Source organism: Neolamprologus brichardi, chromosome 12 (genome assembly GCF_056152115.1).
Source record: "Neolamprologus brichardi isolate AB-2024 chromosome 12, ASM5615211v1, whole genome shotgun sequence".
In the NCBI taxonomy this organism is placed as follows: Eukaryota; Metazoa; Chordata; class Actinopteri; order Cichliformes; family Cichlidae; genus Neolamprologus; species Neolamprologus brichardi.
This window is the reverse complement of record NC_142115.1, coordinates 8,328,203-8,543,026: the sequence shown is the minus strand read 5'-3', so window position 1 is coordinate 8,543,026 and position 214,824 is coordinate 8,328,203. Positions and strand designations below refer to the sequence as shown.

General features: G+C 39.5%; 5 protein-coding genes across 6 annotated transcripts; 2 read left to right on the top strand and 3 right to left on the bottom strand.

Annotated features, from left to right (window-relative positions):
* Nucleotides 1–30,029: 30,029 nt before the first annotated feature.
* LOC102780706 (leukocyte surface antigen CD53-like) lies at nt 30,030–49,945 on the bottom strand. Its single transcript, XM_006797547.3, has 8 exons — nt 49,878–49,945; nt 49,388–49,469; nt 47,060–47,248; nt 46,795–46,869; nt 45,291–45,401; nt 44,902–45,009; nt 30,914–30,997; nt 30,030–30,689 (listed from the first exon to the last, which is right to left on the bottom strand). The coding sequence occupies exons 2-8, from the start codon at nt 49,448–49,450 to the stop codon at nt 30,624–30,626; spliced, it is 696 nt and encodes a 231-aa protein (XP_006797610.1). The 5' UTR covers nt 49,451–49,469; nt 49,878–49,945; the 3' UTR covers nt 30,030–30,623.
* A 3,045-nt stretch (nt 49,946–52,990) lies between these two features.
* On the bottom strand, nt 52,991–63,764 carry lman2lb (lectin, mannose-binding 2-like b). The gene is made up of 8 exons (XM_006797546.3): nt 63,504–63,764; nt 62,184–62,302; nt 61,781–61,898; nt 59,942–60,024; nt 58,550–58,711; nt 58,281–58,395; nt 57,967–58,086; nt 52,991–57,302 (listed from the first exon to the last, which is right to left on the bottom strand). Exons 1-8 carry the CDS (start codon nt 63,706–63,708, stop codon nt 57,160–57,162), a joined length of 1,065 nt encoding a protein of 354 aa, XP_006797609.1. The 5' UTR covers nt 63,709–63,764; the 3' UTR covers nt 52,991–57,159.
* A 20,734-nt stretch (nt 63,765–84,498) lies between these two features.
* Nucleotides 84,499–90,859, top strand: LOC102780133 (uncharacterized). Its single transcript, XM_006797545.3, has 7 exons — nt 84,499–84,929; nt 85,009–85,276; nt 85,533–85,679; nt 85,769–85,845; nt 86,811–86,917; nt 87,427–87,872; nt 89,447–90,859. The coding sequence occupies exons 1-7, from the start codon at nt 84,598–84,600 to the stop codon at nt 89,750–89,752; spliced, it is 1,683 nt and encodes a 560-aa protein (XP_006797608.2). The 5' UTR covers nt 84,499–84,597; the 3' UTR covers nt 89,753–90,859.
* A 1,499-nt stretch (nt 90,860–92,358) lies between these two features.
* tm2d2 (TM2 domain containing 2) lies at nt 92,359–103,569 on the top strand. Its single transcript, XM_006797544.3, has 4 exons — nt 92,359–92,718; nt 93,058–93,148; nt 93,241–93,356; nt 99,787–103,569. The coding sequence occupies exons 1-4, from the start codon at nt 92,486–92,488 to the stop codon at nt 99,998–100,000; spliced, it is 654 nt and encodes a 217-aa protein (XP_006797607.1). The 5' UTR covers nt 92,359–92,485; the 3' UTR covers nt 100,001–103,569.
* Nucleotides 103,570–120,884: 17,315 nt separating this feature from the next.
* On the bottom strand, nt 120,885–147,510 carry htra4 (HtrA serine peptidase 4). 2 transcript variants are annotated; one of them, XM_087848673.1, is made up of 9 exons: nt 147,079–147,510; nt 135,526–135,625; nt 135,227–135,431; nt 130,284–130,478; nt 130,133–130,165; nt 129,421–129,547; nt 129,274–129,331; nt 128,269–128,364; nt 120,885–121,537 (listed from the first exon to the last, which is right to left on the bottom strand). In XM_087848673.1, the coding sequence occupies exons 1-9, from the start codon at nt 147,500–147,502 to the stop codon at nt 121,372–121,374; spliced, it is 1,404 nt and encodes a 467-aa protein (XP_087704799.1). In that variant the 5' UTR covers nt 147,503–147,510; the 3' UTR covers nt 120,885–121,371. The 2 variants fall into 2 exon arrangements, with proteins under 2 accessions (XP_087704799.1, XP_006797660.2); XM_006797597.3 differs by having other exon boundaries at nt 129,433–129,547.
* Between the last annotated feature and the right edge of the window lie 67,314 nt (nt 147,511–214,824).

Here is a 214,824-nt window from a genome sequence, read left to right as displayed (position 1 = left end):
TGGCCAACACACTCAGTCAGGAGCAGCACAAATTAGTGGGTCACAAACAGCAGATGTGATGAAGGTGTGAAGATGTGAAGAAGTCATTTATTAGCAACACAGGCACAGCTTGTTACGTGAAATCTGAAAATGATTTATACAGGACAAGTGCAAACATTACACATGCACCTCGCTCCAAAAACAACAATCTCACAACCTGTGTGAGACAACACAATGGACAGCAATATGTTCTGCAACATATGTGATGTCTTGGGAGAGTAACCTTGACAGCTCAGCTGGAATCAGGGTTCATGTAAAGAATAGTTTGCTTTGCTACAAAGTATTCCTCTGTATTAAAGTGTAACCTGTGTGTAAAAGCTGATGTGACAGATGTGTAGGACAACATAGTGCTATGTAATTGATGTAATACCTGAAAGTAAAAAACACAAAAAACAGTTGGCTAATTAATATTGCAGGGCTAAGTGTGCATACTGCTGACAAATCGTGAAGCATATTTTTGCCTTGACAGGAGTGTTTATTGCTCCATGAGTTATTGCATGCATTGAGTGTCGAGAGCTGCAGACATCAAAGTGGTCTCATCTTCTTTGCACATTTAGCTTAATAGGTCTTGATGCATGCTATATCATCCAGGCAAGGAAATCCCAAAAAAGTTGATTCTGTTCATCTGGATGTAGCGTTTTCAGTAGGAGAAACGTTTCATCACTCATACGAGTGACTTCTTCAGACTCAGCTGACTGCAGGTTTCCCCAACGGCACATTTGCACAATTACTGAAACTAGCAGCACTGACAGATAATGGGCTGTGAGGTCAGTTTCTTGATCTGGTTAAATGGATGGCATAACACAGAAGAGCTAACTTGTCAGGCCAGCAGTCTTTTTACATCAACACTGGACACTCTGTTGATGATAAGGATGTAGACGTCCTGGACAGGTTGGAACGCTGGTTTGAGCAGAGTCAAGAAAGCCATTTATGTGAAAAGGGAAAGACCATCTCTGAATCAGTTCATTGTCAGTGGTGCTAGTTTCAGTTATTATGCAAATGTTCTGTGTATAAGGTTGGAGAAACCTGCAGTCAGCTAAGACTGAAGAAGTCACTTGTATGAGTGACGAAACATTTCTCCCACTGAACACGTTACGTCCACATGAACAGTATCAGCTTTTTTACTTAATGAACCTTTTTCTCAAGCTGAAATGTTACAACAGCTATTTAGAATGTTTGCCAAAATCACAGGCTTTTATTTTTGGATCTTTTTAAAAAATGCACTGTTTTTAAAGTTAGTCTCTATGAAACAATTTGCAGGAAGGCCCATTTTCAGCTTCATGTCGCTGTTCATTGCTCCTTGCCAACACCACTGATTCCACAATGGTTTATGCTGAACCTGTTTCAATCTTAACCTTAAATAACTTTTGCAAATTTTTGGCCTTTCTTAAGGGTTAAATATGCACAAATGCTTAATGCGCTAATACAACAAAATAACACAATAGCACAACAAAACCTGACACTTACTGGTTAGCAAAGCTTACATGCATAGATCCAGTGGTATCTTGGTGTGATCGCTACATGTTTCTCTACTCACACACACACACACACACACACACGATCTATAAATTTCTACAAATTTAAAGTGTTTTAAAGTGGAAACTTAGGTAGTCCAGTGCTGGAAACATCTTGTATGCAAGTCAAGGGTTTGGATTACCTTGAGAGCAGCTGTGAATATAAATGGCATGATTTGTTTGAGTAAAGTGCTGTCATCTGTCAGACAGATCACCCAAACTCCCAGACCTACAAAGTGTAGTGACAGATAATACTGACTGATGAGTATACAAAATGAGCAGTGTGTGACTTCAAGTAGCGTGGATGCACAGTGTTAGGAGTGCTTTTTGGTTTGGCTTGAAGACTAAATACATCACTGAATTATCCCTGCTTTTTGTCATCTTAATAAGCTCAATGGAGACCATCAGGAAGAGGAAATAGCAAGCCCAAATTTCATAAAGCACTGTCATATCACCTTTTTGCTGTATGGATGTGTGCGTGTGAGGGAACAGAACCTTCGGTCCCCTCATCCTTTACTGCACCCTTTCCTCGTCCCTCGTTATCCCGCCTTCCTCTCTCTTCTTTGGTTTTCTCACTTTCATGTCCTCCGGCAGTAGCTGATATGGCAGTGGTGAGCAGAGCACTTTAACAAATCGACTGTATGAATTGTTAATCAACCACTGATTTTTATGCTGGTGTTTGCCTCACACACCCATCTACAAAACCGAGGCAACAGTCACACAAGGTTACTGGAGGTTTCTGTCTGTGAATCTGAAAGAGAGAGAGAGAGAGAGAGAGTTTGCAGAAGCTGCACTACATGAAGCACACCTTTAGACCAGTAGGAACCATCAATGCACTCAAAGCTAGCAGGAAACCTGCAGTTGTTTAAAACTTTTTAACACAAGTAGGTGCTGTTTTTTGTCTGGTGTGATGATAAGGAGAGGCAATTATGATTAACTGTAGAGTACACTTTCCAGGTTGAAAAGCAGCACGACATGTCTGATCAGCTGCACTGATGTTTTCTGTATCACCGACGTGCACATCGAGTAATAAGGGAAGGGCATCTGAAGCAGACTGACAGGCACAGGGGAGGGAAAAAAAACACATAACCAGAGGCATTCTGTTACCTGAGGGTGAACCTCCCTGAAGGTCTGCTCAGTGTCAGCTGGCAGATCCTCATCTGAAATTCTACAAGTGACTGGGAGAAGTTTTTTGGAGATCTTGGGACATTAAACACTGCAATCTTACCTGGGAGCCTTAGTTGACGGGGAAATCGACAGCGTGAAGCCAGGTTTGATCACTGTCTTTATATGACCTCTGAGTACCACATGTGGGTGATAAATCTGCATAAAATTTCACACTAAAACAAATTCAGTCCACCGAGAGAATTCAGAGTCAGTGCCGCAGTGAATAAGACATGAATCATCGTGTTTAATAGATCTATACTTTTAGCTCAATATTGTCTGTGTGGAAATTACTTATGATCTGCTGCTTCATTTAAAAGCAATTAGACTGTTTGCCCTGCATCAGTTATCCACTCCAGGCAATCTACTAATTAGAAATAATTAGAAAGCAATTATTTTTGCTTTCCAATTCATATCAACAAACAGCTGTATAGGAAACATTTAAGAATTAAAAATGAATGATTAAGTATAGGTACAAAGTGCACATTATTCATACAAAGTAGGGGACATGGTGAAATGCAAATATTAGGCTGTAAGGTTTTCTGATCAGGCCCATGTTAAACAATAGCATCACCAGGCTATTGTGATGGCACAGGGGTTAAGGTCATAGCAGTGATCACTTCAATCTCACAGGATTAAGGGGGATATATTCTAATATTTGATAGCACAGTCTTGTAGAGCAATTAAAGTGGATGAGCCAGTGGCAGACCCTTCTGCATATCCAGTTGGTTATTTCATGTAATGCATGCTATTAAAACAGCTGTAACCACCGACTTTTGCATATCTGCAAACACTTTGCAGCGGGCACATGGGTGGATGTGGCTCAGGAGGTAGAGCAGGTAATCTGCTAATTGGAAGGCTGCTCCAGTCTGCATTTCAAAGTATCCTTGGGCCACATACTGAATCCTAAGTGTTAGAAATACATTCACCCAATGTTTGTGTGTGTGTGAATGGGTGATTGAGACATGGTATTAAAACACTTTGAGTTCAAGTTGTGCCCGTTCACTAAATTAGTGTCATATCTGTTGTCATTGCTTTGTGCTTTGCGTCACATATGAAAGATCAAGGAGGTCTTAGAATAAAGCTGTGCCACCAAATATAAATGACTGCTTTTTCCTTTTTCAGACCTCAGTGCCACTGTATTCCAGTAGGCATACACTCACAGACTTTAACTGAGCTAAGACTGACGTGAAGTCTCACACAATGATCCCGCGTCGGTGCGAGCTCCATCAGTCTCCTAAATAGCTCCCCGACGAGCCTGATCAGCAGCAGGTGTGTGTGGGGCTTCAGGCGTGGCCAATCCTCTAGCAGGACCACACCCATCAGGCCTGCAGGTGCTTGGCATCCACACACACATATATATACACACATACCTACACACGCCTACACATACAATAAGTGGAACACCGGAACAGAAGCATAGACTTACAAATACATATCACAATAACAAGTCCATAACTGCTCAGGGATCCTGGGTTGCTCAGACCCAGGACCCTCACAGTTAAATGTGCTGCTGTTGTTCAGCCGCTGGTTTCCTCTTTCTGGTGCAAAGTGGGCCAAAAACAAACAAGAGAGACGGAGTCGCGACAGAAAAGCCAATCAGCTAATCATTAAGCAGTTTCATGATTGAAGTAGCAGCAAGAGAGGGAGAGAGAGAGAGGCAGTTGCCCCACATATCGGTTGTTAAGCTTAACGCTGGAATGCTTTACAAACATTCAGAGATGAACTTACACACTTGCTTTACTTCTCTCTGGGATAACTTTGTCGGAGATGAAATGCCGGGTTGTTAGCGAGGCTCAAAATGTCACTGGAGAGTGGCATTAGTCGAGCATCCCTTCGGCGGATATTAGCTACTCACAAATGGCACCCTTACAAACTCCAGCTACTGCAGCATCTCAACAAGGATGACGCAGATCGGCGCACAGAAGTTGCAGAATGGGCAAAACAAAAATTGAAACAGGACCATCAGCTCATGCAGAAGATTTTGTTCAGTGATGAGGCAAACCCTTATGTGAATGGTGAAGTTAACAAACAAAACCACTGCTCTTGGTCTGACACTAACCCACATTGGATGGATCCCTCCAAGACTGTTGGAACAACAAAAGTGATGGTTTGGTGTGGTATATGGGGTACATCGATAGTGGGTCCGTTCTTCATCAATGGAAACCTCAAGGCCACTGGATATTTGAAATTGCTACATGATGATGTGTTTCCTCTTTATGCACTGAAGCTGGCACGTTCCCTGAGTTTTTCCAGCAAGATGGTGCACCACCACATTATGGATGCCAGGTCAGAGCATTCCTAGATGAACAGTTTCCTGGAAAGTGGATTGGTCGTCGTGGGCCAGTTGAATGGCCGCAAGGTCTCCCGATCTGACCCCCTTAGACTTTTATGTTTGAGGTCATCTGAAGGCAATTGTCTATGGTGTGAAGATATGAGATGTGCAGCACCTGAAACTACGGATACTGGATGGCTGTGCTGGCATTTCTCCTGCGGTGTTGCTATCAGTGTGTGAAGAGTGGGAGAAGAGGGTTGCATTGACAATCCAACACAATGGGCAGCACATTGAACACATTTTATAAGTGGTCAGAAACCTGTAAATAACTCATGAAAGAATAAGGTTACGTTGAAACCAAGCACACCATTGTTTTTCTTGTGACATTACCAATAAGTTTGATTTGTCACATGGCCCTCTTCCTATTGAAAAAACAAAAGTTGTATCCAAGATGGCCGACTTCTAAATGGCCACCATGGTCACCACCCATCTTGAGGAGTTTGCCCCCTCACATATTCTAATGTGCCACAAACAGGACTTTAATATCACCAACCATTCCAATTTTATTACGGTGTATCCATATAAATGGCCCACCCTGTACAATAAGTTAGAATGAGTAACTGTTGTCTCAATGTTACTCTGTTTGCTGCTTTGCAGTCACCACCCTGTCAGCCTGGGCCTGGTAATATTATCTCTGTGGTCATTCATACTAAATGAGCATACAGCAAGCCCTGACACAGCAGAAGAACCCTCAGATGTGGCGTGCTTTTTAAGTGTGTGTGAAGTTTAAGCTATTATCGGTGATAACCTCAACCTTACCCTAACCTTAATATTATGTTTTAGAAGCTACTCTTCAAGTCTGGGGGTTGGCACTCGTATTATCACTGGAACCATTTTGGACTTTATACTCCAAATTATTCTTGAATGAATATGGTCATAGACTTCCTAGTCTTGCTTACTTTTTGAATCTGACTTACTGTATTTTTGGTTACCAAAGCTTTATAGAGGGCATCTGTGAGCACCTCTCCCAGTGCAACGTGGGGCACATTAAAGATGCTTTTATATTCAAGCTGCTTACAAATGCTCAAGGATATGCAATCAATTCAATCTCCATGAGTCAACTACTTGGTGATGATTATGGGCACCTATTTAAATATACTCCCACCGCTTCTTTTCCCGTCCTCTCACTTCTCTACCTCTTTAAACAATTAAACCAAGATCCTGTAATTGACTGGAGACGTGGACTTACCCAATGCTCCCACTTCTCCAATAGTTTGCTGCCATTTATCAGCCACTGTATGCTATAGGACTGGAGGAAAGGATGAAATATAGGCAGGAGGAATGAGAAAAATTGTGGGGGAGCCATTCATGAACGTGAAAGCACAGCACATGCTCAGACTGAAACAGAGATGGATGATGCTACTCAACCAGTGAGCTCTGATCATGTTTAGTGTAGTTTGGATAATTCTATATCCCTGTGGTGGAACACCAAATGTCAGTGAGGTATAAATGTCAAAAGTCTCTTCCCCTTTCTCCTGTTGTCATTTCTTGTCTGTTACCGGCACTGTAATGCCACTGTCATGCCACCAAACCAGCTCTTCTCTCTCCCTCCCCTATCATGCCTTAAGTAAGCTACAGAGGTTTTACAATGTCCACATCATTGCCCTGGCAAGACTTAACAAATACAAGTAATGTAATCACATTTTTTTCATGCAAACACATATTTGCATTCATCTAATGAGCTGCAAAGACAACCGGAGACACCAATACACCCAAAGCATCACATTTCTCTGCTACACTCGAAAGCTCATCCAGATGAGCTTTCTTAAAGACATAAAGACTTGGATGGCCACTAACTTTCTGCTTCTTAACTCAGATAAAACTGAGGTCATTGTACTCGGCGCTGAAAAGCTTAGAAATATGGTATCTAACCAGATTCTTACTCTGGATGGCATTACCTTGGCCTCCAGTAACACTGTGAGGAACCTTGGAGTCATTTTTGACCAGGATATGTCCTTCAACGCACATATTAAACAAATATGTAAGACTGCGTTCTTCCATTTGCGCAACATCTCTAAAATTAGAAATATCCTGTCTCAGAGTGACGCTGAAAAACTAGTTCATGCATTTATTACTTCCAGGCTGGACTACTGCAATTCATTATTATCAGGATGTCCAAAAAACTCACTGAAAAGCCTTCAGTTAATCCAAAATGCTGCAGCAAGAGTCCTGACAGGGACTAGAAAGAGAGAGCATATTTCTCCTGTTTTGGCTTCCCTTCATTGGCTTCCTGTTAAATCCAGAATTGAATTCAAAATCCTTCTCCTCACATACAAGGTCTTAAATAATCAGGCCCCATCTTATCTTAATGACCTTGTAGTACCATATCACCCTATTAGAGCACTTCGCTCCCGCTCTGCAGGCCTACTTGTTGTTCCTAGAGTATTTAAAAGTAGAATGGGAGGGAGAGCCTTCAGTTTTCAGGCCCCTCTTCTGTGGAACCAGCTTCCAGTTTGGATTCGGGAGACAGACACTATCTCTACTTTTAAGATTAGGCTTAAAACTTTCCTTTTTGCTAAAGCATATAGTTAGGGCTGGACCAGGTGACCCTGAATCCTCCCTTAGTTATGCTGCAATAGACGTAGGCTGCCGGGGGATTCCCATGATGCATTGAGTTTTTCCTTTCCAGTCACCTTTCTCACTCACTATGTGTTAATAGACCTCTCTGTATTGAATCGTATCTGTTATTAATCTCTGTCTCTCTTCCACAGCATGTCTTTTATCCTGTCTTCCTTCTCTCACCCCAACCGGTCGCAGCAGATGGCCGCCCCTCCCTGAGCCTGGTTCTGCTGGAGGTTTCTTCCTGTTAAAAGGGAGTTTTTCCTTCCCACTGTCGCCAAAGTGCTTGCACATAGGGGGTCATATGATTGTTGGGCTTTTCTCTGTATCTATGAAGCGCCTTGAGGCGACATTTGTTGTGATTTGGCGCTATATAAATAAAATTGAATTGAATTGAATTGAATAGAATCACCTAACCTTGAAATATATAATTTTTTTTTTTTTTTTTTTACCAGTCTTCCTCTGTCCCATGTCTGCTGCTGCCTAATGTAGGGCCAACTCAGTGTCACTCTGCTGTCACATAAAGCAGAAACAGATGAAGTGTTTCAGGGTTTCTTTTCACAGTCTGACAATGAGGTGGACTCATGTTCCGATGACTATTTTGAGAGATACTGGTGTGAAACATTACGTGGAACTACATGATGTAGTGCTTTTTTTTCTAGCCAGTCATGCTGTGGCTCATATTTGATGGTGTGGGGAATAAAAATGAGTGTCTTGCATTTGCCACTTCACACAGTTATAATTTTTTCTAGCACAGTGCGGGATCAGCTGCCTGTTGCTAGGTTGACCTGATTCTTGGTAATGATTTGGCTGTAGGGAAAGTGTTTCTTACCATTCCAGAAGCACTGATGTGAGTGTTCATGCTGAGCTTGCGCTTGATGTTTCTTCAGTTTTTCTGGCCTGCATCGTTAGGTGTGCCCAGGCTCATAAGCTTGGTGATTTGGTGGACATTTCGAGACACATTCTTGAACGGGTCTAATGTTCTACAGAAATAAAAAGTAATTTTGTGTTATTTCAATACCAAGTGAAAATTTGTGTTTGTGCTATAGCTTGAGAACAGCTCAGCATTCTGATGCTATTTTCATTGCCTACTTCAGACACATACACACACATGGACACATAAACATGTAATGCATCCCGTGTCTTCACTATTGAACAGATCATATCAGAGCTTCCTATTAAGCACAAGGTGCCGATCACTGAGAGAGTCAGGGGGTGCTAGGAGGTTTCTACCAGGCTTCGAAATCCATGCTGCATAAATATTGTGTAGAATCCAAAGAGTGGGCTGTCATTGTTGTAGTCTGCCATTCATGAAACCACATAGGACTCACTTGGTTTTAGTCCAGCTGAGCTGGTTTCCAGGCTGACTGTATGTAAACCACTGTAGTTGTGGCAGGAGAAGTGGCTTGCTGATCACACCACACTTACCATATTACAGGCTATGTGAGTTCCCTTAGGAAGAAGTTGCACACTGCTTGTGAGCTAGTAGCCATTTTCAGCCAGTAGACCGTGTTCTAGTTCTGTTACCTGTGTTTGTTTCCAGTATTCAGTGTTCCTTATAAGGTGAGTGCCAACTCAGTGACACAGATTACGTGAATAAGACACCCGATAGGAAGAAAAAGGCCCATCAACATGTTTAAGAAAAATGTTGACCGTGGGAAAAGTCCCATCAGTGCTCAGCAGCACTGGTCCTTCCTTGGAGAAGGAGCGCGGGAGTCACATACTGTATGTACAGAACCTGTGGTTTGCCTATAGGCAAGGATACAACAGCCAGTTCTTGCTGTGCAACAGTCAGTCTCCCCTTTTAACTGATATTTTATAAAGATTTGAGTCTCTTGCTGTTCTCAGGCAATGCTCAATCACTTTGACCTCATTATTACAATGTAACTGCCAAGGCATTGAAAAAGATGGGTGAAGAGCACTACATCTAGATCTAAATTCAGCGCTCAGAATTACTGCATTTATGTGGATGTTAACCAGAGGGAGTGAAGACCTTATACTGTCACTGGTACTTACACAGAATTTAGGACTGTGAAGAATTTTATAGTAAAAACCTATATTTTTACACTATATGGGGTGCATATAGTTTTAATCATTAATCTTATAATAATACAAACAAATCATGAACATTTGCAGACTAAAAGATACCCAGGATTGCGTAAAGATAGATTTAACCAAAACTTTACCACCATCAAGCTTATGTGATTGGGTTAATTTGTTTGTTTGTTACTCAAAATACAAATTCATATCAATGTTATTGTTATTATTTTTTGAGATAAGGATGAGATAATCTTTTCTCAATTCCTTGAGAATGTCTGGATCCAATTTCTATGCCATCCTCATGCCACCCAAAGAAAACTTCTCTCGATCTGCGCCTAGACCTTAACAAAAATGTTTTTGGTACTAAAGATTCTAAAAGCACGTCCAACTAAACCAATGTAATGAAATGTAATCCATTCAGTAATGAGCATCTTAGTCTATATTCAGTTCAGTTCAATTGTATTCATAAAGCATTAAGACAAAGGCGACCCTACAATGATACTTACAGAGAAAAACCCAACAGTCATATGACCCCCTATATGCAAGCACTTTGGTGACAGTGGGAAAGAAAAATTTGCTTTTAACAGGAAGAAACCTCCGGCAGAACCAGGCTCAGGGAGGGGCGGCCATCTGCTGGGACCAGTTGGGGTGAGAGAAGGAAGACAGGATAAAGACATGCTGTGGAAGAGAGACAGAGATTAATAAGAAGGATGATTCAGTGAAGAGAAGTCTATTACAGTTTTTCTCCATTGGTTTGGCTCATTTCTTGAAACAGAAATTACATTCTCAAAATAACATGGACAAACCTCCAAACCTCTTGGCAAATGTTCACAACAGAATGGCATTTCTCATTCATTTTATCAAATGGCAAATGCCTTAGTACATGTCTCAGTTGTCTCAGTGCATCTTTGCAAATGATTAAGTACAAGTAGCCTACAGTTATACAGTTAGCCCACATTTAGCACATTTTCCAAATGAATAGATCTTGTAGATCTAAACTGATTAGTTGATTCTCAGTCTAATGATCATTCTCTCCAAAACATGTCAGCATGATTTCGTTGTATAAGTACTCGCATGCACAACTGTCTGTTCAATTGTCAAAATTGGTCAAGAACATAATACCATGAATGCAATATATATGAATTTCTTTGAATATCTGATAAATTGATGACAGTGGTAGCGTCACACACAGGTGTGTTCCATGATTGTGTGCTGCCAAACACAGATGTATAGAGCTTGACCAGAGCCAGTCCGATCTCTGAACATGGATAGACAAGGCCAAGCAAACGGACAAGGGGAAGTTCTTCCTCAAGGAAGAGGAGGAAGAAGAAGAAGAGGAGGAGGACTGAGAATGCGTGGTGGAGGAATAGGGGGAAGAGGCCGAGGTGCATAAAGACACTGTGCTGTCCCGAATGAAATTCGGGCCACAATTATAGACCATGTCATAAACCATGGCCTCACAATGGCAGAGGCAGGTCGTCGAGTGCAGCCTAATGTGCCTCGCTCTACAGTCTCCTCCATCATCCAAACCAAACCAAAACAGGTATGTACTCTATGTAATCTATGATGGAATTATATGTTGTATAGGACAGGGCACTGTGCGTGAGGCAAAAAATGTATAACTTACTGTAGAGATTTTGTGTGCATCTGCCTACAGTAGTAGGTCTATACTAGCAGGTGGAGAGGACTAGTGGAATGTTTTGATACTAAATATGACAAGAAATATATTGAACAAATTACTGTAAACTATGGAATTACATAATTTATACAGTTTAGAGTAGTATTCCAGTCACTGTGCAATTACCACATATCATTTGAGAGGAACTCTGACAGAGTGAAGGAGCTGCGCTACCAGTATGTAAATGTATGTCAGTTACTGGTTGTCTCTCATTATAACCTTACCTGTAATCACAGTAAGCAGTAGTTCACTTATTTGGTTTCAATACCTCCTTTACCTGATTTCAGAATCGGTATTTGCTTCATCTGACTTCAACAATTTCAACAGAAAACTGCAGTTTACTGTATGATACAATTCTCATTATAATCCTTATTTTGTTGTCTCCCAATCAAATCTATCTAATACTTTAGGTTTTACTGTAACATCTCAGTAAGTCATCAGTATTTCCCACTCCCCTTTCTATCAAATACCCCTGCAGTACTTCCTCATAGGCCTATCACTAGTTTAGAACCACTGGAGTAGTGGCCTGTAGTATATTGAACCTGTGGGGGAGAACATGTAATTGTCTAACTGTAGTATATGACTCTTCTGTATGACTGATTTTATGTTCTTTACTCTATTTTAGAGAATAATGGCATTGGAAGGACATGAGACCCCTCACATCCTGGTGTTCGTGGATGAAGCTGGCTTCAACCTGGCCAAGGGCCGAAGACGTGGCCGTAATATTATTGGCCACCGGGCCACAGTGGATGTCCCAGGTCAGCAAGGGGGCAATATAACTATGTGTGCTGCCATTTCTGAGAATGGTGTGGCCACTCACATCCCCAGTCTTGGCCCATACAACACACACAAGCTCCTCATCTTCTTGGATCGCCTTTATACCGATTTTATCCCTGAAAATGAGAGAGGTCACATAGGGCCTCACCTACCCACACAATTATGTAATTGTGTGGGACAATGTCAATTTCCACCATAGCCCACTCATTAGGGGCTGGTTTGCAACGCATCCAAGGATGGTCATGGGGTTCCTAACACCTTACTCTCCTTTCCTCAATCCGATAGAGGAGTTTTTCTCTGCTTGGAGGTGGAGAGTGTATGAGCATCATGCTCAGGATCAGCCGTCCCTGCTCCATGCTATGGACGCAGCGTGTGACGACATTACAGGAGATCAATGCAGGGGATGGTTGCGGCATGCACGCCGTTTCTTCCCTCGTTGCATCGCAAGAGAAAGTATCCGCTGTGATGTGGACGAGAATCTGTGGCCAGACGGACAACAGCATGTAAATAATCAGGAGGGTGAAGACAGTGGACGAGAGCGGGAGAATGAGTACAGCGACCACTGAATAAGTCCTTGTTTTTTGATTTTGTGTTCATACAATTTACTACTGTAATGTACATTTTCTTTTTACATATGTATGAAACTTTCTTTGCACGTGAATAAAAAATGGTTATAATTTCCTTGGTAGTGTGAGTGCAATCTGTGATGTCAAACCTTGGAGGCTACTCTTTTCTGTTGTATATTGTTGGTCCTCTGCCATAGTGACAAAACATCTAAACATTTTGTATGGCAGTACTCACACAATGCCAAAGGGACGATGCACTTTGGGGGCACTGACTATTCAGATTAGAAAGAAATGTAGTTTTGACACATGAGTGAACCGTTTTAGGAGAGATATGAGCTTTTGCAGGTGGACCATGTTGTTGTGATCAACCATCCAGGTTTATTTTGACAAAAGCACCAAGAATGATGAGAATGTCTGATCTGTGTCGAGGAATGAGCCAAAGCTATTGAGGAGGATCTTTGCCATTTTGGAGACACTGACTGTTTAAATGAGAAAGGGATTTAGATTGAAGCCTGAGTGAACAGTTTTGGAAGAGATATGAGCTTTTGCAGGTGAGCTATAGTGTTGTGCTAAACTGTAAGAGTGTTTTGCCAAATGATCTTAGAGTTTTGAGAATGTAATTTCTGTTTCAAGAAATGAGCCAAACCAATGGAGAAAAACTGTAACACATGTTGAGTGAGAAAGGTGACTGAAAAGGAAATACCAGTGCATCATGGGAATCCCCCAGCAGCCTACACCTATTGTATCATAACTAAGGGAGGATTCAGTGTCACCTGATTCAGCCATAACTATATGCTATATGCAAATATAAATACGGTTCTATGCTTGTACAATATGAGGGTTGAATAATCCAAGAGTCATGGGATGGCAATGAATATCAGTCTTTCAAACCATCACTTTTGACCCAGACTCAAATATCTCAGAAAATGTGAAAGGATTGCAATGGATTTCTAAAAAATACATTTGGATTGTGCCTACTTTCTAACTACTCCAGATTTCCCTCACTGATCACCACTGAGGTTCATGTTTGTGATTTTGAGTAAAATAGCTTCATTTTTAATCATTAGCTGATTCTTCAGCTTTCTCTCTTCCTTCGTCCATTACTTTGGTTCATGAAAAAAGTTTGTAAAATTTGTCAAATTAGACCCCTCATCCGTCACTGGGTGCAAATTGGTTAATTCATACAGCATTGGAGAGTAAAACTGGTTGCCAGACATCAGCATAAGCCAGCCCTTTCCCATCTGTGTCAAGGCACCAATATTTAGGATAGCTCAGAAAATAAGACAAACAAAGATATGTGAACAAATGTGTGATCCATATAGAGCAGCATTTTTCAGAGTAATTTGGCAATCTTTTGAGAACCACCGTTGTGGTTGGATTATGCAGACATTTTTCATAAATTTCACCCATTCGTCTGATAAAAACAAGAAAGAAGAACAGGATGTCCTAATGATATGGTTTTATAGATAGGTAGACAGACAGACAGACAGACAGATAGACAGATAGATAGATAGATAGATAGATAGATAGATAGATAGATAGATAGACAGACAGACCATGGTATAAAGATATAAATACATTCCAACATAGATTCATAAATTTGATGTCAAAGCTAGCTAATAAGAAGATTGCATGGTGTAAAACACTGATGCCAGATTAAAGTGTATTAAAAATCTGCTTTATAAATGTTTTATGAGGCAGGGAATGCACTTAGCAGATTTGTAAAACTACAGGGTTGCAGACAAAGAAACAGCAAAGGTTCACAGTGTCCATGTCGTATTTTCTAACCTCATTTCATATTTTCAAATGTTTTGTGTAGTAGGTCACATGCAGGTCAACATATCATTGTGGAAGAAATGCTGTTTTAAATCAGGCTTTTGCAGTATGGAGGTAAAATAATTCAAAGATTTGTGCAATTTTCCTGAAAACCTTTTTTTTTTATGTTATTAGTCCAAGTTATATGTATAGGAACACACTCTTGTGACACGTGACTAAATTACAAATTAATATTCAAGGACAGTCTTCCCAAACACCTGAGTTATGAATATAAATGATATAGATGTATTGCTGACCAGTGTTAAAATTGCAGCTGAAAAAGTGCACCTGACAATACTGGATACCGAATTAGCAGAGCTAATCATTACTTCTTATCATTACCGGCCTTTAGTCTTACGGTAATGTTATTTGCCAAGAGATCTATTTGCCCTTCATTGATTTAAAAGGGAAATTCTAACCTTGGAAGTTCTGTATTAATGCATTTATATATCACTAGTCTAGCAATGCTGAGAGCATGCCAAGAATGGCATAGAGGTTAAGAGTTGCAATTTATGCTTTGGATGGCATATCCTTGAACCTACATTTTCCATATTTCTCAGTTCCAGATCCAGCCTGTATGTAAAGTTATTCACCTTAGCTGTCTATTATCTGTGATTTAAATAGTCTGATTAATAAACTGATTAATATTTAACACCCACCTGCGGATAATGTGTTATATAATATTAAATCAATTATTAGAACTTGTTCTTTCAAGATCATTGGGCATATTGAACAAATTCTTTTTTGGCAGTAGTTAAAGTTTCTCACTCTCTCTGTCTTTGTGAAGAGTCACATACTTCTAACTAGTTTTGTGATCAATTTATTGCTGCCACTTTTCAAGTACACAAGAAGATCAGAAAGTAAAAAGCTTTTTGCCTAAAAGCAGCTGGACTGCAAGTCCATGAAGGTTTATAGCAACCAGATGGTGAAGCAGATAATACAGTCAGCAACAACCACTCACCCCTGAGATTGTGTAGCTCCCCCTTCTTCCACCAAAACAACTCTGACAAGTTGGAGCATAGACCTGGGACCTTAAGGGGCATCCTGCAGAGTCTGGAACGGGGACTTTAGGTTCTGTGGTTGAGGCTTTTGTGAATGTGCCTTCATTGGAGCGTTTTCACTGGAAAGTCTCAAAGATCCTGGATCAGATTGGGATCTGGGGAGTGTTGTCGCATTGTTGTTAACAGATAATAACAGAATCCAAAATGCTCCAAAAGCACACACAGCGAAGATGTCCAGTTTAACGACTAAAGTAGTGGATGAGGCTTCGCAGGCACCAGTAGGCTCTAGCTTTCTGTGTTGGGACACCTGTCACTCAATATGAACACACCCCTAATTCAGCTGGATGACATGCAGAATTGTCATAAAGGTCAAAACTATATGTAGAAGTCAAACCTGTTTGTTGAACCAGGCTGTAAATATAGTTTTAAAGTTGGCGTTTTAGAGCCTGTTTGACTGCAGTTTTTGGCAATTCGGGCTTAAGTTTTCAGCTGCAGAGGTTGCCCCTTGGACTTTACTTCTTGAGCTAATTTAGTGTATCAATCTAAGTGACATAAATGAGACAAAGGATTAAGCCCAGAGTGAGATTCAATTCAATTCAATTCAGTTCGGTTCAGTTTTTATTTATATAGAACCAAATCACAACAACTGTCAACACAAGGCGTAAAACCCCTACAGTTGTACTGATGGTTCAATAGATGGACAGAACAGAGCACACCAGCATACATTAAAATCTTTATGTTCTGATTTAGTGAGTATGTGTATGACAGACACATGAATAAACAGCTGTTTGCAGTCATTAATCACACAGCCTCAAACTCTTTCACGCTGAGGCCTTTCTATAAAATTTAGTAATAGTATTGAACTTGTGAGTCGAGGTGTTGCAGTAACAATTCAGAACTTTCTACACCCGATGTGAAAACTGGGTCTCTTTGGTGACGCCAGTCATGAGGATTGTGATCAGTGTGCTTTTTTTAGATGTCTGACGACTCGATGACTCACACCAAGAGGGCCCACCACCCCCATCCCCAAATGTCTCAACTAAGCATGCAAGCATCACTGAACCAAAATAGACATACACAGATCTCTGCAGCTGCTATTTATAGCAATGATTTAAAAAAGATGTTCTCATTTTCTTTTCTTCACAGCATTAGCAAAAAAACAAACCCAGAAACAACAACAAGTGGTCTACCTGTGCATGTAAAGACTGATTTTTGGTTTTTTTTGCATAGTGTGTGTGTGTGTGTGGGGGGGGGGGGGGGGGGGGGGGTAATTTACCATATTGCACTTCTTTTAGTCAATGAAAATATTTGTGCAATGTGATTCAGACTGTCAAAGGAAACAAGCTACACTGCAGAATGAAATAAAAAAAGACAGATCAAGCATATACAAATGGAGACTACGCCTGCCATGACTTTAGTGAGATTTTGGCTCACACATATCTTCAAATTTGGCCTTCATATTGTTTTTTTTTATATTTTACAAAAGCACCATATACAGATGTGTACTTGTACATGGAAACAAAATTTAAACTGACTTGTTTTTTGGGTCGCACAACATACTGGAACTAGTCTGTGAGCACCCAAAGAGGCCGAACATATTGATGGCATATTTCCAAAAGAAAACCTCTGGTCCTAGAAACATTTCTTTGGTTAACCCAGGTGTTACTGGTATACTGGCCTACATTTTCAACTGTTTGGAGTGGCAGATTGACAGGAGCCGAGAGGGCCTGCACTGTGACAGAAACTGTGAGGCTGGCAATGTGACAGGGAGGCAGGTGAATGGAACAGGAAAAGGGGAGAACAACACAGTGACAGGCACAGGTGAAGCCACCTTAGACACCAGAACAGGGGAGGTCAGCTCTGACACAGGGCACTGAAACACAGGATGTCATCTGTGGCTTAGGATAGAGATTTAGAAGACCGTGGAGCCTGTATTTCTTTCTTCTTTGTTTTACCTGCAAGTGTTTAGCACCTTATCTGTTTACTTGAGTACAGTAGAGTACACTAGGCTAGTTATGAATACAATGCAGATATAGCCAAGTCTTTTGTTTATTCTGTTTGTATATTGTGTTCCACGGGCATCTGTTAGTGGTATAATAATAAAGTGGAAGGGATTGGGGATGATGGCAAGTCAGCCATGAAGTGGTAGGTTATGTAAAATAACTAGGGATGGGTACCGGTATCCGGTGCCATGATGGCACCGGTTCTGACATAAACGGTAGTAACCAGACCGAAAAGCAGCGCACATTTCGGTGCTTTTTTTTCCTGAGATGTCATACACTTTGAATTCTAGCCAATCATTTTACGTTTCCGGATAGTAGGCGGGCCCAGGTACGTACGTTCTTTTAGAGCAGAGCTACAGATTAAAAATGCCCAAGGCGAAGCGGTCAAAAGTCTGGCTGTACTTCACAGCAAAATATGCAAACTCAGCAGCCTGCAACAAGTGCTTTAAGCTGATACTGTGATACTGTCAAAGGAGGTAACACCTCAAATCCGATGAAACACCTGGCGACGCATAGCGTTTTTTTTAAAAGCCGAAAAATGCGCTGTATTTGATAGCTTGCTGCGAGACCTCACATCGAGCACATCTACGGCGGGTGGGTTAGCAACATCCCCCAAAAACCCGAAGAGGAGAGTCCTGACCCCTAGCCCTGCCAGTGTAGCAGAAATGATGATTGATGATGATGGCAGCAGCAGCAGTTCTTCTCTGCGTGAGTCGCTTAATGTTGTTCGTGTGTAATTTACGTTGAGTAGGCTAACCACGTTATTACATTAATGCATGTAAGGTGAACTAGCAAACACCATCGTAGTTACATGCAGCTGTCTTCTTGTTTGATGGCAGGTACTCCCTTCACCCTGGCCAAAAAGGCTAAAATGACAAAAGAAAAAGTGGAAAACAGCTACACATGAGAGGTTTTTGGACAAAGTTTGTGTTTTTTCCATTGATTAAGCACTGCTTCCAGCCAAGAATGATACCATATATGCCCTATAGCTGCAGAAAAGGCTAACATTGTTATCTTTTTACAAAAAAAACAGTTGAACATGAGAGGTTTTTGGACCAATTTTGTGTTCTCCATTCTTTAAGCACCGGTTTGAGCACCGTTTAAGCACTGGGACCGTTTCAAAAGTACCGGTTTGGCACCGGTATCGGATAAAACCTAAACGATACCCATCCCTAAAAATAACACAGCGGGGTCAGTAGGTGCTGAGGGGCACTGTGTGCAGTGGTTGCCAAGTTTCTGCAGTCAGTCGCTACAGACCTGCAAACATCATGTTGCCTTCAGATTGGCTCAAGAACAGTCTATGGAGAACATCATGGACTGAACTTCTATGGTAAAAGCCCATTCCATGCATTCTGCATCTGGTGAGGCTCGAAACCTAAATCCCATTGAACTATAAGAAGACAATTTCATTTCCTTCTGTAGATCATTCCAGGAAACAGGTGCAGAGTATTAAATAATTTTATTTTTTCACAATTCTGTTCTCAGGACAATCATTCAACATTATGAGAGTGAAGACTATACTGGTGGTAGCTTTTACGCATATAAACACACAGATAAGAGGGAACCAGCCCAAGGAGAGATTTATAGATAAATACCAACCAATGGGAAAGCCTGCAGATATATGGAGATGGCCATTTAGCAGCAGCATACAGAAAGCAGTGATGTACTCAACAGATTTTTGGAAAAAATGTAAATTGTTTTTGACATGTGTCAGTTAGAATGATTGTTGTTTTATTCCTTGATTAGCAAAACATATTAGAAACAAAGGACAAATTGCAATTACCTGGGGGTAGAGTTAGGGTTAAGGTTCATCATGGTTATGACTTAGACTCCAAAGTGTTAAGATCCTTCTTGTAGACATTTTTTGAAATAGTTTGTACGTAGCATACACTAGTTAAAGTCCTGCTTACCCATGCAAACTTCAACTCAACCCTGGCCTGCAATTATTGTCTAATTCATAGTAACCAATTTATGCTGTCTCTCACCTTTGCTGATGATATTTTCATCAGCAAAGGTTGATGAAACTCATGTGTTTTGGGTTTCTTGTGAACCCCAAAATACACGCTGACTCAAAAAATGTTTTTTAAATAATAAATCCAGTTCAGTTCTGGCTGTCAGAGGATACAATCCCAAATTGTTTAAGTGATAACATTTGGGTCAACTTCAAACAGAAAGCCTATCTTCCAGCCATTCTTACTTACTGTTCACATTAATTATACATAGTAGAAGGCTTATTCATGTGGAAACAACTTTATCTCTCTTATCATTTCCCCTGGATATGAAACATGAGCACTGTTCCAAATATTGTCAGATTTTAAAAAAGCCTTATTATTTCCTCTGATTGAGCTGCACAACAAAAGTTATCACACAAGAGCATGGGACACAAAACTGAGCAAAGGAAAGTTTGTGCTATTTACTTGTTTTCCCTCCAGCTGTCAGTCAAGTGATAAGTTGGCTAAACTGTCCCTGGGTCTAGAGATTGAGTTCTCTATTACTATGCAAATCCTGCCAAATTACCATCCATTCCGAACAGGACTGTCCAGCTGGAACCTGTACATAGAACAGAACTTAATATTCCACTGCTGATTCGCAGTATATTATCTTTGCTTTTTTTAGGTCAGTGTTAGAGTTTTAGCTTCATGTAGGGTAACAATTCTCTATCACAATTATGAAATTGTCAGTACTGGATCTGGTTTTAAGTGGATTTCCATAACAAAACCTAGCAGTAAATTATCTACACAAACATTTTCTCACTTCTAATCTTTTGCAATCATTAATTGCAAATTATTGCAGTGCCAGTTTACAGTAATTGGTTACAATCTTATAAACTACATTTTTAATAGCCTCAGCTAAATAGATTTAGGCCATTAGCGTGCAGCTCTTTAGCATGTAAACAAAGCATTAATCAAGATAACCATAAATATATAAGCTTTGCATCGATGAATATGGTAGGTTCATAAGTGACAGTAATACCTTAATTTCCAAGCTATCACACAGTTTCTTCAGAGTTCATTATTGTAATGAACAAATTGTCATTCCCATCAGCTTTAGCTGTACTTCATGTTTAATGACTATTAGTAAACATTAGAATGATATCATGCAAAGCTTAGTATGTGAATAAGGTAAACATTATTACGAGTTAGTACTGAACCTGTTAGTTAAGTTTTAAATTTTTAATGATACTATCAAAAATCTGAACTTTAAACCAAAAATATGATCAAATAAACAAATTCAATCAAGCAATCAGTTTTAGGTGTATCAGAAATTTTAGAATTTAGTTATTATGTGTTATGAAATTGGAATTAATTTAATGAATCCAGGGCTAATTTGATAAATGGTTAAATGCTGAGATTGAATGCATCGTCATGCAAAAACATGTAAATGTTTCTTTATTTTTTCTGTCTTTCTTTACTGGTAACATTAGGTAGTCATCTGCAGTATCTACATTGAGCATAAAAAAACAAAATCAATGAAAATTCAATTTATCATTCAGCATTAATAGCATCCTAAAATAGATAAATATAGAATAAGCTAGTACATTCTTAACCAGTACAAGAAACAACCTTTTACTACACAGTTGGTGTATTTCTTTAGAAAAAAAACAATGCTTTTAAAATGCTCTATGAACATCTTGTTTTAAATATTGAAAAAAAATATTAGCCTATTCCATGCTATACAACTCTTATTGTGAGCTAGTGCTCAAACATGCTAATGTTATTACAAAAGGGGAAATAGAAGAGGTAAACATTTAGGTGTTATGTCAATTGAAGTCAGTACTAGTCTATTAATCAGTTTAATCTGTCAAACTGAGTGGATTGCAATTTATTTCTCTGTCCTGGTCAGTGTATATGTTAACAAAGTGTGTGCTCAGGAACCTTATTTAGTTCATGTGATTAAGACCATGTTATTAACTCTGACCACTGGCTACACACCTCCATAAAGAAAAAGAACCATGTAAGTCCATAGAGGCATCACCACAGAGTGTTTAGTCTTGTTCAGCAGGATTTAATTGCTGGCTATAGAGAAAAGAAGACCTGCAGCAGGTGCATGTGTATAATTATTCTGGCTCAACTAGTGTGCAATCTCAAAAAGGAAAGGTTGGAAAAATTGTCTGTCTCTCTCTCTCCATATATGAGTATATTTCTTTAGGGAAGGGGGACTTGTTCTTAAAATGTAACCCATTCTGCACATTTGCATACCTTCATATCTTTATTCTTGGACTCTATTAGAGTAGCTTTGCATAAAGCAGTGCAAAATAATCCTTACTCACCTTATACTGGGCCTTACTGCTGACGCTAAACTCATCTCTTTGAAAAAAGCTGTTTGAACTCCTTGAGCACTGTGAGAATATGGACCAGGACCTAAACAGTCCTTTTCTACTGTAACTGAGTACTCAAATCTCTTTCACAAGCATATTCAAAACCTTGAGCACTTTTTATTAAGCATTCACATGCACACACACTGTGATGTCCACATTGTGGTAACTCAGGGGGTCAGTATCTTGCCAAGTATCTTCGACGTGCAAAGAGCTCGGAATCAAACCACAGGCCTGGTTGAGGCTCCCTCTACTTCAATGGATGGATGCTGTGGCTCTGAGACTAAATGTTTCAGACACCAAAAGCATTAAAATGAAAAGAGTTGGCAACCTGGCATAACCATAGGGATGCAGTTGTTTGTGGTGAAAACTATTCTTGTGCCCAAATTTCTCTGCTACAGGTTGAAAATGTAAGTACTACAGTTTACAGATATTTGCTAATACACTGACATGCAGGTAATTGGTAAATGTGCACCTTACCAGTGCACCAGACCAGAAAAAAAAGCAAACAAACAGATTTTGAACATTAAAAACAGGCTGTTCAGAACAGGGAGAACGCAGCTTCCTCGAGAGCTACTCCTCCATGCATGAAAGATTAATGTCGCTGGTTGCAGTTCATAGCTAAAGAGCTAAAATGAATGTGTTTGTTGTTGCCTCCAAGTACAAACTATGCTGTAAAGAAAGTAGACGAACAGAGAGGAAAAAATAGAATTCCTGTTATTCAATTAAGGCAGGAGCTGACACGGGTGGAAAACGAGCAGGTCACTTGGCACATTGAGTCTCCAGCAGAGAAACGTGCCTTGTCTCCACATGTCTGATGTCTTTGGGGAGCAGTTGGCAGAGTAGCAACATGCGCAGTACATAGCCATGTGCTGAAGCTGGAGGGATTCGCAACTTCAGCTGTGCGATGACCTACTTACCTGAGTGACCTGCTTTGTTTTACGTTGTAGATGACATATGATGGCACAGAAGCCCAGAGAAACCTGGAGGAGGAAGAAGAGTGTGATGATAGAGGTGAAACCACCATTTGCCAACAGAATGATGCAGGCCACTAGCCCAGATAGAATATCATTCATTTCCCAAGGGGAGGTGGCGTGTGTTGGGTGGATAGCTGCAGTGCTACATATCTGGCTTTCTTGTGTCATCCTGTAGTTAAAAGGGTGTTAGGCTCAAAGAGTTGGCAGTTTGTCTTGTAACCAGAAGGTTGCCGGTTCGAGCCCCGGCTCGGACAGTCTCGGTCGTTGTGTCCTTGGGCAAGACACTTCACCTACCACCTACTGATGTTGGCCAGAGGGGCTGATGGCGCGATATGGCAGCCTCGCTTCTGTCAGTCTGCCCCAGGGCAGCTGTGGCTGCAACTGTAGCTGCCTCCACCAGTGTGTGAATGTGAGAGTGAATGAATAGTGGAATTGTAAAGCGCTTTGAGGCTCCCAAAAAGCGCTATATAAATGCAATCCATTATTATTATTATTATTAACACTGAATGTGCTGGATAGCTGCTTGCAGTTTATGTGTGAAACTGTATGTGACTGTGCATGCACTGAAACTGCACTCTTTATTGCTGTTTTACTAAAACTTGTTTTGCTCTCTGAGGCTAGAGTAACAACTGTGTGCAGATAATTTTCTTTATATATATTTCCTCTATTTTAATAGTGGTAAGCCTTGCAGTTTGGGTAGTGGATGCTTTAATTAACAGGTTTGTCAGGGCACCTGTCAATTAAAGCTATAGCTGATAGTCGTCTCCTTGGCTTTACTTCACTAATTAGAGTCACTGAGCTAGACCTCTTGACAGGATTTGTGCTGTTGGTGCATGTTAGAGCATTTTTCATGGGATTATCTGACAAATAATATGGCCACACACTCTTCAAGAAGTTAGAGCGTCAGTTTTGGCTTTACCCTGCACCTCTATGGTTTATAGATGCAGCTTAGAAAACCTAGCAGCTTAGCTCCAACCAACAAGCTGAGAGACAAAAAGATAATGTCAAAACTTTAAAATCCCAGGTTTTGGATTAAACTGTTTATTTCTGAATGCGAAGCTCTAACTGTAACTTTAATTAAGCCTACTGGCTATACTATTTTAGACACCTTATCTCAAATTACCTAAAGGGTAGACATAACAAGTCATCATTTCATTTACTATAATTATTATTGTATATTCAGGGATTTTTTAAATATACTTATATATATACAGTTTCTTTTTCTTTTTTATTTTTAAATCTCATTGCTCTCTGTGTCATCTCTCTCACTGTCTCATAGAATGATAGATAAATATGGTATATTTTTTAATGGCAATGAAATTTTTAAATACAGAGAACATGCCAGAGGGGAACAGCAAGAGGTATAAAGGATTTTTTGTCTGTCCGTATAAACTGCTCTGCTGCCTGTCAAGTAAGTGAAGCATGGGATAGTCACAATTATCCATGAAGGGTAACAGTTTGCTCAGTGACCTCTTCCACATCACAGCTTTAAAAGTGTTGAGTCTACAGCCAGTCACAGAGCCAACCTTCTTAATCAGTGTAGTCAGTCTGTTGGTTTCCCCCAGCTCCCCCAGCTCCCCCAGCTCCGAGGCTGCTCCCCAGTTGACCGCAGCAGAGAACACGCCTCTTTACTGCACACATCTCAGCTTCCTGTGGAAATGGAGCCTGCTGATCCCACTTTATTTTATCCAGCTTAAATAAATGAATAAAGAGATACATTCTCTGATAAATTCACTGCATTGCATATGACATAATTTACAAATTATGGCTATATTCAAGTATGAAAGAAACATTGTAACACATGTTCATCTACCTCAAGTGGCTGAGCCGTTTTCTGATGCTCCCACCTTGTGGTTTTTTGGGGCAAATTCATATAGAAGACTATTTAAATTTTGTATTTGCAGAAATGTGTATATATCTTACAATAGAACCAATATAATATTTTACAAGTAGATACAAGTGAAAGAATCCTGTGTAAGTAACAATGCTGAAGTGAAGGTAAGTAAAAATCATACATAAAAAGTATACTTGATTGAACAAACAGAGAAAAATAATTTTAAAATAAGTTTATTGTCATGTCATTCAGGCAGTGATGAAGTCAAGTAAGAGTTTTACGCACTGCACTGGTTTTCTATCAAAAGCAAAATGAAAATGCACTTTTTGTACTTTAAAACTGCTCTACAAATGCATAAATATTTTCCTATTGTACCTGTTTGTTGACAAAACCAACTTTAAATCTGTATTACGGTATATACAGTGAGCTACTTCAGCAGAGACCTTCCCAGCAGGAGTTTCCGGGCACCTGTAAACGCCCACTCACATCCTAGGCCATCTGACCTCAGGAATTCGCATGATAAGGTGGGGCCAGGTTTCACAATGAGCTCACCCGAAACCCTGGACGAAACCGCAGGTGTCCCACACATGGGCCAGCACAGGACCACCAGTGTGTATGCAACTGGCCTTGTGCTGGCCCATGTGTGGGACACCTCTGGCAAACCAGGTCTGAGCCACCAAAGGGCCGTCATTCTTTGCGGTATGTGGGCCATGTGTAAGCACAGTGTGTGGGTCTGATCCGGGCCATACCAATTTTGCAATGTGGGCCAGTGAACATGGTGGTGCAGTACATGATAGAACACTTAATTTGACACTTAAACACAATTGTCACAAATGCAATTTCTCTCAAACTTTCTTTGTTCCAGCTAATTAAAAAATATAAGTGATAAGTGCAGCAAACCTATTAGATATTAACCCTTTAAAGCCGGTCGGAGCGGGCACGCTCTGTTTTGCATAACTATTTTTAAATCTCGGTAGCACTGCAACCATGTAAGCTAGCACAATAATTTTTTTTTTTTTTTGCATATGAAACCAGGAGGAGTTGTACTTACATCTTATGCCACCAGGTTGTCCTAGGTCACAGTTTCCTTCCAAATATAGCTTTGCAAAAACTGCATAAAAAACACTTGCAGCAACAAAAACATAATATTCCAGAAACACACTTTGCCGATCCGATCAGCTGTTTGTAACATGTCCTACGTCCATCAGCGCAAACTATTGCATGTCCTCCATGTCCTGCCCGAAACCGGAAGTGACGTCATTTTGCGGAAATGTATATTTTTACTATCAGGGCCTTATGAGCCTATACTGGTGTTTTTAAAAGTTATGTTTGACTTTATGACTTTCTGTGTCGTTTCTGGGATGCTTAGGACTCAAATTGCACTGCTGGAAATAGTTTATTTATGATGCATATGCTGGTTTTTTTGCAAATTTACACTATAATATTTATTTTTATTTTTCCTGCAGTATATAAAAATTGGTATATTTCAAAAATAAAACTATGAAGACACTCAAAATAAATTTCCTGTGGTGGGAAACTATTTTGTGCAACTTTTTTGTATTTACAGTTTTGAGGGATAAGCCTCTTAAATTTCTCTAACTAGAAATATATGTTAAAAAAACAAAAAGATTTTACATTTTTTGTAGTTTATTGCACTTTTTTGCAATTTATGTAATTGCTATGCACTTAATACAGACATATTATTAAAATTTGGGCTATAATGGTTGTATTGATGTATAGCAACTTGAAATGCTCCCAAAAATGGCTCTACAGCATGTAAAAATATAATATAAGCTCTGGCAGACTTGGTTCTATGGTAGGTCTTAAAGGGTTAAATATGCCACTCCACAACAACACACTCAAAGGATGCCTGAAGCTGAAAGAAGACAGCGATCATAAAAACATCTCAGGATAAATTGTTGGAGACATCAATCAGGACAAATATCACACCACAGGAGGATGTTGTTAACATGCATTTCTCGCCATGCCAGACTGATAAATCTTCAGCGCAGACGCAAGCATCCTGTGTGGTTCTGCCGCCACAGAGATGCTTTTAAATAAACATCACCTTCATTATCAAAGCTTCCACATGGCCACAGGCATTACATTAATACCTGCCATGTAAGTCAAAAGACAGACACAGTGATCCAGATTGATGCTCGTTGCACTACCGCTATCTAGAAATACATTTCTTCATTTCATGCAGTGCCGGTTCATAATTCAGAGATACCTACTTCTTCCTAATCCTACATAATACTCTAAATGATCATCATATTTTAAAGGTCCCATATACTTACCCTTAAAGGGTGATGAGTGGTTTTGCCTTTTTTTTAAACTTTGCGATGGTACTCTTCAAGACTCCAGCAACAAGACAAGACAACTTGCCTTTGGGATTGCATCAGGAAGGGGATCTCCCAAATCAGACATGTGGCACTGCTCTAATTGGTGACCCCTTGGATAAGGGAGCAGCCGAAAGTAGCAGGAAACTACTCCCATGTCACCTTTAGCAGTTTAACTGTAAGCTGTATTTAGGTGTTTTCAGGGCTAAAAAGTTGCTCTCAGACAGCTGAAGCTGCTCTCCTTTTCAAAGCCAGCACAAAAATACATAAAAAGAAAGACAAAAAAACATTTAAGGGTGACAGATATGTAAAAAATTAAATTAAAAAAGAGCGAAAGAGAGAGAGAAAGAAAATCTGGAGGTACGCAAATATGTTTTTGGAGTATTGTAGTGTTTTTCTTGTTTTGTTTGATTGTTTTGTTTTTTGTTAGTGGAGTATGACAGATGTAATGAGAAAAGAAGCTCTGGGAATTCAACTTAATTTACATAGTGCCAAATTACAACAACAGTTGCCTCAAGGCGATTTATATTGTAAGTTAAAGACCTTACAACAAAGAAAACAGAGAAAACCCCAGCAATCATATGACCCCCTGTGAGCAAATACTAGATCCTTAAATACTCTAGGAGCAACAAGTAACCCAGCTGTCTAAAAGCAAAGTGCTCTAATGGGATGATATGGTACCATGATGTCTTTAAGATAATTTGGGGCCAATAGTTGGGCCCTACCAAACAAGAACATCCTAAAAATACCAGAGATCTGTGGGTTGGGCTTGCATTCTAACTCATCTCTTAGAAATATGTCTGTGAAGGTTCTCAGTCATCCAGGTCATCGTAGTCAAAGGAGCTTGCAAAGAAAAGCGTCTGGACTTCTTTAAGTTACTTGAAGACGTTTCACCTCTCATCCGAGAGGCTTCTTCAGTTCTAAGGTCAAATGGTGGAGAGTCCCAGATATAAACCTGGTGGGAGTGTCCCCCCACAGAGGGACAAAAGGACCCCCTGATGATCCTCTAATCGCCTGAGCCAAGGTGTGGAACTGGGTGTGGGTCCCAATCAGCCAGAGTTTCGGGTGAGTTCATTGTGAAACCTGGCCCCACCTTATCATGCGAATTCCTGAGGTCAGATGGCCCAGGGTGTGAGTGGGCGTTAAGGCGTCTGGAAAGGGATCTCAAAACTGGATTATAGATGGCAGAGAGTTGGTGTCGTAAACCACCGCCTCTGTTCAAAGATGGTCGCTCACAGTGGACATAGATGGCTTCTTTCACTCCTCTTTCAAACCATCTGTCCTCTCTGTCCAAAATGTGAACATTGGCATCCTCGAAAGAGTGTCCTTTATCCTTAAGATGCAGATGGACAGCTGAGTCTTGTCCTGTGGAGGTCGCTCTTCTGTGTTGTGCCATGCGCTTGTGAAGTGGCTGTTTGGTCTCTCCAATGTAGAGGTCTGGGCATTCCTCGCTGCACTGTACGGCATACACCACATTGTTAAGTCTGTGTTTTGGCGTTTTGCCTTTCGGGTGAACCAGTTTTTGTCTGAGTGTGTTGCTGGGTCTGAAGTACACCGGGATGTCATGCTTGGAGAAAACCCTCCTGAGTTTCTCTGATACACCGGCTACATAGGGAATGACAATGTTGTTGCGTCTGTCCTTCTTATCCTCCCTCGCTGGTGTCTGATCTTGTTTTCTGTGCCTCTTTGCTGACTTTAAGAATGCCCACTTTTATCCTAAATGGGCATTCTTAAAGTCAGCAAACTCAGGAGGGTTTTCTCCAAGCATGACATCCCGGTGTACTTCAGACCCAGCAACACACTCAGACAAAAACTGGTTCACCCGAAAGACAAAACGCCAAAACACAGACTTAACAATGTGGTGTATGCCGTACAGTGCAGCGAGGAATGCCCAGACCTCTACATTGGAGAGACCAAACAGCCATTTCACAAGCGCATGGCACAACACAGAAGAGCCACCTCCACAGGACAAGACTCAGCTGTCCATCTGCATCTTAAGGATAAAGGTCACTCTTTCGAGGATGCCAATGTTCACATTTTGGACAGAGAGGACAGATGGTTTGAAAGAGGAGTGAAAGAAGCCATCTATGTCCACTGTGAGCGACCATCTTTGAACAGAGGCGGTGGTTTACGACACCAACTCTCTGCCATCTATAATCCAGTTTTGAGATCCCTTCCCAGCCGCCTTAACGCCCACTCACACCCTGGGCCATCTGACCTCAGGAATTCGCATGATAAGGTGGGGCCAGGTTTCACAATGAACTCACCCGAAACTCTGGCTGATTGGGACCCACACCCAGTTCCACACCTTGGCTCAGGTGATTAGAGGATCATCAGGGGGTCCTTTTGTCCCTCCGTGGGGGGAAACTCCCACCAGGTTTATATCTGGGACTCTCCACCATTTGACCTTAGAACTGAAGAAGCTTCTCGGATGAGAGGTGAAACGTCTTCAAGCAACTTAAAGAAGTCCAGACGCTTTTCTTTGCAAGCTCCTTTGACCATCTCTTAGAAAGTGTGCTGGCAGATAATACAAACGGACACACAAAAAACCCACCATAAATCACAATCAGCGTATATATTATTTTATTAAACACATTAAGGGACCATACACAAGTTTAAATGCCCCTCTTTTCAAGAACTACTGGGAAATTCACAGGATAAATCAGCTGGATCAGCTAAACCAGAAAACACATAAACGTGATTAAATAAAGAAATCATAAAAAATTAAAACACTTCACAACTTAAAACTGAGACAACTGTGATTTCTTTATTACCACAGCACACCAGGTCATAGATAATTTGATCTTAATGGCACTACCTTAAGAACATTGCTGCAGTCAACTGAGAGTTTCGACCTTATTACAACATCATGCTAGTTCTTAACCTCATTTACATCCACTTTGTCACTGGCAACCAAAGGTTAGTGTTAGGGGTGAGGGGTAAGCTTTTATTAGAAAAACTGTAATGTCTAAAAGTATGTGACTTTATTTGAAAAGTAACATTGTCTAGCTCCCAAAATTTTTCCTAATTAGCATGTGGCTAATACTAGTCAACTCACTGATGACCTGGCGGATGTTAAGAGGCTAAACAAGCCTACATGCTGGTTTTAGACAGTCTACCAAACTGAGCTGATAACAGTAGAAGATGGAAGATGCTCAGATTCACTTTAAAAACACCAGGATGTGACGTTAGCCAGGACTTTAATTAGAAGAGAAGCAGGACATTTCTAAGACAGGTGGTGTTGGCTAATTCTTACAGAAGAGAGGGTGAAATGTCAGTACTAAAAACCACTACACTACCTACAAGATTTTGAGTCCTTTTGCTATGGTTTTTGTCTATCTCAAGTCTAACATACAAGGAAGTGGTGAACACCCAGCACTCACAGGGAGAAAATGTCTTGACATCCTACAGGGTTGGAATAGTGCTAACACAATCATGTCATCACTTTTTATCCAATTACACGTCTCCGTATCACATTTAATGATCTGTCACCTCATATGACATTCTTAATGGCGATAATCAGCTAGCCCCCTTTTTGACGGATGGAAATAGCAGTGGGGTTTTTGGTGTTCGGAACAGATTAATAAAAAGCTGAGATAGGGAAAAGCATCGTCTTGACATGTGGAAAGTATCTGTGAATTGCAGGTAGAGTTCCTCTGGACCTTTTTCAGTAACCCTGTCCACGTACAGCAAAGCAGCAAAAGAGAGGGAGGGTGATAGACATGCAAAGAAACTGTAAAAAAAAAAAAAAAAAGAAGAGCAGAGAAAAAAAGTTGACAATATTCTGTTAAAATCTCATTAGCCAGAAAATGTTTGAGTTTACCCTAAAAAGAAAAAAAATAAATAAAACAACCCCAACCCTAGACGAATCGCTGATCTGATGGATGTTAAGGTTTCCACTAGTGGACAACACCTGCTGCATTCATAATTGGCAGCTGTAATGGGGAGAAACTGTACCTGTAAGATAAACATGGAGACCACTCCTGCCGCTGTGCTTAGGTAGTTTTTGGCAAACCAGTCCTGCAGTTTCCCAACACAACCCTGAAAGGCAACATTTTTATGTTTATCCTTTACTCATACACATTACGATACTAAGCATACATGCAATTATACCTCAAGCACAAGAAGAGAAAAAGGGGGAAAATGCTCCATATGTTTAAGTGAGCAGTGCATGACAAAGTGTTCATATGAATGTCAGGAGCCAGAGTTTCCCACCAGATCAATTCATTGTCATGCAATAATTAATCTTATTCATTTATGCTGTCAGTGGTTTTATTGTTGAGTCTCACTGGTGTAGGTAGTGCATAACACAGAGTCCAAAATGGAAAACTGTGGCACAACATTGATAACTGATACCGCACACATATACTGATATCTGTGTAATCATTTATGCTTGATCCCGGATACTATAGCTCCTCAAAGATGCACGATTCCCTTGCATAACTCAGAAATGTGCACCTTAAAACAAATAATCCGCAAGCTACAAGGAAATAGAGTGTCACTAATTTAGATGATTTACACAGAAACCAGTTTATTTCTCTATACAAAAAAATAATTCCCCACAAAGCTACAAAGCTAGCACATTTTACTCATCACTGACTGAAGAAATTAAGAATAAGCATTTTTTTTTTTTTTTGGGGGGGGGGTCCCACATGGTAGCCAGACTGAGAGAGTCAGAGCTCGAGAAGCCAAGCATTTGTAATGTCTTCATGAATTTCTTCACAAATCAATTTTTAACCAACCAGCAGCTCTAACACAAAGTACACTGTTAGCCTTTGCAGTAATTTCCATAGCTTAGTACTGCAAAATCAACAGTAAAAAACTCTAAAGGATGTTAGCAGTTTAGTACTGTAATTTGCATGTCATTGTGGGAAAATTCCATGAGATTACATTATTTTTACGGTAACTCACTGTACTCATGGAAACAGCTGTAAAATACAGCAAATGTATTAATTGGTGATGTTACTGAGATTATACTATTACACCATCTGGATTTCTGTTGTTTTCTACTGTAGATCTAAGAGTAATTACCTAAATCCTCATTCAGAGTGTATTACCATAAAATGCAATTCATTGTGAGAGTATGACATGTAAACTACAACATGCAGCATCATTTTTAACTTAAGGAGTAAGTTGCAGCTACACTAAAATGGAATTTCTTGAATTGAACCTCATATATTGATACATTTATTTGTTTATTCAAACAATGTGAAACATAATTACAGTCCACTTTGTATCAAACAACCAGTCTCACCCTTACAAAAAAGAATATTCAAGTATATTATAAGTCAACTTTAAAAACTTGAAAACAAGCAAGTATACTTTTAGTTCACTAGTTTCACTTGTCTGGGGAATGGAGTGATACTTTTATAGATTTTTAGACCACATTACATTTAAGCATACTTCAGTACTTCGAACTGGACAGTAAGTCCAGTTCGAAGTATACAGAAAAGTATAAAAAAAATTAGTCTATACTTGTAGTATAGTAGTGCTCGTAGTATACTATGTAGTATGTAGATTATTTGAAGTATACCTGAAGTATACTAAGGAGTACAACGAAATACCCAGCATGCATTGTAGTGCTTTAACTCTAAAATTAAAACAACTATGAAACAAATAATTGATGTTTTAAACAAGAATTTGTCACAAATTCTTGTGTAATGTCTTTTACCTTTTGAACAGAGTAAGTGGGATAAAAAACATTGTTTAAAGCGTGAATGAAAAGGGTTAACAATTAATAAACCTCAACTCTAAAATCATTTACTCACCTGTTTACAATATACTTCTGGTACTTGAACTATGAGTGTAGTTCTCTGCAAAGGAAGCCTTCTGATAGTTGAAACTATCATCTGACTGTCTGGGGAATGGAGTGATATGTTACATGTGAAAAATATGTTTCAACTGGATTTTAATTACTATGTTTCAATCAGAAGTAAGCCAAATATAAACTAAAAAGTAAATTAACAGTATACTTGGAAGTTTAGTATTGTGTTAGAGTACAGTATATTTTAAGTATACTCTTATAGACTGGAAAGGACATTATGCTAGTACATTTATAGTGAACAAAAAGTACATCTAAAAGCTAATTTCAAGTATACTTCCATATACTAAAATGGGGGCCAATATAGTCCCAAGAAGCATTAGTAGTATACTTACTAGGTAACGTATACTTTTCCTTTCTATATGTTACATTTAGAGTAATGTTTAAAAGTTACTTCATTTAGCAGGGTGTAGCTTTTTTCTCTTCTTATTCTTTCTTATACTGGAACTTCATTTTTTTCTGCAAAGGTGGTACTTTTAAGACACCTCTGCCTAGCTACAGTGAACTAACCAAAAGTTCACTGAAAAGAATATGCTGTGGTCGTCATTTTACACAAGTTCAGGTGTCACATCCATGAAACCTACACCACTAACCAGCATCAGTCCTACAACTTCACTCTTAAATTTAATAAATTCTGGGACAAGCAGAAACTGTATTTTTAGCGGTGCATTTTGTGGCAGGCCAGACTGCTATTAAATGCACTCTCCTATAGAAATAATTCCTTTGTAGCACCACTTTGTCTTGGTTCAGAAGAGATGTCCTGGATATACATGATAATGTAACACGGGTGTTTTTGTTTGTTCATGTTTAGCGCGTTGGGTTGTGTTTTTAAAGCGACTGTTACATTTTTAAAGCGTTTTATGCGACAGGTGTGTGAAGCACTTGTTACACATCTCAATGGGAGAGCCACAGCCGACACCACACCTTTACCAGACGTACAACGTGATGTATGGCGCACACGTCGGGTATTCACTTTCAAAACAACAATGGCGGATAGAAGATAGTGATTGAGGCGGTTAATGCTCCTTTCACTGGTTGCCAACCGTCATTAAATAACAACAAGAAGAAAATATTGATCTGCTTTTCTTAGTTGTGCCCGTTTAAGACGCGATTCAGACTCAAACAAAGCTGCAAAGCAGGAGAACAACATGACCATCAACTATTCTGTGCCACTGTCCCAGTTTGCTGCAGCACAGATTGATGATGAGATGGTGGAAGAACAACAGAGACAATTTACGGACCGTTAAGATGTGCAACTTAGAAGTAGTCAGAGGTAACTGGATGGAGTTCAGTCAGGTTAAATGCACGGTCAGTGTTGGGGAGTAACGGAATACATGTACCGCCGTTACGTATTTAAAATACAAAATATGAGTAACTGTATTCCGTTACAGTTACCGTTTAAAAAGGTGGTATTTAGAATACAGTTACTTTGTTGAAATAAATGGATTACACGGCGGTACTTCCCTGTTTCATATTGTGGCGGGTCAGGACTGTTTGGGTTTTGTTTGACAGCTACGTTCTGTTGTTCCAGGTGGCAGCGTTACGGTTGCCATGGTTACAGGGTGACGTTCTCTCTCTGCGTGTTTCCTGGGTGAGAGAGCGCCTGTTGTTGTGCTAAGCTAATAGGCAGAATGCTACAGGTATAGCTCTTAAGAATGTAGCATCATAGGCAGTTTAGTCCGTGCTGCAGGGAGAATGGACTGCCATACACGTTATGTGTCTGTGAGCGAGGGAGGGAGAAAAAGGAAAAGTACGAGCTGTCATCGAGCAAAAACGGGAGCTGGAAGCATGTAAATATAATAATAACCACTGCAGCCAAGAAGAGAGCCTGACGAGCCCAGTTGTAAGTAAGCTATTAAGACTCGGCTGTACACCGTGTTCGTGTTTTCCTCCAAAAACAATAAGTTCCGTTGGAGCAGCCTTTCAATGCCTCTCTCTGTCTCTCGCTAGCAAAGTGACCCAGACAACAAAGTAAAGCTAGTTTTCGGCTACGAGCCCGACACAGAACCCACCGTCTTAGCCAGAGGTCCCTTTACTACGGTTCGGAGCCGCGGACCTTCAGTAACAGTAATAAATCACAGCAATAGTACATTCATGTAGTTGTAAACAGCATGATAATATATTAAGTAATCCAAAGTATTCAGAATACGTTACTCTCATTGAGTAACGTAACGGAATACGTTACAGAATACATTTTGGGGCATGTACTCTGTAATCTGTAATGGAATACATTTTAAAAGTAACCTTCCCAACACTGTGCACGGTTGATTGGATTATATCTGAAGATTTTATGCTATTCGTGACAACTCTGCTAGACTCCAAATTTCTCATCCAATTAATGCGGGAGTATCTCAAAAGTAAATGAAACATCTAAACTTAACACTTTTTCCCTAAAACTGACTGACATGGGACACATTAAAGTTGAATTGGAACCAGCTAATCAGTCTGAAGGTAAGTGTTTTTTCACTTATTCGAGAGAAGTCAGAAATGTGTTCTTATTACTGTTTGTTTTGACTTTTCCACTAGGTTATTTTCAATCAAATGCTAAGACAAAATGTCAATAGCTATGAATGTGGAGACTCAAAAGACTAGTTAGTAATAGTTGCCGATGAATTTTTGAGACTTGATAGAAACATGGACGTTTGCAACAGGTGAATCGGCGAACTAATGAGGTTGCGCCCAAATGCTTAAAGCTGGTAAATGGTCAGTGTTTTCAGGTGTGCTTGTACTACCTGTACGGTGCGGGTGCTAACTAAGTCAGGCTAAAGTCAGTCAAGCGTCGAGCTCGAATATCTTTTAATTTTTGTCTTTACTGTGCTTTTACAGATTTTGTGTTCATTGAAGCCTTTTGTGAATAATTTTGATCATTTATAAACTGGGAATTGGTCCCTATACTCTTGTCTTTTTTTGGGGGGGGGGGGGGTTTGCATTGTATATGTCATTTTGGATAGGTAATTTGTCATTGAAGTTTTTGCAACTAAGTTTACTTGTAAATTTTGTGGCTTCCGTGCACGGAAATTTATATTGTTCAGCTTGCATGTTAAAAGCCACAAACATGTAGCTAACTATAGGTTTTCCTGTGGAACTGAGAACTGTCCTGCCACGTTCAGAACATTTTCTGCCTTTCGTTCACATATGCATAGGAATCACAGAACAAGAAGGGAGACCACTGAGGAGGAGTTCTATAAATTCACTGGTTACCTCAGCTGTCAAGTTCCTGGATGTGGGTATGCTGCACAAAACTTCACAGGTCTTTGTGCCCATCTCAGATTTCACATCAGACGGGAAAAAAGTATTATGTCCATTTGAAGGCTGCTCTAAATACTTCAGTGTCCGAACATAATTTTCCAGCCATATTTCTCAAAAACATAAGCAGACAGTTCAGCAGTCAAGGCAACAAGAAATTGCTGAAATCATTCAAGAACTTTTACAGAATGATCTCTTAACACTGTACAATAAAGGTGTGTTGAAATCTGACAAAACAAGGAAGACATTTTTCAAAGAAAATTTCAGTTATGTGGAACCCACTCAAATTTTTTTAGGATCTGACAGTACAGGCAAACAGCGTTATTTTCAGTATGTGCCAATTAAAGAAACACTGAAGTCTCTCTTGAGACAACTCACAATACGAGAACAGTACAAACAGTCAAAACAGCGCTGATCACCAGACATGGTTTTAGAGGATGTCTCAGACGGTCAAAATGTCAAGGATAATGCACTTTTACAGCACTATCCATCATCTCTTTCACTCATTCTCTACCAAGATGCATTTGGAGTGGTTAATCCATTAGGGTCTGGCAAAAAGAAACATAAAATCCTGGCAGTGTACATGACTCTAGGTGAGATCTTACCACACAACCGGTCCTCTGTTGATGCAATGCAACTTGTTCTGCTTTGCAGTGACACTGACTTCAAAACCTTTGGCCATAACAAAGCTTTGAAGTCTTATTGCAGACCTTAAATGGATGGAAGAGACAGGGGTTCTGGTAGAGGATGGAACCATAATGAAGGTAGCTTTGATAGCCATCTTAGGAGACAATCTGGGCTCCCACTGCATAGGTGGTTTCACTGAGAATTTCAGCTGCAGCAAACATTTTTGCAGATACTGCTTAACTGACAGGGAAAGCTTTATCAATGATCCACTATCACTTGGACAAAAAAGAATAGCTGATAAGTATAAGGACAGTGTTGAGGTCCTCTCTACAAGTGTCCACTTGGTTGTGAATGGCATTAAATTTGACTCCGTGTTTAATTCACTGAAGTATTTCCATGTGTGCTCTGGGTTAGCTCCATGTTTGGGGCATTATTTATTTGAAGGAGTGGTTTCCAGTGACTTGTCGCTATATATTGATACCCTTGTGCAAGTGGAAGGGCATTTCACATACAACCAGTTAAAAAGAGCAATTGTACAGTTCAAACACGTAGGAAGTGATGCTTTAATGCCATGTGAGGTGAAAACAAGGCAGAGGCTGGGGGGTTCAGCAGCACAGAACTTGTCACGGCTAGACGGTCCTCACCGGTCGCCTTGCCAATTTTTGTTGTGTTTGTGTGTTCTTTGTGGTGTTCTCCTCTCCATCCTGTGCATGTGTGTTTGTATGCGGGAACGTGTACTTCCGGAAGCCGTGGCACGGAACGGCAGCTGACCCGGGGGGAGTATCCTGAGCTGGAATCGTCGCACCTGTGCTTAATCACTTCGCCGGTTACTACTAATCCTAAGCAGACCTATTTAACGGTGCGGTCGAGTCACAACCAACGCTGGAACGTTGAGCTAAACCGGGTAGCGTAGTCGCGATTAGCATACCTAGTTTGTGAAGGAGAGAGAACGTTTTCGTTACTGTGTGTGTGCTTTTCTCATCTGCCTCCAGGATCCAGGGATCGGAGGAGGAGCGGGCACAAGGAGTTGTTTTGGATTGTCACTGCATTTTCACCCCGGGGAGAAGCCACTGTATCACTGGACTGCCCGTTTGGATTACAGACTCGAACTGTTGACTTAATTTTTCACTGTGAATAAATTCACTGTCACTCTGCAAGGAGTCTCGCACCTGAGTCCTTTAACCCAATTCACCATGACAGAACTGGTGTCTTCTACGACTTCTGCCTCTGTACATTGGTTAAAAGATAAAACATCTTGTGGATAGTGAGGTTTGGCAGTTATACCTTAAACTTAGAGACATTGTTGATCTTGTATGTGCCCCCAAAATAAGTCACAATGACATTGCCTACCTAAAGATACTGATAGAGGACTATATACATCTGAGACACAGTAGGTTTCCTGACAAAGCTTTAAAAGCTAAACATCACTATTTGTTACATTATGCAGAGCTTATCCTTCACTTTGGACCACTCATTTGTTTGTGGACCCTTAGGTTTGAGAGCAAGCACTCGTATTTCAAAGCATGTACAAGAACAGCGCACAAGTTTGTCAACTTATGCAAGACTCTGACAGAACGGCATCAGTTACTGCAGTCCTACCTCTCAGTGGGCCAAATGTTTCCACCTACAGTTCAAATCATTGGAGAAGCAAGTGATTATAATCATCATCTTTACAATGCTGTCATTCAAGAAGCTGTGGCAAAAGCAGGCTGCACTAATCAGACCACTTTGGATGTGTCAGCAGTTGTCTACAAAGGTACCAAGTATGTCAAAGGCTATGTTTCCATTGTAGATGACACTGATGATGGCTTGGTTTTTGGGAAGATAGCTGTTATACTTGTTAACGATTCTGAATTGTACTTTGTGCTCGAGTTGCACCACTCAGTACTTCTCATTGACCTTGGACTTCACTGCTTGCGTTGCCCTACAGAAAGAAGTGTGTGTGTAGATGCTGACAGTCGGATGGATTATTACCCACTACCACTTTATAACATGGCAGGCCTTTTTGTTGTCTCCCTACACCATTCAGTTTCCTCTTAATTCTTTTTCAGAGATGGAAATTGAAGAGGAACTCACAAGCCTCCTGCCGGCACTAGACAGAGAGAAAATAATCTGCATTGTAGAACATCTGATGGACGTTACTGGTGTACAACAAAAAGTGATCTTTTGTTTGTGGAGGCGGAAGATCTCAAACCCTTTCTCACACCAATTCAAATACGTAAACTACTTCTTGCATTTAAAGGAGGTTTGTGTAGGTTCTGTACAACTCATAGACTTGAGTCTATGAGTTGAAGGTCACTCATAGACTCATATGTCACTGATTAGCTTGATTAGCTTTTTTTTTCTCTTCACCATACTACTCATGTACTTTGACAATAAAATATTGAAGAGCGTTTTGGGGCTCACATTGTCTGGTAGATAATTAACACGGAAAAAATAAACAAAAGTAGACACTAAATCTAACACCATTAACCTTTCATTGGTAGTGGTACAACTAAGGGTGGAGATTGTGACATACTGTAAAATATATTGTATTATGACTTTTCAATGCAAGACCTTGAGTTTGTAGTACTTTTGGAGTCCTTGGATTGTTTCTTTTCATCTTCAGACAAAGTCCCCAAAACTGCCTTGCCGTTACTACTAAGTCCTAATTGTAGGGTTCATCTTTTAGTGAGGACATATTTGTTGACATAGTAGCTTTTTAAAGTAGCTTTTCCAATGTTTTTTTTTTTGTTTGTTTTTTTAAAGATGGCAACAGACCAGAGAACCTGAATGACACCATTACTCTGGAGCTTTGCCCTGCTGCATCAGCTGAAGCATCAAGCCATCCACCTCACCCCTCCTCCTCCACGTCCACCACTATGTACAACCATTACTCCAGCTCTTGGGTCTCACACTTACAGATTCCTTGGGCAAGATTTACACTCCGACTGTCGCATGCAATCACAAGAGGAGACAGAGGTCATCCAGAGGACAGGAGAAGTATGGTTAGAATTGTTGTGGAGTTGTGCAAGTTCACTGCAGAAACCCTAAACGTGCATCTTGTGAAGAGGTTGCTCAGATCATTGTAAACAGATACCCTCAAACATTTGCAGATTTTACTGAAAAGGGAGAAAGACTGGGACTGTGGACATTATTCACTACTAAGAAGCATCAAATCTAGAGTTGAACATGTTAATCGAGATAATACAACACATAGACTTCGTCAAACAAAGAGAACCAGGAATGAGGAAGATTGCAGTCCCAACAGTAATGCAACCCCACCTAAAAAAGTTAGATGCCTTGTTGATAGCTATGGTTGTATTAATTGGCAGCCAGTTGAACTTCCTGAGGGGGAAACGCCAGCTTCTTTATAGGAAAAGAAACACATCTTGTTTACAATTTTTAATTCACAAGGACCTGGAGCTGTGGAGAGACCTGATGTGGATGACTTCATGTGCCTCACATATATTTCTCAGTGGTAGCTTATCAACAGTTGTCTCTCACCTTCAGTAGCTGAAATTCAGGAGCAGTGGCCATTCTTGTTTACTGGGAAAGGTCTTTCGAACCACTTTTACAAACTCACAGGCATTGATATTAGTGAGCGCTTAGGTCAGGCCCTCATAACCAAAGGCAGAAGGATTATTAACTATTTCTCCAGCCAGAAGCTCAAATGGAAACTTGGTATAAGTACACTCATCCAGCAGATAGAAAGTGAGGGAGTTTTGACCAACAACAAGGTTGGTACAGCAGCCATACTTCTCATGGTGAAGTATGACAAGGAAGACGAAGACTCCCTCTTTGTCTTAGCAGATGTAAGCTTTTTTCATACAGCTCCAGGTTTAATGCTGTTGCTTGCTGTCCTGTTTTTGTTTTTTTGTTTTTTTGTTACATAAAATGTCCTGGTCCTTTTTCTGGCAGGAAACATCTACCAGGATGTCTCTTGAAGCAAAGAGCAACCTGCCAATCACCCCTAGGCTGATCATGCTTGGTAAGAAGTCATTTTTGAAATAGAACTGATTAGACCATATTACAAATTCTGTTTGGCACAGGAGCTTTTCGTGGACACAGGTATCCAGTCTCTGTTTTGTTAGTTCAAATTTCTGTAATTTCCTTTATAAACCAAGGTTGTTAGACATGTGTCTCAGTGAATCCAGCTAAGTAACAATATCAAATTTCACATTACATATTACTGATCAACATGGTAGTCTAGTTACACTAACAGCAGAAATACTGAAGTCAATACTGTAAAGTTCAACAGCAGCACAAACTATAAACTCCAAAATAACCATACAGTTGATTCATCTCCGGTAATTTAATTGGGCTGAGTCTTTGTTAGGTGTGTTAAATGTGCAGAATAATTCCCAATTATGTGCAATTATAATATGTTAAAACAGACTTATGTACATAAGGTCACTGATAATTAACTGTACGTAGCTATTTGCTTTATGACTATCTAGACAGTGTGAAGAAGTGACATATTGAAATTATTTTATGTTGCATAATGACAATGTTGCCCCTATACATTTAAGGACAAAATTTAATGACTGCCACCTGCTGGATGGTGAGTACAGAGGGGCGTGCAGCCTAGGCAGAGTAGTGGAACTCAGATCCACTGAGCGCTCAACACAGACAGCATCGTCAGAAGAAAAGTTGATAAAATACATTTAAAAATTTGTATTGTTCGATACATATGCATACCGAACCGAAAGCACTGTATCGAACGGTTCAATACCGATACAAGTATTGTTGCACCCCTAATATATATATATATATATATATATATATATATATATATATATATATATATGTATATATATATGTATATACATATATATATATATATATATATATATATATATATATATATATATATATGTATATGTATATATGTATATATATATATATATATATATATATATGTATATGTATATATATATATATATATATATATATATATATATATATATATATATATATATATATATATATATATATATATATATATATGTATATATATATATATGTATATATATATGTATATATATATATATGTATATATATATGTATATATATATATATATATATATATATATATATGTATATATATATATATATATATATATATGTATATTAGGGGTGCAACGATACTCGTATCGATATTGAACCGTTCGATACAGTGCTTTCGGTTCGGTACGCATATGTATCGACCAATACAACATTTTTAATTTATTTTATCAACTTTCCTTCTGACGATGCTGTCTGTGTTGAGCGCTCAGTGGATCTGCGCTCGACAGTGCAGCCTAGGCGGAGTAGTCGAACACAGATTCACTGAGCGCAGGGCAAGCTAGCTAGACAGAAGTTAAGCTTGTTGCAACATGGCAAATTGAACCTCCCCCACCCTCATTCAGATCTGGCGCCTGGAACTATTTTGGTCTTCATGTGACGTATGACCCTGAAGGTAAGCGAGTCATGGACTAAAGTAAAACAGTATGTCAGATGTGCCAAGCAATGCTCAATTACATGAGTGGGAACTAGTGTGTTAGCGCAGTTAGCTCGTTAATGTGTTGACGCTGTCCAGCCCCACACACGGGGCAATCCGCGGTAGCTCGTTAACGGAGATTTGCCGTGTTGTGGCGTTAACCTCATTTCAGATTAAGGCTGACAGCACTAGTGGGAACACAACGAATATGACTGCACATTTACCCGATAGCATCCTAGTGCAAAGACAAGTGGAAGCAGACAAAAACAACAAGCAGGCATACAAACTTTACCCGAGTCATTTAGACAGCCGTTAGCACATGACTCTCCTTATGGGGACCTGATATGTTTAATATGCTGCTGAGAATATAGCCCAGAAGAAGCATATAGTATAGCTTTTATTTTGGAAAGAGACATTTCTCTGTAATAAACTCTCTTTTCCAAAGATGAGTGATTCCTCAATCAGATACAGGGCTCGCAAAATCGCTAGCGATTTTTCCAGTCGGGCTGCCCTGCTCTGCTCGTCGGCCTATCGTAGGAAGGAAAAATATATGTCAATGCTTTTGCATTCTTTCGGAAATGTAGCTGGGTAATTATGTCATTTGCATCGGTGAGCCACTGTCAATATGTGACATATTGAAATCGCGTTTGAATTTGCGCTTGTTTTTTGCTTTCACTTTGCAATCACGCGAACTGTGTATAGAGAGCGACAGTACTGATTGGTGAGTGATGATAATTTGCGCACCAATTCCTCTGGCATCGTCTTATCAATCGTTAGCTTACTATGCAAACATGACAAGTGAAATCTCCTGCAGCTTAAACATGTGAGAGGTTGATCGCGCAGAGAATCGCTGAGCGTTATGTGAGTGCGTGTGTCAAAGCAGCAGGATATATATTTTAGTTCTGCTGAGCCAAATAAGACAGGTCAGGGTGAAGAAGTGACAGCCAAAGAAAAGCTTACCACAAAACGGAAAAGTTATGACAAATCAGACTATAAGGCAAAAAGAAAGTGCAGCTTTATGGTTTCATGGACAAAAGAATTTCTGTGGCTGCAATATGACGAGCTAAATAACCAGGTCTATACATAAGTGGTCCGCAGGTGCGCATTCGCTGTCAAAATAAAAAACGCGCACAAGATAAGAAGTTGCAACGCCTGTTTGCATACATAAGATTTTCAGGAGGAGGACAGACATTTGTTTAGAACTCATAAAGATGTCGAAGAAGCTCCTTTAAGCAATTACTTTGGTGTTCCTCCACCTCCAAAGAAATGTCAGGAGTCCGAACCACAAAAGAAGCGCGTATTCTCGGAAAAGTGGTTGCAGGAGGTGAGCTGGCTTCAAACAAATGATGAACGCACAGAGATGTGGTGCAGAATGTGCCGTGAAAATTTAATAAATGACAAATTAATAAAAAGGCATGAACATTTTTTTTGTATCGGAAAAATATCGAACCGTGACACCAAAGTATCGAACCGAACCGAACCGTGAATTTTGTGTATCGTTGCACCCCTAATGTATATATATATATATATATATATATATATATATGTATATATATATATATATATATATATATATATGTATATATATATATATATATATATATATGTATAAATAAAAATACATATAAATAAATAAATGATACATTTTTTTTATACAATATAATTTTTTTTTTGGAACCCTCCAGTCTCTTACAGTATGTTACTGTTTCCTGAAATTACTGTAAATTACGACCTGTTAAACAGTAAATGACCGCCTGTAGGAACACGGTATCCTCTAGCAGAGATGAATATTTTTGGTACTGATGATGCGTGATAACAGTAAGTTACTGGTAAATATATTGCAGTTTATTACCTTGCAGCAGGCTTACAGTGACATACCGTGAATAAACGGTAGTATACCAATTTCTTAATCACAGTATGATGTTACTTTGTTGACGTAATTTACGACATAACGACATAACGGGATCTCACTGGCGAGTGACGCCAGTGAGATACCGTAAAAAAAGCTACGGTGGGTTACCATAATTTGTCCAGGAGTATTCTAACACAACAGCAAAAAGCGGTATCATTCTGCAGAACGGTAAGCTACCGTAACACGGCGTCACGGTATGACGCTGGCAACAGTGACGCCAGTATGTTACCGTAAAGTGGAGACAAAAAGTCTAACAGTGTACAGTGTGCTGGAATTCCTCCACAATGATGTGAGAGAATGATAAAGCCTTCTAAATAAAGACTAAAAGACCTTGCAGTATAATTAAAACGTCATTACCAGTGAAACATTAAAGAGAAACCAGATTAACCAGATCATAAAAACACTGTTATTAGAACTGTAAGTCAGATGAAATGAACGATTGTAGATTTTTTCAGTTTGTTTCACAACTGAATGTTGGTCAAATTCATATGTTTGTGTAAGACAATGTGGGATGTGTTTAAGCGTTATCATTACAGAGAGCAGATCTGGAATTGGGGTTTAGCTTTAAACAAACACAAACTATATTGGTTGAAGTTTGGAATTGTTATTGATGAATTAATATGCTGTAATTTATCTGAAAGCAACATTCCCAAATTCTTAATGTATATCCAAAATGGAAATTGTTTTTATCGTCTCATGAAACTCCTGTACCTTTTTTCTGGAACAACTGCTACTTCACCTGTTCTTTTGTCTACTTCCCTACATCCATTTTGTCTACATCCCTTTTTCTGCTACGTTCTTTGTTAAACATGTGTTCACCTCAATAAAACTAAAGTCTTTTAAAAACAGTGTTTTATGGTTTGATAATGTAAACTAACCTCTTGCCAGTTGGGCTGGTCAGTGACGTTACAAGGGTCCAGAGTACAACAGGATATTGGGACATTTCCCCCCCAGTCTGCCACACCGTGGACTCCACAGCACTTAAACTGTACAAAACACAACACTCGGGTTCAGTGGAGTAAACATGTCTGCTATCTGAGCAGGGAAATGCACAAAATGATTTCCTATTCTGTTTATATCCAGTTCCATATATTTATTCTTTAACTCAATATCCATAGTATTACATTTAATGCTACAAGTTTCTACTTCAATGAGCCTGTATCTCTGAGTTTGATGATTCAGTGTTAATATGAGCAGTGTTTAGCTTTAAATGGTGGAGCAGGACATGCATGATTAATCTGACAGAGGAAAGCAGCTTATCATTTACCAGATACTGGATGGCATCAAAGTCATCTTTGAGTGTCTGATTTTCTCCTGGACCCGATATCTTGTAGACCTCCAAGCTGTGCATCAGATCTTTCTCAAAGTATGTGCCAATCTGCATGACAGAAAGGAAGAGAAAGAACAGAAATATACTGGAGCCTACTGGACATGAACAAAAACAGTGTTTAGATACAAGTGGGGATAAATACCAGTACCAAATCAAACCAAACAAGCAAAAATGTCAAAAAATGCGAGAACATATGCCGTAAGTCTGGAGAATGAACTTAGCTCCTTGGTTAAATTAATATGTCCATCTACATAGAAACTAAGTATACAACACTTCAGTATGTGATGGACTCTTTCTTCAGCTTTTCCAGTATTGTAATAACAGGCCAGTCAATGTGTCTGAGATGTGGCACTCAACAGATTCTCAATCGCAGAAATAATAAGACAATAATAGAAGTATACCCTTGTTTTGAAGTAGTAAACTTTGAAACTTTATTTTTTCATTTCCAACTTTAAGCATAGTTTTTATGTTTTGGTGGCTGCTAAATTAAAGTTATATTTAAATAAATTGTACAAAATACCTGACCAAACCTGAAGACCCCGTGGCAATATTTGCTTTGGATAGGACTTTAATTTAGTCCAGTTCCATGTTGTCCTGTTTACTAACTACACTATAAGTAGCAGCAGTGCACTGGTTACTAGCAGAAGACCTGGAGGAAGCTAACAGCACTTAGTTTTTCATGAATGCAATGCTAACAGCTTGTCTTTTTGTATATTGTGCTTTATGCTTAACTACAAATGCGGTGAAGTGAGCTGACTCACCCTATCACTTTCTGTTACTTGTGTCTCTTAATACTTGCCGGGAAGCTTTTGTTCCAGTTAACGTAACACTATGTGACAATAAGTAGAATAGGTGGTTCAGATTATGTAGCACAGGTGGTTTTATCAATGGCTTCTCCAGTCTGCAAACCCTAAACTGCCCCTTATGCTTCACTGGCACGTAAATATGTGCAAAATAGATTTTGAAAAAGAGCTTACAAGTGTGTGAATGATTGAATCTGGCTCGTAGTGTAACAACACTCTAAGACATTTATGAGACTAAACAATTTAATAGAATTCACACCTAGTTTTGACATCAGCACTGGATGTGGGCATCATGGTAACTTGGCATTAGAAGGGTAATCATCATGGGACAAAAAACAACCACTCAATAGGCCATGTGAACTTGATAGCAGCATGAACCAAGCTAGACAGCTTATAGAGGTGAATAAAGTGCATAGATTTTCTTTATTATGGTTCTGTTGCCATTATTTGATACATTTTATGCTACAAATTTTGTCAAAATATCAAACCCAATATTGTGCTACACATAAAGTAATCATTCTTTTCCTCTGGTTTAGGTATCACAACTGGAAAAAATTGGATTGGTGTACTTCTAATAGAAACCTTTAAATAACCTGGTATATGTATATACATATGGATACAGACAGTGACTGTCCTACCTCTCTGTTGTAGACAAAAAACACACAGGCCATAGCCAGCTCCACAGATATCAGGAAGGACAGCAGGACATAAAACTGCGTGGGTGAAAATGGGACACCACATGACTACATTTGCATCTTCAAAGCTAATTTCAGTGTACTTCATTTGCATTCATTCAAACTAAATGCAAAGCTCATTAAAAGCATAGTTATGCTAATTTATTATTATTTTGTAGTAACTCATTAAAAATCTCTGGGCGACATTGAGTCACTGCTTCATACTCACGCTTATGAGCATGCAGCGGTTCTCCCTCATGCCTCCAACCACTCCCAAGTAGCACACACAGGTAGCAATGGTACCAGTGACCACCAGAGTGTTGGCAGGGTAGATTGGCCAGAAGGAGGTGACTAGAGAGCCAAACCTGGAGTGCATCATCATGAATTCACCAAAGGCCACCACAAAGGCGTTGCTTAGCTTCACCATAGCAAACAAACACACATACACGCATAAATAGGACAAGAGACATGTCACATTATTATTCTGAATTTGAGTCTATGTGGGTTTGCCTATATGGACTAAAACTGAATTTACACTCAAAATTTAGTTAGTTTCTCTGCTCACAAATGAAAAAGTTTGGATTTAAATTTGTGAGCAGAGAAATTGCGTACATTTACTCTCTCAAATAAAAAAACAGCAGACGTCTGATGTTAGACAGAATCGTCAACTTATGACACACTGACTCACATCTAGAGTGAAGTAAACACTATATGTGCAACTAGGAAAATGATACACTTTGTATCATTGTACATTGTATTTCACAGCTTTGTATTTCTTTCTATTTATTTATGAATTGTTGCCTAGAGCCTTATTTTTGATTTGCTTTATATACAGAAAGTCATTTCCATCATATCTGTTATTAACCTCTGTCTCTCTTCCACAGCATGTATTTTATCCTGTCTTCCTTCTCTCACCCCAACCGGTCGCAGCAGATGGCCCCGCCCCTCCCTGAGCCTGGTTCTGCTGGAGGTTTCTTCCTGTTAAAAGGGAGTTTTTCCTTCCCACTGTCGCCAAAGTGCTTGCTCATAGGGGGTCATATGATTGTTGGGTTTTTCTCTGTATCTATGAAGTGCCTTGAGGCGACTTTTGTTGTGATTTGGCGCTATATAAATAAAATTGAATTGAATTGAATTGAATAAACTAAACAAAATGGTGCATAAACATTTACAAGACATGAAACGCTGTGTTTGGCCCCAAGACCCACCATAAAATACTGAACATGTTGTAAAGACAAATAAGGAGACTGACAACTGATTTATGGAAGTGGCTAAGGAGATATTTACATAAGACACACTACTGTACAATTTAAGCTGCTTCTATTCAGTATACTAATTAAATGTCTTTGCATAGCAGAAAAAAAGTGTATTTTTACTTTTACTTTTTTTTGTTTGTTTAGCTTTTGTTTAGATTAACATTGCACATAAATCATAATAAGCTTGTAACATGCATTACTACAGACTAACCCAGCTAATCTTGTTTTTTTCTTTCTAGAATTAAAATGAAACACTGGACCATTGTGGGTGCATTACAGAGGTCCCTCGCTACAACGCGGATTTTTTTGTGCAATTTTGCATGCTTTTGTTTTTTGTTTTTTTTTTACAGCGTATTGTGTTCTGCGTTCTGATTGGCTGTAGACCAATCAATCTCATGTCGTGTCTCCTGTACAGTACAGAATGCGTTCAGCTTGTCAAATTTACCTAAATCTTCGATCGCTAGCAGTGTGACTCTGAAGTACTGTACTGTATGTTTGTTTGCAAGTTTTCTCCAACAAACACAAAAGTATCGACGAAACGTTTTGCACCGTCAAAGGCATCTGCGGGTGCCTTTGGTTTCATTCTATAATACTGGACTTCTTTTTCTACGAACGTTTGAACTTTTAGAGTGTTTAAACCATTGAGAAAAGTGGGGAAATGTTCGAGCCCGTCGGAGAAAAGTGTATAAAGTGTGTAGTAAGGGGTTTTACAGCCATAAAACATCTATAATAATTGTTGTTGTTTTTTTTTAAGTTAGATACTTCGCGGATTTCGCCTATTGCAGGTTATTTACTACCGTGATAAACGAGGGACCACTTTATTTCCATCACAAGTAAAATATTTTGAACGTTTTGATCGGAGCCTAAAATGGTACTTTAATCCCCTCTTGTGGTCAAACGTAATCAAGTGCATTGCCTGTGGAAATTAAATGGTGCTCCTGACTGATAATAATTGCAAATTAATGCTCAATGTTCAGGAACTGTGGCACCACATTTACAAGTAGAAGGTAGTTCCAGCTGCTCCCTTATTTTCCAAGGGCTGGTCACAGCAGATGGATATGCATGTTGATGTGGCACAGATTTTACCCCGAATGCCCTTCCTGACACAACACTCCCCCATTTTGTTGGACAAGGTAGGCAACTACTATCTGTCTATCTATCTATAACTATTTACCATAATGTGTATCTATAAATGTGTATACTGTAAGTGTGCTATGTCATCTGACTGGAACTGGTAATTCACAGTCACATGACAACCCATGTTTTCTGTAGTCTGCGTGGGTCTCTTACCCCAACGTACCTACCCAGCAGAGGAAGTGCAGAGCTGTCACCAGAGATTTCAGGCAGTTCACACAGGCGCTAGTCATCCTTACTGATAATCTTCCTCTGTCACATTGAGTTTGTCACATTTATTACCATAAAATACAAAATGACACTTTAGATTAGTCTCACTAATGGGCTTAAATGTTTGAGACATAATACTGCTATAGATAGTTACTGTTTACAGTACACTTTTGTTTGATGTGACAACACTGACCCTTAAGTCACAATGGACACCTGTGCTCTGTTTAGGCTCCTGTTAATCATTGTTATCTGCTCTTATCTCCACATCTAAATGTGATTGTGTGACAGCAGCTCACAGCACAACACAAAACCTTCACTTGTAACCAAATTTCCATATCTTGTGCTTCCTAATTTATTACAAACATGTAAATAAATTCAAATGAAATGATAAATTCAGACACTAATTTTGTGGTTGAGATAACAAACCAATTGAATAATCTAAGGACCTACCTTGACTAATCTGTATCCAGCAATATCTCTGTGACAGACGTGTGTGAGCAGTAGCCCAGCGTTGCTTCACTCATTGCCAGGGTTAACTAACAATAAGGAGGAAGGAAAACTAACTAAAAGGGTGTGGAAGGGCAGTTGACATACTGGGTGTATCTACCCAGTATGTTTAGTAACAACATTAAAGAGGAGGGGCATTCACGCCTGGCAAGCGAGAGGTCTGTAATAAAAGACATTTTGAAAAAATAATAAAACTGTTGAAAGACAGTTGAATTTACTTTGAAAAACACTAACCATATCACAGTCTCAGGTGAAGCAGATTTTCATCAATGACCTCTTGAATTTTGCTGGACTCATTTTTTGCTTAGAGGAAAATCCATGGCATCATGCTACCATTTTGCTTCACTGCAGAAATGCAATTAGTCAGAGGCTAAAATTGGATTTTCCAGGTAGGAGATCAATAAAATCTATTGTAGCAGATTCTTTTTCGTTTACAGTCTGCAATCAGGTGGCTTGTGCTCTTGATGACATTTAATGCTCCCTGTGGACTTATTCATTTGACTTCAACAATAAATAATTAAGATGCCACATAAATGATCAGAATTACTTTCCAACCCCTAGTCAGTATAAAAGCGATTGGAAAACTTGTACAGTAAGCAGATGGGACAGTGAGGTGATCATCTTGCATGATACTGCTGTGGATCTATAATATGTTATACAGTGTTGGGTCTGAGCTTCCACAGGCCCCGCTGGTTTAGAAACTTATTCCTGTTAACGAAACAAGGAAGCAAGACAAACAGCTTTAACCGGTGTTTACTTGCTAGCAGTGTTGGTCAAGTTACTTGAAAAAAGTAATCAGTAATTAATTACTGATTACTTCCCCAAAAAAGTAATCCCGTTACTTTACTGATTACTTATTTTCAAAAGTAATTAATTACTTTAAATTTAATTAAATTAAATTAAACATGATTTACAACCTGAATAGGTGATAAAGCGATAGATCTTTCAGCCCAATTCTACTTTTTCTACATAATCCATCATACAAAATGTAATCAAATGGAAAAGTCTCTTTTTAAAACTTGTTTTGTTAGTTTTAATCTTTTAACTTTATGCATGAAGCAAAATTTTAATTATATGCACCATTCTCTGACTTGAAGAAATTAGTTTAACATTTAAACCTATTTTCTGCACATTCCAGCACATAAAAATATAAATATATAAATATATATTTTTTTTTTTATTTTTTTTTTTTTTTATGTGCTGGAAAGTAAAACACAGCAGAAAATAAATAAAGTCAAAGACTAGTGGTCCTTTTGCTCTATTTTCACCTGTAAAGCAGGAGTAGAGTAGGCGGAGGTTTATTCTGGTGCAGGTGTGCCGCAGCGGTCAGTGGAAGGATACCGCAGTTTCTCTGTGAGTTTCTCATTACGTCGTAGCTACTCGGTGCTTGCTCGGAAGTTTAGGGGTTTTTTTCGCTGTAAAAAGAAGTTTTCTTCCCACGCACAGCGGACACTAATGTTTTTGTCACTTTTTACGGAATCAAACTCAAAGTAAGGTCAGTACTTCCACACTTTAAACGCTGCACGGTCATGTTCTCTCCCGCACTCGATATATTATCCATTGTTGATCTGCACACAGCTGTTGTCACGAACATCACACTCGCTTACGTCACTATCATGAGACATTCTCGCAAGAAAATCACGGTTTTAGTAACGCAGTAACGCAGCGTTCCTACGGGAAAGTAACGGTAATCTAATTACCGTTTTTGCAATAGTAATCCCTTACTTTACTCGTTACTTGAAAAAGTAATCGGATTACAGTAATGCGTTACTTGTAACGCGTTACTGTAATCCGATTACTTTTTTACAAAAAAAAAAAATGTTTTTTTGTTTTTGTTTTACAATACTTGTAAGTCACCTTGTCCAAAATGTACATGACTAAAAGTAAAATTGAATACTGTATCACGTTGTATTCAGGAAGACAAAAGCTCATCAGTGTTTGCTGAGGCCTTAACTGAAATGACTTCAAGGGTTAAATGGCTTAAACCATCTCCATCCTTCCCCACTGGCCATTAGAAAGAACACAGGCTTAAGAGATTTCGGCACTTCCATCTTCACGTTCACCTGGGAACTTTCATCTTCTTACACGGTCTTGATAAAACTTTTAATAATAATAATAATAATAATAATGGATTGCATTTATATAGCCCTTTTCGAGGCCCTCAAAGCGCTTTACAATTCCACTATTCATTCACTCTCACATTCACACACTGGTGGAAGCAAGCTACAGTTGTAGCCACAGCTGCCCTGGGGCAGACTGACAGAAGCGAGGCTGCCATATCGCGCCATCGGCCCCTCTGGCCAAAACCTAAACCTTTTAACCTTAAACATACAGTGTGAATGGCTTGTGATAACTGTGAAGATGCAGACTGCATTTAACTGAACACCTCGAGCCTCATCCTACACTTCCTTGTAGGTCACTAGTTTAAGTGATTATAAACCAATTAATCACACATCGCCAGTTGAATGGCCCCCCAAATTCTCCCAATCTGACCCCCTTAGACTTTTATCTTTGGAGTCATCTGAAGGCAATTGTCTATGGTGTGAAGATACGAGATATGCAGCACCTGAAACTATGGATACTGGATGCCTGTGCTGGCATTTCTCCTGCTATCAGTGTGTGAAGAGTGGGAGAAGAGGGCTGCATTGACAATCCAACACAATGGGCAGCACATTGAACACATTTTATAAGTGGTCAGAAACTTGTAAATAACTCATGAAAGAATAAAGTTACGTTGAAACCAAGCACACCATTGTTTTTCTTGTGACATTACCAATAAGTTTGATGTGTCACATGGCCCTCTTCCTATTGAAAAAACAAAAGTTGTATCCAAGATGGCCGACTTCTAAATGGCCACCATGGTCACCACCCATCTTGAGGAGTTTGCCCCCTCACATATACTAATGTGCCACAAACAGGAATTTAATATCACCAACCATTCCCATTTTATTACAGTGTATGGCCCACCCTGTAGTTCAATTTCTTGAATACACAAGGCACTGTACATGAAAAACGTTTGCAGAGAAAACTAAAAACAGCACCACAACGAAAAAAAATAAACATAAACTTTTATTGAAGAAAAATATTCACACACAAACAAGATTTACACACATTTTTCAGACAAGGGTTGAGCTTTCTTTTTCTTTAATTTGATAATAAGCTGAACACTATTATTTAAAAAAAACCCTAAATGGCTGATTTCCCCAGTGACAGCACACACTGAATGACAAAAATGAAACACCTACATTGAAAAAAGAAACAAACCTGTAGCTTTTTTTTAAAGGGCTGGAAACTGATTTTAATTAGAGTGAAGTACTGATTGATATTGCTTCAAAAATCTATGAAACTGTCCACAAAGCTCCAATGAACTAAACACTGAAGTGCTTTTTGGGCAAATATCTTCCTGAATGATTAGTCTGTTATTGAATGGATGAAATGAATTAAGGCTGTCATTATATCAGATTTTTATTTGTACTATTATTGCTGTGTAAAAAAAATCTAATCAAATTAAAAAAAAAAAAACATTGAAAAAAAACCTGCATCAATGCTGGTAGCAAAATTATTCTATAGCTTTATCTAGTGTGTGCTGTTTTTTTGGTAAGCTATTAAACTATTAGCTATTAAAAGTGAAGCTATTAAACTCAAATTACAAGTACATGGAAGTGGTGAGAACCCAAAACCGCACAACAGCAAACAAAGACATGAATTACAATTTTTTTTAACAAATATTATAGGCGCATTGCTAATACAATATTAAGATCTCGTTTTTAAATATCCCAATTATCATCCATTCACTGATGCTGTCGTGACCACAAATATTGATATATCTACTGATTTTCCTGATAGACTTCTAACAGATTTTAACCATTCAAATTCTTGTGATATTTATTATAGTTTTTATTAGCAATGTCAGTATGAATGACATTTTTCTATAAGCACAAAAAAGTAAAATTACAAGTGCATAGAAGTCGTCAGAGACGAAGAATTTTTAGGACTTTTATTACCAATATCAATATTGATATCAAAATCTGATAGAAAATATATATATATATATATTTTTATTTTTTTTCCAAGGAACAAAACACAATGAGATTTCCCTAATCTTGGTTTTGTGTAGTTATTTCATTTACACATTTGTGCTACTCCTGAGTATTATCAGCTTGTTAAAATCTGTCAGGCTCACAATTATTGATGATATCATGTGATACTGACTGTGCACTTTATTAATATCACACTTAAAATTTTGTGTTTTGCTGTACCCCCAATATTGATACATTGACTGGTTGTCTTTATATACTGACTATTCACATTTACCACAATAATGATAATACTGCGAAATCTATAGAAATTTTGAAATGATTGCATCACTTTGCTCACCGAGTTGTCTCTAATAGTTGTTGTCAGTGCATGGTTATTGAATGAATGGCACATCAGTGCTTCTTTAACCAGTGAGGTGTGAGCTCTAAATCCATGCTGGAGAGTTTCATGATATTTGCGGTTTTACTGAGCACTCGAGGTTTCTTCATAGACACAATAAAGCTTGACATCATTTTTTGTTTTTTCTTCCTCTTGGTTTGAGTCATCAGTTTAATCAAACTAACATGACTACATGATGCAGCATATGGCTGTTAATGTAACAGTGTGTACAGAGCAAAACATCAATTGCTACTAAGTTACTGGTTGGTGAAAGAACTAAAAACATCAGTGCTCCACAAAGAGTGACACTGACAACCTGTTCTCAGATAAACTCTTAAATCAGCTTATCATTTCTGAGACCCGTTTGTAACGTCAGAGTGTAGATCAAGCCATGGAAGTGATGTCAAACAGAAAATAAATGTTGAGCTCAAACTTGCAGAGAGGATCAAAATGAGAGTTTGTCTGTAACGGTCCTAGTGAGGCACTTTATTCAGCACTGGTAACGCCACTCTATTCTTTTACACATAGCATTGAGCTCACGTATCAGCAATATTTATATAAATATTTTCACTTGTTGAATGAATGCTGGATTGCTGTATAAAGTTATCTCAAATAAAACGACAGTCCAGTTTTTTTCTTCTTTAGTGCAGCAAAAAGTATAAAAAGATTCACAGGCTCACTGGTCTTCACAGCAGCTACAAGTCAAATTAGAGTGGTGCTCTCTGCACATCACAGAGCCATGTGCGTGAGGCATTTACAGTGGGTGCATTAGCATGAACTGTAGAATCAACCAGGCAAGAAAGTTCTGCACCTGTTTGTTCATTAAATCTACTCTGGAATTAAATCGTTACCGTCAGTTGTAATTGTCGTGTATTGTTGGCTGAAGAGAACAAAGAACAACAGTCAAAGATGAACTACTCTCCCACACATTCATTGATGGACATGCCACATAAGTTGTTGCTCTCAGTGCAGCCACCATATTGTTCAGGTCTTAGTCAGGTCTTATAATGCATGAAGGTCTATGGAGAGAGAAGTTTTTCAAATATTAAAAACAATCAGACCTCACTGAATGTTTATATGAGACAAGGCTTAGTGCATCCTAACCTACTTCTATAATATGTTTCAAATGAATATTTTGATAGTCTACTGTGAACCCTGTTGGAAATATAAATTCAGCTGTCTCTTTTGGGAATCGCCACACAAAACAAGTGCATCTGAATAATGCTACGTAGCTCTAACTACTGTAATTCAGGCATACATTTAAGCTAGCTGTTGCAGTATGGTACATTAGTGACGTAACTGATAATTTATGACTACTTAAAACATCACCAATTGGGAATGAGGCCCTGATTAGGGGATGTTTTTAAGCATAAAAAGAGTTTATCTCACAACAAGTAGTCCCTGCTGGCCCAGGGATCAGTAAACTCACAATGGCCTTTGTGGTAGTCACACAAAAAGACAAAACACCTTTAAGTGGCCATATGGCACTTAATTGTGTATTTTCCGACTGCTTGTGAGCAGTTGTTGGCAGTCACTGTGAAATCGACTGAGGGATGAGTAACCACCAGTCTCCACCAAAAAGTGTGTGTTCCATGACTGGTTGGCAAGTGATTGCTCAAGGTTGCTAGTGTGAAGTTGGTATAATGCTGCTACATTAAAAGACTGTTTGCTAGCAGGTTGGCATGGTTACCAGCAGCTTGTGCCTGGATGACAAATTGCCTACAAACACAAAGTACATGTCAAGCAGAAGTGAACCTGAAGGGTCAACACAAACTAAAAACATTTGCGTTCAAAGTAAAAATTGTGCCTTGCTCTTGCAACCACCACATTTCAAACGGCACAACTTTTACTCTGATTTGTGTTGCATTTTTGTCTTCCCAAAGTTTCACTACAGGTCAGAGAGTAATGATAATGTTAGCATACTCCAACCACAGCGATGAAAAGGTGGTTTTTGGTGCAACTTCTTTGTGATGATTTCACCCAGCAACAGCAGCAACCACTTGCCAACAGGTCCTCTGTAGAGATGTGCTTGATCTATGACGAATCATTTTAAGCTAACTTTTTAAAATGTTAATTTAACATTGTCATTCAGAATTTAAAAGTCTGATTAATCATCCGGGACATACCAGTGGCAGAATATGTGCACATATCTATGCCACTCTGCTAGCTACATACAAAACAGCATTTCTATAGTGGGCAAGCTAACAAACAGGCCCAAGTCCCATCTGATTTGATATGTGAAAGTTGCAGGTAAGTCACAGATATATTGAAAAGTCATAAGGAAAATGTTAAGGGTCAATAATAAGGGTCAAAATAAACACAGGATTATTAGTAAAGTTAGTGAATTGCCAACAAAAAATTTAAATGACAATGAAAGAAACGCCCAACTTGGCTACCGTGACATCTACCCACTCTGCGCTGGCTCAGGTCCGCAGAGATACCCCAAACTCCAAAACTGTGTAACATAATGTCAGCAAACTCAGCATCTGATTTAGTAACTCATTCTGTTGTTTTTCTTACTTCCTGCTGGTAGAAACAGTGCCTCAGTTAGTGCAGATAAAAAGTCCCACCGTACTTCAAGTTTAGATGAACATATTTTTAAAATGATTTTGCTTCACTACAGCAAGCAGAGCTTTATCTCATCCATCTTCCAGAAATCTTAAATATTTTAAACCACAGCTCATGTATTCATTTGTTCTCATGGCTCTATGCTTCAAACCCACTAAAGTTCAGTTTGTTCGATTTGTGTCATTGAGTCTTTGCATGTTTGTTCATTAAAAACACATTCTGCGGACTGGCTGATCTTTCCTCAGTAAAAGCGTTTGCGTTTGTTTTCCTTCCAGCGCCCATAAACTATTAGCCCTACCACTCCCAGCACGACCAGGCCCATGACTGTGAAGAGAAGGGTGAAGAACAGCTGGACTCCACTCATCCCTTCCTCCTCCACTTCCACTGCAACGTAAAAGCAAAAAATATTAGAAAAGAAAAAAAATGGCTGAAGTTTCAGCCCTCTGTTCTCCCAGCTGTAAACGTGAACAAATAATATCAATTAGATATACTACATGTATGAGATGTGCCCACATACTGGATTCATGTCTGCCAGTATCAGCCTCATCCATTTACTTGAGCCTTTTATCATCATGCGGGAAGCAGTATAGTATAGTGGCAGACTATACTATACTCATCTGCTCTGTTACATCAACTTTGTGCTCAGCATGCAAAAAATGCTGAGTACAAAACTGTTCAGTTAAATACAAGTGTACAATCATGCTTTTTTTTTTTAAGCTCAGAGCTTCACAGATTACACAGAGGGAGACGTGGCAATAATCTAAAAAGACAAGACTTTGTGGGGAAAGAATAAAACTTGATTTTGATTTCTTCGCCTTCTGTTTCTCTGCTTAAGCAGTTCAGGAGAATACTGCAGTGGCCACCTCTGCAGTTATGGTGAGCATGAAAACCAGTGGGAGTGCAATGATGCTATTGGTGGTGTAGGGCCCGGTAATACTGGGCCCTCAAGACTTCACACTAGCTGCAACCCCGCCCTGAATAATGGTGCCGATACGGTGCAGCGCTGAGAAGGATGACTTCAGGTTGATGATGATTGTGCTGCATTTACCTTGAAACTGCTCCATGTTGTCAACTCTGGGGATGGTGACTACTTCCCCTTCTTCCGCTTCCTGTGGAGTCCTCTCGACTGTAAGCTCATACAGCTTCATGGAGATGATGTCATGGTTATCTAGAAGAACACACCCGTAATTAACATCTTAAGCAACAGCTGACTTCATTTTAAAACCTGAGCTGTTAGGAAGTTGATGTTTAATTCATCTAGTTTGGATGCCATGTTTATGATCCAATCTTTTTATAGATCTTTTTTATAGCTTCACTTTGTAATATATCCTGTGGTCAAAGCATTATTCTGAGATTTCATACCTGACAGGTCTCCCGTGGCAGAGGAGGCACCTAAGAAGTAGCCTGTAGGTAGGCGCACTCCTGTAATGTCAGCACATTCTCTCCATTCCTGCTTACCATCTACATCCACCATGAGCTAAGGGCAGAGGAACAAATGGTTGGAATAAACCAATCAACATTCTACTTTTCATGCCTCATTGTACTACTCAGTTTTAATTTCATTACACAAGAATGTCACCTTTAAGGACAAGTGACACCCTGAAACAGGTCCTGCAGATAATGAGCCATACCGTCAGTCGATTTTTGGAGTATCTAACGAGGAAAAAGTTGTCGTAGACCGAGTTGCGTGCCATAGCTGTGCATCCTCCAAGCTCTGTGGACCGACCGTCACGATCATGGTCATACGACAGGGTGCCATTCCCCAGCATCACAGATATGTAAGGGAAGGTCCTCTGTGAAGAAGACAGAGGAGTCACAACTTCATCAGCAGGAACCACAAACACTATTCCACGGGTAGTTCATTTCACAGAGACATGAAACAGCACTACTGAACACATTGATGTTATATTGCATAAAGCTTTTCTTAGTAAGGGGAGAAAAAAAAAAGAACAAAAACACTGGACACTGGTTAGCCAGTGAAAATTAACTCTAAAATCTGAGCTGTTCACTGTTGTAAGTTGAAATAGACCAATCCAATCCAATTTTATTTATAAAGCACTTTAAAATACCCAGCACAGGAACAAAGTGCTATACAGAAAACAAGTTAAAACAATAGAATAACAGAAAACAGCAAAAATAAATAAATAAAACACATAATACATAAATTAAATCAGCCCTATATTAAAACAAAAACAAGATAAAACAGCATTGAATCACCTAAAAACAACTGAAGTAAAAACAAAAACCAACATCTCATGTGGTGTCAAACCAGGGTAAAGAGGTGGGTTTTCAAGAGTGACTTAAAAACAGATAAAGAACTGGCCTGTCTAATCTCTAAAGGAAGCTCGTTCCACAGTTTTGGAGCTGCTACAGCAAAAGCACGATCTCCTCTAAGTTTAGTCCTGGGTACATTCAGGAGCAGCTGATCAGCTGACCTGAGAGAGCGGGTAGGTGTATAAGGCTGTAGCAGCTCAGAGAGATAAGATGGGGCTAGGCCATGGAGAGCTTTAAAAGAAAATAAAAGAATTTTAAAATGAATCCTAAAAGAAATGGGCAGCCAGTGAAGTGAAGCTAAAACTGGGAAAATGTGCTCAAACTTTCGAGTGCCAGTTAAAAGACGATCTGCGGCATTTTGCACCCTCTGTGGATGACTAATATATGATGCGCTGACCCCAATACAAAGTGCATTAGAGTAATCCAGCCGAGTCAGCCTGAAAACAGCAGTTCTACTGCTGCTTCACCTTAAAACATTAGCACTACCAGGGTATGCGCATCCTGATGATTAATGTTAATAATTCAAACTTCACCAGGACTGCTGCTTGTCTTTTTTCTGGCCAGGTTCGTTGTCAGTCAGTATAAGTTTACATTATTAGCAACAGTACATGTTTGCATGTCAGATTGGCTGAAATTCAGTCATCAAAAAGAGACATTGTGTGTATGTTGTGTGGGTTTCCACACGACAACAAAGTCTTGATTTAAACTCAGGCTTTTAAAAAAAATATATGCTACAGACTGTCACTTACATCATGGGTCTTATCATCATTGGGGTAAGTGTCCACAAATATTCCAAGTCCAGAGAAATGGTTCATGTTGCCAAATACAGGGCCTGCAAACAGAGGAATACCACAGAGATAATAAAGCTGAAACATGGCAATTAATATAATTTAATTTGGGACTAAATTTCAGTCTTAAGTTTTCTCCAACAGAGTTTCTTTGTGTTTTCAGCACTTTGGAGGAAAAAATGTAATCAGACAAACTAGTACATGCAGGAATTTAAAAAAAAAACAAAAAACATTTTCACGTGAAAAGATTGTACTATCCTAATCCCACCCAAATGCTCTAAAGCTCACTATCATATCATTGGGGGTGTGGAAACTAGTCGACACACACTGTGATAAAGAGTCACTCGATGATGACAGCTGTCTTTACATGTAGACAGAAACATTTGTACCACAAACTGCGGAAGAATAACTCCATTTGGAAATTTCCTTTAAAAACTAAGACCAGCGCAACATAGGTTGTCTTTATTTAAATACAGTAGCAACAAAAATGTAACAAACTTAAAAGCATAAAAAAAAATAGATGATAATGACTGAATAATTCTCTTTAGCCAGGCGCACAACACACTGCTTAAAAAAATTAAATTAAATTAAAGGAACACTTAGAAAACACATCAGTTCTCAATGAGGAAAAAAGTTGGATAGCTACACTGACATGGACTGGGTAATGTGATAGAAATGAAAAGCATCAACTTACAGAGGGCTTGATTAAAAAAATACCTTGAAAATCAAAGTTAAAAAAATGATGCAGCAGGATAGCGCATTCTGTTGAGATTTCATTGCAGCAACTCAAAATGGTACTTTAGTAGTTTTTCTGGCCCCAACATGCTTGTACACATGTGTGACAACATCAGGGGATGCTCCTAATGAGACAAGAGATTGTGTTCGGGGGATAGGATCTCATCCTAGATCTGGACCAGGGCATCACTGAGGAGGAACCAAGGATCCACTGCACCAGTCTGACAATAGGTCCAAGGATGTTTTGGCACAAAACACAAGTTTTTGGTCTCCACCTGTAAAACCATTCCTGTTTTGTCTCAGTGCTGAGAGAATGAGAGGCACGGTACACCCTGGAAACGTTGCCAATCTGATGCAGGGCTAACACAGAGAGACAGACAACGATTCACACTCACATTCACACCTATGGACAATTTAGAATCACCAGTTAACCTAACCCCACTAACTGCATGTCGACTGTGGGACAAAGTTGGAGTACCTAGAAAGAACCCATGCAAACTCGCACAAAAAGGACTCGGTTAGATGATGGGATTGAACCCAGGACCTTCTGGCTGTCAGGCAACAGTGCTAACCACTGCATTTGCCCGCTGTTGATTTCATTAACACCAAAACTTTTAACCTAACAAATAACCCCTCTGCTACCTAACCAACCGGATCACTATCCCATTAGTTTAACTGGCTTAACGGTCTAAATCTAAAATTGTTTCTTTATTTTTTTGAGCAGTGTAATACTACAGGTAACTTACCGAATTGGATTAAAAACAAACAATAAAACAAAACAAAACAAACAAAAGAAAAGTAACTAAAATGTGTTTTTGAAACAATGAATGAACAAGTAAAGTTTTGTAAGCAGTGTTTCCTGCAGCTGAAAATTGAGACTGTTTATTCTGTTTGCTTTCCCTGGTATCTTAAGTCACTGTGCACAGGATGTGCTAATAAAATGATATCTTATCATGGGACTGAGAAAAAAAATGACAAGCTCATTAGGAGAAACTGTTCACTTTGAGGGCTATTCAATTATAAAATTGCAAATACGATGCTGAAACACGTTTAGCATTAACCTACCATTTTTCATGCGATCTCTGGTTAACCAGATGGCCAGTCCATCACCATTCAGGTTCTTCTTCCCTTGGCCATGGACTTTAAATTGTACTCTCAGCTCCCAATCTTGCAGAAGCAAAGGCTGAAAAGCAACAGCAATGAAGAAAAGCAGGTTATTCTTACACTCAGCAATGTGTAGCATGCACTTGTCATCAGATATGAGTAACATATCATCCTTTTGAAACAGACTGATTTGTATCATTTATATTTTATTTATAAAATGCTGCATAACATTCATTGTTAAACCAAAGCCATATAAAGTAGGGTTTTTAGTTTAAAGCAGGAAGTGAGGGAAATTGTGGTTTGCTGGGTAACAATGCATTGCATATTGCAAGCCTGATAATGCAGGCTGTCCCATTTGACTTACAATTCGGCTCCATACAGCTCCCTGCCTGCTCTGCAGGTCTGGGGTTAGCCTCACATGGTCAGGCGTCACCATGGCAGTGCCCATCAGATCCCACTGTGAGGAGCTAGAGAAACCCAAGCCTGCAAAACAACATTAGTAACACTTCTGCATTCACAGCAAGCCACACCAAAGTTTACTATTGTTTTTCTTAGACATCAGCTTTTACCATTTACGTTGCGTTTCATCTTTTGTTGCAACATTCAGTTTATGTATACTTTTTATTGAATACACATGTTTCCTTTTCAGTGGCTCCTGTACTGTACTGTTTATTTTTATTACTTTAAATCAAGGGTCTTTATTAGAGTATGACTTGAAAAGTTCAAAATAGGTATTAGAATACAATAGCCCTTTATTTTCATTGTACTTATATAACGATATTGTGGGTTCTTCACCTGACTGTTGTGCAAGAAATATAAATAACAAGACAGATAAAAAAACACACTGTATTATATCACACGATAAAATGCCTGTGCAAAGTGGCAGGAGTGTATTGCAAAAGACTTTAATGAAGTGCAATAGTGGCCCAACAACCCTACTAAGGCAGCTTACTCACAGTTTCATTAAATACACTTATTTACAACTTCAGTACACACAAAACTGCTTCAGTAAGTTAAAAAAAACTCCCTTATTATTGTTATGACTTTTTAGATTTAGTTTTAATTAACGAAAAATGTTTGGGGGTTTTTTTTGTTGTTTTTTTTAAATTGTTCTTTGTTCTGATGTAGTTCTGATGATCTTTATAAGCCCGCTCCCATTTTACAGTTATCAGTTTTTGTTTCTAATTACTTTGAATTAACTAATATACGCTAATATAAAAAGTGGCCATGAAGGTTACTCAAACTGCTCTTTGTTGAGACAATGAAAAACTGCTCTTTCATAATGGACAGCGTTACGGGCTTAATTTCCTGAATTTTATTGTTGTTTTTTGCTAGAGTTCCTCACCGTAATCAGACAGGTTTGCTCTGCTGATTAAAGCTAGCAGTAGGTAGGCTAGTCTTCATTAGCATTATGGACTAGCCAATAGTTAGTGGTGTGTTAACAACAGTTATTATCCCGCTTGCTGTAACGCTACCCAGGATGTGTAACGACAGAGAGGCACAAAGTTCTTCTTAGTTAATTATTATCTTCCGCCACACAATTCTATCCAAGAAAAAAATGAATTTAAGCCAAAGCCTACTTTACGCTGACAAACTGTATCCTGTCTACTGTCAACGTTTATGTTAGTTGCCAATGTTAGCTAACATTGGCGGTAACGTAATTCTAGTTTAACATTAAACTCACCGCGGTACGGCTTCACAAGAGAATATTCCCGCTTCAGAAACTCCTCCATAAAGTCCCCGTCGTCTGCCTGCGACTGGCTCGTCAAGTAACAAATAGTAATAAGTAGCCATGTTAACTCACGGAGGTTCCTAAAGTGAAACACTGAATTTAAAAAACAGAAACTTCTCAGTCGAGCCAGATTTGATTTGGCAACGGAGGAAACCATCTTTACAGCCCGACTACACACATGTCACGTGATTTCAAGCAAACCCATAAGAAAAAATGTTCTTCTTCCCTTCTGGGGTTTAGTGGAGACACTCATCCGTGGGGTTGGCATTACTGCCATCTTCTGGATAGTAGTAGCGTCTAAAAATCATCAAATTCTCCCCAATAGACTAGTTCTCGCGATTTTATACCAGCATCTATCCGAAAAGAATGGGTTGTGAGATCTTTTTCTTCTTTGATCATCCTCGTCTGTCTCATCCTATTCCCTTACAGTCTCTCCTGTCACACCAACCATCTGCATGCCCTCCTCTGTGGTCTTCCTTCATTTATGGCAAGATGAGGTGAGAAACATTATTTTAGTCTCTTAACCACACAGAGGCAGTCCACCAAATCATCAAGTGCTTAAAATAGTATTATTCAATACAGAAACTAAAAAAAATCACGCTGCCACTCCATAGACCTGTACACAGAGCAAACTGTAATAGCATTGTTTTATTTTTTTTTTAAAATATTTTTTATATATTTATTTTGAATGCATCCTCGTAACTCAACTAGAAACTAGAAAATAACAAAAACATAATCATATAAAAATTAGTATAGGAATAAGTGGGTGATCCACAGTCAACAACAGTACAGCGTACTGCTTAGTTATGTGAAATCATCACCAATGAATGTGAGGAAAACACATTATTACAGTAAATAAAATACATAAAGTGATCCATGTCAGTTTACAGCAATATCCTGAACTGTAACTGAATACAGTGTGCTGCTGCACATAGACAGGTAAGATCATTTTCACTTGCTGTCACCTGAATCTAGAGCTGTACAGTAAACAAACACTGAAGCCCAATTCGATAATAATAACACACATCGTCTCCTTGGCTGGCAACTCCCGATATCCCAGCAGACTACTGGACCAGATGGCTAAAACTAGCTAATAATCTCTGATGATTTAAGCTTCATTAGCCAATGCTATTTAGAGAACAAATAAAAATAAGCAGACACTTTATAAGAATAAATATTACATTTGAAGATAATCCTAGAAAATAATACAAAAATGTGCTGTTATTGATACTATTAAGTTATTTTTAAGGATGCTCTGATAAAATTTGGGGTCACTTGAGCACCCTCAAAAAGGGTCAAAACTCACCTATGTAGCTCCATGTTCAACATCTTTTCTTCAATATATTTCTGCACATGCACAAACCATCTCACACTTGTTTCTCTAACTTTGTCTCCAAACCACTTAACTTCAGATGTCCTTCTGATAAGCTGATTTCTAATCTTCTCCCTCCTGGTCAGTCCTAGCAAAAATCTTCAAACAGTGTACCTGATAATGTTGCAGCTTATACTATAAAGGCGCTGTGGTGGATAGAGGGCTGCTATTGTATTTAACAGTTTTTCAACATTAGAAAGCATGACTTGATGTTAAATAGGTACCACATTATGTCTAAAATATTTTCTTTTTCTAGACTACTACTCTTTACAGGGTTGTTTCAGTTCATTAAGGCTTGAGGACATTTGTTTATGTGCCACATTATTTCAACTAGGTAGAGGTCTGGATTTGGCTGGGCCATCATAGCACCTTGACGTTTTTCTTTTTCAGCCATGGTGTAGAATGGCTGTTTCTCTGTTTGGGATTATTTTCCTGTCCTAATTTCAGCTGTCTTCAGCTGCCTGACAGATGGCCTGACTTTTGAATCTAGGATATTTTACTATACCTAGAACTCATGAGAAAGAGCAATTTCAACTAGAAAGCGAAAATTTCAGAAGAAATTTTAAGTGTGCCTATGCCGCTGCAAATCAGTGTCGTTTGCCATTCATATGGCTACAGAGAGCAAAACTCAGCAGAGCAGCCATTCTCCACCATGAACTATGGTAAAAACAAACACCGCTCCGCCTCACAGATGACAGCTTACAGTTTTGTGTAAAGATGAGGTGACTTCGTACAGCCCCGATTTGCAGACGCTGTGCACAGAGGTTCATGAGCAGAAGTCCCATTGTAACACGGCAGACCCGACAATGTTTGCATGAACACGCTTTGTAGCATTACTTTATTGACCACTTTTCACACATGGTTGGTGTACCCACACAGCTGGCTGTAGCTTTTCATCTCACAGCCCGACACACACCACAAAAAACACCAGAGACAGCACAGACTTTACGCCTGAGAGGCGTGATTACAGATGCCGCTAAGGTGGGTCCACCTCTCCTGCAGTGGCACTCGCGCTCCTGCCTTCGGTTTCCCTTATCCACGATTGAGCTCCGCGTCAGCCACCACCGGTCGATCGGCGGCCGCCTCGTCTGTCTCTTTCCCCGCATGTCCTTTCTGTCAGGGCTAGCTGCCCTTTGTTGGAGCTCCACGTTAGCTACCACCAAACAACTCAGTTATTTTTCCCACATCGACCAGCATCTGGACAACCACCTTTCACTGTTTATACCGTTACTAAAATGAATAAATGAATTATCGGCCCATATAAACGAAAAATAAGTCCAGCTGAGAAACGGTCTCTTGGCGAGGATCGGGTCGTGAAACGAGTGTCAGCCGCCTCACTGTAAGCCAAGCCCGGGTGCTTTTTAGCGAAGAGACGCTAGCCGCGCTAGCTACTTAGCCGCGCTAGCAGCAACATCATAAGTTGCTAATATGGGATGTTTTGACAAAACGAGCAGATATTTGACGTTTACACACCTACATTCTCGCCTGAAAATATCTTAAAAGTTTATTTTGTGACCTAGAAACAGTAATAAAAGCAATATATTAAACGAAGTGGTGGCCGCCATTGTTTCACTTGGTATTCATTCATAGCACGCCTCTGCGTGCTATGAATTGTGGGATATGGAGTGTTCCACCAAGCATACACCCTTGAGGTTACCATAACTATTCAATGGTTCGCGCAACCTTAAAAATTCCAATGGTTCCTGAAAGCAGCGACGCTGTGCGCGCCGTGACATTGTCGTCATTACGGTAATCCAAATACGGGTAGACAAGCCGTACCACCCCGACATACCACTAGAGAGAGCCAACACACCACAAATGAAGTTTGAAATTTGTTTCAGTGGGACCAAAAGATGGAGCCAACACACCACAAATGAAGTCTGTTTCTATGGGGCCAAAAGTTGAATCTTTCTCATGGGCCTAGAAATGGGCCAAAATTTGCACTAAAATCTAAATATTTAAAAAACTATAAAAGTCATAAACACCAAAAGTCATAGCATACTAGTCCAGATCCAGCCGCACAAAATGATGTAACATATGTAACCCTTGTGTCAAAACTGTGCGGCAGATAAGCGCGGGAAAATTAGCACACCATTCCAGATCCAGCCGCACAAAATGATATAACATATGTGAACGTTGTCTCAAAACTGTGGGGCGAGTTTCGCTGCAAAATTTCAGGCGGAAACTGAGGAATAATAATAATAAGAATAATAAATCCGACGAATAGTAATAAGTGTGCCTCTTGGCATAGGCACACTTAATTAAATTCAATTAAATTAAATTTTATAGCGCCAAATTCTAACAACAGTCCCCTCAAGGCACTTTCTATTGTAAGGTAGACCCTACATAATACATACAGAGAAAAACCCAACAATCATATGACACCCTATGAGCAAGCACTTTGGCGACAGTGGGAAGGAAAAACTCCCTTTTAACAGGAAGAAACCTCCGGCAGAACCAGGCTCAGGGAGGGGCGGGGCCATCTGCTGCGACCGGTTGGGGTGAGAGAAGGAAAACAGGATAAAGACATGCTGTGGAAGAGAGACAGAGATTAATAACAGGTATGATTCAATGCAGAGAGGTCTATAAATCATTGGTTATCATTTGGTTTTCCTCACATACAGGATTGCATTAAACAATCTGGTTAAAAAGTCCACTGGCCTTGCTCTAAGACATTTCCACACCTCCACAGGTATGTCATCTGGGCCAGCCGTCTTTCCATTTTTCATCCTTTTCATGGCTTCAGTTCCTCACTAAACCTCTACATTTCACTAACTGTCCTCTATCTGTCCTCTTCTCGCTCTCATTTTTGTCCTCTATCAGCTCATAGAAGATTCTGGATTTCAGTGGGACCCAATGAAGAGAAGCATCAGAGAAATATGCCCTCTCTTTCTGCTTCCTGTCAGAATTATAATGAACAAATTCTATAACACTATCAGTAAGTTTAAATAAAATTTGATATGCTTCTCCTTAAATATAAAAAATAGAATAGAATAGAATAGATTAGAATAGAATATCTAAATAACCTATATAAGTATATAATACAAATGGGAGGAGAGGAGGGGGGTTACTTTCTAATCAAAAACTGTTAAAATGTTTAGTCACTCAGTCGACTCAATTCTGAAGGAAGCTGATAGACCTGACAATGACAGAAGTGAAAGAGAGAGAAGCCTCCAGGCTGGAAAACATGACAAAATCTCTGCAGAATCAAGGAAGACAGGCTTCTCACAACTAACTGGAAATTCATGAAATACTGTTCACACGACATGCCTGTGTGAATCCATGACCGTAGTCTCAGACCTAAATGAATGGTACAAATCAAAATTTAAAAAACCCACAATGTTTACTAAAATAAACAAACACACACACACTTAGTGTCTGCTCTCTTAATACCCAAGATAAATGATGACCCACATCTAGCTGCATGGGTGAGCCTGAGTGTGTGTGTGTGTGTGTGTGCGTGTGTCGGGGAGGGGGGGGGGTATAGTTCCCCATAATCTCTGGTGGGAGGTTCTGAGTCAATTGGTAGCAGACAGCGCCATCATCTGGTAACAAACTTCATCCTCATGCTGAATCCACAAAGGACACAAATGAAGGAGCAGATGGTTTTCTAGTGTATCGACCAACACTACATAGCAACTGCAACCTGAGTGGGATGTATATGAATGTCCATTAATGCCAGTAAGAAGTAACAGTGGTGAGGATTTTGTCATTTATAGTTCTAATGACGATTTAACAGAGTCCCATCAAGTCAATTTTGTTATTAATAAAATCAAAATTATATATTAAAAATGATTTTGTCTTTTTAAACTATTGTTTCACCTTTTAGGTCAAACATTTAACTTTAATATTGTCCAAAGTTTAGATTTTGAACTTTAATGCTTGTATTTTAAAGACAGTTTTTTTGACATCAGCAACATTTATTTCCCTTTATTGTCATGGTCCTGGGTCGCTGACCCAGTGTTTTGAGTTTATTATTATTATTTTCTAGTTTCTTCTGTTTTTGTATTAGTTCTTAAGGTTTGTGTTTTGTGTTTAGTGTTTCTGTTATCCCTACCTGTGTCCTCTCCCGGTGTTCTGTTCGTGTCTCTGAGTTTGTGTTTGGAAAACAGTCTGTGAATTTCCAGTTTTACTTTGAAGGTCTGTGTCTCGTGATGCCCATTAGTTCCAGCTGTGTCCCCCTCTGGTGTGTCATTCCCTCGTTGCCTTGTGTGTATAGTGTGTCCTGCCTGTGTTCCTCGTCAGTTCGTCTGTGTTATTTTGTGTTTCTCTGTGTCTCTCTGCTCCTCGCCTCGTGTCCTCCCTTTGTGTTATGTTTCAGGTCAGTTTACTTTGTAATTTTTTATCACTGCTTTGTGTCACTGTCACCCGTCATCAATAAAGCTCACTCGCATCACTGGTGTTGTCTGCAACTTGGGTCCTTCCTCTCCAAACACCACACACCTGCTGCCCCAGCAGTGACATTTATTGTACCTAAATTTTCTTTTTCTCTTCATCTATTTATTTATTTTTTATTTTACTAGCTATAACAGCCTTTGACAGGACAGTAAAGTTGGAATTTAAAGGCTCATGTTTTCAAACTCATTCTATTCCCATTTTTCTCAAGATTTATTTCGGAGACTCTGTATAAGATGATGCCATAACTAATGGTGAGTTTATATTAAATTAGCCTTTTTAAACTCATAAAAATATCAAAGTTCTGATCCCTTCATCTAATAAGGTTAGAGTATTACAATTTTACCATGAGTTCATCCATCTCTTTTTTACTTTTAAAACCTGTAACAGCTCCACAACAAATAAGCTCTAAAGAATGAGATTTAATAGCTACTTGAGGTACTTTAGATTACTTTAAGCTCTATTTACACAACTATGCACATCCATACAGCACTTTATTTATCTTCATTAAAGGCTTCATCTAGTGTGCTAGACAGTGCAGCTGCTGTAAAACACTGTGATATTCTGGGGCTGCTTTGCTGCTTCAGGACCTGGACAGCTTTCTGTAACTGATGGAATCTTGAATTCTGCTGTCTACTTGAAAATTTTGAAGGAGAATATCCTGCCATCAGTTTGTGCCCTGAAACTCAAGCACACTTGGATTATACAGCAGGACCATGATCTGAAACACACCAGCAAGTCTACCTCTGAATGACTGAAATAAAGCAGGTTTTGGAGTGGCCTAATCAAAGTCCAGACTTAAATTCCAATGAAATTCTTCAGCATGACCCTAAACAGGCTGTCCAAACTCAAACACCCTCCAACGTGCCTGAATTAGAATAGATCTGCAAACTGTGGGGCAAATTTCCTGACTGTGAAGGGAAAGACTCATTGCCAGTTATCGCAAACACCTGATTGCAGTTCTTGCTGCCAAGAGTCACACAAACAGTTCTTACACAAGGCCAGGTAGGCTTGTATAGTTTTTCTCCTTTAATAAATAAAATCATCATTTAAAAATTGTATATTGTATTTATTTAGGTTGACAGTCTCTAATATTCTCTATTTATCTAATAAATCTGATCTGAAATATGTAAGTTTTATAATTAGCAAATATAACATAAGCACAGAATTTATTAATTACTGCAACTCATCTCTTTAACCTGCTGGCTCGCTCACCCAGCCTGTTGTGTCTCACAAAAGAATGATGCTTGGTTCAATTAATACACCAAGTGAACTATTGGCAGGTGATGCTGAGTGCCAGGGTTGTATGGGACCCTCGGAGGAATTACAGTAATGCAGCCATCTTTAGGATGATGCTATTACTCCTTAGAGACAGACAAAAAGATAGAGTGGGAATAAGATTGCAAATATAAAGGTGTTTATGATCCAGCGGTGACTTGGGGCTCTTAGTATTTCCTTTCTGTGTCCCCAGGGAAGGTATTATTCACTTCCATATCGAAAGCTGCAGGATTCCAGCTGAACCTTGAAACTGGAAACATCTGCCCCTAGCATCTCTCCTGACACCCCCACATCACCATTTGTGTGTCCCATAAGCAGAGACTGACACAAAGCCTATAGCCCTGAGATGTCTGTGGGGCCATAAATTCTGCCCCAGCTTATTGAGTGGAGAGGATCGCGCGGCATGCTGCATGCAATCGCCTCCTGCTGTGGCAGACTTGCACTCTAATCCCTGTTTGCAAGGTCACAGTGATATTTTAATATCCCTTGGCCACAGTGAGTTTCAGTGTTCCTCTTTATTAAAGCTGTCCACACCTGTTATAAACAATTGGAACCGAATGTCTCCCAGGAGGACTGAAGGCATGACTTTTACACAGTCACACACTAGCAATGTAGCTCAAATGTGCTGTCCAGGCTTGTAAAGGAAGAAACAATATATTACACAATGCAGATGCACCAGCGTCTTTTCTGCCATGAGAATACGAAGGATAGGTTACCAAACAAGCAAAACAGTATCAGTAGGAAGTTACATTATTGGTTTAAGAAATCTGGGTCAGTCACCAAACTTCCACATACAAGCTTGGTTAGCGAAGTGCATTCATAAACTATACAGGTTCCCTACACTGACACAATAAGCACTTAAGAAAAACGTACAGACTAATAACACCTTAGAATTTGACTAATCAGGCCTAAGTCTGTGGTACACAGCAAGTCAGTCATAGATCTCTATTTAAATGCTCCAAAAAACCAAAAACAGCACAAATGTGTTGGCAGGCCCAGCTCAGTGGTTTACACTGGCAGCGGTGAGGCCGAGTGGACAGTTTTGGGCTCCAGTGGCTTGTTTTGGGAGTTGTTGTGAAAGATGAACTATCCATGGTGAGTATTTTTCACTGTAAATATGTTTTTTTTATTGCAGGTTAGTGGGACTCTTGAGGACAGCTTGTCCAAACAGACTGTGCTTCAGTTTTGATGAGTGAAATTCTAGTATTTTATAAACCTGTTACTTCTGAGGTTGAGTTTGATCATATTGGTGACTTGTCTTTTCTATCTGACACAACATAAAAAGTGTTAGTGAAACAACACAACAAAATCTGGTTGGAAACAGCTTTATGTTCTCTGCAGCAGGAAACCCTTCTGGACTTAACAGACAAGACATCCATGAAAATAATTCAGGATTTTAGTGTGATCTTATCTGAAATCTGAATCACATTTACAACCTGAGTTTGAAGCAGGAGAATATCAATGTTATGGAAAACATCCTTTCTGGTTCCTGCACCAGAGCAGTCAACACTATCAGACCAGTTGCCCTCACATTGCATGTCATGAAGGCACCAGAGATCACAGATGAGATCATCCCTCGATCCCTTGCAGTCTGAATACACACCCAATTTTGGGGTGGATGACACAACGGTCTACATGCTGCAGAGAGCTAACTGCCAGGAAAAATCAGTAATCACATCCGCCATGTCGTGGATTACTGATTACATGACAGCCTGCAATATGTGAGACGAGGCAGCTCTGCCTAATTTGGTGATGTGCAGTACATCAGCTCCACAGGAGACGCTCCACAGGAGATGGCGCTGTCTTTGTTCCTGTTCACCTTGTACATCCAGACTTTCAGTACAACCCCAGGTCATACCACCTACAGGTATACTGTGATAACTCTGCAGCAGTTGAAGTGATGGGCAGAAGGAGGAGTACAGAGTACTAGTTGATCATTTTTTGGAGTGGTCTGGAAGGAATTTAATTTCACTCAACTCAGTTCAGGTTTATACATCTAGTGCCAGATCAACAACAATCATCTTAAAGTGTTATATACTGTAAGGTATAATATTCTTGAAAAGTAAAAACTCCCTTGTAACAGAAACCAGGCTCAGGGAGGAGCAACCATCTGCTGTGACAGGTTGAGAGGCAATAAGAAAAAGAAATTAAAAAGAGAGTATAGGGAGACTGAATCATCTGCTTTTGAATATGAATAAGATGAGAGAGATGGTGTTCAGCTTCGGAAGGGACAGGATGGCTTCAGAATGCTGATGTGGTGGATGAGTACAAGAACCTGGGCAAGCTAAACTGACCAACACAGTCTCACACAGATGCTGCATACACAAAGGGGTGCTATTTATCCCTTAAGGAAGGTGAGATCCTTCAACATGTGCAGTAAAATGATGGAGATTTTATATCAGTTAATTGTGGCAAGCACAGTGCACACTTTGCTGTGATGTGCTTTAGCACTGGTGACACCAATCGACTGGAGAAAAATATTAGGAAAGCTGGTTCTTTGATTGGCTCCAAAATGGGTACTTTTGAATCTGTGGTGTAGAGGAGCTCACTGAACAAACTGTTACCCATCACTGGTTTACCCCGATTTCTTCATCATGTCAGTGACTGTAACAAATTGTTTCCATCCCCAACTGAATAATTTCTTATGTTATTTTATCTTATTTATCTGTATGCACCTGACATACTTCATACAACATACTGCAGCTGGATTCTATGAACCAAAAAGCATATTATGTGTTGCAGTGTCATCACAGCTATGAGCTATCAGCATCAATCATGCTGCTTTGTCTTTAATAGATGTGAGCATGCTGTCCTGCACACAGCTAACCTGACACATCCAGCCTCCTGCTTCCTGCAAAGGAAAGCAGCGAATGATTAAATAATGAGGAGACCTTAATGCTTCCTCTGGCGGGGCATTCCTCTGTTAGTAAATGACCACTTACAGCAGACAATAACTGCCTGCTTAAAGAGTGAAAGCATTAAGAACAGAAACACCTCTGGACATAAATATTCACACTATTCAAATGAACAGGCCTGAGACAATATTGTCACATCAGTCAGCAGCAGGGTGAAATATAGTCAGACACACTTTAATAGGAGCTTCACCTCCCAACCCCCACGTTTGTGCTGACAAAAAGGAAAACACATCTTCTTAATTGAAACACTCATTTCCTAGCTATTTTCTCTTTGCGATGGATTACTCTGACACGTCTACTGACTTTAATTCACAGCCTCGATGAGGGCATTTAGAAGCCCATCTCAGGGATCATATTTTCATTTATCACATATTGACAAATACATTCCTTTTTAAAAACTATTCAGTTAAACTTTAATATATAAATATTGCTGGAGAGAAAGCCTTAAAGAACGCATGATGGAGTGTTTTCAGGGAATTGACTCAGCTTTGCTGGCCACTGTGAGACAGAGAGAGCGGGAAGTTGTTTGGTTTTACAGCAAATTTGCAAATGCAGGGGTTGCGTCTTCTTAAAAAGATTGACTTTCTCACATAGTCAGGAGCTACTCCAGAAAATTAACAGTGGTCTGCCAGCTTCTGTAAATTATCCTGAAAAGTGCACTGGTGGTCAGTGTAGGGCTCTAAACTTGAACAAGCTGAGAGAAAAGACGGGCTGATGGATAGCCATGGTGTCCATCACTTAAACACTTCTGATAATTGGAGCGGGTGATGGCATTTGTCATTGTTATTTACAGATATCACATTCTTTTATGTTGCTTAGCAACACCCAACACTTTAGTGCTCAATATAAAAATAATCATATTTAGATTGTGCTTTTGTTTTGATAATCATATCCATCCATTCTTTTCCACTTATTGTTATCCGGTTCACCTGGAGGCTCGAGCCGAAGGAAGACTGAGCAAAAAGAAGAAAGACATACAAAAAGATGACAACAAAACAAATGACAATAAAAACACAACATCCTTGGAGGAGGTAACTAATAAACTATACTGCCAAGAGCACAAAAAAATCTGTATTTTTCTGTTATCCTACTTTTATTCTACTGTTTTTTTATACAGGAGTAATTTGTGTAGCCTTTTTGTTACTATAGTTTTACATTTATCATATATAATTTATAATGTTAAACAATAGTCATGTAAAAAAGACAATTTACTCTATATACCAAAATGAATGATATAATAATAATAATAATAATAATAATAATAATAATAATAATAATAACAACCCTGCGACAGACTGGCGACCTGTCCAGGGTGTACTCCGCCTCTCGCCCTATGACAGCTGGGATAGGCTCCAGCACCCCCCGCGACCCTGAAAAGGATAAGCGGAAGCGAATGGATGGATGGATAATAATAATAATAATAATAATAATAATAATAATAATAATAACAAAAGTGTTTAAATAGCACAGTCAAATTTCAAACCTGATTGAAATGCTGTGGTGGGTCATACATTCATAGAGAAAACTATTACTTCAAGTTATTTTCTGCTAAAGGTGGTTCTACAAGTAGTGAGTCCTGGGGTGTAACTCCTTTTTTCATATAGTATTAATCCATTCATAAGAGCACTTTTTTCTGTGTCTGTGCTTTTCTGTCTAACATTCACAGACACCCAGGGAGCAGCCCAAGATGAAATCTGCACCCTGCTGATCGGCAGATGACCTGCTCTACATGATGACCAGGGAATTGATAGGTGTAGCTTTCAGGTATGAAAAGTGAAGCAAAAGTAGAAATGCCTTAAACCAGCCTTATTTTTCATGGTCAGCATCTGGTCACAAAAAACACTTTCCTAATCGCTTTAGGGTCTCAACTGCCATATTATAAAGAAGATGAAGTCAGTTTATTATTGTCGGAAAGGAGGATTATACAGGGTATGCTCCACAACGTATCAGTCATAAGGTTTTAGCCCATGAGCATGTAGTCTCCTGTACCCAACTTCAAAACATCAAAGTGTCTAAAGTAGAAAAACCAGCTCAAGGTTTTACTGACATCTTTACTAATCAATGGGTGATGCATTGGTGACATCTTTTGCATTGTGCTTCCACAACAAAATCTATTTTTATACATGGAATATAATATTCATAATTCCCTGTACTTCTTAAACAATTTTTAAATGGCATTTCACATTACCTTCCAGTAGCCTTTCATACAAATGTTAGACACTCTTTGAAGCAGAGTCTTATTCTGTATGCCCACAGACATAAAGTGATGACGGAGAAATGTTTGGGTGGAGCTCACTTAAAGAACATCACTTGCCAGAGAGCTAATCAAGAGAGAAGCTGTTTTACAGTTACAGCTCTCTTTAATGTCCAGCTTTCAATCCATCTTTCACCTCTCAATAGTTTTAAAGTGACAAAAATTGATTTCTAGGGGCCTTCTGCCTCTTCCTTCCAAAGCTCTTTCCCATTCACTTTTTTCACTTACATTCTTAGAAACTGATTTATGGCCGTTGTTTTTTTCTGTTTGTTTTATTCTTTTTTAACAAACCTCTCTGGTTTTGGTCAAATTTGCTGTCTGAGCAGAATGAACTGGAAGCAAATAAATACATTTGGCTTTACTTTAAATTACTTCTGCATCACTGTGTACACTCTAAGAAAAAAAAAACTATAAATGTAATATAAGTATAAATAGTAAGATTTTTTGGATGTTAGAAGTCAAGATGTGTTTAAAGACCCTGGCTTGATATGACACATCCTTGGGTTTTCCTATAATTGACAGCGGTCCACCCCATTAACATGACTCCTAGATTAGTTTAAGTTTTGTATCTACATATGTCCTATTTCATGTTAGTAACATCTTTCTTTGTGTGTCTGTGGTTGTTTCAGCTCGCTAACAAGTAAAAAGGGATGACAATCCAGACAATGAGATGGGAAAAAGTATAATTAAACAGAAGACACAAGAGACAAAAAGCTACCAACTAACACAGGAAATGAACATCAAAGCTGAATTATAGAAATGCAGGAACAAGACTGAACTTCACAGAAAGGAAAATAGGAAGGATGGGACAAAAGCTTGCAGCTGTTTACAGTAAAAGCTGTGCATTAAATGACATATATACATTTTTTTCACCTATTTTTTCAAATGTTTTAACCGTCAGAGAACTCACCTTAAACCTGAAGACAGAAAAAAGTGCTCATGGGTATTGTTGTTTGCCTAATGAGCAAATACATCTTAACTGTTTGACTCTTTCCAGAGATCTGAAGATCCGGGAAATGTGAAGAATGCTTCGCATCACCTTGAGGATCTTCGGCTTCAAACCCCCACACTCATCCCCACAGCCCAAAGGTTATCTGCTGCCAGACTTGTCTGCATACACAGTTCAGCTGTAAACCACACTCATGCCTGAACTGAAACTGTTGAATCATGTCCTACAGATACATCTCTAACAAATGCACGAACCAGGACCATGACTCTTGGTCATGGACTTTAAATATACTAACGAAAAGAACATTTTCTACCCCTAGAAATGGAGTAGAAAGGAGGGAATACAGATTTATTAAATTGTTTTACACAAGGGATATGGCAAACAGAATATGACCATGATGTTAAAGCATCATCAGTTTGACACTCATGATCCTTGAGATAGAATTTGCATGACCTTATGTACTACTGAAATTAGTGAATAGGATCAGCAAAGGTTCTGAAATTGTTTTTTAGTGAATGCAGCTCCTTTCTGCATAAATGCTGAGCTTTTTCTTCTCTGAGAAAAAGCTCATTTGAGCCGGACCGATCAATCCAATAATTACCCATATTTTAGTACCCATATTGAGGTACTTCACACAACTGTGAAGGCCGATCAGTCTATATAATGTTTGAGTAACACATGCTGATGTATATATACAGGTTTTTTTGTTTTGTTTTTTTTTACAGACGTTATGTGAAACTGCAGAGAGCAGGAGAGAAAAACAGGAGGTCTCACAAAAGAAACTCAAAAAGAATCCAGCCAATATTCATTCAAAATAAAATGAATGTTTTGGTTCTGAAATGTTCCTGGTTTGATTTGAAGCTGTGCTAAGGATGGAACAGAACTGCTTCAGAGATATAATGTCACAGTCATGTAAATGGTGTATTTAAGGGGCTATGACTGAAAAGGTTCTCACAAATCCTCATATATGGATGGTTGGGCAGGACCTTTCGTGCATACTGGGTACCTTTAAAGGTCCTGTTTAACATGCAGGGCTAATGTAACCATAATCAAAGAATAAAACAAAGCTCTAAAGTGCATGACACATGAACTGTGGTTCACTCCAACTTCCCATATACACTTTTCAGCATCCTAATAGCCTGTGGGTCACCAGTGATCTGTTTAGGGTAAAGATTGGATTGTTAGGTTCACATCTTCCCCTTAATATAGAATTTTCACCTGTATGGTATACGCAAATGGAAATCTTCTAACAGAAGAACTGGGTCCAAGATAAATGTGGAAAGGTTCATCTGAAAGGTAAAAAATATTTTTGAAACTATGCTTGTTTAACATGTAGCAAAACAAGCAACCTAACTCCTGTTCTACGTTGTTTAATGAGGTTAAGAGGTGCCAAAAATGACACCACTTTGCTGTCTGAATATGAAATGAAGGGAGACTTGCCAAACTTGAATTTCTCATGACTCTTTTTGCCACCTTGAGACATGTGGTCACAGTGTGTTTGATATCAGCTCAGAGCCCTGTCTCTTTTAGCACCTCTGCTCCGCTGCTAAACTACATTCCTCCCACCTCCAAAGCCCAAATATGTTCACTCACACTAACCTGTTACCATTAGGCCATTCATCAACGTTCAACTGTCCAAACACGAGAGGTGTTAGGGGAGACAGTGCGGGCAGACAGGTTTGGAGGGTTTCCAGAGCTCCTGGCTGTGAGTATGTGTCAGCTAAACTTGGTCAGACTTATTCTGTCTTCATAAAACATTTTCTAAAGTTTGTCTGTGTTTATGTTTTCATTTCGCAAATATTATTTTACTCTTTTTGGCTCTCTGGGGTCCATTTTAAAAGTACCACAACATGCTTTGTGTTTTGACAAGGCTATGGTCGATTAGACAGTGTTCCTCAGGAACTTTGCCAGTGAAGTGATCTGGAAGATCCAGCAGCCATAAGAGCCGGTCTAATGATCTAAATATTAAGGAAATGTGCTTCAGTTCTTCCTTATTAACTCTGTTAGCATAAAACACACCAGACCATCTTTTATGAAAGGACATAAGATGTTGCTGTCCCATCATTCGCAGCAATGCACCATCCTACCATCAATAAAAATAGATACCTATGGACTGATAAGTGATATATATTGTGAATGTTAATTAAAGTGAATTTTCCATTTCATGCCACAGCCTGCTGATATGACCAGTATAGAGCCAGATCCTCCTGAAGAGAGTATAGATCTTGTATGGCCTGATAATGCCTCTGGATGCCGCAGAAAGAAGTGGAAACTGTGGCTGGAGTACCCTGCTTAGCCTGCTGTCATCATGACCTGACTTAGGTTAAGTGGAAGATAATGGATGAGTGGAGAGATGGATAGGATCGAAACAGGTTACACTGGTTGTATGACATGTAGGCTGCCTTATCTTATTTGTGAAGGTTGTTGTCTGTACATAGCCTAAAAGGAAAACCGAAATTCTCATCTTCTTAGGCTATTGCAACATCTTCTGTATAAAAATTTTTAATGTTCTGGGCTCAGACATTTACCTGTCAGTGTGGATGGCCTTGAATTTACTCATACAGTAAAAAATATGCCCACATTTACCATACTGGGTTCAACCTGATTTCATGAATATTTTAGCATGGGTCTTTGATCTTTGACTGCTTGATAATGTGATGATGGATGTTGCTGACATAGGTTATGGCGATTGTTTGTTTCAGCTTGCTGGTTGGATTTTGTATTTCTATGAATTCAATTAAATTTTGGTTGGTATATGACTATACATACAGATCTCCTGCCACTATGTTACAATCTGTATTGTGGGTAATGTAGGTTCCAGGTATGAAAGAAGAACTGTCAGATAACCCCACTGAAAACTGACCCAACCCAGGACTTAAGCTTATTTTGATGGAACTTCCTTTCCCTATTCATCAAGCTTCTCTTGCCTTATTGGCACCCAAAAGGATCCATCCAATAATGTGGATGTTTTACTGCAGAGAGTGTGTTACTGGGCAGTGACCCAGTGGAGATCTGTGGGTTTATCCGCAGTGGCAGGTTTCACACACAACTCATGGGCCAAACCCACAAATAACACCAGGCGTCTTGTTTACCATCATTCTCTGGCCTGTTTCAGATTACTGGCTGACTCTTTGAAGTAGGCCGATGAACAGACAGGGTTTTCCCCTGCTTCCCTGATAGAAAAAGACTGGGTCATCAACAGTTCTGCCACCCACCACATATCTTGAATGACCTCTGGTTAAGATGTGTGCTTACTTAGGCATATGATCAAAGAATCTTGGGGAAGCTGTAACAAAAGGTCCAGTGTGAGGCATTTCCTGATTTCACAGCAGAATCCTCACTGTACTACAAACCTCAGTGTGTTGCCTTTGGAAAACTGGCCTTACCGCTTCATCAAAGGCAACAACTTGAAAGTTGTAGCACACTATCAGACACAGAATACTGAGCTTCAGGTATAGTTTATGTTCTAAGAAAAATAAACTTGCATATATCTGTTACAATTTGAAAATGCCCCAGTGATCATACACCTAGAGAGGTAAAAGTTTCCACTGAAACCTTTATATGAATGGTTTTCAGTTTAAAATGATATGGAGTGCATATGTTAGTGTTACAAAACATCAGGTTTTGAGCCCATCAGAACCTATGCAATACTGACATAGATATTGGTTAAGTGCATCTATCTTATTATTTCTGTGGTGCATCACCTAAAATGATTGTTCAACAGTGCGGTGGAGCAGCTAGAGGACACTACTATATGAAACAGTGCAGATTAACTCTTTTCATTTAAGTTCAGCCCAAAACCATCATGCAGTTCTGTGAAGCTCCAGTTGGACTTTGCCATATTGCCAGCTGTAATTCAAAGGTCACCACTGCACTGGCTGTGTTTTCTTGACCACCAGTAAATATAATAAAAATGCAGTAAAATGTTATTTAGTTTAATCAATATCTCATCAAAACATTAAAGAAAAACAAAATAACTGATAGCCAAAATCACATGGCCATTTCCTTTGAGAAATAAGCAAAAAATATTCAAACAAAATATTGTAAATATAGGATTCAGTTACCCACTTTATTATGCTACACAGACGAAATGCCACCACATTTTTACAAATCACATATTACTCCTTACATTTGGTGTGTGTGATGGGCCGTCAGCAATGGTTGTGACTGGACACAAGCTCTCCTCTGATACAGCTGTGGTCAAATCTAATTTGGTATTTGTAAGAGTGCCATCTGTTGGGGACATCATAGGTAATGGTCAATATTTGGGACATTTAAGGTAGAATAAGGGGCGAACTAATTTTGCTCATTATATGGGATGTCCCGTATAATGAGCAAAATAGCAGGACAGTTGGCAATCCTGTTCTACATCTAGTCAGCTGCAAGTTAATGCTAATGTGTTAGTAGGCTACAGTAACTACTGAGGGCGTTTGCAAACATAATGTTACTCTCAGCGGTCTGAATTAGCCACAGTCTTTGATAGCACCAGTTGTACATTGTCAAATAGTTTGTTATTAACTTGTAGAAACATAGTGGCCTAAAACTAAGTTATATATTTGACTTAAAAGTGAAAAAATCCCCCCAGCAAGCATTTCATCACTGAATAATGGTCAGCTGGTGGCCTTTTCTTGCTGCCTTGTCTTGGATGTCTTGCAGGTTCTGACATCAAAGATGTAATGTCTCTGTCAGCTGGACATACTTCTTAAAATCCCCTTACCCTGGACTAACTGGACTTCTAGTAAAGGACAATTTTCATTTTCAAGAACTTTGGTTTTAATAATGTTTCTGTTGTTGTTATTTTTATTAGGCCTACATACAGTAAAATTTCACACACAACTATGTTATGTGACTTCATACTCAATGCTATCTCCTCATGCTGACATGCTGTCCAGCCCCTCCTGTGTTGTACACACGTGTGGTACAACTGTATCCCGAACCTGCCGCCCTCACTCACACAAAGTTTTCCCTGCAGTGTCATGGACCATTGAGCAATAAAAAGTCTGTAACCAAATCTAGAGTCTAATCCAGCCGGGAAAATCACTGGCTGCTTCTCCACAGAGCCGAATCCTCCCACACTGTCCCCATGCAGCGCAGTATAGAGAAACCACATCAGTGGAGCAAATGAAACCACAAGGCACGGCAATGATGTGGGGAGACAGAAGGTTTGTTTGTTACACAGATTTCACTAGTTGTGCTGCTATGGTGTTTGTTACAGTGTTTATAGGAGGTGGGGAGTGGAGGTTAGGGTCCTTGAGTCGGCCAACAATATTGAGTATACCTCTATGCAAACCTAAATGCAGGATCTGAGACACACTCTGTTATACAAAATGGACTTTATGTTTTATACAATTTGACCTGAAATGAGTGAGTGAGCCCATAAACCCATCAGAGAAGAGTTTACTAAGGTCAGACCAGGGGGCTGTTTTCCCATCGACTTTTATAGGGCTGGAAGTCTTTTGCAACCACAGTTATCGTCCTCTTGGTAGACATCAAAAAGAATGCAGGTTAAAGGCACTTCCATGCTGCTTTCACTGTTCAGACCCAGAAGCTATGTCCATCTTTTATACTGTGGTTTAAACCTTCTGTTGGCGAGGGGAGACAGTTGGAAGAAAATGAGCTCAAAGGGACGAGAGCTAAAACAGTTTATTTCAGACACCTAGGCCCACTATAAGACACAACAACACACACAGCAATGATAAAAGTGTTGACTTTTTTCTTCTTAGAAACACTTCAGTGTTTTAGTGTTTTGAGCACCATTGAGCATCTGGAATATTCCCTTTTTGAAGACTGGAAGCCATGTTGTCAGTCAGTGTTTGCTTTATCAAAAGGCATTTATGATGCCATCTAGAGAGCTCCTCTCCCAACACCTTTTCACCTTCAGGGTTCACTGTCAGGACTGTGCATTCACTGGCACCTACAAAGATATTATGCAGTCTTTCATGCTCCCAGACCTGTTGAAGAAACTTCCACTGATAACCTCTATGGCATGTCTGAGGTACTTGCCTTTCTGATCAAGTAGCTCACTGTCTGTGGTGTTGATATAGGGCACCACTGTAAGGATGTGTGTCCAATTTCTCTTGAGCTATATAAAAAAAAAACTAAAAGAAACAGTGCATGAAGCAGCAGAAAACTTGAAGAAAGCATAGATGAGTAGAGCATAGATGAGTAGATGCAGGCTTTTTGGGCTTATCACTCTAAATGGTAAATGGACTGGTTCTTTTAGCACTTTTCTACACTATGTGAGCACCTTTTGGAGCATTTTAATGGAATACCTGAAAATAATATGGCCTGCTGCGCAGTACAGGTTTTTTTTTTCAAAAAGTTTGTGCAACAGTTTTGATAAGTTCAGTTGTTGTGTTTTATTTGGCTGTTTGCACTATATGAATTCAATGATGAAGTTTTTTTTATATGAAAACATAATCAAACATCATCTGGTCCTTATCAGGTCCTCAGATAAACAAATTACACTTTGTTATTATGTATTTAACAGAAAAATTAGCAAAATGCAAAAGCAGTGAGTGACAAACTAACTACATGTGTTCCATATGAATTAAGTTAAGTATCAACCAGGAGCTGATGATCAAATGCACTTAATTAATTAATCTGTAGCAAGCGGGACCAACTTTATAAAACCAGATGTTTTGACAGTTTTCTTGTGCCTTGAAGTGGAAAACATTTAGTATAGCTGCCAATCTTCCTAGGAGTGTATGTCCCAGTGTATGAATAATGGGTGTGCTTAATAGACAGCACGTTGTAATATATCGTTATATCATGTGTTGCTGTTCATCTGTGTTGCTGTTCATCTGTGTTGCTGTTCATCTGTGTTGCTGTTCATCTGTGTGTGTGTGTGTGTGTGTGTGTGTGTGTGTGTGCGCGTGTGTATGTGTTTGTGTGCTGAACCCATATAATTAGCCGATATCTAACAGCCCTCCACCTTCTGTTCCAAATTTGACCAAATGTTGTATAAAACTGGTTTCTGGACTTCCATTTTGAAGTCCAGAAACCAGTTTTATACAGTCTATGGACAAATCACACCCTCAAGTACAAAACCTGTCCCAACTCAAACACAGAATGGAACAAAAGAGTTCTCTTGTAAATCAAGGTTTTATAAATTTTTTGTGTGTTTGTATGCTACTTCTCATAAATGATCTTTTACAGAAGATGCGATCTCACAGATCCATTATTGGGTTCTTAACCTCTTAATCCCCCTTTTTAACCTCTGAATTCTACAAGTTAACCCTAATACGGGAAAATGCTATGATTTAAATATAATTTTATAGAAATGATAACGTGATTAGGGCAACTGTAAATCACAAATAAATACACTCATTTTAGTGTCTTAAATACTTTTTTGCTCCTGTGTCACAGCCGTATTTGTGTTAAAATAAGAAAATAGTATAAAATAGGAAAATAATTATTTAGGGGAAAAAAATGTAATTTTTAGTGACACTTTGAATAATTTCATATGTATGGCAATGTTGCATATTGGTGCTGTATTAAAAATGGCAACTTAAAAAAAAATAATAATAATTTTAAAGTGAGCCAAGTCGGGGTTATTTGTATATCTCAGTGTTGTTCGTGTGTAATGTGCTGCTTTGTTTTGTGATTAATAAAGTTGAATTTCACTCAACTTAGGACAGCACTTTTCTCCACATAAATAAACCCCACCCACTGCCGAGTGTCACAAGGAGTTCAAACGTGTCAATAAGCAAATCGGCTTCGACACAAGCTGGGAGGCATTAGAGAGTAGTAGACCTTCGGCTGATAAACAAGTATAACAGCTGTTTCCTCTAACACGTTTTGCTGGGTTTTTTTTATGTGCAACTGTTTTTATTTTGTATAAAAGTGTAAGGTCTTCCTAATAAAGTTTCTCTTTGGAAACCATGCGCACTTTCTCTGAGTTGTGCGTCTCAGCAGCGGTGCCTCAAACTTTTCCAGGAGGAGATCCGGCTCCCCGCGCGACTCTCCTGTCCGGATTCACTTTGTTCCCAATTGCATCCACGGGAGGACCGCCAAACCGAAGCCTGGATTCCAGCGTAGATCCGATCCTTCGCACATCTATGCCGGAGCGCTCTGCGCTATTTTCTCGGCCTCGTGAACTTGTGGAAATCGAGGAAACAGCAGAAGATGAGCCCAAACTTTATTTAGAAGCCAGTGAGCTTTGGAGACAGTTCCACAAATGCGGAACAGAAATGGTCATTACAAAATCTGGGAGGTAATTTTCTAACATTTACGCATGAATGGAAAGGTGTTGATGAATGCGTGCTTCCTGTCACGGTCTCTTCTCCTCGCAGACGTATGTTTCCGCCGCTCAGGGCCAGGTGCACGGGGATGGACAGAAAAGCCAAATATATTCTCCTCATGGACATCGTGGCAGCTGATGACTGTAGATATAAATTCCATAACTCACGCTGGATGGTGGCGGGCAAGGCGGACCCCGAGATGCCCAAACGCATGTACATCCACCCGGACAGTCCGGCTACGGGAGAGCAGTGGATGTCCAAAGTGGTCAACTTCCTCAAGCTGAAACTAACCAACAACATATCAGACAAGCATGGATTTGTAAGTTTTCACCTAACACCTTGTTTTAAAAGCGGGTTTGAACAACCACCAAGCTGTTAAAGAGCGCTTCAAGACGTGCTGTTTATGGTCTTTTAGTGAGCAATAACACAGAAATCCAGTAAATTCGCTCAATGCGTAAAGTAGCTTGGGGGTGCTGGGATATTGTTTTCACTTAAGTGTTACTAACGCTTTCCTTTTATTTTTGCTATGCACTATGCTTCCAATTTTGAGTTTTTCTAATTCTTTTCATTTGCAGACAATTCTCAACTCGATGCACAAGTACCAGCCCAGGTTTCATATAGTAAAGGCACACGACATCCTAACGCTGCCTTACTGCACTTTTAGGACATATGTGTTCTCTGAGACTGAATTCATTGCAGTTACAGCTTACCAGAATGACAAGGTAAGGAATTCTCTTCCCTAGAACAAAGTGGAAAGGAAGGTGAAGACTTTGAGTCTGCAATCAAATGTTTCTTTTGTATCAAATATTAGATCACACAGCTGAAAATAGACAACAATCCTTTCGCCAAGGGATTCCGAGATACTGGCAATGGAAGGAGAGAGAAGAGGCAAGTTATTTCTTATAAGTTATGAAAAAAGAAAATACTATGTACATGTTTGTTTCTATATGAAACCAAACCCTGCAGGTCCATGTTGTGGTTGTGTAGAAGTACAAAAAGGAGTAAATGAAAATTATCTCCAAAAATTATATGTATTGGTAATAACAATGATATTAAAAATGAAACATCATGCCAATAACATGATAACATGTGCTTATATAACAAAGTTAAAACAATAAACAAAGTTATCAATTAATTTTACTTATAGCATTATGGACTTTTTTTTTTCATTCTTTCCTAGAGACATCTAGGAAAATACAAAACAAAACCTAAACAAAATTTCCTCAAGTGTATTTTTTATGTGTTATTTATCCTATTTTGTTTGTGCAGTTTTAATTTCTCAACTGGAAATTCAATTTCAGAGTGTTCTCTACTAAAATAAATCTGAATCCAGGTAGCTGTGACATTTCTTTTTGCTGCTAGAGGAGTCAACTGTGCATCTAAAACCTCATGAAGTAATCACAGAGTATAATTATAAACTCAGTGCTAACATTCCCACATTTCTAGAAAAAACACAGACACTTTGGCCTCAATTTGGTAACTGCAGCCATCAGTATTTGTAAAAAAAAATAAAAAAATAATAATGTTACTTTAGAAGAACATTTTTCCCAGTAAGCCACTAATCTTGTTTACAGAATATTACTATAAATTTCAGCTTCCAATTAAAAAGGTCAAATGTGTCTTTACATGCTTTGCTTTACAGAATGTCTCTTTTACACTAGGACGCCAAATTTCACACATAAAATCTGTTTCTGAGCTTCTGAGTTAAAAACAAAACAAAACTGCGGAAGTTCCGTTTTTTTACGACTGAACACCAAAGTAATGTCAGTTTGAACAAAACTGCCACAAGTCACTATTACTCAGCAATGATACGGGTGACCTTTTTCTTCTTGTGTTTTTCTTGGTTATATCAGGAAACTACAACACTCATCCCACAGGTCTAAAGAGACACAGCTGACTGACGTGAAACATGAACCTGTAAAAGACTCTCCACAGCATTCACACAATTCCAAGTCTTCAGGTGAGTGAATTCACCACTTCACCTGCGCAGTATTCATAATGTCAGTGCAACCCCTACACTATAAAAAACACAAAAGCTTACAGAACTAAGAAAAGGGTTTAAAAATGTGATAGATGACCATGATTACCGTTGACTTTTCACAGTTTTCGTAGTATTTTAATTTTGTTAATACGATATGATTGGTTCAGTATATATACACTTAATAGAAGATTAAAAAAATAAGTACACTTTAAGTTAAACATAGTTTAACTTGAATTATCTTTGCTAAACTAACTTTGTATATGAGTGACACACACACACACACACACACACACACACACACACATATATATATATATATATATATATATATATATACATATATATATATATATATATTTGTAACCTGTATTCAGTATTTATAGGCTGTGTTAAGACAGTGATCTGACGTCATCCCATTCGATGGAATTTTATTGACATTTGAACAAGCGTGAATATGTCTTGTTTCTTGTTTATTTTGGTTTTGCAAGATCCCCATGAGAGTGACAGTGATAAGGACACAAATTCTGAGGAGCTTCCTGGAGAAGAGATGTGTGAAACACACCAGGAAAAAGAACCAGAGCCAAAGGTTTCCACCACAGAAGCAACCATGCAGACTACAGCCAGGATCCACAAAGATGTGGACCTCGGACAAAGTCATGTCAGCAGCCTAACAACTGACCAAGCAAATCGCTGCCAGAAACAAGATGCAAAGACGGAACAACTGTCTGATGTCTCCACTGGTTTTGCATACAGCTGTGCTTATTCTCCAGAATTAAACAGATATCTGTGGGATCCCAGTGTTTCAAATGGCCTTTTCCACTCATCTCGGCTGAACACCTGGCACAGCTGTGCCAACGTGGACAGAGTAGTGCCATGTGGATTGAGTCCAGCACTGACTCCTCCTCCTATTAATCAACAACATGCAATGGCACAGGTACATGGCAACACAAAACACAATTTGAAAGCTATATCAAATGACTTCTGCATAACCTCAGAAAACCATTAGGGTACCCATAGCCTTTAAGTGCCTGCCAAAGTGAGGCATTAAGGCTCACATGATGAGACTTAGAGCATAGGAAGTATTATTAGTAATCAAACTTAAAGAATGGTGTGTTTTAATACTTATTATGCATACTACTGTAGGTAGCATTTAATTGTTGTAAAAAGTGCAGATTTAGCCTATTTTAACTGTTAACTTATACTTTATTCACTTATCTTTTTTACTTTAATTCAACTACAGAGTAAATATGAACAGACACATGAAGCACAAATAGTGTTTTTTATAGCGAAACTTAGTGCATTTTCCATTGGTCATGTTTTTAAGGTGCTTACTACCCAGAATGCACAACAAGTCTTATATCTGTTAAAAAATGCAGTCAGCATTTCCAAAGAATGTATTTCCAAAGGCATACAGGAGAGAGGCGCTTTGACCCTCATGTGACTACAACTTTTTGAAGAGTCTTTCTGACCGGTCATACACACAGACTGGCACACTCCACATTTAATACTAAAAGAAACACAAAGGACACAGCACTGGTGATGTTTTAACAACATATATAGATGGTTTGTCTGCACAGGAACCTTAAAGGTTGGAAAGGATAACTCACTGTCAACTAGTGTGTTACCTCACTCATTGTTTATCCTAATTTAAGTAAATATAGCCCATTAATTAATGTAGTGAAGAGCAGAAAAGTAGGATGTCAGATTTTATTTTCAAAGTTGTAAATTTTTTATTAAAATGTCTCATAGTTGTGCATAATTAGACACCCCACCCCCTCCCTCACCCTGCAACCCTGAAAAGGATGGGTAGAAGAGAATGGATGGATGGATGGATGGATGTTGTTCATAATTTTAAATAAAAAAAAATAGTATTTTACCACAAATCAAAAGGATTATTTTAAAGAAATTACAGCATAATTACTTGCAAGTTTAATGAATAATGTGTCTGCTTTTTACATTAAGTACCCTCATGTTTTATTTTTAACTCATGCTATAGGTAATTGAGAAAATTGTCTTCATCTGTATTTTCTGACTTAACTTCATATTGTTTGAACTACTTTCTTACCTGAAGTTTCCAGAGGCTGTGGATATGCCTTAGTTTAGTATATCAACCGGTTTCCAAAGGGATTTGCAGAGTTTTCTATTTTTAAAAAATGTGGCTATATAGATACTCTATATAGCTGAATAGCTATAGTTGCACAATTACCTGCATTTATGTACCCCTGGAAAAATGAGTAGACAAGTACAAGTAGGAATTCTTTGAATTTTATTTTTTTTAAATTAACACTAAAAGCCATTCCTATTATTACTTGATCTACTGTACTTTTAGGTTTTTAAAAATAATACACAATACAATAAATAATCATGTAATGTATTTACACTGCTAGAGCATTATGTGTGTTGTAGGTTTTTTTCAGTCTTTCTGGACTGAAAACGACTCTTGACCTGGGCTGTTGCTGTCCATGATCCTCGGATAATCTTTTCTATCTATCTTATTCTTGTTATCAGGACCTGATGAGCCTTTCACACTTTGGAGGATTTCTGTTTTATCCTAATTCTAGCTTCTTAGCAACATCGGCCCACTACCTCAACCCACAAGGCCAGTCCGGATTGGATTTCAGAGGCTGTCCAAGCATCCGCAGTCGGGATTACTTCTCCTCTCCGGCAATATTTTCATTTGTTCCTGCAGCAAGTGGCAGTTTCAAATATCTCACCCCAGATTGGCTTACATGGCCTAAGATGGAGGAAAAGACAGAGCAGGAAGTGACTGGAGCCAGGATAAGTAAAGAACAGTGGGAGTCTACTGACCTGTGAGGGAGTTCTGCTGCTTGTTAGTGTCCCTGCATGTGGTTGTTGAGGTTGTTTCCAAAACCTTCTAAATTCCTTATTTGGTGCTCTTTTAAACTCATAAGGAAAGGTTGTGTATCTCACAAGTCATCAGCAGCTTTGATGAACAGGTAACAAAGACTTTTCATTACAACAAAATACACCCTACAATATTCTAGGGTGTGTTTTTATAGAAACTCTGCTGTCTGATGCATTATATGCTTATCTAATGCCTCCTTAATGCAGGTTCATGTTGCTTTGTGAATGAGGCTTTGCCAAATAACGAAAGTAAAATACATCAACACAATGTCTGAAACAATGTGAGCTGTCTCCATTTGTTAGTTTTCCCCTCCAAAGAACATAAATCTAAATACATTTGTTTTGCATTTGTAATCAGAATCTGATAACCACTCGGCGCAGATCTGTATTCTCGTCTCACCTCTTGCTCACCCCAAATGTAAATGTACCCCACTGTCTAAAACACTTGAGCCTTTTACTGCATCTACAGTGTGTTTGGGATGCCTGTCATGCTGAAAAACAAAGTGGTTAGCCAATTAGACCCTCTCCAATTGGTTGTGCATGGCGGATGATAATCTGAACCCTCTTTTCTGTGTTCCATCAATTTTAACATGGTCCCCTGCACCACAGGCTGAAACTGAGACCCCACTGTGTTTTACAGATAGCTGTAAACACTCGCTGTTGTACCTCTGTCATTATATTTTCTACATACTGACTAATGATGAACCAAAAATTCCAAATTTGGATTCCTCACTCCATGAGACTGTTGGCTGCTGATTTTTAGTCTAGTTTTTGTTTAATTTGGCACACCTCAGCCCTTTCTCTCTGTTTCTTTTCCTTAAGAGTACATTTTTTTGACAGCCATCCTTCCACTCGGATCACATCTGATGAAGTTTCAGAGAACAGTAGATGAATCTTAATGACATTACTTCTTTTAGACCTGCCACTACTTCTTTTGTCCTCCACTTGTCTAGAGTCCTCAAATCACAACAGAAACTTCCATGTACGTATGAGAAACAGTTGGTTGTAGTGGATGATGGTGATCCTTGGTGGTGCTTGTTTCATACCTGAAATCAAAATGGTAGTTGGTGTTGAGGTTTGTTTTTTTTTATGTTTCTTATACATATATTTTAGTACGATTAAAAATAAATAAATAAAAAATGGAAGCCTAACTCGTCTTTCAACCTCATCTATTGAAAACATTACAATTTTCATAAAATTAACTTTATTTTGGACTACAACTCCATAGGACCCAATTCATTCTGATGAGTGCCTCTGAAACTGGGAATTCAGAGATGAGAGTTCTTCAGTATTTAGAAGTTCTTTGTTGAAGATATTTTGATTTTGCCCATTTTATATGTGCAGCATACTGCATGGTGGTAAAATCTGCGTACTTTGCTAACCAACTTTGTTGGCTTTGAAACAGCTCATTTACATGTTCTTAAATACTGATTAAAATATTGATGACGCTTGACTGTCCTTGATATCTAGTATTCTTGTTGTGGAAATGTAAAATGTAAATTAGTTAATAAATAACATCTTAGATCATGATTGAAATGATATGCTGTCTGATGTATTACATGAATAATGATTTAATGATTCTATAAAGACATGCAGAACTTCTTGATGCTCACAACTTGTAATCGACCAGTCATTAGCCCAGGAGCATGCCCTGGGTAATCGATGTTTCTTACTCTAATAATGACCATAATTTATAATGTAAACTGCATTTTTTATTCAATAGAATATGAAACTAGCCTCTAAAGTTCTGAAGGAAGTGTTTACTGAGGTCACAGAGAAAGGAAGCCAAGGGTTATTTACCCACAGTGTTCACCCAGGTCTTTCTGCACAAATAGTCCTCCATGTTAAAACACTATATCACCAAGATTTACAAAATAGACTTGATTTTTTTATTCAAAATTATTCAAGTGAGGGACTGAACTGATAAACCCAGCATGAAAGTGTTTACAGAGGTTAGGACAGAGCCACTTCCCACTAGACTTCAACAGAACCAGAAGTTTTTTTCACAATCACATCTATGGCCATCTGGTGGCCTTCAGATAGAATACACGTTTAAGGGACTTCTGCATTGGCTTCCCCAATCTTCAGTTGACGTTATTCCAGGTAGTAAAGTTGTAAAAGTTGTTTAACTATATATAATGCAATACTCGTATACAATACACACATAAAACAATTCAAGTTCACAAACCAAAAAAAACAACAAACAAACAATGTAGAGCCATTCAAGCGTCACAGCAAAACAAACCAATACATTTTTTTTTGTACTTAAAAACACAGCTGCAGCTTGTTTATAGATACGAGTTGAGGAGGCACACCAAATGAAAATTTTGACTTGGATCTGTCATGATGAGCCTGCTCTCTCTATCCATGTATGTTTTTACTGCATCTGCAGTGTGTTTGGGATCCCTTCTGTGTTCCATCAATTTTGACATGGTCCCTATACCTCAGGCTGAAATAGAGACCCAAACCACGACAGAGCCTCCACTGTGTTAAGCCAATTTGATTAAAAAGAAAAAAAAAGTGGCCCAACGGAAACGACTTTCATGTCGCGACGCTCATTGATGACGCCATTCACACGAGGCGGCCATCGAGATCCAAACAAACATCTTTAGCTGAATGTGGCTAGCCAAATGTTACCATGAGCAGCTTTGAGGAATAGCTTAGTAGTATTTGGAGGTGACAATGATTTCGGTCAGCTATATTCTGATGTGCGGACAGTTCCTGCTGCTATTAACGGCCATATTGTTACAATGTTTGGAAGGAATCCACTCGCAAAATTCGACGACAACGGAGACTCCTGCTTCTTCTCCCGGTCCGGTTTCTACTTTGCTCCCCTCCAGCGAACCGCCCGACAGTGCAAACTATACGGATCTCGAGTACAAACCTCCGTCACCTGTTGTCCTCTGCAGTTATCTGTAAGTAACTCAGAGATGCTGTTAACTGGAAGTAGCTATTAGCATGTTAGCATTGGGCAATGCTAACTCTAAACTGACACAGAACTACGTTTATAAATCTGCCAATTCATGCCTACCTACGCACCAGTAACACTGAACTGGAAGCACCGCATTTCCCCTCCCAAACTTATTTTTGGTTAAAAAAAACATTTGTTGATAAATTCCAATATAATATCATCAAAACTCGGGCAGTCTTTACACATCTCAGTTTGGCTTGACTACACACCGTAGTTGTTTTTTTTTTAAAAAACTATACCTCTGTGTCTTTTGCTTTCTTTCTAAATTCAATGTGTGGTGAAGACCGGAGGAATTCATCTACTGTCAAGACCCTGTGGATCACGCGGGCAACTACACTGCCTATCAGGAGATGGAACATGTTGGTTGCATCGGGGTAGGTATTGTTGGTGTTTAGGACATTATACTGTTAGTTAGTGTTGAGTAATCGAGAACATGTCTGACTTTGCGCCTTTTATCTCTATCTAGTGGGGTGGCCAGACCCAAAAAGAGGTGAACCACACACGGGTTTTCTGCACTGCACTCGATGATATAGAATGTGCCGGACCCAGAGAGTTCCTCAGAGAGAATGTACCCTGCATCAAGTAAGAGATGCCACACTGGATAAACAGCTGTTACCTCATATAAAACCATCTTAAGTTCTCTGGGTTCATTTTAGAGTGGATCTGCATCATATTCAAATGTTCAAACATTGCCTCTGTGTCCATATGCATCCAAAATATGTAAATGGTAAATGGACTGGTTCTTATATAGCGCTTTTCTACTCTTCTGAGCACTCAAAGCGCTTTACACAACTTGTGCATTCACCCATTCACACCCATTCGCACAAGCACATTGATCTAAGTGCTTTCTAAGTAACATTCACACACATTCATACTCCGATGGATGCATCGGAGAGCAATTTGGGGTTAATATCTTGCCCAAGGATATTTGGCATGCAGACTAGGGGAAGCCAGGAATCGAACCACCAACCTTCCGATCAGTAGATGACCTGCTCTACCACCTGAGCTACAGAACAAACAGATAATTGTTCAGTGAATGTAAACATGAATCAGCTGCTTTGCTCAGTATTTCCATTACACCAGAACACAGGAATCACTTGGGCTTTGATTTACAGTATGTATGTTGAAAAGAATGTCTGTCCAGGTTTTTAGTTATCCAGGTAATGGTAGTCTTGAGAACTTGAAAAACGAAGGCCGCTGCACTTCAGGTTTATGAAGTCATCCAACAGGCTTCTTCAGATCTAAAATAACAAGCTGAGCGGGCCAGCTACTTAACTCCTAGTATGGTTGCACCCCTTTGGAGGTGGTCTCTGAAGGGTTGTTGACTACTATTGACCTACTGTTGAGCATGTGAGTTGTCAAATGAGCCAAAGTATTTAAAAGGATATTAGTCATTTTTGTCTCCAGGTCCAATGAGTCAAACCTCTGTGAGACATTGCCACACCCCACCATCATGTGAGCTATTAAGGTCACCTGATGCAAGTTGTGAGTGGGGTCAAAATGCCAGGAAAGGGATCTTAAGACTGCACTGTAGGTGGCTCATAGTTTCTATATGAGGCTCCTTTACTTCTCTCAAACCATCTGTCTTCTCTGTCCAAAATGCGAACATTGGCATTCTGGAAAGAGTGACCTTTATCCTTTAGATGCAGATGTACAGCTGAGCCTTGTCCTGTTGAGATGATTCTATGAATTTGTTGCTTGTGTTTGGGTGTTTTGTCTGACGGTGTTGTTAGGTCAGGAGTAGGGGTGGGCGGTATAAACGGTATACGGTAGAAACAATATAAATTTGGCCAGCGGTAGAGATTTTGACTATACCGCTCTACCACAATAGCACATGTTGATGGTGTCACCAAGCGGCACCTGTTTTGGTCGAAAGCATTGGAGCGGCTGCAAACAATATCATTTGCAAATTATGCTGGGCGACAGTAGTAGCAAAGAGACAACGCACTTTTGGAATATGGGGAAAGCCAAAAACTTTGCTTCCTCTACTTCCGTACCATTGATTCATTAATGCTAAATTCTCTCGCAGCTGCTCTATCCTCATGTTGTTGCAGTATGTTAATGACTAACCTCGTATTGTGAATGGATTATCTCAGTTGTCCTTCTGACTGAAGTTTGGTCCGTTTATAGCATCCTGTCATGCAATTGCATTTGTCCCTAACCACCAGAAACCCTACGTTAACTTTTATCGAATGGAAAAATGTTAGCATTCATCCTTCAGCTTCACTGTGCTAATGTTATGCTAATGTAGCTGTTTTGCTAGCAATCACGTAGGACATCATTATACACCAGCTAGTCCAACTTCAGTAATCCTACAAACATCACTGCTGTTTAGTTTTCTCTCTTCATTTATGTTGGAAGTGATAGCAGAGCTGTACGTTTTAATTTTTTCAGAAATCTCTCAGTCAGAACATGGCATATCATGTTTAGCTTACCAAAGTTGTACTAGAACATTTTTTGACAGATTTCTGCGCGCCGTGTGCTGCATAAAATTGGTTCAATCAGTAAGCACAACCAGAATTCCTACATAAGGCACACTGTTGATTTTTGAGAAAATGAAAGGATTTTAAGTGTGTAAAATACGTTGTACAGAAGAAAAGAAAATATATTCTTTTCTTCTTGTACAGAAGAAAAGAATATATCGCGATATATATCGTTACCGCACATGCTTCAAATTATACCGTGATATGGATTTTAAGCCATATCACCCAGCCCTAGTCAGAAGTACATTGCACTGGAACCCTGTTGGGCAGCAGCACGCGAGGGAGTCATTTTTAACCCAGGGCGATCCAGTATATGAATGTCATTCTTGTTGATCTGCATGTTTGGCCTAGATTTGTACGCTGGATGCCTTTCCTGACTTGCCCCTCCTTACAAGTCAGTGTCTTTGATGTAAACTATGGGTTTTAGTGGAAATCTAGTAGCGACCAAAGCAATCACAAGGTTGTTTTCGTTGCATCACCTTGTTTGTGACCAGTTTCAGCACGTGATTGCCAGGGTGTTGTGCAGTAGTCTGTAGTCCATACATGGGTAGCATGTATTTAAATATATAAATGGCTGCTCCTGAGTTTCCCTTATCTGTAGATTTTTTTTCTAGTTTTACTCTACTGTAGAGTTCTCACATATGGTCATAGTTTTGGATATTTACACCTAGAGCTGTGCAATATGACCAAAATCACATATCCCAATATAAGACATCTATCGTCCCGATAACGATATAAATCACAAAAATTTAACATTTTCTTTAAATTCTGTGAATCTCTGGCAGCTCGACTTGCGTGAAGTGTTTCCAGCTGGGCGTCATGTACCTGGAGTCGAGTGTTTTAATCGATGCATGAAACGATGCATTTTTAGACATAAGTTGTAACAGCCGCTGTTTTCTTCGTGAGTATTTATTACACAGCGTTCTGCAGGGAAAAGCCTGTTCTAATGTTTGAGTCTAAGGTTTATCTTTTAGCACCTGGCGGCCCTTTTTTGCTACTAAATACTCTGCATACTCTTTCACATGATTCAGTTTATTTTGCAACAGGATCTTGAGCTTTATTGTGAAAGGTTTATGTGGAAAATAAACAAGCGGACAGATTAAGACAGAATCTGTGTCAGAAGCGTAGATGTTCCTGCTGACTAATTTCCTTGGCACCTAAGTGGGACAAAAAAAATACAACACTCTTCACATAACCAAGAAAACACTGTGTGCTCAATTGTCACTGTTTATATACTGTTATTTTAACCTCATCATAACAGATGAGGTTAAAATGATCTTTGCAGTGAGCCATTTGAAACTGGAAACCTTAATGGACAACAGCCCTGTGGTAAAGTGCAAACTGCATCCAGGACAGAAATAACATCATTATGCTGCTAACACAACTTTGGTTCTTGACCCCGTACCAGCTGATCTCCCACAGACAGTGATGAGCAGTCAGGCTTATATCATTGTAGCCTCCACTTCTACACGTATGTCTTTGTACAGTGGCGATCACAGTGAAGCTTCTCAGGTGGTTCTAGTCCCAATGCATTGGAGGTCATGTTTCAGAGTATCATGAAAGTAATGTAACGAGTAGTGTAATAAATTGTTTTCTTTAGTGAGTAATTAATAAGTAATGTACTGCATTACTTTTCAGAAAAGTAACATATTTTTGCAGTACTTTTTTTTTTTTCTATGTTTGTCTTGTGTTGCTGTTGTCTCACTGTTGGTAAATTATTTTACTTGCTATTAATTTGTGAAGCACTTTGATTGACATTGTTGTTTTTAAATGTGCTATATAAATACATTTTGATTTGATTTGATTTGAACTCTGCTGGGGCTCCAAGAGATCCAAAAATGTCAACTTACTGTATACCACAGATTGGCTAGTCAGTGGCATCACTCGAGTCATGAGAGTGTCTCCCTCACAAAAATCAAAACCGCCCTTTTTGAAACCCGGCCACAAGGGAATTGGCTGCACAAAAAACAACACCATTGTCCCAAAATCTGACAAAAACTCATACCGACATAATGGGATATTCGGCCGTGTTGCTATAACGACCCTGCGCACATTAGGTGGTACTCTAGTGAAATGGAAAACAAGTTCAGCCAATCTGAGTAAGTACTAATGGAAAGGGGCTATGAGAGAAGCCAGAGCCAGGGATGATGGTTGTGCTAGACTGATGTTTTTGTATGACTAAGAGGCTCCATTTGAAAATGTAAGACTTGAAGGTGTTTGCAGCACCTGAAAGGTTGTAGCGTTGCAAAAAATCAATTGACTTCATTTCTGCTATCTGGATGATAAGGTCTGGCTGGCCTTTAGTTTCTGACAGACAGAAGGAAATTGACACACAATGGCATGACCTCAGTACCTAGCTAGGATTAACATTATCAGAAGATTATGATTTCTTAGCAGCTGTGCGGTGGTGTTGAAGCCAGGACTGGAGCCTCAAATTGTTATTTAAATTAGACTTCAAGCCACTGATCAGGCATGATCTTTTCCTGTCAGACTCTAAGGAATGATTAACATGCTATTCACACACCTTCATATGTCCAAATCAGAGATGAAACATCTAATTAATCAGCTGACTGACAGGAAGTGAATTGGCACCTAATTTGAAGTCAGATTTTTTTCAGAAACTACCACAGCTATTTCGTTCAGCCTCCCATAAGAGAATGTTTTTCTTTTACACATTATGAACTCTTTGGGTTATTTATGATCATGATTAAACTTGCGGCATCTAAAAATAAATGACAGATTCAAAGTTGATAAATAACAGTTAGTTCTAACCAGCTCTAACCAAAATCGTATTTTGAAGGTGTAATGTAATATTTATTATCTACAGCTCTAAGTTATCTCTCAGTGAACAACCTGACCCTTAGCGCCAATATCTTGATAGTGTGGCATGAAAAGCATATATTTATATCGTTCTTTGCCACTTTAGAGATCTTCTAACTGTGAAGCTTTGAAATCTGACGTTTGTTTTAGATAACATTCTGACTAATTTAAAATTATTGTTCTAGAAATTGAATTACGCAGTCTTACACTACAGGCTACATTCACAAAGACGTTCCTACAGAACATCACACACCACCACGGATACATCGGGGCAATTTGGAGTTCAGTATCCTGTCCAAGAATGTATTGACATTCAGACTGGAATTCAAGCCGTGAATCAAACCCCTGACCTTTCGACTAGAGGATGACTCACTCTGTGCCTGGAATAACAGTTGTTTACACAGAATTAAACAGTGTCTTGAGACCTTTGTTGTGTTTCTCGGGCTATTAATGAACTTTTTAAAAATGTATGTATGCATATATGTATTTATTTATTGGTGTGTGTTTGTCATCATCTTGCTGCCGCTGAAACCAAGCAGTAACCTATGGACCTGAAAAATGAAGCCAGTACACAAGGACCAAAAAGGGCATTTTCTTCTAATGGCCACTTGAGGCTGACTCCAAAATTGAGTCGATAGCCAAAGACTTCAGAGCCTGACCGATACTACACATATGTATCGATACATATGTGTAGTTATTTATTTCCTCATGTGCACTCTGCCTGACTTTGCACAGACCAGCTGGTTGTTGTGGTAGTGTTTGACAAATAACATGGTCTGCTCTGTGGTAGATGTTTGTGCTGTGGTTTTGGTCAGTGAAATTGGTGTACTAGTCTATTAGCAGCTGTACTTCTCTGTATGTTGTGTAGTTTGTGGATCCTGCACATATTCATTACCTTATTAGTCAGAATTCCACAATCTCACCCAGATATGGTCCCTTCTTGATGTATACATTATTTTCAAAATGAATATGATCCACCTTGCCTCTTCAGTAATTTTCTCCACAGGAAGGTTTTCATAAAGTCAAACTCAAGTTGCTCTCATGGATCTTTTATAGAGGAACATTTGTGCTTTAAAGACCGAGGAAGGGTACTTTTCCACAGTGACAAAGCATAGGCTCACCACTAGATGGCAATGTTTAGCCATAGGATCACAACTTCTTTTTGCCCTCATAACTTCACACCACACACAGCATTCACGAGCACATCAGGCTAATCTCTATAGTAACTGCATAGACATCAGACATTTGCAGTGAACGGGCACAATCAAAGCAGCACCTGTACAAAGACTGTGCTGCCGCCCAGGCTTCGGATAAACCAGGCTCAAATGCTCAGTTTCCCCCGTGCCTCCGTCCACCGATTATACAATACAGAGCAGGTGTTTCTTTTATTCTGTCCGCTCCTTGTAGATCACAACTGCAGGTGGTCTACACCTTTTCTTTTTAATCTTGTGGCTTGTTTCATCATTATGATTAAAATATATATCTGTTTATGTGTTTGTTTATTACCTTCTTGAGCCATATGGGGCATCCACAAATGATGAGATTGTCGTAACCAGACTCTGTGAAATGTCAGTAACTTGCTGCAACCTGAAATAAAGTCAACTGATGCCGATTTAAACTCTTTCCAACTTTGGAACCTGGCTGAGGTCCAGGTGTGTAAATGAAATACATTTTGCAACTCATCTAAATTCTTGCCATGTGTTTTACAGATACACTGGACACTACTTCATCACCACACTGCTGTATTCCTTCTTCTTGGGCTGTTTCGGGGTTGATCGTTTCTGCCTGGGCCACACAGGGACTGCGGTTGGGAAGCTGCTCACACTGGGAGGCCTGGGAATCTGGTGGTTTGTGGACCTAATTCTGCTTATCACCGGTGGACTGATGCCCAGCGATTACAGTAACTGGTGCACATACTACTGAGAGCGACAGCAAACTGCAACTAAGGACTCCGGCCACTTTGCTGTCTGATATTTATCAGCCTAATAAGGAGGACTCCCAGGACGTGGCCTCTGCCTGAGTTGGCTTACTAGAAGTGGAATTGGGGACCTCCTGAGGGCTCCTATGGGGTTCCCAGGAGCTCCAGTGAAAAAGGAGGAATAATTTGCTATCATTAAAATAAATTAAGTTCTTGGAGAATGCATAAAACTCAAGGCTTTTACCACAGCTACAGTGATGGTGGTTTTTCCAGTTTCCTGATTTCTCAAAAAAGGTCACTTTCATGCTTGTAGTTCAGTTCATTTTGTCCGATATGAGTGGAACAATATGATTCATTGTTGCCGTTTAGTTCTGGTCTGCTGGAATGGGCTTCTGTTTTTTTATTTTATTTTGTTGAATGTCATCCTGCATCCTGAATGTCAGTACCCACAATGGAGAGAAAGATGAGTATATTTCCAGTGTAGCTGGTTTGTTACACCCACTTTCTAATCAAGCATACAGATTCACATGGATTAGGACACAAGCACAACATGTTATATCAAAGGGTTTAGACTTGCAGCTTTCTTTAGCATTGATGCTCAGTAGATAGGCTTGATAGAAATCAGTTTGCTTTCACAGCACAGGCTGCCACCAGAGTTCATTTGGAAGCAAACGGCGGCCCCGTGATCCAAAGGTTGCCTCAACACCACATCTGTCCGGGCCTGGGTAACAGTTTCTGCTGCCCGTTTGGCTCAAAAGTGTTGTTAAAGCTGGTGCAGACTGAGATTTCATGAGGAAAGGACAATTCTGGTGGAGGTGTGAAAACAAAACTACCAAATGGAGGATTTTATGGGAGTTTGTGTTTTAGGCGTGTTATACTTTCATTTAATGTACTCAAACATGCTCACAGTTTTGTGGAAATCCAGAACTTACAGCAACAGTGTGTTTGTTTTTCACGGTGCAGACAGCATGAACTCTAATTCTGAGGACAATTCAGTTCGTTTTTGATTCATGAGTATTTCTTTTTTGATGTCTTTCATTGGATGTTTGGGCCGCTTTCCTTGTTTATGCGGGCGTCTACAGTTTAAGTTTCTGGACTTGTTTATGTCATCCAGTAAAGACAATGAACCAGGCTCCTTTCTTTGTTGCTGTCAGGAGGACAAAGTAGAACTATCAGTTATGGTATTTTTGGTTCAAGCATAGCCTGTATAAAAAATTGACACAGTCAATCATGCCACCCATTTTGAAGCCTCGAGATGAGGCTTTTTGGCCATCTTCATCTTGGTGTTTTAAAGCCGGGTGTGCGGTGTGGATCGGACAAATCACACACTTATTGGCTGCCAGCTTGTTGTTAATCAATGAGCATATCTCAGATAATCCTGCTTTCTCAAACTTAGGACTAAATATGACCCAAAATGAGTGACTGATAACATAAACTCATCAGGAAAGTGTTTGACCCTCGGCCCTCACCTAGGTATTTTTCCATACACTGTTACAGGACCAGGAGTACATATGGACCCGCAGCCTTTGCCCCCTCATGTTTGCTCATCCATCTTTTATATGGCCTACAGATATAAGCCTACATCAGTCCTTCAGCAGTGTTGGGTGTATCGTGTTGTAAAGTGCAAAGTCACATATTAGAGTTGGGTACTTTCAGCTGCCCCTTATCCATTCCCAAAGCAGTACATTTTACACCCGATTTATCAGAGCTGAGGACCAGCACTAGGAGTAGCTTGTGACCCTCTGGCTGTGTTTGTAGCTCCTCTTCCATGTAAAGTGAAGGTGTTAACCAGTACACCACAGAGCCATTAGAGAACTACTGTTCACATTTTGAAGAAGCACCTGCAATAACCCGTCACCCTGAGGGAAATGAGGTGTGTTTCTGGTTATGTGGTCGAGCACAAGCTGCCACTATCAGCTACATTCAGAGTTACAGTAGATTACACTCCTAGATGTATAACTAGTTTACCCAGACTAAATTCAAATAGAAAGGTTTATTTTTTTGAATGCAGAAATATTCTAAAGGTAATTAGTTTTCAGTTGTTAATGCTGTAATTATGCAATATAACAAGTTACTTTTAGAAGTAACATTACCCAACACTGGACCTCAGACAGAGAAAGCATAAATCGGTCTTTACAAACAAGTTAAAGCACATCAGCATCGGTGACCACGTGGTGTCAATGTGTCCTCATATCCTGGAAACCTTGTATATGCTATAAATGTCTCAGGAATAGAAAATTGAAACTTCAGTGTTGATGTATCCTAAATCTGCAAGTTCTGTGGCTCGGTTCATTTTGTTGCCTATGTGACTTACAAACTGAACAAGAATCTTCCATTCCATAAAACGCTTAGGAGGTTTCTTCTCCTGAGGGCAACATCATACACAAGTTATCACTTTTTCCCTCTGTCAAATTACTCGACAGACCAGAATTGACCCTTCACTTGCCTCTTCCACCAGAGCTGTCTGAATTCTGTATTAATATATTGCAGGTTTTTTTTTTTCTTTAATATGTTCTTTCTTTACTTGGACTGATTAACATCGGAGCTCCAAGCAAGCAGCACAGCAGGCATGGACATGCACAGCAGTCCTATTAGTCACATTTCAGATCTCGATGTAGCCGTCTTCTGAATTAACTCAAGGTTCCTTACTTTTGGAAGGGGAAAAAAAGTGCTGTGTGGAAGCATTTACCTCCAAAACCTCATCTCATCCGAATGTCTTAAACTAAAACAAATTTTGATCTCCATTGACTTTCAGGAGTGAGGCTCAGGTCTCACATTAAATATTCAAATCTTCATCTCCCACTTTGTTAAATTTCTAATCTTTACCAGGACCCAGGGTTTATGTGCTGTTCCATAGATAGAGCTCATTTCATTACCTAAGGATATGTGAAAACCCTCTTAGCGCTCATCGTAAAAAGTTGAAGAAGACACCATCGTCAATGTGACGACTCATCCAGCAGCAGGAGTGTGCTTTCAACAGGCAATATATTTTCAGCTGGCTAAACATCCTTTGTAGAGTGAAGCATTAAAACACTGCTTTACATAATTTAATTTTCCACTTAATTCATAGAGTGACGGTTTATATGCCACTTGAAAAAAGATCTGCACACAGTTTTTTTCAGGTAACAAAATCTCTCTTTTAGTGTGATGTCCTCCTTAAAGCTCTGTACACTTGCCCTACATTAATATGTTTTGAGACATATATTTTCTTGAGTTTTTCAGCTTGTACAGATATAGATATTGTATAAGATATGGATCCAACTGATGGAAGCATCACCTGAGCTGGGTGTTAATGTTATTTAACTTTGATCCACACATTGCTAATTTATGTTTCATCTGTTTTAAAAAAAAAAAGAAGATGAATTCATGGGAATATTATTGGTAGTGTACATTGTTGAGACCAATGTTTACTATAAGACGTATTTTTCTTTTCTGTACTCTTAAGCCTTTAAACCAGGTGTGTGCATAGGAGGTCCAATGTTCCCTTTTCTGATGGTGTTAAAAAAATCCAAACTTTCTCATGTTTTCATTGTTCACAGTCCTTATTACCCAATAAAAAGTATCTGGGACACGGTGTTCTTTACATTCATTGGAGTCTAGTTAGTGCTGGGGTAGAATATCAGTAAAAGAGTGTGTTGCCTCCTCTCAGTACTTTGCATTTTGACTGAGGTTATAGATTTGGCATGATTAAAAAAACATTTTTGATATTATCTATGGGTTCAGACAATTCAATTCAATTTTTCAATTCAATTTTATTTATATAGCGCCAAAACACAACAACAGTCGCCTCGAGGTGCTAGGTTTCAAACATTAGAAATGCGCATTAATACTATAAAATATTACACATATAACTACATAGTACTATTTTTTTCTATCAGTGGTTTAGCACAGTGTTTCAGCAAACAGACTACAGGTACCAACATTTAAATAATTTTGTATGATCTTATTTAGTCTTGTTTTACTGTATTTGACAGGTGGTCATAAAACACTTCATCAGTTTTGCTGACTTTGGTTTTATTTATTTATTTTACTTATGAAATAACCGGATAGCCATAGATTTAAAATTTTAGATAATAAAAACTCCTCTCATCTACATCAGCCAGTGATGCTTATGTATGTACAGATTTTTATATTACACATATTATTAGACATAAGTTTTTAAAAATCTCTATCCAAACATACCTGATCCATCCATCCGCTTCCACTTATTTTCAGGGTCACGAGGGGCGCTGTTCAGTTACTCTTTATATAGTTAGGTAGGAGTCAGACCATGTTTCTTTTTAGCTGAAAAGCATTACACCCAGGTAACCTGCAGTGTTGAAAACGTGTTTTCCGACAATGTTTGCTACTCTATAATCCGTCCTGCTATGTAGTAAAATCAGTGACATTTGACCGCCCTGTTGCTCCCATTGAAATGTATACAGCCTATTTAAAATCTAAAACTTTAAATTGTACGCAGCCTGCTGTTGGTTACCACTGTCCTGTTTGAAATGGATACTAACCTAGTAGGGGTGCAACGATGCACAAAATTCACGGTTCGGTTCAGTTTGATACTTTGGTGTCACGGTTCGATTTTTTTTCGATACAAAAAAAATGTTCATGCCTTTTTAATTTGTCATTTATTAAAATTATAAATATATATTTTAACTCAAAAGTACAGTTTTTAAATTTAATGTTGCTGAAACAACAAAATAATAAAAAAAATAAATCTATCTGATCGAGAAATCACTCATCTTTGGAAAAGAGAGTTTATTACAGAGAAATGGCTCTTTCAAAAATAAAAGCTATACTATACGCTTCTTCTGGGCTATATCCTCAGCTGCATATTAAACATATCAGGTCCCCATAAGGAGAATCATGTGCTAACGGCTGTCTAAATGACTCGGGTAAAGTTTGTAGCATGCGTGCTTGTTGTTTTTGTCTGCTTCTACTTGTCTTTGCACTAGGATGATGTCAGAGTAAATGTGCAGTCATATTCGTTGTGTTCCCACCACTCTTAGTACCATTGATGTTAAGTTAGACTCTTTTTCTCCAATCGATCTTTCTGAGTTAACTTCAATAATTACTTCCTCCAAACCATCAACGTGTCTTTTAGACCCCATTCCTACAAAACTGCTCAAAGAATTCCTGCCATTGATTAATTCTTCGATCTTATATATGATCAACCTATCTCTAATAATCGGCTATGTACCACAGGCCTTCAAGGTGGCTGCAGTTAAACCTTTACTCAAAAAGCCATCTCTAGACCCAGCAGTCTTAGCTAATTATAGGCCAATCTCCAACCTTCCTTTCATATCAAAAATCCTTGAAAGAGTAGTTGTCAAACAGCTAACAGATCATCTGCAGAGGAATGGTTTATTTGAAGAGTTTCAGTCAGGTTTCAGAGTTCATCACAGCACAGAAACAGCTTTAGTGAAGGTTACAAATGATCTTCTTATGGCCTCTGACAGTGGACTCATCTCTGTGCTTGTCCTTCTTGACCTTAGTGCAGCATTCGATACTGTTGACCATAATATCCTATTAGAGCGATTAGAACATGCTGTAGGTATTACAGGTATTGCACTGCAGTGGTTTGTATCATATCTATCTAATAGACTCCAATTTGTGCATGTAAATTGAGAGTCCTCTTCACACACTGAGGTTAATTATGGAGTTCCACAGGGTTCAGTGCTAGGACCAATTCTGTTTACATTATACATGCTTCCCCTAGGCAGCATCATTAGAAGACATAGCATACATTTTCACTGCTATGCAGATGACACCCAGCTCTATCTGTCCATGAAGCCAGATAACACACACCAATTAGTTAAACTGCAGGAATGTCTTAAAGACATAAAGACTTGGATGGCCACTAACTTTCTGCTTCTTAACTCAGATAAAACTGAGGTCATTGTACTCGGCGCTGAAAAGCTTAGAAATATGGTATCTAACCAGATTCTTACTCTGGATGGCATTACCTTGGCCTCCAGTAACACTGTGAGGAACCTTGGAGTCATTTTTGACCAGGATATGTCCTTCAACGCACATATTAAACAAATATGTAAGACTGCGTTCTTCCATTTGCGCAACATCTCTAAAATTAGAAATATCCTGTCTCAGAGTGACGCTGAAAAACTAGTTCATGCATTTATTACTTCCAGGCTGGACTACTGCAATTCATTATTATCAGGATGTCCAAAAAACTCACTGAAAAGCCTTCAGCTAATCCAAAATGCTGCAGCAAGAGTACTGTCAGGGACTAGAAAGAGAGAGCATATTTCTCCTGTTTTGGACGGCGTCAACACGTTAACGAGCAAACTGCGCTAATGCACTAGTTCCCACCAATGTAATTGAGCATTGCGTGGCACATCCGACATACTGTTTTACTTTTGTCCATGACGCGCTTACCTTCAGGGTCATACGTCACACAAAAACCAAAATAGTTCCAAACGCCAGATCTGAATTAGGGTGGGGAAGATTCAGTTTGCCATGTTGCAACGAGCTTAGCGTCTGTCTTGCTAGCTTGCGCTGCGCTCAGTGAATCTGCGTTCAACTACCCCGCCTAGGCTGCAATGTCGAGCGCAGATCCACTGAGCGCTCAACACAGACAGCATCGTCAGAAGAAAAGTTGATAAAATAAATTAAAAATTTTGTATTGTTCGATACATATGCGTACCGAACCGAAGGCACTGTATCGAACGGTTCAATATCAATACGAGTATTGTTGCACCCCTACTAACTAGCTAACTGAGTGAATGCCCATTAACCTTATAACTCCTGTTGTGTGTGTGCGTGTGTGTGTGTGTGTTTGTGTACAGAGAGACAGCCAGGTTCATAATGGATATAAGGAAGTTTTTTTTTTTTAAAAAAAGGAGCCACATTCAGGTAAAAGTGAATAATCAAATGATCCGTCAATCAAGAATAATGTTGGATCAGTGTTTCAATGTTTATATCTTTTATTAGATGTTCATGTGGTTTGGTTATTTGCCTTTTGGTTGAAAGTAGACTGAAAGAGGACTTTTTGTTAGCGATCTTAATAATTTTTCATCTAATTGAATACAATCTATTTGTGTATGATTGTCAGTCCAAAGAGGGAGAGAGGAAAGAGGGAACGTGAGGAGAAAGGGCAAGGTCAGGAAGAACCAGGTAAGAAAACAGACAGGGAATAGTGACAGGCAAAACAGAAACTGTTAAACTTACAAAGAGAAAAAACCTAATTTTACTCACACAATCTGGAAGTTGTGTTCTCCCTATATTAAAGCTGCTAAACAGAATCTGCAAAACAAACTGGTTTGAAACATTTTTGACCCTCTTTAACAACATTCCAACATAACATTATCATTGATCGGGGAGATTAAAATTAATGATATATTTTTATGTGGTTCAGCCACAACTCTACTAAAACCTCAGCCAGTAATAGGTAGGCCAACTTTTGGACCGTCCAGTTGTCTGTATGACAGCCGCAGTACGTACTAGAGATGGCACGATACCACTTTTTTATGTCCGATACCAATACCGATATCATAAATTTGGATATCTGCCGATACCGATATGAATCCGATATAGTGTGTTTTTTAATAAATAAAATGTTTTTTTAATATCTTGCTGCATTTTGTATAAGTTTATACTCAAGTTTAAATAAATAACAACACTAAAGCTATTCTGTTATACCTGTATGTAAAAAATACATCCATCCATCCATCTTCATCCGCTTTATCCGGGGCCGGGTCGCGGGGGCAGCAGCCTAAGCAAAGAGGCCCAGACCTCCCTCTCCCCAGCCACCTCCTCCAGCTCATCCGGGGGAACACCAAGGCGTTCCCAGGCCAGCCGAGAGATATAATCTCTCCAGCGTGTCCTGGGTCTGCCCCGGGGCCTCCTCCCGGTGGGACATGCCTGGAACACCTCACCCAGGAGGCGCCCAGGGGGCATCCTTACCAGATGCCCAAACCACCTCAGCTGGCTCCTTTCGATGTGGAGAAGCAGCGGCTCTACTCTGAGCCCCTCCCGGATGGCCGAACTTCTCACCCTATCTCTAAGGGAGATGCCAGCCACCCTTCGGAGGAAGCTCATTTCCGCCGCTTGTATCCGCGATCTCGTCCTTTCGGTCACTACCCACAGCTCGTGGCCATAGGTGAGGGTAGGGACGTAGATCGACCGGTAAATTGAGAGCTTCGCTTTTACACTCAGCTCCCTCTTCACCACGACGGACCGGTGCAGCGTCTGCATTACTGCAGCTGCAGCCCCAATCCGTCTGTCGATCTCCGGCTCCCTTCTCCCATCACTCGCGAACAAGACCCCGAGATACTTGAACTCCTCCACTTGGGGCAGGACCTCATCCCCGACCCGGAGTGGTTAGTACTTAGCAGAAATATTAAGCAACCTAACTAATAGGGTTGCAAACTCCCAGCAAAAAAAAAATAGGGAACCACCCCCACCCCCCACCTCATGATGCTTAATCAATGTAATCAAATTTAATTTGATGCAGGGAGGAAAATGCACAGAAATAAATTATTTTTCAAGAATAATTAAATAGATTAAACATCTTTCTTCAACAAAATTGCAGACTGCACAGATGGTACCTTCCCAAAGGAAAAAGTACTATAGCTTACTGGGGTATGTTAGACTTAACAGTTACTATATACAGTAATGGACTTATATATATATATTACATCAGATTAAAACTTTGGGTCAGATAATTATTTATTAAAAGCTTGACATTTTAAATGAGAATAAGAAAGAAAAGTATGTCTTTGTGCCCCCTTTTCCCTGTTCATGCCCTATCGGCCCCCCTGGCTAAGCTTTGCTAGATCCGCTACTGCACAGTTACCAGCCGTCAGCTATGTAGAAAAAGATCCTGGTGTAGAAAGTAATATTAAATAAATTCTAACAACAGCTTACCAAGCTTAATAGTGCTGCTGTTGTTCAGCCGCTGGTTTCCTCTTTCTTGTGCAAAGTGGGCCAAAAACAAACAAGAGAGACGGACTAGCGACAGAAAAGCCGATCAGCTGATCATTGATCAGTTTCACGTTTGAAGTAGGAGCAGGAGAGAGAGAGAGAGAGAGGCAGTCGCTCCATATATCGGTTGTTAAGCTTAACGCTGGAATGCTTTACAAACATTCAGAGATGAACTTACACACTTGCTTTACTTCTCTCTGGGAAAACGTCCTTGTAGATGAAATGCTGGTTTGGTAGCACACAGCCGCTCTATCATGTGAGCACACTGCTCCAACATGCTACGGTTATGAGCCGGGTTACGCCGTGTAGCAAGTTTTGTGAGGTGCTTTTTTGATATTTAATGGATCGGATTACATTTTTTATTTCTTGCCGATATCCGATCCAGGAATTTGGGTCAGTATCGGACCGATACCGATACGTAATATCGGATCGGTCCATCTCTAGTGCGTACATCACATTTGCGCAGAAACTGCCAAACAGCCCTGGTGGAGTGAGGAGCTGTAAAGAGAAGCAGATGCTCTGTTTATATTTTAAAATGTTTTAAGCTTGTTTCAAAGATTCTGTACAGCAGCTTTAAATGTTTTCCAAAAGCACACATACACTTATCAGTGTTTCTCAAACTTGTTACAGTGTGTACCACCTGAAAAAATGTCAAGCTCTCCCAAGTACCACTATGAAAGCATGAAATAATTTATTCTGTTTTGGGAGTATTTTTTATGTATCTGTATTATATTATACATACACATTAAAAGTGAATCTCTGTCCAAAAAATGCACTCAGTTTACTTTTTACTCACTATGAGCATAATTCATTTTTTAATTCTCCCGCAGTAATTAAGGTTAGGATATGTATTTTTTCTATTCCAATCCATTCTTCTTTTGTAGCATTTAAATAACCTTTATCAGATTTGATGGTTTTGTTACAGACTTTTCAAAAAAGTGTTTTGCTTTTCTTTCACAAATGTGGGGATTATATTGTTAAAATGTCCAAAACAATGATGTCATGTTTTGTGACGAGGACCCAGGCAGAGAGACTTGATGAATTTAAGAATCTTATGATTTAATAAAGAAATTTGCAGACTTGCACAGAGATGGTAAAATTATGATGACTGATAACGGAGACGAAGACAACAGACGATGAGGACAGGGAGGAACAGGGGTTTAAATGCACCAAAGTGACAGTCAGAGAGAACTCGGGACAACATTTAAGGATGCAGAGACTGACAGAGACAGGTTTATCTTGCCTGGCTGGGGAGCTCTCTGGGTGCTCAGCACCCCCAAAGCTCTGATCCTAGAATCGCCCCTGGTTGCTAGGCAACCTGAGCAGCGCGACGAAGGCCAGACCATCCCATTTCGCAAGCCTCTCACTTCCGCACTTCTTGTACTTCGTAGTACCAGCCGTACGTAGTCGGCGAAGTGCGCGTACTGTGCGGACGCTGGATTGGGACACAGCCCAGGACCTGCTGGACGCATCTAAAATCTGCAGAATCAGGATTGAGTGTGCTTAATGAAGCTGACATCAGCTTTCCAAAAAAATGTGTTTAATCAAAGTTAATTTATGATTTAACAAGAGGGGCGATTACTTATCACACAGGATCTGGATAACGGTTTTCCCCTAACAAATAACTATTCATTTATTATTAAATAAATGAAACCAATTTAAAAATAAAAATGCATTTTGTATTTGATAGGGTTATCTATTGGGTTGTCTTTTGACGATGTGAAACGTAAATATGAAAACAAGCAAACAAAAAAGTAAGCAATCAGGAATCTGCACATGCTTTTACACAGCATCAGTTCAGCTTTTGAATTCAGTTTTTCAGGGCCACACTAGAAAAAGAACTGAGGGTCACCAAGAGCTAGTAACATACAGCTTATTGATGTGCTTTAACTTCACTGTAATATGTTGGAGTTTGTCCCAAAAAAAGCCATTGGCTGGATATACTTTAGGTCTTGGTTGTTTTTGCAATGAGTAAAAGCATAATTTAGCGATTGCTTAAGAGGAGAAACTGTACAAAACTATACGCTGTTGAAGTAATCTTCAACAGCGTATTCAAAATTAATATCTTGAGAGGTTGAAAGAACCCATTAGTAAAAATTGTGTTCTGACTAAAAAGGATAGTTACTTAATGAATACTCAATCTCAAAAGTTGGGAAATTCCTGTTTTATAGCAGCCAAAACATTTAACACAACCTCCATCCTTCCATCCATGTCTTCTCTTCCACATATATTTATCAGGGCAAGAGGCTGAACCCAACCTTTGATTGTAAATATAACCTGATTTCTGAAAAAGTTGAAATGTTCTGTAAAATGTAACTAAAAACAGAATGTGTCAAGAAATTTGGGATAGAGACAACTAATAGTTGAAAAAGTAAGTGGCATCTAAAATAAACAGCTTAAGGAACATTTTGCAACTAAAAATAATAAAAATGAAATTGCAACGATAGATAAATATATAAAATATCTACAGTATATAATATGATCAAAACATTCGTAGAACCTGGAGAAATGTCTGTACTCAACAGACAAGCTGAAAACAAGCAGCACTGTTATGATTCTGCCATGGAAGTCACTGCAGTGGCTCAGAAACACTTCCATAATTTGTTGTCTGTGAACTTAGTTTGCCATGCCATCCATAAATGCAGGCAGGCTAAAGGTCTTTTGTGTGAACATGATCCAGTAATACCCCTATACTGGGGTATACCTACCTATACCGTCTCTTTTTTTTTCTTAAAATAATATTATTGTTTTTGCAACATCATACAAAGATTTGTTTTCACAATAATATGCAGCAGTAGTAAGACCCCCCCCCCCCCCCCCCCCACACACACACACACACACACACACCACTTTCCATCCCTGCTCTCTCTCAAACCTACATCAAGTAAAAACACATGAAATATGCATACATTAGTACAGTATGTGGCATTTATTGTCACGGTTTGCCAGGGCAAGCCGTGGGGATGAGGGGGAAGGAGGACCCAAATGCTGGACTCTTTGATGAAGGCAGTGCGTTTATTTACAGTGATGCAAAATAATCCAAACAACAATAAATCCCCAGTGCTTTCCCGACTCCCGTGACGGGCCCCCTTAGGCGCGTGGTGACATCCGGCTCGGGCTGAGCGGGGCCCTTGGGCGGCAAAGGCCCTTATTTAAGTCATTTGAAGTCAAATTAAGCCTTTGTTACAACATTTTTTCAACATTAACTCTAGAGGAGTTAACTGGGATAAGGGTTAGAAATGAAGAATCTAATCTGTAAATACTTAAAGAAATGTTTTTTGGGGATTTGAAATTTTGTATTTATGTATAAGGCCCCAAACTCCATCCATCCATTCACTTCCACTTATCCTTTTCTGGAGCCTATCCCAGCTGTCATAGGGCATGAGGCAGGGTACACCCTGGACAGGTCGCCAGTCTGTCGCAGGGCTAACACACAGACAGACAACCATTCGCGCTCACATTCACTCCTATGAGCAATTTAGACTAACCAATTAACCTATCCCCATAAACTGCATGTCTTTTGAGGGTGGGACGAAGCCGGAGTAGCCGGAGGAAACCCACGCAAACACGGGGAGAACATGCAAACTCCACACAGAAAGACCCCGGCCTGATGGTGGAATTGAACTCAGGACCTTCTTGCTGTGCGACAACAGTGCTAACCACCATGCCCAACTGCCCCAAGGCCCCAAACTGTTCTATTAAATCCTTTACTACAGGCACAGAAGTTTTTAGATGCTTAAAAAATAAAATGACATCATCAGCAAATAAAGCAATTCTATGCTCCTTTCTACCAATCTTAACCTTATATTTGTCCACTGGTTCTAACAGCTATTGCCAAAGTTTCAATAGCTAAAAGGAATAAATGTGGAGATAATGGTGAACCCTGCGGGCACCCTCTTTTAATGTCAAATGGTTCAGAAATTATCTCATTAGTCATAACCAGTGTTGGGTAAGTTACTTTAAAATAGTAACTTAGTTACATTACTAGTTACTTCTATCAAAAGTAACTCAGTTACTTCAAGTTACTCGTTACTTTCAAAGTAACTAGTTACTAGGGAAAGTAACTTTGGTTTTACTCAGAATTCTCTTGTTAATGTGTTGCTTCCATAACTTTGCCAGTCTTCTAGCTTGCTTACTTGCCACAAGTGCACTGTGCCACCTACCAATAGAAAGGAAAAGATAATGTGCATATTTCCACAAGAGAAATCCCACGCCTGGACCGTCATTGACTGCTGCCATGATTCTAGTCTATGTCACGTGCGCCTTTTACATCAAATAAAAAAACTGCAGTCGTGGTGCTTTGATTGTACTCAGAACTCGGAAATTCTGCCTTCTGAATAGGAAGATGTAGGTAACACCAGACTGCAGATGAGCTGCATACAGGGCTGGACTGGGACAAAAAATCGGCCCGGGCATTTTGACTAGAGACTGGCCCACCATTATAGGAAAAATCCTAAAGCCTTTGAATGAAAACAAACGCTGTTGTGACAGTGATGTACACTGTTTTGATGGTATATATGCATCAATCTATCAATCGTTTGTTGTAAGATTCAGATAATTATTTTTTAAAGCGAGACATTTTAAATGAGAATAAGAAAGAAAAGTATTTCTTTGTGCCCACCTCTCCCTGTTAATGCCCTACCTGGCCCCCCTGGCAAAACTTTGCATCTTCAGGTGCGGATCGCACCTGCACAGTTACCAGCTGTCAGCTACCTAAAAAAGGATCCTGGGGTTATTTGTCTCTCAGAAACAGTTCATAACTTCCCTTCAACTCATTTATGTCACCTAAAAGGTAAACCTGTTTCTCCATCACCTGTTCAGCTCTGATGATTTAGTAAGGACGTCTCCTAGTTTCATCTTCATGTTTCCCTCTCACCAGATAACCAAACCGATATCATGACCAGCAGCTTTTTTGCAGCTGTGGCTCCAGCAAACATCAGCTGATACTAGAAATTAATATTAAATAAATTCTAACAACAGCTGATCAAGCTTAAACATGCTGCTGTTGTTTAACATCGGCTGGTTTCCTCTTTCTGGCGCAAAGTGGGCGATAAACAAACAAGAGAGCCGATCAGCTGATCATTGATCAGTTTTCATGATTGAAGTAGAAACGGGAGAGGGAGGGGAGAGAATGAAAGAAGAAGAGGCAGCTGTGCAGCAAAGACACAGAATAACTCTAGCTTTGTGTCTTTTTTCATTGTAGCTGAAGTCCGGGACAAACTGTTCCTTTTCACCTCAATAAGAAACGCTTAATATTTTCTCTGAATACCAGACGGGACGGTTGGCAACCCTAATAACTTATGAACAAAATAAAGTTCAATATCATTAACTTCATAGCACCAGTGTTGGGAAGGTTACTTTTAAAATGTATTCCATTACAAAATACAGAATACATGCCCCAAAATGTATTCTGTAACGTATTCTGTTACGTTACTCAATGAGAGTAACGTATTCTGAATACTTTGGATTACTTAATATATTATCATGCTGTTTACAACTACATGAATGTACTATTGCTGTGATTTATTACTGTTACTGAAGGTCCGCGGCTCCGAACCGTAGTAAAGGGACCTCTGGCTAATACGGTGGGTTCTGTGTCAGGCTCGTAGCCGAAAACTAGCTTTACTTTGTTGTCTGGGTCAACTTTGCTAGCGAGAGACAGAGAGAGGCGTTGAAAGACTGCTCCAACGGAACTTATTGTTTTTGGAGGAAAACACGAACACGGTGTATAGTCGAGTCTTAATAGCTTACTTACAACTGGGCTCGTCAGGCACTCTTCTTGGCTGCAGTGGTTATTATTATATTTACATGCTTCCAGCTCCCGTTTCTGCTCGATGACAGCTCGTACTTTTACTTTTTCTCCCTCCCTCGCTCACAGACACATAACGTGTATGGCAGTCCATTCTCCCTGCAGCACGGACTACACTGCCTATGATGCTACATTCTTTAGAGCTATACCGGTAGCATTCTCCCTATTAGCTTAGCACAACAACAACAAAAAGGCCTCTCTCACCCAGGAAACACGCAGAGAGAGAGCGTCACCCTGTAACCATGGCAACTGTAACGCTGCCACCTGGAACAACAGAACGTAGCTGTCAAACAAAACCCAAACAGGCCTGACCCGCCACAATATGAAACAGGAAAGTACCGCCGTGTAATCCATTTATTTCAACAAAGTAACTGTATTCTAAATACCACCTTTTTAAACGGTAACTGTAACGGAATACAGTTACTCATATTTTGTATTTTAAATACGTAACGGCGGTACATGTATTCCGTTACTCCCCAACACTGCATGGCACCCACCCAGCTGTGTAGAAACTCCGTCATGCTAGCTAGTACGGAAAAAGTCAGAATAACGAAAATAAACTCCACCTAAACTTGGTTTATATCTGACCCAGATAGACTGCAGGTCATAACTCATAGGGGGTCATATGATTGTTGGGCTTTTCTCTGTATCTATGAAGCGCCTTGAGGCGACATTTGTTGTGATTTGGCGCTATATAAATAAAATCGAATTGAATTGAATTGAACTTCTTACCTGAAGTTCAGTTCACACTTGGACCGGCGGCTGCCTCGGGTCTCTTTTCCTTTTGCGTCCCCTTTCCCTCATCCACCTGCTGGCCTCCACCACTTGCTAATGTTACAGAATCTGTGGAAGCTCCGCGATAGCCACCACATGAAGTAACGAGTAACGACCCTATCTAAATCCCAGTAACGACTAACACGTTCCTGATTTTGGCATAATAACTAGTTACCGTGCTCGTTACCACAATAATAACGTAGTTACTGTAACGCGTTACTTAATAACGCGTTAGTCCCAACACTGGTCATAACATGAGCTACAGAATAACAGTGTAGTAGCTTGATCCAAAATGATTTACCAAACCCAAATTTAACAATGACATCAAAGAGATATGGCCATTCGATTCTATCAAATGCCTTCTCTGCGTCGAGCGAGAGAATGGCTGTATCTTCCTGTTCACTTTGATTATGAAGAATGTTGAGGACTTGCCTTACATTATGTAAACCCTGCCTATATTTAACAAATCCATTTTGATCATCTTCTATAATAACTGGAAGAACATTTTCTAATCTTTTGAAGAGAATTTTACAGAGAATTTTAGTATCTGTATTGATTAAGCTTATAGGACGCATATTTTCACATTTTTTAATTTAGTTTTCAAGGTTTAGGAAGCATTATTATCAAGGACTCCCTCAATGAGGCAGTAAGATTACCAGTATTAAAGCATTCTATATAGACATATCTAAGAGGGGCTGTCAAGGTCAGTTGGCCGTCCTTTTGGCCAGCTGTTTTACCAGCATTTAGAGCATTTAAATTCAAATTCAATAATATGAATTTGAATTTATTTATTTCAATCAATCAATCAATCAATCAATCAAGGCTTTATTCGCCACGTGCAGGTTGCCCTGCAGTGGGACCCCCCTGACCTTACACACACAACACAGACATCACATGGGGATACAGGTCAGAGATGGGTAGCGTTACAGAAAAAAAAACAACACTGAAATATACACTACAATGGGAAAGTACAAGAGGAAAAAAAGAGACCTCGGCTCATGCTGGGCTCCTGTGGGAGGACAGCATGAGAACAGGAAACAAAAAAACTCCTCTGCACAAAAAAGCACATAAATGTCCACAGCACAACATTATGGAACACGAGACAAGCAACAGGGTTGGGTGGGGGGTGAGGAGTAATCCGAAGCAAACACAGCAGCCATCCTGCCCAGCGCTACCATTCCAGCGCGGGCTCAGACCCGCTGTGTTCCCAGGAGGGAACAAGCATCGAAGGCATTTGGAAAGGGAGGGGGGATGAGTGTGTGCATATCAGTGTGTATGTATGTGTGTGCGTGTTCAGAGTTCAGCTGAGACAGTGTCCTTCGCCCTGCCAGGCTAAGTAAACAGTCTTCCAGCCAACCCAGGTGGCCTTGCATGGAATGGGAAGAACAGTCTAAACACAGTCAGGGTGTTTTTGTTCAGCTCCAGCCTTGAGACCGCAGCTGGCGCCGAAAGGGTGTCCGCATAAAGTGATGGTGTTTTTTACTTTAGTGCGAACAACTCATATGAATTTCAAAGCTGTTCTAACAGTCCAACACTGGTCTCTCAATCTCCTGTTGGAGAGCCGTGAGCTTCTCCATGATGTTATCAAACTTGTGCTCCGTGATGTTGTCATTCTTGTGCTCAAAGAGCCGATTCTGAGAACTCACGACCACAGTGAGCTTCTCCAAGATGTGATCCAATTTGCGCTCAGAGGTGTTATTCTGAGCGAGCCCCTCCAAGATGTAATCCAGTTTGCACTCAGAGATCTTATCCGTAAGCTTCTCCAAGATCTTATCCATGCTGCACTCAATGAGTCCATTTTGAGAAACTCACGCCTCTTCCCATTGTTTCAATCCCAGCGGCCAGCCTTGTGGGGGTTTGAACAGCCGGTTCCGCTTTCTTAATTCTTCGATAAGTCAGGGCCAAGCCAGCTCCGATCAGCAAGAACCCTGTTACCATGGTTCCGAATAGGTAGATATCTTCAGCACTCAGGCTCACCCAAGCCCAAACTTCTCGTTGAGAAAGGGGTGTCAATTAGAAAGGGGTGTAAATTTAAAAGGGACAGTGCAGTTTAACATAGTCCAAGTACAAAACATGAAACTGATGTAACACACATAAGTTTATAGCTATTGCTAATTTTCAACAATTGTCCCTTGTTGGGCTTACAATCAAAATAGATACATTTTACAATGAAATATACATTTTCATAAAACCAAAATACATCATAAATAAAACTACAATTAATAGACAATAAATTAAAAAATAAAAATCATTAATTAAAATGTATATTAATTTGCCTATCAACATTTTCTTTGACTTCCTCAGAAATTTTTGGTATATCAATTTTATCTAGAAATAAAGATTGCATTGTAGTTGCGTTGTTGTATTCAGAATCATATAATGTTTCATGAAACATTTTAAATGCATTATCTCTGATGGGTCTACTGTAATATTTTCATTTGAAATGTCAAGGTTTGTAATTGCCTTTTTAGATTCCTGCTGTTTTATACGCCAGGCCAGAAGCTTGCTGGGTTTTTCACCTTGATCATAGAATTGTTGCTGTAATCTCAATAAATTTACAGCTGCTTTTGCACTTGTCATTTCGTTATATTGCGTTCTCAATAGTAATAATTATTTTAAATTGTCCTCTTTATTTTGGCCTGATTGAAAGCTGGTCTCTTCTAACAGTTTTATTTTTTCTTCCAGATATTTTATCTTTTGATTTCTTTCTCTCTCTTTTTTTTTTTTTACTAGTATAGCTTATGATTTGCCCTCTTAAGTATGCCTTGAAGGCTTCCCATCTTGCAACTGCCGATGTTTGAATTGTGTTCAAAGTATTCATTAATTTGCTTGCCCCTGTGTCCTGTCTGGACCCAACTCCATTTAAAATGGTACATTTTCTCATGTTATACATTTGATCTGTTTTCTGTATACTACTGTGTGTAGAATATGAAGATATGATTTTTTAAAATGAATTTGTATGCCGAATAAGAATATAGCTCAATGACTAACAAGTAACAGAGGTCATGTAAATTAATACTGTGTTTTTAATGTTACAATAATAATACAATAAATAAGTGATAATAAAAAATATCACTTCAGAACAAGGTGAACAGATATTACTAAATACAACCATTTAATTTAAATTTTTATTAAAAACACCTGCATTGGAAATGAAGTTAACTGAACAGCACATTGTCCACTTTCATATAACCTGCATGGCAAGGACTGCATTATTTCATGTAGAGGTGAAGAATCTAAAAAGTGCTTCTTGTAGTCTGTGTTCTGGGATGTGTAGCTTCAACACATCAGACTCCTGTCAGAAACATCCAGTGTCACATTATTAAGCAGTCTGAGCACAGCAATTATGAATTTTCCTTCCTATCTTTCCTTGACCTCAAGATGTCTTCTGTTGAGGTCAAGAGAAAGTAATTAGTAACGTTTGGGCCTTTGAGATACATATGCAAGAAATCACGTTGTTATTTGTTTTTTTTAACAAACTTTTTATTAATTAATTGTACACAAAAGATATTAATCAGCACCAAAACTGAACATGTAGAATTAATATATATATAAAAAAAGTACGTAGATTTGTGTAATGACACAGTGTATACACAAGGGGACAGGACTTTACTTCCTGTCAGATTTTACTGTTTTAGCTAGACTGCGGTATTTTTGTTATTCTGTTTTCTTAGTATTAAAATTGTTCAACTCAGAGGGTAGTTCGAAAAAATGTTAAAAACAGCACATAAATGCTATATTGTATGTTCAATAGAAATTGTAATGGCATGTATAAATGAACAGAGCTGTTCATTTATTGGATGGTAGTTGTATGGAACTACCATTGGATGGTAGTTGATGGTAGTCATTGGATGGTAGTTTATCCAACCAGACTTTTGGTCCAGCTACTTGTTGATACCAGTGCATCCACCTCAGCACAATAAACAACTGGGAAATTCTCTATTTATCAAAATAATGTCATTGTGTTTCAACTCAAATACTACTTTTTAAAGTGGCTCATTATGCTCCCTACAAATCTATTCATGTAGTACATATTCTTGACTTGTGCCATTTACCATGTTTTCTTTCAAATGTGGTCCTAGTTGCTGTATTTTGTGGACATTTACAATCTTTCCTGCCTCTGAAAATACATACATACATACACACACACACATATGTATATATATATATATATATATATATATATATATATATATATATATATATATATATATATATATATATAACAGTTCTCCCGGTGTTAGCTAGTTAACAGGACTGGCCTCATCATCTGCCACGAGTCCTATTATTTATAAATGTCAAACTATAATTTTCAGTGTAATTTTTTTAATGTGTGTTCAAAAGCTCTACAAAAATGTATATGTCATAATTCAGACACTACATAGAAGTGTGCAAATGCAAATGTTGGCTCACTGCAATGTGTGGTACACAGTATACCCACCTTGTCAGGGAAGTTTACTTGCTGAATATTCATGGCATTCAAGAATTTCTTCTACATTTTTTATTTCAGGGAATTCATGAATCTGAATGATTTTAATATAAGTAAATAAAACAACTAAAATAGCACAATTTTGATAAGATGGTGCCCCTAACAACTGTGTCAACACATACACATTCTGACAATGATTCAGGTCCTCTGCCAACATTGACACAGCTATTTATTATATTTCATTTTGCTGTAACATTTCTGGGGAAATTTGCCTACAAAGTAGAGCAGGAAATGATGTTAATGATACACATGACACCTTACAGAGAGTTTAGTGTGAAACTGACTTGGAACACACAAAATTTAATGGGGTATGGGCTGATAATGCAAAAAAACCCCAGCATCCTTATTACTCTGAAGAAATCCAAGAACACACTGTCAAGAGCACTTCTAAATCTTCACAGTGATGTCTGTGGATTATCCAGAGTAAAAGTTACGCTGTCTGCTTGTGCAAAAACAATTTTTTTGAAATTTGAGGAGCACAAATGGAATGGACTACAGAAACATGTTTCTAAATTTCCGGGAAAGAAATCCAGACCTCCCTGTATGGACTGGGATTAATTTGAACACACCTGTTTTGGCAAATTTAACTTTAGCTGTCTATTTCCTTCTTACAGCTTTCTATTAAACAGTTGGATCTAACCAGACATGTGTGCTGTCAATTAAATCAAATTCTTTTTTTACAGAATTCACCTGCTTGCTGCATACAAATCTACTACTGCACATTCACCTAATGTATATAATATATAATGTTGTTCTTCTCTCCCCCTTTTGCACAAGTCGAGGAGCGTATCAGGTTACATTTCACTGCGTGTTATACTTGTATAAATATGCATGTGACGAATAAAGAATCTTGAATCTTGAATTACGAGCAGCGTGCTCATAACTTCATAACTTGAGACTGGAAATATTCATTTGTACCTCTGATGATTTAATTGAATTTCTGTACTTTCTGTGTGACTAATGAACAGCTGAGGAAAAACAAGGCATAGATCTTTATAAATGCTACTATGGTGTTTTGAACATGTTACATCTTTGAAAGATCTTATGGTGTCACTGGTGCTAATTTCCAACTTGTGGCTGATATCCAACTGTTTGCTCTTCTGGACTTGTGAATTGTTTCAGAATTCTGACAATTTTGAAAGCAAAGTAAAACAGGCAAAGATTCATTACACTGTAACTGAGAACCAAAATGCCAAAAAACATCTTCTTTTCTATGATGAGGAAACTGTAACCCTCCTAAAAGGGAACCATAAAACTAAGGTAATAGCATGTTGGGGCATTTTGGCACTGCTAATTCTAATACTTCTGCTTTTTGGAAATGCACAGTACAATTGGATGGAAACCCAGCTACTTGCAGACAGACAGTGGTATCAGTCAGTTTCTTCAGGGATGATCATTAGCGTAACATCCCCATTCTTTCTCCTCACCAAAACAAAGAGTGAGGTGCTGTGCCTGACGGCATCGCTCACTTCCTGAGTGGTGTGGACAGGCTGTCCATTGATGCCAATGATGACGTCATGATCAGTTATACCTCCCCTGCAGAGATATCAACACCATACCATCAATCACAAGCTGAAAAGGTGTCAAACTCTAAGGAAAACACCAGTAACTTATACACAAAACAAGCCTGCTCCTGTGTCAGCCCCCCCAAAAAAAAAAAAAACCTTCACTGATTGTAAATCTCTTCACTGGCAGATATTTGCATGTTAGGTATGTACATTTGCTGATCGTCTTGCTGTTGGCAAGATGACAGTAGGTTAGTAGGTTACTAAACTGGCAATCCAAGTTGTCACTGTGAATTGACAGGCTGTGCTGTAATGCTTGGATGTTAGTCAACTGCTGTGTTCTGTGCAAAGCATAAGGCTTCAATGTCAAGGGAGGACAATTAAGAATATAGAGTCTAAAGAAAGAGAGAAGGATTCTGTCTTCCATAAAAAAGATTGTGCAGCTTTGCAATAAAAATAAGAAAATACATAAATAAATGAAGAGTGGCCCACAGCTGTGGTATCCAACTTTGAAAAGATTTAATCTGTAAAACAGTGTAGCATTTAGGATAACAACAGGAAAGTGTCTACAATAATCTCTACAATGTAGACTTAAAATACAGCAAACAAAACCCATAACATTAAAGCTGCACTGGATATTATATTGAAAAAGCAATGCCTTTCCTGTGTAGTTTATAATGGGAAAGTTACACTCAGATGAATCCCCAGGAAATGTATCACCCAACTCTAAAGACTATGTTAGTATCTTTTAGTAAACATAGCACAATAGTGAGTAAGAAAACTATCACCTGTGATGAATCATAACACAATATGATAATCAAACTTCTGATAATCAAAGATAATCAGAAGTCATCAAGGTGGATGTGTGTGCATGCATATAAAAAAAGACCTGTTGGCTGAAAAATAGCCATCAACAAGATTCTGAAATAAGTATGGTTACATATGTGACTATTTTTCTCTCCAGAATTGGTAGAGTTAATTTCAATCTGTTGGTTTTCTGGCACAGACCCAGTTTTTAAGCATTGTCAGGTTGGAGCTGGGTCTAATGTTAGCCTGCTTTATCCATGGATGTGTGTTTGAGAGCACTGACAAGTCAAAACACTGAATTGTGTCCAGGTTTTAACTGTCAAACTATTGATTTAAGGTGAATCTGAAGAACTTTGATTTATTAAATATTCCACCTACTCTGTGCAATGTTCCAGTGTATGCAGCGGATACAGTGTTAGCTGCACTGTATTGGCAGCTAAACAGCAATGTTCTCAAGTTTGAAAGCCCTTCAATTTTGGAGCTGTTCTTTCTTGGTTGACACCCCGTCAGTCAATGTGATGTAACACTCGCTTCACTGTTGACAGTGACACTAGTGTTCCAGCCATTTCTAGTTCATGGCAGGCTCAAGCCTTAGTAATTCCTGGGTCTTAAATAATTTTCTCTTATCTGAGGAAGACAGTTTGGGCCTTCTTCCAGACCTTGGCAAACTGGAGACACATACAAATAACTTGCACATATTTACAGTTGTTTGACTGATGATTCTAAGCTTGAATCTAAGTTTGTGGGATGGCCATTTCAACCCTTTTGAAAATTTCTGGACTAGCCAAGCCAATCAATTTAAATTAACTCTAAAATTCTGCCAAGAAAGTGGTCAAATATCCTACCAGAAGCTTATTGATGGCTACTAATAATATCTGGTTAAATTGCAACTTACTAAGGGATATTTAACCAACTATTAGTGGAGGTGAATATATACTTTTCTAACTTATTATAATCATTTTTTTCCAAGGTGGAATGATTGTACAGCATACATCTTGAAAGACTTGAAAACAAGAACTGGGTGCATAACTTCCATGCCCAGGTTTTAGCATTAAAGTACATACTTGTTGATATTTTGGTTTGACATAATGATCTGAGATCTTTTATAAGGAATCATAAGACTTTCAGAGTGAGACACAGAGCATTGTCAAGTTGACACAGAGCATTGTCACACTCATTTCTAGAAATATCGACAAATTTATTAAACCCCTCAAAACATGACTATCCAGAGTTGGGACCAGGAAGCAGAGTTGCACTCTTACACGCCTCTCTGCAGCTTCTCTCCTCCTGCTACCCCCCCAAAAACCCATCTCCATAGAGACTGTGTCTGCTTCCAAAAAGACAAAAAACAAACTAAAAACCAGCAACAAACAACTTAAACATTTACAAAGAAAGAACAATACAGTATCCACATCTGAACCAAAGAGTAAAACAGTGAAATGTGGATTATTAAATATTAGGTCTCTCTCCTCCAAGTCTCTGTTAGTACATGACTTAATAATTGATCAACAAATTGATTTACTCTGCCTTACAGAAACCTGGTTGCAGCAGGATGATTATGTTAGTTTAAATGAATCAACACCCCCGAGTCATTCTAACTACCAGAAATCTCGAAGCACAGGTCGAGGGGGCGGTTTGGCAGCAATTTTTCACACCAGTCTATTAATTAATGAAAGACCAAGACAGACTTTTAATTCATTTGAAAGCCTTATGCTTAACATTGTCCACCCCAGCTGTGAAACTCAGAAACCAGTCTTACTTGTTATCATCTATCGTCCACCTGGGCCTTACACAGAGTTTCTGTCTGATTTCTCAGACTTTATATCTAATTTAGTTCTGAGCTCAGATAAAATAATTATTGTGGGTGATTTTAACATCCATGTTGATGCTAAAAATGACAGCCTCAACATGGCATTTAATCTGTTGTTAGATTCAATTGGCTTCTCTCAAAATGTAAAAGAACCCACCCACCACTTTAATCACACTCTAGATCAGTGGTTCTTAACCTGGGTTCGATCGAACCCTAGGGGTTCGGTGAGTCGGTCTCAGGGGTTCGGCAGAGCCTCCACCGTGACATGCACGGCTCATTTTGTGCACCAATAAAAAACATATCTATGTCTTGAATTTGAAAAAAATCATATTTTATTTTTCACTAAAGAGGGGTTCAGTGAATGTGCATATGAAACTGGTGGGGTTCGGTACCTCCAACAAGGTTAAGAACCACTGCTCTAGATCTTGTTTTAACATATGGCATAGAAACTGAACATTTAACAGTGTTTCCTGACAACCCTCTCCTGTCTGATCATTTCTTGATAACATTTACATTTACAATAATTGATTACGCAGCAGTGGAGAGTGGACTTTATCAAAGTAGATGTCTTTCTGAAAGCGCTGTAACTAAGTTTAAGAATATAATCCAGCCACTGTTATCATCGTCAATGCCCTGTACCAACACAGAGCAGAGCAGCTATCTGAACGCTACCCCAACAGAGGTCGATTATCTTGTTAATAATTTCACCTCCTCACTACGTACGACTCTGGATACTGTAGCTCCGGTGAAAACTAAGGTCTCTAATCAGAAGTACCTGACCCCGTGGTATAATTCTCAAACACGTACCCTAAAGCAGATGACTCGTAATCTGGAGAGGAAATGGCGTGTCACAAATTTAGAGGATCATCATTTAGCCTGGAGAAATAGTTTGTTGCTTTATAAGAAAGCCCTCCGCAAAGCCAGAACAGCTTACTACTCATCACTGATTGAAGAAAATAAGAACAACCCCAGGTTTCTCTTCAGCACTGTAGCCAGGCTGACAAAAAGTCAGAGCTCTTTTGAGCCAACCATCCCTTTAACGTTAACTAGTGATGACTTCATGAACTTCTTCACAAATAAAATTTTTATCATTAGAGAAAAAATTACCAATAATCATCCCACAGATGTAATATTATCTACAGCTACTCTTAGTTCCATTGATGTTAAGTTAGACTCTTTTTCTCCAATCGATCTTTCTGAGTTAACTTCAATAATTACTTCCTCCAAACCATCAACGTGTCTTTTAGACCCCATTCCTACAAAACTGCTCAAAGAAGTCCTGCCATTGATTAATTCTTCGATCTTATATATGATCAACCTATCTCTAATAATCGGCTATGTACCACAGGCCTTCAAGGTGGCTGCAGTTAAACCTTTACTCAAAAAGCCATCTCTAGACCCAGCAGTCTTAGCTAATTATAGGCCAATCTCCAACCTTCCTTTCATATCAAAAATCCTTGAAAGAGTAGTTGTCAAACAGCTAACAGATCATCTGCAGAGGAATGGTTTATTTGAAGAGTTTCAGTCAGGTTTCAGAGTTCATCACAGCACAGAAACAGCTTTAGTGAAGGTTACAAATGATCTTCTTATGGCCTCTGACAGTGGACTCATCTCTGTGCTTGTCCTTCTTGACCTTAGTGCAGCATTCGATACTGTTGACCATAATATCCTGTTAGAGCGATTAGAACATGCTGTAGGTATTACAGGTATTGCACTGCAGTGGTTTGTATCATATCTATCTAATAGACTCCAATTTGTGCATGTAAATGGAGAGTCCTCTTCACACACTGAGGTTAATTATGGAGTTCCACAGGGTTCAGCGCTAGGACCAATTCTGTTTACATTATACATGCTTCCCCTAGGCAGCATCATTAGAAGACATAGCATACATTTTCACTGCTATGCAGATGACACCCAGCTCTATCTGTCCATGAAGCCAGATAACACACACCAATTAGTTAAACTGCAGGAATGTCTTAAAGACATAAAGACTTGGATGGCCACTAACTTTCTGCTTCTTAACTCAGATAAAACTGAGGTCATTGTACTCGGCGCTGAAAAGCTTAGAAATATGGTATCTAACCAGATTCTTACTCTGGATGGCATTACCTTGGCCTCCAGTAACACTGTGAGGAACCTTGGAGTCATTTTTGACCAGGATATGTCCTTCAACGCACATATTAAACAAATATGTAAGACTGCGTTCTTCCATTTGCGCAACATCTCTAAAATTAGAAATATCCTGTCTCAGAGTGATGCTGAAAAACTAGTTCATGCATTTATTACTTCCAGGCTGGACTACTGCAATTCATTATTATCAGGATGTCCAAAAAACTCACTGAAAAGCCTTCAGTTAATCCAAAATGCTGCAGCAAGAGTACTGACAGGGACTAGAAAGAGAGAGCATATTTCTCCTGTTTTGGCTTCCCTTCATTGGCTTCCTGTTAAATCCAGAATTGAATTCAAAATCCTGCTCCTCACATACAAGGTCTTAAATAATCAGGCCCCATCTTATCTTAATGACCTTGTAGTACCATATTACCCTATTAGAGCACTTCGCTCCCGCTCTGCAGGCCTACTTGTTGTTCCTAGAGTATTTAAAAGTAGAATGGGAGGGAGAGCCTTCAGTTTTCAGGCCCCTCTTCTGTGGAACCAGCTTCCAGTTTGGATTCGGGAGACAGACACTATCTCTACTTTTAAGATTAGGCTTAAAACTTTCCTTTTTGCTAAAGCATATAGTTAGGGCTGGACCAGGTGACCCTGAATCCTCCCTTAGTTATGCTGCAATAGATGTAGGCTGCCGGGGGATTCCCATGATGCATTGAGTTTTTCCTTTCCAGTCACCTTTCTCACTCACTATGTGTTAATAGACCTCTCTGTATTGAATCATATCTGTTATTAATCTCTGTCTCTCTTCCACAGCATGTCTTTTATCCTGTCTTCCTTCTCTCACCCCAACCGGTCGCAGCAGATGGCCGCCCCTCCCTGAGCCTGGTTCTGCCGGAGGTTTCTTCCTGTTAAAAGGGAGTTTTTCCTTCCCACTGTCGCCAAAGTGCTTGCTCATAGGGGGTCATATGATTGTTGGGCTTTTCTCTGTATCTATGAAGCGCCTTGAGGCGACTTTTGTTGTGATTTGGCGCTATATAAATAAAATTGAATTGAATTGAATTGAATTGAATTGAATTGAATTGAATTGAATTGAATCATGTACCCCTGCACACACTTTGGGAGGAGAAAGAAGAGAGAGGGTGCTGCTATTTGAGCCTGACATCACTCCGAACAGCATTCCTGATGTGATGTTTACAATATGATCAAAGGAGCTTGCAAAGAAAAGTGTCTGGACTTCTTTAAGTTGCTTGAAGACGTTTCACCTCTCATCCGAGAAGCTTCTTCAGTTCTGAGGTCAAATGGTGGAGAGTCCCAGATTTAAACCTAGTGGGAGTATCCCCCCGCAGAGGGACAAAAGGACCCCCTGATGATCCTCTAATCTCCTGAGCCAAGGTGTGAAACTGGGTGTGGGTCCCAATCAGCCAGGGTTTCGGGTGAGCTCGTTGTGAAACCTGGCCCCACCTTATCATGCGAATTCCTGAGGTCAGATGGCCCAGGATGTAAGTGGGCATTAAGGCGTCTGGGGAGGAAACTCAAAACTGGATTATAGATGGCAGACAGTTGGTGTCGTAAACCACCGCCTCTGTTCAAAGATGGTCGCTCACAGTGGACATAGATGGCTTCTTTCACTCTTCTTTCAAACCATCTGTCCTCTCTGTCCAAAATGTGAACATTGCCATCCTCAAAAGAGTGACCTTTGTCCTTAAGATGCAGAACAGAGAGGACAGATGGTTTGAAAGAGGAGTGAAAGAAGCCATCTATGTCCACTGTGAGCGACCATCTTTGAACAGAGGCGGTGGTTTACGACACCAACTGTCTGCCATCTATAATCCAGTTTTGAGTTTCCTCCCCAGACACCTTAATGCCCACTCACATCCTGGGCCATCTGACCTGACGCTTTTCAGAAAATATCCAGAGGTTGATCTCTGGATGCCGAGTTCTAATAGTACATTTCTGCCCCTACCTATTAATTTTTCAAGCTATATGAAATCTCCGTTTTTCACAAAAGAATAAATGTATTGCAGCACAATTCTTACCTGGATGCAGCTGTTCCAGGCATTACCTCATAGATGTAAACACCTGAGCTCACATCTGGAAATTCTGGCTCACGTTCCTTGAGATCTCGGATTAAACTGGACAATCACACAACAACAGAGAAACAGGTTATCCCATTGGTTGAAATTTGTTTCATATCTCATCAAACATCTACATTTTATTTTGAAATGACAAAAGTAATTATAGTTTTATGCAGTATTAAATACATGCCTATATATTTCAAAAGGGCACTAATTAGTACAAAAGGTGTCGTTCAGCTAAACCTCTGAGTGGTAGAAGTTATGCTTTTGTGTTTTATGTTACCAAACCTACTGAAATTCAGTGTGCAAGACAACATTACAGGAACACCAGATAAGAAATTTGTATTTTTTTTTAAATAAAATTGGTCAAAACCATGCATCTATCTTTTTACTTTTATCTGGTTATTTTACTGTTTCTTCATATCTTTGATATCTATATTGTGATATTTACTGATCGATAGGTAATGGTAACTGCACATGCTATTTTTTTTAAACTATAATTCCTATGTAGATGCTCCTTGCTAATTGGCCACTTATTTGATAATATAGACATTTGATATAATATTTGTGATTTTCAAAGTAAAAAAAAGGAACTTTTTCCTACTCAGAGTTTTTTTTGTGTGATTTTAGATCCGTATGACAAAATGAAAACAAACTGTAAATTCATACATGTGAAGTTGTGCTGAAAATAATGATGTCAAACAAGGCAATGTAAATAGTCTTCAAAGGTGAAATATAAAGATAAAATCAAAAGTAGTCAAAAACAGCCAACTATACCCTCCAGAGGCTTAAAGATATGCTATCCACAAATAGAAGCAGGTTGTTACTTCAGCATTTTACATGAATCTGCACTTTTGCAGTCAGAGTCTGCTCGCCATTTAAAAAAACAGGAAGGTTTAAGGCACTGGTACTAGCTTCATTTAAAATGCAGGACAGTTTAGGAAAAATGAATTTTCCTTTACTTACGATGGTGTGAGTTGTACCATCCGGACACCTATGAATTTCTTTTTTGGTAGTGAATTTCCTGAGGGGAAATAAACACATATATATGACTTTATCACTGAATAAATGTTATCATGAACTGAATTCCTGGACGCTGTGACAAAAACATACGATTCTGCTCACCGCTGGCTTGTCTGTTGTAGGAGTTGGCAAGAAACTGACGTATTCTGTCCACAGGGATGGCAAAAGAAATTCCAGCAGCCACTTTCAGAGTATTTATGCCTATTACATCTCCATCCTGTTAAAAGCACAAAATAGAGGGGCAGCTGTGTCTGTGGTCTTCATTGATTTCACAATTTTGCCTCATGTAGAGAAAGAAACAGCAGTACTGTGTCCTTTTCTTCCACTGCACATAACACAACTCAGTGTCTATTAAGTGTTCTTTTTACCCACAATGCAAATCATCAGTCTTGGTTATTGTCATAACTTATCTGTGTTTTCACAGCAAAGGACGATTAAAAAAAAAATGCATGCTGGGTATGGCAACTATTCTCCTTAAGAAAAAAGCTGCAATTTTCGGGAAGGCAGGCTGGAGGCAGCAACCTTGATAAATGAATATACAATCTGTATCATTTTATTCCATAGTAACAATGCAAAGACCTCCATAATCGGGTCTTGTCCTAAAATATTTTGTGGAAGGCTTAATTTTGAACCTGAGGGAGTAGAGTGAAGATACTGGGTATTAAATAAAACAATATCATGACCTTAGTCCACACAGTCATAAATAAAACAAGAAAATCGCCTACATAGCAGCAAGCATAACAAACATGCAAATGGCCTGGTCTTATCTCTTTACACGTGACAGCACTATAAATCCTCTTACCAAGTTGACAAGCGGTCCACCAGAGTTTCCATACTATGAATAATACAAAAAAACAAAAACATTTTCTTACCCATTGTTCATTAAGAATAAAAACAAAAAAAGGCAGTTAAAATGAAGGGCATCAATAGGTTTATAATGCTTATTCACTCACATTTATAATGGCATCAGTTTGGATGTAGTCCATGTCAGAGTCCTTAAAGCCCAGCTCTAGGCTGTTGCGAATGGCAGTGCTGACAATGCCAGTGGTGACAGTGTTCTGCAGAGAGAAAGGGCTTCCTACTGCCACCACAAATTCACCTGGACGCAGGTCTGAGGACTGGCTGAGACGCAGCACGGGCAAGGTACCCTGCGAGTGAGCCACAAAGAGACATGACAGGACCGGCCTAAGGACCACCTTGGACTTAAAAGGCTGGGGAGCCAGATACAGGCACTGTCATAGCAGAGGGTTTGATCCAAACAGAGGGTGAAAGGGCAGTCCAGGAGGGTAACAGCTTAAAATAGGCTTGGGGGAACTCCAGGCCTCAAGGGCCGGTGTCCTGAAGGTTTTAGATGTGTCCTTGATCCAACACAGCTGATTTAAATGGCTAAATTAGCTCCTCAACATGTCTTAAAGTTCTCCAGAGGCCTGGTAATGAACTAGTCATTTGATTCAGGTGTGTTGACCTAGGGTGAGATCTAAAACATGGTTCGAATCCTATCTCTGGCTTTTCTGTTTGGAATTTGCATCTTCTCCCTGTGTGGGTTTCTTCTGGGTGATCCAGCTTCCTCTCAAAGTCAAGAGAGAGGTTAATTGGCCATGGATGAAAGGTGAATAAATTGCTATATGAATATCTAGAGACTGGGCTATGATTGGGAGAAACAACCTGCATAATGTGAACTCGAGTGGTGTTTTGTGATTGGACTTCTGTGCTAACGACATATTTTGGGCATAAGTGTCATTAGTGCATATTGCACCAGGACAGCCTGGGTCACAGGTCAATCATTTTTGTAATTCTACAGGGTGGACCATTTATATGGATACACCATAATAACATGGAAATGGTTGGTGATATTAAAGTCCTGTTTGTGGCACATAAGTATATGTGAGGGGAGTTGTGAAAGTTTTCCATTTAAATAAAGCCTGCAGACAAGCGGTGAGCGGTAGCTAACATTCTTTAATCCGAACACACAAAAAACAGACAACCAAGCTTGTGGAGAGCCTGCATGACCGCGGGGCAGACGGTCAGCAGAGTCTCACTGAGCCTAGCATGGCTTTTAGTTAAATACCTTCTTCAGGAACAAAAGGCAGTACACAGCTGTTTCACACCTTATGGTTCACACTCCCTTGCTACCTCCCAGAGTCCTCGAAGAGACAAAAGACTCTTCCTGTGGAGTGGTCTGCTTCCCCCAACTTCCTTACTACACCCCCACCATTTGTCTTATAGTGTGAGTGTGGAACATGTTTAAATCCAGTGGCACCAAGGCATTATACAATAAAATAATGTAATTAATACATAAATAAAAGAAATTCCTATACAGGGGGCAAACTCCTCAAGATGGGTGGTGACCATGGTGGCCGTTTAGAAGTCGGCCATCTTGGATACAACTTGTGTTTTTTCAATAGGAAGAGGGCCATGTGACACATCAAACTTATTGGTAATGTCACAAGAAAAACAATGGTATGCTTGGTTTCAATGTAACTTGATTCTTTCATGAGTTATTTACAAGTTTCTCTTTGTTCACAGCCATTGACTCCCTACGAGACCACCCATCTCCCATGCTACAGTTAGCAAACTGCTTGCTGCTTCAGTGTTGGATTTACCAAAATGTGGACGCAAGAAAACTTTCACTAATGAAGGAAAATCAGTGGCTGTCCAAGCTTCATTCAGCAAGAGCCCACAGTGTATCACTCGCCGCATGTCACTAAAGAGTGGCATTAGTCGAACATCCCTTCGGCGGATATTAGCAACTCACAAATGGCACCCTTACAAACTCCAGCTACTGCAGCATCTCAACGAGGATGACCCAGATCGGCGCACAGAATTTGCAGAATGGGCAAAACAAAAATTGGAACAGGACCCTCAGTTCACGCAGAAGATTTTGTTCAGTGATGAGGCAAACCTTTATGTGAATGGTGAAGTTAACAAACAAAACCACCGCTATTGGTCTGACACTAACCCACATTGGATGGATCCCTCCAAGACTGTTGGAACAACAAAAGTGATGGTTTGGTGTGGAATATGAGGTACAACAATAGTGGGTCCATTCTTCATCAATGGAAACCTCAAGGCCACTGGATATTTCAAATTGCTACATGATGATGTGTTCCCTCTTTGTGCATTGAAGCTGGCACGTTCCCTGAGTTTTTCCAGCAAGATGGTGCACCACCACAATATGGGTGCCAGGTCCGAGCATTCCTAGATGAACAGTTTCCTGGAAATTGGTCGTCATGGGCCAGTTGAATGGCCCCCAAGGTCTCCCGATCTGACTCCCTTAGACTTTTATCTTTGGGGTCATCTGCGGTGTTGCTATCAATGTGTGAAGAGTGGGAGAAGAGGGTTGCATAGACAATCCAACACAATGGGCAGCACATTGAACACATTTTATAAGTGGTCAGAAACTTGTAAATAACTCATGAAATAATAAAGTTACGTTGAGACCAAGCACACCATTGTTTTTCTTGTGACATTACCAATAAGTTTGATGTGTCACATGGCCCTCTTCCTATTGAAAAAACAAAAGTTGTATCCAAGATGGCCAACTTCTAAATGGCCACCATGGTCACCACCCATCTTGAGGAGTTTGCCCCCTCACATATACTAATGTGCAACAAATAGGACTTTAATATCACCAACTATTCCCATGTTATTACGGTGTATCCATATAAATGGCCCACCCTATATATCAGATCTTTAGTTGTGTGTTCTGGATGCTCAGGTGAAGAGAGAAGCTGATCTTTAAATTGATCACCACCTGGTGAGGAGTTTGGGGGGGAACCCAAATATAGTGAGGATTCATTCGGCGCATCTAGCAAGATCACAAGTACCCACTTCCTGTTGAACTTTGACAGGATGCTGCAGTGGAAGGAATATTTTTGATTATCTCCCCAATCCCACTGACATGCCTTTCATAGAGGAAGCAGAGTATGGAGATGAGCGGGGTGACTCACCCACCACTGGGGTGAGGTCACTTTGGCAGTTAAACAGGTCCTTGATGCCAGTGCTCCTGGCATGTATGAGATTTGCCCTGAATTCCCAAAGATCCTGGGTGTTGTAGGGATGTCTTGGTGCCACGCCTATGCAACATCATGTGGAGATCTGTGCCAATGCCTTTGTTATTAGTAGACTAGGGTGATGATTCCCATCTTTGAGTAGAGGGGTGTCCTCTAAATATTGAGAGCTCACACTACTTAGGGTCTCTGGACAGGTCTACACTAGGGTACTACTGAGGAGAGTCTGTCCATTAGTCAAACCTAGATTCAAGAGGAACAATGTGTTTTTTGTCCTGGCTTTTATCCTCTTGAGATATTCGAGTGGGGAATTTGCCTAACCAGTCTGCATGTTTTTTGTGGACTTGGAGAAGGTGTTTGACATCATCCCTTGGGGGATCCCATTGGAGGCACTTTGAAAATATGGACTGTTTGGAAGAGAGAACTTGGTTGCATTAACAACAATGAGTTGGACTTGTTTCTAGTGGCTGTTGGACTTTGCTGGGGCTGCCTTTTGACACAAATTCTGTTTGTAACTTTTATAGACAGAATTTGTAGGTGGATTTTGTCTCTGCTTTTTGTGTTTATGTTGGCTTTACCGGGTGGTGGCCTCCAGCTTGCAGTGGAACAGTTCATTGCTGAGAAGTAGCAGGAATGAGAATCAGCACCTCCGAGGAGGAGTTTAAGTATGGGTCCGGCAAGAAACCGTGAGGGAGACACAGCAAATGGACCATGGCAGATTCTAATGCTAGCTTCTGCAATAGCCTCAGAAGATATGAGTTGCCCACTAAACCTGAGATATACCAGTAATAAAACTGTTATACTTTTCTGTAAAGTTTCCACTGGTGAAACGATCCTTCCTCTTTGAAATTCAACTCATTCAGAGACCAGCTGTTTATGGTCTCTCAAAACTAGTCCTGCAAGCAAAAGTCATGTTGCTGAATTTTAGAAAATCTTTCACTGCATAACTTGTTCCAGTCACTCACTTGTTCAAACATTATTATTAGCAGTTTTCTTCTTTTTTTGTTGATATTTCTGTTGATGTTGATGAAGGTTAACTGTCACTGGTTGGAAAAGGTTGCCAAAGCCCTACGGTGGAAATGAGTGTTTAAAGTGCATTTTTTAATACAAAAACATTTAGTTGTACGCCAAACTAAAATATGCTTCAGCTTGACTCTGCCTGGTTCCTCCTTTGCCAGGCTCACGCCATTTATCTCTAGTGTGAATTGTAATGCTTAATTTAATTTATAGCTGCACCTACCAGGGTATCGGCTCTTATGTCACAACAAATATGCCTTTTAGGCAAGCTTTAGAACCCCTTCTGCAAACAATGTATCACAGAGTGTTAAAGCATTGTACAACTGTCACCACTCCCAGGTTTTTAAAAAGAGAAAACTCCTTCAGCTTTAAAGCAGTTAAATCCAGTGATGCTTCTGGTTAACTTCTGCTTATCTTGAGGTGTTCCTGTATTCAGATCAGCCCTAAAGATGTTAATCATGTGCTTCACACTGAGTGCCGTCTGACTGAAGTGGTTGGGAATAGAGCACCTGCTACCATACAAAGCAGCCAGTTCTGTATGAGCAAGTCTAAGTTGGAACATGTTTTATTCAAAACTGCTCTTGTAAGTATACACACAAAAAATAGCTGGGGCTTTGAATTCATGATACATGAACAAATAGCACCCCAAAGGAATTCAGTCTGCAAATTGGCCATGTTAAGGAACAGAGTCTAATTTTGGTAGGCAAAGGCCCTTGATGACTCTCTCCCGGGATTTCTCACTGCTTTGTGTGCAGGATTAATACACTTTGATGTTAGCCTCTGATGACAAGCTACTCAGCAAGAGGAAACGCACCACTGATTTTGCCTTAAACCCTTGGGGAGCCCCACAAAAACAGCAGGACACTCACATCTGGATCGATTTTGATGAGAGCGATGTCCATCTTCTGATCCACATCCCTGACCGCAGCTTCATAATGCACGCCACTTTTCAACTCAACTTTTATCCGCTGTTTGTTGGTAAGCACGTGAGCATTTGTGACAATCCAGCCATCCTCTGACACTATAAACCCAGAGCCACTCGACACAGAGAACTCCTCACTGGAAAATGGCACTCTGGCAGTAAAAAAAGATTAATAGAAAAGGTCATTTTGCATCTAAAAGAGCATTTTGAAATGCTACTTCATTTTTCTGCTTTGGTTTGGTTTACCTTTGAAAAAGCTCCAGGTGTACCACAGCTGGGACAATCTTATCCACCACATCTGCAATGAAGTTAAACTTGTAGCGTATACTTCCCGGATGCTGTGCCCCTTTTAGTATAAAAGAAAAGGCATAAAAGTTTTCAAAAAATTTTCTTTAATAGAAAAATGAAATCTTAAAACTTAAACAGACTTTATTTCAAAAACAGTCATGTATTGTTTAAAAGAAAGTGGGGCTGTAAAAATGGCTCCTTAGTCCATTAGTCAATTTTGGTCAACATCAAGCAACTTAGTATAAATTTGTGCTTTAGCTATCATCTCTGGGAAATGAATCCTGTTGACTTTGGTGTTCCCATCTTCGTTTTGCCAACTTCACACTGGTTAGGCAGATTTTACAAAAGCTATCAATGATTGTATGACTAAGGGTTGAAGCAAATATATATACAAAAATCCTCATAATGAATGGTAGCACACTGTTTAATATTAACCATGTTATAACCTAGATAAGATATTTAGGTTTGTCACAAAATCAACCCAGACACCAAGCCAGCCAGTATGACAAAAACACAATAGGAAGGGGCAGGACTAACTGGTTAACAGCAACTTAAGTTTCAAAAGAACACCAGAAATTGTCTGCTGGTAAACTAATCATGCATGGTTCTCTTAGACAGGTGAAATAAATAAATAACTACTAAGCAACTCAGAATCTAGATGCTTCTATTAGTCAATCATCAGATACTTCATCTCATAGTAAAAAGACTCATACAAAGAGCTGGAAGCAACAAACATCTTCAGCTTCTGTTAATGTTTGGTCGAACCTAGTTATTACTAGGTTAAGTTCATTACTGGCTTGTCTTATTAATGAAGCCTTTTATAGATTTTTCATTTGAGCAATAAAGCTTTTTTATGAGTATTATTTTTAGGGTTTTGTCATTTTAGAGAGGTCTAAACTAGATCGAATGCAGTCATTTACTTGTTATTAAGTTGACTGCACTTTTGCTGCCATTAGAGAAGCCAAGATGAGATGAGAGAAAATGACATTATCTGCCCTGCAGTTGTTTTGCTGTGTCCGTGTTTCCTGGCCCTCCGCCAGAACACCTACACCTGTATGCACTAGTTTACTCAGTCTCCTATTCAGAATTCCAACATTTATATCAACACTTTTGCTTTGAGTGTCTCTGAATCTGTGTATCATGTGACATGAAGATAATAGTTTCATTTACAATTCTTTCCTTATCAGACTTACAGAATACTTATCAGGCAAGTACTGGCACATTATTACTCCACTCAGAGCTTGTATGGTTTTTAATATTAGTGGGATCACAGGCTTACTGCAAACACAAACATCTTCATTGGTTTATACAAAAGCACACACAATACCCACCCATATGTTTTATGCTAGTATAGATTAGAAGCTTCCTATTAATCTGACATGAAATAAGTCTGATGCTTGAGTGCTCATGAAAGGAAACGGAATTTACTTTGGAAAACAGTATTTTCCTCACTTGGGGGCAATATCTCCCAAGTTCTCCTTAGCTTGGTAAACAAACTTGTTGGTCTGAAGCTGCCAGGTTCTTGAGCTGACGCCGTGTTCGTTTGCACAAACAAACTTGTCTGTGCAGAAATGGTCTTAAATGCAAATGACAGTCTGTGTTTTTGCCAAAAGCTACTTTGGCAAAATGCCAACTATTTCTGCCTCTGAAAGCTCTTCCAACAAATCAAGAGTGAGCTCTGCATTGACAGGATAAATTTGTAGCTTTCAGTATCCTCTCAATTACACAAATGACACACAGCATTGCCAGCTTGCAAGTCCCTCCATCTTCCATCAAATGAATACAGCGTTTGATGCTAATCTGCTATTAAATTTTCATATTGTCATCACACATTAAATTCAACATTTCTATTAAGAATTTATACTGTAAATTATGTTTGTTAAACTTTTTGGGGGCCTTTTTATGGATTTGTTTTTGATAGGGATGGTGAAGGCTAACAGGAAAGCGGAGCAAAGACATGGGGGGTCGGACTCGAACCAGCTGCTCTCAGCCATGCGGCATATGGTCTCCTGTTCATCCCAGTGAGCTAAACCAGCGCCCAGTAAATTATGTTTTGTTTTGTTTTTAGCAGAAATTCTCCTTAGGCACTTCAAAAAAGTTGTAAAGTGAAAATTACATGCATTACCTGATGAATAGGGCTGTGTAATATAACCAGAATCTCATATCCCGATAAAAGACATTTCTCATCCCAACAACGATGTATATGGCAAAATAGTGCTTTTCTGTAAATTCTGCCACTCTCGGGCAGCTCAACTTGTGTGAAGTGTTTCAGCTGGACATTGTGTACCTGGAGTCGAGTGTTTTGACCGATGCATGAAACTATGCATTGTTAAATATAAGTTGTAACTCCCGCAATTTTCTTTGTGAGTATTTATTACATGGTGTGCTGCGGGTAAAAGCCTGTTCTAACGTTTGAGTGTAAGGTTTATTTTGAGCACCTGACGGCTCTTCTTTTGCGTCTCATCCGTAAACTCTCTCCATACTCTTTCATGTGATTTTTGCGTATGTGGTAGAAGAGGTTTGTCATGTTTGACTCTGTGGTGGGGACTAGTTTAGGAATAAGGTCCTTGATTTGTTTTGACTGGTCCTTCTGTTTGGAGCTACCTGTTTCTGCCTCATCTTTAATGGCTATGCTGGTATTCTCTGTGCCTGCATCCATGTGATGACCGTCCAAACAATGAAAAAAATAAAATAAACAGTGTCTCCAATATATTTCTAACCTTTTGTTAGACCTGAAATATACACATGAAAATGAAAACAATGTAAATTTAAAATAGCTTCCATCTAGAAATTTGGATCCATAGTGTTGGGGCCATTGTGCTGGCATAGTTTTACAAGATTGCAGCAAATCACTGCAAAGATCTCATCCGTCACTCACATGCTATGACCTAAGCAATTACAACTCTCAACCCAACTGAATGAAGTTTTAGATGGCACTCTCTATTGTAAATGGTAAATGGTAAATGGCCTGTATTTGTATAGCGCTTTTACTAGTCCCGCCTAGGGACCCCAAAGCGCTTTACACGTCCAGTCATCCACCCATTCACTCTCACATTCACACACTGGTGGAGGCAAGCTACAGTTGTAGCCACAGCTGCCCTGGGGCAGACTGACAGAAGCGAGGCTGCCATATCGCGCCATCGGCCCTTCTGGCCAACACCAGTAGGCGGCAGGTGAAGTGTCTTGCCCAAGGACACAACGACCGAGACTGTCCGAGCCGGGGCTCGAACCGGCAACCTTCCGATTACAAGGCGAACTCCCAACTCTTGAGCCACGATCGCCCCTAGATTGTAGTCATTATCAGCAAAACATCAAATGACAAAGTATCTTGAAGGGATGTGATTCTATCCTCCAGTTTCAGTCATGTTTTATTCATGTAACTTAAAGTGCTTTATAAGCCACTGAAGATATGCTCCTCTGTAAATAACGCCCATATTACCTGGTATTCTACACACAGCCAGTAAGGAACACAAATAGTTCAAGAGTCAAGCAAGCACTTTCTGTTTAGTTGATGCTCTTTCTCTCTCTCTCACATACACACACACAATCTTCATCTTGTATCAACAGAAATAGCAGCTGTAAATATGCCAACATTTCTCGCCTGTCTGTTTCCTGATCACCTTGTTTACAGCAGAGGAAGGTGATGAAATGTAGCGACAGGACTCCCGACATACACACTGTTATCTGCAAGTCATAGGGCAGCACTGTCCTCATTTTATCTTATGTAGACTGCTAGCAGTGAGGTTACCAGCAATTTCTGATATAAACTTTAAATTCACTTCACATTTTACTTTACCCAAGTGCTAGTTACTATCAGAATATTCAATTTAATATATTAGCTAAGTCCTAGTATTAGTCACTAATCTGTGCTTATGATCAAGTGGCATATTTGGCATTTTATATTAATGATTAGAGCAAAAGAGAAGGCATAGACTAAAAGATGGATGTAACTTCGAGGTCTGAAGTCTGAAACCAAAGTACAATTGACTTAAACCTGCTTTCTTTATAATGGCCAGTAGGGGGTCACATTTGTTGTTGCAAAAAAACCTTGCAGAAAATTCTTCAACTAGTAGTTTCAATTCTTATTAAATACAAAATTAATTACATTCATTTGATAATGTTGTCATCAACGTCATGTGCCACCTATAGGTTGTATTAAGGCAGTGGTTCCCAAACTTTTTTTGCTAGGCCCCCCTTTGTTTTACAAGAAAAATGCCCCCCCCCGCACACGCGCACACGCACAAACATATCCTCCAACCACACACCCATATTTTGCTCCATTGCGGTTTATTCCACACCTCAAACATTTAGTAAGCAATTAAGCAAATACAAGTAATCAGCAATAAATTACAGGTAGTAAGAAAATAAACTACTAACTCTTTTACGCTATGTCCACACCTACACGGGTATTTTTGAAAACGCAGCTGTTTCGTCCACACGTAAACGACGTTTTGAATCACCAAAAACTGAGATTTTTTACGTGTGGACGAGGAATACAGAGTTCGTCACGCAACGTCAAAGGTATGTGCCTTTTTTCACGTCACGCTGTGCGCCACCTTATTGTTTACATGAGATGAATTGCAGAATGGCAGATAGTCAGATTACAAGTTTTTTGTCTCTATCTTCAGGTTTTACATGCTTAGTTACTGTCCCTCTATTTAGAAAGGCTGAGGCGTCACGGTGTGATTATTTTACGTGTAGTTAGTTTTTTTCCTGTGTAATAATGTTCAACATTGCTATCAATACATTTGTCAAAAAATACCTCTCTGTGCAAAATGGGTTCAAAAACATAAACAACTGTGGAATACTGTTTGTCCGTGATTTAGACAGGGGGAACAAATCGTGGCAGGATCAGCCTGATATTATTTGTATCCCACTGTAACTTTACTGTATAAAGAGCTAATGTCTATAAAATGTCAGGAGTAGTTAGTCATTACAACAAGTGTTTGTGAACTAAAAATCAAGAATGTGGGATACTGTTTGTCCGTGATTTGAAGAGCCCAGCGCTGCTCCCGACGAAGGGAAAACCAATTCTGCAGGGGAGACCTACCTTGGCACTTGTGCAGGTGAAGCCAAAGGGAAGATATGCTTCACCATATTTTCTAGTCTTTGGCTTAGAATGAAGTTGGTTTGGAAACATATTCAGCGATGCGTCATCTCCTGTTTTGCCTTTGTGTGGGCGCCCCGTGCTAGCAGTGTCCAAGCGTTGTTTTTTTCCCCCTTATCACACCGCGCCCCCCCTGCAATGGCTCTGCGCCCCCCCTAGGGGGCGGGCCCCACACTTTGGGAAGGTCTGTATTAATGGGACTTATAGGCAGCACTGAGGTGCAGTAGTTAGCAATGTCACTTCCCAAAAAGAGAAGCTCCACCAATCAGTGGAATTACTGACTCAAAGAGATATTGTGAGGCTGAGCATTCCTTCTTGGAACGGTTATGCCCAGGACCTAGTAGCTTTATGACCTTTCTGCGTGGAGTTTGGATGTCTCTCTCCTAGGGTAGTTGAGTCTTTGCAGTTTTGTTCCATGCTACGCACAAGACCTTTTGATGCAGGCAACTGCAAGCGACAAATAAAGGCATTCATTCATTCATTCATTCATCTCTGCTTAGCATTTTGTTACATTTCATCATGCATGCTGGGGAAAACTGAGTGTCCCCATCTCCACTTCTTCCATTAAATAAATGGCAGATACCAGACACAAGAGTTTCCTCTGTTTAGGGTAAATCTAATTGGATGTGAATGGATTACTTTGTGCTGTGCAGCCTTCCTTTGTGATATATTCTGATTTATACCGTTCTACTCACATGCCGCAAAGGAGGTCACATATCTATGATGCCAGTATCTGAGCAAAGTGAAGGCTATATTTAATCCTTCTGACAGGGATATTCCCATCTCCTTTTTGCTATATTTTATATTTTACGGCCTCATCTACATTGTCAGTGCTCAGGGATTTGCATAAACCAGTTTGCATAGGCGAGCAGTTGGAGGTCTAATGCATGATGTATTCTCTCACCTCTTTGGAAGGCTGTGATAAAACGTGCAACTGAAAATGGATAGGACAGGAAGGGAAAATGAAGAGGATATATTTGGGTGGCAGTGTGGTGCTGGGTTTCTCTCAGGAGAACGAAAAGCCATCAGTGGAGAATTTGAGAATGCACTGTTTTATGTCGCATGAATATGCAGAACATTATGAGGCTCCCTATATCAGCATATTCCAGGAAGACAACTTTTCCCAAGGTAGATGATTTTGAGTCCAACACATTCTGGGGAATGACTTATTAGCTTTATGAGTGAAATTAAAAAGCACAGGTGATGATGAGTAGCCACGAACCACAGAAATAGAAAAATCTGAGATTTACAGCAATCTTCAGCGTCACAGGAGCAGCAACAGACCAGCTGAGGCTTAAAATTTGAATAAATCCAAGAAATATGAATCCTATACCCCCCATAATGCAACAGCAGTTACTGCTTTTCTTTAGATGACTTTGCCAGATGTCTATTTAACGCTTGCTAAGAAGATACCACCCTCTCCCCCTAAATTTGGCTAAAAAGTGAAGGAAAATCGTTGCCTCCTCAACACCTCTGCAAACTCCTTTGACAATTTATGCATTAGAACTCAGAATCTTCTTGCTATGCAGCAGCAGTACTAACCATTGTGTCGTCACTAGTATGTGGGAACAGTATGTTTTGATTGTCCACGGGGCCATACAAATAATATCACCAGGCAACACACAATGAGAAGACCTACCATCCCAGGAGAGACAAGAGTTTTGTAGTTATGTAAGCACCTAAGTGGCACTCCCACATACATTTTCCCCAGAAATATTTATTAAATCACAGCATTTCTGTCTGTCTAACTAATTTAAAAAATTCTCAGCAGTAAGTGGGCATAATTTTATCCTCCAGTGCATTTGATCTGCCACTCATTTTTGAAAGTTCCAACTCCGGACCCAGTTTAAACTGATTTTAGCCCTGATGTTTATACAGTAGACCATTTTGACATCTAGCCAGCAGAAACTGGCTCAGAGGGTTACTGAACCGTTTTCTGAGGTTGAGTCGTTAATTCGGGCTCCAACCAGTCCAGTTTGGGAGTCTCATTCTTTATGATCAACATGCTTGATTTGGCCAAGAATTTACACCAAATGCCCTTCCTAACACAACACTCCCCATTTACCCTGGCTTAGGACTGGCACTAGGAGTTCACTGGCTTGTTGCCCTCCTGTTCTTGGGTTTATCAGAAGATGGATACACTGTGGTCATAAATGGATGTTTGGTGGTAAGAGGCTTGTCCAGAAAATTTCACCAAAAACTCAACATGGTGCTAAACATGGCGCCAGACCACCAACCTCTGACTCTCTCCCCCACCGATGTAGGAGCGGTGCTGAGCAGGATCAATGTCCACAAGGCTGCAGGTCCTGATGGCATCCCCGGGCGTGTTCTCAGAGCGTGTTCTGGGGAGCTTGCAGGAGTGCTTACAGACATATTCAACCTGTCCTTGGCCTACGCTGCGGTACCGGCCTGCTTCAAATCCACCTCCATCGTCCCGATACCCAAAAACTCCAACCCATCTTGCCTCAATGACTACCGCCCAGTAGCACTCACCCCCATCATCACTAAGTGCTTAGAGCAGCTGGTCCTAGCACACTTCAAATCCTGTCTCCCCCCCACCCTGGACCCCCACCAATTCGCATACCGCCAGAACAGGAGCACAGAGGATGCAGTCTCCATCGCACTGCACTCTGTCCTCTCACACCTGGACAACAACAACACATACGCCAGAATGCTGTTTATAGACTTCAGTTCAGCATTCAATACAATCCACCCCTCACAACTCATCAGAAAACTGACAGACCTGGGCATCAGTCCCCTCATCTGCAAATGGTTACTGGACTTCCTGACCAACTGCCCCCAACATGTCCGGCTGGATAACCGCTGCTCATCTACAATCACAATGAACACCGGTGTACCACAAGGCTGTGTGATGAGCCCTTTCCTCTACTCCCTCTTCACCCACGACTGCAGACCTGCTGATGGTTCCAACACCATCATTAAGTTTGCAGATGACACCACGGTGATTGGCCTCATCAGTGACAACGATGAGGCTCCCTACAGGGAGGAGGTGGATCGTCTGGCTGAGTGGTGCGACAGAAACAACCTGCTGCTTAACACAGAGAAGACCAAGGAGCTCATCGTGGACTACAGGAGGAATGCTGACCCACATCCACCCATCCACATTAAGGGGACGGCTGTGGAGCGTGTGAGCAGCTTCAAGTTCCTGGGAGTCCACATCTCCGAGGATCTCATCTGGACGACCAACTGCTCCAAGCTGGTCAAGAAGGCTCACCAGCGCCTCTTCTTCTTGAGGACTCTGAGGAAGAACCACCTGTCCTCAGACATCCTGGTGAACTTCTATCGCTGTACCATCGAGAGCATCCTGACCAACTGTATAACAGTCTGGTATGGGAACTGCTCTGCCTCGGACCGGAAGGCATTGCAGAGGGTCGTGAAAACTGCCCAGCGCATCGCCGGAGCACCACTTCCTGCCATAAAGGACATATACAGGAAGCGGTGTCTGAAAAGGGCTGGGAAAATCATCAAAGACCCCAGTCACCCATCACATAGACTCTTCACCCTCCTGCCCTCTAGGAGGCGCTACAGGAGCCTCCGGACTAAGACCACCAGGTACCGGAACAGCTTCTTCCCCACAGCTGTCAGACTCCTGAACTCTGCCTCCTGACATCTGACCCACGTTAAACTCATGGACTGGACATACACACACCCACAACCACCTACACACACACACAATGGACAACCGTACCCTCAAACACACAATAATAACATGGACTAAACCACCATTCACAATCACTAGCACTTTATATACCTCTGTAGAAATTATCCACATATCTCACTTATCTTTCTTTCTCTGTATCTATGAAGCCCCTTGAGGCGACATTTGTTGTGATTTGGCGCTATATAAATAAAATTGAATTGAATTGAATTGAATCTTAACTGCACTACTGTATAGTTCTGTGTAAATAATCATACGATAATTTTTAATCCTACAACTGTTTATAACTTGCATAGTTCACATTTCTGTATAACTGTATATCTCAGATTTCTGTATAGTTTTTTATTTTATTTCATATTTATATCCTGTTCATAGCCTGTACATAGCTTGTACTCACTACAGCCTGTACATACTTATAGTTATAGAATATTCATAACATACTTCATACCGTGTACATTATAACATACCATAATAGACCCATTTCTGTAACATACTTACATATCTATATTATTGCTAATATATATTGTAATATATCTATATCACTAAAGCACTTCTGGATGGATGCAAACTGCATTTCGTTGCCCTGTACCTGTGCATGTGCAATGACAATAAAGTTGAATTCTATTCTATTCTATTCTATTCTATTCTATTCTAAACTGGGTGACATCACTGTATTCATCTTTCATACACAGTGTATAATAGCAGCAGAACTTGTGCATTGTCAGAAACACTGGTGTTAAGGAAAGATATGCTGTTCAACATCATTACCTTTTAAAAGTCTAGAGACCTCAACTGTGTACTTGTAAGAAAAGTCCCCAAGTTCATATGTGAAAACCAAGGGCGTAGATTTGGCATGGACGAAAGGGACATGTCCCCACCAATTTCCAGCGATTGTTGAATTGTCCCCACCAATAATTTGATCTCTTCGAGTAAAGAAAAAACAAACCCGATAGAAAGAAAAAAACGATCTGCACCCAGCGGAGCACAAAGAGTTAAGTTACGTTCTCTACTGAAGTCCTATGTCATGTGACAAATATGGCCAATGTGATTGGCTGTGCCTTTCAGGGAGCTCTGTTTAGTTTTAGCAGCAGCAAGCCTGCGTTGCGAAGACCTGCAAGGAGGAGAGGAGGATGGCAGCAAAAAGGAAGAACCTGGATATAAGAAAGTATTTTTCAAAGAAACCTACCATTTACCATTTATATTTGACAAAGAATCTGAATTGACGTCTCACTTTTTATATGGCATGAATCAATGTGTTATTTTATCAGGTGGCAATATGTACTAGTGCAGTCAGAGGGGAAAAGCCAGGGCCAAAGGTGAGGCACATCAAGCACATAATAATAATTTTAATCTGAGGATAAAATGCAGGTACTGAGGCTGAAAGAAGCTTCAGTGCTCTCAGAAGACTAAAAACATGGCTAAGGTTAACAATAACTCAAATGAGATTAAACAATGCTGTTGTGTGCCATGTCCACCAGGAGAGACTTCACATAGTGGGCATTGAGTTGTTGTGTGGGGCACCAGTAGTCCATGTCTGTTGCTGTAACAGTAGTTTATGTTTAGAATAAAAAATCTCAGCTCACTGACTTGATCGGGGCAACAGTGGACCTAAAATGTTGCATAATTTTGCTGAGAGATCTTTTACTTTGTGGTAATCTTAGATGAGTAGTTTCACACCTTGGCTCAGGCGATTAGAGGATCATCAGGGGGTCCTTTTGTCCCTCTGTGGGGGGATACTCCCACTAGGTTTATATCTGGGACTCTCCACCATTTGACCTTAGAACTGAAGAAGCTTCTCTGATGAGAGGTGAAACGTCTTCAAGTAACTTAAAGAAGTCCAGACGCTTTTCTTTGCAAGCTCCTTAGATGTTGGTGTACTATAACTGAACTAATGTTGTTAAAGTGATATTCTTTTATTGTCATGACTGTATTTGAAACTATTTTTATTTTTGTATGATTCCTGAGTTATATGGAATATGGCTGAAGTAAACTAAACCTAAAATACTTAGTCAGTCATTTGTTTAATAGTAATTTAACATTATGCAATTCACATATAAAACTGTGAATTGTAATTTTAAATGGTTAAAAAATGTAGAATAGCATATATAGGCAAGTATATTTCTCCTTTTTTTTTTTTTTTTATCAAGAAGCAAAGACAAAAAGGGACAAAAAAGCAGAAAGGGGGCAGGGTTCGGTGGTTGAATCATCCGTCCCCACCAATGCCAAAACCAAATCTACACCCTTGGTGAAAACTGATTGCTATTACACAGCTATAGCTTTGCTTATACTACTCTATTAACACCACTGTATAATTTAGTTCATCTTTATCAAACTATTAACCCTTAATTAGCAGAAAAGTATAACGTAAAGAGAAACATTAGTATAAGGATGCATTTTTAATTTGGTTCATTATTGATTTTATGTAAAAAATAAAAAAAATAAAAAACTTTGTGCAGCAGAAGTAGGCTACCCCCTTTGTTTAGAGGCTACGGTGTCATCACGCGTCAGGACATGCACTCTGGCTTCTCTGAAATCACTTATATGTTAATTTACCTGCTCCACAGAAAATGTTGTCATAAGATCATTCTTCAGTATTATTCACAGTTTTAACTTTAACAATTGCTGTTTCATATCAGTTATACACAGATCTCTTTTTAAAGAAAAAAGGAAAGAAAGAGGAAAACAACAAAGATGGGATATTAGACCAAAGCTAATATCAGCTTACCAGAGTCACACCGACCCCTCTGGATTAAAAACACTGGGGAGGTCTCTCCGAGCTCGGCTCTCCTGTTCTCGGCTCTCAGGCGGCAGATGCTGGGGTACGTCCTGCCGTCGCTGCCACACACCGGGCCGGAGGAGGCACACACGCACAGGCTGTGGAACCCTCCGTCTTTCCTCGGGCCTGAGTCGCACCGTAGCCCGTTACCGCAGGACAGGTGGCCGCTGCTGCGCTTCCCGCACGCTTCACCTTCCCCGGCCGCACACACCACGCAGCAGCCGCAGGCGTCCTTTACCTGGCCGTAGTAACACGCGTGCGGTGTGGCAGGACACTGAGAGGCGGCACACACCTGTGGGCAGGTTTGTCTTTCTCTTAGCAGGCCTGTATGGACTGCAGAGAACACAAGCGTGAGGTAAGCGAGGCTCTTCATCGTGTGAAGAATCAGTTTGCAGCAGTCTCTGTGCTCTTAAAGAGGCTGAAGGTGTAATGCACCTAAACGGAGCTGCTTTTCCTACAGCCCCCAACACTGATGGCAGTGAGGTTCGAGTTGCAGCATGTTGCTCCTGGCTTCTACTTCGTATTGCTGCATGCTGTATCACATTAAAGGACAATGGAATGCAGCTGCAGCACGGTTCATGGTACATGTATGCGGCTTTTTGTGTGAGAAAGCAAGGGTGGTGTAGGTCCTCCAATTAATGAAGATAAAAATGCATATGATGATAAATGGTTTTTGTCTTTAGTCTGTGGTGTATAATTAGAGCGCAGGATTTTAATACTGCAGCGAGCCAGAAGGCCGAACAGGTCAGAACTCACAATTACAAGTAAATGCATCATTTAATCATTTGTTTTTATCACTTGTCACACTTTCCGTGTCAATGTGTGTATCCTGGGAATTTCTAACAGTGAACATTAAACTGCAGCATGTGGGTGCTTTAAGGCTATAGTCCCCAAAATTTGTGTATTTTTTAAAAATGGATTTTTCTTAAGGTCCACATGAAAAACACACAAAAGTAATGACATGCACAGTCAAAAGCACGCCAGAGCAACAGGTGGTGTAACCCTAGTCACTGTCTAAGTAAGTAATGTTTATTTATTGAGCGCTTTGCACAGACATAAAGTCAGAAAGCGGCGTACAACAAAAGTAAAAACTAGGAATAATCACAAACACAGTTAATAGCAATACAAACAATGTTCAAATGAAATAACAATAATAAAAAATAAAAATAATAACCAGATAATAAAAAACAGATCAAGTAATGATAATAAAAGAATTCACAGAGTCAGTTGAATGTAGCAGGAGAAGTAGACTGATCCAAAGTCCCACAGACCTGTTTACCCCTAGTCTTTAAAATTTGTATGAGGAGCAACTAATAGATTTTGAGCCCGTGAACAAAGGCTGCGGACAGCAGTGTATTTAACAAGCTTTTGAAATAAGCAGTTTGGATTGTGTCCATTTAGTGCTTTGTGTGTAAGTATGAGAATTTTAAAACAAATTCTGAGGTCAGTTGGAAGCCAGTGTAAAAATATTTAATAGGATTAATGTGAGCTTGATCACTACACTCTTCCAAAAAATAGTAATGTTAAAGTATCTTACTGTATATTTTACAGTTTTGAACTGTCTTTCTAGAATATCATTAAATGTACATAAGTAGACTGTGAATTTACATGTCAAAGGTAAAACAAGATAACATCACTGTAAATATAGTAAAACACAATTTACTTGATTTTTAAATATATTTTTTTGTACATATGCATATTTAGATTGTAAAAATACATTCATAAATGTATTCTCGGTCGTTGTGTCCGTGGTCAAGACTCTTCACCTACCGCCCACCGGTGACGGGCTGATGGTGCGATATGGCAGCCTCGCCTCTGTCAGTCTGTCCCAGGGCATGCAATCCATTATTATTTAAACCAACTGTTAGCTGTATATTGCAGTGCATTTACGTATTATGATTCATATTGCCACATTCATTGACCTTGTTTATAGTAGGGCTGCCACAAACGATTATTTTGATAGTCGACTAGTCACCGATTATTTTTGCGATTAGTCGACTAATCAGATCATCATCCATTGGACGTAAAACGTACAGCTTATTGCAACAGCAGCATCTGCTCTTATATAACTATCATTAGCTTACAGCTTTAAGTGTTTAAGGTATGTGCTAACTAAAAATAAAGACAAGATGATAGTTTATTAAATTTTAATGACATTTGCAGTTTGTTTCGGTGAAGTTTAATAAACTTCTTGCTATCTAAAATATAACGGGACACCGGAGTATATTCTTGAGCATCTCACACTTCTGATAATCAGTTGTCTGCTTGACATTTACTCAGCTGTGTAAAAACTATAACTTTAATCTCAGGCAAATCGATTTACTCAGGAACAAATAAAATACAAAAAAAAAGCCAAACAATAACATTTTGAAGTTATCTAAGTGACTTATATATATTTAACCTGAGTAGCAAAAGACAGCAGTGGGTTTGAAAACAATTTGCCGGGAGTCCGGTGCTCTCGTGGGCTCTAGTGAGCCTAGCCCCCGGCTAGCTATCGAGCTAGTGGGTAACAGACGTCTCCGAAAACGTCGGAGCGCTTTTGAAAATATGCGGTGTCTTGATAAACTGAGCAGGTATTTGAGGTTTATACAGTTACATTCTCACCTGAAAATATGTTAAAAGTTTATTTTGTGACCCAGGAAGAATAATAAGAGTAATATTAAAACTAACTAGCTGCCGCCATTGTTGTAAACTGAGCTGGGCTGCGCTATGAATTCTGGGACACAGCTTCTTCTTCTTCGGGGTTTAACGGCAGCTGGCATCCTTGTACATGCAGTGCTGCCATCTTCTGTTTCAGTCCGTTATTACACTCTTAAATCCTACTACTTATTCCTGCGTCTTTTGTGATCTTACAAAGCTTCAAACGACGCGTCGACCATTAAATCAGTCGTCGACGATTTTGATAGTCGACTAATCGTGGCAGCCCTAGTTTATAGGTAATTTCATTGTTTGATCACGTTAAAATGTTCCTAATTTAATGTCTAAAAGCACTTGGAAAAGGCAGAATCCCATGTAAAATTAGCGCAACAAACTCTATTTTCATCACTGAAAATAACTGTATTTTTATGGGACAGTTATTTTCTGTTATTTTACGGTTGTATTTTGGCGCCCCAGCTGCCGGAATATTACCGTTTTTTGAAGATGTTTTTTTTAACAGTGTAGAACAGTGTAAGAAGTCTGCATTTTCCACTTTCATTTTGAAAAATATCTCTGTCCACATAAAAACACAGAAAATTGAAATAAGAAGTCAAGAGCAACAGGTATCGGTATAACTTTCATCCATCCATTCTCTTCTATTTAGCCTTATCAGGCTTGTGGGGGGACTGGAGCCTACCCCAGCTGCCACTGAGCTAGAGGTGGGGCATACCCTAAACAGTTCACCAGTCTGATGCAGGGTCAGCACAGAGAGACAGAAACAGACAACCATTCACACTCACATTCACACTTATAGGCATATTAGAGTTACCAATAAACCTAACCCCACATGTCTTAAGACTGTGGGAGGAAGCCAGAACCCAAGTGGTTACACTTTGAAGCCTGAAGATGAACATTTTTGCCATTGGTGTTATGAAACTGAATGAGAGGTGGAGGGAGAGATTATGATTATGATTATGAGTTTGATTATGAGACTGCATGCTCATTGCTTACCGTCTCATGAGTGACAAGTCGGTAGGCCATCAGTATATCCTGGGTAATCCTTCTTTCTGACACTTTAGATGAACAAAATTTACAAAATGGGCTTAAAGCTTTAAATAACATTCCCTGCACTGAGCAACACACCGACCCCTCTGGATTAAAAACACTGGGGAGGTCTCTCCGAGCTCGGCTCTCCTGTTCTCGGCTCTCAGACGGCAGATGCTGAGAGCCAAAGTGTTTATAGAGGTTAGAGAGCCATTTTCCCATGTGCGTGCAACCACAGATAACGCCCCCTGCTGGCCTTTAAAAAGAATGCAGGTTTAAGGCACATATTAGATTAGATTAGATTAGATAAAACTTTATTAATCCCTTGGGTGTGTTCCTCCGGGAAATTCAGTTTCCACTAGCACAGCCCCAACAGAAGTTCCATGTTACAGAGTTGGACTACCAAAAAATAAAATAGGGATAAATAGGATAAATAGGAATACCAGCAAAATATACCCATTGATGAGATGTAGACATCCCAAGTCTATTGCACATTTCAACTATTGTAAATCTATTGCACAGTGATTGGTCTACAGTCAAATATAAAACATATTGCACAGTGAAAAGCACTACAGTTTAGTTGTTCTCTCCCTCCTTTGTCCCCTCCCTTTCCCCTCCAGTGAGGAGTTAAACAGTAGACTTTGGAAGGAGCAAAGCACGCTGAGCAGACTCCTCTGGCTGTTTATGACCATATGCAGAGGATGCCCAGCATTGTCCATAATGTCCAGCAGTTTCTTTAATGTCCTCTTCTCTGCCACTGACACCAGTGTCCAGCTTTATGCCAACCACAGAGCCAACCTTCCTGCTAGATTTTACATGTACATATAAAGTGTCGCAAAGCATAATTTAGTTTCATGTATGAGACTTATTTAGTTACATTCTGACTGTTAAAGCATCTGTCCCAAGCCAAGCATCAGTCTTTGAATAAATATGAAACTGTTTTTCATGCTTTATAAAAATTAAAAGAAAAAGAAAGAGAAAGAGTATGCAATCAGCATTAATCTCTTAATTTAAGTCTTGGTAAAATCTCCATATCAAAAGGAAATTTTTCCCACTATGTGGGTTCCCTTAAGATGCATCTATAAAAAAGGTTATTATCACAGTGAAGTTTTACAGTACAAGGCTGCACATTCTTGTCACATCTGATTTGAACTGAATACTGGACAAACAGAGTACGGCATTATTAAAAACATTCAAAAGTCATTAAACAAACAAGTATTTACAAAGACAATAAAAATAACACCATATCTGGCAGTACAGACAACACTTACTGACTGGAGAAGGAAAAATCCCTGTTTTGTTTTTTTTAACTATCTATCTATCTCAGTAAGATGGCCATGAACGTCTGCATGCTCAGTGAATACATCAGGCAGCAGAAACCCAAGAAAGAGAAGGAATCATCATGGAGGGACAGGCCCCTGCATGGTATGTACCACCGGCAGATAGATGAAGTGGCTGACATCCAGAAATCCTACCAGTGGCTAGACAAAGCTGGAGTGAAAGACAGCACAGAGGCACTAATCATGGCAGCACAGTAACAAGCTCTGAGCACAAGATCCATAGAGTCTGGGATTTATCACACCAGACAAGACCCCAGGGGCAGGCTGTGTAAAGATGCCCCTGAGACAATCCAGCACATAACAGCAGGGTGCACAATGCTAGCTGGCAGGGCATACATGGAACACCGTAACCAAGTGGCCAGCATAGTATACAGGAACATCTGTGCCGAATATGGCCTGGAAGTCCCGAGGTCAAACTGAGAAACACCCCCAAGGGTGGTCGAGAATGACCAAGCTAAGATCCTGTGGGACTTCCAGATACAGACGGATGGGCTAACCCAGGGGTGTCAAACTCAAATACACAGTGGGCCAAAATTCAAAACTGGAACAAAGTCGCGGGCTAACGTTAATATTTATTGAAATATATTTATTCCTCTAGATATAAGAATAAATCTTTTCTTATGGACTCAAACACGCTTTGCTGAAAAACTGAATATGGAACAAGCAAAGCTTAATACTAAACAATATATATATTAGCTGTATAATACCAGTAGGCCAGCTCTAATAGTAATTTGGTATGGCTTCGCGGGCCAAATGTAATTAGGCTGCGGGCCAAATTTGTAATTCATTGTTTACTTGTCTTAAAAAAGTTTCCTTTGAATGTCTGCAGCGGTTTCAGCACTGACTAAACCTTTTAAGCACACAAATGTCACACAATTACTAATTCAGTTGCGCTGGTTCCCAGTTAACTTTGGATTCCACTTTAATATTCTAGTTTGGATTTTCAGAGCTCTGTATGGGCAACCCCAGCATATACCAGTGCACTTACAACCCCAGCAGGTTCCCTGCCCACAAAAAACTACTTCCTTTTGCATAACTCAATGTCTTTATGCTTTTAATATTTTGTTCTCAAGCACTTTGTGTTATTTATGTTAAAAGGTATGGTACAAAGAAAATTTTTGTTTACTTTTACTTACTTTATTTACCAAACCAAACTGACGTAGACCTGCAAACACTAGGCAATCAGACCATGCACTTTTTGTTTTAATTAAACTGTTCTCCTGAGTCTTGGAAATCAGGGAACAAAGAAAATAATCATACTCCATGACACAAAACAAAAAACTATTCACATTTTATCTCAAAAGGTATATTTTGGCCTTTTCCAAAATATGGTTAGAGTAGAGCTAGGGTGACTTAATCTGTGATGACTTCTTAAACATTTTTCCAATATTTTGCAATTATTAATATCTAACTTGTTAATAATAATAACAAAAATAATTTCAGAGTTAAAATGTTATAGCAAAACAGCACTGAGCATAGCTTTATAACTAATCAGTTATGATTTTATCTTGCACAAACTTGACTTGAGCTCAAAGACAGGCTGTCCAATTTTTTTTCCTTTTAAATAAATAACGCTGTTCAATCTTTTGTTCACACTTGCACTTGATATTCAAGTCGGCTTCTTTCAAACGATGCAGGTTTCATTCTAATTTGCTTTGCCCATGATGTTCTTTCTTCGGGTTTTTCGGCCTCATAATTAACTGTCTGCTCTTGTTGTGACTGAGAGAATAGCTCTGTATCCATCAGAGGCTCCACTTAAATTACACCTGCTGGAGGACCAGTGCCTCTGTTTGATCCGAAGGTAGAACCTATTTGACACTGTTCCTTAAAACTAGTTAAATGTTAACTCTAGGTGACAGACCCATGTCATGTGGAAGGGCTTCTCAGAACGATCCCAAGTGCCCTTTGATGCACTCATAGCGTGATAATGTAGACTGGACACCAAGCTCAAAACCTCTTTGTCCGGTTCATGTTGTGGTTCTTGGTCCTTTTGAACCTTCATTTTGTGTTTCTTGTGTTTTTTATGACCTTTTGTGTTATGGTTTATTATTCTTAGTGGGAATCCTGAGTTTATTCAATGTTAACCTTTGTACCTTTATTCTCCCCTCATGTCTTTGTGTTTAGGTGTGTTAGTCCTTGTGCCTTATCTCCCTTTTCTGTGCCCATGTTCCCTTCCTTGTGTGTGTCATTCCATGTTTCTATGTTTATCTCCTTAGACCTTCTTGTTTTCCCGAGCATTTGTGTCCTCCAAGTCTCTGTTGGGGAGTAACGCAATACATGTACCGGCGTTACGTATTTAAAATACAAAATATGAGTAACTGTATTCCGTTACAGTTACAGTTTAAAAAGGTGGTATTCAGAATACAGTTACTTTGTTGAAATAAATGGATTACACGGTGGTCTTTTCCTGTTTCATATGTTAGGCTATGCCCTCTCTATTTTTGGTAATTCCAGACCGATGGAAACTCAAACAAAACACGCATTAAGAGGCTCTAATGCCTGTGTCTCAATCGCGCGGCCCATGTCACCTCTACTTGCGGCCCGCATAATGGCGTGAAGAAATATTATTAAAAATTATTATTCAAAAAATTATTTAATATGAAGGCAATAGGCAGAGTGTTACAGGCATAACCCTAAAGTATGTAGCCTCATGGGCAGTGTAGTCCATGCTGCAGGGAGAATGGACTGCCATACACGTCATGTGTCTGTGAGCGCCAGGGAGGGAGAAAAAGGACAGTCGAAAATTAAGAGTTGTCACCAACCAGAAATGAGAGATGGAAGCATGTAAATATAATAATAACCACTGCAGCCAAAAAGAGTGCCTGACGAGCCCAGTTATTAGTAAGCTATTAAGACTTGACTGTACACTGTGTTCATGTTTTCCTCCAATACAATACGTTCTGTTGGAGGAGCCCCTCTCTGTCTCTCGTTTGCAAAGTTGACCCAGGCAACAAAGTAAACCTAGTTTTCGGTTATGAGCCCAACACGGTACCTGACGTATTAGCCAGAGGTCCCTTTGCTACGGTTCGGAGCCGCGGACCTGTTTTATATACGCGCAGAATAGTTTTCTATACGAGATCGCTGCAAAAAGTGCAGCCTTACCTAATGTCCACCCTACTGTTACTCATTTTATATTAAGATTTTAAAATCTAGTTGGTATTGGTATAGCGAGTATCCTTCTGTAATAGTAATAAATCACACAGCAATAGTACATTCATGCAGTTGTAAAAAGCTTGATGATATATTAAGTAATCTAAAGTATTCAGAATACATTACTCTCATTGAGTAACGTAACGGAATACGTTACAAAATACATTTTGGGGCACATATTCTGTAATCTGTAGTGGAATACACTTTAAAAGTAACCGTCCCAACACTGGTCTCCGTGTCATGTTATGTCTCCCTTCGTGTCATCATGTCTCTCTCCTGTCCTCCCTCTCATGCTTCCATGTTCATTCTGTTCAGTTCTGCTTCCCCTGTCTCGTGATGTCAGCTGTGTTCCTTGTGTTTTCTCATTTCCTCGTTATCCTTCTGTGTATTTATGTCAGCATCGCCTTCAGTCCCGTTTTGCAATCTCCCTCATGGCTGTGTGTCTCCTTCCCTGCCTGCCTGCACAGCCGTTTCGTGACAGTTCAGAAATAAAAGTAAACAAAGAATTTTAAAGCAGTGTACTGTAACGAAAAATATATATAAATTATTCCAAGTCTTATTTCATGTTTGACAGTACTGAGCACACACATAAACTAATTAACTAATCTTGACATTTATATAATGGATATGAGGCAGTTTGACTGATTGCATGTTGAATATATAACTGATCAATACAAGAAAGTCTAATAACAGACTGGTGAAAAGGCACCATGTAGATCAATACCAGTATGTGATTTTTTTTCCAATAGTTACTATATGAAAGCTACTCTCCTAAATCCTGTCTCTTGCACGAGTAAATTTGACTTAAAATGAGTGTTTTGAGATTATTATAAGGTACAAAAGCAAAAATATGTGACAAATTGTAAACTATAATAATTACAAAAGTTGATTTTGTTTTACGTGCTGACTTTATGTCTGTGCTAAGACTTCACTCCAGGGGGTTTGGTGCTAACCAAGGTTTGGGTTTGATAGTGTCCACCCTAACCCTTGTAACAGCAAACAAATGTCAAAGAGTATCAGACTTGATTAGAAAGGTAACATCCTGTACATTCTGAATATTTGCCTATTTACCATGTGGCTTAAACCAAACCAAACCAAACTCAACACTAACCGTAAGCCATCTCATATGGAAAAGATATATATAAATCTTTGTATCTGTCTTGTGTGAAACTTGTATGAAAAGCATACAAGAGTGAAAACAGATATAAGATCCCTTGAAAAATTATATAAATGAAACTTGTATGTTTTGGATACTTACTAAAACAATATATGAAAGTAATGAGAAAGTGGCCACTTTCATGAGTAAATCATATAAGTTTTTTCTCTTTCTTTTCTATATGGGATTCCCTGGTGGTTTGTTAAAAAACTAATGGCTGTGAAAATTCAATTTTAATTTCAGTTTTATTTATATAGCGCCAAATCACAACAACAGTTGCCTCAAAGTGCTTTAGACAAACAGAAAAAATACTCAGTGCTGTACTTTGTTCCCAACTCGTCCCATGTTGATCCCTGGACTATTAGAAATTTTGTCTTTCCCCATTGCAATTGCATTAACATCATTCTTTTTGAGTACAGTGTGAAATATTGCTGGAGATTTGGTTATACTGATTTAATATGCCTCTTTTGCATGCATTATAGATTTTCAATCATTAATTCAAATTCTTCCCAGCTTCTATAATATAACGGCTTAGTCCTTCTGCCATCATTTACGAGGAAGTGACACCATCAAAGTTTTCTAAACAGCATGGCACTTTAAGTAGTATCTCTTCTGTATAAAATTTCAATAACATTTAAAAAAATTGGCACACCCAGGCTTTGCAAATCTCATGTTTTCAGAAAGAGTTGCACCGTGTCTTTATTGGTCTAGAAAAAGCATATTATAGGGTGCCAAGAGAGGAACTTTGGTGCTGCATAGGAAGATCAGGGGTGGCAGAGTAGTATGTGAGGGCGGTGGCGGACATGTGAGGTGTGTGGTAGGCGTGACAGATGGATTCAAGGCACAGGTAGTATGGCACTAGGGATGGACTCTGAACTCCATGGACTATGAATGTTTGCAGATGGCATTGTGATCTGTGTAGTGATAGGAGAGAGCCTGGAGAAGTGAAGGTATGCAGTGGAAAGAAGTGGAATGAAAGTCAGAAGCAAGACAGAATACATGTGTATGAATGAGAGAGAGACAGAGGAAAAGGTGAACATGCAGGAAAATAGTGTTGGTAGGCGAGTTTAATGGCATGAACAATCCAAAGCAACATACAGTGTCCATGAGAGGTGAGGAAGAGAGTGCAAGCAAGGTCGAGTGGGTGCAAATGACCATCAGTGATGATTTGTGACAGAAAGACAGCAGCTATGTTGTATAATTTGGAGATAGTAGCACTAACCTAAAGACAGGAGATGGAGCGGGAGGTGCCAGAGCTAAGATTTTTCCTAGGAGTGACCAGAATGAAGAGTATTAGAAATGAGTATATCAGAGGGTGTCATGATTCTGGGTCATTTGGTCCAGCATTTTGAGTTTAGTGTTATTTGTGAGTTTCATATTATAAAGATGGTTTAATTTCAAGTTTTACAGTTTTCTTGTCTTTGCAGTTTATAGTTTGTTCTCTATTAGGTTCCCTTTGTGTCCTAGAGTCCCCCACTCATTATGCCTTGTCTTGCTTTTCAGTTTACGTGCTCTTCTCCTTGTGTTTCCTTTCATGTCTCCCCTTGTTAGAGTGAATTGTTAAATGTTGTCATTTTTATGCTTGCCAACTCTGAAACACTGTCCTTCTCCCCAGATTCTCGAGGTTCTGGGTGGGGGGCTGTAGTGTTTTATTGCAGATACATCCTATCTGGAAGATCTGTTTCTTGTGATGTTGCTCCTGCTTTTATGACCCTTTGGTCAGCAGGAGGTAACACACACACACACACACACGCACACACACACACACACACACACACACACACACACACACACACACACACACACACACACACACACATTCTTACAGAAGTTCACACATCTACATACAATGTCTTGCCTTAGAACCATGTGGGCGTTGCTTTGCTGTGATGTGTTTTGTGTGAACTGTCTCTCAATAAAAGGCAGCGGGAGGAGGCCAGATTTGGGGTCATTTCCGTGGTGGACACAGACGAGGCCTCCCTTGCGCAAGTAATCGATCGATTGCTGACTCTTGTTTTCTTCGTGATGAATAAGTCTCTGGAATTAGCAGGGCTTGTGGAAACACAGACCCAACACCCCTGTCTGTCTTGTGCATTCATTTATGTTCTCTGTGTCCTTCTCTCTCTCTCTCAACAATGTAATTGTTTTTGTCCCCTGTTCCTGTTCCTATTTCTGTTTCTTCCCTGGTCTGCGCGTTTCCTTTTTTTTGTTTTGATAGTCTCTCGTACCCATGTACAGTCTAGGTCTATTCTTCCCAGCTGTGTTCCCCATGTGTTTTCGCTTCCCTCCTCAGACATCTGTGTAAGTGTGTGAATTTTCTGTCATTCGTTGTCAGGTCATTTGTTTACCATGTATCATGTTTCAGGTATTCATGTTTCTCAACTCCAGGTTTTCAGGGTTTTAGTTTACCCAGTCTAGGTTACTGTTTAGTTTCGTTTTGGTCCATCTTTGTCCTTTGTTTTGTATTTTTTCACCGGCCTTAAAAAATACAAAACATTTTTTTGTATTTTTTAAGGGAGGAGGCCAGGGACAGAATTAATAATTTAAATAAGCACGAATGAGCTATTGTAAATCCTATAGATTATTTGTAACAGTTAATGTACGTTTAATGTTTAATGTTGTATGTTTAATGTAGAGCTGTTGTTTTTAATTGTATTGTTTTCTTGTTTGTTTTTTGTCTTTCATGTTCATGAAAGAGTAGCAACTCTATTGCAGGAGCTAATGCAGCTCTTAATAAACTAAACTAAACTAAACTAAACTAAACTAATAATTTATGGACGTCAGAGACAGGAAGTCTTAAAAGCAGATCATTTTTTTTATTTTAATGATTTGATTTGTTCTAATATCATGAAGGAGGTCTTTGTTTTTGTTCGGACAGTGCATTTACATTAATAAACTTTAAAAACAAACAAACAAATTATTATTGGTTTTATTGATGTGTGTGTTTGTTTTCAAAACAAAGAGAAGTAGAAGGCAGACATTTAACACAAATGGGATTTATTCTTTATACAGTGTAATTTGTGTTAATCCACTACTAAAATAACTTCTTTTTTTCTTTTTTTTTGCCTGTCCCATTTGGTTCTTTAGCCGTCAGAATTGTTGTCTGAGGACCAACAAGGATACCCAATGGATTTACTTTGCCAAATGGATCATCACGGCCTTGCCGTATTGGTCCATTTGATCAACCTTTGTTGTTATTATTTATTTTATTTTATTTTCAGTTGTTACAGACAGGACCGACATGACTGAGGGATAGGAAAGGGAGAAAGAAAGATCAAGGAAAAGAAAAACAGAAGGGAAGAGGGACAGTGAGAAAGGGCACTTAAAAAGAGAAAGAAGAGAAAAAAAATCTCCTGGATCACCTGTTGAGAGAAAAAGAAGAGAAAACAAGCAAAAAAAACCCCAAGAGCAACATATTAAACACAACCCCATCACGTTAATCTAGCTAAGTGTAAACAGCAGTAAATACTAAATATTGAATGTTGTTGTGCAGCACGCAGGACCGACAGCACACAATGTGCTTGGAAATAGCAGCCCATAAAGGTGTAGTTTATGTCTATGAACAGTGAACACCCGTGTGCACACCTGTGTGGATCACCGTGCTTGTATTCAAATGGTTTCCCCATGTAATGGTCTGCAAGAGGATGTAGAGAGCCATACCCCTGTCCCCCAGGGCATGAAGCAGGCATGGAGGAGATCCAGGCTCCAGACATCCAGGGGCCCCAGAGTGCGAGAGCCCAAGGAGGACCACCGGAGGGGCATCCGTGCTACCCTCCTGGGAAGAGCTGAGGAGAGCCCCAGATGAGGGGTCACCCAGTAGCCACAGAGCAGAAGCCAGAGGGGGCTGCAGTGGCGTGCCCGCCGGCTCTGCCGGCAGCCAGCTGTGCCAGAGTGAACCGAGCCGCAGGCCCAGAGGCCCGAGGGCCCCCTTTGCCCCGAGAGAGGCCTGACCGAGCAACAGGCACCAGGCCCTGCCAAGTAGTCACCGGGAGTGAGCTGGTACATACCTGAGCGTCCAGCCCCGGACACCAAGAACCACCAACGCACCGACCCCTGAGGGCATCAGTTACCGGCAGGGAGTGTGGTGAGGGGAGATAGGCCTTTGGAGGGCTTGGGACTACTAAAAGAACTTTTGTGTTACAGCACAGCTCATGAGATCACACTGTGCTGTCCATGGTCCTGAAATTATAATATAACCTTATTAAAGAGAGTTCTTCTTTCCCAGTGTTGCCAAGTGTTCTCTCATACAGGTTGGGGTTTTCTCTCTAATAATGTAGGGACTTACCTTACAATATCAAGCACACTAAGGTGACTGCTGTGAACATATGCTTCATAAGTAAAACTGAAGTGAACTAAACAGTGATTCAGGAAGTGGCTGTGTACAGTATTTGTGAAGCAGTCCTGGTTGTTGAAATGACATTTGTTTGTTTTTGCTTCTTTTGTAAGCTCACTTTTTGAGTCAACATTTTTCTCACTTGTAATGGCAATGATATGATTTGGTAGCAGCCGCTCAATAGCGTTTAGACGATTCTATTTACTTAGTGTTGATTGGAAAACATAGATTGTCCATCTGTGTATTTATTTTCTCAGTGTCAGTCAGACTGTGATTGCACACAGTTTAAATTCTTTTGCTCTTCTCATTCTGCACAGCAAAAGAGATCTTGATAACAGCTCGATAGTCTCTGACAAGCAGCCAGGCTCTATAAAAGCATCAACCTGTCTGTGATGTGAGCAGCAGTATGTTTAACTGGTGGCTCTTTGACTCCGCTTACCATCTCCTCAGTGTTGTAAATTTTTTGGTCTAATGATTTTTGCTTAATTATGAATCAAAATATGCTGGATTTTGACACGAGAGTGTGTGTACAGGGGTGTCATCAAATATAATTTACGCTGTGACTGAGATGGCTTTTATACTAGGATGCCATTAGAAAATAATCCTAGTTTATAATAATCTTATAATATATAATAATAATAATTATAATAATATAATAATCTTACTTTTATTTATGATAGACTTAAAAACTCTTTAGTAAAAGGAATGAACAAACAATGAGGGAACACAATTAGAAGTAATTTATAGTGTTCACATAAAGACACATGGTGAGGTAAACAATCTAAGATGGAAGGGGAGTTGTTCCTGTGCTGTAGATTACTCTCTAGTATGAACTTTTAATACATTTATTGATATCCAGATATTCTGGTTTTATTTGACCCTGTGAGGTCTAATTCCTCATCAGTCCTGAGACGTCTGATTGTAAGTTATGAAGATAAACAGCTAGTATTTTTTTTTTCAAACAAGATCTGATTTATGTTCTTTGTTAAATCATTATAGCTAGTAAGAGTCTGCCAACTGTTGTTCGACTTTCCTGAACAAGCTGTGTGGGAAAAAGAAGAAGCAAGCCTCTGCAAGAACATATATGTAACCAAAAGCTCTATGAATAATCCTACATTGCAAATGTGGCTCCATGTTAAAGTTGTAGTATATACATCACCTGATGAAAGCCAAAAGTCAACATGTGTTGATCATTGAAGTTCTACAGGTGTCCTACTCTCCTCCTCAGTGGTCCAGCAATCCTTCTCTGTTTAGCTGGTGGAGTGATGCTGAGGTAGGTGAAATATGTTTCTGTACATGTAAGAGTCAAGAGTCTATTGGTAGTATTTTCAGCCATCTGCTGTAATCCAGTCTGGATGCAAGAAAAGCATGGACAACCTCTCAAAGTCGTTAAAACAATGCGGTTTACCCTTTTCCAAAAGTCTTTATTGAAAAAAAAAAAAAGACTTTGAACACAGATCTTTCAAAACAAAATAAAAACAAGGTTCCTACATGAGATTTACAGTAATATGCACAGATCTGAGGTATGAAGTAATGCTCTGGAATGAAACCAGGTGGTTGGCAGCAAGTGGGAATAACAACCAAGTTTTCTGTTTGATCTGAGTGAGGAAATTTTTGCACAGTTACTCACAACACGTCTGAAGGAGTTTACCTGGGAGTCAATGGCAGGCTTCAGATGCAGTTATTGGGTTTACGGATTATGTTTTTAATCCCTCTCTGCAGAATTTAACTGAAATTATCATGGCCAGTGAGCAGCACTGCAATTATGGATGTGTTTAAATATTTTAAGATGAGATATTTCTACTTCAACTGGCTTAAGAAACTTTGTTTGTTTTCAGTGATTTGAAAGGTTACACTGGCTGGTGTAACATGAAAACATATGTTGCACATACAGCAACTTATGCTCCTATCCAGACAACATCTTTTTAAGGCAAGGCCCTGTATATTTCAGCAAGGTAATGTTAAACCACACTCTTCAGCTCTTACAACAGCACAACTTCATAGTAGAGGAGTCCTTGGTCTGAACCGACCGGCCAGCTGTCAAGACTTTTCACCACCTAAAAGATTCAACACATCGTGAAATAAAAAAATATGGCAACGAGGACTCCCAGAGATCCCCCTATTTTTTTTCTTAAAGTGTTACAAACATTTTGATTTTTTCTGTCAATCTACAGATAGATAACAGAAAAACAGGGAAAATACCCTGCTGTTCTTGCTTTTTTTTTTTTTTTTTAAATTCAGACCTAACATATGTCAAGTCATATGTCATTAAAAAATGGTATGATCCACATCTAGCTCAGATGCACCTCGGGGGTGGACTTTGTGATAGTAATTGGACAGGCTGATTAAAACATATGGAGGCATGATGGCTTTAATGAGCCCTTGATGATAATGCTACAGTTTGGGTAAAAGTAATGATACTGGCATTACAACTGGCTCACCCGTTGGCTGGAGCTCAATCACATGGTACGATATGATGTGTTGACTGCCTTCCAGGTTCCATTATATGGTGATAGAGAGCAGATGAACCAACCAGGAGCATCTGCCAGGGTTCATTCCATCTGTAACAGTTTGTATTTGTGCTGAAAACACTTTTTTGCCAACCACACATCATCCTCATTTGAAGGAAAAAAAGAAAACTAATACAAATTTAACATGAAGGGATCACTGATAAACTGTAAGTGTGTTTGTGGCTGATGTAGATAATGTTTTTATCTAGATTGCATTTTATTTAATATGCTCAGAAGCAGAGTCCGTTGTGCTTTCGTGGTGAAAACTGTAAAATCGGCACAGACCTTTCAAAGAATGACACATTGCATTTCTCCCTCTCAGCTCACTGTGTAATTGTCAAAGACATAATAATGACTGACTGGGATGGAATTTAATTTCCTGATTATTTTGTTATTATTATAATTACAGTATGTCCGCACAGTAAATGGATTACATTTAACATAGTGCAGCTAAGAAGCGTTACATGAGAGGCAAAAGAAGTGACCTGACATTTCTATAATGGCTTACTGTTACTCTGTGAGTCTTTTTTTTTCTTTTCTTTTTTTCATTTATAGCGGCTGTCATTCCAGTGGCTCCTTCAGCATACAAATCCCCTTTTTTCCCCTGGAAAACTCATAATTCCTAAGCTCACTACAAAGGGTGTGAACTGAAGAAGCTGCTGTGCGTCCTTTGTGAAATTTCCCCAATCAGGAGTGGCCTAGTTTTGAAAGTCAGGAACAGTTTCTAAAACCGTTCAGTCTCCTAACTTCTAGAGATTATTTAGGTGACTTTGAAAGAAGTCAGTTTGTACTCATGTGTTCGGAAGTCTAGTTCACTCAAAGTGCTTGTTCACAGGACTTTCAGCATTTGTCATGTCATGTGTTGTGCTGTGAGCCAAGCCTCTGCAACTTTCCACCTTTTCCAGAGTCCTGTCTTTTAAGCCATCAGTGCAACATTTAATCATCACCTTGTGCTGCTGCTGTTGGTCTCTGGTATACCGGTTTCTTGCCAGTAGGGGGCAGGAGTGATCCAGATTTGATGCTATGTGCTATCTAGTGGCTTCTATCTAATTTGGAGCAGGAGGTGTAGCAGGGAGGATGCTTTTAAGCTCCACTTCCTCTATAGACCCAGATGCATGCAGGGAAAGTCTGCTGCTCCCAAGGTCAGCCATCTGAGGACCGGCAGTGACCGCAGCTCCATCTCCTCTTCCACTGATGACCGCTGGACTAATTGGCTATAGGTTGCCTCTGCGACACTGAAAATGAAACTGAAGCGAAATGACAGCCCCTCTGGATTATCTGAGATGCAGCTTTTTAAAGGTCCCATATGGCAATTGTCACAGGCAAGGCTGTTTGAGGGGAACTCTCCATATCCTATTTCATTAGCCTTGTCTGCTGTTGTGGATGAGATGTAATGTGGTGGAAAAGTGCATCTCAACATCTCTTTCTCCGATGGTTGCTGTCATATCACCACCAGGGCAAATAAGCTTAGTCATGGGTATTGAGCTTACTCCCTCACTTGCTTTTGTGTGTGCTGATTGATGGTGTGTAATCTATTAAGAGGATTTGGTGCTAGTTTGAAATTGAGGGCACAAGTGTCTGGGAATTAGCTTTCTTAATGTCAGGAAGTTCTACAGGAACAAGAGGTGAGGGCGACTTCAGTGGTGATCTGGGAGAAACTCATTAGCTGGGAAAGCTGTTTAGTACCAACAAACAGTATATGTGTCCTCAGATAAGGAAAGCATAGAGGGTACATTTTGATTCATTACCAAACTATAGAAGAAGTCGATATTTTATCACTCTCCAACTTCAGCATTTAGTTATGTAAGAGTGTAAGAGCCATAGAAAACAGGAACTTCTTTTATCAAACTTACCACCCCCAAAGGTCGGAACACTTCCAAATTACTACAAATGTTTCATACAATTCATAGCATATTATGCAATGTATGGCTTTATGTCCACATACAGCTTATGTAAGTGGTTAGAGTTAGTCTAAATGATCTCAAATCATTTAAACTGCTAATAGGTAATGAGGACAACGGTAGTAGGGTGGCACGGCGGTTAGCACTGTTGCCACACAGCAAGAATGTCCTGAGTTCAAGTCTACCATCAGGCCAGTGTCTTTCTGTATGTTTGTGTTCTTCCTGGGTACTCTGGCGTCCCCCCGCAGTCTACGACATGCACTTAGTGGGGATAGGTTAATTGATCAGTCTAAATGGTGTACCCTGCCTCTTGCCCTATGACCGCTGGGATAGGCTCCAGCACCCCCTGCAACCCTGAAAAGGATAAGCAAATGGATGGAGCATGTACTGGTGGCATGCAGTAAGTTTCACAGAAAGGCAAGCAAATGATGTGATGCTTATAGATTCTAATCTGAAAGTGCCGCCATCTGAGCCTTCACTTGGTCAACTTGCCTGTTTTACTGGACCAGACATGGTCAGAACTGCCATCCCCTCTCCATCATTGTCACAGTTTTCCTTGCTTATACACTAAAGCCACCAACAACTTTTTCACACTTCATCTTCTCTCAATCACACATGTTAGCCAAGGTGGTTAGCAAAAGGAAACTCATTTATTATGATGTTAAATCACTGAAGCACATCCATTTGTTGTTGCTAGGTGTTTCCATACATGTCACCACAAGAAGGTTTATTTTGTCTCCCACCACAGTCTCAAGAGTGTGAAAAAGCTACCAGGAGACAAGCCATTACATGAGAAGACCTGGCCAGGGCTGTAGAAGGGTGTAGTAATAATTAAATAATGGAATGCGGAAGAACAGAAGGAGCACTGCCGAAAACTTCCAAACTGGCCTTCACCTGCCTTTTCTTGTGCATTCTTCTAACCGCACTGTTGGAAACAGACTCCATGAGCATGGTACAAGATCCCAAAATCCTTTAGTTGGAATTACTAGTCATAGCCCAAGACCATAGAGCTCCACTCGCATTCGTAAAAGAGAACACCAGAACTGGGAGATCCTGTTCTCTTCACAGAGGAGACCCCCAGGGCACATTCTCCTAAGGAGTATGCACAAATTTCTTTGGGTATGCAAACAGGTGCATGAGGTCCACACACACCACTGAGCCACATTGTGACCAAAGTTAGATCAGCCTATGATTTATATTTGAAGTTGACTGTCATTTTATTCTCAGGAGATTCATAAGAGATTTATAAGAGCAGAGATTTTCAAACTGAATATTTTCTTACTCAAGATCCGATGTGTGATTTAAGCGTGCTGTTAATTTTTGGAGCAGTGCATATACATACATGTGAACAAACAAATGTGCATTTTTACTTTTTTTTTTTTTCTCATTTAATACGTTCCCCAACTGCTTCTCCCGAGATTTCCTTTTTTCCGTTAACATTTTTTGGGTGTTTTTCTGTATCCAAAGGGATGATTTGAGAAGAAAGGCTGTTATATGCTTGGCAAATTGTAAAGCCCCTTAAGGCAAATAACAAAGACTCAGTCGTTCCAAATAAAGCTGTCAGTGCCACCATTGTTTTACTTTCTATGAAGTCACTTGGCTGAAATGGTTTCCATGCAGGTAGTCGGCACTCAGAAAGCAGGATCAAAGTAACTAAGATTTTACTGTCGAGTCCCCTCACCTTTGGAGCTTGTCATACCTTATGATTGAGAGAATGCTAGTTATCAGGAAATTCTGAAGAAGAAACATAAAGAAAAGAAACAGAGCTAAGTGCGGGGTATACAGTGTCTACATAGAAAGGTGATATGCTTGAAGGGAAATTTGCTTTTCAATGATTTGTTCGACAGCAGTGTAAATAACGCCAGTTACAACTACAGCAGACTACAACATTTCACAGGTAGTACAGGAAGCTTCACTAATAAACCTATCTGGTTGTTTTTCTGTGCCACGAGCTGTTGTGGCCTAAGGCAGGACGATACAATATGAACAATAATTAGGAAAAAATGATTTCCTTGATAAAAAAAAAAGAGCCACGGTTAACATAAAGTTGATAGAACTCAGTCCATCCATGTTTTTACAGACACCATGAAAGGCCAGTGATAATAAAAAATAGCACCCAGGCAAACTAGTCATGGAGCTAGTATGGAGTTAGATGCTTGTCCAGTTAGGCTGACGCACACACAGCATAGAGAAAAAGCAGAGCAGTTAGCAGCAGCACATGTGGTAATGTGTTAGGAGAAAAAAAAAAGAAAAGTACCACCGAAAATGTTTGCAAAAATCAATCAATCAATCAATCAATCAGAATCAAAATAGCACATTTTAAAGACCGAAGTACACCAAAGTGCTTTCCAGTAAAATCATGATACAGATAAAAAAAATCACAATATAAAATATAAATTACAGATATAAATAAAATAAATAAAATATAAAATAATTACATAATCTAAATGCAAAGCCAGATGTAAATTACCCTAATTAGCCTTGAATGCCAGGTTAAACAAATACGTTTTTAGACGTGATTTAAAAGACTGAATGGAATCTGATGTGCGAATATGAAGAGGAAGAGTATTCCATAACCTGGGTGCGGCAACGGCAAAGGCACGGTCTCCTCTGGTCTTCAGCAGAGACCTAGGTTGCACTAAGAGCAGTTGGCCCGATGATCTTAGTGCTCTCTGAGGGCTATACAGACAGAGGAGATTAGCTAGGTAGTCAGGTGCCATATTGTTTAGGATTTTATAAGTAAACAATAAAATTTTAAAATCAATTCGATATTTAATAGAAAGCCAATGTAAGTTGGCCAGAACAGGGGTGATAGAATCATACTTTCATACTGCTGCGGCATTTTGGACCAGCTGCAATCGCTGAAGAAGAGAAGATTGTAGGCCCAAGTAGAGAGAATTACAATAATCCAGTCTTGAAGTGATGAAAGCATGAATGAGTTTCTCCAGATCTTTGCATGGTATATAAGGTTTACCCTCAGAAATTAGGCGTAGTTGGTGAAAGCTGGTTTTTACCACAGTAGAAACCTGTTTATCTAGTTTGAAGGAACTATCCATGAAAACTCCAAGATTCCTAGCAGCATCAGTGAGGTGATTAGCAACAGGCCCGAGTGTGCCAGTCAGTTGTCCCAGAGGCATATTTCTATCAAAAACGATAATTTCTGTCTTCTTTTCATTTAAAGTAAGAAAGTTACGTGATAACCAGGCAATCAGTGTTACACAACAAGACGGGCCAACAAATGCAGCCCAAGGCTCAAAAGACAAGGATGTCATTGAAATAAATGGTCAGAGGATTCAGTAATGTCAAGATAATTTCCCTATTTACAGTCCAACAAAGAAACAGAGTAGCATGCATTTCAAATTGTGCCAAAAGCACGTTTCCACAGAGGCAGGTGACACCACAAACCATAATGGAAGACCCCAGTGGTTTCTCCAGTGTAGTGACTTATCACAACAAATGAAGAAACACACTGATATCATGAATGCAACGGCCTACTTTAGTGTAAAAGATATGATCCCAGTAAGAGCAATCAAAAATGTTGCATTTAAGAAGCAGATTAAATAGAGTGACCCTTGTTACCAACTCCCAGGCCATAAATATTTCTCTCAGGTGGCACCAGCTGTATACATAGTGTAGAGAAACAGTTGAATACCTATTTCATACTTTGTTCCACATTGGATTTGTGTTCAAGTCACAAATCTCATATTTCTTTGAGACAGTGCTGTATTTCTTGTGAGGTTCTTACCGCTTTCCAGTGAATGTGTGTGAATCCATAAAAAATAAATAATAGAGAATAAAAGATTTTTTTTATTTTTTTTTATTTATATAGCCCCATTTCACAACAATGAGCTCTTATATTGTAAGGTAAAGACCATACAATATTAGAGAAAGAAATCCAACAATCACACAACTCTGTATAAGCAAGGACTTGGGAACAATGGAAAGTAAAAACTCAATTTTAACAGTTAGAAAAACCTCCAGGAGAACCACGCTCAAGGAAGCGGCAGACATGGGGGCGAAGGGAAAGAGAAGAGAGCACAGAGAGACAGGACAAAAAGACACACGATGGGAGAAAAAGCCAGAGTTAAATAATTACTCATAATTAAATATAGTAGTGGTTGATAAACGTGAAAAAGAGATGAATAAAGAAAGTACAACAGGAGGCTTTATTATTATTAATTATATGTAATTTATCTAAAAGAAATTTTAAAAGTTTCCTTATGTCCTACAGTGATAGAAAATAAATAATATTTAAAGCAAAATTAACCTTGTGATGTCTTCATTGTGAGTTTAATTCCACCTTTCTGTGTGGAGTTTGCATGTTCTCTAAGTGTCTGTCTAGGTACTTCAGCTTCCTTCCATAGACATGCAGATTGTTGAGTTAGGTTACTTACCGATTGTAAATTGGCCCTATCTGGGAATGTTATTGTCACGGTCCTGGGTCGGTTCGACCCAGCATTTTGAGTTCCTTATGTTTTGGTTTATTTTTGCATTATGGATTAGTTTTTATTCTCTAGTGATACTGTTTTGATTATAATTATATTCTGATTCTTTTGTTGTCCGATGATGATGATGTTGATGACGATTATTTCTGGTTTAGGTTTTGTTATCTTGCCCTCATGTTTGGTTTAGGTTGCCTGTGCTTATTCTTCTCTGCCCGTATGTCCCTCTGTCTGTCCGTGACATCATTATGCCTGTTTACGAGTCTGTCTCTGTCTGTCGTGTGCTTCCTGTTTTATTTTGTAGGTCTGTGTCCTATGTCAGTGCGTTCAGCTTTGTGCTCTCCCTGTCTCGTCAGTGTAATCAGTGTCAGCCGTGTCTCCCAGCTGTTTCCTCTTCACTCCGTTCACCTCTCGTATTTAGTGTCTCTGTCTTCCCCTACTCGGTGTCGCGTCGTTAACGTCTGTTCACCCTCGCTTCCTTTGTGTGTTCCGTTTGCCAGCCAGCCTACCTGCCTAGTTATTCTGTTCTTCCAGTTTAGTTAGTGTTTTTCTGTTCTGCTTCTTACCAGCAATAAAGCTGTGTGTTTTGAGTTACTTCTGCCTCAGTGAGTCCTGCATTTTGGGTCCTCTCTTCCTGCCTGCCTACACACAGACATGACAGTTATCTGTTTCTGTGTTTTAGGCCTGCGACTGCTGCTGGGATAGGCTCCAGCCACACCCACAATCCTGAAAAGAATGCAATAAGAAGGCCTGGCTTGCAGTTTCCATTCTAATTCATGTGTTCTATATGGTTGAGGTCAGGACTCTGTGCAGGCCAAGCCAAGTTCTTCCACACCAAACCCGTTCGTCCATGTCTTAATAGACCTTGCTTTGTGCACTGGTACATAGTCATATTGCACCAGGAATGAGGTCATCTCCAAACTCTTGGTATGCTGAATCACTAAGAGTTCCTTTCACTGAAACAAGTGGCTGAGCCCAACTCCTGAAAAACAACTCACCATAATCCCACCCCTACACCAAACTTTACCCTTGTCACAAAGCAGTCAGACAAATACTGGTCTCCACACTACTCACCAAACCCAGACTCATTCACCGAATTGCCAGACAGAAAAGCCTGATTCCTCATTCCTTCACATTGGAAATCGAAACTAAAGGGTCTAGGTAATAACGCTTAAGGGCACGTCTTCTGTTAAAATATAATGAGAAGGGGTGACAAACTGAGAGTGAGAAATGTTCTAAAAAAATGAGTGAGTTGTCGCTCTGCAACTCTATTTGTGAAGAAAAAAACTATGTGAAAATGTGCACACCTTATGCATCTATCCGACCATGTGCACACACATATTTTTATACCAGCCTGATATGTGAGCACAGCTAGAGTACATCCATTTGAAAGGCAAGGATTGAGTGGCTCAGTCTCATGCATGTACACCAAATTCTGATTGACATTCATTAGAAAGGATGGGTTTATAATTTTACTACAACCAATGCATATATACTCTGCTGCTTTTGTGCTTACACACATGTTTATGCCATCTGTTTATCGGCTGTAATATTTTTCCTGGCACACCTCCCATGAAGGTAAATCCTTTTCCAGACTCACTGACATTCGCAACCTTTTTCTAAAGACCTTAGAGAGCTCTTTAGATCTTGGCAGGATGACACTACAGACTGGAATATCAAAGAAAAAACAAACTCTAGATTTCAGAAGTACGTTGTCAGAGTAAATGTCACCACAGACTATTGTCGATGTTGCAGTGCTTTGTTTAATCATTTCTGTCAAATATCTGTGTAATTTTGACTGCTACTGAATGTGGAAGTTTCACTTAATCTTTGCTATACTTTTAGTAGAACCCAAGGAGGACTGTACATGAAATATTATTTCTACCACAGGCAGCAGAGTTCTGAATGAGTTCTTGTATTATTGCCCGCATGACCAAGGCCAAGTAAGAAATACTGGGCTTATGACTTACAGCTTCAGAAATTTGAAGAGAATTAATATTCAAAATCATCTTGATCAGACAAGTCTGAGAGAAGATTTGTCATTGTTGTCCTTCTTCGTATTAGATTTCACTTTGTTTTATGTGAAAGAGTTCTGAACTGTTGGCTTTAAAGAGTTTGGTGACCATTTAATAAGAGAGCAATGATATGATTTGGCGGTGGATTTGCCCCTTGGGAGCAGAGGCAGCAGTGACAGCTTGGAAAGGACGAGACTGTGCGCCTCAGTATGGACATGGTGAATGTCAGGCAGATGTAGAGGGAGACCCATCAAAGTGGAGCTGAATTAGTTGTTATTTATGCCTTCACACTAACTTTCCCCAAAACCTTTTTGAGTGTGGCTCCTTTACGGCATATCTTATCTATGGCAACAAGATAAATCAATACTTTGAAGTTCAGTCTTAGTGTAAAAGTAATGACTATAAGAATTATTTTACAAGGCTTCTTAAAGTTTTTTTTGTTATTAATCTTTGCAGCTTGGAATAGTGAGGCATAACATTGCCCAACATTAATTAATGTTAGTATTATTGATCTATATTAACTTCATTTATATAGGACTATGATGCTAATTGTGAGGCAAAGGCAGAACAGCCTATGTGTATTACTGAAGACACAGTAGGCCAGTTTATAGATGGTAAGGGTCATTTCAGTCTATAGTCTGTAATGAACGTAAACAGGCAGATATTGGCTAAATAGGTTATATAATGTCAAGTTTTATGGTTGCTTATTTTGTTTTTGTAAATTTACTGGCTATTATATACAAGTTTTCTACTCTGCTTAAGGAATCAAGGCTTATTCACCTGGAAGCAGGAAACAGTTGATCACACAATTACACACAGGTGAGAGTTAATCATCCCAGGAGGCCTGACATATCCGGTTTCCCTTAGTTGTCCACCTTAAATTCAAAGTCAGTATTTGCAGTGGTTATTATCAGTATTATAGTCATGACCTTGATATCTTTCATATGTATATGATATAAAATAATACAAACAGCAGTTAGAATATTTCATTCAATTCAGTTTATTTCAATTTTATTTATATAGCGATTAGATGACTCTGAACCCTACTGCAGAAAGCGTTTCTTCTTCACTCACTCTTTTTTCAATCTCTGTGTGTCTGTACACCCATCCATCCATCCATCCATTCGCTTTCGCTTATCCTTTTCAGGGTCGCGGGGGGCGCTGGAGCCTATCCCAGCTGTCATAGGGCGAGAGGCGGGGTACACCCTGGACAGGTCACACAGGGACAGACAACCATTCGCACTCATATTCACTCGCACATTCACACCTAGTGGCAATTTGGATTATCCAATTAACCTAAAGCTAAACCTAAATTAACCACAAGCTATACACCACTTTGCATTTAATCATTAGTTATTATTCATCTCTGGCTCTCCTCCACGTTGTTTCTTTTTTCCAGTCTCCCTCTCCTCACAGATGGCTGCCCCTCCTTTAACCTGGCTCCACTGGAGGTTTTTTCCTGTTTAAAAGGGAGTTTTTCCTTCCCACTGTTGCCAAGTGCTTGCTCATAGGGAGTCATCTGATTGTTGGGATTTTCTCTCTATTGTTGTAAAGGTTTATTTTACACTATAACGCATCAACTGTTGTTGTGATTTAGTGATATATAAATAAAAAAAAGTGAATTGAATTGAAGAAAGATAGTATATTACATGTGGAGATGTTTAGGGAATCTTAATGTGTTAATGGGCAACAAAGACAGCAGACTTGCATTTGAATAATTTAGGTATAACTGTTACTTTGCCACCTAAATATAGACCTACAGTGCTGGACTTTTTAAAGGTCCATTTCACCCAAATGACCAATACCCTACCCATCTGTTTCTGTTCATCCTACCTCTCCCTCAGTGTCACTGCAACTTCTGTTTGAAAAATGGCAGCCATGTAAGTTTGTCACCAGGAACTCTTTTCACATTACTCCTGGTTGTTTGACCTATTGTTCACAAAACTATAATAATTGGTGCAGCTTTTAGCTGACCTGAATGGCTACATCAATCGATATTATCCACACTAGTTACCACATAAGTTTTCTTTCTTTTTTTCTTGCCCCTTTTGCTAACCTTCAATTTACTATCCTTAGTCATTTTTAACAAGGGAAACAGCCATTAAAAATATTTAAACTGCTGAAAAAAAGACGTGACAGTTCAGATATCTAAAAACGAGCTGGGCGTGGAAGGAAACCATTGTTTAAATGCATTTTAAGGGAATTTTCTTTCATAATTAAGCTGTCAGGGTTGTTATGTTGTATCATTATGTGGTTGCTCAGAGATATACACCAATCAATAATAATCTTTTTGTAGTAAAATTAGTTACAATTACACAATAAATGTCGTCTTCTAAAAAACATTACCCATTATTGGAAGTGATATAAAAACGCTAATTATCATCCATTTCTACTAGAATTATCATATGTCAGAAAATGAGTGTTTACAGCTATTCCAAAGCAGAACAATTGCTTAATTAAAGTAGCAGGTGTTTAAACCTACCTGACTGTTTTAGAGAACCATAAGAAGAAAACAAAGAGAAATCATTTGTTAACGTAATGTCTTACTGTCCTGATACTGGTGGAATATATTAGTCACATTGTAATTTGCTATGTAGTTTGCTTGGGATATAGAGCCATGAATATTTCATGTAATCTTTACAGGTCAGGATGCAGACATTGTAATGGTACACTCTGGTTTCTGGAGTCCATGAGGCTTTTGTTCACTCTTGTTATTTATTTATTTATTTCTGAAACAGGATTTTTCGTAAAGTTCTTAAGCCTTATTAGGCTTGACATTAATTGTAAGCTTAAGCTAATGATCAGTGGTTAAACTTCTGTATGCAGTACATTTTGTTATTCTTTTCTTGAACATTTTGATTTTTACTTTTTGACTTGGGTTTAAGTTTTAGCCATAGACTGTTTATAAAAGATGTACATAGTCACAGAGACACAACATCATCCATTAGTTAATGATAGCCTTGAATTGAATGATTTCAGCATTGCCATCTTGGTGTTTTCATGCCTGATTTGACCTGACGTAACCAGCAAGAGGAGGATCTGTCTGAGAAGACATGTTAATTAGATAACAACTCAACATACTCTGATTTACACTGGTTTCCGGATTCTAATAATGATTTCCGACCTTGGTCAAGAAAATCATCTATTACAAAATAAGCTTTGTGTTTTAGTCGACATCACTTAAAATGATAATAAACACATAAAGAAAGTGTTTATGGAGGTTTCAAAGCAAAGCAATGGAGGCCTTTTTCCTATAGATGTCTATACAACTTTAAGTCTTTTTGCAACCTGAGAAGTCACTTTATCTTGGCCATAGAAAAAGATGGGTTTAAGGCATATTTGTACTAGCTTCATTTTTCAGACTCTTTCTTTCTTTTTTTGTTTGTGACTTAATTGTAATTTTAACATACCCTTCTGTACGTGACACGTTATGAAAGTAAACAGAAAATAAATACATGTAATTTATTAATGATCAAATGCTCAACTCGTTCTTACACATTTTAAACCTTCCACATAATAGAGAGGTTTAGATTTATATAATCACCCAAAAACAAAACAAAACAGAGGAACAGGGGATGTCTATGTACACCTCTATGTGTCATGCATTTCCCATCAGAGTGTAACAGACTGTGAGGGGCTCTGCTTAAGGCTTTGCTCTGGATATGAAGTCATGAATATTTCATGGCTCATACCTTTACTTTTTACCGATCTCTGCTGGCAGAGCCCATTGGTTACCTTGCCACATGCAAAGTGCAGATAGACAAGAGGGAGGTTTTTTTTTTGACAGTTTGTTTGTATAGGGACATCGTAACGACAATCCAGTCTGCCTCAGCATGACGTTAATACATGAAAAGGTATGGTGACGGTGCAGTGCAGAGAAGCCAATTCACGCAGGTTGACATGCTGTTTACTGGCAAAAAAAAGCAAATGTAAGGGTGTTGGCCAGATAGTCACAGAACAGAGAAACAGATGCTGTGCAGACAAAGGATTCGTGTATGTCTGAGTGTCTGCCTCCAGCTTTCTCTACATGTGTTTGGAAAGGTGAAGGGAAAGAAACACTACATGCTGTGCTCAGCAGGGTGCAAACTGAGCTTCCAATACAATTCTTAGCTGTTTGCACACTTTTCAGCCTTCAACTTATTTATGAAAAACTGCACAGATCTTGTAAGGTTCAGATGACAACCCTAGTTACAGTTATGTTAGTAAGTCTTTGATGTACAGAGGCTTTGCGTACGTGCAATAGCTTGCAATCTAATTAGTGAACACTGGCTGCTTACGGCACCTTAAACATATCCATCTGTGCAGAGGGAACTAGTCAAATGCCTCATGTTCAGGGAACATATGTTGAAATCATATCACATGGTAGTAATGTTCTTGGCTTCAAATAGGTTAGAACATTACTACCATATCTACCTTTTCATAGATATTAGTATCCTTTGTTCTGATTTCTTATTTCTAGTTTAGATTTTCCTCCATAGGTTGGGTAAACACAGCCTTAGAGCTTTAGAAATAGGGTGAGGGACTCCATAAGGGGCATGGATAGAGCCGTTTAGCATTCTCAGTCAACGGAGATATCTAGGCTTGTTAGGGCAATCTGATCAGGATCTGTCCAGAACAACTATGAAGGGACACTGTGGTGGACCCAGAGCACTGCATTATAAGAATTATGTAATTCAGTCAGACTGGTGTAATGTTGTGGCCATGAATCCATACAATTAACATACAAGATATTTAGATTAAATTTCAGTCTTTTCAAAAACATTTTTAGTATATGCAGTCTTATGCATGTACTAAAAATGATGTTTTTGTATAGTATGTCTTAGAACCTTCTTAGTTAAGAATGTCCTAGTCTAGTTCTCTGCCCTTGAAGTTGAACACAGAGAGCTCTGTGCATTCAAGTTAGTTTAAAGAAAGAAAGAAAAAAAGAAAACACAACATAATCACGCACTCAGGTGGATTTTTTCATGAAAAAGCAGTGAGCCAGGAATTACATTTGGATTCTAAATGTCCTTATCTTCCTGTCCCTTGTATACCAGGCAGGACATTTTTTCAAATATATCCAAAGGATACTTGATGAGTATAATTTTTTTCTTATTATTGGGCAGAAGACTCATACTTCCAATCCTTCTCCTGCACCACTTAACATGAGGAAGCAGCAGATTAGCAGAGGTCATCTTTCTGTCCAGTCATATATCTCTTTGCATGTCTGCCTTGTTAAGCCTTGTTAATAATTAGACCATGATGGTGCAGAAGGCCTAAATCATCAGAGAGCGAGTGAGAGCAACAGATTGTGATTGATGGGTGGTGTGCCTGCTGAGACGTGGGTGGAGGAGCCAGTAATGGCACAGACAGCACGTCAGCAGATGGCTGCTGATATAGAGCTGTAGCCTTGCTGCAGATAGGTTAATTAGCCTGATGAGTAAAAAATGTGTTGGATTTGGAACCTTGTGTGCACCTGGTTGATGCGTCTTTCATATGGTCACTGCTTATATCAAAATGCAGAACGCTGCATATGAGGACTCCTTTTTACTCCACCAAGAGCCAAACGGTCAGTGCCTGCATGAGTAGGTGAGGTCAGCGCCTCTGGTCTGTTCACTCGTGACCAGTGTTGGGGAGTAACGGAATACATGTACCGCTGTTACGTATTTAAATTACAAAATGTGGGTAACTGTATTCTGTTACAGTTACCGTTTAAAAAGGTGGTATTCAGAATACAGTTACTTTGTTGAAATGAATGGATTACATGGCGGTATTTTCCTGTTTCATATGTTAGGCTATGCCCTCTCTATTTTTAGTTTCCATGCCAGTGGAAACCCAAACAAAACACGCATTAAGAGGCTCTAATGTCTGTGTCTCAATCTCGCAGCCCATGTCACCTCTACTTGCAGCCCGCATAATGACGTGAAGAAATATTTTAAAAAGTTTTCACAAAAATGATTTAGTATGAAGGCAATAGGCAGAGTGTTACAGGCATAACCCTAAAGAATGTAGCTTTAGGGTAGTCCGTGCTGCAGGGAGAATGGGCTGCCATACCCGTTATGTGTCTGTGAGTGCCAGGGAGGGAGAAAAAGGACAGTCGAAAATTAAGAGTTGTCACCGACCAGAAACGGGTGACAGGTTTGCTGGAATCTCCCATATCCACTTAAAACCCAGCAAATTTAAAAGACTTAAGTTTTCAGTCACTATACAGGTAAATCATGGTGTATCATATCTATCTAATAGACTCCAATTTGTGCATGTAAATGGAGAGTCCTCTTCATACACTGAGGTTAATTATTCAATTCAATTCAATTCAATTTTATTTATATAGCGCCAAATCACAACAAATGTCGCCTCAAGGCGCTTCATAGATACAGAGAAAAGCCCAACAATCATATGACCCCCTATGTGCAAGCACTTTGGCGACAGTGGGAAGGAAAAACTCCCTTTTAACAGGAAGAAACCTCCGGCAGAACCAGGCTCAGGGAGGGGCGGCCATCTGCTGCGACCGGTTGGGGTGAGAGAAGGAAGACAGGATAAAGACATGCTGTGGAAGAGAGACAGAGGTTAATAACAGATATGATTCAATACAGAGAGGTCTATTAACACATAGTGAGTGAGAAAGGTGACTGGAAAGGAAAAACTCAATGCATCATGGGAATCCCCCGGCAGCCTACATCTATTGCAGCATAACTAAGGGAGGATTCAGGGTCACCTGGTCCAGCCCTAACTATATGCTTTAGCAAAAAGGAAAGTTTTAAGCCTAATCTTAAAAGTAGAGATAGTGTCTGTCTCCCGAATCCAAACTGGAAGCTGGTTCCACAGAAGAGGGGCCTGAAAACTGAAGGCTCTCCCTCCCATTCTACTTTTAAATACTCTAGGAACAACAAGTAGGCCTGCAGAGCGAGAGCGAAGTGCTCTAATAGGGTAATATGGTACTACAAGGTCATTAAGATAAGATGGGGCCTGATTATTTAAGACCTTGTATGTGAGGAGCAGGATTTTGAATTCAATTCTGGATTTAACAGGAAGCCAATGAAGGGAAGCCAAAACAGGAGAAATATGCTCTCTCTTTCTAGTCCCTGTCAGTACTCTTGCTGCAGCATTTTGGATTAACTGAAGGCTTTTCAGTGAGTTTTTTGGACATCCTGATAATAATGAATTGCAGTAGTCCAGCCTGGAAGTAATAAATGCATGAACTAGTTTTTCAGCGTCACTCTGAGACAGGATATTTCTAATTTTAGAGATGTTGCGCAAATGGAAGAACGCAGTCTTACATATTTGTTTAATATGTGCGTTGAAGGACATATCCTGGTCAAAAATGACTCCAAGGTTCCTCACAGTGTTACTGGAGGCCAAGGTAATGCCATCCAGAGTAAGAATCTGGTTAGATACCATATTTCTAAGCTTTTCAGCGCCGAGTACAATGACCTCAGTTTTATCTGAGTTAAGAAGCAGAAAGTTAGTGGCCATCCAAGTCTTTATGTCTTTAAGACATTCCTGCAGTTTAACTAGTTGGCGTGTGTTATCTGGCTTCATGGACAGATAGAGCTGGGTGTCATCTGCATAGCAGTGAAAATGTATGTTATGTCTTCTAATGATGCTGCCTAGGGGAAGCATGTATAATGTAAACAGAATTATGGAGTTCCACAGGGTTCAGTGCTAGGACCAATTCTGTTTACAAGGACGGAAGTGCGAGGCTGTGAAATGGGACGGTCTAGCCTTCAGATTTGCATCACCGCTGTGTCGGTGGAGTTTAATAAACTCGGCCGTCTGCTCCTTGCTATCTAAAATATAACAGAACACTGGCGTAAATTCTCGACCGTCTCACACTTCTGTTTAATCAGTTTTCTGTTTGATGTTTTTTCTGTTTAACCCACCCGATGGATTAATAAAGTTTTATTAAATCTAATAATCTAATAACTTTGATCCCAGCCAAACCAATTTACTCCAGAACAAATACAAATAAAACACCGAAAAAAGCCAAACAATTACATTATTAAGTTATCCGAGTGACTTATATATCATGTTTAACCTGAGTAGCGAAAGACAGCGGGGGTCTGAAAACGATGAAGCCGGGAGTCTGCTGCTCTCGCCGGCTCGAGTGACCATTGAACCCCCCAGCTAGCTATCGAGTGGGTGGGTAACAGACGTCTCCGAAAACATCGGCACACTTTTGCAAATATGCGATGTCTTGATAAACCAAGCATATATTTGAAGTTTACACAGCTACTTTCTAATAACAAAATATGTTAAAAGTTTATTTTGTGACCCAGAAAGATTAATAAGAGTAATTTTAAAACTTAGCAGCGGCCGCCATTGTTGGCAGCTGAAATTTGGCTGGGCCGCGCAATGAATTCTGGGATATGGTGGGCCACGAAGGACACACCCGACCCATCCTTCAAATTCGGGGAAATGAAGGACGCATTTGTCGGCCGCATTTGAACGAGTCGACGAATTGGGACAGCCTTCGTCGCCTGGCTGTGATGTAATCGGCCTTCAAATGCGGCCTTCAAATGCGGCCTTCAAATGCGGCGGAGTTTTGGGACACAGCCATAGAGACCACACTCGCAGTAGGCTATAAACATGTTTATTTTTGCTCTAAAATTTGGCATTTTAACCAAGGTTATTATCGTTAACGAAAACTAACGAAATAACGAAAACTAGAAGTGAAAAAACATTTACGTTAACGGAAATAAAAAATAAAAACAAAAAAAGGAAAACTAACTAAAACTGTAATGAGTGTTCACAAAACGAACTAAAATTAACTGAATTTATAGCAAAAATGTGTTTAGTTTCCATTGATGTGTGCGTGTCATACAATAGTCAAGGGTGAAAATGAAGTTTAGTTTCCAGATTTTTTTCTTGCTGTCTAATTATGCCAGCAGGTGGCAAGTACGTTAGTCGAGTTGTCTGTGTTGCTACTCCGTCCACGCGCAGAATCATGTCAGGAAAGGTCGGGAGAAAGCGCCACAGTCCAATTTGGGATTACTTTGAATATGACTGTGTTTTGGATAAAGCAAGTGTCTTGTAGTGGAAAGAGACAAATTATGAGGGACATTTCTAAAGGGAAAAAAATCCCACAAACCTTAAAGTGCACTTGAAAAGCTCACACAAGAATGCTAACCTAGCTTACCTTGAGAAGGTAAGGGAGCACACTCAACCCTCATCCCCAGAAAACAGAAGCTAACCCCAGGCAAGGCAGCGTGATGCATCCCGAGACAACAGGACGGGGATATCTACACAACTGTGTGAGTCAATTGCCTTCAAAAAGTTTATCAATTCACTTGAACCAAAATTACGAACACCCGGTGCTGCGAGAGTTAATAGTCTCATTGGGGCCAAGATATACATTTTATAGTTGCCTGGTATCAATGGTTGTTCATCTGCCTTTATTTATTTATTTAAAGAACCCATAGGTGGGAATGTGAGTTGTCTGTCTCTGCGTGTTAGCCCTGCGACAGACAGGCGACCGGTACAGGGTATGGTAGCTGGAATAGCAACATACCCAAGGATAAGCAGAAGAGAATGACTGATATGATGAAACTGGGATTTTGTTACACTTAATTATTGCAAACACAACTAAAACTATAACTGAAACTAATCAAAACTAAACTGAAACTAAGGATTTTCAAAAAAATAAAAACTTTTTCTTAAGACAAGGATGCCCCCTGGGCGCCTCCTGGGTGAGGTGTTCCAGGCATGTCCCACCGGGAGGAGGCCCCGGGGCAGACCCAGGACACGCTGGAGAGATTATATCTCTCGGCTGGCCTGGGAACGCCTTGGTGTTCCCCCGGACGAGCTGGAGGAGGTGGCTGGGGAGAGGGAGGTCTGGGCCTCTTTGCTTAGGCTGCTGCCCCCGCGACCCGGCCCCGGATAAAGCGGATGAAGATGGATGGATGGATGGATGGATAAAAACTAAACTAAACTGGCAAACTATTGGTAAAAACTAATTAAAACTGATATAAAATTGAAAATCTGAAGTCAAAACTAAATAAAAATAAAAACTAATGAAAATTGCAAAACTATTAAAACCCTGATTTTAACACAGCAGCCTCAGGGGATTGACTCCCTTTTAGAGCCAGCCTCAAGTGGCCATTAGAGGAACTCCAGTTTTTGTCTCTTGTCCAGTGGCTTTGTCTTTCACCCCCAGAGTCAGAATTAAAGGGTCAAATTGGAGTTGTGCACTTTATCTTGATTCTCGTATCATTTGCGATTAGTGACAGCTTCATCTGCTGAGGCAGAGCTCAGCACATCATGTTTGAGACTACAATCTTTTATTATAGCCTCTAGGTACATTTTACAGTTATGTAACTGCTAGTGGTTGTGTATGTCCGTGCATGTAAAATGTGGTGAAACTCAGTTTTCACTAGATCTAGAAAATTTAGCTTGTTGTACAAGGGTGTGTGTTTTTTTAACCCAAACTATAATCATGTTAGCCCTGCAGCTCTGAGCGGCATGGTGACTGAGAATTTAATTTTGTGCTCAATTAATTTAGTACCAGAGCCAATGACACGGAAGTTGTGCCATTTGTCCAAATACACTACTTAAGGGTCTGAAACATGGAAACAATTAAATAAGTTGGATAAGGTATGACAGAAAAGCAAAAACAGAGTCACAATATTAATCATCTACTGGATGATAATAAGTAAGTATAAGACAAAAGGGGAGAAGCTATGGGCACTTACACAAACCTCATTTTTCAAAGACAGTAGGGCTGGAGCATAACAGAGCAGCAGCATCTGGTGAATCTGCAGTAACAGTATCATGTTCGCAGTTGTTGTTTCTGCAGTTTAAACTTTCCTCGGCGCCCCCGCTGGCATCACATCAAATCCTGCCAGAGCCTCCGCTGCCGCCCTGTCTGCCTTCCCGCTGCTGCAGGAGAAACAGCAGACTTTCCTTGCTCCTTTAAACAAATTTGTCAAAGGTGAGCAAGCAACATAAAAAGTAGAATTGACCCTCTTTGTTCTGAATGCCGAGCAAGTTTATATAATACTGTGGCCAGCAAGCAGAAGGTATTTCATTAAGACACGCTTATTCCCTAATACCTGCTGGCAACGTGGTATCACCGGCTTCCAATTTGCATATAAATGTATTCTACTTTATTGGTGTATTGTGAGGAGGATTTTTTTATGAGCTGCTCAGCATACAGACTTAAACACAGTCTGGCTCTATTATGACATCGCTCTCATCAAAGACGAGCCTCTATTATTATGACCTCAACTACCAGAGCTCAACGCACCTGAATAACAGATTAGGCAACTAGGTTTGATGGTGTATAAGGCACTTCAAACATTTACTTGGGCCTCATGTAAACAAAATGCAGCTTGTTCAAAGGATATTAAGGAAGGGGAAACCTGTTCATGGAGCCGAATAATACGAGGTGCTGAGAATGATCACAGCCTGCACAAAAATCAAAACACATTTTGCTGCGTGCAGCATGATGTGTGCCCTCAGCTCAACATGCCCTATTTTTTTGTTTTATTACTTCTTGTAAAAGAAAACAACAAGGTGTAGTGGCTGAACTCAAAAGGTATCAAAAGGAAGGAATAGCAGAAGTAGACAAGGTGCCCCATCTGTTGCGCTGTGCACACCATTTTTGTTCAGCTTCAGTGTTAGCAGATATGTAACTTCGGTCGCAAATGTACAGTACACACAGCCTTGGAGCTTTGTGGAGACCTTGGGTAGTTAAAACAGGTTGTAGGCAGGAAGCAGGAGATGCCATGCTGAATGCCTAACATTCAGCCTGGTATCATGAATTGGTGTGAGTGTGTATTTTCCTGTTTCTGTTTTTGGTGTGATGTTAGCAGCCTCACAGAGGTCATAAGGCCTACCAGTTAATCCAGAAATAAAATCTAGTGGAGAATTCTGCAACAGCAAAGATGCCTGATGTTGTCTCACACCCTAACCCAAAAAACAAACAAACCAAAAAAACTCCCCAAACAATAAAGCTAATTGTCTGTTTCATAAAAGCCAAACTGAGGAAAATATAAGCACATTAGGTTGTTGGACTAGCTATAGCATGAGTCTGACCTTCTCTCATCCCAACTGTTCACAGCAGATGGCCGCCCCTCCCTGAACCTGGTTCTGCCAAAGGTTTCTTCCTGTTAAAAGGGAGTTTTTCCTTCCCACTGTCGCCAAAGTGCTTGCTCATAGGGGGTCATATGATTGTTGGGTTTTTTTCTGTATGTATTATGTAGGGTCTACCTTACAATATAAAGCGCCTTGAGGCGCTGTATAAATAAAATTGAATTGATCTGAAATTGACTGCACCATGGACCCTGGACTAAGCTATAAAAGAAGCTGTAATGCTGGTAAAATGTACGCATGTGATGTAAGTTTAACCCGTGAAAGAAAAATGAATTCTTTAAAATCTTATTTTGAAGTAAAGTCAGTAAAAATTTTAGGTGGGTTTTTTTTTGTGTGTTTTTTTTTTCAATCAGATTTGTCTGTTGATTCTACAAATGCAGCATTCAGGCCATTCTTTAATGTAGAGGTTTATTAACCTCAAACACTGCTTACTATGGGCTCTCAATCCTGTCTCACATTACTGTCTCTCACAGTCACTCAAAGCAAAGCAAAGAACAAAGTAAGGTTCCTGATTTTGTTTATTTTGTTGGTTATCTGGGGCGATTTCATATGCAGTGACACATTTTCCTCTTACATGCCTTTTAGATCTACTAATTACTTAACAGTTACTTAACTATTAACACAGAGCTGTTGTTGAGGAAGTATTGCAGTTCTGTGATTAGTGACTACACTACATGCATTGTCACTTGAAAAGATGTGGGCACTGCACATTTATCTGCACCTTGACATGGGGGCAGTGATCACACAATTTTAAATAAACTGGACTTTGTGGGTCAAATGTGCAGAGACAGTGTACATATCTGCCTAATGCGAGCAAATCTTAAATGCCTAAAGGCGTTACCAAGATAGCCACTGAGAGGCAAGTTTACATTTACACATGGGAACAAAAGTATATATACAGGCTCAAAAATGCAAATGTTTTAAAAAGTGGTGATTACTGGTAATAATTGGTAGTTTCCAGTTCTTGACCAACACTCAGAACAATGGGAAAGTCGAAGGAACTCAGTGAAGATCTAAGAAGGAGAATCATTCCACCCTGGAAAAAGAACCGTTATTCTATACCCAAAGAGAGGATTAAAATAATGTGGCACTGTTCTGCAAAAAAATCAGTCTCTTCACACCTACACAATAATTCGCCTTTATCTAAATGTTGCATATTTATGATAATTTTGACTGCATGACCTATTGTACTTTTTACTAGTTAATTTAATTTGGTTTCAAATGTTTGTTTCCAAATCAGCTTTGCTGAAGTTATTCCTCAGAGTGGGTTTGCTCATCTGTCGTGTTTAGTTTCAGTTTATTTTTATTTTTTTTTATATGATATTGTTCTGTCACACTGTATATTCAGAAGATCACTATATTGCAATAGAAGAATACAAACACTTGACAACCAGTCCTGAAGGCACTAAAGCCTCACCAAGCAAATTTGACCGATTTCACAAAGACATTTCCTTTTTCCTCTTTTTACTATATTTTCCTATATAGTTAGTTTATTAAGGGTTAGCTGTGGCTCAGCAGGCAGAGCGGGTGATCTACCAATCGGAAGAACAGTGGTTTGATTCCCAGCTCCTTTATTCTCCATTACAAAGATACCGAACCCCAAGTTACCTTGACGCTTCTGTGTGAGCATGTGAATGTTGGGTTAAATGCACCTACTGTATTTGAATATGTGTGTGGGGTTTCTAGTACAGAAAGATGTGATAAATCTTTCAGAGAACTGTTGTCATGTCATTCTGAACAGTGTTGACGAGCGTTCAGAGTGCAACATCTCCACACTCTGATTAAGATGAAGGCACTGCAACTTGCTGTGACAACTGTAAGCAATTGTGTCTTTGCATGTAGCGCAGCCAGAGCTCAAAACTTCCACATTCTGGCAGCCCTGATGAACAGCTACGTGTTTTATCCTGAAGGGCAATTCCATATTCTGCAGGAGAGACTTCTGAGTGACTCAGAAGTTAGAAATTAAGACACAAGGTGGGAACAAACTCTTATCTCACTTTATGTCTAAAAGCTCTGTGAGGATTCTTTAGTGAATATTGTAGTTTAATCGACAAATTGATAGCCTGTATTGTAGGTAGCATGAGAATTAATTCATATCATTGGTGTGCACAGTGTCAGACTGATCTTGTTATTAATTAATTAATTGTTATTATTATTAATTATATTATTTATCATTTAATCATTTAATATGCAAAACCAGCATTTTCAGCTGTTAGAAACTTGGTGTCAAATCACAATTAACTGCTTTTTCCATTTTTCAAGAAAACGTCAAAATACACTGGAATATCAGATTTATTCATCGCCCCCTGGTGTCTGGCTGCAGTATAGGTCATAAATCCCGCCTCCTCCATGTTAGCGGATGGGACTAGGGTCAGACTAAAAGAAATTAATTCTCCTTAGATCATTTTTTTTCCAAAGATTCTTTCTTTTGTTATCAATAGTTTTCATTATGCTGATTGATGTCCAAGGGGTCTCCTCTCCCATAAGTTTGATTCTAATTCCTACCGCGGTGATGTTAAATTGTTGTGAACCGTCATCATAACAGCTTTGACTGGCAGCTGCAGTCACGGAGAAACTTGCGTATCTCTGTTCGGGAATAGCAGATAGAGCGTAGGTTCTGAGAGGAGGGGCAGCGTTTACGCTACGAAAACACGACCAAGTGTTTTAACCTGACAGCCTGAGGTGTTCTTCAGTAAACTGGACTACCCGACTGAAGGACCCGAGGCCCCGCTGCACTTTTTCGGTAAGTTAAACGTGTTTGTAAGCTAATCCGTAACTACCGTCCTTAGCTAGGTCCTGAGACCTAAAATGAGCACTCAGCTGTCAGGGTTCGTTTAGCTAATCTGTGCAGGTGAATGAATTTACTAAAGAAATGTACTAAAGAAATCAAGAGAAACGCCCCGGGCTACTCAGTCACTAATTACTGTTACTGTACTTTTATTACAAATATGTGCAAACAACAGCATGTTTTCAGTCTCTTGCCACATCTGTAAAGACAGTAACATTTTTTTAAAGCTTGTACTTCAGTAACTCCTCATTAATCTGGACTATGGATTAAAGTACTGTAGTGTACTGTAATACTGAAAAAATGTGAGAGAAGAACTTCAGATCCTGAGTGTGTGAGGACAGAAGAATCAGCTTTATTTCAATATTGAGGGATACAATTTATATCTGAGTTTGATGGTTCCGTTCTCTTTGTGATTACAGGAGCTGCCCTCAGATTCAGACCTCAGCCCCATTGAGTGACAGCAGACAGATCATCCAACATGTTCACATGTTAACTGCAAAATGAACTGATGAAAACAGTACAAAGGTTAAAGTACCACATGTGCTGTAGTGAAAGCTGCAGCTTTATTGATAAAGTTAAAGACAAAAAAACAAAAGGATTAATCACTCATGTAACTGTGTCACTATATATCAGCATTAACAGGACCTGTTTGGTGTTTCAGAAAGCTGCTGATCTCAGACCTGCACAGCTTCCGTTTTAAACACTTGATGTACTCAGCTGCATGAAGAGCACATGAGATTTTCTCTAACACAATTAAATAAAACCTGATGAATTTCAAAGGTCGTCACTTGTATGTTGAACTACAAACTTGTCATCTGGAATTCTTTCACAGTTTTTTGCAGATAGTGTGTTATTTACCATAAAGTGATTCAGGGTTATTCATACCAGAATAACCAGAGAGGATCATATATTTTAAATATATAACTTTCTACAGGACTGAATATAATATCTTTATGTAAAGGTCTGGAGCCTCTGGGGAGTATCTGAGTATTTATAACATTACACAAACCAAAGGTCTCATCACAGTGTTCATGAAATGCTGGGTTTATCCATCTCCCAGGGCGGGCCTACAGAGGAGTGCTGAAGATTTCCCTGTGAGGGAGCTGCTTCAGTGTTCCTGGTGTTTCTTAAATGATGCCTCTTACAGCGGGTTAACAGAACTTATGGCACAGGACAGCTGTGATGAAAGAAAGGGAAGAAGTTTCTCCAAACCTCTGGACCCAGGAAACCCAGCTTGGTCCTGATGGTCTCCCTCACTAGTTTCTCTCCAGGGTGAATGTAGCTGTTGATATAATATGGACTCTATTATTAAATGAAAAGAACAAATTAGACTACACTACTGAAACCTTCTGCTGCTGTTTTTAAAGTTTCCATGTTACCAGGCTGTAGAGGGCTCTGAAGATTTAAACAGATCCATTACACTCACAGTCTTATGTTAAAATCTCAAAGGACAGCATTATATTTTTGATATTAACAGTAACTCTGGGCTTCTGTGGAGTGTGCAGATGATCTCATCGCTGTCTAAAAATGGATAAAAAAAAAAACATTGCTGAATCCTTCAATAACACAGACTATTAGAGTATTAGGTGTGTAGCATCGCTAACTAGCTAGCAACAAGCCTCCAACAGAGTGCGTATGCTAGCGGCTAATCTAACTAACGAATTAACAACAGAGTGATTTTAGAACTATAAGATGATAAGCTGTGTGTCTTTTTTATAACAGTGACATGGTTGTATTTACCTTAATTAAACGAGTCGTCAGTCGCAGTAAACCAGCAAAAAAACTCGAGCAGCCGGGCTACATAAAAAGTGTAGGGGGGCATGTTTGCGGTCACGTCCAGCGGGTGTGTGGGCGGGAGCGTTACACAGTCCCTCCACCTCAAGTCACTACTGCGCAGACTCTGGCTCCAAATTTGCAAGATAGCAACCTCCACAAGCGGGATATCTTGGCTTCATTTTTGCACAATGGTAGGAGGCGGTGTCGCGTCGTCCATCTTTTCTATAGTCAATGAACTTGATAAACAGTAACAGGGCTTTTTCAACATCGCTAAATTTTAGGCATACAGCCCCTCAAAGCAACTTTTGAAAGTGTCAAAAGAAAATCATGAGTGCCACCTTGATAACAACTGACAGCTGCAAACTAAACATTACAAAAAAAAAAAAACAAGGAAGAAGAATATAAGGAATGTTATTGTTATTGCTTTTCGACAATAGCAGTTGCAAAAGAAAAAAAACACTTAAACTACACAACCTTTTTGGTTCTGTCACAGTCTGGCAGAGGCAGACTATGTGTTGCGAAAAAAGGACTCAAATGCAGACCGAAACAGAATGTGGAACCTGACGTGGATTAACAGAAAACGAGCAGTTTATTATGGCTGGCAAAATAAATACAAACAAAGGGCATGGGTGAAACTAAACAATAACCTAAACTGGGTGAACTAAAACATTAAAAAAAACTTAAACATGGAGAACTGGCATGGATACCTGGAGACACGACGTGAAAACACAGACGACCTGACAAGGAATGACTGATAACACACGGACTAAATATACACAGGAGGATAATGAGGGAAATGGAAACACATGGGGAAACAGCTGACAAACATGAACATAACGATGTCACAAGGGGAGAGTAATGGGGTGTCCAAATTCATGGGCTGCATCCTCCTGAGGCCGCATTTGTAGGCCGATTACGTCACAGTGACGCAACGAAGGCTGTCCAAATTTAATGACGCCTCCAAATGCGTCCTCCTTTTCCCCGAATTTGAAGGATGGGTCGAGTGTATCCTTCATGGCCCACCATATCCCAGAATTCATAGCACGGCCCAGCCAATTCCAGTTTTCAACAATGGCGGCCGCTACTAAGTTTTTAATATTAGTCTTATTACTCTTTCTGGATCACAAAATAAACTTTTAACATATTTTCAGGCGAGAATGCTGTGCAAACTTCAAATATCTGCTCAAATATCTGCTCACATATTTGCAAAAGCGCTCTGACGTTTTTGGAGACGTCTGTTACCCACCAGCTCGATAGCTAGCCGGGAGCTTGAGGGTCACTAGAGCCAGTGAGAACGGCAAACTCCCGGCACATCATTTTCAGATCACCGTGCTCTTTCACTACTCAGGTTAAACGTAATATATAAGTCACTTAGACAACCTAAAAATGTTATTGTTTGGCTTTTTTCAGTGTTTTATTTGTTTGTGAGTAAATCGGTTTGGCTGAGATTAGAGATAAAATAAAACTTTATTAATCCTCTCTTCCTTGGTTTTCTCCTTGGTTTTCACACAGCTAAATAAACGTCAAACAGAAAACTGATTAAACAGAAGTGTGAGATGGTCGAGAATTTACACCAGTGTCCTGTTATATTTTAGATAGCAAGGAGCAGACAGCTGAGTTTATTACACTCCACCGAGACAGCGGTGACGCTAATCTGAAATCTAGACTGTCCAATTTCACAGCCGTTTACTTCCGGCCTACCCGACCTTCTGAGGACCCGGCCCACGTAGACCACGAAGGCCGGGTCCTCAGGAGGATGCAGCCCACGAATTTGGACACGACCTAAAACTAAACACAGAACACAGGACCTCTTCAAAATAAAACAGGAAACATAATGAGACGCAGACATGAGAACATGAACTTGACAACTTAAGACACACAGACATGAAACATGAAGGGTAAGGGAGACTTAACAGGGGTTGAAAACACAAGGGGAAACTAATAAGCAAATGAACTTAGATAACCTAATGAACTTAAACATAAACCATAAACATCAACCATAAACTAAAACTCAAAATGCTGGGTCAAAAGACCCAGGATTGTGACAGGTTTGCAGGCACTGTGTTTTTAGTTATAGTCCAGACACTCTCGTTTGCTGGTTTTAAATTATTACTTAAGTCAATCCAGAGGTCAGCCAGATCTCTGGATCCCCCCCACCCCTAAATATTTATTACATGTTTTTGTGTTCAGTTTCAAGCACCGCATTGAGCACCAAAACTACTTCATATCGTGCACCCCCTGTGTCCAGGGAACTGAAGACATAATGGAATAATTTCATTTCTAATAGCAATGGCACCACAGTAGGGAAACCAGCATATGCTTAGTCTAACACTGCCCAAAGATAAAGTGGCTAACCTTACATTTGTTTGCATCTGTGCTGTTATTTCCATTCATATTCGCTGTATTTTAATAAGGAAGACTTCATATTAAAACTATTTGACAATGCCACTGTTTACAAAGTCACAACTGTTCTCTGATTTTGGCTGTATTCGCTCAAGCCTAATTGAGCAAATTTAAAGGTGAAGTGATCTTGCTAGAGCTAGCCAAAAATATTTTTGGTGACCTGTCTATCTGGAGCATAACCTTTTATGTTGTGTGTTTGATAATTGTGTAAAAAAGTTGTAGATGATCCAAGGAAAACAAAATCTTGTAACAGGGAGTACTGCTCCCTTCAACTCTGGTTTTTACCACCTCAGCTTACAGGTTCCATTTAATCAAGCTGCCAACTGAGGCGTCTGCTTCGTATACCAGCATCTCCCCCTTCTCTTTCTCCTCTGATTAGAGCCACTGTGAATGTGGAGTAGTTCAGTTCAGTTCAATCCAATTCAGTTTTATTTATATAGCACCAAATCACAACAAAAGTCACCTCAAAGCATTTCATATTGTAAGGTAAAGACCCCACAATACTAAAAGTACACACCACTGTATAAAATCTTAAGTTGTTGTTTTTTTTTGTTTTTTTTTGTTTTTTGACACTTGTCCTGAAACCAATTCATCTTTTCATAAAAGACACAAATCTATACTTTCTGTAGGCCCACAAGCAGAATTGCGGCAGACTGTCATCCAGCATAGTTAAAAGATCCACTCATCAATGTCATTCTCTTAGTGCTGCTGCTGCTGAGCCTAGTGTCGTCTGACTGTCGCCTGAGGGGGGAATGATATTCCTGGGCACAAGCCTGGTTCACAGATCAATACCAGAGCCCAGTGAATCTTCTCAGATGAATCAGCAGCAGCAGGCACTGCAACTCTCCAGGATGTATTACTTTGTACTGATGAACAGGACGGACAAACACAACGACAACAACTGCTCTCTTGAGTCATGCTGCAGGAAAAGGCCAGCCTTGGGTGCAGGGTGATAACCTCCATCTTTGCAAAACAGGGCCAATATTTAAACCTGTCCTGATCCCTCGTGTTTGGTGTTCCATATTTGTGCAAATTACAGGCCTGGGTATCGATGGGTGATTTGTCAAACTGCCATGTGGGGATTGGTTTTGTATTCCAGTGGGAGTGCTATGTAACTGCCCTGGAGCTGAACGCTCACAATGCCACAAAGGGTTGGAGTGCGCCTGTCAAAGTGTCAGCCTGGCTTTTTGAGTCGCAGCACAGGTGTCACCAAAGCCTAGAATTCACAGCAGAATAAAAAACAGCAGAAGAAGGTTTGCTGTTGAACTTGGAGTTGTTTCCTGCAGATGATGCGCTGAGTTTCTCTGCACATCTTTTTCAAGTAAGCAATATTTAGCATCCGTGAGTTCAGAGCTGGGTTAACATGGGTAATGTTTTCTGTTTCATGTGCATTTTGCATTCAGGGCAGCACAATAGTACAGTGTCACTTTAAGCTCATTGGGGTCATTAAGCATAATGATTATGATAATTCAGTAATCTTTATTTAAAGAGCACATTGTTGCAAAGTCTTTCATGGGACAACAAAATAACGAAAGTATCTAACTATGATTAGCACAGAAGTCCAATAAGTAAACACCGCTCAGATTCAGATTTTGGAGCCCCAACCAGGTCACACTGTCATTGCCTATGTGAGCATTGAAACCCCAAAGTAGGAAGTTGGACGGCCTAAATGGACCTCCTATCCAAGTAAATACTCTGGTCAAACTCCAAGTAAGCCAGATACTCTGAACAGCCATTTGGCACATACACACAAGTAAGAGTGAGGTATTGTTGACCTTAAAGCCCATGGAAGAAACTCAGTCACTGACCAGGGAAAACACCACCATACCGGAGGAATACAACTATACCAAGTGCTGCTCGTGCAAGAGGCAACTTCAGAGTGAAACAGAGTTCAGCCTTTCTCCAAGAGACTGGTCTGTTAAATATCCCAATTCTTTGATCTTTGGGCTGAAGGAAGAACAACACTCGGTGTATAAATGCTCAATCAACAATCTCTTTATTCCATACAATTCTCATTATTTCATACAACACTTTGAGCATAAACGTCCGGACGGGAGATGTGGACAGGAGGGTGTCCGCCAGATCTCGAAGTATCTGACCGTTTCTCACATTCTTATAGCTTCAGCCCCTCACCACACTAAGCATTCACATCCTTCTCTCTTACGGTGCCTAAGTGACGGCCTTGACTTCCTGTTTTATCTCCTCCTGATGAGATGGGGCAGAAAACCTGTTCTCTTTGTAATCCGAAAAGGACGGCCATGATTCTACACAAACAGCATTTCTTATAACTCAGCAGTATAATGCATCATAAAACAGTGTAATGATTTAATGATCTTTAATCCAAGGCATAATGTGGCCTATAGCCGTATAATGATTCAACAATTCTTTGATTAGAAGTATAAGGCGGCATAAGATAGTATAATAATCTCACAGGTCCCAGAGGCTGAACTGTGCAATGAAGTAAGTCGGACTACATCTAATCAATATCTTTCAACCTCATGCACTAGCTGAAGCTCCTTCCCCAGCAGCGAGCTGACATTCCATGTCCCACAAGACAGTTTTAAAGGCTTGGTATCCAACTGCCAAGGCCTCTACCTCTCACCACCACACAATCCATTGAACCCCTATGACACGGAGGCCTGTACTGAAACTGGACCTAAGTGCAGAACCAGGTGCAGAGTTGGCTGAATTAGTTTAAACAGACTTTCTTTTCTTTGCGCCAAACACAGAGTAATAACTTGGTATAGAAACGTGGCGAACTTTGCTGGATGAGGGCTTTGGGCCTGGGAGCACTAGCGAGGACTGAATGGTTGCAGGTAATACAAGTGGTTGCACTGAGGAGATAGGAAAAAGGAGAGTGTTCTTAAAACTCCTCCAGGTGAATGTGGATCTTAACAGAGGGAGTAGCTTATGTTGCAGGTGGAGGTACTTTGAGAAAGGAGGTGAAATTCCAGGTGGGCTGAGCAGAGAGAGATGGCTGACCTGCGTTCCAAGAGATCCTGTGATCAATGGTGGTAGGAGGGCAGGCAGGTGTGGAGCAGGAAGCTTTCCAACAGGTGGAGCGTGAACAATAGTGATTATGACCAGGAATCTGAGGAATGAGCAAAACTGAAGATTGGAAGCGATACATGAGAATAAAGTAAATACAAGGACTAGAAACAATAGTTTGGAGCGTGAGAGCCTGTTACCAACATGGGTTAGTTGACGAACTGGTGATGAAGAGATGGCAACACAGGTCTTATGTATCAAAGGTTGATACTTAAGGTTGCCCTCCCAGCCCACTGAAGGAACAATGGGCTGGGAGGGCAGTTCCTTCATCATGTTTATGCAAATTCTCATGACCACTGATCAACAACCACTGATCAAAGACCACTGATCAATGGCCATGTTCCTTCAGTGGGCTGGTTTCAGTCATTATGCAAAAGTACTGTTTGTAAGATTGGGGAAACCTGCAGTCAGCTGAGACTGAAGAAGTCACCTGGATGAGTGACAAAACGTTTCTCCCACTGAATACGCTTCGTCCAGATGAACAGAATCAACCTTTGGAGACTCCTTAGATAACCTTACTTTCTGGTGCTTAGAAATAACCAACCTTAAGGTTCTTTACCATACAATATAAAGGACCCCGAGGCAACTGTTGTTGTGATTTGGCACTATATAAATAAAACTGAATTGAACTCAACCTTTGCAAAATGGATGAGTTTTATTTAGTTAAGATCAGTTATTGTCTCCCACTTTCTCTCTGTGGCTGAGTTTCCTGCCCAGGCACACTGAATATGGCACTCTAAAAACAAACACAAAAAATCTCTCTCTCTCTCACTCACACACACACACACACACACACACACACACACACACACACCAACATGAAACTGACAATGAAAACAGGCAATTTAACAGTGAGAGCACTGAGAAGTATGTGTTTGGCCTTGTGTTTTTTATTCAGTAGTGAGAGCAACTCTATGAAAAGGGAATATAATAAAACATATAAAGAGAGCACACTCCAACTTTGACATTTCCAGTGGGTGATGTGTGAAGCCTGTCAGGTTTAGCTTTAGCAAATTGTCTTTATTTACATTAGTACTGCTAAACAATCCATTGTAAACCTATTTTGTGAGGCTACTGGATATATATTGCAAAGGCCTCTGCAGTATATACATCCAATTATATATCCAGTAAGGCATTTTAATTGGTTTAGACAAAGTAAAGTCTTCACAGGTGATTGAAATATAGTATTCCCTGGAGGGAAAATTGAGTTTTCTCACCTAAAGCATAGAACATTTTACGATTTCCTCTCTTAGCAATATTTACCTTGATCAGACACATTTGGCTTCAATTGAAACATCCACTAGTCGTGCACATCATATATGCAACAAGACACAAAATGGCTTTGAGATAAAAACCCTCTCGAAATCTATATCCATCACTGTCTGTTCTGCCGTCTTTTATCACAGAATGCTCAGGGCAATGGTAACACTGTTCTTGAATTTCACAGACTCAGATTCCCATTGATCTGTTAGAGCCCATGAGCTGATACTGCAGAGATTTTGATGTTGTGGACACTGCAAAATCTTACATGATGATAATCATTGCTCTTATTGTTATTATAATGGCTGTACTGCAGGGGTAACTCTTCTGACCTGTGGTTGAACCCACTGCAGAGATCAAACTTTATTTCAAGCAGAAATAAAATTTATGAAATAATTATGGAATTTTACAGATGGTAGCACACACAGTTTTTATTTTTAAGCATTTGGGCAATGATACAGTCTTTGTAATTTTGCTTTTGTACACCATCACATATCATTTTAAATCAAACATGCAATTGAAGTGCATGTTTTATTTCAAGAGCTTAAAAAAAACTATTGCCATGACTATTCTGGAGTCAAACACATGTATATACATTGTCCCCCATTTTTAGAGGGTCAGCAGTAATTGGACTCAAAAGCAATTTTGTGGTCAGGTAAAGTTACCTCATTATCCCATAAAAAATAAGTAGAAGGAAAATCTGGAATTGATTCCAAGTGTTGAACTAGCATTTGGTAACTGTTCACTAAAGCTGTCAATTTGAGGTTAAAAGAGATGTCATTGGAACTGAGGAAAGCCACCATTAGGCCGAAAATATAGCAAGAAAATTAGGACTGAAGAAATCTATGATCTGGTGCAATCTTAAAAAGAATAAATGCACTGGCCAGCTCAGCGACACCACAATGCTTGGAAGACCAAAGAATACAAATGGGCAGTGGCAGAGTCCTTTGCTTGGTTAGGAAAAATTCCTAACCACAACATCTAACTAGGTCAAGAACACTGTTGAGGAGGTAGGCATATCATTTGTCCACAATAAAACAACAACTTCATACATATAAATGCACAGAGGGTTAACAACACTAAATTCAATTCAATTTTATTTATATAGCGCCAAATCACAACAAACACTCTAACATTAAAGAGCAGGAAGGCCAGATTAGATGTAAAAAATATCTAAAACAATGTCCCTAGCTCTAACAAAAAAAATCTTTGGACTAATAAAACCAAGATTGACTTGTACTGGAATGATGGGAAGAAAAAAGATTGGACAAGGAAAGGAACATATGGCACAAGAATATCACATCATCTGTTAAACATGGTAGAGGCATGTTATGGGATGGGCATCTATGACTGCAGATGGAACTGGGTTGTTAGTGTTTATTGATGGTGTGACTGCTAGTAGAAGTGTACAAGGCTTCACTGCCAGAGGATAAACTGACCAAAGGTGCTTCATAATACAAAAGTTTTTCTCAAAGAAAAGAAATTGGATATTCTTTAATAGCCAACTCAGTCAGCTCATTTCAACTCAATAAATCATGCTGTGTAGGCAGACAGACCCACAAACAGTAAGCAGCAATGGTTACAGTAAAGACTTTGAGGAGCATCTCAAGGAAGGATGTGCTTGAGTTTTAGATTTCAAGCAGTCACCGATCGCTATGGAAAGGTTAAAAACCCTAGAGTCAGTTGAATTATGATCGTAGCCACACCATAGACAGGGACAAAGTTTAACACGACCAGGCTTTCTTTGCTTTAGCTGGCTTGACAAAACCTGAAACCCAAGCAGGAGATTACAGATATCACAGCAGTGGTTATCAACTTTCTCTGTTAAGCTGTACTTTCTGGCTTCAGGAGTTCAACACGTGAATGTACGTACACAATTACCACTATTAATGCCACCTCTTCCAATCAGAGATGTTATCAGATGATGATGATGACAAAATGGTTGTTAAAAATCTATAAAGAACATAGAAAATGTTTACAAGTAACATCACAGATTAATGCTGCAGAAAATCATTAATCTTGGGATTTAGTGCATAGAGCGGCAAAGTAAACATTTTAAGTCGAGTTAATTGTTTTAATGCTGAGTGCATTCTCAGTGCTGCTCTTTATATCTAGGATGAGGTCTACACATTAGAGCTCTGAAACTTTCAAATGGATACATTTAAACATTAAAGCTTACTGTCCAATAGCCTGTTAAAGGAAATGTAGAAATTACTTTGTCAGATGATTAAAAGTGACACTAATTTTGATTGACTAGGCATAAAGTGTGTCTTCTGTGTTTTAGTACTGGCAATTCCAGCAGTTTACAAGAGGCTTAAGAGGAGATTAGAATCAAGTATTAATATTTATACATTTTCTGCATCACTGAAATGGATACACTCACATTCTAGTAACAATGCAACACACAGTTTGCACATCATACAGCTTAATAACTTGCACATATAAAATGTATCCACACAGCAAAAAAAAAAATCTGTATTGCATTTAAAACATGCTGTAAACAGACAAATCAGTGAAAACGTGCCACTTCCTTTTGCAACAGTTAAGTTCGACACAGCTCACTAAGCCATTAATATTGCTTTGTAGTACACCGCTCAGAGCCAGAGGTGGTTCTGTCTAAGAAAACAAAGGACAGTGTGAGCTCACAATTACAAGGTTAGCCTGACCTATAGCATGCCCTGGGTTTTTTGGCCATCAACATGCATTTAGTTACATCATGAAAATATTTATTAGCATCATAGATCAAAGGACTCAAGGGCAACCCAAAATGTTAATGCAGACTTTAAAACCAGTGGATGATGACACTGTGCCTACCTCCATCTTCACCTCAGCATTGAAGAACAAACTCCTACACGGGGTGATGTTCACTTTGTGTATACATGTTGGCTAAAAACACTGCAGGCACTTGATGACACGCCCCATTATTCACCAAGAGATGATGAAAAAGAAGAACTTAGTGTTGCCATTTTTCTCTTGCAACATTTGTATGAATCAAGTAAACATGATATTGTGTAAGATTAGAATGAGAAAGCAACCACTTTTATGAGTAAATCACAGTATCAGACATACTGATACTGTCTGATACTGTATCAGTATGTCTATTCCTATTGGAAGCAAAGGAGAAGGTAATGTTTTAACCTATACAAGTTTACTGCTTTTCTTTTCATCTAGGTAGGTAGTCACATTTGGATGCATAACTGTTTGCTTATATATCATCGTCTGAGCAAAATGGCCTCTCTGGGGTTGGTGGTTTATGTGTAGGAAACATCACAAATCACCAATTAAAGGAGCAAACGTGTCTGCTAGAATTTACATTTTTATCTTGCTAATTTGTCAAACATGTCTGAAAGGACAGCTTAATTTTTTCTTGATTATATATTGTATTAGGCAACATTTTTATGGTCATAAATGATCTATGGGTATGTACTACAAAGAAATCTTTGGGAGTTTTAGAAATGCGGGCATATAAAAGCATTGGGGCTTTGGGTATAAGATGCGGAGGACCTTCAGAAAACAAAGCACACTGCTTGGATAATACAAAACACAGACTTCATTCCTACAATGCACAGAACATAAGTTGTTACAAGGATCAGAGACTATGAAAATGCAAATATTTAATCAGCCAATTACAGCAGTGTAGACTTTCTGAGATTAACCTTTTAACATTGAGTGTGTCATTGGTAACCTATCTATGGTCAGGTTTAGCACGAGTTAACATCCTCCCCTATTTTTGCATGTTTGGAACACCAAGATGACAGTACTTATATATAATAATAAAAATTGCTGATCGTGTTGCACCTCATACTGAGAGCAATCACGAACAGCTGTGAAAATGGAGACAGAATATAAAAGATGCACGTGACTCCTAATGGATAATTCAGGCTTTTATTATTATTTTTTACATCCCTTGAAAAAACACTTTTTGTTGCATAATCAATTGTGGTAGTGTACAGAAGAAAACAAAAATTGGTCACTGTCCAAATGTCTATGACTTTGGTTGCACCTTCTAACCAGTGCTCCCTGTTAATTTTAATTTAATTTTTACTTCAGTGTAAATAGGCTGCTGCTACTGAAGGAGTCAGACATGTTAAAGTGGCTGACTGAAGCTGAAATAGCATATGAGAAAAAAAAGAAGCCTGATAGAAGGGGAGAAAACAAAAACTTGATTTTGATTTGCTCCTCAACTGCAGAAAGCAGGGCTCCACTCCTGCCTCTTCACTTGGTCTTCAAAAGTCAAGACACTGTTAAAAATCACCTCGAGGTTTTTGCTCACTGACTTCATACTGGAGTACACACTGCTGCCGAGATGATTTAAAATACAAAATCTGCCATGACAGTGTTATCTCTCCCTCGTTCCTTCCTACCTAGTGAGGAAGCTGCACTAGATCAGACAGAAACTACATTAGCTGACTTGTCTCTTGGCAGCTTCACTGGCCTCTTATGCTACATTTATGTGATGCAGAATTCAAACTAAAACACCAACTGGGAGTAAAAAAGGGAAACCTATACATTGGGACATTTTTTGTAGGTACAGCTGCACCTTTTTACACAACTTGGCGTATAGTAAGTAACGTCAGTCAAGGCATTAGCCACACAGTGTTCAGGGGTGTGTGACATCTGAGATTTGTGTGTTTTAAGTCCTGTAATACAAAATCCACCTATTACAAAAACAAATCTGATAAAATCAGTATAACCTAGTCATGCTGTTTTAAAGATTCTTCTCTCTAGCTCATCTAGCCTCAACCTCCATGGGCTTCCGCCCTGTAGCTAGAAGGCACCAAGGAGACAGCGATTCTTTGATCTGGAAAAATAGCCGCTGTGCTCCAAGCTCTTCCCAAATGATATAGATCACCCCATCTCTAAAGGAGAGCCCAGGTATGGGCCCTATGGATGAAGCTTATTTCCACAGTCTCATTCTTTTTTCAGGATCCATAGGTTGGATTCATAGGCCATTGAGCAGGAGTGTAGACTAATGAATAAATTGAAAGCTTTGCTTCAGATATTGCCAGGTAGATTTGAACATTTTCCCTTTAGATTTCCCTTAAGAAATGAAATAATTAAAATAATTTAAAAACTGCCGTTTTATTACTCAGATTATCATTTTCTAATAATTAATTCAATTAATTTGTTTGATGAACAAAAACATGTAAGTGTGACAATTACTCAAAAATTAAAGATCAGGAAGTGGAAAAATGTTTTTTCATAGCACTATACATAGTATGGTTAAATGTAAACAAATAATTTTGTCAAAGTTTTGTTCAAAGCTTTGTAAATTAATGGTATTTTAAAGATGTTGCAAACTTTAACTAGTGCTTTAGCTTTCCAGATACATCTACAAGAGGTTGAACAAAGGACAAGAACAACTTCCATATTCCATAAAAATATGAAATCAATTGTTGTATTATTGAAAAAAAGTCATTACATTGTCAAATGCCATAAAATACTGCAAAAATAGTCCAGGTTTGTTTATTTATATGTCAAAAAAGTGTTTGTGTTAAATACTTTTGAGCTGGTTTAAGTTTTAACGAACCAATAATGCGTTAATAATTATTGCTTTAATTTTTCCCTTCATCTTTACATAGGGGAGATCTCTAAATAATCCCTTCAGGCTTCTTTCTGCTCCTGCACTGTAATTATTGGCTTTTGTATTGTAGGCAATTTGCATAGTTTTTTGTGTGTGTGTGTGTGTGGAAATGAACTAAACTAAACTAAAATGTTTAAGTCACCAACGACAATTATGTCTCATGGGGGTGGTTCAAATGAGAACTTACCCTCAAATTAGCCTCTGCTAGTCAGGCTCAGTAAGTGATTGCCTGTATTATAGCCTCGAGAGTGACTCCAATTTTATTGAAGAGTCTGTGCAAACATTTTGATAAGGGGACTGACAATTTAGACATTAGTTGTGTAGTTATGTATTTTCACACAATTAATTTTTGAAATTATATCATTTGATAGATCCCTCTTTATTTTGACTGGCATACATGGTACACTTTTTAAATGCAGATCATAGACTGGATACACATTACACCTGGATCCAGCACACTCAAATGCTGGGTGGCCTTTTAGGGCCAATTGCAAAAGTAGATTTGATACATGCATCACATATTCTCATATTTAAAATTTCCACCTACTTATGTGTTTGCATTTCTGTATTTCTTAAATACACCAAGATACACCCTTGTGACAAAAAAAGTTTTTAGTTAGAGCGTACTTAGTTTTTTACAGGTCTGCACAAAGTCCTGTGAAAAACAAAGTACACTTTTTTTTTTACCTGACTAACACATTCAAAAGCTTCAAAGGCTTATATTGACAATTACATTAAGTTTATGTAGAGTCAAAATTGACAATGTTGGCTGTTGTTTTTCAAGACCTCTTCAGTTCATCCTGTCATGCAGTTAATCGATTTCTAGCCCAAATCCTGACTGATGGCAGTAATGAATGCTTGACTTTGTCAGAATTCGTGGGTTATCGTTGATCCGCCAGCCACTTGAGAATTGACCCTCATAATGGCTATTGGCTGCTGAGGATACCATTTTTATTCCTGGCTGTGTTCTTGGACAAAATTGTACGTGAACCCACTCTATTGGCATGAAAAGCAACCCCATACACGAATTGTGCCAGGATCAATACTGCCCTAGTCCTGAAGCTGAATGTCTTTAGGTGATGGTCCTAGCACTTGGTGGACTTATGTTGGTTGTTCAGTTGTTGTGAAGACGTCTACAGAAAACCTGTCCTTGAGGTTCTTTATGATCTGATAATTGGCTGATTTAGGTGCAATCTTGTGCCAGAAATATCTTTCCCTGTAAAGCCCTTTTTATGCAAAGCAAAGATGACTCCACATGTTTCCTTGCAAGTAACCATGATCAACAGAGTAAGAACATTTATTTCAAGCATCTAACTCCTTTTAAAGCATCCAGTTGCTATTCTACCTCAGTCAGCATGACAGAGTGTTCTTCAGCCTCGTCCTCATCAACACTCTGACCTGCGTTAATGAGAGGATCGCTCAAATGATTTCAGCAGCTCTTTTTGTGAGAATGCTGAAATGTAGTGGAAATGGGGGGTTTTTTTTGGGATTAACTTGCTTTTCACGGTGAACAGGGAGTTTGCAATTAATTGCAATTCATCTTCATAACATTCTCAAATATTTGCTAATTCCCATCATAAAGACTGAAGCAGCAAACTTTGTAAAAACCAAGGTTTTCTGCTTGATAGGTGGCAGTCAGTTTAATACTCCTTGCCAAATCCAAAATATCTGAAAACAAGAGATAGGTTACTTGTCTATTATATTGGTGAATTTTGGGAAGACTATAAAAGATTAGGGTTAGTAGGTACTAATTAATTAAATAAGCATACTCCTTTTTAAAATTAAATGAAAATATGCATTTTTAGTTTATTTAAGTGACACTGTTTAAATGTATTTTTGTAATGGTAAAATTCAGTTTTTACCAGTTATGAAGACGAGAGAAAAAAAAGAAAGAGTTATTGTCATGAATATTCTCTGAATGGCAGTGACTACCACCAAAAGACACATCTCATTTAGTAATCTATATTTTCCATCATTCGTTTGATATTTTTTGATTACTACTCTCAACTTACTTTTGTTCCTTTCTGAACAAAAAACTGACAAATGTTACTGCCACCTTTCATTTTGCTCATAACGACACTGTGAATGAAAGCTGACTGTAATAAAACTGCACTTGCACTTGAATCAATCACTGAGAACACTATCTATCATAAGACCGTACAATTACCCAGTACACTACATGAATATGCATTAAATAAGAACTACTGCTGTCTACATAAATTGCAGAAGCAGAGCAACTGAAATGATTGACACCTTACTCAGACTTCACGTGGGGACTGTGGTGCACAATGATTGGTAGTTGTTGAAAACGTGAAATACTGATATAAGAGGGATTTCCTAGTTTCATTGTCCTACTATACTGACACCTGTGAGTTAATTCTTAAGCAGCTGATGTGAAAACTTTGTCACTTTGTCTTAAGACAAAGAAGTGAAGTACAAATTAGCACACCAAAGTGTCAGACTGCAGCTTTTATGATGAGACTTAAACAAGCTCTCATTGTAAGCTGGAAACAGAGACAGTTCAACATCCCAGCAACAGTTGCATCTTTTTTCTACACCAAAATAAACTGGAAAAATAATGAACATAAATCACAGGGTGTGCTTAAACTGCTGCACGGTCATGTTTGTGTCACTGTTCAACAACTGACTGCCTGTGAGTGTGACCGCTTGAGTGCTTCAGATATGTTTGGAATGAGTCAGTCATTCATTTAGTCTTTGTCTGTTACTTGGGGTGAACATTAAAGCGACCCGTGATTAATCTGACTCAGAGTTTATTTGTCTTCAATATGAACTTTATTGCAGTGGTTCCGTTGTCATGACAACAATATCAACCTAACCATTAAAAATCCAATAATTTTCTCATTGCACATCACATTGCAGTGGACAGTTACTTGCTAGCAGCTACTCCAGACTCCAGTTGCCTAGGTAACTGTGTAAAGCATTTCCCACCCTGTTGTGTGTCAGTCACTGAAGCAACTACCAATGAGAGGCAGGATACCAACCACTTGGCTTGAAGTTGAGAAATGTTTAACCCATAAAGGAACCAATTCACAATGCAGGTGTGTCAGTCACTTTCTCTTTTATTTCTAGTTGCCATGTCACTGCAAGTCACATCTTGCATATACACAACTTAAAAGAAATCCACATAAATGGAATAAACAAGCTTTCTTTCTTTCTTTCTTTTTAAAGAGCGTTTAATATGTGTTTAAAATCTTGGATGTCATCAAGATAATCAGCAGTGTTTTTCACCTTGGAACTCTACCTTGAGTGTTATTTTTGTCAGTGTTTTCATTATTGCTGAATTACAACCATGACTGTAACTGAGGCAAGTGAGGCCTGCCTTCTTTAGATGTTGTTCTGGGTCCTTCTGTGACCTCTTGGATGAGTAGCTGATGCGATCTGAGTGTAACGTTGGTAGGCCAGTCACACCTAGCGAAGTTCACCACTATTCCAAGTTTTCTCTATTTGTGAATAATGGCTCTCACTGTGGCTCACTATAGTCCCAAAACCTAAGAAATTACTTCTAGAATGATGGCTGTCAGTGCCTTTGATTCTCATTAGTTTTTTCAGATATTGGCATGATGTGTGGGTTTTTAAGATCTTGTTACTTCTCTTTGTCAGAGAGGTTTTTTTTTTTTTTTATTAAAGTGATATGTTGATTCTAGAGGTCTGGCAGTAATCATGCCAGAGTGTTGCCAATGAAATTGAACTTAGCTTTCACAAAAATGTGGTAATTAGGTTGGTTTCAAACCGAATGGGACATCCCATTTCAGTAACAATAGGATATCACTTAAATTGATATGTGTGAAGGTAGACAAGTGTATCTGTAGTCTTCTAAGTTTTGTAGTTTTTTGAGTGTTTTCCTTTTCCAAGTGCTTCCTGTGTTCCCCCTTTGTGTCTAACTATTGTCTGTGTGTGTTTGTGTGTGTGTTTGGCCTTTTGTCCACCCATCCACTTTGCTTCCTGTTTTAAAAGTTAGAACCTCTCGTGGCTTTTAGTTTTCGTACTTACCCACTTTGTTCTTTTTCCTGCACTCATTAGTGTCTGATTGAGGTCACTTGCTCCTTATTAGCCTCTACTCCATGTCGTGTATTTACTGTGTGTTTATTCCTTTGGTTTTTGTCAGGCTGTTGTCTCTACTCTCCCTTATTCCAGAATCTCTGCTGTTGTTGGATTTTGAATTAGCATGTCTAACGTGGTGCTTTTTCTATTTTTAAGAAATTCCTTTTTTTCCCCTAGCCATCTCTCATCAGTGTTGTGAGTCCTATTGAGAGCATTTGAGAATTTGAGAAGTGTGACATAATTATTTCCCCCACCTGTATATCATTCATTAAAATTGCATATATCCAACATGACAACATGTAATTTATTTCATCCCCTGCTGAATTTGTAAGTTTGCTCACTTACAAAGAAAATTCTATTGCAGTTTTGGTTTAAGAATATTGATCAAAAGTCCAGAAATACAATCTGCTTAAGAGTTTTAAATTGATATCATTACATGAAATAAGTAGTTGATCCACAACCACGTTCCTTGTTAGTGTATTCAAGGCAGAGTCAATGTGTCAAAGCTTTAGCAGTATATCACTTGACTTACTTGGCGCTGGCACGGCTGGCAGCCTTAACCCAATTTCCCTCAGGATGAATAAAGTATGATCAATCAATCAATCAATCAATCAATCAATCAATCATCATAGGTCATGCAAACTGCAACTGCATTCTTTGCCCTTTCCTCCATGTGTATGTAGTGCATTGTTCTGTTACACAAATATCAATTAAGTGTTTGTGGTGTGAATAAGGCACGGCGGGTCCAGGGATCAGTGTTTTGAGCCATTTTATTTACATCACCTCACACCACAAAAACCCCGCAACCCCCTGAGTCCTCGTGTTTTTAACTCGACGGACGTGATTAAGGATGCCGTGCAGGTGCGTCCGCCCTCCCTGCACGGCACCGCAGGCCACGCCCCACCACAGTGTTATTAAATGTTCTGGACATAACTGCAAAGTTCAAAACTGTGTCAAGACATTTGGACCTTGCTCACCCTCAAAACACATACCTGTAAACTGTAAATGTTACATTGGCCAACTTAAGAGCATTAAAAAGAATATTTACAGCCCGAAATGAAAGTTTGGGCCTCAATGGACAGTTTCGGATTTCAGACGAATGCTGAGTGAATTTATTCACAGATAGCTAGAACTGATCCCTTTCTGCTAGGTCTCTTCGCTGCATTTGTACTGCTGGAGGAGCCTTTTGGATGGATTATTAATAAAATATGATAAAACATAAATTATGGCTTAATGTGTGGTCCATTCCAGAAGAAGAAGTTTGTGCTTCAGTTTTGATCAGTGAGATTATTTTAATAGTATGTTACATAACTGTGTTTTGCACCTATATAGTCACTGAATTAAGCTGCTGATCAAACTAGGCACCTGTAAGTGATACTATAGCACTCCAACCTCTTATCCAAATATAAGGATAAAAAAAAAATCAAGGTGGCAGCAACAGTGCCATCGAGGCATCTTAAAGAGTAATATGCTTGTGAGGGCTGTGTTTTTTTTTTATTATCTATTGTGATTTACAGTAATCAAGAAAATCTATTACTCATAACATCAGCCCCCTGGTCTTCTTGATGAATTTTCTTTGGGATGTGTAATCTGCTTTTCCCTGTTTGTTGTTAGAGGCTCCAGTATTCACTGTGTGTAGAAATGTCCTAACCTTATGCCTAAAAATTAACAGTAAGGTGTGTACCAAAGTCTGGGAATATTCAGACTCTCTTCAGTCTGCATATTCACACATCTAGTGTGTCTATACTGAATAAAAAAACATTTACCTTAGGGAGAAAGCTGTAGAGCTATTCTAAGAGAGAAATTTTGCCTAAAGGCTAAAGAAATGAATAAAACGAGAATTTGGAAAGACTGAAACAATGGTGACCAAGGAGGAAGCCAAAAAAGGCACAGCTTTCTGAAGTGTTTCCTCAGAACTGACAACTTGGGCTGCAATAACCTAGATGGTAAATGTTGTCTCTCTTGGGGAAAAAAAAAAGTTTGCCATCAAAAAAGAAAAACAGACCAGTAGAAAAGCAAGGAAGTCAGGGAAGAAAAAGGACCACCTGATCTGTCAACCAGAAAAAAATGGAAATTGCTGGAAAAAGTGAGGGAATGAATAATCACATTCAGCAAAGATGCCTTTTTTCTAACAAAGGTATGATCAGTACTGTATATAAATCATTTGTTTTCGATTGATCTGATTTAGAAAGTGATACTTTTTAGAAAATGTCATGTAAACATTTTTTTCTATGTATTATTAAATAGTAATGTATTAATTTTTAGTTTTAGTCAGATAAAAGATGTGTGATTTAATTTTCAAAGCCAGTGTGTGTGTGTGTGTGTTTCTGTTCTGCGGCAGTTCTAGATTTGTTCACAGGGTACACACATTTCAAGTATGGGATTGCGAACAAATTTGATACCTTCTTTGGTTAAACATTGTTATCAGAATGAAATGCTAATTAAGCAAAGCAACATGTTTTAACCACAATGTGCTGCCTCGAAAGACTGTTTGCAAATATCTGAGGGTGGATATAGGAACAGACCCTTGTTAGCAGCAAACATTGAACAAAAACAAAAACAGTTTGTTTCATAGGTAATGAAATTCTCCCTAAAGAAAGAGGAAAAAGCGGACTGTAGCAAGTTTTTTCTTGTTGACTGTGAAATTTTGATGAGAATGGCAAGAGATTCTCAACTTGCACAACAAGCACCCTACCTAAAAATACCTCTGGGGATTTATTTGGACAGTTATTTTTAAGTATTCTTAAAACTGACTTTGATTTCAGTGGTAATTGGAATATTTAAAATGATCTTTCTTGTAGGTGTATAGAATCACACACAGAATGGGGCTTTAAAATGTTATTTCTGCCCTGAAAGACTAAGCAGCACTATCTGTGCTGCTGTGCCCTGGCATATCATCAACATTTCCCATCTCCCAAAAGTTCCCATTTGACATTTGAACTTTTGCCTTCATACTATAAATAGTTTCTGTTGTATAGGTCCTAAAAATATATGGGGATTGTCATGGACTGGAGACTCGAGTTTGGTTTAGACTCAATTTGCATGAACTATTTACAAGGTTTATTTACAGAAAACCCAAAACCCAGACCAGAACATGGATTTTAACCAAGAACGAGAACAGGAGCCGAGGATGGGGAAATGTTCAGACACAAGGAGAGCACGGAACAGGGAACTTTAAAAGTGCAGACTGGTTAGCACAGGAGGGGCTAGCCGTTAGAGTGTCCAGAGGAGGTGGAGTATGCAGAGATGGTCCAGGTTCCAGATGGTCCAGAGGGGGGAAGAAATCCAAAGGAAGACACAACGGGCAGGAGGGCAGGCCAAGGAGCAAAGTGAGTATGTAACCTTTGGTTTGCAGGAAGACCGGAGAAGTTGAGTAGAACAGGACCAGCACTGCTGAGAAGCACGACAGGAGATGAATCTAAAGAAACTGGGAACAGAAAACAATCTTATAAACAAGACGGGTGAGCATGAACATAGAACACTAGGGGGCCGAGTTACCACCAATGGTAGCAGGATGAACTGGCGGAGAGTGGCAGGCAGCGCTGGTTTAAGAACCCTACAGATGATGGCCTGGGAATTAGAAACAGGAGAGATGCTGGAAACTCCACTCCAGGGGATAGACAACTGTAACTCTTCTCATAACCAGACACTCTCACGGCACATGACAGTAAACCAAGGGTCATCTGAAGGCGGCCGTCTGGACTGGGACCTGCAAAGATATACGTGGACTACCAAATAGGGTCCCCAGGAATTCTAATATCAAAATAATAGGAATAGCTAAAGGTGTTTCTTGTTAAAGTATTATCAGTTATGTCAGAAAAAAAAATATTACAAAAAAGTTACAATTAGTTTACGTACTTTGTACAACAAAAATCTATACTTTTCTTTACAGCTTTTATCCCAAATACAACCCACATTATTACTTAAAAGCTTATTTGCCAATCTTTGACTCTAGTATTACTTATTTTTCAGTAATTCAACTTAACATTTTTTGTGCTGTATTTATATGATGAAATCCGTTCAGATAAAATAATTGAAAAAAAAAAAACCTTCCCCTAGCCAGCCCAGAGATGTAATCTGTCCAGCATGTTTTGGCTCTGCCCCAGGGCCTCCTCATGTCTTCCTTTTAGGACATGCCTAAAACACCTCACTTGGAAGGTGTCCAGGAGGTATCGAACTCAGATTCTGTACCACCTCAACTGGATTCTTTTTATGTACAGGAGTAGTGGTTGTATTCTGTCTCCCTCTCAAATGACCAAGCTCACCCTTTTGCTAAGGACCAAAGAGAACCTAGACACACTTGAGAGGAAGCTCATTTCTGTTTGTATCTAAATATTTATATTTTCAGTCATTACACAGAAGTTGTGACCATATGGAAGGGGGTCAGTAGACTAGTACAGTATCCACATTACTGCAGATGCCACACCTGTCCCTATGTCAGTCTCCCTCTGCACTCTCCCCCACCTCATGATTGATACCCCAAGATATTTAAAGTCCTCCATTTTGGGCAGCTACTGACCTAGAGTAGGCAATCCACCCTTTTCCAATTGAGCCAAATATGGCTTCAAATTTGGAGATAGCAATTCTCATCAGGCACTTCACACTCAGCTGAAAAACTACCTCAGTGCAAGTCGGAGGCCATGACTTGAAGCCAACAGAATCACATCATCTACAAAAAGCAGTTTTGAGATCTTCAACCAAACAAACCCTCTACCCTCCAAATATTGGCCATATCTAGAAATTTTATCATAAATATCATGAACAGAATTGGTCCTGCCTACCCAGTCTGACTTACTGCTGGCAATGTGAACCAAGATATTATAATATTTGTACTGGGACCAGTAGACTAGCACCAAAATGTCCTCATGCTCTACTCAGGGCATGCTGGCACGTGGCAGGAGAAGGTACAGCTGCTGCAGTTTATTGAGCTCATTTTACAGTTGTGCAGTGGAAAGTGGCATTTTCCTCGCTCTTCGGAGGGTCAGTGCTGCTCACATTGGGACTTGAAATGTAACTCTGTAGTGTAACGTAGTTCTCTCAGTCACAGTAGATTCAACTCAATTCAATTCAATTCAGTTCAGTTCAATTCAACTTTTATTTATACAGCTTCAAAACAACAACAATTAGCTCAAGGCATTTTATATGGTAAGGTAAAGACCCTACAATTGTACAGAGAAAACCACAACAATCAGATGACCCTACAAGCAAGCACTTGGCAACACTACTACTTTTAGAAGCCTTGGCAAATATTAAGTGAGTAGTAGTGCAATTTTTTAAAACTGTGTAGGCAGAATTTCGTATTTTTGACTGAGGTCCTCAGGGATTCCAAAGAGGTTTGGACAAAATGGCTATATTTGATGCCCTGGGAATGATAACAGGGTCCAGCAGCCTGATAACATATAAATCAAACTGACCAAACATAATCCTGTTTATTGGAATATTAAAATACTCATAGTTTTAAATCCAGGAATACTTTTTTTGGCTGTTGCAGTGTGTTAAAAACAGCCACCATCTCTGACACGAGTGCTCCAGTTCTTTTTGCAGTCTTGCTGTCTGATTTGTCAAAAATGTGTGAACACAGATTTCACACTTTGTGACCCACTGAGAGACAGATTTAAGAAGACTCAGTGAGCTGTAGATGCAGTAATAAAAACTAGTCCACAGAGCACATACAAATATAATTTGTTAGTGTGGTTTGGAAGTTGTCTTCCTGTCTGTGAACTTTTCTGCAGTCTCAAATGTTAGAGGAAAAAGGACTTTTTTTTTTCTGAACGCATAACTTGAGAGCGGAGATGTAAGGCACGAACACAGGGCTTTGTTTTCCTATTCATATCATTCATATTTTCCTCATGGTGTCCCTTATAATCCTTGTGATGTGTGATGGCATTTTCCACAGGTAACCTGAAAGTGTCAGAGAATCTTCCCCCTGTTAATCCACTAACTCATTACTAATGCACAGCTAAACCTCAGACACAGCCCAAGTGTCTTATAGCAGCTGCTTAATTCGTCTGCACATCACACTCCACCCCATCCATTTGGGGCACGATGACAGATATTCCCTCGTTATTTTGCATTGATTGCTGTTGTAGCAACTCAAACAATCACTCCACTTGCCTTTACTGTGGGCTCAATATAATGTTGCTGCCACGTTATTCACATTTAATTAACCTGCTCAACCCGAGACATAAATCAATATAGAGAACAAGAAATCCAGCTGCATTTGGCTTAGGCATACAGAAATCCTTCCCCAAACAGCATTGCTTTACTGATGGTTATGCAGATCAGGTTGGTTCAGAGTGGAACTGGGACTCTTGTTAGGATTGGACTCCCTCTACATGTGACTCTCAAATGACTGTTCTTGATTTCAGCACCACGTGGATTTGTTTGAAAAAGCCTTGCTCATGGCTGGTTGAATTTACCAGGGGGGCCAATTGAAGTGAAAATGCTGGGGGCACCCTGCTAGACTGCAGGTCTCAGATTGATAGTTACAGGTTTTGATGAGAACCTTGCATGCTCTGGAGTTGAGGCCCCCAGTGGCCTATAGGTTGTTTTTCATTCTACCAGAAACTTGGGACTGTAGTATCTAAAAATGAGTTACTTACTAGGGAAAGAACTCAAAAGTCATCCATGTTCTACCCTTTATCTGGATGTGGCTCCCTGGGAGAACTGTCCTCCCTCCTACCAACTTCCAGCTCCTCATGGGGGATACTGAGGTGTTCAAAAGCCAGTCAGGTGACATGAACTTTCCAGTCTGTTCTAGATCTGCCTCAGGGTTTCCTTCTCCTAGCCAAGATGTTTCTTCCATCGTCCAATAAGCTGCATGAAATACCTCAGCTTGGAGGTGTCTAGGCAGCATTTCACCTGGCTCCTTTTGATGTGGAGGGCCGACGGGGCTACTCCAAGAAAGTTAAAGGCGGCGTGACAAGTTCAATCTTCCCCTGAAAGATTGAACTTGTCACACCGCCTTTAACGGTGTATTCACGCCCAAGGTCAAGCAAAATCATGTTGGAGACCTAGACGTTCACCCAAAACAGCCAGCAACAGAAGCACAACGCAAAGCAAGAATTAAGTTACAGTTATTTTCATAACTTCAGAACAAAACATCTGCTCAATAGCATGAAACATTGTGTTTTTGGCCCTTTTTTTGGCGTGGGAAGAGTGGGAGAGCTGCAAAGCATACTAGGTCTGGTTATTCGCAGATCAGGTTTTCTGCATTTGATGCTTACAAATGATCACCATACAACCCTTGCAGTGCCTTGCTTGTTTGCCAGGCAGTCCCATCCTGGTCTGTGTTGCACGTGACTGTGCCTGACATTTAAAAGAATGTATCAACATAAACAGTTTTTTTTCCTGCATAGATGCATGTAATAGTCCCTGTTATTTGTGTTTTCAGATCTGTGTGTTATAAGGGATCTTATAAGATATAATATAAGTTGCATGTCATTAAGACAGATTGTGTTTTTAAAAAGTAGGTAGGTATAGGTACTGCTTTTTAGGAATTTAAAAATCAGAAATCTTGAAAATCCAAGTATAGTCACAATACCTTTACACTAATTATTAACATCTTTGTTTAAAAATAAGACCAACATGGAAGTGCCAAAAACTGGAGTCCCCCAGGCTGGCGCCAAAAGACAATCAATGCCAGCACCCTGCTACGAGAGGAGTTTTGGCCTCAGTGGTTAATTTTCCTTTTCATAACAACTGTAATGAAGGTGAATAAAGGGTGAGCATTTTAATTATAACACACCAGTTTGGATTTTGTTAAAGCTCAAAATTAAAAGCATGGTTGCTGTTGCCCCCGCTAATTGGAGTCGGTGAACTGGACCTTGTGACTCTGAAAAATAATGTCAACTGTTGTGTCGTAGAGACCTTCCAAGATGTTTGTGGTTCAGTATTTTATTAGCCTTACCATACGTGAATCCATGTGTTGCACTGATAAAGTTCATGACTGCAGTTTGCTCACCAAGTTTGCTACCAATAGCTGTTGCCTTACCACTTGACCTCATTGTCTAGACATGGCCACTTCTGACTCCAACAAAGCATACCGGTGGCCAAAGCATTAAGGTTGAATCTCCATGAGGCCTAACAAGACATAAACAAAACTGTCACACAATGTAGCGGTTGCAAGGAGCCTTCACTTATTCTTATAATTCATCCAAGGACTTTGTCAAACAATGTTTCTCCTTATTTAGTTAATGCCACCTGTACAAATAACTTTTCTGTGTAAATAAGATTGCTGCCAGACATTTAACGCTCCAACCATAGATTTTGCTAGTAGGTGAAGAACAGTGGATAGTGACAGTTGTGAAACATGACTGGAGAGATCCTGCTCTGTATGGCACATTTAGAGATCTACTACTATACCAAATCTATCTTCATAATGAACAGTGAGTCATTATAGTTATCTGGAGTGTACTGAGCGAAGTAACAACATGCTCTAGCTTCACAGCCGGTAATACCTGTAGCATGAAAACCACAGTGTTCAGTAGTGTGTGTGAGAGGTAAAATTTCAGTAGTGTGTGTGAGAGGTAAAATTTCAGTAGTGTGTGTGAGAGGTAAAATTTCAGGAGTGTGTGACAGAGGTAAAATTTCAGGAGTGTGTGTGAGAGCAAAAATTTCAGTAGTGTGTGTGAGAGCATTTCAGTTGTGTGTGAGAGAGCTAAAATTTCAGTAGTGTGTGTGAGAGCGTTTCAGTTGTGTGTGTGAGAGGTAAAATTTCAGTAGTGTGTGAGAGCATTTCAGTTGTGTGTGAGAGAGCTAAAATTTCAGTAGTGTGTGTGAGAGCATTTCAGTTGTGTGTGTGAGAGCATTTCAGTTGTGTGTGTGAGAGCAAAAATTTCAGTAGTGTGTGTGAGAGCATTTCAGTTGTGTGTGAGAGGTAAAATTTCAGTAGTGTGTGTGAGAGCATTTCAGTAGTGTGTGAGAGCAAAAATTTCAGTAGTGTGTGTGAGAGCATTTCAGTAGTGTGTGAGAGCAAAAATTTCAGTAGTGTGTGTGAGAGCATTTCAGTTGTGTGTGAGAGGTAAAATTTCAGTTGTGTGTGTGAGAGCATTTCAGTAGTGTATGAGAGCAAAAATTTCAGTTGTGTGTGTGAGAGCATTTCAGTAGTGTGTGAGAGCAAAAATTTCAGTAGTGTGTGTGAGAGCGTTTCAGTAGTGTGTGTGAGAGCAAAAATTTCAGTAGTGTGTGTGAGAGCATTTCAGTAGTGTGTGAGAGGTAAAATTTCAGTAGTGTGTGTGAGAGCGTTTCAGTAGTGTGTGTGAGAGCTAAAATTTCAGTAGTGTGTGTGAGAGCGTTTCAGTAGTGTGTGTGAGAGCTAAAATTTCAGTAGTGTGTGTGAGAGCGTTTCAGTAGTGTGTGTGAGAGCGTTTCAGTAATAATGTCCCTTACGGCACCTCATACAGGTGCAGCAGTTCATTTAAACATGAAATGCAGTATATAAATAAAAAAATGGAGTTCATAAAAATTCTAATAAGTTTGAAAGTCATAGCCTTTGGAAAGATATTTTTTTGGAAAAACAAGGTTGTGGCTGCACCAAATACTTTCACCAGAAAGCTAGAAGAATAATGTTTGACAGGTTGTCTCTATGAAGTATTGCCACAGCTTTGAGGAAACAGAAGCGATATTGTTTTAAACAGAGCAGGATATCTTTATATCCCAGCTTGATCATTATTTGTTGTGTGTACTGTACAGTAACATACTAGGCATACTGAGAAACACTTGCACACCTGCTCCAAACTCTGCAGTGTAAGAACAGCATGTGAAATGAAGTCCATCAGTCTTTCCATGAAAAATTATGTTCTTAAATTTATAACCCCAAGTGTGGCAATTTGTAAGATGATTGAGGTCTATTCACCATTTGCGAGGATACTCAAATCTGGGCATTATTAGAATTGGAGATTACTTTCCTGTGACTCAACTGTAGCAGGTACAGGGATCATTGCTGCTGTGATTGAGCACGTGAATATGTCTGCATGACAGGTGACCTGCACATAGCAGCTCTCTTCACAATGAAGGGTTGGGGTAATTTATTCTGGGCATAATTCACTGCAGGTTGCTTTTAATGAGCTCAATCCATGAGATTAAATTGACTTCACAGTCAGAGCATTTACTTATTTATAATTTTTTTTCTCTTAGATACAGTCTAGAGGGATTAAGCTTCTTTGCAACTTAAGCT

Bases quoted from the DNA above. Each gene is read 5' to 3' on its own strand.
- LOC102780706 (XM_006797547.3), bottom strand. From the start codon at position 49,450: ATGACTAGCGCCTGTGTGAACTGCCTGAAATCTCTGGTGACAGCTCTG. The intron at 46,870-47,059 runs GTGAGTATGAAG...TCACCCACGCAG, and splicing joins ACCGCTGCATGCTCATAAGC to TTTTATGTCCTGCTGTCCTT. The intron at 45,402-46,794 runs GTAGGACAGTCA...TCTGTCATGCAG, and splicing joins TTTTTGTCTACAACAGAGAG to ATTGGCACATACTTTGAGAA.
- lman2lb (XM_006797546.3), bottom strand. From the start codon at position 63,708: ATGGTTTCCTCCGTTGCCAAATCAAATCTGGCTCGACTGAGAAGTTTC. The intron at 58,396-58,549 runs GTATGGCTCATT...CTCTGCCCTTAG, and splicing joins ACTCCAAAAATCGACTGACG to CTCATGGTGGATGTAGATGG. The intron at 57,303-57,966 runs GTAAATGCAGCA...TTTACGTTGCAG, and splicing joins CAACATGGAGCAGTTTCAAG to TGGAAGTGGAGGAGGAAGGG.
- LOC102780133 (XM_006797545.3), top strand. From the start codon at position 84,598: ATGCGCACTTTCTCTGAGTTGTGCGTCTCAGCAGCGGTGCCTCAAACT. The intron at 84,930-85,008 runs GTAATTTTCTAA...TTCTCCTCGCAG, and splicing joins GTCATTACAAAATCTGGGAG to ACGTATGTTTCCGCCGCTCA. The intron at 86,918-87,426 runs GTGAGTGAATTC...TGGTTTTGCAAG, and splicing joins ACACAATTCCAAGTCTTCAG to ATCCCCATGAGAGTGACAGT.
- tm2d2 (XM_006797544.3), top strand. From the start codon at position 92,486: ATGATTTCGGTCAGCTATATTCTGATGTGCGGACAGTTCCTGCTGCTA. The intron at 92,719-93,057 runs GTAAGTAACTCA...TGTGTGGTGAAG, and splicing joins GTTGTCCTCTGCAGTTATCT to ACCGGAGGAATTCATCTACT. The intron at 93,357-99,786 runs GTAAGAGATGCC...TGTGTTTTACAG, and splicing joins GAGAATGTACCCTGCATCAA to ATACACTGGACACTACTTCA.
- htra4 (XM_087848673.1), bottom strand. From the start codon at position 147,502: ATGAAGAGCCTCGCTTACCTCACGCTTGTGTTCTCTGCAGTCCATACA. The intron at 135,432-135,525 runs GTAAACCAAACC...TTTTACTGCCAG, and splicing joins CACCTGGAGCTTTTTCAAAG to AGTGCCATTTTCCAGTGAGG. The intron at 130,166-130,283 runs GTGAGTGAATAA...TATTATTCATAG, and splicing joins AAACTGATGCCATTATAAAT to TATGGAAACTCTGGTGGACC.